A 288,358-nucleotide genomic window follows, 5' to 3' on the forward strand; every position below is an offset into this window, starting at 1 on the left:
TAATAATAAATTATTCAGATTAAGGATTGGTAAACACCCAGAACCCAATTTCAGATTTAAAAAGTATTTTTGAAGTCCTTAAAACATGTAAGGAGTTTAAAAATCCTTGAAGGTACATACACATAAAAATAATTTTATTGCTTACTTTATTCAGTAGTTATTATATTCAGTCTCAAATAAGCCAGCATTTTAGTCACTGGCCAAGAAATTTATATAAAGTTTGTGAGGTGCAGAAATCTTTCAGATGCCTTTTACTAGGAGCTTCAAATGTAATATATAAAACATTAGTGAGGAGAAATTATAAAAAATTATAACACTACGACCCTTTCCATTTTAAAATGAGTTATTTGTGTATTAAGTGCTGATGATGTAGCTTAAAAGTACATAGAGAGAGCTTAAATATATGAGGGGGGCATAAAATGAATACCCATATTTTTCATTTTCTCTGGCCAAGTTCGGGCATAATACAGATCAATTAACTTTCTAATACATTAATAAGTATAGGTTCTCACCTGAATGTGCTTAAATGAAAGTCTAAACATATCCCAATTCAAGACTGCAGTGGTTTCTTATTTTGCCTCTTTGCTTCAACTCGAAATTTATTGCTGAAATCAAACCATACTATAACTAGCAGTAACCTGCTAGTGTACTTTATCCAAGGACTATAACCTTTGTATGCCTTCTTGAAAAAAGTTGTTTTTTTGTGATTATATTCCTTGTGACATAAGTGAATTTATTGAGAAAATTTATAATAAAAAAACTGTACAAGGTATTGGACATCTAAAGGAGACATGAGGTAACATGCAGCGTGAAATGTGCTGGAATGTAGAAAAATAACTTTCTGCATGTGAGCCCTGCAACACTCACCACACGCCAGAGTTAACCTCTGGGAATAACGTATTGTATTCATTAGAAAAACAAAGTGGGTGATAATGGACTAAAATCATGGAATCTTCCAATTAGACAGTTTTACTATGAGCAAATGATGAAAGAATTTTCTAAAGTGAAACCACTTAGACATTTCTGCAGCTATTACAGAAAAGAAACTTGTAGAAATCATCCAACACTTTTTGAAAAGATAAATAAATTTTAGAGAAGAGGAAAAAAGAAGAAGAAAACTAGGAGGAAAAAAAGCTGGGGACTAGTACTTTTTAAGATTTAGGTTTAGGAGCTAAGACTTGTCACTTTTTATTGGTTAATAAGATTGAGGAAATAGATGGCAAGTATAAATGGTAAAAAGACTGGATACAGCCCAAGCACCCTTCAAAGTGTATATCTTTTTCATGGAATTCCTTTTTTCTTTCTTGACACTCTCACAGAGGATTTAGTTCACTGTTCCAACTTTAACTTGCATTTACAACCTGATGACATTTAAATAAATATCTTCAACCCCAATATCTCTCAGAAGCTCCAGATCTGAATTTTCAGGTGTTTCTTGGACATAAGTACCCAAATGTTTGAGCATCTCAAACTCAACCTGTTTGTTGCTCTCCAATTCCATTTCAAAAATTCCTGCATTTATTCTCTTAGTCAATGCACCACTATATACAAAATTACCCAAGCTAGAAATACTAGAGTCAAGTCTAACTACTTTCCCTGTGTAGCTCCCTAAATCCAGTCCAGAGCACATTTTCATCAATAGTATTTTCACAAAAATCTTACCAAGTCCACTCTTTAGACAACATTGCTCTAGAGACATGTATTGGTTATTTTCTTCTTTTGTTCCCTTTTCTTTCTTTCTTCTTCTCTTTCTTTTTTTCTTTGGTTTTGCCTTACAACCGGCGGGGATCCTAGCTCCCAGACCAGGGATGGAACTGGCCCTCAGCAACAGCAAAAGCACAGAGCCCCAAACACTGGACCATCAGGGAACTCTTGACCATTTATTTTCTGGATGATTTCATAGTTTCCACTTAACTATATGTAGTCTCTCTTCTCCTCCAGTCTGTGTTGCATATAACTCCTGGTTATATTTCTTACATGGACATATATATGTCTCCACCTATTCTTTGCAAAGACTATTCATAATCCCCAAATTCCTAACAAAGGGGACCAAATTCTTTATCTTGTACTATATATTCCAGGAACATTGGATATAATGATTATTCCATGAGAAAGCCCAGGTTTTATGCCTCATTTTCTTGCTTTAGAATCCCCTTTCCTTAGAATCAACTTCTTCCAATGTCTTCTTATGTAACTTGTAAAATTTCTGGTTATCTTTAAACTTCCAAATCAAACACCACCTCTTCTGTCAGAATTTTCCTGACTCTCCCTTGCAGGGTTATTTCATTTTGTATTAATTAAATTTATTTAATCCCTCTGTTAAAACATGAACCAAAAGTTATTAGAGGTTGTTTTTGTTTATTTGATTCTATATATTTACTTCTCTGCTCCATTATTTTTCTCTGACATTGTTTTAATGCTACAGTTTCTTTTGTAAGATACTAAGACCCTTGAAGTCAAGGACCTTTGTATATGTGCTAGGTAGAAGATTAAACAGTGTAGCAGTTTAATCTTAAGTAGAGTAGTAGCTCAGTAGCAGCTACTGAGGTGTAGCAGTACCTCAGTAAAGGTATGATGAATGAACCTGTTAAGAGAGAGACATGCAAATAAGAACTTGAGAGATTTGAGCAGTGACTGTAAGTAAAATTCAAATGATTTCTGACTGATAGTAAAGTTCAGCTAAAAGGACAACTTTCATAATGAGCCTAATTGGCAGATGAAGTGCTGGAATTAACACTGGCAGAACAACAAGCGGGAAAAGAGAACTTAAGCTAATGGAAACATTGGTACAGTTGAAGTGGTAATCCAAGGAGTCCCAGAGTAGTTAGATAAATGAAATCAAGATGGACCAATTGATCAAAGTGAGCCTAAGACCACAAGGGAAAAGGGAACCCTTGTACACTGCTGGTGGGAATGCAGGTTATAAAGCTATTAAGGACAACAGAATGGAAATTCCTCAAAAGTTTAAAAATAAAACTACTGCAAGATCCATTGATCCCTCTTCTGGGTTTATAACTAAGGGGAATGAAATCAGTATCTCAGAGATATCTGTACTCCCATGTTTATTGCAGCTGTATTCACAGTAGTCAAGATATAGAAACAACCTAAATGCCCACTGACTGATAAATGGATAAAGAAATTATGATATATCTATGTTGTTGCAAATGGTAAGATCGCTTCTATTCTATAAGTATATGTGTGTTTTCTTACTCACTCAGTAATGTCTGATTCTTTGTGAGACTATGGACTGTAGCCCACCAGTCTCCTTTGTCCATGGGATTTCCCAGGCAAGAATACTATAGTGGGTTGCTATTTCCTACTCCAGGGAATCTTCCCGATCCAGGTAGTGAACCCAAGTCTCTTGCATCTCCTGCATTGACAAGTAGAGCCTTTATCACTGTGCCACCTGGGAAGCCCATTCTATATGTATAAAGGAATATTATTTGGCTTAAAAAAAAAGAACATTTTGCCATTTGCAACAACATGGATGATCCTGGAAGGCGTCATGCTAAACGAAATGAGCCAGAGAAAGGAAAATGCTACATGATCTCACTTAGAATCTAAAAACGTTGAATTCACAGAAGCTGAGAACAAGATGGTTGTTACCAGTGGCAGGGAATTGGGGAAAATGGGAGATGCTGGTCATAGGGTACAAAATTGCAGATATGTGGGATATGTTCTAGAGATCTAATGTATAGCATGATGATAGTAGTTAATAATATTGCATTGTATACTGAAAATTTGCTAGAGAGTAGATTTCAGGTGCTTTTTGCTACAAACTAACAAAAATGGTAACTATGTAAGGACATGAATATATTAATCAGCTTGATTGTAGTAATAATTTCACTATTATATGTATATAACAGCATCATGTTGTATAATTTACATACAAACAGTTTTAAAGATAAAGTGTGTTCACAGGGGGAATATGAGAAAGGCAATGAGATAAACACAGGGCAGTGAGCCCATGTTTTGTGCTGGACACAGATGCAAATGGAAATCAGGAGACTTGATCCATGTTTTAGTACCTACCCTAACTATTTGGATAACCATTGGTACTTCATTTAATAACTTGAAAGTTTATTTTCCTCACCTATACAATGAAACTTGGATGATCTGAGGCTTATAAATCTATGATTAAGTCAATTTTAAACTTATTGGGCCAGAAGAGAATATAATAAAACCATGTCTGGATATTCTACAACATCAGTGAATAGAGAGCTTGCTCAGGGTAAGTCAGGGCTGGAGACTGAGAGTTGAGAGTCATGGTGGAAATCGCCATGTATTCATTAGAACACTTCTCCATTTGCTCCTTGGTACAGTTTAACTCCACCCTTCAGCCTTCCTTTCAGTTAAGTGTGATGATATCACTGAATTTTGACTAATGCAATATGGGCTCAAAGAGATGGCTGCAACTTCCAAGCGGAGTCCAAAACAGAACCAAGAGAAAACACAGCATTCCTGCATAATACTTTATGCTCTCTTTTTTTCCTCTCATCTATTACCCAGAACACAGAGTATCTAGTGAAGGATCCTGAGCTTTGAAGGGAGAAAAAAGCCAATTTTAGAAGAGCTGCCAAAAGAGGTACTGATCAGGAACATGTTGGTGGGATCATTGAATGAACCAAAATTTTACATGTTTGCCTTCTATGAATAATATAGAAATCATCCATATAGAAAGGATAGTTGAAGATAGTGATTTTAATCATTGAAAGACTCAGAAGAAAGACTGAAGAATAAAGAAGGAAAGACAGAGTCCTGAGAAACACAACTGAAGACTGTAAAAGAAAAACCAGCCAAAGAGTGAAGAGTAGGAAGAAAAATTTAAGATACCCCATCATCCCTGATATCAAAGTAGAAAAGAATCTTCAGGAATAAATAGGTAAAGATCAGTCAGAAAATTCCATATAGAGTTACTAGGAAGAGGTTGTTACTAAATTAATGGAACATAATCAGTAAAAGTTTATTTAAATGAGAATAATTTGAACCTTTTTTGAAGAAGTATAAGAGCCTATAATATGGAGATACTAAGGAGAAGCTCAAGGAATTCAAATTATTATAGAAAGTAGGAAGGAATTATTTTTATAGTACAAGCAAATGGGGTAAATTTAGAAAGGAGGCAAAATTTTTCTTTGAAGGGAAAATAAGAACAGAGAGCAATCCTGACACAAAACATGTTTTTTTGTTTTATTTCTGTAAAGAGGCAGTGCTCTGACCTAAACCAGAATAAAAACAACACTTACATTGGTTACTATGTATTGGAGCCATGCTGGAAAAGAATCATGAAATAATTCTAAAATCTTCTTGATGTAACCCCTGGCAGTTTCCAATTACAAATAAAAATGTAGAATCAGGGAAGAATAAAAGTTTACATGCAGCATAATGTATTTTGGGGCCATTTAAAATGCATCCATCTCTTCCAGTGCTAATTAAGCAACTAATTTGACTTGGATAGCTATACTGGTATGAAGAATTTTGAACGAATAGCACAAAAGACATTTTCTCTTTGATAAAATGAAATGTCCAACAAATGACAGTGATGAGAAAAGCAATTCTTAATCTAATGTTCTCTTATCCAAGCACAGTTAGTGAACAATAACTGATCATGTTTATTGTTCATGTTTATTGTTCTACTTTTCTTCTTAGAAGGCATATTTGCTGCTGCTGCTGCTGCTAAGTCACGTCAGTCGTGTCCGACTCTGTGTGACTCCATAAACAGCAGCCCAACAGGCTCCCCCGTCCCTGGGATTCTCCAGGCAAGAACACTGGAGTGGGTGCCATTGCCTTCTCCGAGAAGGCATATTTAATAGGCTGCTAATAAGATCAGGAAAAATAACTTAGCAGAAGAAAGGTAGAATCAGTTACATTTGGCCTCTCTGGGCCTTAATTTTATATTTATTAATCACCAAATTTCAGTCAAGTTATAAAATATTCAAATTCTAGGGGTGCAGCACTTAGCATTGATTCCAACTGTAGAAAAGGTTGCTCAATCAGATTAAAAACAGGTAAGTAAGTAACCATTTTTTTATATTAGAGAAAGGACGTATAGCATATTTTCTAGACTAAGATAAGCTTGAACATTGGTAAAGTCTCTTTCTCTGTTTCTCCAGACAAGGACTAAATGCTACTTTCTTCACATTTTAAAATGCCTAGCAACAACCCAAATGCTAATCCCAATTCTGAAAATGTTATTATTCTGTTTCTTTGGTTAATACTGAATGACATTTAAGAAAATGCTCTAAAGGAAAAAGATGCAAGCTCATTGTTGTAGACAAGGATCAATATGATAAATGCTGCCACATTTGATTTCTAAGCAACCCCTGCAGTGGCTTGAGTGACTATATAATTTGTGCAAGTTCAGTTCAGTTCAGTTGCTCAGTTGGGTCTGACTCTTTGTGACCCCATGAACCGCAGCACACCAGGCCTCCCTGTCCATCACCAATTCCTGGAGTTCAGTCAGACTCACATCCACCGAGTCAGTGGTGCCATCCAGCCGTCTCATCCTCTGTCGTCCCCTTCTCCTCCTGCCCCCAATCCCTCCCAGCATCAGGGTCTTTTCCAATGAGTCAGCTCTTCACATCAGGTGGCCAAAGTACTGGAGTTTCAGCTTCAACATCAGTCTTACCAATGAACACCCAGGACTGATCTCCTTTAGGATGGACTGGTTGGATCTCCTTGCAGTCTAAGGGACTCTCAAGAGTCTTTTCCAACACCACAGTTCAAAAGCATCAATTCTTCGGTGCTCAGCTTTCTTCACAGTCCAACTCTCACATCCATACACGACCACTGGAAAAACCATAGCCTTCACTAGACGGACCTTTGTTGGCAAAGTAATGTCTCTGCTTTTCAATATGCTGTCTAAGTTGGTCATAACTTTCCTTCCAAGGAGTAAGCATCTTTTAATTTCATGGCTGCAGTCACCATCTGCAGTGATTTTGGAGCCCAGAAAAATAAAGTCTGACACTGTTTCCATTGTTTCCCTATCTATTTCCAATGAAGTGATGGGCCCAGATGCCATGATCTTAGTTTTCTGAATGTTGAGCTTGAAGCCAACTTTCTCACTCTCCTCTTTCACTTTCATCAAGAGTCTCTTTAGTTCTTCTTCATTTTTTACCATAAGGGTGGTATCATCTGCATATCTGATGTTATTGATATTTTCCAAGCAATCTTGATTCCAGCTTGTGCTTCTTCCAGCCCAGCGTTTCTCATGATGTACTCTGCATATAATTTAAATAAGCAGGGTGACAATATACAGCCTTGACGAGGGGGGGATATGACATGTTACGTAACTACATTCCTTTTGAATGCTGTTTTACATGTTGAGATGGCTAAGGTCTCTTACTAATTGGAATACCTTTGTGTGGGACTCATGTTGGGATGACATTGTGCTGAGGGGACCATGTGGGGTGTGAAAAGGCAGTAAGATAGGTTTTATACTTTTGTAATTTGTATTTGCATTTTAAGTTTTGTATAGGTCAATTCTTCCCCCTGTTATTAAGCATTGGCTTGTCCTGCTTCTATTTGTTAATCATGTTTCATATCTGACATTATAGATCAGGTAAAAGGTGGCTATCTATCCTATTCATGGGTTTATTTTTTTGGACTGGTGCCCACAAGGGGTGGGCATGGGGATTTTTTGTTCAGCTACAAATTACTAATATTAGGTATGGAAAAGAACCACCTCTGTTTCAAAAGGTATTTAGACTTAAGTGGTTTCATCTCAATATTGTAAGGTAGAAAAACACTGGATTTGGAAGACCTAGATTCAAGTCTTGGCTCCATGATGTAACAGCTAGAGAAGTTCCTTAATCTGGCTGTATCTCAACTTTCTCACCTGTAAAATAAGGATCTGTACCATAGAATTTTTCTGAAGTTTAAAGGAAGAAATTTATAGACATTTATTTAGTACCAAGCAACAGTTAGAACTGGACATGGAAGAACAGACTGGTTCCAAATTGGAAAAGGAGTACGTCAAGGCTGTATATTGTCACCCTGCTTATTTAACTTATATGCAGAGTACATCATGAGACTGCAAGGAGATCCAACTAGTCCATTCTAAAGGAGATCAGCCCTGGGATTTCTTTGGAAGGAATGATGCTAAAGCTGAAACTCCAGTACTTTGGCCACCTCATGTGAAGAATTGACTCATTGGAAAAGACTCTGATGCTGGGAGGGATTGGGGGCAGGAGGAGAAGGGGACGACAGAGGATGAGATGGCTGGATGGCATCACAGACTCAATGGACATGAGTTTGAGTGAACTCTGGGAGTTGGTGATGGACAGGGAGGCCTGGCGTGCTGCGATTCATGGGGTCGCAAAGAGTAGGACACGACTGAGCAAATGAACTAAACTGAACTGAATTTGTATTTTGTCCTGGTTTGATAGCCTCCAGTGATTTTTTTGGCCTTTACAAATATTCTTTGAATTGCCTAAATAGTCCCACCATGTTTCTCTTTCTAAGAAGAATAGAAAACTCAATACAACATTTCCTCTCATCTTGTATTCTACCTTACCACAGTCACGCAATCCCACAGTCATGCCAAACATTGCTACCACCAAACTTCAGTTTTAGGTGTCCATTCCTTAATCACTATCTTTTTTCTCCAGACCACTCCTTCAAGTTTTCCTGCTTCAATAATTCTTTGAACATTTGCTTCTACCCTTTTCACTGTCTATTGTTATCATTCATGTCCTCACTTCCTTCCTCAGTTGGTTATTCAGAATAATTATTTCACACATGTTAATTCTGATTGGTGTCATTTTACACACAACCCTCAGAATATCAAAATGCCCCTTAGAGCTGTCCAGATAGCCTGATATGTCTCTGCTCAGTCAGTCCCCTCTTACATATCTGAGACAATTTCTTACAACATCTTTCTCTCTTATTCCCGTCTATAGGATGCCAAAGTGACTGTCCCTGTAAGTTATACCACCTAGTTTACCACGTCATTTGTGTCTGCACCCAAGTACTGTGCATCTCAGTCCATTATGGTACTGGAACTGTCTCTGGTCCACAGAGACTACCCTTTATTTTCTCATCCTGAATCGCTCCATCTTACCTACTAAGAAGTGAGAAGTGAAGTCACTGCAGTCGTGTCTGCAACCCCATGGACTGTAGTCTACAAGGCTCCTCTGTCCATGGAAATTTTCAGGCAAGAGTACTGGAGTGGGTTGCCATTTCCTTCTCCAAAAAAGGAACTGGCAATTAGCCCCTCTCAATTCATATCGTTGACATTTTCTTTTTCTTGTCTTTATTTATTTGGCTGCATTGGGCTTTAGTTTCCGTGCACAGGATCTTTGTTGCATTATATGGGCTCTTTTGTTGTGGCACAGACTCTGGTTGTGACACACAGGCTCCAGAGCTCGTGGGCTTGGTAGATGTAGCATGTGGTCTTGGTTGCTATGCAGGATGTGGAATCTTAGCTCCCTGACCAGGGATCAAACCCACATCTCCTTCATTGCAAGGCAGATTAACCACTGGACCACCTAGGAAATTCCCACATTTTCTTAACCAGATTGTTTCCATCAGTGTATCATATACTGTAAAATATTCTACAAATAATTATACATTAATCTCATTACATTCTCCAGTGAGCTAAGCATTTCTCTGCTCTCCTTTATAGCAAACTTCCTCAAAAGAGTTGTTTCTTAGTTTTCACTTTCTTGTATCTACAGTCACCTCAGGACAAGCTGCCACAACCCATTTTCAGCCTGGACCACTGCAGTAGCCTCTTCTATGTCTCCTTGCTTCCTCACTCCACCAAGTTATACTCTAGAGCCACTAGAATGAGCTTTTAGAAATAAAAATAAGGTCAGGTCACAGCTTATGAAATTTCCCAGTGCTCTCATCTTACCGAAATAAAAGTCACAAGGCCTTGCCAGAGCCTATACGAGACTGAGGTAACATCAGGGTTACTTTTCCAACCTCATCTTCCATTTCTCTAACCCTTCCCCTCCTTTGTTCCTCCTCTTTTGTTAAAACATTCTCAAAATGCTCTTATCAATGAGCTAGTGAATTTGCTGTTTCTTTTCCCTTGAATACTCTTCCTCTAAGTGGTAACTGGCTATGTGCTCGCATGCATGCTAAGTTGTTTCTGCTGCTGCTGCTAAGTCACTTCAGTCGTGTCCGACTCTGTGCGACCCCATAGACGGCAGCCCACCAGGCTCCCCTGTCCCTGGGATTCTCCAGGCAAGAACACTGGAGTGGGCTGCCATTTCCTTCTACAATGCATGAAAGTAAAAAGTGAAAGTGAAGTCGCTCAGTCATGTCTGACCCTCAGCAGCCCCATGGACTGCAGCCTACCAGGCTCCTCTGTTCACGGGACTCTCCAGGGAAGAGTACTAGAGTGGGTTGTCATACCCTCCTCCAGGGGATCTTCCTAACCCAGAGATCAAACCTGTGTCTCTTACATCTACCTGTATTGACACATGGGTTCTTTGCCACTAGTGCCACCTGGGAAACCCCAGTCACTGTCTCTCTTAGTTCAAAATTTTTTCACATATTACAGCTCAGTGGAAAATTTTTTCCCAATTTTATCTATTTTATACATACATATATATATATATATATATATATATATATATATATCCTGATTGCTCTTTGTTTATCCTGATTTCTTTTTCTTCAAGTGACTTATTACTTCTAACATATAGGGATTCCCTGGTGGCTCAGATGGTAGAGAATCTGCATGAAATGCAGGAGACCCAGGTTCAGTTCCTGGTTCAGTAAGATCCCCTGGAGAAGGGCATTACAATCCACTCCAGTATTTTTGACTGGAGAATCCCATGGACAGAGGAGCCTGGACGCTATAGGTCATGGTATTCCAAAGAGTTGGACATGACCGAGCACCTAACACTTGCAATTTTCTGACATATATTATGCAATTATTTGTTTATTATCAACTCACTCCCAGTAGAATATTATCCTCATGAGAGCAAGAATCCTGTTATGATCATTGCTACATCTCCAGTGCATAGTGGCACTGAATAAATAATGAATGAGTTTGTTGAATGAGTACCCAGGGCCCTACAAAAGCAAAGAGAAGTGAGTGACATACCCTTCTTAAGAGGTGCTTTTCAGAGGCAGTGACTTTGGAGCAGGTATTGGGTAATGAGACATATGCCAGACATATGCCAACAACTGAAAGAGGAGAGACTACTGTCATTGAAGAGTTAATGGTATAAATAGTATGTTTGGAAGCACAGAGAAATGTAAGTTTTCATTCTAGAGAGATGGATATTTCCTTTATTGATAGAATGTAGAATAAATGGAACCATTGTGGCATGGGTGAGATTGGGGGGCTGGGATGGAGTTTTCAGAGATAAACTCAGAATGGTAGACACTATGATAAGTGTGTTAGGCTTAGTCTTCCAAACTTCAGTGATATAACTTTATGAATCCTGTACCATTCCAAAGATTTTTTCTACATTGTTCATATGATTATTTTATTGAGTATTGGAAAGAAAATTGAACCACTCTGTATTTCTGAAAATGGTGCAGAACTAAAAATCCAATTGGCTAATTTATGTCTTCCTTTCTGAAAAAAATCTAATGCTTCTCATATTTTTCAGCCTCCACCAAATAGCATTATATATAAATTATGCACACGAGCTATGTTTATATAAAGTGACAAATCAGAGATTCAGTCACTATTTGAATGAACAGTGTTGTCTTGTGTTAATCTGATTCAAGAATAACAAAGGAAAAGGATTCTTTTTGTTATAGACAGTGGTTCTGAGACTGATAAAAGCTGTGGATAGTCTAACCAGAAAAATATGCTAAACACATATAAGCAGTTCTGAACAAAATTTTAGAAGATTTTAGATGCCACTTCGAGGCCATTCATACTTTCCTTATGTCCAGTGGCTAGATTAGTATTCTCCTTTCTAACAGTTGTTTATTACACATATGGTACCTCCTGCTGCTGCTGCTAAGTCGCTTTAGTCGTGTCCGACTTTGTGCGACCCCATAGATGGCAGCCCACCAGGCTCCACTGTCCCTGGGATTCTCCAAGCAAGAATACTGGAGTGGGTTGCTATTTCCTCCTCCAATGCATGAAAGTAAAAAGTGAAAGTAAAGTCGCTCAGTTGTGTCCAACTCTTACCAACCCCATGGACTGCAGCCTACCAGGCTCCTCCATGGGATTTTCCAGGCAAGAGTACTGGAGTCGGGTGCCATTGGTACCTAGTAAGCTGAAAAAGTATGGAATGAGACATTTTTAAAATTAAGGACTTGAGAGAGATTATTAACATATGAATATTTTTAATATTTTTGATCTCATTGTTCATCCAGTGTGTTCTTGAATGCTTTAAAAAAAAACTTTGGTTCTCTAAATATACATTAAGTCTTGGAAATTAGCCTTTCAATTTAAAGAAAAAATAAGAGACAAAAAATAGTATTTGATTAAAAGAATTTAAAAAAACATAGGCAAAATTAGAATATTTCTATACTATTGATGAAATGGTAAAACAAAAAGCAGTTAAGATATTTAGACTCAAAAAGTTGACCAACAGACCAAATGTAATGAGAATTTTATTGATTAGGATATTGGTTAGGTTTGACAACAAGTATCAAAAAATGTAACTCAAAATTTTTTAATTCTAGAGAAAGTTTACTGTTACACATGTCAATAGTTTTGATATATGATGACTCCAAAGTTGAATAGTCCTGCAGTTCAGCAGCATCATCAGATTAAAGTTCTTCACACTTTCCTACTGCCACAACTTCATGGAACTGTCTTGGTCCTCAGGCCAGCTGACCTATGGTTGCAGTTATAGCTATCACAGTTCAAGTAGTCATATTCAGATATGTCAGCATCCAGAGGAATAAAATTGCCATCTCTTCTTTGTGCTTCTTTCTAAAGTTTCTCCTCTTAGACTTAGGAGAACCCTTGTTAGATTGAATTGTCTAGAATGGGGCATATGTCCATTTGTAAACCAATCGTGTTAGGGAGAATGTTATATCCTTAATAGGGTTAAATTGTTCAAGATTTACTCCTGAGCTGAGAAATTATAGTATAGTATAGTATACATACATATATATATATATATATATGTACATATATTATCCTACTTTAGGGCTCTATCCACAATTGTACTACCATACAATTGCACTCTGAACAATTGCACAAACTACCGCACAATTGAACTCATCTCACACGCTAGCAAAGTAATGCTCAAAATTATCCAAGCCAGGTTGCAATATGTGAACCGTGAACTTCCAGATGTTCAAGCTGGTTTTAGAAAAGGCAGAGGAACCAGAGATCAAATTGCCAACATCCGTTGGATCATTGAAAAAGCAAGGGAGTTCCAGAAAAACATCTATTTCTACTTTATTGACTATGCCAACACCTTTGACTGTGTGGATCACAATAAACTGTGGAATATTCTGAAAGAGACAGAAATACCAGACCACCTGACCTGCCTCTTGAGAAATCTGTATGCAGGTCAGGAAGCAATGGTTAGAACTAGACATGGAACAACAGACTGGTTTCAAATAGGAAAAGAAGTACATCAACGCTGTATATTGTTACCCTGCTTATTTAACTTATATGCAGAGTATATCATGAGAAACGCTGGGCTGGAGGAAGCTCAAGCTGGAATCAAGATTGCTGGGAGAAATATCACTAACCTCAGATATGCAGATGACACCACCCTTATGGCAGGAAATGAAGAGGAACTAAAGAGACTCTTGATGAAAGTGAAAGAGGAGAGTGAAAAAGTTGGCTTAAAGCTCAACATTCAGAAAATGAAGATCATGGCATCCAGTCCCATCACTTTATGGCAAATAGATGGGGAAACAGTGGAAACAGTGGCTGACTTTATTTTTTGGGGCTCCAGAATCACTGCAGAGGTTGACTGCAGCCATGAAATAAAAAGACGCTTGCTCCTTGGAAGAAAAGTCATGACCAACCTAGATAGCATATTCAAAAGCAGAGACATTACTTTGCCAACAAAGGTCCATCTAGTCAAAGCTATGGTTTTTCCTGTGGTCATGTATGGATGTGAGAGCTGGACTTAAAGGAAGCTGAGTGCGGAAGAATCAATGCTTTTGATCTGTGGTGTTGGAGAAGACTCTTGAGAGTGCCTTGGATTGCAAGCAGATCCAATCAGCCCATCCTAAAGGAGATCAATCCTGGATGTTCATTGAAAGGACGGATGTTGAAGCTGAAACTCCAATACTTTGGCCACCTGATAAGAGCTGACTCGTTGGAAAAGACCCTGATGCTGGGAAAGATTGAGGGCAGGAGGAGAAGGGGACAACAGAGGATGAGATGGTTGGATTGCATCACTGACTCAATGGACATGCCTTTGCATAGACTCTGGAATTTGTTGATGGACAAGGAGGCCTGGTGTGCTGTGGTCCATGGGGTTGCAAAGAGTCGGACAAAACTGAGCGACTGAACTGAACTGAACTGGGGCTCTTTCCATCCAGGATAGGATATGTAGGTGCATTTTGTTAAGCCTGGTCTGTGATTTTTGGAAGGTTGGTTGATTTTTGATTGTTTGCTTACTGTATGTTAACCTAAGCCTCACCTTAGAACTACTGAATTGTAATGTCTAAGAGAGCATCTGTGATATTTGGAAAATCTTAACATTTGAGAACACAACTTTTTATATATAATAATATAATATAATATAACATTATATCCCCTGAAGTATAGAATTGTGTTTTCTGAAATATAGGTTCATGGATTAAAGTGGGGCGGTTCCTTTAGCTAGGAAGGAAGGAAAATTATTGTAGGCAATCGTTAATCTCTCTTATAAGAGTTGAACAAAAATATGACAGAAAACATTTTCTTATCAAAGTAGGGTTATTTAGAGAATATATCTACATTGACTTCATTGAGTGATGGTCAGACGCAAAATATCATGAGATAATTAGCTTCATATTAGTTAACTAATATGCTTGTTGAATATAAATGGAAGCTACCATAGTTTTATTGGCAATATGTTAATATTTGAAAAGTATTGTGATTACATTGGGTAAATTAATTTAACCTCTTTGAGATTGATTTTGTCATTTGTAAAATGTAGTTAAAGCAACTTGCCCTGCCTATTTCACAGACCTAACTTGGAAGCCAAATTACTATATAAGTGAAGGTTCATTATAAATGATAATACATAATTCAAAAGTTGTTACTTAACAGGAAGGAGGAAGCTATGCAATGAAATCCATCAGTCAAATAAGAGTTGTTCCAAATATATTTGAAATGTTTTTCTACAAGTTAAGCAAATTCATGTGATATTTTTGTTTAGAGTCTATTTCTCTCAGATTTCAAAGCACTTGACAAAAGTGGTCTTACTAAATTGCTGCCAATGAGGCAGTTTATAAGTGTTATTGTGTTACCTGTTAGGAAAAAAGGGTATTTGGAGATCTTGTACAGAAACCAACAATGTATAGTAATGAAGCCAGAAGTAGAATCAGTGTCTCCATATCTGGCTCATTTTTCTTTACAGGATTTGACCACTTTGACTTTAAAAATAAATTCTAACACTTTGTCTTAATTTCTGTTGTCATCTACAACTTTAAAATTCTTGTATGTGAAAGAAAATATTAGTTTTACATTAGAAATCAGTACATGTCTGAACATAAACATAAATACATACTACAATGCTTTCATACAAATATATATGTATTAAAATACATATTGTTCTTTGTGCAATTAACTATGATATGTTTTTTTGTGTGTGTTAAATTTCACCAAAGTATTTACTACAATTTACTGAACTGATTTAATGAGCAATGAGGACATCTTGACCCACAGTTTGAGTCTGCATAAACAGTGAAACAATGTTAATCTAGAGATTCAGGGGCTTTATGGGCTTCCCAGGTGGCACTAGTGGTAAAGAACCCACCTGTCAGTGCAGGAGACACAAAAGACACGGGTTCGATTACTGGGTTGGGAAGATCCCCTTGAGGAGCGCGTGGGAACCCACTCCAGTATTCTTGCCTGGAGAATCCCAAGGACAGAGGAGCCTAGCAGGCTACAGTCCATAGTCACAGAGACTCAGATATGACTGAAGTGACTTAGCACAGCACATTTATCCAGCAGAGGTCCTACAGGTGTGTTTTGTTAGGACTGATCCATGGATTTTTTTGTTTGTTTTTTGGTTGATTCGTTGGTTGGCTTTTATTAGACTAAGCTTCACCTTGGAATTCTGAATCATAATATCTAAGGTAGGGCCTGGGTTTACATATTTGAAAAATCTTCACAGTTGAGAATTCAACTTTTAATATTTTTTTGTGACTTAGTGTCTAATCACATGATCTTCTCACTGTTAATATTCTACAGTACTAGATGTATCCATCAAACTCAACAGGTACCAAATTAAACTTAGGATCTCCAAACAAACTCATCCAACCTGACCCTTCCTTTCACTTCAGTGTTCTCAATCCCATATACACTTATATTCTGTCATAGTTTCTGGGTTCTACATTTCTACCTTGATGAAAGATGTTACCATATACTCAGTTACCAGTGAGCTAGTCTCTCTTTTATTCGTCTCTCCTCCGTAAATAAATTAATTAGCATTACTTATTATTTCTGCTTTTATACCCCTTGCTTTAGTTCAAGATCTCCTTATTCTTTACCTAGTGTATTGCATTATCCCTCTCAGCTGATTTCACTGTCTATCCTTATTTTCTTTAAATCAGTTTTTGCTGCTATAGGTTAGAAGAATCCCCAGAATCTTTGCTTAAAGCTCTTCAATGACTCTGTTTCTCAATAGGATAAACTTGGAGCTATTTTGGGCATCAAACAAATAGTAAGGTTTTCACGACCAGACTTCTGTTTACCTCTCCCACTGTAATCACTGCAACTCCCCTTCATGCTTGTGTATCTTCGCTTTATTATGTGTCCAACATGACCATGCATTTTCATATTTCTGTAGCATTGTGCGTACCTGGACTCCCGACATAGCTTCCTCATCTGACCCCTGACTTTGGTCTTATCTTCTTTCAAACCATGTTTTGCACACCTGGTAGTTGTTGGAGAGATATCATATACTCTAATTCTTTGTTGTGTGTGTGTGTGTGTGTGTGTGTGTGTGTGTGTGTGTGTGTGATCTTAGGTAAGTTATGTCCCTGTACCTTAGTTTTCCCTTTTAACTTGAAAGGATTTTGCAAGGTTTAAACTTAAAACATGGACATTGCCCATCACAATTTCTGGACATCTACAGAGGGGTCTTCTAATCCTTGGTTTTATAAACCCCTGTTTATAAAGTTACACCTAAGTATTTTATATAATGAAGTTCACACATTTAGATTTGGCTTTGAACAAATGACCCATTATCTAAAAATACAATTTAATTCTGTGTGTAATTCTGTGTGGATTTATCAAATCTCTACTTTTTGCTAGATCTGGAGGTAAAAAGTAAATAAACTGTACTTACAGTCTTTTTTTCATCAACATCAGAAATTCTAAACATTTTTAAGGCATTTATGTACTTCTAATATTGATAATATTTCATAGCATTATATCTTTTTTCTCTTTTTTGGGGTAGCCTAAATGCCAAAAACTTGAAAACTGGCTTAACTTTGGTAAACAAAAGCTTTATAATGCTTTAAAATGGTCATGGATTGATCAATTTGGAGAGATAATATTATCTAACATTAACCACTCAAATTTTTTAAAAAAATGTAATGATCTATAAAAGAGAGTAAATAGCAGTTTAATGAAATTTAAAAATAATGCTAATATTTGCAAGAAAAGAAGAATCACAAAAAAATGGACCATACTGTCTTGGAACAAAAATAGAACTTATAGCTAAGTAAGATTTAAGTGCAAAGTGGGAGAAATTAATCAGAAATATACATGCTCAATAGGCAGAAAAGGCTGGTAGAATGAAGCAAGATAGCTGCAGGGGCTCATAGGCAAATCTCTCCGTGGTTTAGGAAGTACTTAAAAGGAGAGTGGCTGAAGAGGAGCATTTCCTTTTCCAAAGATATTCAAAACATTGTCCAAATCTCACTGTCTTTGGAAAATAGTAGACACAAAACAGTTGGCATGGTAGGTGATGTATATTTCCTAGGGTAGCCTCTCAGGAAAAAAGAGCCAGCTGCTGGCTCTATCTTACATGAGTAATAAAAACTGGGGAATAATCCAAGGAATATCAGAATAGTATAAATATCCAAGAGTAGAGAGAAATTTTACACAGGGTCAGGAAATTAAAATAAGAAAAAAGGGTCAGGAAATTAGTGAAGTAAAAATTTAGTTCTGGTTTTAAGAAAAAACAGCTAGAGTCCAACAACTCTGCTATTCAAAAATAGACTACTACAAAAAGTGTTTAAAAGCCATGACACAGAGAATGCACTAATTTCCAGATGACACAAATGAAGATAAATTGCCTCAGACTGATCTTTTTGTCAGAGCAAGATTGAATGGATAACCTATTTGGTCTTTTCCATCTCTAGCTCTTATTTTATTTCCACTTCCATTATTCTGTGAATATACAAGAAAGAGGAATATAATATTGTAAAAGCTCAGGTATGATTTATTGGCTTACTGTATCTTTAAGATAATACATGCACATTGTGTTCTGATACTTGATAGTGCATTTTTTCATGAATAGTTGTGAGTAGAGTAAACAGACTCATAAAGCCTGTTTCAAGTGTCAGTGTATAAGTTACTGCTGGGTGGTGTCTTGGGGCTGCATTAACTTATACATGCACTTTCTCTTCCTTTCATTTCTCTCTCTCCTCCCCCTTTTAATTAATAGATTTTCTCACTCGTGAGCATTTAGCATTGCCTTGTTTGCCTGACATAGTTCCCTTTGGGGTTTCCCCTGTGGATATTGTAGAAGGACATGGGGGAAACAGTTTGATGAATCACAATTTGTTGAAGGCAGTTATGGTAGCAGCGACAGAGAAATGGAATATTTGCAAAATGCCAGAGGTGAAGAAATAGGACACACATGATTAAAGTTGCCATAAAATCAAAGCTGTCAAAGCAACAAAAGCCATAAAAAAGATATATTCTGGCAACGTCAGTCTCCCCACACATCCAGGGGTGCCATGAAGCATATTACTGAAGAAAGTCCGTTAGGAGCAGAGGAAGAATTTTTTTCCCATTGACTATGAAAACATGTGCTGAGCTATAAATGTTCTCTGCCTCAGGAATTTTAGCTTGAGACACCTGGGAACTGCAACCTTAAAACAGCATTCAGAGCACAAACACTGCCAGCCCTGTTTGAAAACTTTGAAGAAAGGGTGGGGGGAAGATGCGGAGGGATGAGTGGTGAATTGAGGAAGGAGATTCAAAGGCTGGGGTCGACCTTGAGGAACCCTAATAGATGATCTGGAGTCTTCCGCTGAATAACACCTGTATTATCCTTTCATAAAGATAGTATTCAGAGAGCCAGAAGTATGGAAAATGTCCCATTTCCTTCCCAGGATCCACAACAATGGGGCAGGTGGAAACTGCTGAGTGATATCTGGCATGTGTGTTTAGAGGACAAAATGGTAAGTATTCCTTACCTGATGAGATCCACCTCTTTCGGCAGGAGTGGTTGATTAGAAAAGGACACAATCTGTAAACTTCAGAGATTAACCTAAATACCTAGGGAGGTACCAAGAAGGGGTCACATGACTGCTTTTGTTGCCCTGCCTGGAAAACTGCCTGATTGCAAGGTAGACGTCTAACATTAGAGATACATTCTGAAGTATGATCAGGTTTTGAGTGAAGAGAGTACAGAAAACTCAGGGGCTAACCAAAGAACAGATTTGGAGTACGGTTAAAAAAGAAACAAACTATGTTAGCTTCTTATGGAAAATATATCACAATTTTTTAAAAAAAATCATATATTTTTTTGGCCAGGCTACTAGTGCCGTAGTTTAAAATACTTTTGCTAACATGTAAAAGCATTTTGTGGATGTTTGGTGTGAATTTATCTGCATGTGAATGGCCTGATACTGTGAATCCAGGATCATTTTCTGATAAAGAGCTCGTTTTCCTCTCCTCCAATCTTATTTGACATCTCTAGTAGTAGTGGTGATGAAGTAATGAGAGTAAAAATGCTAAAGGGGAAGAAATTGAAAATCCTCTTATAGTACATATACTCTCCCTCAGTAGGAATATCCTAGAAGACTAAAAAGCAGAATACACTGTGGTGACAACCAGGTAGGAGGAACATCAGATAGGTCTCAGCAGACCCTCAAGGGTATCAATCTTCTGCAAATTCTTTCTGTTAATTTGTGTCTAAACGTCCCAGGAAGGCTCCTTTTACTGACACTCAGGGCTTCTTGGAGCCACTTGATTACTTTCAACTCATAAATATTGGCCAAAATTAATAAACATACTTTTCCTGAAACTGGCTTTATTCTGGTTTGGAGCTCATGCATAAGAAGAGCATGGGTCCCTACACAGTTCTGTCTACACAGCAGACTGGGGAAATGTGCACCACTTACCAAATGTTGGGTCTTCAGACCTGTCATTTTCAAAACAAAGGAACTGACATCAGATATTTCTATAATGCCTCTTCTGGATGAAAAACTTAACAATTTTAAGTAAATTAACTTCTCTTAGTCTGTTTTCATATCTTTGAAATAGAGATATTAAAATTAATCCTTCTTTTTTCCCAGGGTTGTTGTAAACCTGCCTGTTGCAAACTTTATAATATATATAAGTATGTGCTTAGTCACTTAGTCATGTCCAACTCTTTGCAACCCCATGGACTTTAGCACATCAGACTCCTCTATCCATGGGGATTCTCCAGGCAAGTTTACTGGAGTGGTTACCATGCCCTCCTCCAGGATATATAAGGAATCATTTTTATCAATATCATCATCATCACTATTATATCTTTGTTTTTAATATTTTCCTATAAACATTAAAAGTTCCATTTAGAAGCTGTTTGATTTCTTGAATGGATTAAAAGAGAAAGCAAAATGTATTTTTTAATACCTTTTGTAAGATTTTGCTCTAACTTATTATTTAAAAATATCTGAATTTAACTTGCAATAAAATAGGTACTGTGTAATTGTAATCATTTCCATAGTAGCAGACCGGTGGTGGGTGGCAGAGAGGGGGTGAGACACAAAGGTCTGAGACTTGACTACAGGTTTAAGCAGCAGGAGAAACTGGTTTGGGACCAAATAAGCTCTCATTCAAGTAAAACTGTTGAAAAACACTGCCAGGGGAATACAGAAAATAACTGGGGAAGGAAATTGCTTTTGGAATAAATGTTCTGTTCTTTCAAGTTTGCTCTGGTAGAAAAGTACCCCTTTGAAAAGACTTAATAGAACCATTAGAAAGACCAAACATGAAGTATCTCATGAAATCTTAAAAGGTTTATTTTACAGCTATTTTCCTAAAAGTGTATGTGGAAGGAAAAGAAACCAAATAGATGAAATTTACACTTTTGTACAAATGCACAAGTCTATTTGATGTAGAATAATTACTGATGTCTAAATCTATTCCTAATATTGCTATCTGATCTGTGCTTTGCCATGTTTCTTGTTTTTGTTTATGGGTCAGGTGCTTACCCTTAGTTTGCACATCAAACCAAAGTGTACGGTTTTCCCTTGACTTACTTATTTATTGAACTTTTGCTCCTAACTCTTTAATTATACCCCATTCAAGTTGTCCTTAAATTTGTTGAAAGCTTTTGATGCAACTGGCCCTTCTCTTACTTATCAGTTAGTACACAGTTACTGTGTACTATTGTTTATTCATTTGCTCAACAAATTTAACTTCAGTGCCTGTCCCAGGTCCTGGGGATAAAAGAATGTATAAAATACATCCCCTGGTTGCAACTAATTTGCAGTTAAGTGCCATTTACAATCTAGGCCACTTAAATACAATAGTAAGGGGCTGCAGTGTCTTTCACCAACGAAGGGTAACTACCCAGTGTTGCTTAAAAGAGGGGGTCAAGATTTTTAGATGTATTAATAGTTTTGCTGAGGCATAAAAGACCAGCAGGAATTAGCCTTCCCATTTTGAGGAGTTTTGAAGTGATTCAGGAAAAGGGGAAGTGAGCTATTTCTAGGCTCAGAATAGAAAGAAGTTTTATTATTATGCTACTGCTGCTGCTGCTGCTAAATCGCTTCAGTCGTGTCCAACTCTGTGCGACCCCATAGACGGCAGCCCACCAGGCTCCCCCGTCCCTGGGATTCTCCAGGCAAGAACACTGGAGTAGGTTGCCATTTCCTTCTCCAATGCATGAAAGTGAAAAGTGAAAGTGAAGTCGCTCAGTTGTATCCGACTCTTAGCGACCTCATGGACTGCAGCCTACCAGGCTCTTCCATCCATGGGATTTTCCAGGCAAGAGTACTGGAGTGGGTTGCCATTGCGTTCTCCGATTATTATGCTAGGGGGGCCATAATAGAGTATCACCAGCTGAATTACCTAAAAACGGAAATTTATTTTTCACTGTTCTATAAAACTTTCTTGGAAATCTAAGATCCAAGTGCCCTCAAGTTTGTTCCTATAAGGTCTCTCTCTTCATCTTGCAGATAGCTGCCTTCTTGATGTGTCCTCAGTATGATCTTACCTCTGAGTGAGTGTACTCTTGTTGTCTCTTCCTTATAAGGACAGTGGTCCTTTTGAATTAAGACCCCACCCTTGTGACCTCATTTTACCTTTATTATCTCCTTAAGGCACCTTAGGGGTTAGAACTTCAATGTGTTAATTTGAAGGAAACACAGTTCAGTCTGCACAGAAGGTATGGACTTAATTTTAGCAGTTCAACATCACTTAAATTTAGTCAATGAGGTAAAAGAATGGGAAAGATAATAAAATGCTTGAAAGTCAGACTGTGCATCTAAGTTAATTGTAGGGCAGCGGGGAACCACTGAAGAATTCTATCTGATGGGCTATAGTAGTCAGATCTGCCCCTTTTAAGGATCATCTGGCTTCAGGGTAAAGGATGATTAGAGTTGGAATCCATGTCAGAGGCAAGATCAGATGCAGAAAGACTGGTTAACAGAGAATGACAACTGTGGCTGCATCAGAAGTGGATAGATTAGGGAGAACTTTGGGAGATAGAATTGATAGGAATAGAGTCCCTTGGACTGCAAGGAGATCCAACCAGTCCATTCTGAAGGAGATCGGCCCTGGGATTTCTTTGGAAGGAATGATGCTAAAGCTGAAACTCCAGTACTTTGGCCACCTCATGCGAAGAGCTGACTCATTGGAAAAGACTCAGATGCTAGGAGGGATTGGGGGCAGGAGGAGAAGGGGACGACAGAGGATGAGATGGCTTGATGGCATCACTGACTCGATGGACGTGAGTCTGAGTGAACTCTGGGAGTTGGTGGTGGACAGGGAGGCCTGGTGTGCTGTAGTCCATGAGGTTGTAAAGAGTTGGACACGACTGAGCGACTGAACTGAACTGAACTGAACTGAATGATTAACTGGGTATAGAAAGTGAAGGAAGATATCTGATTGATGTTGACTTTGCACTATTTGAGGAAATTTAGTACATAATGAGTTAAGTAATGTAGGGAAAGTACTTGGATTTAGGAATCAGGCAGGAGATGATGTAACCTGCTTCAACGTGGTGAGTATAAGGTCTGTAGAACATTGAAATGAAGATGCCTAGATAGATTTGTAAGCCTGAATTCCAGGTAAGAGGTCTTGTATGAGATCAGTTGGAAATTTTTAGAAACAGGACAAGTTAAGCATTAGAACTAAGATAATAAATTAAATTACCTAGATTAATGTAAAATGAGAGAAGAGCAAAAAAAAGTGTCCTGCAAATATAAAGGTAGAAAATACTGTCATTTGAGTTATAAGTAGAATACAAGGATTCCATTCTTTTTGGTAAGCATAAGATATAAAATTTAATAATACCCTAATTGTGAATTTGATTCAGTGCTCCAAATAAACAGCAAATTGTGTTTGTTTTGTGATTTACCAAAGAAATTGCATTATAAAGACTTATTTTTGCTGTACTTAAATATTCTTATTCTCTTTGATTTAAATTTAATCTATGATTTGATTTTCAGCTTAAGTTCTTTTAAAAATCTAATCATTATTTTGGTTGCAATAAATTTCCAAGTCTTCCAATTAGTGCTAAGATTAAAACCTAAATCCCTATTAACTAATAATGGAGCTTTAAAATTTTGAATAACTCTAATAATACTCTCAAATTGGGAAAATTTAATTTTCTGAACATTGCATTGCTGTTTGCTTTTGATTTCAAATTGCATAACTTTAATAGCTGCATCTTAAAGCACTGTCTGGAGATGCTAATTCCTATTCTCGTGGGGGATATTCATCACTGCTGTGCCATATTCATACTTGTCACACAAACACACTTGTGGGTATATCTACCTGAGGGTATTTACTATGGTTGTGGAGAAGAGCAATGTGTGCCACCCCCAATATGCCACATTGGCATATTGGTTATTTTGAATTAAGATTCCTTAAGAAACAGTAGATGCAAGAAGGATACTCTGACCTTCTTTTGTTCCTCTGAAGACAGGAAATAAATCTCCCAAGGGAAATGTACCCTCCCTATACTGGGAGGTAGAGAGACAGAGATAGGGAATTCAGACTAAGAAGACTGTGTAAATAAACCTTGTTACTTCTTCACTAATTAACTACCCCAAACCCAAACACCTCTGTTTTGTCAGTTCTTCACAAATGTATTATTTCTTTGTCTAAAAGGTATAAAGCTGCCTACTTTGGTCACTTCTTTAAGTCTCATATTTTTATGAGCTTTGTACTTACAAAATTTGGGCTTCCCTGGTGGCCCAAGTGGTTAAGAATCCATCTGCCAATTCAGGAGATATAAGAGGTGTTAGTTTGATCCCTGGGTTCCGAAAATCCCCTGGAGAAGGAAATGACCACCCACTCCAGTATTCTTGCCTGGAGAATCCAATGGACAGAGGAGCCTGGCGGGCTACAGCCCATGGAGTTGCAAGGAGTCAGACATGACTGAAGTGACTTAGCAATCATAGCACACAATCTGTTTCATGTCAATTAAATCATTAGACCAAGCCAAAGATCCTAGCCAGGAAGAAAGAAAAAGTTTTTCTCCCCTAAAGTTATATGGTTGGCCTCAGGAAATTAGTGAGACTACCAGAGGAAGGAAGAGATCTGCACAGCTGGTGACAGTGATCCTGGAGCCTTGACCCATTCATTCCTTGAGCATCTTTTTACTGCTTCAGTCATTGTACTAGGTACCATGAAAAAAAAACAAAAAACAAAAAACATATCAATGAACAGAATTTTCATGGGCTCTATTCTTTGAGTTTACAGCCTATATACTATGTGAACACACCTGAAAATATTGCTGTACAAATCTTTTCCTATTAGTATAAGACTGGGATGATGTAGCCCTTTTACTTATAGCTGACTATGAAGCAGGCCTTTGTAACTTGGCTTTTTAATCCCATCATGTCCATGAAGGCTTGTTGAAGGCAGCTGTTTTGTGCTACAGATCTTCATTCACAATGGCTTGGATCAAGATCAGTAGCGATGAAATCATTTGTGACTGGACTCAACAGGGTAAGAATCAATGATAGTCCTAGGGTTTTCTTTGAATAGTTACTGCTTTCCAAATGTCTGTTTGAGGCCCTACAATTCCAATTAGACTGTATTAATTGAAGCAGGAAGCAGGTTTGAGATTGGTTTTAGTTAATAAGTGATGTGATAGCCCTTTGAACCATATTAACTATGGTAAGAATTACAAGGCATACACTACCCACTTGAATGTTAATTTCCACAAATTTTTCTTGTTTTAAAAAATCAGACTAACTTAAGGTAAGCAACACTATCGTACATGACCTATGTTACGTACTTTAAGGAAATGTAATGCCGTTACACATAAAATGGAAAAGACTTTTAAAATATGTATTTAATGCTGTGGTTGAGCTATTAAATAACATTTATTGTGTCTCCATTTAGAACATTTGGATTAAAAATCCCATAAAATTTTGATCTTAGTTTTCATTAAAAATGTGAAAAGAGAGAACTGTTAAGTAAACATGCAGTCATGTTAATGAGAAATCCTTCCAAGTATCAAATGAATGAATATTTTCATTGTTTATTATTTTTCATATTTTCCATGCAGTAGATTGAAAAAACACAATTAGAAAATGTAGAAATGCTCAAAACTGAAAATACAAATTGTTATTATGCTGGCCTATGAATGTTATAATTTTTCCTCAGAGGATCACTATCACATCTCAGTACCTTGATAGATCATAGGTTTTAGGTCATTATCAAATGTTGACAGCAAAGGCTGTGATTTGAAAGCTTTCCTAAGAATTCTATCTATAATTTCTTTTAACATTTGACAGAGTTTCATCACATTAGAACTATGAAGTTCATTGAAATTCAACATTGACTGAACTTATAACATATACTTCCCATTTAGAGATAACAGTTTTGTTTCTTGACAGAGATTCAAAATGAATATCTCAGAAAGAAAAAAAAGCCAAGTAGAAACTACAAAAACTAATTTCAAAATAAAATCAAATATACTAGAACAAGTACTATATCAGGAAATATTTTAAGAGGCAGAGGGTGGAGAGGGGAAGGGGCGGAACAGATTTAATTGATTGAAAACAGACTATCATACTCAAATTCAAATAACTCATGTTTTCTGTCCTATCAAGGCAATAACAAAATAAACATATGAAGTAAATAGTTATAACTCAGATTGCCCTAGAGCTGTTTTGTTAACCTCTGTAGTTCTAGTATTTATGATTAAAACTATAACTACCTCACAAATATTAATCTTTCAATAGCTTTTGCAACTTGTTTTAAGATATGCATGTCCAGGAATTTTCCCGGCCTATTGTTTTTTTCTATTTTCTATCCCTACATGGACAAATTTATTCTATTTATATGGGAGCCACTTTAAGATAAATTGGGAGAATTCATTCAGTTTGACCACTCTTAAGTATGATCTTATGTAAATTTGATATCAGGCTGAAAAGTAATCAAAAACCGTCCTTCTGTCCCCATGGGATTTTCAAAATATGAGAAAAAAATATTTGTAGATACTACATCTTCTAAATGGCTCACATAGAAGCCATTCAAACTCATTGGACAAGATAAGAAGTAGATACTCAATGTGCTTGCTGATTTTTAGGAATAATAGTTTGTTAAACAAAAATGGACAATATTATCAAAAGAACTAGGCAAATTTGTATTTGGTTGAGCTTATAAAGAACAAAACATTAATAATTAAATAGTTAAATCATTATGAGGTTCTGCCCATTTAAATTGCTCAAAACATATAGAACATTTTAATCAGTAACATTATTTATACTTCCTAAAATTGACAGATTTTTCTCTGTTGGAGAGACAGTAAGATTTATACATTGAATACATATTGCATGCCTATTATGTGTTAGACATTATGCTATTTTCTAAATAAAAACAAAAAAGGATACATCCTAACACTGGATCTTTGTGCACTTTCTATAATCTTACCATTTTCTGTCTATACCCTGAAATCTCCAGCCTCCACATACACCATAAATCATAAGTAATTAAATTTCAATTTACAAATGCTGTCTGATAGTCTATCAGTTCAGTTCAGTTCAGTTGCTCAGTCATGTCCGACTCTTTGCAACCCCACGGTATGCCAGGCCCAGGCCTCCCTGTCCACCACCGACTCCCAGAGTTTATTCAAACTCGTGTCCATTGAGTTGGTGATGCCATCCAACCATCTCATCCTCTGTCATCCCCTTCTCCTCCCACCTTCAATCTTTCCCAGAATCAGGGTCTTTTCTAATATGAGTCAGTTCTTCGCATCAGGTGGCCAAAGTGTTGGAGTTTCAGCTTCAGCATCAGTCCTTCCAATGAATATCCAGGACTGATATCCCTTAGGATGGACTGGTTGGATCTCCTTGCAGTTCAAGAGACTCTCAAGAGTCTTCTCCAACACCACAGTTCAAAAGCATCAATTCTTTGGCACTCAGCTTTCTTTATAGTCCAACTCTCACATCCATATATGACTACTGGAAAAACCATAGCTTTGACTAGATGGACCTTTGTTGGCAAAGTAATGTCTCTGCTTTTTAATATGCTGTCTATTACAGTCTATAAGAATGTCAAATTTGAAATTTCCAGGGTGAAATAATAGTTCATGCTATTGATACAAAGGATAAAACATTTGCAACTGTGACTGTCCTTTGGTAATTGGTGGTGATTTAGTAGCTAAGTCGTGTCTGACTCTTGTAACCCCGTGGACTGTAGCCCGCCAGGCTCCTCTGTCCATGTGATTTCCCAGCAACAGTACTGGAGTGGGTTGCCCTTTCCTTCTCCAGGGAATCTTTCCAACCAAGGGATCAAACCAATGTCTCTTGCATTACAGGTGGACTATTTATTGCTGAGCCACCAGGAAACAAATTTATAAACCTCATCTCTGTGAGCCACCAGGAAGAATGCTCTTTAAATTAGTGTGTGTGTGTGTGTGTGTGTGCACGCATGCATGACTCTGTGTGCACTCAGTGAACACACACACCCTTTCTGAGTGTTAGATTTGTAACAAAAAGGCCATTTCAACTTTAAAATGTTTCCTGAAAGAGCCCAGTTTCTGGTTTCTATTTTGCAGTTCTGAGTGTTTTCTAGATCCTTTGGAAAGTCTTGTCTACAATGGCTGTGCCATTTTTGCAGCTTAAGCTATGCCTTTCTTGCAGTATTGTTTCTAATTAGTTGTTGCCTTCTTAAAGATGAAAGCCTCTTTGCACCTTGAAGAGCAAAATGAACTTAATGAAAATATGCTGATACAAGTTAAAGATGTTTCTTTATATGAATAAGGGCATTGAATGTTAACCCTGACCTTCTCAGAGGAAAATTGCTGTACTATGTTTCAGTTAAAATCATGTATTATCATATTTCTTTCAGCTAAACTAGGCTCATAATTTCAGGGTGAAAAGAGCTGTTTTCTTTAGAGTTACCTAAACAAAAGTTGGTTTAAATGGATAGTTACAAAAATAAATCTCTGGCAGCAATAACATTAGTAGGAGCGAATGTGGTATGTTATCAAGAGTCACATCGGTGCAGAAGATCTGCCTTCCCCTTTGTTTTCCTTAAGCTGGGAAATAATGTCCTTCTAGCAGTAGCTTCTGAAGTTATTTTATGCATTTTGAAGTATCCATAGGGGACACTGTGATGTGCTGCCCAGATGCACCTGAAAGGCGTATTTGTTGGCTCTGCTGCTGGGAGCATTACAGAGAGTAAGCTTTCAGGAATCCCCTTTTGGGATTATTGTCTTTGCTGGAGAGTGGCCCTGCCCATACCACAGCTTTTCTAGGGCAGCCCCCATCAGATGATTGATAATGTGGGTGGAGAGACCTAAAGGTCTGATCACCTCAGCCAACTTGGAGCAATTTTGAGGAGCTGTTGTTCTGTTCCTAGAGTTGCCTGAGAAAGGTTGAAAGAAAATACAATGAACTGTCCTAGGACCATCACTTAAGTTCACCCATTTGCCATAGTTGCTTTATCTTGTGCAAGTTGCTAAACATTTAGAAGTACATTTCAGGGATGTAATAAAAAAAATGTTTGGATGTCACACAATCTGAGTTTGTCTATTTCCTCATGAGTAAGTTCATATTCCATTTTTTTTGGGAAGTAATACTATATGTGATACTGTGTCCTCAGTGCATTGCATCAGAAGGCACATAAGGGAATTTTACACCTTTGTAGGTATTGTCAGATCAATGACTTAAAGTTAGTATCTGTTAGACTTCTTCACTTGAAGGTATCTATAACTCTTTATAATTGATACGTAACCTCTAGGGAACTCTGTTTCACCAAGACTTTGGATTTTATTTCTCAACAACCTTCTCTAATGGTTTTAGCATCCATTGGAAAGCCTTCAAGGCTTCCCAGGTGGCTCAGTGGTAAAGAATCTGCCTGCTAATGCAAAAGACACAGGAGACAGGGGTTTGATGTCTGGGATGAGAAGACACTCTGGAGGAGGAAATGGCAACCCACTCCAGTATTCTTGTCTGAAGAATCCCAAGGACATAAGAGACTTGTGGGCTACAGTTCATGGGGTCACATAGAGTTGGAAATGATTGAGTGATAGGGCACTCACACACACATGGAAAGCCTTCAAAATAGTGATTTCCTATTTTTTCTTCTACACTTAGTAGCTGGAATTTTTTCCCTTTCTGTCCTAGTTTTTTCTTTTTTTCTTTTTCTTTTTGGTGGGAGGAAGGACTCATGACTATTAAAAATTTAATGTATTATAACTCATTAAAATTATTTTTATATGCTCAAATTCCCTGATTTAGGCAATGAAAATCCCTTAATTCCATTAATGGTTTGGGAACACTTCTTCACTTTCAGTCACAAAAGGGTATTCTATTTCTTTGCCCACATTTGTGATCAATTATTTCTCCAAATGGTATTTACAGATCATGATCTCATGCCACTCTGCTCATTGTTACTGATAGTACATTTCTAGGCCTTTGTGGGGAACAGATCCAGGACAAAAATCATATGTTCTTACAGAGATCTCAGGTTCCTTCTCTTCTGGCTTACCTACTTTCTTCTCTCAATATGAACTCTGATTCCTAAGTACAGTGTGTTTACTCATTGTCTCTATCATCCATCCATCTGTCTGTCTATCATCTCTTATCTGCCTTCTCTTCCGCCATCATCATCATTACTTTACATAGTAATTGAAAGACTTAGACAATATCCACCAAACAACACCCCTACTGAGTAAAATTTAAGTTATATTTGCTTCCTTCGTAGTTAGACTATATCCAGGGTGTACAGCTGAAATACTATAGTCCAAGATATTTATATTAATTCTGTTATCTCCATGTAATTATATTGCCCATTTGATATATACATTCATTTCTATATGTAGTTAATTGTACTGCTTTTTTGCATCCTTGATTCATTTTTGAATATATAAAATGTTTCCATTGTTCAAATTTTACTGTTTCCTCCTCCTTTCATTATTTTAAATAAGAATTGTTGGTGGTTCATTTTCAGTTTCTTTTTTCTTTTGGTTACATGATATTTGTTTGATTATGATTGCCTTTGATAAATAATTAACATTGTCCAATAATGTATATTTATACAATGAGGATTTTATGTTTACCTTTTGAGGAAGATGAGAGTATTCATATTTAAGCGAGGGATAGGTGCATATCATTTTGTACATTTTAACAAATTTATTAAAGCATATATTTTTATTCTGTTACAAAGAATCTCACATATATGTAGAAATGTGTGTATGGCTATTGGGTCACCAAAAAGAATGGGCTGTATTGGTTAATAAGCTTTTTTCTCTCAGCTCCCAAACCCCTGTTGCATATTTCTTTCTATCATTCTGACATTATGAACTGTATTTCACCCTCAACACCTATTGTCCTGTTTGATTCTACCATGGGGTGCCAAAGGAGACTAGAAAAACAGAGGATGGAGAAAGAACTTTCTTCCCATTTATTTGTTTCCCCTTTCTGAATTTCTCCTGTGACATCCCTTTATCCAGATGTGAACGATCTTTCTAGTAACACTTGTTTCCAGATTACAGCTTCTTCTAGTACAGTTAGACTAGCCATTCATGGTGTTCTTTCTCAGAGCTCCCAAAGTTCTAGCACTAACCGGGCAATCAGTCTGCTGTCTTCAGAAAAATGCGTTCCTACTCTACAGATTGCTTCCTCCAGTCTCCTTTGTATTCCTAGTCTTTGGGTTGGGAGATATTTTAGGCAATTGCTGTCTCTGTTATCTCACTGTGTCATGGTTGCCTTTTCATTTTTCCAGTATTCATGTACAAAAGTTCCTAAATTATATTGTCAATATAATTTATGTGGTTTTTGTTTTCCTGACTGGATACTAACATACAAGGTATACTAAAAGTATTTTTAGTCATCATGTAGCCTTTCTATATTCTCATACACGTGGAGGTAACCAATATTTTGATTTATTCTTCCTATATTTTATTTTGAATAAATAAAGATGTTTATAACTAAATCTAAACCTACATGTAGGAAATGACTTCTCGTCATGATGTTCTTTTTTAAAGTAAACTTCTGTAGAGTACTCTGTCTTGTGAATTATAATTGTTCAATCATTCTCTTATAATTGAATATTTGGGTTGTTTCCAATATTTTTGTTACAAATAATGCTTTATGAAAAATCTCTTATAGCTTTTTTTTTCCCTCCACATTTCTGGAGCTATATCTTCAAGGAAAATTCTAAACTTGAGATTACTAAATTAAAAGATATATGTATTTTGTTCAGTTCAGTTCAGTTCAGTCTCTCAGTCATGTCCAACTCTTTGCTACCCCATGAGTTGCAGCACGCCAGACCTCCCTGTCCATCACCAACTCCCGGAGTTCACTCATACTCATGTATATTGTTAGATATTGCTAAATTCCTTTTTATAGTGATTGTCTCATTTTGTACACTCAGGAACAGTATAAAGAACATCTGTTTCCCTAGAGTTTGTGGAAATAGTGTATTCTCAAACTTTTGAATACTGTTTTTTAAATTCAAGAAACTGTATCTTTACAGTTTAGTTTTAATTTCTTTCATTATGCTTAAATATATTTTATACATTAAGGATAACTTTTATACTATTTCCCATAAACTATTTAGGGAATTCTCAGCTGGTTCAGTGGTAAAGAATGAGTCCCCCTGCCAATGCAGGAGACTCAGGTTTGATCCCTGGGTTGGGAAGATCCTCTGAAGAAGAAAATGGCAACCCACTCCAGTATTCTTGCTTGGAAAATCCTATGAACAGAGGAGTCTATTGGGCTACATTCCATGAGTTGCAAAGAGTTGGATATGACTGAGTGACAGAACATGTATGCATGCATGAAATATTTCTTTGTTTCTTTCACCATTATTTTTGGTTTTACATTTTTTTTTTCTCTTCAGGTTTTAGGAATTCTTTGTGTGTCAGAAAGCTTATGACTTTATTTACTATATATATTGCAAATATTGATTTCTTCTTCATCATTTGCCTTTTGAATGTGCCTACAATTTTTTGCCATGAAAAATATTTTAAATAATCAAAATCATTAATAATTTACTTTATTGCATCTAGATTTTGAGTATAAAAGAATTAAATCATGTTTTATTCAAATATTTATACAGTTTCAAGTTTTTTGTACATTTATATATTGTGATGGTTGATTTATGTGTTAACTTTGCTGGCCCATGGCACCCAGATATTTGATCAAACATTATCCTGGCTATTTCTGTGAAGGTGTTTTTGGATAAGACTAATATTTCAATCAGTGGATCTTGAGTAAAACAAATTGCCCTCCAAAATGTGAATGGGCTTTATCTAAGCAGTTGAAGGTCTTAATGTCAATAGAAGAAACACTGATGTCCCCCAAACAAGAAGGAATTCTGCCAGCAGACTACTGTTAGGCTCAAACTGAAATTCTGCCCTGAGTCTCCAGTCTGCCAGCCCACAACATTAGAGTTCAGGCTTACCAAGCCACAGCTACATAAGTAAACTCCTTAACATAAATTTCTCTCTATGTGTATATATAACCTGTATTGGTTCTGTTTCTCTTGAGAACCTTGACTAATACACGTACCTTATACATTTGGAATTTATTAGGATGTTTGGTGGTATGGATCCACTTTTATCTGTTATCCAGATGTATATCCAATTGTGTCAACACCATTTATTAAAATGTCTATAATCTTTCAGTGATTTGAGAGTTCACCTTTTCATATACAAACTTTCATCTCTACTTGAGTCAATTTCTAGGTATTTATTCTGTTCCACTGGAATATGTATTCTTGCAACAATAACATATTATGTCTTAAATTAAAAAGCATCATAATATATTTTCATTTCTGGTAGATCTATTGTCATTTTACTGCTTTTTTTCCCCAACCCCAATTTTTTTCATCCTATCATGAAAAAGTTTCAAATATTCAGAAATGTTTCAAAAACTTTGGAGAAATGTTTTACAATTTAAATTTTTAATTTTACCCATATATCATTGCCTATATCCTAACATTTTGTTATAAACTTACCTTATTACATATTTATCCATCTGTCCATCTTCTCTCTATCCATCAGCCCATCTTATTTTTTGATGTATCCCAAGGTAAATTACAGACATCAGGAGGCTCCAAATTTCAGTGTTCATATATTGGTTAAATATTTGAGTTGTCTGTTTTTGAAGTAAATTTTGTACAATGAAACGGTCAAATCTTAAATATATCTAACAAGTTCTCACATGGAAAAGGAAATGGCAACCCACTCCAGTATTCTTGCCTGGAGAATCCCATGGACAGAGGAGCCTAGTGGGCTATAGTCCATGGGGTGGGGTTGTAAAGAGTCAGACACGACTAAGTGACTAAACAACAACAACAATGACAAAGTTCTCATAAATCCTTGTAATACCTTGTAATCCGATAACGTTCTCCCATTCTCTTTCTCAGTTAATCCCTACTCATAGTCTTACCCAAAAGTAATCACTATTTTGATTTTTTCCATCACAAGTTAGTTTTTCTTGTTCTAGGACTTCATAGAATAGAATCATACACTTGGCAAATTTTCGTGTAAACTTTCTTTGATTCAGCAACGTTTTGATAGCCATCCATGTTGTGCATGTGAGTAAATACTACTCTGTTAATTGTTGAATAGCATTCCACTGTATAAATATACCATACTTTGTTTATCTACCTTTTACTGATGGGCATTTAGACTATTTTCAGTTTATGACTATTTTATATTAGCTGTTATGAACACCTGAATAATTGTTAGTGGGCTTAATGTTTTCTTTTCTCTAGGATGAAATTTTTGGAGGTATGGGTAGGTACATGTTAGGTTGTATAAGGAACAGCTATTTTTTAATTTTCTGTGTGTGATTTCTAATTGCTAAACTTTTGGTGTTATCAGATTTTAAAAATATAGGTAATCTACTAGAAGTACAGTAGCAGTAGGGTTCTTCGTTAGGTTCTATTTTTACTAGTATTTTTTTTTTTTTTGCATTTCTCCCCAAATGAAAGTTAAAACAAATTTGTCTGAATCCAAGAAAGATTGTTAATGTATTTTTAAAGATCATTTAAAAGCTATGTTATTTGAGGAAAATAAATTTTGGAAAGTGATACTGTTCAGTAATCATGAATGCTTTCCTTTTTGTGTGTGTGTGAAGTCTACTTTTGTGTCACTCAGGGGTGTTTTTAAGTTTTCTTTTTTTCTCCCAAATTTCTTAATATGTTTGATCTAAAATATTTAATTTTTGTGTTGTTAAGGTAATTGTGTTTTCAAGTTTATCTTCAATTTGTTATTTTATATCTATATGTTTATATTGTTGTTTTTCAGTCACTATACTGACTCTTTGTAACCCCTAGACTGTAGTACACCAGGCTCCTCTGTCCTCTTCTGTCTCCCAGAGGTTGCTCAAATTCATGTCCATTGAGTCAGTGATGCTATCTAATCATCTCATCCCTTCTCTTCCTGCCCTCAGCATTCCAAACATTAGGGTCTTTTCCAATAAGTCAGCTCTTCACATCATGTGGCTAAAGTATTGGAGTTTCAGCTTTAGTATCAATCCTTCCAATGAATATTCAGGGTTAATTTCCTTTAGGATTGACTGGTTTGATCTCCTTGCAGTCCAAGGGACTTTCAAGGGTTTCCTTCACCACAACAGTTTGAAAGCATGAATTCTTTGGCACTCAGTCTTCTTTATGGTCCAACTCTCACACATGTACACTACTACTGGACAAGCCATAGCTTTCAGCATATAGAACTTTGTTGGCAAAGTGATGTCTTTGCCTTTTAATATGCTGTCTAGGTTTGTCATAGCTTTTCTTCCAAGAAGCAAGTGTCTAAATTTTGTGGCTGCAGTCACCATCCACAGTGATTTTCAAGCCCAAGAAAATAAAATCTATCAATGCTTTTACTTTTTCCATTTCTATTTGCCATGAAGTGATGGGACTGGATGCCATGATCTTAGTTGTTTTAATATTGAGTTTCAAACTAGCTTTTTCACTTTCCTCTTTCAACCTCATCAAGAGGCTCTTTAGTTTCTCTTTACTTTCTTCCATAAGGGTGGTATCATCTGCATATCTGAGGTTGTTCTCCCAGCAATCTTAATTCCAGCTTCTGATTCATCCAGCCTGGCATTTTGCATGATGTACTCTGCTTTTAAGTTAAAATTACAGCCATGTTATATTCCTTTCTCAATTTTGGATCAGTAAGTTGTTCCATGTTGGATTCTGTTGCTTCTTGGACCACATACAGGTTTCTCAGGAGACTATTAAGTTGGCCTGGTATTCTCATCTCTTTAAGAATTTTCCACAGTTTGTTATGATCTACTCAGTCAAAGGATTTTATATAGTCAATGAAGCAGAAGTAGGTGTTTTTTGGAACTCCCTTGCTTTCTCCATGATCCAGTGAATGTTAGCAATTTAATCTCTGATTCCTCAATGGTAAAGAATCTGTCTGCAAATTTAGAAGGTGCTGGAGATCCAGGTTTCATTCCTCTGTCGAGATGATCCCCTGGAGAAGGAAATAGCAACCCAGTGCAGTATTCTTGCCTGGGAAATCCCATGGATAGAGGACCCTGGCCGATTACACTTCATGGGGTCACAAAAGAGTTGTACATGACTTAGTAACTAAACAACAAGGTGCTGCAGATATGTTTATGTAGTTTTATATAAATAAATAATTAAATACATATTAGTATATATTTACATACTAAGTTTAATCCTCCCCCTTTAATGAAGTCTTTTCTTGTGTGAGCTGTTTTATCTTGATTCACTATCATTTACAAATAGAGATAATTTTAAGTTTTTTCCCTCGAGTCTTATGGTTCCTAATGGTGTTTGGTTTCTGATTGTACTGGCTCTTTTTTTTTGACCCTGAATGTAACCTTACTCGATATTGAGATTGCTAACCCTGCTTTCTTTTTATTTGCATTTATCTTGTGAGTTTCCCTATAATGTTTTTTCAATTTTTTGAGACACTTAGTTTTTTATAACTTTTGTTCAACCTGAAGCTCTTCAGAGAAGTGTTCAGCCTATCTACATTTATTGATGTGACAGATTTGTTTGTGCTTTTTTCTTTCATAGTCCTTTATATTATGCTTTCATTTTTATGGCTTCTTTTTCTTTATTATAATACAGTATTTCCCCCCCTTGGCTTTGTCTTGTTTGTAGATTCTTTCTTTTTTTTTTTTAATATTTTATTTTTTAATTTTATTTTATTTTGTAAACTTTACAATATTGTATTAATTTTGCCAAATATCGAAATGAATCCGCCACAGGTGTACCTGTGTTCCCCATCCTGAACCCTCCTCCCTCCTCCCTCCCCATACCCTCCCTCTGCCTCGTCCCAGTGCACCAGCCCCAAGCATCCAGTATCGTGCATCGAACCTGGACTGGCGACTCGTTTCATACATGATATTATACATGTTTCAATGCCATTCTCCCAAATCTCCCCACCCTCTCCATTCTTTCTGATAAATTGTAAATTACATATTTATTTTCAGTTCTTTTAATGATAACATTTACACCATAATTATATATAATACATTTACTACTCTGAATCATTAGGAAGTAACTAATGAATCCCCATTTTGTGCAATAACAAAATTGTTATAATTCCTCAACCTCTTTGCTTTATTTCCACTTTGAAATTAGAGATTAACATAATGTTTTTCTTATTTTGTCTACTATATACCTTTGTATATTTAAATACAATTGTGTTTCTATATTTTTTATCAGTTTTAATATATATTTGCACTTCAGTTTTGTAGCTCAGTTGTGTCCAACTCTTTGTGACCCCATGGACTGCAGCATGCCCAGCTTCCCTGTCTATCACCAACACTCACGTCCATCAAGTCGGTGATGCCATCTGGCCATCTCATCCTCTAGTGTCCCCTTCTCCTCCTGCCTCCAATCTTTCCCAGAACCAGGGTCTTTTCTAAGGAGTAAGTTCTTCACATCAGGTGGCCAAAGTATTGGAACTCCAGCTTAAGTGTCAGTCCTTCCAATGAATATTCAGGACTAATTTCCTTCAGAATTGATTGGTTGGATCTCCTTGCAGTCCAAGGGATTCTCAAGAGTTTTCTCCAGCACCACAGTTCAAAAACATCAATTCTTCGGTGCTCAGCTTTCTTTATGGTCCAACTCTCACATCCATACATAACTATTGGAAAAACTATAGCTTTGACTAGATGGCCCTTTGTCAGCAAAATAATGTCTTGGCTTTTTAATATGCTGTCTAAGTTTGTCATAGCTTTTCTTCCAAGGAGCAAGTGTGTTTAATTTTATGGCTGTAGTCACCATCTGCAGTGGTTTTAGAGCCCAAGAAAATAAAGTCTGTCATTGTTTCTATTGTTTCCCATCTATTTGCCATAATGTGATGGGGCTCGATTCCATGATCTTCGTTTTTTGAATGTTGAATTTTAAACCACCTTTTTCACTCTCCTCTTTGACTTTTGTCAAAAGCCTCTTTAGTTCCTCTTCACTTTCTGCCATAAGGATGGTGTCATTTGCATATCTGAGGTTATTGATATTGCTCCTGGCAATCTTGATTCCAGCTTGTGCTTCATCCAGCCCAGCATTTCATATGATATACTATGCATATAAGTTAAATAAGCAAGATGACAATATACAGCTTTGTCATCTTCCTTTCCCAATTTGGAACCAGTTTGCTGTTCCATGTCCGGTTCTAAGTGTTGCTTCTTGACCTGCATACAGGTTTCTCAGGAGGCAGAAAATGTGGTCTGGTATTCCCAGCTCTTGAAGAATTTTCCACAGTTTGTTGTGATCCACACAGTCAATATATATTTTATTTTATTATATTTTATTCTTTACCTATAAAATATGACAAAATAAAGTATTTATATTGCTTTCCATATTTTTTTCTGACTTTTGCCTCCAATTTTTTGTTAATGTGTTTTTCTTTGTTTTATGGTTTGGGGCATTTTCTTTTCATTTTATATCATAATTTCATCATATATTTGATATTATTCATCAGTTGAATAAATCAATGTCCTAACCAATTGTTTCTGTTTTAATCTTCTCACTGTTTCCACTATTCTCCTATAAGAAAGGTTCCTGGAAATTGGAATTCCTGCACATATGAAAATATCTATCTTCTGCCTTTGTATCCACTGTTTCCTGATGATAAAGTCTTTGTGATATACTTTCTTTCCCTGGAAACATGGTAGACATTTGCCAACCTCATTTACCATTGAAGAAGACTGAACAGAAATCTCCAAGGATAGCCTGAATCTTCATTCTGTTGGTTCATTTATCTTTTTGACTTGAGGCCCTACAGAGATATTTTTTGTTTCGTTGGGTTTTAGAAGACCAAAAATGCTACTAGCCCAAGTTCAGTCTGAATCCATTTTTTCCTAAAAAGTGTATCCCTTTTACTTTGTAAATTAGTTTTATATTTCTAGAAAATACTTGAATTGCATATTTGAATATTTTTCCATTCCAATTGTTGGTACTTCTTTAAAAGTTGTTGTTTCTATGTATGCTGCTGCTGCTGCTAAGTCACTTCAGTCGTGTCTGACTCTGTGCCACCCCATAGACGGAAGTCCACCAGGCTCCCACGTCCCTGGGATTCTCCAAGCAAGAACACTGGAGTGGGTTGCCATTTTTCTATGTATAGTGTTCATTAAAAAAAAAAAAAGTCAGGAAAACACCTTGACCTTCATTTACTTGTTTTATATTTTTTGAAGATGTGTTTTCCTTTGCATTGTGATCAGTAAAGCTTCAACAATTGCTTTGTTTATCAACTCAGCTTCTCTCCTAAGCATTCACTGCTCCTATTTCTCTGTACCAATAATATATTTTTCTTAAGTCTTATATATTTGTTTTAAACTGTTTATTAGTTAAAAAAACTGTTTGGCATTTTAATTATTTTGGTTTTATAGATGTTGTTTCTAGCCTTCATCTCTTACTTTCTAATATTTTGGAAAAGATTCTATGCTGGTTGTTTCATTGTTTGAATAAATTTGCAGCAAATTTTGTAAGACAAGCATCACAGCAGTCTTTTGGCTGTCTCTAATCATGCAAGTGTATGTATGTATTTCCTTGCAGAATCACTGGTACACCTTGGTGCCATATGGTATTTTCCCACCAGCCAGGGTGTTCCATTTCCTGTTTTAAACAAAATATTTTAAACAAAAAAATGGTTATTGGTTTTGCTCTTTGGATGCAGGCCCTACTCAAGGATAGCTATGTTCTGCTGACTTTGTTTGAGATCTGTTGTTCAATCACTAAGTCGTGTCTCACTCTTTGAGACCCCATGTATTGCAGCATGTTAGGCTTCCCTATCCTTCACTATCTCCCGGTGTTTGCTCAAACTCATATCCATTGAGTCTGTGATGCCATCCAATCATCTCATCCTCTGTCACCCCCTTCTCCTCCTGCCCTATATCTTTCACAGCATCAGTCTTTTCCAATGAGTAAATTCTTTGCATCAGGTGACCAAAGTATTGGAGCTTCAGCTTCAGCTTCAGCATCAGTCCTTCCAATGAATATTCAGGGTTGATTTCCTTTAGAATTGACCGGTTTGATCTCCTTGAATTTCAAGGGATTGCAAGTTTTCTCATTTGATATTTCCCTGCACCTCTCTGCTATTTTGCTCCATTTGACAGTTCTTTGGAAAATAATGAGGGTTAGTATTAAGAATGTCTTGTAATTTTGGAAAGATAAAGTATCTGTAATTTCATTTCTTCATTATGCTCATCATTTTTCAGCGATTTCTAAAAGAAGGTAGAATCAGGCCTATTGAGTACTCTGTTTCTTTACCTTTTAATACTGGAGGGCAATCATAAATGTAATGACTCTTAACTAATATAAATAATCAATAACAAGGATGATGATGAGACCTTGAGATATTTGCTCATGAATCTACTGTTAGATTCAGAGGTGCTTAAGCTATGTAGCATAGACTTTGAGGAATGCACTCAATCTTGGCCTTTTGTAGGTGAGGTATAACTAACATAGAAGAAAATTCATGAAGTTTTATTTGTACCTTTGCTCTTCATAATTATTCTTTATGTCTGTTTTCTCATAATCCCCACTCTGTCTGTGGGAATTCTCCAGGAAGGAATACTGGAGTGGGTTGCCATGTCCTCCTCCAGGGGATCTTCCCTACCCAGGAATCAAACCCAGATCTCCCACATTGCAGGTGGATTCTTTACTATCTGAGCCACCAGGGAAGCCCAAGAATACTGGAATGGGTAGCCTATCCCTTCTGCAGGGGATCTTCCCCATCCAGAAAGTGAACTGGGGATTCAATCCACCATTGCAGGTGGATTCTTTACCAGCTGAGCTACCTTGTAAAAGTAGGAAGTTTTGACCACAAGTAACAGAAAACCCAAATCAAAATGACTTAAACTGATGGTTCTCAAACTTTACAGGGCCATCAAGATCACTTGCCCAGCGTTTCTGATTCAGTAGGTTAGAGGTGGTGTCTAGGAATTTCTGACAAGTTTCCAGGTGATATGGATGTTGCTGATCTGGGGATCATACTTTGAAAATCACTGAGTTAAACAAATAGAAGATGCATTATCTTGTAGTAAAAAATGGTAGGACGCCTTAGTGACTGGTTAATGTCACACTTAAACAATAATATTTTTTTTTCTCAGAAATGTAGATTTTATCTCTTCATAGAGTATATTGGTCATAGTACCTCTGGGCACAACAGTGTTCAAAGTCAGGAGGAAAAATAAAGGCCCAATTTTTCCTATCTCTTTCAGAGCTACTTTTTCATGAAGTGCTCTCATTGGTTAAAAAAAAAAAAAAAAGGCAACACACACATTCTTTTTTATTCTTATTTACTAACAAGGAGGTTACAACTACTATTCATATTAGACTGAACTAATGAAGACTTACCTCCTGGAACTGGCCCCCATCTAGGTAGGTAAATGAGACCAAAGCTTTGGGCTGAAACTGGTGGAAGTTAAGTTGCCTAAGTGGGGAAAGTAGCAGCACTATAAATTGTTGTTTGCACAGATTTCCTGAGGCCTTTTTACAGTTTGGGCCCAGTCTTTCCCAGTTTATTTTCATCTGTTCAGTAGTTAAAACCTAAGTGTTAAATAGCACATTAACACTTCCTTGTTAATTAGCAAGAACAACAATGTCTCAATTGATTCTTTTAAATTCACAAGTTCTATTCTTCATGTTTGATAGGGAAATCAAACTCTACACAGGTTTTATGCTGTAGTTGTATAAAATGCCCTCTTCAAAACTTGCCATAATTTTTATTTTTCTTCTCTATTTCTGTAACAAATTATATTTCAGATTCTGAAATAAATTTAGAATAATCTTTCTCCAGCTTAAATTCTCAACTGCCCTTTTTGTTATGTTTTAGATATTTCACAGCTTCATTTGTTCTTGATTAATTCACAGTGAGCTGTTCACTTCAGGTAATTACAGTTTGTTTGTTTTATAATAAAGGGTCCAGAGAATTTTATAATGGCAATTAATGTATGTGAAATAACTATTATATCTAATATTAGTTTACAGACATTTGTTAAGGTACACAAACAAAAAATAATTAACTTGATATAAATAAGTATACTCATTATGTTCAATAAATTGAACATTACATAAGTCCTGAGTCCCTTATGTATGCCTTTCTTATCAGCATCCCCTCTTCTACACCATAGGGGCATATATTTGTATTTTTAAATGTAATATAAATGGAATCACATATAGAGTATGAACTGTTTAGTGTCATGCTTCTTTTGTTCAATCTTATGTGTGAGATGATTTCCTATTTTTTCATGTGGAAAGTGGTTGCACAAAATTGCTGCTGCTGCTGCTAACTCGCTTCAGTCGTGTCCGATTTTGTGCGACCCCAGAGACGGCAGCCCACCAGGCTTCCCCGTCCCTGGGATTCTCCAGGCAAGAACACTGGAGTGGGTTGCCATTTCCTTCTCCAATGCATGAAAGTGAAAAGTGAAAGTGAAGTCGCTCAGTCATGTCCGACTCTAGCGACCCCATGGACTGTAGCCCACCAGGCTCCTCTGTCCATGGGATTTTCCAGGCAAAAGTACTGGAGTGGGATGCCATTGCCTTCTCCGTGCACAAAATTACATCCCCAGTAATATATGGAAGTTCCAGTAGATTCATATCAGGGCAAAGCTTATAATTTTCTATCTTTTGAAACTTAGCAGTTCTAGTGAGTATATCAAGGGATAATTTGGGTTTTGTTTTGCTAATGAGGCAAAGGTTTCATTCCATGTTTAATGTCTTTAATATACATGACTATCAGATTTTTGTTTATTCTCATCAGTTTTATTAAGTTATGTTTTTAGAGATATATGTCTTTTCATCAAGATTTTCGTATATTTTGGTTCATGATTATTTATAAGAGCTTTGTTTTTTTTTAATCTGTGGAAATTCTGTATTGGTATCTATTTTTCATTTCTAATATTTATTAGTTTGCTTACTTTTTTGCTTTTGCTCCTTTATTTTGCTAAGATTTTGCTAATTTTATTTCTCCTTTCAAAGAACATAATTTAGTCTCATTGATTTTGAGATTTTTTTTTTCCATTTGGTTAATTTTCAGTTGCTTCTCCTTATTTTTTTCTTTTTACTATCTTTGAGTTTAACTGCTTTCCCCCTAATTTCTTGAGATAGATATATATATATAATTTATTGGCAATGATTTTTTTCTTCTCTTTCAATATATATTTTAAGGTTTTTATTAGTTTTCATTTTTAGTTCAAAATATTTCTAATTTTTATTGAAATTTCTTTTTTATTCATGAATTATTTAGAAGTGTAGTCCTCAAACATTTGGTGATACTCTAGTTATCCTTCTGTTATTGATTTCTAGCATAATGCCATTGTATTCTGAAACCAAACAATGTGTATTTTCAGACCTTTGAAACTGAGCTTGCTTTATGTCCCTACATAAAGTCAGTATTGGAAATGCTCTGATGTTGAGGATGCAATATTCCTCATACAACAGTTCATCATTTGTGAATCATGCTGTGCAGATTTCTATATTCTCATTGATTTTTGTCAGTTTATCTAATTAAAAATTGAGAAAGGTATACTATTTTGTGATTATATATTTTTAATGTCTTCTCACTGTAGCCTCAAATGATCTTTCTTTGGTGTGAATGTGTCCCTTAACTTTCTTTGTGTGTCCAAATTTCCACTTACAAGGAAACCAGTCATATTGAGTTAGGGCTCATCCTAATGGCTTATTTGGGGATAATTAAATCTTTAAAGGGCCCATTTCCAAATATAGTCACATTCTGAGGTACTGGGGGTTAAAGTTTTAACATAAGAAATTTTGTTGTTTTTCAGTCATGTTTGACTTCTTGCAAACCCATGGGCTGCAGAACGCCAGACTTCCCTATCCTTCATGATCTCCCAGAGCTTGCTCAAACTCATGTCCATTGAGTCCGTGATGCTATCCAACCATCTCATCCTCTGCCGTCTCCTTCTGCTCCTATCTTCAGTATTTCCCAGCATCAGGGTCTTTTCCAATCAGTTGGCTCTTCATATCAGGTAGCCGAAGTTTTGGAGCTTCAGCCTCAGCATCAGTCCCTCCAAAGAATATTCAGGTTTGATTTCATTTAGTATTGATTGGTTTGATCTCCTTACACTCCAAGGAACTCTCAAGAGTATTCTCCAACACTGCAGTTCAAAAGTATCAATTCTTCAGTGCTCAGCCTTATTTATGGTTCAATTCTCACATCCATACATGACTACCAGAAAAACCACAGCTTTGACTAGACAGACCTTTGCTGGCAAAACAATGTCTCTGATTTTTAATATGCTTTCTAGGTTTGTAATGGGTTTTTCTGGTGGCTCAGACAGTAAAGAATATGCCTGAAATGCAGGAGACCCATGTTCAATCCCTGGGTTGGGAAGATTCCCCTGGAGGAGGAAATGGCAACCCACTCCAGTATTCCTGCTGGAAAATCCCATGGACAGAGGAGTCTGGCAGGCTACAGTCTAAGGGGTTACAAAGAATCAGACACAACTGAGCAGCTAACACACAACAGGTTTGTCATAGCTTTTCTTCCAAGGAGCAAGTGTCTTTTAATTTCACGACTGAGGTCACCATCTGCAGTGATGTTGGAGCCCAAGAAAATGAAGTCTCTCACTGTTTCCATTGTTTCCTCATCTATTTGCCATCAAATGATGGGACTGGATTCCATGATCTTCATTTTTTGAATGTTGAGTTATAAGCCAGCTTTTTCACTTTCTTCTTAGACCTTCATCAAGAGGCTCTTTAGTTCCTCTTTGCTTTTTGCCATAAGGGTGGTGTCATCTGCATATCTGATGTTTGATATTTCTCCTGGCAATCTTGATTCCAGCTTGTGCTTCATCCAGCCTAGCATTTCTCATGATGTACTCTGCATGTAAGTTAAATAAGCAGGATGCCAATACATAGTCTTGATGTTCTCCTTTCCCAATTTGGAACCAGCCAGTTTTTCCATGTCTGGTTCTAACTGTTGCCTCTTGACCTTCAAATAGGTTTTTCAGGAGGCAGGTAAGGTGGTCTGGCATTCCCATTTCTTGAAGAATTTTCCACAGCTTGTTGTGCTCCACACAAAGGCTTAAGCATAGTCAATGAAGCAGAAGTAGATATTTTTCAAGAGTTCTCTTGCTTTTCCTATGATCCAACAGATGTTAACAATTTGATCTCTGGTTCCTCTGCCTTTCCTAAATCCAGCTTGAATATCTGGAAGTTCTCAGTTCATGTACTGTTGAAGCCTATCTTGGAGAATTTTGAGCATTGCTTTGCTTGTGTGTGAAATGAGGATTATTGTTTAGTAATGTGAACATTCTTTGGCATTACCCTTCTTTGGGATTAGAATGAAAACTGACATTTTCTAGTCCTGTGGCCACTGCTGAATTTTAAAATTTTCTGGCATATAGACAGCAGCAGTTTGACAGTATTATCGTTAGGATTTGAAATAACTCACCTGGAGTTCTATCACCTCCAGTAGCTTTGTTTGTAGTAATGCTTCCTGAGGCCTGCTTAACTTCGCACTCCAGGATGTCTAGTTCTAGGTAAGTTATCACACCATCATGGTTATCTATTTCATTAAGATCTTTTTTGTACAGTTCTTCTGTGTATTCTTGCAATCTCTTCTTCATATCTTCTGCTTCTGTTAGGTCCATACCGTTTCTGTCCTTTTTTTGTGCTCTTCTTTGCATGAAACATTCCCTTGGTATCTCTCATTTTCTTGAGGAGATCTCTAATCTTTCTCATTCTATTGTTTTCCTCTATTTCTTTACATTGTCCACTTAAAAAGGCTTTCTTATCTCTCCTTGCTGTTCTTTGGAACTCTGCATTCAGATGGGTTTATCTTTCCTTTTCTCCTGTAAGAACCTGGGAGAGCACCAACTCAGCCCATAGTCAGGTCTTTGGATAATACATCCACCCATTTAAATTACTAGAAATAAATTGCATTACATATTTTCTTGGTTGTTATATTTCTTATAAACTGGTTCATAAGAGATGTTCTTTCTTATATAATACTTTTGTGCAATTAAGAAATGTCCTCCTATATTTCAGGTACGTTTAAAATTTTTTTCAATATCTTACATCTGGTTACCTCATGGTACTGCTCTTTAATATTTAGCAACAAATATTCTTTCAGTAATTAACATATGAAATTCACAAAGATAATATCACTATTTGGAAAGGTTACACATAACACAATTAAATATTGAAATAGTTCCCTGTATTAAAACATTCAGACAGACAGTTAATTTCAATATTTCTTAAATTTTAGATACTTTCAATTCAGTTCAGTTCAGTCACTCAGTTGTGTCCAACTCTTTGCGACCCCATGGATTGCAGCACACCAGGCCTCCCTGTCCATCACCCACTCCCGGAGCTTACTCAAATTCATGTCCATCGAGTCGATGATGCCATCCAACCATCTCATCCTCTGTTGTCCCCTTCTCCGCTTGCCTTCAATCTTTGCCAGCGTTAGGGTCTTTTCAAATAAGTCAGTTCTTTGCATCAGGTGGCCAAAGGATTGGATACCAGATTCAGCATCAGTCCTTCCAGTGAATATTCAGGACTGATTTCCTTTAGGATGGACTGGTTGGATCTCCTTGCAGTCCAAGGGACTGTCAAGAGTCTTATCCAGCACCACAGTTCAAGCATCAATTCTTCCATGCTCAGCTTTCTTTATGGCTCAACTCTCACATCCATACATGACTACAGGAAAAGCCATAGCTTTGACTAGACGGACCTTTGTTGGCATAGATACTTTACAATCCAACTAATCACTCCTCTTGATTTAGGTCTATATGATAAAAAAAGAAAAGAAAACTTTAGTGTTTTCTCATGAAGTGGATAAGTTAATTCTAAATAGAAATGATACAATAGTTACTAATACAAATAGCAATTTTAATCTCTCTTGCTCATGTATTATGTTTATCAAAAGTTGAGTGCATAAATTCCAGCATGAGCAAACTTCTTAGATGATATGGCAGATTACTAGAAGCTTTTAAAAAATAAAATGTTTCTTTCTTTTTCACCTCTCTTGCAATTGGATAAAGCCCATGTGATTAAATTCTGGCCAATTGAGTTTAGACAAAAATGTTGACACAACTTCCAGGCCTAACCAATTAAAAACTACTGTGGTCATCGTCCTCTCTTTCTTTTTCTTTCCTTTTGCTGAGTAGAGAATGCCTTATGGATCCAAAAAAGGACAAAACTATAAGATAGAAGGAGTTTGACTCCGTGATTGACAATATGGAAGGCTGTTCACTGATCAGGAATATGTAATGTATGTGAATGAAAAACAAACATTATGGTATTAATTACTGAGATTTAAGGTCTTGTTTGTCATGGCAGCAGATATTTTCTTAATAAATGGTACAGGTAGTCAAAGCACTATTTGTTATAACTCATGTAACTTTCATTGTTGAAAAACTTAAAAAAAATATATTGTTTGACTTTCCTGGTGATACAGTGGATAAGAATCTTTTTGCCAGTCCAAGGGACATAGATTTGACCCATGGTCTGGGAAGATTCCACATGCCCTAGAGCAACTAAGCCTGTGGACCACGATTTAGCCTGTATACTGCAAGTACCGAAGTCCATGCACATAGAACCCATGCTTCGCAACAAGAGATGTCACTGCAGTGATAAGCTTGCACAATGTAATGAAGAGTAGCCCCCACTCTCCACAACTAGAGAAAGTCTGTGCATAGCAATGAAGACCCATCACAAGCAATAAATAAATAAATAAATTATTGCTGTTCTTGTTGCTTAGTCACTTGACCTCATGGACCGTTCATGGAGGCTCCTCTGTCCATGGAGTTTTCCAAGCAAGAATACCTAAGTGGGTTGCCATTTCCTACTCTAGGGGATCTTCCTGACCAATGGATCAAACCTAAGTCTCCTGCATTATAGTCAGAATCTTTACCTCTGAGCCACCTGGGAAGCCCAGTAAGAACATGTGCTATTTATTAAAGTTGCTAAATAAATATTTAGTAACTATTATCTACATTTGGGTTCATTTCAGAGCAGATCTTCATTTCAGGAAAATGTACTAGGTTTAATCCTGTGCTTAACTCATGTGTCTAAAGTCAACTAAAGTCAACTAAAGTCAACTTCAGCATTCAAATGTACAGTCACAGCATTAGCTGAAAGCCTGGGACTCCAACCAGGAATTCTCCTAGATTACAACCCAACTTCCAGGCCAGACACAGAAAAATCCAATTTCTGGGGAACTATTCCATTTTAAAGTAAATGGATCGGTAAGCACCCAAAGCAAATCTAGATCAGAACTACACTGTTAACATTTATTGAAATTTAAAGTTCCCACTTTTACCTGAAGAAAACCATCTTGGTATTTCATACTCCATAAATTTGCCTGGTTGTTCATAGCCTTATATCAAGTTCTAATCTATGTTTCTCTGTAAAAGGGAATTAGAAGATGTTTAAATGAAGATCAAAATGAGAAAAGTCTAATTAGGGCTGCATTCAATTACAATCCTACTTTACTTATTTAACATTATTTGAAAGCTCATCTCATATATTTTGGTTGCTGAAAATTACTGAATTATTTTAATTCTTAATAATATCATTATATTCAAAACCTGTTTTAAGATTTTCATGAATTTTACATATATTTATTATTTTATGACAATTTATATATTTTATGCATTCCTGTTTTCAGAAGAAAAATGGGTTGTAAATAAAGTAGGATAATTGCTAATATATATTCCATGACTTTAATGGCTTTTTCTTCCCTGTGGACCATTATTAGTTTTCTCCTAAAACCTTTTTAATTAATCAAAAGAAAATGAGGGATTTTCATTAATATCTGAGCATCTTTTTACCTTAATTTGTTCTGAAGTGCATATGTGTCATGAATTGTGAGTCCCTGGACAGATAAGGAAAAAAAAGAACCGCCACGTTTTCTTACAGAGGTAAAAGACGGCCACTTCAAGATCTGATAGATTGTAATGGTGTTGTTGGCTTTTCTTGCGGTAAAATATGTTTATCTAGGCTTCTTTACTATTTCTGCTTGACAGTCCCTGGGAACAAGGTGTTCATAAATGTGACCATATCAGATTCACTGACAGATTTTTCAAAGTTATCTAAACCAAAGTTCTGTCATTTGAGTTTCATCTGGGTGTAAAGAAGAAAGTAAACATGCATCACCAAGAGCAGTACTTTACAGTGCGTACTTAGACAATAGAATTATAAATAAAAAGAAATATAGGCCATTAATTTGTGGTTTTCAGGAAAAGAAAACTAATCAATTATCTCTGGGCATTTTGTTCACAGGAAGGCTGCTTTATTTAAAATTAAATCCTTCTCCTGATGCCAGAAATTACAAAAATGTTATAAAGATAAACACTTTGAGTTATTTGAGAATATTGAAGGCTCATATGAGAGTTCAAATGATAGATAGGTATACAAAGATGATCACACATTTTTTAAGTTCTTTCTGATTTTAATTTATATAAGTTCCAAAAACATGAGAGATTATTACTTAAAAGCATAAAAGTTCAAGTGGAACAAAATCCCAAATGAGGGGAAGTTATAGAAACATCAGAGAGCAGAGTCCATTGTCACTGGGTAGTGTGCGAACCACAAACGAAATTACCACTAACATGTCTTATATCCCAAACTGAATTCAGCAGAAGAGCAGAAGACAAGCGATAGCTTTTCTGATTTCCTGACTGGAAAGATGAGTGTAAGTCTGTACCTGGAATCTAATTACAGGCAAGCCACTAATAAAACCATGAGATACTTGACAATATGAGAGGGAAAACTGTACAAACAGAAAATTTATGACAGTGATCCACACACTGCTGCAATAAAGGAATCTAGTTTGAGTGACACCTCCTGAATAGCAATAAAAAATTAGAAGCCCATTCAACCACCCGGGATATTATCAATATTTACTTCTCCTTTGGTTGTCAGTTTTGAGTCATGCCCCAAACCTCCTTTAAAGGAAAGAAAAGAAATGTAGGTTCTCCTCCCTACATAAATGTAAAGCATAGGTCTTTAGTCTTTAGTACTTTATTTTTCTGCAGGCAAAGGCAAGGGATTCACTTCTGTCACTCTTGAGGAAAGCTTCTCTGTAGTTAAGAACACCATTTTAGAGCCAGAGAGGCAAAGAATTTGATTCCGATTTTTCCATATGGTATAGGACTGTGATCTTACCTGTTTATGTATTGATTTTCTTTTTTATATGTGGATGATAATAATTATCTGAGGAGGTACTGTAAGAATTACACTAGATAGTATGTTACCTGTGAAATGCAATATTTGCCAACAGTAAACAGTGCCAGTACATGGTAGCTAAAAGAGAGAAACAGAGACAGAGAGAGAGAGAGAGAGAGAAAATAGTTTAATTCTGGTTTGAAAGCAATTTTTTGAATATGCATTATTCCAAAGATATGGTCTATTTTAAACAGAAGTAGTGGATTGCTTTTCTGAAAAGTTACATGTAAAATTGTTTTCACAATAAAATTCTAGTTTAACACTGGTTTAATGTAATAGTTTTAATTTAACAACTCTGTAATTGAAGACTGATCATTATCTATTGCTTATCTGTTTTTTATTAAAGTATAATTGACTTATACTACATTAGTTTTAGATACATAACATAGTGATTTTATTTTATTTTTTACATTATAATATGGTCACCATGATAAGTCTAGTGATCATCTGTCAACTACCATCTGTGACCATACAAAGTTATTACAATGTTATTGACTATATTCTCTATGTTGTACATACTCTCCTGTAACATTTATTTTCTAACTAGAAGTTTGTACCTCTTAATCTCCTTTATCTATTTCGCCAGTTCTCCTAACTTCCACTGCCACCCTGTGACCACTGGTTTGTTCACTGTATCTATGGCTGTATTTCTTGTTTGGTTGTGTTTGCTTTGTTTTTTAGATTCCATATATAAGTAAAATCATATGATATTTGCGTTTTTTGGTCTGACTTATTTTACCTAGCATAATACCTTCTAGGTCCAAACATGGCAAATGGCAAAATTTCATTCCTTTTTGTTTTGTCTGAGTAATATACCATTACAAAGTAATATTCTGATATTCTTTATCCAATCATTTATCCATGCACACTTAGGTTACTTCCGTGTCTTGGTTATTGTAAATAATGCTACAGTGAACGGGAGGTGCATATATCTTGTTGCGTTAGTATCTTCATTTCCTTCTGGTAAATAACCAGAAGTGAGATTATTGTATTATATGTTAATTCTACTTTTAATTTTCTGAGAATATCTATACTATTTTACATGGAGACTATACCAACTTACATTTCTTACATGTCTTCTCCCAATCAGTAGTTTGCCTTTTCATTTTGTTAGTGATTCCCTTTGCTATGGTTTCCCTGGTGGCTCAGATGGTAAAGCGTCTGCCTGCAATGCACGCGACCCAGGTTCAATCCCTGGGTTGGGAAGATCCCCCTGTAGAAGGAAATGACAATCCACTCCAGTACCCTTGCCTGGAAAATCCCATGGACATAGGAGCCTGGTAGGCTGCAGTCCATGGGGTCACAAAGAGTTGGATATGACCAAACTACTTCATTCACTTCCTTTGCTATGTAAAATCTTTTGCTTTTCTTAGTTTGAAGCAGTCCCATTTTTAAAATTTGCATTTGCCTAAAAGGGACAAATCCAAAAAAAAATTACTAAGCCCTATCTCCAAAAGTATACTGCCTATGTTTTCTTCTATGACTTTTATGGTTTCAGGTCTTGCATTTGTCTTTAATCCACTTGAGTTAATGTTTGTATATGATGTGAGAAAGCAATCCAGTTTGATTCTTTTACATGTAGCTGTCCAGCTGTCTCAACACCATTTATTTAAGAACCTATCATTCCCCCCATTGTATATTCTTGCCATGTTTGCTATAGATTAATTGACCGTATAAGTATAGGTTTATTTCTGGCCTCTCTATTCTGTTCCATTGCTTTGTGTGGTTGTTTTTGTGCCAATAAAATAGAACTTTAAATTACTGTAGCTTTGTAGTATAGTTTGAAATCTGGGAACATAATATCTTGAGGTTTGTTCTTCTTTCTCAAGATTGTTGTGGCTATTCTGAGTCTTTTGTGGTTCCATCTAAATATATGTCATTGATTCTTAAATGGTAAGATTCTGAAGAACATTTCCTAACTCTCTTGGTAAGTGATAAAAACAAAAAGATAAGTATATTGGATGAAATACCATGTGAAGTAGCTATTTAATGCAATTAATAGTAATTTCTATAAGAGTGGTTAATCACTGATAAACACTTTTGTTTAATACCTAGGAATTATTTTTCCCCAAGCAGATTTGTAAGTCTGTGTGCTTCTCCATTTTGCACCAAGAATTTAGACCACAGTTAAACTACTTAAAAAAAAAAAAATACTGTTCTGAAACATTCCAATTATTTTAGGTTTGATAGTCAGAAGCCTATACTCTCTCTGTCTTAAGTTTTTGGAATAATATTTTTTTTTTGATAATTGATCAAATTTCAGGAAGCTTTATTGAAGACTAATATCATAAGATGTTTAAGCTGCAAATTTTATCTCTGATTAGAAGTAAAATATCTAGAAAATGCAAAAGCAGTGCAATTCTGCACTATGAGACAAAGACACTTCCTGACATACATGCTATTCAGGATATAAAAGTAAAACAAAACAAAAGCAAACAAAGTCATACAAATTAGATACTGGACTCCATGTAAAGATAAAAGTCATTCCTAAGTAAAGATAAAAGCCATTCATATGATATGATAGGTAGATATACACAGATAATCAATTAAGAAGCAATCACAACTTTTCTTTTCCTTGTATATTCACTATTTTGGGTAAGGGGAAGGAAGAAATCTGATGAAGAAGGAGAGATTTTAAAAGAGACACAGCCAAAATTTATAAATATACTTTCTTGCCTTTCCAATTTTCTTATCCATAGATAGTGTTGGGTTTACCTTGTGAATCAGCTGATTAAGAATCCACCTGCAATGCAGGAGACCTGGGTTTGGTCCCTGGGTTGGGAAGATCCCATGGATAAGGGAAAGGCTACCCCTTCCAGTATTCTGGCCTGGAGAATTCCATGGACTGTAGAGTCCATGGGGGTGCAAAGAATCAGACAGGACTGAGTGACTCACTTTCACTTTCATAGGTAGTGTGGTCTCACAGAGTCTATCACCCAAGCAATCTAGCCAAGACTTGACTCAGTTCTTAACTGTCAGAAATGAAATTAATTATAGAACTACATATTAGGAGCAGTGTTTTCCTACATACCATCTTTAATGTCCTGGTATTCCATGATCATTTTCCCAACTTCATGAAAAAATAAAATAGAAACAGTAAGTATTGTATTTAGTTTTTTTTTTTTTTTTTTTTTACCAAATGACTTGCAATTCTATATACTTTAATTACAATGGAAATTGAGCTATATTTTAATAAAGCATTGAGTTTTTAAGGATTACCAAATTTTGATATCTTTAAGCAAAAGCCCCACATTACTAGTATATGGAAGACCCCAGTCCAGTGTTTCTGTAAGAAGTGTGGCTGCTACACAATCCTGATTGGTAGCTATATATAGGTTGAATTACTATTAAGTGTCTTTTAACACTTTGATTTATTTTGTTGTTTTGCTGTTGATTTGAATTTTATTTTACTCCTGTGTAATTCTTTATTAAAGAACCCTCTGCATTTCCCAAATTTCTGAATACTAGAATGTCAGAATGCAAGAAAGATTTTGAAAACCACTGCTCTAAACTTGCTTCCTTTTTCTTTTTACTATTATAGGAAAGAAAGGTTTTGCAGTATTGACTGAAACAAATCATTGCTAAATTACCAGGCACTCTAGAGAGCTAATCACTAACCGAATCTCCTTAGACTAGATCACCTTTCTCTGAAGAAGGAGGGATTCTGGCCTTGCCTTACTGGCCTTACCTTAGTGAACTGGTTAGAAATCTGCCCAGAAATGACCAATTAAATTGGATTGAGAAGACATTTAGAGCTGATATTCAGTGACATTAGTTAGGCTCTGGTAGTACTTGCTTGAAAACATGGTCTTTATAATTCCAGAATGCTGAAAAAAGCTGAAGACTGCTATTCATTATCTTAGGTAGTTAGGATAGGAAAAAGGAGTCCAGAATGATGGTGGCTAAAAGATAAAGAAGGGAAAAGCCCATGAAAATAAAACAAAGGAAGGTCTGAGGACCGGAGTGAGAACCCCAGGTGGAACAAACAGCTCTCCTGGCTAGCCCTATTTACACAGGGCAGGCTCAGGGGGAGGAGAAATAAAATATAAAAAGAGGAGCTGTGGGCCTCTCTTCTCTTCCTGTCTTTTGGGTCTCCCCTCCCTCACTCCTTGAGGATGTATTTTTCCTTTGCTTGCCAAATAAAACTGAGCTGTAACACTGGTCCATCTGTCGCTTCAAATTTTTTCTGTGGCGAGACAGAACTGAGGAGATTACAAAGTCCCCCGACATATATGGTGCCATTTCTCAGATTGAACCTGGCTGATACAACCTTGGTTCGGCCCCCACAAGGCGAAGGCCAAGCACAGCAGAACCCTAACTCAAGAAAGCTCATGCGATGGAAACAGAAATGAAGAAAATGCTGCACAGGGAAAGTGATAAGAAGTCCAGTGTGCTGGAAACTGGGACAGCAAAAACAAACTTGGCAGAAAGCTCATGCGGCTCAGTCTCAGATTCAAGAAGACCTCCAGTTAAGGTAGGAGGTCCTTGCTCCTATGGCTGGAAGGACATATGGCTAACAAAATTTTAATTCCTTTGTGATCTCTCGTTTCTTGTTTCCTTGAACTCCACCCCTGTGAACAGGTGAGCAGCAGTGGGTGCAACTGAGGGACTCTGGCAGGTGCTGCTTAGTAGCTGTTGTCCAAGCGGGTGGGAGTCCTTCTGTCTTTAATCTTGTTTGTGCCAAGGATCAGGCCAATGAAAACTGAGCACAGGTTAGGTATTTAGCCGATTTTCTGGCAGGTTATGAAGGGGATTCCTTGGCACGTTTTTCACACTGCTTTTTTCTTCTGTCCTTCAGCTCCTCTCTCCATCTATGCCACTGCTGAAAAAGTATTGGGCAGGTCATCATCTTTCCATTTCTAAAAGTTGTGTTTAAAACTGCTCAAACCCACATGGCAGGGACTCTGTGCTATGCTTAGTCACCCAGTTGCATCCGACTGGGACTTGAGCTTGGCCAAAACACGTGGTGCTGGCTTCTGGTCTTAATGAAGCTCAGGCTCTTGATGTCTCATTGCAAAAAAATTCAGTGAGAGACACAGTGATAGGTAAGAGGTGGATTTGCTCAGATTTAGAGAGAAGCACACTTTACAGGGTGTGGGCCATCTTAGAGGGCATGTAAGTGTGTGTGGCAGCCTTGGAATATGGTTAGTTTTTGCAAGTTGGGTGATTTCATAGGCTAATGAGTAGGAGGATCATTTCAACAATTGGGGAAGCACCCACTCCTTGGTTTTTGACAGTGACTTGGAACTGTCTTGGCACCTCTGGGTGTGTCATTTAGCTTTCCGATTGAGGACCAAGGTTTAGTTGAATTTGACTTGCCATCTTGGACCCATTTGATTTTAATCAGTTCATGTTATGTGCTTGGGCTATGTCATTCTTTCAAAAGTTGTGCCCTGCCTCCTTCCTTCCTGTTTCATGCTCTTTTCCTGAGCCCCTTCCGGGCCCACAATGTTGCCTCTACAATCTTCTGGAGGGACAACCAGACAATAGCTGGCCCTTGGAGAGAAATACTGTGTAATATGCAATCTCTCTAGATATTCAGGCCTTCATCTTCCATGTTTCCTACAACATGTGCAAGAGCAGCATTTCTCAGTGAACTCGTTAGGGCAGGTGACAGGCATCCATCTGTTGGTGGCATTCCTTCAAGGGAAACTGGGCTTCCAGGGGCAGTGTTTGCCACCTTGGGAGTTAGCCCTGTAGGCTCTTTGGGCTCAAACCCTTACCACCCTTCTCCTAAAGTTACAAACATACCCCTGGATCAAACTTCCACTCCACTTTATGGAACATCTGGTTTGTTGTCTTATCAATTTTCTTAAGCCACTTACTAACTCCTGCAACCAGGACCCTGCCCCCTTGTAGGCAACATTGCTCTACCCAGCTTATTATTAAAATACTCTTAATGCCCCTAACAGGACCAGATAACCCACTCCTGTGTCATTACTTCTGTTATTACCTAAAGTGGGTTTATGACAATGAAATGTTTATCACTGGAAGCACCTAAACTGCTCTTATGGAGGACTAGGGGAAGAAATCTGTGACTTACATTCCCTCAGATCAATAAGAGGATAAGTCTTATGACTGTTTCACCAGGTTCTCAGTCTCAGGACACAGGATTGGATTGCTTTACTTCATGATATCTATTCCCATCTATGGTGGACAAACCAGCAATAAGTTAAAATTAAAACCCCTGAATCCTACCCAGCACTGGCCATGCTAGAGATCTTGGGGATGCCCAACTCCAGTTGGGAATCACAGGAGGTTGACCTGTCTCAACCTGCCTTGGGATCTGGTCCTCAAAAAGTTGTCATGCCTTGACCTGCTTGGGGATCCTCCAGTCCAGGGGTCCCAGGAGACTGACATGCCTCGACCTGCCTAGGGACCCAATTCTCAGAAAGCCAAGATGCCTCAACCTGCCCAGGGATTTGATCTCCATGCAGTTGTCATGCATCAACCTGCCTGGGGATCTGCACCCTGACCCAGGGATGCCTGCCTCTCAGGTTGCAACAGTACTGGGTAGGATAAGCTTCAAAAAGACTCAGTGCTAAGGAAGTCCACCCATGGAAATAGAAGGAAGCCTGTTACTTGAGGGACTGTGCCTGGTCTCAGTAATAACTCAGGAGTTCATCGAGAACACCATTGCCTTTCTGGAAAAGCTAAAAGAGGCCCTCCACAAGTTTACCAATCTGGAGTTAGACTCTTATGAGGGACAGGTTATTTTAAAGGACAAAGTCCTGTCCCAATGTGCATCAGACATCAGGATGAAGTTACAACAGCTACAGCAGCAGGACCCTGCTGTATCTATATCCTTTATAACAGAGAACAGGAGAAGGAAGCCAAAGCCCAGGAAAGGGAGAAAATAAGAGAGACAAGGCATGCCCAAATGCTGGCCTCCCTCCAGGGAAGCCCTATTTCAAACCCTGAGTCCTTGAAGGACAAGGAATAAGGCAAATGCCTAAAATGTAGACAAGTGGGACATTAGGCCAAAGAGTGTCCAAACTATGGCAAGTCTCCTAAAAAGACTTGTTTCAAAAGCCATCAATTGGGCAGCACTCTGCCCTTGAAACCCAAGAGCCCTCAAGGTTAAGCACCAAGCCTTCCCTCACGATGGTTCCAGAGCACTAAAGTGGCCCACTCCAGCCAACTCACCTGTCATAGATAACCATCATGGGACTGGAGCCAAGGGTGCAACTGGGTATTGCAGGTAGGTCCGAGAATTTCTTGGTTGATACAGGGGCTAACTACTCTGTCCTGACCCCTACTCTGGAGCCTTCTCTTCCCAAACCTGTACCATTTTGGTTGCTACAGGAAAAACAATTACAAAAAGATTCACCTGAACACTTCTTTGTTGGTGAGATGGACAAATATTTTCCCACAAGTTTCTGGTGGCCCCTGAGTGTCCTATTCCCATATTGGTAAGAGATATTTCCCTGCCTTCAAAATGTCACAGCTATTGCAGTCCTGATAGACAATTCTTTAAAACTCTCTCTTGGGGGCAAACTCTTTTGACTGGCCACCAAGTGAAGCAATTCCTGAATGGGAGAGGCTATTTATGGATGTCTGATTAGAGGATCCTCAGATATCAAGTAGTGCTGATGCAAAATCTAGGCCTGACTATATCCCCTTGTGATTTTCTTACCCCAGCTACCCTCCCGCCTACCCCTGAGGGCTCTCTCCCCTTTCAGTCTTACCTAGAAACTTTGGACCACTGGACTAAACCCTGAGAGGGATTGTCAGAAGATCCTCTGACCATCCTGAGGAAATCTGGTACACTGATGGAAGCAGCTTTATCTTGGATGGAAAAAGAAGAGAAGAGACCTTTTGTTTATGTCAATGACCTCTTCCTAGATCCAGAGGCTCAGCCCCTCCAGTCTTATACCATGGCCATTGGGCAATTCCAACAGGATATACACTTGTGGGATGTCAACCAGGACCTAAAAGATTCTAAAGAGGCACCACTATATGGTCCAGAGACTTAAGTCCTAATTAAAGTCTGGAAAGATGGGTCCCCAAAGTCTCAGCTCCAGCTCACATGGAAGGGCTCCTACCCTGTAATACTTTCTACCCCCACAGTGGTCAAGACACCAGGACATGACTCCTGGATTCACTACTCACAAGTCAAGCCATGGAAGAAAACAGATGAGCACACTCAATACACCTGAGAGCCCCTGGGAAATCTCAGATACCTATTCAGGACTACAAATGAGTGCCATTCTAATCAACACCCTCAAAATCAAGTTTCTGGGGATAGGATTTTTCAGGATAGCTCTAAAGAGTCAACACAGCTTGGGAGGTATTGTACTCCAAAATAGATAGGAGATAGATCTCCTGGTGCCTGAACAAGGAGGGATTTAAGCCATCTTGAATGAGACGTGTTGTTTCTGGGTAAATATTTCCAGCTAAGAAAGTTTCAGTCCTCGAGAAGTGTTCAGATCCTAGAAGATCTCAAAGAATGAACTGAAGTATTCTTAGGGTGACTACAATCTCTCTTTGGGGGATCCTTCTCCTAGAGATGAAGAATTTGGAGTTGGCTTCTTGCTTGGAGAATCCCAGGGACGGGGGAGCCTGGTGGGCTGCCATCTATGGGGTTGCACAGAGTCAGACACGACTGAAGCGACTTAGCAGCAGCAATGCCCCTACTAATCCTTGTTATCATATTGATGCTGCTTATGATTGCCCCATGTATTATCAATTGTCTAACCTGTTTTGTCTCTGCCCAGGTCAACAAGCCACAACATGCAGCGCCAGTTCAACAAGGATATATAAAACTACAGCCGACCATAGAAAATATCATTCACCCTTAGATGGACACCACTATAAGGACTCTGAGTCTTGAGCCTAGCAAGAGGGGTAGGTCCAATGCCTCTCAGTTCAGCAGAAAGTAGCCAGAGAGAACGTGACGTCCCTATTCCTAAAGAATTGGGTCTCCCATCTCTTGAGGGGGGAATTTTAAGTAGTTAGCATAGGAAAAAAAGAGTCCAGAATGACCGTGGCTAAAAGACAAAGAAGGTAAAAACCCGTGAAAATAGAGCAAAGGAAGGTCTGAGGAGCAGAGTGAGAACCTCAGGTGAAACAAACAGCTCTCCTGGCTAGCCCAATTTACATAGGTCAGGCTCAGGCGGAGGAGAAATAAAATATAAAAAGAGGCACCAAAATTAAGCTGTGGGCCTCTCTTTTTGATCCATCCTCATGCCTTGAGGATGTATTTTCCTTTGCTTGCCAAATAAAACTCAGCTGTAACACTGGTCCATGCGTCGCTTCAAATTTTTGCTGTGGTGAGACAGAACCAGGGAAATTACACACTCCCCATACATAAAGAGTTCTAACACTGGTCCATCCATCGCTTCAAATTTTTGCTGTGGTGAGACAGAACCAAACATATTACAGAGTCCCCTGACAATTTGAACATGGGTTCCTGGCCCTGCTTAACTAATGTTTAAGAAACTGATCCTAAGAGTTTTAGAAAAATCCACATTTTGGTAAGCATTTCCAAGTTATTTCACTGATAAAATGTGCTAATTAACAAGTGGGTTCATTTATACATAAGAGCCCTGACATGTGAAGAGTAAAAATGGTTAATGTCTATCATGGGAAGGAGATACTATCACTAAAGTGACAAACCAGAGTTATACTTTTACTTGCATTTCTAAAGGTAATGTATTTAAGAAGGATCTTCACTTTTTTCAAAAGTGCCTTTCACAAGTGAAAGTACCCATGTACAAAGAAAACAATGTTTACTTATTGACTGCTTAATAACGATATGCAAAAAACCATATAAAAAAGGCAGACAAAGCCTTTATAAGTTAAGAAGCCCTCAGAAGTGTACGTGACTGACTTTGCCTTGAATATGCTTAGTATATACATGGATATGAAAGTTAAATTAGTTATTGTCCATGAATTTAATAATTATTCAAATCGTTTGACTTCATCTTTGATATAACATAAATTTATATTATGTCTGATATACCACAGATATAGTAGTACACAGCATATATTATATTTGATATTTAGGGAACAGAATTTGCCATGCTAAAATATATCTCTTTGGTATGTTAATTATTCTTAACTTTTTAAAGAAAATTTCCCTGAGAAACAGAGGGAGGAGCTCCAGAAACCAAGTAGGAGTTGCACTTTTTTAAGAGACATTTACATTTGTGAGAGGAATCTCCCTTTGTAAGAATGTCTGTAGCTGAAAAGGAATGACCAAATCTCTAGAAACTCTTCACAATGGAGAAGGCTTTGACTTAGATTTGTAGTCACTCTTCTTTACTGTGCTTTTCCTGATAAAATCGTATAAGGGACTCTCCCCACTCTCATCATTCTCTTTTGTCTTTAGCTAAAGAAGGTATTTAAGGTAAGGGCTTCTTCCCTTTTGGAAAGTTAATCAGTTTTTCTGGGTCTCTTCCCTGTGTACATGCTATTCAACTTTTATTTGATTTTCTACCATTAATCTGTCTCATATCAATTTAGTACTTGGACCAGCCAAGAGAGTCTATAGAAGGGTAACGGAAATTTCTTCCTCTCTAACAGATATATTTGCATATGAATATAGATAATACTGAAGATGTGTTTCTAAATCTTTCCCAATTGAAGATAGAATTCAAGACTTTGTGTTCTCTTTATTTATACAATAATATTTGAGAAGTCTCTAGGGTAAAGCAACAGAATGGAAACATGATATCCTCCTATTTTAAGGAATATCAAATTAAATTGTCCTAGGAAAAGCTCTCTGGCACAGCCTGATTCAAACTGATTTAGGCAGATTGACTCAGACAATTCAAGATGTGTAATGATTAAAAAAAGGTGCCCTGACATTTTGTTTTCTTAAGAAGTAATAACGACTGGTACCATTTTCCCCATCTCAATAACTTTTGAAAAATGATATTTGAAGACTCATAGCCTGGTGGCAGATATATAAAACTCACCAGTGACATTCAAGGAGGTGAATAAAAAAAAAAATTAAAGAGGAAATAGGGGCAGCAAAAGGAATTATACTGGGAAAACTGCCTTGTTGAGAATCCTGACAGAGAATCTGAAGGTTCTCCTCCAAGTGTGGGGCAGATGATTACCAATCCATTCAATCACACCTTAATCCATCACTGCTGGGTTGGACCTATAGCAGGATAGATTTTTCTGTATCCCCTGCCAGGAGTCTAATAATCCACATCCTTTCTTTTGAAGGGTAGAAATCTCAATAGGTTTGGAAACAAGTCACGGAAAAGGTGCCAGCGGGGGGCTTGTTTCATTATAATAACAAACCAGCTCTTGTTCAAAGAGAAACCACACTGAATTCCTTGTTGTCTTGTCCTAGTTGATTCTTTTTTTATCCTAAATATTTACCTTAATCCCTTTAAACCAAGGTCCTCTCAAAGGAATAGCTGTGCTTCTTTCTGTATCTGGAGATTACTTTCTTAAGTGGGATTCCTTTAATTGTTGCTATGGGTTTACTCTACTCTCTAGAGATGGTTTGGTTGCTTACTTACTTCCTGGCTCTATCTTTTATTTTCATTCTAAACTGTTGGCTTGAATTTGATTTTCTTTTTTATGTGGGCTTTTTTAAGACCCAAATATGGACTCTTTCAGATGTGGACAACATGAGAGAGCTAAGTAGGATAAATATCTATATTATCTATGTACATTGTGGTCAGACCCAGAGAGATTAATAACACCTACTGGTGTTATTTGTTTTATCTATAGAATTGTTGTCATCTAAGTGTCTATAAAGTAGCAAATGATTCAAGGAGCTCTGAATATTCCTTTGAAAATAGCATTCCTTTGGAAACTCTGCCTAGACCAAATGGCCCCACTCTGAAATGAGGTGGATTCTGGCCTTGCCATCCTGGCCTCCACTTATTGAGCTTGTTATTCATCTGACCCAGGCTGACCAATCGCATTTGATTGCAAAGACACTTGGAATTGGGACTGAGGGGTACTAGTCAGGCTCTAGTATTAATTGAACTGAGTGTGAAGGCCGCTCTGGACAGCATGTTCTGAGTGTAGCACAACAGAAAATTGATCTGAAGTGAAAGAAAAATAAGGCTAATATTCAGAGACTAGTAGGCATAAAAGTCTAGTGGCTCCTGAGATACACAGAAGAAATCAATTATAACTTTGTTATAGTTCCAGTTTATCATCTTAGTTCCTGGTGAAGCCCCTTTGCTTCTTTATCTTGGGATATGTGTGAAAGCCCTGTGTCCCTACAATAAATCTACATTTTTGATTATACTTGCTTGATTGGGTTTCTGTTTTGTGAAATGGAAGACCTATGAATGAGACAGCTGGTTTCATGCTGGCCATGGAATCAGGCTATCTCTTAGCTAGACTGAACTACAGATATCTAATTCAACTAATTCATTTTACACATGAAAGAACTGGGGCCAATGAGTAGAATAATGTACTTATGGTTGAAAAAAATAATTAATGGCAAAACTAAGACTAAAAGTACAGATGAGTGGTAAGAAATACTGGCAATCTCCAGCATACACTGAAAAGCATGGTTGGGCAGAGGCCTGCAACTGGTTGGAAGAGGGAAACACTAGCCCTTTCTTAGAGCCTTACTAGGTGTGCAACCTGGAGTATGCTTCTGTAGACTTTTATTTGTTAATGAGGAGTTGTCAGGAGAATGTGTAATTTCCTCAGTTCAGTCTTGCTGCAACAAAGATTTGAAACAGAGTATCAGGGCTACAGCTCAGAGTTTTATTTGGTACACAAAGAATAGTAAGGTGTGAGGACGGAACAACCCCAAAGGAGAAGACTCAATCCATGTTGTCTGCCTCTTCTTATACTTTTTGTCCCCCCTGATCTCCAGGCTGCACTATGCAAATTAGGGCTAACATCAGGAGTGGGAGTATTTTTTTCACCTGAGGTTCCTACTCCAGTCTACAGATTTTTCATTTGTTCCCTTTTTGAGGGCTTTTTTCCCTTTGTCTATCTTTTAGCTGGTACCATTTTGGACTCTCTGATGCTGGGAATGATTGAAGGCAGGAGGAGAAGGGGATGACAGAGGATGAGATGGTTTGATGGCATCACCGACTCAATGGACATAAGTTTGAGTAAGCTCCAGGAATTGGTGATGGACAGGGAAGGCTGGCATGCTCCAGTCCATGGAGTCACAAAGAGTCAGACATGACTGAGTGACTGAACTGAATTGAACTGATTTTGGACTCCATTTTCGATTCTATCTAACAGAGGGATATATGTTCTATCTGGTTTGTTCTAACTCTAAAAATATTATGATTCTAAGCTATGTCTCCAAACACAAAGTAAATTGAGTATAAGAAATAATATTCTAGAAAATGTAAATATGAATATGATTGCTTGAGGAGAGAATAAACCAGTTCACACAGGGTGAATGTCCAAGTCTTAAAGTGGAAGCACTGTTTTACAGTCCAAAACTACCTATTGAAGTCAATCAGTAGGTCCCCAAAGTGCTAGTTTTACTTTGTGGGTTTCTCATTATCAAATCAAGTAGTAAACTGATTATGTGAGCAGACAATGGGTTTGTATTGAGAATCTGCCTGGAGAGCTTCCAGAATCAGAATTGTGCCAAAACAACATTTCTTCTTCCAGATAGCAGGAAAATTGAAAGGTTAACTGTAAATTGATTTGGGCTTTTTGCTCCTTGAAGAAATAAAATGAACTGAAATAAACCAGTCTCTCTGGCTCCATCTCTCCTTGCTTTCTTTTCTTCTTTAATTCTTTTTCCACCCCGGTTCATGATATGCTTGTAGAATGAAGGAATGTGAATATGGGAGCTTTTCTCATTTTTACTTATAAAAGGTAGAGAACAAAGAGATTGTCAATGGAGTGAAAAGTTCCCATATCCAAAACTAGGCTCCTGAGAACACATAAGATACACGCTCATCATCATATACATGGGAACTGTAACAGCATAAAATTCCTTACATAATACATACCACATACCATAAAATTCCCTCTGCTTGCATACAGAGATAATTTCCCAGTGGGGTACATCTCTGTCTTGTTTCCTTTCCCTTCCTCTGCCCCAGGCCCTTCCTATCTGACTTTTGCTTTGACTATTCTACTAAATTATCTTGTTTTTTCAATCAGTGATAAATATGTGAATTACCATATTTAGTAACATTTCTGAAGATCACATTCTACCCGCCACTTTTGCTGTTTGGGTAGATTTGCAACTTTTCCTTGTTAGAACTCTTTTATCCCAGTTTATACCTCGTTGCAGTTTCATAATCCAATTAATCCTGACTACTCATCTTTTCTGTTTTTATTGATTCTTCTTCTTATCTCCTCTTAAATATGTCTATTCTTAAAAGTTTTCCCTTGTTCTTTCCCCCTCTCTATTAAAGTCTTTCATTGTTTCATCAACTTCTGTGATTTATCTTAAATTATAATTCAGTGAGATGTGGAGGAGACTGGGGATGCGAGGGAAAAGTGAAAGAGATTTTAGAGGCAGAATGTTTAACCTGTTTGTTAGTTGTTTGATATGGGATCAGTTCAGTTCAGTTCAGTTGCTCAGTCATGTCCGACTCTTTGCAGATAACTGAGGTAAATTAATAAAGCCAAATATTGTTCAATAGTCCATATTACATGAATCTTTTTTGTGTGTAAGTTGGTTTAATTTATTTTGTTTTTTTTTTTAATAAAATTGAACAAAATTTACCTTTCAACATCTAGATAAATACTGTATAGTTCTAATAGTAAATATGGAAGCCAACGACCACAGAAAGAGTGCCTATTAATATATTAAGTCTCCAGAGAATTTTCACACATCTTTTTAGAGGCTTTTGACTTCCCCAGGAAGTACAAAGATAATTAGTTGCTTGAGTAAAACCTATCCAGGTATAAATGGCCAAAGAGGCTTAACTGACATCTAAGTTACATGTATAAATCTAAAGTTATTATGTTCTGCTCACCTCTCAAATGTTTCTCCTCTAGGATTATAAATTTCTCTCAGTAGTTTCTTTCATATCTTAGTCCTCTAATTGTGATTCACAGACTGAGTAAAGTTTGTAGGCCTGAGGAAGTTCAAAATCAATAGCAAGTGAAGGTTGGAGCTCATCAAATTTGTGTTATATAGTTTCTTTAAAGAAGTAAAACTAGAAGTAGACATAAGAAAGTCAGAGACGAATAACCAAGGAATGGAATACAAAATAAGTAAATAAAGCAGAATAAAACTAGGAGAGTCAGAAAGTCAAGAAGTGTAGATAAAGCCTAGAATAAAACAAACAAACAAACAAAAAAGCTGTACCCACAAATCCAAAGTTCTGCCAACTTATGTTCTGTTCCAGCTGGCTTTAATTTCTGTTTATTCTATGTGTTTTCTCTCAGTGGAGTTCCCTATAAATATTGATAGTGGAATTGATCACTGTAAAACTTATATTTCATTTTTCCTTCTCTTTTACTCTTTATGTTTATATCCAGTTGAGTCTTCACCAGTTCTCTCAATTCATTTTTTTTCTGCCATGTTCCTTGTTTAGGTACTGACCACCTTATTTTTAAAATCTTGAATACCTTTTCAGTGGATAAATCATCTAAATCATCTGTGTTCTGTATATTGGCTCCCCCACTCCAGCTAGTCCATCAAGCATACCTCACAACTCACATTGCTATTTTATAACAGCTTAGTCATGGTGCTCATCCCCTCAGAAATATTTGGAAGTCTCTCATTGACTATGGCCAAAAATATCCAGTATCTCACTTTTGAATTTAAAGTCTTTCAATATCTTCCTTTACCTACCTTTAAATTTTGTCTCCTATTGTCTTTCACTATCTCCTGTTTTATAAATGTTATCTCCTTTATTCATTCCTCTAATATGTCTTATATTTTAATACACATTCTCTTTCCTTGGAGTCCTCTGTCTATCATCTCTGGTTGTAGAAGTCCTACTCTTTCTGAAGATCCAGTTAAAACAGATTTCACATTCATTCCACAAACTTTTTATGTGAAACATGTTTCCAACTTTGAGCAACAATCTCAGAAAACAAAAAATGTCATCTCTCTTACTAAAATAGAAGTATACTGTATAATGTGTAGTATATATAATTATACACTATAATATGTTTTATATTTTGATTAGGAGCTCTAGTAACACACATCTTAATCCAGCCTGGGGCAGGCACTCTGCAAGGGTTAATCGTAAATTGTGTACTAAAGGAGAAGGAAAAGTCTACCAGATTAAAAAAGAAAAATACTAACTGGAGGTTGGAGACTTTTCCAATCAAAGACAGAGCAAGTCTATCAGAACACATGAGTTGTGTAAAGAAGACCAGAATTCTGAGAGTATATTAAGAAGTTTGCTCTAGGTAGAAATAATCTTTTCTCTCTCCAAAGTATTATTCATACTACAAATAAAACAGTTTTAATGTGCTCCTTGCATGTTGGTTTTGTCTGTTTCTAACTCTCATAAAATCTAGCGATTACGTCATTATATATGTTTTTCTTCCTAGCACAGTAGAGTACACTTAGTAGATGTTCTGTATGTGATAAAGATTAATTGAATGAATAAAAGGACCCTAGACTGAGTGTGTTAGTTCTTATTCACAGGTTTGGTTTTTCCCACTTGTCTCCTAAACTGAGGAAACCTTGAAAAAACTGACCTTTCCAGAGACACTCTGTCACTCAAACAAAATTGTGAAATTATAAACAAACTTCATACAAAGAAAGGTAGAAGTTTTTGATGGAATTTTTTTTTTTCCTTAAAAGGGCAGATCAGAATCCTGTTCTGGGCATTTTTACATAGAGCTTTTGATTTTTCAGTACAGGAAATTTAAAAGTTATGCAGAAATTTAAAAGTTACTGGGACTGGCGTATTGAAAGAGCATGACACATTCAGGATTTTCTTAAATGTGGGAATGTTATATTAATATTTCTATTACTGGAATCCTGTAATTTTAAACATCTGAAATTCTAAAGGTTAGGAAACTCATAGAGAAGGCTAGCCAAGTACCTTAATGCTGCCCACGTGGTAAATAGACTTGTGGATTACCTATAAACCACAAATGCCTATAGAGCTTGTTTTTGTGTTTTACAAATGTAAACTGAGGTCCATCTGATATATTGTTTGGTTAGGTGTCTGACATGTTCTTTTCAGACCAGACGAATACAATATGGTAAAGGCAGAACAAAACATGGACATTTTATTGTGTTTATGTTTTCCTCAATTCTGCCACCAACCATCCTATTGAAGCTGTGAAACTGTGATTAACCCAGGCCAGCTACATGAGGTCACAGCCTCTTGGAAGCAGGACAATGTCACGTCACCACCATCATTCCTACTTACTCCTGTATTGCTACATTCTGACCCCTCAGTTCCTTCCATCATCTTTGCTAATATGTTTCACTCAACTAACTCCCAAGTTCTTACTAAAGCTGCCTCAACACCTTCTTCTCCAATCTTATTTCTCTTTAAAATATCTTTATATCTGTTAACAATACTGCTGTTTTCCCACTACCTAGGCTAGAAAACATGGACTATGATTTAGACTACTACTATGATTTAGATGAATATGCTACATCTTCAATGCCTGGGAAGTTTAACTCCTTGTTTTCATCTCTATGTTTTTTATTTTGGTTGAATTACAGTTTTTACTCATCTGGGTCCTAACTGTTTTTTCTGCCCTTGGTTTTCTACATTTTTCCATTTGGCATATTCTTTGCAGACTGTTCCCTGAGATGCATATTGGATAAAAACATATTCTGCTATTTAACATCTTTCAATAGCTTCTTATTTCTTCACAAGTTCATGTAAGTTCTTTTCTCTGGCATTCAACGGCATCTATTCTGTGACTTCTGTCCTGCTCCTTGGGTGGTGTAATTATATTTAGAAATGGCCTTTGTAGAGAGAGATGTAGATTCAAATTCTAACTGTATGTCTTATTAGTTGAGTGACTCGAACAGATTACTGAACCTACAAGTGCTTCAATTTCCATACCAATAAAACAGAGCTAATGGTACATAGCACAGAGACTTGTGAAGAGTAAATGACTTAGTAAGGTGAAGTGAATTGAACAAGGCTTTGAATGTGATAAACAATGATTGTATGTGAGACATCATTATTAATACCTTTTGTTATTACCTCTCATAATACTTGTTATTAAATAAAAATTTTTGAACTGTATGAAAAGTCTTAACATTTTCATTTCACTAATGATAAAAGTGAAGTCCAAAGAGGGTATGTTGAGGCAGGATGAGGATCATACCTTGTCTTCTGACCCATGTGTTTAACTTTGGGGGGCACAAAGAACCTCAGTTATTGGTAACTGGTGACAACTAAACTTGAAATCAGTAATTAATTTCACAGAGGAAATATGAATTGAACATTGATGAAGCCATGAATTGATAGATTGAAAACCAAAGAGAGAAGAATGATACAAATGGAAATCATATTCTGTGGATGATAATTTTAGGCTATTTTTCTCATATGTACATACAATCTGAACAACTAGTAACATGATTGCCTCAGGTTTCAAATCCAAGAGCTGTGTGTTTAAGAATTTAAGGATGTAAAATGCTTATTTAACTTATATGCAGAGTACATCATGAGAAACTCTGCGCTGGAAGAAGCGCAAGCTAGAATCAAGATTGCCGGGAGGAATATCAATAACCTCAGATATGCAGATGACACCACCCTTATGGCAGAAAGTGAAGACCTAAAAAGCTTAAAGCCTAAAAAGCCTCTTGATGAAAGTGAAAGAGGAGAGTGAAAAAGTTGGCTTAAAGCTCAACATTCAGAAAAGATCATGGCATCTGGTCCCATCACTTCATGGGAAATAGATGGCGAAACAGTGGAAACAGTGTCAGACTTTATTTTGGGGGGCTCCAAAATCACTGCAGATGGTGATTGCAGCCATGAAATTAAAAGATGCTTACTCCTTGGAAGGAGAGTTATGACCAACCTAGATGGCATATTGAAAAGCAGAGACATTACTTTGCCAACAAAGGTCCGTCTAGTCACGGCTATGGTTTTTCCTGTGGTCATGTATGGATGTGAGAGTTGGACTGTGAAGAAGGCTGAGCGCCAAAGAATTGATGCTTTTGAACTGTGGTGCTGGAGAAGACTCTTGAGAGTCCCTTGGACTGCAAGGAGATCCAACCAGTCCATTCTAAAGGAGATCAGCCCTGGATGTTCTTTGGAAGGAATTGATGCTAAAGCTGAAACTCCAGTACTTTGGCCACCTGATGAGAAGAACTGACTCATTGGAAAAGACTCTGATGCTGGGAGGGATTGGGGGCAGGAGGAGAAGGGGATGACAGAGGATGAGATGGCTGGATGTCATCACCGACTCGATGAATGTGAGTTTGAGTGAGCTCTGGGAGTTTATGATGGACAGGGAGGCCTGGTGTGCTGCAATTCATGGGGTCCCAGAGAGTCGGACACGACTGAGCGACTGAACTGAACTGAACGCTATTACAGAGGTCTGGTTTTCAAAGCCATATGGTACATTTTAATGTTGTTTATTTTTTTAAAATATCCACATATTTCTTGCTCTGCATTTGCAGTTAATCAAGAATTCACTCTATTGGATTTTTGATTGTTCATTAAAAATCTCTCTACTGTGACAGAAGTTAAGAACAGTGTGTACAAGTATGTCAGTTCTATTGTGTCTTATTTGTATGCCAAGTCTCAGTATTCACTGATCAACTGCCATCACTGTTACCTTCTCTGCTGGCTAAATTGTCAGGTTACTACCATGTGTTATTCCATGATTCATATTCTCCAAAATGCTCTGATTATCTGAGACTTATGTTTAAGGTACAATGTATAGCAGGAGGGCCCTATCCTTTCCATTCCATGTTTCTAGATCATACAAGCACTCTAACTGTTCAACTTATGTTCCCTAAATATTTGGCATACTGTATTTCCCTTTATTTGTTATTTAAAATTTAATCCTCAATATTCCCATTGGAATTATTTTTATAGTAATATTATCCATAAATATGGCTGGTTGCAAAATAATATAATTATAACTTCTCTTCTTTCAGTTTACAAAGAAATAATAATCCATGAAAGAAAAATAGGAGAAAATGCCCAAGTAGAAAATAAGAATATGGGGAGAATAATTTCTTTGTTTCTCAAAAAACAGTAAAAAAATAATAATACCTGGCAGTGTCTACCATTTGTCACCTAATCCTTGCAACAAGGAGACAAGGAACTCAGACTGAGAGGTTAGTGGTTTGCAAGGGGTTAAGGAATAGAGCTGTCATCTGCCAGAATCTCAATTTATTCTCAGGTATGCCTAACTCCAAATTTTGTTCTCTCTTCATTATGGCATACAGCCTCCACATATCTCATGTTGTAGAAAAGACTTTAGAAGTAAAGACTGACCCCAATAATTTGGGCTCTGGGTTAGGGACATGTTGACTATGCATGATTCTTCCTACTATTTGTACCATTACCATTAACAAACACAAAAAGTGAAAACTTCTTTCTCATTTATTTGAACTTTCCTTTCTTTCTTTTAAAGTATTTAACAGTTCCAAATTAACAAATTTTGTAGACAGGGAACTTGGAATTTGAATTGATTTGGTGAGCATACGGCAAGGGAAACCTTCCCCAGGCTATGAGAAATTATTAAAAAAAATAAATTTTTTATAAAATTATGAATAAAAAGGCACAGCCCTGAATGTAGCATAAAATCATGTGGCAAAAACTTTTAAATTTCCTATATGAAGAAAGTGAAAAAATAATAGGTATTGGAGTAATCCACAGGATATTAAAATACTCATATATTAAGTAAGGATACTAGACTTAAAATTCTATGATCTTGATTTCAGGTATTCAAAACCTAAATCTGTATGATCATTATGCATAGGATTTTGCAACTTATACCTTTAAATTTATTACCTTAATTTTTTAATAATAGTGATGGGGAGAAAGAATTGAAACTGTCCTGTGGCTTACACTGGATTTAGTAAGACAAATTATGAAAGTCTGTATAATGGATTAAGCTAGCTTTGATGTATTTGGAGATCAAGGTCAGGATTTTGACTGCATAAAATTATGAAGCAACAGTCCATATGCCTAAATCAGATTTCTTTCTCATAGTCAGACATTTTCATCTATGCCTTTGGGGGATCAGAAGAATTTCATGGCACACTCAGGAAATGGCATCAACTATGATCAGTATCCACGGGTCTTGAGCTAAGGAAATAAAAAGCTGTTCAAATTATTTTCTCTTGTCTGAGTCTGACACTCTGATAGAGTAAGTACTCCATAAATATGGACTAATTTAATTCATGAATAATGAACAGTAATCACAGGTCTGTCACTATTGTAAGAACTGAAACAAATGAGAAAGTCATTGACTTCAAAGAGCTAATAGTCCATTCTAGTGAACAAACATAAACAATAAAACATAATGCAATAAGCAATTTGATGAAGTTATTCGCAAGATACTACAGAAGAAGAAATTCAAGTAACCCAACTTAAAGGGAGCGTTTGAAAGAATTTCTGTGTGTTTGAGTTGAATCTTAAAAAAAAGTATAAGAATTAATGAAAGGAAAGAAATTGGGGAAAAGTCTTCCTAATGGAAGCATGAATGACCACAGTATTTTTGTGTAACTGGAACCTAGGTATATGTTGATGATGGCCAAAGATGAACTAGAAAGGTAGTCAGTGGTTGTATCATGAAAGAATTTATGTATGTTAAAAACAAGGATTTTTATTCTCAGTATTCTTAGGAAGGGTTGAGAAATGTAAATTCAAGAATTGTAATCAGATTTGCATCACATGGAGGTGATTCTCATGGCAGTTTGTGGTATATGAATTCAAGACTAGAGAAGGTGAGACTTTGGAAACAATCTAAGGGAAACATGTGAGTCTTCTTCACTAAGGCAGTGGCAAATATAAAGAGGAAGGAAATATAAAACACAAAAAGGAAATCTAGCACCACCCCCTAGATTTCCACCCCACCCCCACCCCTCCCATAAAGAACATAAAGATCTCTATGTTCTCAGTTATTGAGATCTTGGTGGTAACTTGTTACTCAGTTTAAACTAGCACAACTTGAAGTCTTCAGAAATTGATAAGAGATGTACGAGGCTACAGAAACAATTTGAAAAGTTAAAATATGTGGGATTAGCTTGATGGGGGAGACAATTTTCAGGTTTCAAGGAAACATATTGTTTCTAGAATTGGGTCTAGAAGAAAAGCAATCCACTTGGGTGATGATAGAACTTTGCTAAGACTTGTTTGGGATAGCAAGGAAGGAGGAAAACATACCTAATGAGTTTGTAGCATAAAGAGGAAAAAATGGTTATTAGAATGTTAGTAGAATATACTGATTGCTTACGGTGGCATGTGACAAGGCAATATATGAAAGAGACAAGCTTAGAAAATAATTGATCATTTTGCAAGTAGTAATGAAAGAGTACATGTGGAGTGCAGACTTTAAAAGGCAACTCGTTCTAAACCCCAAACAGTAAAAGCTGAAATTGAGATATGTTTTAAGTCTTTGTAGACATATTAAAATTCAGCCTACAAACAAAGATAAAATCAAGAGCATTGTTGTCATACCTATTGATAAAACTTCTAACTGGATTAAGATATGCCCAATACATTTTTTTTTTTTGTTTGAAGAAAAATGGCTGCATGAAAGGAGAATAAGAATATGATTCTGTCACTGAAACCATATAGACTCCAGATGTGTTCCACTGAGTTAAGAGAGAATGAGAGAAATGTCTTGAATAGATTTTTTTTTCTTTAGTGTAATTGTTGGCACATTGAGCTATTGAACAGAAACGAAAAGATCGATTAAGAAGAAACCAGAACCTGGGTTTACACATCAGGAAGTGGACTGAAGAAGTTGCTCAGCCTGCAAAGGTGTCCTGTTTATCAATGTTCACTTTAAAGCAGCCAGAGAGTAAAATGAACAAAGATCAGATCTAAGGGCCACAGAGAACACTGCACTAGAGAACCTTCCCCTGAAATAAAATTGAAGCCTAACCAAGAAACATGCTCCTAATCCAGGGTAGGGGACTATGGATCACTGTCAACTGTGTGTCTTTCTTACTCTCCTTTTCTGAATGAGCATTTATTGAAGTTATCTTGTTCCTATTTCACCATTTCATATTTGTTCTGTAAGAAGCAGATAACTTGTGTTCTTTTGACTTTATAATTCTCAGGATAAAGAAAAAAACCCACCAGGATACGTACAAACTATTGCACGAAACAAAGTAGAAACTGCCATGTAGAGTCCAAAGCTTGATGTTAGGACTGTATGGACTTTTGAAATTTTCTCCTTTAGGATAAACATGAGCGTATTTTTCATGAGGAAAGGAGGATAAAGCAGGCATTTGGTGATACAAAAAGGCAGACTTGTAGAAGACATTGGTAATATTTGTTAAACATTTTAGATTCTCTTTCCTTCTGAATCCATCCTGGCTCCCTTGTGGTTGCATTGGGCCATGTGACTAATCCTGGCCAATCAGTTGTGAATGACAGAGACATATATCATATATCACTCCAGTAGAGTGGAGATGCTTCTGAAGATATTTTTGCCCTCTGACTCAATGAAGAGGAATATTAAAGATGGTCTCTATTTTGTGAGTTTGGATTCCAGGGTAAAGAAATATAGAGCAGTGTTCTCAGTCATGGTGGAATTATAGTATAAATGCAAAATAAATCTTTTTCTAATGAACTGACTCAGAGATTGTTTGATACTGTAGCATAACATCCTATAATCCCTGGTAGATATTGGGTCACTGATATGTATACAGTTGATTACACCTCTTTCACTGAATATACAGAAGGGAACAAATACCTATTTTAAAGAATAGAAGAATGATGATACACAGCTGCTCTAACATTTACTTTAACTAAAGCATTTGATATTTTTATGTGGAACTACACAGGAGACCCCGGTTTCATTCCTGGGTCAGGAAGATCCGCTGGAGAAGGGATAGGCTACCCATTCCAGTATTCTTGGGCTTCCCTTGTGGCTCAGTTGGTAAAGAATCCGCCTGCAATGTGGGAGACCTGGGTTCTATCCCTGGGTTGGGAAGATCCCCTGAAGAAGGGAACGGCTACCCACTCCAGTATTCTGGCCTGGAGAATTCCATGGACTGTATAGTCCATGGGGTCGCAAAGAGTTGGACACGACTGAGCTACTTTCACTTTCACTTGATACTACGTTATCCATTTGAATAAGTTATATCCTCTATGTTTCTTCTCTTCATTTACTAGTGCATTGGATGGATAGAACCCATGACACATCTAGAATACTGGTTGAAACATGATTTTAGTTGGCTCAGTAAGGAAGACATATCCAAATGAGGATGCAACAGAGCTGAACAGGCCACGCAGCTACACCTGTGACAATGTGAAAAGGCAAAATGTAAAGGAGCATGGTGTGACTGAGAGCTGGCTAACCCCAGATAAGAGAGGAGACAATGAAATGGTGTGGGATGAGATGGAGAAATAACAGGGATCACACTGAGGGTTAAGGAGCTTCATATGTATCTAAGGGGTAGCAGGAGTCTCTAAAGGGCTTTAAGTGAAGGATAGGTGTGGCGTGTTTCAGATTTGCAATTTAGAAAGATCATGCTTGCAATATTTTGCATCTTCTGCACCTCCTCTGCCTTCCAAGTCCCATCTCCCCAGTTCTATTTAATACTATTAACTAGATGCCAGCCTCCTGGAAAAGATGTAAAAAAGATTTGCCCTGAATCTGCTTCTTTAGTTGTATTATCCATTAAAAGTGCTACTGAAAGTCTCAACCTGGATTTTAATGGTAGCTCTACCGTGATTCAAAGTCACAGTTCAACAACTTGAGATTTTATTATTTCCTCTGATTTGTTAGAAAGTGAGGCATCTGAGCTATCTGCAGTTAGCCCTTGCAAGCAACATTGCTCCTTTATTTTGTATAGTCATGACACTGATTCTGACACTGTAAGGACTAATATGAATAAGAAAATTGCATCTCTTGGGACAAGGTCAGGGGTGTCCCAATCGTATGCTGCTTCTTCACCTTGTTACAAGTGTGGAGACCAAATACTATAAATGCTTTGCAAATCTTACATTTTGAATTGACTTGTTATGAGTCATCCAGAGATTTAAAATTTAAGGTTTTGGTTTGCTTTCTATAAAATGTAAAACTTGTCAGAAACCTCTGCTACATGCCAAGTTAATCTGATAATGCATTCAAAAAACAGCTAGAAGAATCTAGACTAATCCATCTGAAATTTGTCCATAGAAACAAAATTTATATAGAATGCTATCAAATGGACTAGACTGAATGTTTGTGTCCCACCAACTTCATGTCCTGAAGTCTAATCCCTGATGTGGTGGAACCTTTGGAAGGCAGTTAGGTTATGAGTCCTCAAGAATGTATTTAATGCCCTTACTGCAATGTGAGAACCTAGTAAGAATACAGCTACACAGCCCTCTAGGGGTCAGGAAGTAGGTTCTTACCAGAAATCACATCTATTGGCCCCTTGATCTTGCATTTTCCAGCCTCTAGAACTGGAAATAAATAAACTAGAAATAAATGTCTGTTGTTTATAAGCTATCCAGTCTGGGATAATTTGTTATAGCAGTCTGAACAGACTAAGAAAGTGTTTTATATAGTTCCTTGTAAACAACAGTAGAAAGAAAGAAAGAGAGAGAGAAGGAAAGATGTATTCATGTTGCTTGACACTGAATAATGTAAAGATATGTTACTGTTAAAATGAATGTGATGGACAGTGAGTTTTGAGCAGGTTTCAAGAACTGAGAATATCTGGGGAGCTAAACTATTTCAGATGAAGAAAGCTGTGCACATGCTGTTGATAAGCCTGTTCACCCAGTTTCTACAAACTATTGTTTGGAGATTTCTTAACTGTGAGTTTAACCTAATACGGATTTTCTGGATGAGTTCAAGAAAGACGCACATGGACATGTAAGAATTAAGCTTACATGTCCAATGCAAAGATTAGAGCTTCTGCCATAATCAGAAGGGCCCCCGATGAAGACACAGGACCCATGCTCTGTTATTGGCTCTTCCTGTATCACCAGCTCATACATTTGAGCAAAGCTTACACTATCCAGGACACTAAGCTGTCAACCTAGACTCTTTATTTCCTCTTCTAGCCTTTCCCTCAGTTCTTTTTAGTTCATATTTTGAGTAAGAGCTGGGAAAAAAGGGCTCTTGGCAAGGGTTGGCACAGTGAGTATGAGCAAATCATCTTTTCTTCTCACGATTAAAGCCCTGACCTTCGACAAGCCTTCTCGTATTGACTTTACTCTTAGGCTGACATAACCCTTACCTGGCACCAGAGTAGCTTCAGATATAGAATACATCTCTTTCTACTCCACTTAGTGCTGTCAGCACAGATATTCGGGTCTTGCTATCCCTTGCACAGTTGCTGACTTGATTAGGGCAGCGCACTGTAAAGATTACAAGTCCCTATTCTGCTCCAAGTGTCAGTGATTTAATCAGCCACTTCAGGTGAAATGCAAAACCACAAATTCAGTGGCAGGCGGTATTGGTGGGGGGAATGCACCCATTGATTTCTACTTATAAAAATAGTTTTCTTTGGAGAGTGACTCCTTAAATACCTTTTGCCAGTGTCTAGTAGGCCTGCTTCCTTATGACGGATGAAATTTACCACATTCTGTTTCGATACCAAGTGAAAATTTCTGAGTCATTCTGATTATCTTTCTCCTTCTTTCTACTGTGACACTTCATCACCCGCTGTGGCCTTTCCTTCTGCTATGCTCACAGGTACTTCAGCTTTCTCTTCCCACAATTTTCAATTACACTCCCACTTTTTTGTTGTTGCTGTTCCTGATGGAAAGAGACAGATGTTGCCCACTAATTTCTTTGAAAGTTTGAAAGGGCAAAAACAGACAAACTCATTGAAATAATTTCTTCAAAAATATATAAAGTTCATAAGTCCAAATTATTCTATCCTAGTACAACTTTTAAAATAATGAAGAAATAGAAGTTAGTACAGAGTCTTTAGGTAGCTGAAGACTAAGTTAATACCTACTTAACTAGAGAGAAGAGAACTTTAGATAACCCAGCTCTTCTCTACTTACTCTCTCCACCTGTTTTCCATCTCTCTTTCCCATTTGGGGCTTCCCTGGTGGCTCAGACAGTAAAGAATCTGCCTGCAATGCAGGAGACTAGGTTCGATTCGTGGGTCAGGAAGATCCCCTAGAGAAAGGAATGGCTACCCACTCCGATATTCTTGCCTGGAGAATACCATGAACTGAGGAGCCAGGCGGGCTGTAGTCCATAGGGTCACAAAGAATTGGACGTGACTAAGTGACTGACACACACAGTTTTCCCATGTGGACCAGACAGAACATAAAGCAACTTCTGGCTCTGACCCAAGTGGAAGTTGGAGAGGTTGTTGGATTTTTCAGGGCCTCATTTTCCTGGTTTACAAACTGAGAAGGTTGGCACAAACTATTTTTGGCATGTCTCACAGAAGAAGTATTCTGTGATGCTGTGAAGTTGAAAGATTGTCCAGATCACAGATATGGTTTGCTCCAAGAAGCTCCCAGCAAGCCATGGCATGGAAGATTACCCATCTTGATGTAAAAGTAATTCTTTCTTTAACAACAGAGAAATAAGAGTAAAGGTATGTTAGGTTTTAAGAATATGTTTTCCTTCTTGAATTCAGTGAACTATATGCTAAATAACTCTTCAATTGTTTCTTGTTTCATTTCACTTTCATGCAAGAGCAGGCTGATAGTAAATTTCACATTATTTGACTTGCTCTCACAGTAATTTATCACATTGGGAAAAACTGAATCTAGCCACAACAAATTAAAGCCAAATTTGATTTAATCATTTTCATTTTAACAGACGCCATTAGCATGGCAGGATTAAGGATAAATTCTTTGTTTTGATTATTTGTGTTGAATAAATTTATTCAATTCCTTACCAAATTACTCTTTACAGTCTCTTGCTGCTCTGGCTCTGATTTGTTTATTAATGATTGAGGTCACTACCTGATTTATGAACAAAGGCATCTGTCCTATTCATGATACCTCTCATGAAAATTCCTGGTGTGTATTGCCTTGCAATGAAAGCATTGATGGTGATTAGTGCCAGGGAAGCCTCTAAATATTTATAGATTTGATTCATAAAAGTATCCGAAGTGTGGGTTTTGTGAAATTTGAGCTCTTGTATGTGTGTTAGTTATGTTTTTCATAATAGCTATTGTTTGATGCCCAGAGTGCAACTGGGGTACACTGGATGTTGGAATGGATCTGAAGTGGATATCCATACTCAACATTCATTGGGAACTTAATATATGCCATGCATTATTCTAAATGCTATAGGTCTATTAGTATATCTGGGCCATCACAGTAATCCTATAAGGTATATAATTTTCTTATTCCCAATATATAAATCAGGAAACTGAGACCCAGGTAGATTATCTTGCACAGGACCATAGTCAATAAATCAAGAGCCTGGATGCACTGCCAGGAAATCTGGTAGTAGAGCTCTCTCTTTTTTTTAATTAGTTACCTATTTATTTTTATTTTTGTCTATGCTGGGTCTTCGTTGCTGTGAGAGGGCTTTCTCTGGTTGTGGTGAGAGGAGGCTACTCTCTAGTTATGATGTACAACCTTCTCATTGTGGTGGTTTTTCTTGTTGCAAAGCACAGACTTTAGGGTGTGTGGGCTTCAGTAGCTGCAGGCAGCAGGCTCAGCTGCTCTGCAGCATGTAGAATCTTCCCTAACCAGGCATCGAACCCATGTCTCCTGCATTGGCAGGGGATTCCTAACCACTGAACGACCAGGGAAGTCTGAGCCCCACTCTTAACCATTCTACTCTGCTGCCTCTTACCTAGATGATAACCCTTTAATAGCTGCACCATTATAACTCTTGCTATGTGTCAGGTAGTCTTCAAAATGTTTTACAAATATTACTATACTTGATTATGGCAACAAACCTACAAGGAGGGACTATTTTTTTCTCTCTGTTTGGCAGATAAAGAAACCGAGGCACGGAGAGTTTTACTAACTTGCCCAAGGTCGAATAGAAAGGACTGGGCCAGAATTGGATCCTTCTAGTTTATAGCCTGTGTTCTTAAATATTAATTGCTTCAACTCTTCACATGGTACGAAAGTTATAAATTTACTAGTTATATGTAATTTTGAAGTGTTTTATCACATATACACAGTTATACAATATGTGTTTTCCAAGGGCTCTATGAAGATTATTAAATCACTGATATATTAAACGATTTTGAAAAGTACAGAGTAAGAATGTGGACTTGGATGTAACTTGGTTGCAATCTCGGCACCCCTTCTTTCTAATTAGGTGACCTTGGATAGTGAAGTATCTAGTCAAACCTTTGAGGTCTCAATTTTTCTAGTGATAGTGCTTACTTTACTTTTTATATATTTCTCTCTATTTTGTTTTTCTGGTTCCATAACTTCAAATACCATGTGTATATTCCTGAATCTTAGTGTATAATTTTTGTCTGGACCTTCCTTCTGAACTTCAAAACATATCTAAAGTAGCAACTCAACATCTCTGTTTGGGTGTCTACTGGTCACCTCAAACTGAACACTTCTAATACTGAGCTTTTGATCAAATCCATCTTATTCATCACTTATTGCTCCTCCCTTTCACCATCTAATACCTGTTTCTTTCCCAGTCTTCACCATTTAATAAATGGTACTTCCACCTATTCAGTTGTTTAGGCCAAAATATCTAGAAATTCATTTTTGACTCCTCGTTTCCCTTATCCCTGGGTACTTTAACTTACATTGAACGTACACAATTGTGTTCAGAAACCACCATCTCCAGTATTTCCATTCTTGTCCAAGTCACCATCCTCTTGCACCTAGGCTACTCATTTCTTTAGCCTTTCTATCATGACTACTGATCCTTTGAAAATGACAACTGAGGGTCAGGTTTTCCACTCACACTTGGACTAGACTCCTTACCTACATAGCCTTACGTGATCTGAACCCTCTCTCTTTGACCTCACCTATGACTCCCTGCCTTGCTCACTCTGCTCTGGCCACACTGATCTCTTTGTTTTTGCTCAGACATCAAGTTTGTTTAGTTTTTATGGATTTTCACCTTTCGTTTTCTTTCACTCAAGATTCCCAGGGCTAGTTTCTTAATTTCATTTCTGTGTATGCTCAAATGTCACTACCTCAGATAAATTCACCCTGAAATTCTCACTTTCTCAGAGGCCCTAAGCTTCCCATCCATTATCTTCAAGTTTTGTTCTTAGTACTAACAACCACTGAACATTATTATACATGTTTATTTTTCTATTATCTGTCTCCTGCATCAGAAAACAAGCCTTCCGAGGGTGGAAACTTTGTCTTATTCATTGTTGTATACCAGCTAGAACATAGTCAGGATATATTTGTTAATTTATTAATATATCACTTTCTTGTAAGACTTAGTATGATAGTTTAATGTATTTTGCCGCTGGTGATTGAATAGCTTATAGGTTGTCTAGGAAAAATGCTATTTCATACATCCAAAAGCATTATTTTGCTTACTTTTATATATTCTGTACTAATTTCTGGTCAGTGATTCTGTGTTCTACTTATGGATTGACTATCGTTCTAGTCTCTAGCTCTGTTTTCTAGTTTCCATTGCTATCTGTTCATTTGTATGTGGCATCAATATGGCTGATAAAAACCTCCTTACCGGATGTAGCCCAGACCTCCTACCTGGAGTATTGATTGCTCTCACAGGCAGCAACTGCTAGAATTTCCTGGCCTTCTGCATACTGTGAATTGCTAATTGTTTGACTTCTTGTATAGAGATGGTCCAATAAATCTTAGTCTTATTCTTTTTCTTGATTAGGAAAGTTTTTTAAACGTCTTTCTAAGAGGTGGATAAAACTAGCAGTCTTTAATTGCTTCCTACCTGAAGTCTCTTTTTGCCTGAATTCTCTCTTTTAACCAATCCTTGCATTGCTGAGAATAAACTATGGTATTTTATCAGGTTCTTTAATCCAACAGCATGTGTGTTCTGGAATTAGTCTGCTACCTTTCCCTGGTATCAGGATGACTGTGTTTATTGCTGTTTCGAAGTATATGTGACTTTGAGCAGATGACTTAATTTCAGTTTTCTTATCTGCAAAATGAAAGATATTTGTAAAGGTCATGGGCTGTGAAGTTAAAAAGACTCAGGTTTTGATGCAGTTTCTGCCTCTTTCTAGCTGTATGGCTACTAATACTTAGTTTTATAAGTATGCTAATGGCCAATTCAATTTGAGAGTTGAATAAGAAAATTTATATATAGTACCAACATGATCATCAAAATTTAGCTTTCACCCCATATGTCCATGCTCTGTCCTTTTTTTCATTTTCATTTTGGTGCCCTGAGAAACCTCCCCAGACAACTTACTAGACCCTTACTGTTCTTCTTCCCAGAAAGTTAGACTTTGCTCATGTATCTCCAGCCAACTCTTTGGATCTTTTTAAAATTCAATTATCCTGGGCTGCCTCGTTTCTTAGTAAGAGTTTTCTCTGTCCTTAAACCCCTACTTTTGACTCCTTTCACTGTGCTGAACTCATATGTCATTGTTCACTCAGTTCATTCTGAAGTTAGCTATATCACTTGAACTTTGTGTTTTTAAATATCCCCCACCTTTCTCCCAGACACAGGGAAAAGGTCATATATCAAGTTCTTTCATGACAGCCAGTGAAGGCCAGCATGCCACACAGATGTAACCTAAAGGAGGCATAAGAATAGCCAGATATTCAGAAGATATTCAGGAGAGGGATAAAAGGAAGTATTTCACTTTTAAGTTTGCTTAATTTATTGTCCCTGTTTGCATTAATCCATAAAATTTTAAAATTATGCCCGCATATTAATACATTTGAGAATGGAGGTATTCTCTGACAGTGTAAAGAGAACCTATTGGTAAGTTTACCCCTTTGGGTAAAAGACTTAAGACATCTAGCTAGTCACTTTGTTTTAAAAATCTAAGATTTCATTAATCATACACTTCCATTTACTCCAGCAAGAAACCAAAGAGCTGCCCCAGAAAACCACTCCTCAGATGCTTCCTTTTTATACCTGGTTTTCCCAGATTATTACCTCTTCCTGGTTTTAAGGTTGTAACTGTTTAAAAATTATGTCATTATTAATTACATGCAAAACTTATTGTGATTAATCTGTAAAAAAGGAATTGATGACTATATAGATGTAGTATTTATACATAAACATTTCAGTTAAAAATTAGAACTCCTGCAAGATGCTTCAGTGTTTGGAGACAAGACAATTGAATCAGCTGCATTGGAGGTTTAGAAGCAGGGTAAAACTTAAGCTTTCCCTGAAGACAACGTCTTCTTCCCTTTTCCCATTCCTTCTCTCTCTCTCTCTCATATTTTTTTTTTTTTGTAAAGGTGCACATTATTGACCAATACACAGAATTTAAAAATATCTTAAATATATTTCTCAGAAAAAAAGATAGTGGAAAGAAATTTAATGATTTTTTTGTATTTATGTATCTAAAATACCACTTTCATAATTTATTCTAGTCAATCCTAAAATCAGTGCCCAATTTCAGGGAACAGCTTGAAAAAAGAAAACCTTTGGAACTTACTTTCAAAGAATGTCTTAAAATAATATCAAAATTGGGTGTACTTTGCTTTTTTTGAAATTATAACTTCACTGGTACTATTTACCAAAAGGAAGACAAGAGTCTAAATCTTGTATAGAGTATCTACTATTCTTTGACTTGATAAGTTCAGAAACTAAATTGTATTATAACCTAAAAGAACTAGATATGCATTTTTATCTACAGTTAATCTCAAGGCAACATAATAATATTCATTTTGTCGAGAGCATTTTAAGCATTTATAAAAAATATTGAGCAGTGCTTTTAAAATTCTCATGGGAACAATAAATCATAGTGAATTCATTTGTGGGGACATTAGTATCATTAAAGAACTGCAAAGATAGAATCTTCTATCTTGCAGAAGAGATGATGTGTGGAATAAAATAGATACCTGTCTTAATGAATGTTAGTCAAATTAGCTTTGTGTAATTATAAAAATCTTCTTATGTGTCTTTTTCCTTTGACCCTAGTTTTCTAGTACTACACACTTTCCTAAGTAGATAATCTTGCCTTCCTAATGATGAGAAGATTATTATGCACTTACATCATTCCTTTCATCTGAACATCTTAAAGTCAATCTAATTATCCCATTTTACAGATGGAGAATCAAACTTTTAAAGTTTAAATGACTTGCCCAAGATCAGAGAGTCAGTGACAGTCAGCTGAAGAATCAAGAATGTCTGGAAATTTGTTGCAGTCAGGTCCAAACACAAGACATTGCTATCATTCTGATAAGCTTGAATTTCATGTACTATACTTAATAGGGCAAAATGGCCCATTGTGCTAGATAAACTGCTGTGCATATATAATCAGTATTCATTCACAAGAATTGTTTGGTTGTCAGTGCAAAGCTATTCTGTTTACATCTGCTGGAACCACAGCTGTAACATATGTGTGAAACAGTTAAAGCTTGAATCAAGCTATATCTCAGAGGACTACAGACCTAGTATTATTTAGGTGGACAGAAAAGTAGAGACAGGAACATAGTTTTTCAGGGCTGAAATGCACCCACTCTACCTCCTAGAAATTCTTTGTAATTTCAGGTTAAAGTGGGTTGCAATCTAATTGGCAACTGTGTTTTCCTTTCTTCTGCTAGGAGAATTCTCTACATGTTTATATCACTTCAGATCTATGGCCCTTTGGTGGCAGTTTATCCTATTCTTCATTAAATTTATTGTGAAATATTTGAATATTAATTTTAAATAACTAAAAATACACAATAGGTTGGGTAAAAATATTGATTATGCCAATAAAGACCACATATAGGTAGCTGGAACTCCGGGAGCTGGTGATGGACAGGGAGGCCTGGAGTGCTGCGATTCATGAGGACGCAAAGAGTTGGACACGACTGAGCAACTGAACTGAACTGAACTGAATTTTCAGTAATGTTATTATTAAATCCTAAAAGACTGCCAATTGTTCTTGATTCATAAGCCATATTTCAGTTTATTTGTATTTCTGCTTTATTGTTGAAGGTTTCACAATAGGGTGTAATGGGGTTAATGTGCCAATTATTTTTCTACTATCTTTCCACCCCTTACCTATCCTTCAATACTGCTATGTGATGCTGGGGCCAAGAGTTTGCAAATTGCATTTCTTCGATTTTATTATTAAGAGACAGAAAAGTGGAGGATCAAAAGGCAGAAAGAAAGAGAAACCATTGTTCTTCCTCTGTTTTCCTACTTTCCTCCCTCCTCTCTCTCTCTCTTTATCCTTGGTTGAATTTCATAATCTTAATTTTTGAGGCAGTGTCTCCTCTTCCCTGACCTCATCTGCAAGATGCTCTTGTACAAAGTGGCCATGATGGCAGGAATTCAGGATGTACATAGCAATGCTAACATAGACTTTCTACTACTGATTTGGTTATGGTCCCTGTTCAAAGACTGACTAGCCCAACACCAAAAGTCAACATAGAGCCCTCTGTGTAGCCTCAATCCCAGAGGGATAAGTTTGCCTGATAGAAGTTGTTTCATTAGTTCTCTTTACATCCTGGAAATGGCCACACTTTGAATGTAACTTGAATAAAAACTTGTTCTGGGTGAGGATTTGCTTTTCTTGCCCACAATTTTGCTGATAGTCCATAATCTATTGAGTGTTGAAATGTCTTATTTACTATCATAATATCTCACCCTAAATTACTTCAGACTGAGGAATTTCTTTTATATTAAACTATAGCAGCAAGCTATAGAGAAAAAAAGAATGGAAAGAGGAGAGACAAAAGAATGCAAAGGAAGAATTTACCATAAAAAAATTCTATCAAAGTAAGGAGGAAATACTCATTACCATTACCGTTCTCATTTATAGTATTTGTAAACTTCTTTTTTCCACTCCCCATATTTCTTTCGACCTTAGCAAGCAACTCAGCTGGTCATGGTCCCTTTACTGTTTGTTGACTCAAAACTTCATCTTTGAAAAATCTGTGCTATAAGTATTCCTACCTGTATTTCTACCTGTTATTGATGTTTTACATTAACTTTTATCATGGGACATTGGAGTGCTTACAGGTGCCCACAATGATTTGTATTCAGATATAGTCCTCCCTGTCTTCATTATGTAGAAGCAACACAATTTACTGTTAATAGTCAGAACCAATAATCAAATTCAGTACACTAATAACCTTTTTGCCCTTGGTTCACTAATACCAAGAGCCTAAAGTTTCCTGTTTAATGGAACTGCAATTGTATTTCCTGGTGGAAATACATACTCTTAGGAACTAAGACTTATAAACCAAATAGAGCTGTAAATTGCAAGAATGAAAAGAACAGAATTCATTAGTAGATAATTAAGATTAATAGTGGAAAGAGTTACTCCCAATATTTATTCTTTGATTCCAGACATGTGAATCTTAGGTATGAGGGAAATTCATTCTTTGGCTACCGACACAGAGTGTAGACCACATCCTGGAGAACATTATCCTAGCTCTGCAAGGTGTTGTCATCTGTTTGGTGCTGTAACTAATTATTCATGTGGCCATTTTATCATTCTGTCAGGTTAGCTGCTTCAGGGCAATGGGAAATGTGGCAAGACCAGTATATTCCTTGAACACAAGCCCATTGCCACACTTCATTTGCTATAAAATGAGTTCCCTGTGGAGAATCAGTGCTGAGTGGAATACCCAGATGGTGAATAAAGCATTCTGTAAGTCCACAGTGGTGATCTTGGCAAAAGCATTGTAGGCAGAGAAGGCAAATCTGTATCCACAGAAAGTATCTATTCCAGTGAGAACAAAGTTCTATCCCTTCTAGGAGGGAAGTGTTCAAATGTAATCAGCCAACAGTAGTAAGCAGCTTGAGGATCTCTAGCATGTGGAGACTGCTGCCATATGGGGTCTTAGGGTTGGTCTCTGCTGTTGGCCAGGTAGACACCTGGCAGTGGTTATAGCCTTGGTAATTGAAAGGTCATGTATCTGAGCTTATGTGTGGTGTCTCATCCACCCTTGTCACCGTGGGTTCTTTGTTCATAATCCTTTTGGGCAAAAACAAGGTCAGATGGGAAAGAAGGATGACTGATGGTCAAATAGCCTTTCCTCTGCTAAGGTTGCTTTTTGATGAGCCTTCAGGTGGAACATAAATATCTTTCCTCACTGTGACCAATCAGAGAAATCTATGATCATATCTCTCCCTCAGAATTCTTGTCACGTAATTTTCCAGTTGTGTTTCCTCTCAGTTTCTGAACACTCAGCCATTGCTCAAGAATCAATGTAGAGCCATACTTCTTGCCATCTCTCCTTTCAAACAAACAACCAGGCATACTATTTGAAGTTCTGCTGATTGGTGAATTTTCTTTCACCATTCTCCTACAAAGTATAGTGCTGTGATCATCCACTTTGAGGCAGTACCAGCGTATCATGCAGAGCCATCTGTAAACTAGGCCTGATATTTCTGTCTTTTTTCACTTGGTTATATATACTTGTCCATAAAGTCAGAGTTAAGGTTGAAATAGAAGAAGGCATGTAGTAGGTAGGGACTGTGAAAATCCGAGCCACTTGCTCATGTAGTTTTTTGTACTTTGGGGCTTTTTCTCAAAGCTCAGTCTTCTGTAGAACACTTCTATTTGGTGATAGGGTGCTTGCTCAGATAGCTGAGTTTGTAAGGCGAAACTCACAATGCTGAGTTTGTAACACAACAAACTAGAGACAATGTTGAATCTGAAGGGAAACTCAGATTGCACTGTTCCTTGGTAGCCCACAGCCAAGTGTTGTTTTTACTAAATCTTAGTAGAAATCAGAAGCTGTTTCTCAAAGGAAAATAAGTGTGTGCATAGCATAACTTTGCTCTAAAATCCTAAATTTGGAACTGTGATCACCTGTAGGGGCATGCTGATGGCTGAATACCTTATCACTATCTGCCCCAGATATACTGTCAGATCTACTAGATTATAATGGGATTTAGGCTGTATATTGTCACCCTGCTTATTTAACTTATATGCAGAGTACATCATGAGAAACGCTGGGCTGGAAGAAACACAAGCTGGAATCAAGATTGCCGGGAGAAATATCAATAACCTCAGATATGCAGATGACACTACCCTTATGGCAGAAAGTGAAGAAGAACTAAAAAGCCTCTTGATGAAAGTGAAAGTGGACAGTAAAAAAGTTGGCTTAAAGCTCAACATTCAGAAAACAAAGATCATGGCATCCGGTCCCACCACTTCATGGGAAATAGATGGGGAAACAGTGGAAACAGTGTCAGACTTTATTTTTCTGGGCTCCAAAATCACTGCAGATGGTGACTGCAGCCATGAAATTAAAAGACGCTTACTCCTTGGGAGGAAAGTTATGACCAACCTAGATAGCATATTCAAAAGCAGAGACATTACTTTGCCAACAAAGTTTCCTCTAGTCAAGACTATGGTTTTTCCTGTGGTCATGTATGGATGTGAGAGTTGGACTGTAAGAAAGCTGAAGAATTGATGCTTTTGAACTGCGGTGTTGGAGAAGACTCTTGAGAGTCCCTTGGACTGCAAGGAGATCCAACTAGTCCATTCTGAAGGAGATCAGTCCTGGAATTTCTTTGGAAGGAATGATGCTAAATCTGAAACTCCAAACTACTTGGGCCACCACATGCGAAGAGTTGACTCATTGGAAAAGACTCTGATGCTGGGAGGGATTGGGGGCAGGAGGAGAAGGGGATGACAGAGGATGAGATGGCTGGATGGCATCACTGACTCGATGGACATGAGTCTGAGTGAACTCTGGGAGTTGGTGATGGACAGAGAGGCCTGGTGTGCTGTGATTCAAGGGGTCACAAAGAGTTGGACACGACTGAGAGACTGAAATGAACCGAAAAAGATCTAAACTAGCCTTACAGAAAGTCACATGGAAAAAGACAAAGAGAAAGAGAGAAAAAGGGTGAGAGATGTTAGTTTTCCATATATTTCAGAGTTCCAGACATGAAATGAATCCATCTTGGGAGGTCTTATCCCCAGCTATCAACTGACTGTAACCTCATAAGTGGCCTCAGCTAATACTATGTGGAACAGAAGAACTCCCCAGAGGAACCTTACCTAAATTCCTGATTTACAGAATTATGAGAAAATAAATGTCATTGTTTCAAGCTACTAAGTGATATTAGAAAACTAAAGGCCTTTAGTTAAGCTGTTTTTGGCAGGTTGATGGATCTCATAGCCATATAACAAATCCTTCATAAAAAATGTTACTCATATGGTGTCCACCAAACCCTGGCTTCTCTTAATTAGTCTACTTATAAATAATCTCACCCGTTGTGCATTATGGGCTTCCCAGATTGTGCCAGTGGACAAGAACCCACCTGCTAATGCAGGAGGCGTAAGAGACACAGGTTCAATCCCTGGGTCAGGAAGATTCCCTGGAAAAGGAAATGGCAACCCACCCAGTATTCTTGCCTGGAAAATCCCATGGACAGAGGACCCTGGCACGCTACAGTCCAAAGGGTCACCAAGAGTCAGACATAACTAAATGTCTAAGCATGCGTGTATGCACACGTTCTGATTATATGTATCTTTTACTTTATTCCTTACAAGTGATGTTTAGGATATTTTCTATTATGAAATCTATTTCAGTGAATATTGAAACATGCACACATACATGTGTAAATATATAGATATGTGTCTGCATTTTCCATATCATCTCAGGACATATTTCAACACAGGACATTAGTGGATACATACATTTAAATGTTAACATCTGTTACCAAATTCCTTGTGCCAATATGCATCCCATGGAAATTTCTTGAAAATGGTGTTGCCTTAGAGTAGGACATGTATTTAAAAGGCTGCTAAAATGGAAGACTTTTTAAATCTTTTAAGAACTGAATTTTTTGCTCAGCTTCTTATTTTCTTTTAAATTAAGAATTTCTTTTAAATTTGGAAGACAGTAAGTACTTTTATTCTCTGGTCTTGATATGTAGCTCTAACTAGAATAATCAGCATGTTTCAGACATTTGATTTTTTATATTTTTCTTTTTTGGCACTCTACAGGGATTAACAAAACTTTTAAAAAAAATATAATTGCTAAGTTTCTTTTCTGGGAGAAGGAATTATACTCCGATTTTCTGGTAAATACCTGAAGCTTATCCATCTATTCCACATCATTTAATAATACTCGGAGGCACTCTTATCCATAGATATGATGGAATTGGATTTCTAAGTCAGCAATAGGCGACTTTTGAGATAAACTTCTTTCCCTAGAGATGAAACCTGAAAAAATGCTTACAATTGTGAAGGTATATGCTTTTTATGAAAGAAAATAAGTGTATCCAGAAAATAAAACCAAAAGGAAGAAGTATCCTAAAACTGTCAAAAATGGGTAAGAAGATTAAGAAAAAAGTCACCTTTCAAACTAATTCACAGTGTTTGCATAATAGAAACAGTGAATTTACCTGAACTTGTACAGATGGAAGTGAGCATATTTTCTTGGACAAAGGTAAAGAAAAGTTTTTCAAATTCATGATTATTTGTATTTTTGACCAGTTCCTCTTGTTAAAATCTTTACTTTTTTCCTCCTCTTATGATTTCACAGAACTGAAATAATATTCTACAACCACTGGTCACTTATATAAGAGAGTTTTCGTTACTTTTAGCTTAAAAGAATCTTGTTTTAACAGCAATACTTTATATTGGCAAAAATGGATCCATCTTCCAGTGGTCTTGGCAAACTCTTAAAGTCTTAATTTCCTCAGCTTCTTCTTGCTGAGGCTCCATCTTCTGAGAATCCAAACATCTCTCTGTACACCAAGAAGAGATAACCAAGACTGGTACTCGAGTGGTGAGATCACATGGGGCCTCTATAATTGCCATTTCAGACAATGCTAATTATTTATTTAGATCAGTTTTCAGCTGTCCCTCAAAGTGGCACATGTTTTGAGGTACTTAAACCCAAGCACAGATGACTGCAAAATGCTTGGATGAGTACGTAGAGAGAAAGAGGCAGAAAGCAAGACAACTGTGGCAAGGAGTATGTGGCTTCCTGTTTCTTTCCCCCTCTGTCATTATCCTTTTTGATTACTTGGCTTCCTGTCCTTCACATTGTCTCACTTCTCTTTTTGCCAATTTTATTTGAATCTCTAGATTTCACTCTGTTTAAACTTTCAACTCCAGAGCTTATAAGAAATCAGTATTTACAACTCTACATTAATTTTTCTCAAGAGAGGAATCTGATTGGGCTGATTTCCAAAGTAGAAACTTCCCTGTTGCTGAAAGAATTCAATCAGAGACAGATTGGTCATCAGTCAATGTAGTAGAAAGAGTTCTAGCTTGGGCATAGAAGATGAACCAGATGACCCCTAATTCCTTTCAGCGCTAGGATTCAAGTAATATATCTTTGCTTAAAACCCTCTCCCTAGAAAATATCTTCCAAAGTAAACATCTATATTATTATTTTTTCTTCAATCTCTGTCAAAAAATTTGCTATTGTCATCATTGAAAAATGGGTGTATAGCATTCCAGTAAATTCAGTTCCTCAAAATGCCAGATGTTATAGTATTAATCATGTATAAATACACATATATACATAAATATATATGTATTTATGTATGTGTAGTCTGAGACATGCATGCTCAATGGTACTAGAAAAACTCTTTCAAAGAAAGAACTTTTCCGTGTGAAACATTTCATTATACATTAGTAAAATTCTACACGTAGTCCACATGTAATAATCTAAGCAATTTAGCACTCTCTCTTTGTGTGGCTGCTCTCATAAATTTGAGCTGGGTGCTTAGTCCATGTGGGTATCATCGCTAAGGAAACCATTCTCTTGGTATCCATGTGTGTTTAACAAGCTTTGTCTTGCTTTCATATCTGACTTACAGATACTATATATTTCAGATAGGACTGACACAATATATTAAAAAAAAGAACTCAAACCCCCAATATTTTCACTTTCAATTAACTCCCCTTTGAAATATAGACCAGTATAATAGTTTAAGCAAAAATTTAATGAGACTGCTTCTGTGTATCAAGCTTCTATCTCTTCACATACAATGAACACAAATTGATTAGACTTGATCTGTTTTATTTCAGAAAAAAGCAATTCTACTATTTTTATTCCATTTTCTGTCTCTAGAGGTAAATGAATGATATCAAGCAGCAGGTCATTTTCTCTGGGGAAAAAAAGAGCACCCTCTTTAGAGTATCACTTTCTTTCTTTCTAATCCAAGATTTTGGAAACTGCCTCTATAAAGCAGTAGCAGTAAAATATCTCTTCAAGAAGCTATTGTACCTCATGTTTTATTCTTATTTTTCACTGGGGGTTAATTCTTAAACAATAAATTACAGAGACCCTAAAAACTTCAAGTTGCTGCATTTTGACAATCGTATATTTGATCATTGTAACTGGTACCCAAATAAGATACAGTAAATTTCCTTCATTCTAACATATTCCTTCATGACTGTCCTAAAGAGTTCATTCCTGTTATTCCTTTGGATTATATCACTGAAAATTAATTTTGCTTATTCTTAGACATCATATAAATTTAATCATTCAGTATGTATTATTCTACATCTGGTTTCTTTCACTCATATTTTTTAAAAACTTCTTATTTTATATTGTAGTATAGCTGATTCCAATATAAAATAAAAATTTGTTTTTTTAAAAAAAACCCATCTATTGGAGTATAGCTGATTATCACAGAAAAAGCAAAAAAGCATACAAATTCCCCCCCCCCCCAAAAAAAAAATCTACTTCTGCTTCATTGCCCACAACAAAGCCTTTGACTGTGTGGATCACAACAAGCTGTGGAATATTCTTAATAAGATGGGAATACCAGACCACATTACCTGCCTCCTGAGAAAGCTGTATGCATGTCAAGAAGCAACAGTTAGAAACAGACATGGAAGAACAAACTGTTTCACAATTGGGAAAGGAGGATTATCATCCTGCTTATTTAATTTATAGGCAGAGTACATCATGCAAATTACCAGGCTGGATGAATCACAAGCTGGAATTAAGATTGTCAGGAGAAATGTCAACAACCTTAGATATGCAGATGATACCACTTAAATGGCAGAAAGTGAAGAGGAGCTAAAGACCCTCTTGATGAAGGTGAAAGAGGAGAGTGAAAAGGCTGATTTAAAACTCAACATTCAAAAAACGAAGATCATGGGATCTGGTCCTATAACTTCATGGTAAGTAGATGGGAAAATGTGGAAACAGTGTCATATTTCATTTTCTTTGGCTCCAAAGTCAATGCAGATGGTGACTGCAGCCACAAAATTAAAAGCCACTTGCTCCTTGGAAGAATATCTATGGCAAACCTAGACAGTGTATTAAAAAGCAGAGACATCACTTTGCCAACAATGGTCTGTCTAGTCAAAGATAGGACTTTTCCAGTAGTCATGTATGGATGTGAGAGTTGGACTATAAAGAAAACTGAGTGCTGAAAAATTGATGCTTCTGAACTGTGGGGCTGGACAAGACACTCGAGAGTCCCTTGGACAGCAAGGAAATCAGCCCTGAATATTTATTGGAAGGACTGGTGGTGAATCTGGAGCTCCAATCCTTTGGCCACCTGATGTTAAGAGTCAACTCATTGGAAAAGGCTCCGATGCTAGAAAAGATTAAAGGCAAGAGGAGTAGGGGGCAACAGAGGATGAGACGTTTGGATGGCATCACTGACTTAATGGACCTGAGTTTGAGCAAACTCTGGGAGATAGTGAAGGGCAGAGAAGCCTGGCACGCTGCAGTTCACGAAGCTGTAAATGGTTGGATACGACCTGGTGACTGAACAACAATAGCTGATTGGCAATGTTGTGATAGTTTCAGGTCAACAGCAAAGGGACTCAACTGTACTTTTGCATGTGTCCATTCTCCCCCAGACTCTCCTTCTGTCCATGATGGGAGAGTCATCTATGTTGTTGTATATATCAATACTATATTGTTTTATATTGCTTAGTAATCTTCCACATGACAGAGTATTATCCACTTTTCCTGTAGATGGACATTTGGGTCTTTCTAGCTACTGATTATTCTGAATGAGGCTGCCACGGACATTCTTGCACAAATTTTTGGACTTATTATTTCATTTTTGGGGGGCATTAACATAGATGGCTTCACTGACTCGATGGATGTGAGTCTGGGTGAACTCCGGGAGTTGGTGATGGACAGGGAGGCCTGGCGTGCTGCGATTCATGGGGTTGCAAAGAGTCGGACACGACTGAGCAACTGAACTGAACTGAATTGAACATAGAAGTTATTTTGTAGTTTATATATGAGTGTATACTTAATTTTATAAGGAACTGCCTAACAGCTCTCCAAGTGATTTTACCAAGCTTGACTTCCATGAGCAGTGTAGGGGAGTTTTAGTTGTTTCACATTCTCACCAGCCTTTGGTATTGCCAGCTTTTTTGACCTTTGCTTTTCTAATGAGTAAGCAATGGTTTCTCACTGTAATTTCAGTATATATTTTCCTTATAACAAATAATGTTGAGTAGCATTTTATTTGTTTTTTAATTATACATAAATCTATTGTAAAATATCTGATTTTTTGCCTGTCTTTATTGCATTGTTTCTCTTTTGTTTTTGATTTAAAGTAATTGTTTTTATAGTTTTAAAATGAGTTAGTTTTTAGAAAAAAGTTCTATGTCATTTTCCTCCAAGCTAGGGCTTGATTATTAATTTTCATTATGGTGTCTCTACTAGTTAATTTTGTATGTCAACTTGAATAGATGATAGTCAATCACTAATCTAAGTGTTTATGTTTTGAATAAAAATATGTTCCTGTGTATCAGTTCAGTTCAGTTCAGTTGCTCAGTCATGTCCGACTCTGCGACCCCATACATTGCAGCACACCAGGCCTCCCAGTCCATCACCAACTCCCGGAGTTCACTCAAACTCATGTCCATCGAGTCCGTGATGCCATCCAGCCATCTCGTCCTCTGTTGTCCCCTTTTCCTCCTGCCCCCAATCCCTTCTAGCGTCAGTCTTTTCCAATGAGTCAACTCTTCTCATGAGGTGGCCAAAGTACTGGAGTTTCAGCTTTAGCATATACCTGTGTGGTGATAAAAATATATGGTAAACATCTACAATTAGTTGACTTTAAGTAAAGAAGACTATCCTGGATAATGTGGGTAGATCTCATCCAATCAGTTGAAGACTTTAAAAGAGAAAACTGAGATTTCCTGGAGAAGAAATTCTGCCTCAAGATTGCAACATAGAAACCTCACTTGAGTTTCCAGTTTGCCCTACAATTTTTTAAGGTTTTCTAAATTAAAAAATTTTTACAGTCAGTGCTTTTGTGACTTCTTTAACATATCTTTGCCTAACTCAGGTTTGTAAAAATATTCTTCTATATTTCTTCTAAATGATTATCATTCAAGCCCAGCAATGCTATTTAGGTTTTAGTCATGTATATATTCTATTAGATTTGTTTTTAAGTATTTGAATTTTTTATATTCCTGTTTTAATAGTCTTTGAAAAAAAGTTATTCCCTAATTTTCCATTACTAATATATGTAAATATAGTTCACTTATTATATATTAATCTTGTATTATAAGACCTTGCCAAATTTTGTATTAATTTTCTCTTATTGCTGAAACAAAATACACTTAGTGTCTGAAAACAATATAAATTTATTTTTTTAGCTTTGGGATTAGAGGTCTTAATATGGGCTGTCTGAGTTGCTTCTAGAAGCTCTAGGGGATGATCTTTTACTTTCCTTTTCTAGTTTGTAAAGGCCATCATTCTTTGATTTGTATTCCTTGGAAGCCCTATCTCCATCTTAACACATTATTGACTGGGAGTCATATTGATACATCTTTTGTTACCTGAACATTATTGACCAGAGATATATCAATATGTTTTTAGAAAGTGATACAATTAACATCACTGTGAGAGGTTGTGAGAGCTTAAAATTGATCAAGGGTTCATTATACCATTATGACTGTTGTTAACATCCACATTTTGTTCCGTTCGTTTTTTGTTCCAATCTTGTGTATATGTTAAAACTGTAAAATTTTTAAAATTGATGCATCACAAACTTTGAGTGAACAATTTTTTGGTGAATTTTATGCAGATACTTTTCCTGATTGTCTGTGTGACATATATACTAGTGTCTCAGAAGATGATAGTTCTTCAGAATATAGCTCTGATTCAGACTCTGTGCGACCCCATAGACAGCAGCCCACCAGGCTCCTCTGTCCCTGGGATTCTCCAGGCAATAATACTGGAGTGGGTTGCCATCTCCTTATCCAATGCATGAAAGTGAAAAGTGAAAGTGAAGTCATTCAGTCGTGTCCGACTCTTAGCGACCCCATGGACTGCAGCCTACCAGGCTCCTCCATCCATCGGATTTTCCAAGCAAGAGTACTGGAGTGGAGTGCCATTGCCTTCTCCGGATTTTAGACCAACAAAGACAAAAGACTTTAGTGATTGATTCTAATAAGAAAAATGAAAAAAAAAATGCTAGAGAATGATTTTTTTTTGTCTACAAAAGAGTAGATTGAAGACAACACTTTGTAAAAGTTTAGAGACTTTATAGGTGTATCAAGTGTAACTATTGAATGTAACAACTGACAAAGTATTAGTGAAATAACAGAGTTAAATTGTGATGAGACAAAATAAAAATCAGAGATCACAGGCATTAGTTTCTGCAAAAATTCCCACGGAAATAATGAGTTAAAATCCAGAAACATAGCATCTTTCAATCTCTTTTTTCCCTCTGCTTTCTTCGAGTAATTTTGTATGACTTTGACCCTCTTCCTTTACTTATAGTCCCTTGTGATTATATTGCGGCCATAAAATAATCCAGGAAAATTTCCCCATCTCAAGATTTTTACTTAATCACACATGTAAATTTTTTTTTTTTCCCCCACAAGGCAACATTCATGGGTTTTGTGTTTGTTGAGAATCGTTAGTCTCTACCATATTAGCTTTCTTCTTGTTTCTTGGTATGAAATGTATTTAGTTTCCTCCTTTGGTTGACCTATTTATTTTTTCTTTTTCTTTCAGAATTTTGATGGAGTCCATAAGTGTGATTTTCTTTAAATTTATCTGGCTTAGTGTTTACTTTGCTTTTTTGGACCCTAGAGTTGATGTCCTTAATTACTAAAAATTCTCAGTAATTTCTTTCTCAATCTAATATTCTTCTACTCCATTTTCTCTTTTCTTTTTAGCTAGGATTTCAATCATTCATATGTTAAATCATTTAATATTTTAATATTGTTCCATAGATCTTTTACACTTAGTTCTGCTTTTACATTTATAGTTTCCTTTTGCATTGCAGTTTGAATAATTTCTCCTGATGTTCAAGTTCAGTGATTATTTTCACTGTTGTTTCTAGTCTTGTGTTCAGCCCACGAATGTTTCATTTATTCCTGATATGTGGCTGAGTCACTAAGTCGCGTCCAACTCTTGCAACCCATGGGCTGTAGCCTGCCTGGCTCCTCTCTCCATGGGATTTTCTAGGCAAGAATACAGAAGTGGTGTGGCATTTCCTTCTCCAAGGGATCTTCCTAACCCAGGGTTGGACCCATGTCTCTGGCACTGCAGGCAGATTCTTTACTGACTGAGTGACCAGAGAAGCCTTATTTCTGATAATGTCCTTTATGTTTCTATTTTATTCTTCTGTGTTGTTTTTTTTTTTTCTCTCTACTCAAAGCCCCAAATGTTTATGTTTATTGTCCACCTTTCCCCCGTTGTTCTTTAACATACTGAAATATAGAAACATAAGATTTAAAATCACCATTTCATAATTCCAACATCTGTTCTATTTCTAAATTTGCTTCTACTGTGTCCTCTGTTAATTGTAGGTGATGTTTTCTTGATTCGTGTCTCATGACTTTTAATTATGTGCTTCACGTTGCGTATAAAGGAATATTAGAGGCTGAAGTAAATAATGTCTATTTCCCAGAAAAAGACATGTTCCCTTCTGTCAGGCTGCTGTGTGTCCAGTATTTTCAATCTTAATCAAGTAACTGAGTTGGATTTAGGCTTTGCTACAACTTTAGTTAATAGCAAATCACCACTAGCTTCAACTGAGAAACTCCAGAGATTTCTTTATGCTTTAGAGGCCTCCTGCTAGCTTTTCAAATTGTGGGTGATCTCTGTCTCCTTTATATCCAGCTGCTTGCTTTGTTGGTCACTGGTGAGTTCTTTCTTCCCTCCAGTTTTGCTCTTGGCTTTCTGTACCTTGGGAGTACTCTCTCTGCTCAGCTTTCCTGTACTAACCTCTGGACAACCTCTTCATTGCACTGGGTCAAAGTTCAAAGTGTCTTGGAGGAATTTTTTTTTTTTTTTGGTTCTTTGACCTTTTCATGTATCTTTTGCAGTCAGTGACTTCTCTTGATAAAGCTTCTGAGTGTGTCCCAGAGGGATTTCCCTCTGCTCTCCTCGGCAACCTTCACTGACTTACACTAGGGGAAGGCCCTACAAATTCCAAAGGGAAGTCTCTTTCAGAATTCTTGCCCTGCCCTAGCTTTTGGCATATTAGATCTTTGCGTTTGGAGAAATGTCTTGGGAAAGAGTTGGCAAGTAGATGCAGACTCACTCCTTGACTTTTAACAATTCTAATCCATTGCACCAGTCCACATGTGGTCACTGCAAGTTTGTAAAAAGTTTGGCTGAAAGCAGCTGTGCTTTTCTTCCAGAAAATTCTCCACTCAGTAGACTTTTTATTTTTCTTTCTTCAGCTTTCATATTGGTTTAAAATCTATGATTTTGTCATTTAACTGGCCTTTTGTTAGGTTGGAAAGATTGCACTCTATAACTTTCTATATCCTAACCTAAGTTGAAAGTTCTCTCTTGGTCCCTTTCTAATGTCATTTTAAAAGCAGAGTGGTTATTTGAGACTGTAAGTGACCATGACACTTACAGTATAATTTCATTCCTTCTTTCCATTTTTTAGCTGTAGATATGAAGAGTTTTCAAGTTCAAATAACAGATAACTAGGTGATTAGATGCTATCTGTAATTCATGTACATTTATTCATGAATGTTCAGTACGTAAAAGTATGTTTCTGTATGGTACTACAAATAAAAAAATGTTCAAGATATAGTAAATGCACCTAATGAGCATGGAATAATTCCTAAGAAAACAAAATAAGCTGTCATGATGTGTTTGTCCCCAGTGATTCTTATACATTATCAGATGTTGTCACCTCTGCTATAGTGCACAGCATATGAATAAGTTATTCTTGCTTGAGTAACTGCAACTACTTTTCTATAAACAGTCTCACTAGTGAAATAAGATGTCATAACAACTCCAGAATTTTCCTCTCTGAGGAACATCTTCTCAGATTAAGGAATTAAGGAAAACAGAGAACATAGGTTGAAGGTATATGAGTAATAAGAGCACTTAAAATCTGTGAATTTTTAGTGTAAACAAAAAAGGCAACCAAGCAATAGTGTTACAGATTGAAAAGTTAGGGAAACAGAAAGAAAGTTTGGGTCACAAACAGGCACTGTGCTAGCACATGGGAATCGAAAAAAGTGATATATATCAGGCTAAGTAAAAAGCTGCAGAGCTTTGCATATGTAGAACATGGGTCATTTGTCATGGGCAGAGTTTCTGGAAGATTGGATATGATCTAGTTCTAAGGAAAAGGGCTAAAATTTCCAACAGCAAATGGCATAAACCAGAGAGTAAAAACTATGTGTTTTCAATCAGAGAATATGTTTGAATCGAAAAATATGCTGAAGACCTTTAACTATAGCAGTGTTAGCAAGGCCTCTACACTACTTAACACATAAAACAAATTATAATGATATCAATAAGATTACCACAAATAATGGTACTATATAAAAACACACAAAAACAAAATAGGCATATAACCCAGACTTGGAGGATATACTGTTTGGTGACTAAGCTCAAGATACACGTCTTCTAGCCATTTGAGACTGAAGAAGAAAACAATAGACAAACTTCTTCCTTTACCCTGGGTACAGGGTTATAATGACCTCAACTAAGGAGTGGAAGGAGTCAAGGAGAGCAGGGTTATGATGGAACAACAAACCTCTTTTTGATAGCTTTTTTTTTTTTCCTAAAAATAAGAAGGAATGATTCTTTTATTGAAAACTGTAAACACACATACCCAGAAACCAATAGAACTATTTAAATGTGTGAACAGGAAGACTTTTATTTTCAAGGAATTATACAGTAAAAGACTGCATAATTACAAAGCACTACAAATCTATATAATTTACTGAGTATTTAATCTAATTTATTTCCTTCTCTGCCCTTTTCTGATTTGCTATTGGTGTAGAAAATTTAATGGTTTAAGATAAAGATATTTCAGGGCTTGTAGCAGAGAAAGCAAGCAAAAATAAATACACATGATAGTCACTTGCAAACACAGCTCAAAGATATTGCATAATAATTGTATTAATTTACATTTGTAGAGGATGTTAGAGTTTTGAGGAAAGCCATTCATAATGTAGCTCTTCCCTACCCCAGTTTGCAACAATATGAAAATAAATACAGAAATCAGTGAGGTGGAAGGAAAATTAAGTTTTGTTATTGATGAAGGCTAAATTGAGGACAAAGGATATATGTGTGGTCACAGTAGATTTGCTAATACTTTACCTTCTAATTAGAAAAACTTATTTCCCAGTCATGGAATGGGTGGATGGTTGCAGGCCTCTACTCACTGGGGCTTGCTCCTTAAGCTTACAACATAGAGTAGCAGAAAATAAACAAACAAACAAACTATATACATATATATGTGTGTGTGTGTGTGTGTGTGTGTGTGTGTATCCCTTAAATGGCCACATTCAAAAACAAACAAACACACAAACAAAAGTATTGAGCAGAACATGGTCACTTCTTTCACTCAAAACCCAACTAGGTAAGTAGATGAGGGAGTGGAAGAGAAACTAGCAGTGTTATTATAGCCGAAATTCCTTCTCATGGAAATATGGAGGTTCACATGAACACAGGTCATTTAGCATTGAGTACATGAACAAAAATTTATCCTAAGTTAAACATGAAGAAATTGAGGTCAAAAGACACAAAATAATTGGTCAGATTAAAAGAGCTAGTAAGATATAAAACTTAGATTTAGGCAAAGGTACTCTCCTTCTATCTTTTGAAAAATAGTAGCTTTGACTTATCTACAAGAAGACTAATGTGTCCTGATGGCTCTAAGTACTGTTTACAAAATATTCTTAATTCTCAATTTTAAAAGTGATGCTTTGCTTCTATCTTCCAAACACTTTTTTTTTTTTTTTGTCTTTTTGGGTGCCTTTTCAATTTATACTCTGCATCAAATGAGATGTAATATGAAAATCACAAATTGGAGAAAATTTGCCTTGAGTTATCTGATGCCAGTGAACAAAGAATCTTTGCCTATTTTGGTAACTCTGTCTAGTGAGGTCATGGGGTAATGGAGTAGAAAACAAATTCTTTGCAGGTTCCTTAGCTATTCCTATGTCAGTTAGATTAGCTATACTTTCATAAGCTTTTCCAGGCAGGGACCTGGGCCTCTTAAGAATTAATGGTGTTGGAGAGCAGATCACATGCATCCTGTGAGTAGTCTCTCAAAAGAGGAATGCATATTCTGAACTACTCTAGTTTATCCCTTTATCAATTTCACCATGAACTAAGTTCCACCTTTTCCTTGATGGAAATGAGTGAAAGATCCATGAAGGCCAGAAATTTTATAAGATGACTTTCTCAGCTAGGAAGGAATCATCAATTATGCCTGAGGAAGCATAGCTCTGATCACACAATGTACCTACACAAAATAAATTTCTGTAGGTTTTTATGTTTCAATGTATTGTCTTTTTTAATCTAGATTTCTCCCGGTCTGATTTCCCGGGTCTATATCACAAGGATCCATTGGTAAACTCAAGACTGTGTATCTCATTGTTCCTTAAACATTTTCTGTGTTTTCTCATTTATTGACTGTGCTTTATGCTTTCTTTCTTTCTTAATTTTTGGCTGTGCTGGGTCTTCATTGCTGCGCAGGCTTTTCTCCAGTTGCAGCACACGGGCGAGCAGGGTCCATTCTCTAGTTGCCTTGCACAGGCTTCTCATTGTGGTGGCTTCTCTTGCTGTGGAGCATGGGCTCTAGGATGCACAGGCTTCAGTAATTGTAGCAGATGGTCTCGGTACTTGTGGCTCCCAGGCTCTAGAGCACAGGGTCAATAGTTGCGGTGCATGGGTTTAGTTGCTCTGGGGCATGCGGGATCTGCACTGGCAGGTAGATTCTTTACTGCTGAGCCACCACGGAAGCCTCATGACTGCACTTTCATCAGCAAATATCTATAAGTATCCAACATGTGCCAGATACTGTTTTAGGCAATTGGGATATATCAGTGAACAAAACATACAAAAATATTTGCCATTGTGGGTTGTATTTCTTAGTAAGATATAGATAATAAGCAATACATATTTGAAAAAGTAAACTTACAGGATTTTGGAAGGTGATATGTGCCTTAAAAATAGAGCAGGGGAAGCAAACCTGGAGATATCAGGGGCAAGGCAGACAGGGGAAGACATTTTTTAAAGGGTGGTCAAGGTAAGATTCATTGAACACTTGGTATCTATTATTAGATTTCTAGGGCTTCTGCAATAAGTTACTACAAACAGGGTGGCTTGCAGCAACATACATTTGTTTTTCTCAGTTATGGAGGCCAGAAGCCCCGTTCAAGGTGTTGTTGGGACTGCATTGCACTCCCTTTGAAGTGCCTAGTAGAAAATCCTGCCTTGCCTTTTTCAGCTTCTGGTGGCTCCTGATATTCATTGGCTTGGGAGTACATAACTTCAGTCTCTGTCACAGTCTCATATCATCGTATGACATGCTCCTCTGTGTGTTCTCCTTGCTTCTCTGTGTTTCTCCTCTGCGTATCTCTTACAAGGACACATCACTGGATTTAAGGAATAACCAAATAATCCAGGATTTTCTCATCTCAAGGACTTTAACATAATTATGTCTACAAAGATTCTTTTTTTCCCCAGTAAGTGTATATTAATACTTCGGCCACCTGATGTGAAGAGCCAACTCACTGGAAATGACTCTGATGCTGGGAAAGACTGAAGGCAAAAGGAGAAGGGATGGCACAGGATAAGATGACTAGATAGCATCACCGACTCAATGGACATGAATTTGAGCAAACTCTGGGAGATAGTGGAGGACAGAGGAGCCTGGCATGCTGCAGTCCTTGGGGCTGCAAAGAGTTGGACAAGATTTAGCAACTGAGCAACAACAGCAATGCATTCATAGGTCCTAGGGGTTAGGATGTGGACATGTATTTTGAGGGGTCACTATTCAGCCCACTAGAATATCTGAGGTAAGATTTGGAGCAAGTGAGAGAGTTAGCTATATGGTTATCTGGAAAAAGAATGGTCCAGATAGAAGAACACTCAGAGTAAAGGCTTTATGGTATGAGTGTACCTGGAATGCCTGAAGAATAGCAAGGGGGCCAGTGTAAGTGGAGTATAGTAAGAATAAGCCAATGTGACTAAGATGAGGCAATCAGGGAGATAGGAGAAAAGGCTTCAATATCTTGAAAGTCAAGTGAAGAAAAAGTCTGAAGGAATAGCCAACTCTGTCTACTAACACTGACATGTGAATGAAGATAAAGTCTGATCAACTTGAAGGTCATGGGTGACCTTGATAAAAGCAGTTTAATGTAGGAACTAGAAACCCAATTGGAGAGAATTCAAGTTATACTCGTTCGACAAAGCAAAACACAATGACCAGCTTCCCTGGTTTCACTACTCACACAGTAGTGATTCTAAATATTTTATCACTTATATTTCACACTGCATTGGAGTTATTTATGAGCTTATTTTATTTTCCTAAGCAGATTGTAAATTTATTATGAATATAGCTTACTTTAGATTCATTTCTGTATCCCTCATAGGACTAGGACTTAATATAATGACATGTACATATTAAATGCTTCTTCATTACTATTCACAGAGTAAATGAATGAACCCTAACTATAGTCATATTATCTGAATTTCTACCTTAAAAAAGAGTTATGTCTTCTTTATGTACAAACCATAGGAAATTTTTTAAAAAGAAAACTTTTGGACATATAAGCAAAAAAAAAAATACGGAGATCATTTTTGTTTCTCTTGGATTTTGTCTTAACTGAAGTCATGACACCAAGTCCATTCTTACTATTTTTAGTTCAGAGAGAAATAATGGCACATTCCCTGCATAGAATTATAATAATTAACTGATATTGTGCCTAACTGTAGCAGTCAAGAACCATTAGTTTATAGTACTATTACTTGCGGTTTGTTGTTGTGTGAAGGTAGAGTGAGATATGAAGGAAGTGATTGGAAGGGTGTTCACACAGGATAGTTCTAAACCCACAACAATCCAATCACTCTCTTCCAAGCTAGGACAGGCAAGACTATTTCTGGCAGATTCAATGAGCCATGTCTATGATGCCCCAAAGACAGAGAACTGGCAATATTCTCTGGGGATACTTAGCTGTTAAATCATAAAATATAAATTATTCTTGACCCTGAATCCTCAATCATCCTCAGTAAAATAACTAACTCCTGTTTACTGTGTTAATTTTCCTAGTCTATCAGAACAAAAACATTTATTGACAAAGACAGTGCTTTTTATTTCTTTGCCCATGTTTGTTTTATTATCTCACAGGCTAATCTTAAAGAGGGCTTCCCTGGTGGCTCAGACGGTGAAGAATCTGCCTGCAATGCAGGAGACCTGGGTTCAATCCTTGGATTGGGAAGATCCCCTGGAGAAGGGAATGGTAACCCACTCCAGTATTCCTGCCTGGAGAGTTCAAGGACAGATCATGGGGTCGCAAAGTGTCGGACATGATTCAGCGACTAACATGAACACGAACCTTAAAGATGATACAGAGAAGATGGCAGGTATTTTCTTCTGTTGGTTTAATTTATATCTAAATAATGTCCTAAAACAAAGTCTTCCTCTACCTAGGGCAATAGTTGTGAACAAGTGTTCCTTGTGTTAGGATGTTTGCACTTTATTTGCATACCTGTTAACTTTGCATCACTCCTCCCTGTGTGCCTAAAATCTACTCTTCCTTGTTCAGGAAAAGCCCAGACTACACTTCCATAATCCCTTTCCTTGCAGGATCCCAAGTTGAAGTTTGACAATGAGAGCCCAAGAAAAGGAGGGGCCATTACTTTTGGAAGATTGTGTTCATCAGATATGGTGGCTTCTCAGTATATTCCAGGGGCTCACTCCTTATGGTCAGGATGACCAGACCTACAGCCACAACAGCAAACTTCTCAAACTCCTTTACAAGCTCCTGTTTGTCTCATGGTAGTAGCAGCTTCTCAAATATCTCTGTGAGCTCCAGAGTCTCCACCCACAACAGTGCTTCAGATAAAAGTCCTGATGGACTGTTTCTTTACTCCTCCAGGCACTGGCTTCTAGAATTTTATGTCCCACATTTGGAAACAAAGGAAAAAAAAAAAAAGGAAACTCCACAGAACTGCAAAAGGCCAACATAGAGGCAGAGGTTTATAACAACAATAAAAAATATGATTAAAGAGTAATATGGAAACTTACATTACCATATGTGAAATAGAGAGCCAACAGAAATTTGCAGTATGTCTCAGGAGACTCAAACAGGAGCTCTGCATCATTCTAGAAGGGTGGGATAGGGAGGGAGATGGGAGGGAGTTTCAAAAGGGAGGGGTTATATGTATACTTATGGCTGACTCATGTTGAGGTTTTACAGAAAACAACAAAATGCTGTAAACCAATTATCCTTCAATAAAAAATAAATTAATAAAAAAATTTATATTATTTGCATCTTTTACATTAAGATTTTTTCTGTTCATATACCTGTAGTCTCTCTAATTTTCTCCCTCTTGTTGTTCTCGCTCTCTTTTCCTGACCAAAACACAGTCTGATATACTCATTCCATAAACATTTTCTTAGCATCTAAGATGTAACCTGTGGTGGCCTGGACTATGAGACTCAGAGCTAAAGACATGGTCCTGCCCTCAAAAAGTTGAAAATCTAGTGGGAAGATTGAAAAGTAAACACAAGGAAACGAAAATATGTAGGAAGTTTCGTGCAGACTGAGAAGGTTAGACAGTACACTTAGGAGGAGGGAATATCTATGCTAAAACCAGCTAGTTTTCTTATTACCCATTATTCCATTAGCAGAAATTTGCCTAAATTTTCCTCTACATTTTCAGAGTAAGCATTTTGAGATATCTTTCTAAATACAATTTACTTGATATGACTTAAATGTAAGCATAATAGTCCATAATAGCCCAAAATAGTACTTTTTCTTAAATCATTCCGACCACATTAGTACCTGAGCATTTAACTTACCTTTGAACAGAGATTTAAAGAATTCCTGCACAAAATGCCTAAGTGTTTCTTTGCTTTGTTGAATTTCCATCTAAAGAACCCCTGAACCAGGGCTGCTATAGAGTTCACTCAACGACTGAGCTCTCCCACCCAGGATTGTATCATCAGCATAAGGATGCACACAACACTCAGAACACTGCCTTGTCAGCTTATTTATAAAGATCATAAATAACAATGGTCCAAGAATTGATCCCTGAGGAACCCTCGTAATGACATCCATTAAATCTGACATGACACTGTTTAATAACACAAGTGGTGTGTACCCTTTTAAGTAGCTAGCACACCAATTAATTAAGGATCATGCCATACCTAGTCCATTCCACTTATCCAGCAAAGAAGTATGCACTACCAATTAGGAAATAAAATGATGTTTGAAGCAACACTAAGCTATTTGTCTGAAAGAAGATCTCTCGACTTGCACTGTAACCCTGCGATGGACACATCCTCTCCTTCAGTGAGCTGTGACTGTATTTTATTTTGCTATGGAAAGTGAGGCATGATTGTAACTTGGAAATGACCCTTGGACATCACATCTAGGATCTTCCCAGTGAAGGCATACTTAGACGTAATTGCAGTAGATGAAGCTTTGAAGTAATAATCTTGCATGCTTGCTTAAATAGTTAATAGAAAAATGCAGTTCATTGGTACTTCACAGGAACTCATTTCCACATCTTTACACCATTGAGTGAAATCTAAAATGCGGTCCAATGCCAAATTTTCTTGCCAATTTCTCCTCAGTTAAAGAGCTCTAAATAATTACTGGTAAAACAAATAAAGGGAAGAAACTATAGAAATTACATTGGCAGTATATAGTATTGGGGAAAGGGAGAAGGAAAGAGAAAATAATCTTTTTGCTTGTGTTCAGAAATAGGGAGTTTGATGGTGAGAATAAAGATCCTCTTATCTTGGAAGCTGTGGGAAAGAAAGAGAGGAGGGGAGGAACATGCTTTGGCATCTCCAGCCGCCCGAGATAATGATGATGATAATGCCACATGATTGTACTTAATGATGTTGAATCAATTTATGATGATGATGATGAGTTTTAACTTGAATCATGTAATGTTCCTTTATTAGGAGGAAGATAGACAGAAGGGCAGAGGAAAGAGAAGAGAAAGGAAAATGAAAAAGGAAGGCAAAGAAAGGAGAAACAAGGCAAGTAAAGAGGGGAGGAGAGGTGAATTCACTTAGTGTTTGCATTGTCAATACTGGTTAATTTAGTATTATGATCATCAGATTAGCATGATATTTTTTTCAAACCTCTGTGATGCCTTTAGTGTAGAAGATATTTTTCTAGAGAATGATTTTCATTACACTTATGAGTCAAAAAAATAGGAAAAATACAATTAATGTCTTTATCAACTTGCTTTTCTTTAGCTGAGTGTCCAGAAACAGGGTCAGACTAGAGAATAAAAAAGTTTGGCAGAAATATGGTCAAAATGTTCTCTTTCTTTCAGAGAAGGACACTGAACAAATGACTCTTTGCCCCCTAAGTCAATTCAAGCTTGGACAGAGTAAATCTCTTTTCTAATATCAGAAACTTTCCCATCCTTAGACACAGCTGCAGCTGCCTCTTTAGTGGAGGAGAAGGCTCTGTTGAGTGCTTGACATTTGGAATCTACTTATTTCCTCAAAAGCTTCAGCCTTTACAAATGGAAAAGTCATAAGTTTTCTATAATTACTATCCAGGGCAAGTGTGAATTGGCTATAGATTGCAAAATTTCTTCTTCTGGATTTGGTTGATATTACAGGGATTTTTAAAAATAATAGCAAGGCCATTTGTGTGGAAGTATTCTCCACGTTAGGATTTCAAGAGGTTTTCGAACCTTAATTGTATAATTAGGGGCCTCACCCACCATTAAGAATACACCTAATTATCAAACTGCACTAGAGAATTAAGGATCGCTATCTTATAATTTCACATAAAGGAAAGCTGAGGTGCATAGAGGTTGAAAGATTGATATCAGATGTCTCAGCAAACTGCTCTGAAATTAAGGCCCCTGTTGGCCACTTGTGATAAATCTGAATTTACAGGAGACCTAAATGACTATGATATAGTTGCATATTTTAGATCAGTGCTACTCAAAGTATGGTCCATAGACCAGCAGCAACTATACCACCTGGAAGGCCCTACCCAGACCTGCTGAAATTATAACTTTGGGGAATGGAGCATAGTAATCTGTGTTAATGAAGCATCTCTGCAGGTGCTTCTGATGCTTACTAAATATTGAAAGGCTCCAGATCTATTTTAACACACTCACTCACACACACGCACACACATATGTCTCCCTTTCTTACTATGTTTTTCTTTGTGTGAATTGCAAATTTAACACTGTTCTTTACTTACTTATACTTAGGATTCAACTAGAGTCTGAATTATGTTAGTCTTTGGGAATTTCATGAAAACAACTTCAATAGAGCCCATTTTTAAGGAAATTATATCTGTTTCTGATGTTTTACAGCTGTGTGTGTGTGTGTGTGTGTGTGTGTGTGTATTTGCCCATTTCTACCCACAATCTTTCCTTTTATTCATTCGAGACAGGTACTCACTCTCAAAGGTGAGTTCAGTCTTGGTTTTTTCCCCTCATTGGAAATTTCTGATGATAAGCCTCCACATATTTAGCAAACTTCAGTCTGCCAATATCTTCATTGTCAACTGCCAGGCCACTTTTTTCTCTTTGATTTAGAAGAATAGGATGAGACCTTCCCAGTGACAGTTTACTTTCTTTCCAACACACTGAAGTGCAGTGCTCACATATAACTGTCTTGCTTCCCTGTCCTCACCAGGAGAAGAAGACAGTAATGTGCCATCTTGCTGGTGCTAATCTTTGGATTAGCTAAAATTGGGATCATGCTTTATTAATGGTCACCAAACTCAATTGGTCTTGCTAGTGCTCCATAGCATTAGATACACCTCTTGCAAAGCCTCAGGAATATTTCCTTCTTTTTTCTTTGTCGCACTGATTTTCTAGTGTCTTTCTATTTTTTTAAACCATTCTTTCCACTAGTATTACTGAATGGATCTGATGCCCTCAGTGGCCAGCAAAAGAAATGAAAAAAAAAAAAAAAAAAATCACACCAAGGCTTTTGTGGTGGGTTACCATCCTGTGAGGCCTGTGACCTTTCTTTGCCATTGTCAGGGTTGCTGTGGCATAGTAAGTCCCTCTTTAGAGATTTTCTTTAGTAGGTTTTCAAAGATTCACTCAGTAGACTGAAATTGTCCCTGCTCAATAGAAATTGATTGTGAACACTGATTCTGCGAGGCTAATACAGGAGAGGGACCCCCTGGTGGGAAAGTGATGTCCAACTGGGGGAGGCGTGTTTTCTGCTATGATATCTGATCGTTTTCCTTTCCCTTTTTGATTTCACAGAGGCAAATCTCTAGACTTGTAAGACTGCTTTTAAATTTCTCTGGGCATGGGACCTTTATCAGTTGTTTCACCTTTGCCAGTTTTACATGTATTAGAGTTAACAGTTCTCTCTCCTGTTTTCAATTAGCTTTTCAAATGTCCTCTATTCTTTATTTGTTCCTTTGATTTGTGACAGGGAAACTATCAAGTAGTAAATATTTACATTCTCTTTCTCTTAAAAGACATAGGATCTAGAGAAAGATCCAATGTTTTGCTGAGTAGAGTATGAATTTGCTGAGCATGGATAAGAATTCATGTGAGAAAAGTCAAGAAAGTTTGAAGTATGAGGTAGAAATAAAAAGGTGTGAGGAGTAGATAGATAAACCTGGCGGTAGTCCAGGGGTCCAAGGAGAAGAGCGGGAGTGAAGTGGCTCTGGAAGGTGAAATGGGGGCAGGGAGGAGAAGCGTTGCTAAAAAAGTTTTGGTGGGAGAGTAGGAAGAGATATTTGCAAACAAGGAGAGATAAACATCAAAGAAAATGAGAAATGGTTCAAGGAGATGCTTAGGAAATCTTGCAACTGAACTTAACTATTCCCTACTCTGTTCTATGAAAATGTTCCTAAAATTTTAATTTGTACTTAAACGCTTTGGACTTAGGTAAGCCTATTTCTTAAAAAGAATAGTGAGACTTTTCTTATTTATATTTGATTTTAAAATTTCCCCTTTAATGGAAACATGTAATTTAAAATAAAAAAATAAGCTATACAAATTGAATGAAGTATATAGAAGAATGAAATATATATGAAATAGGTTTTAGTTGCTCGACTTACAAATGTGCGGTGAATTCCTTCTTATTTTACCTTCCTGATGTTTTTCCCAGGAGAATGTTTGTTTCTAGGACATACATACATTAGATTGAGAAACATATTCTTAACAAAAAACATTTAATATCCAAGTCCTACCTACACTAGCCAAATAATTGCAGGCTCCATGACTCAAAGGCAAGTATAACATCCTTTCTGTCTACATGAATATGCAGACATAGGCGCTGTGTAACATTTCCCCATGAAACCAATATGCAAGTGGACAGCCTATGAATATCTTCTAATGTTGATGCGAGCTCAGTTGCTTCAGTCATGTCTGACTCTTTGTGACCCTGTGGATTGTAGTCTTCCAGACTCCTCTGACCATCAAACTGCCCAGGCAAGAATACTGGAATGGGTTGCCATGCCCTTCTCCAGGGGATCTCCCAACCCGAAGACTGAACCCATGTCCCTTATGTCTCCTGCATGGGCAAGCAGGTTCTTTACCACTAGTGACACCTGGGAAGTCCCTATTAATGTTGATAAGAAATTATAATTTTACAGTGCATATGAAAGTTGCCAGAAGTAAAAATATGCTGCTGAAATAATTCCAATAGTGTAGTGAACACATTAAAATTTGGAAAGAGCAGGATGGATGAGAAGAACACTTGATTTCAAAATGACTTTTTATAGATTCACTCTTTTGTGTATAGGTAGTTGATGTGAAAAAAACACAATTTTGGTAAAATTGTTTATGTGAAATATCTAAACTATAGATGTTAAATTAATATCTAGCCTTGAACTTAGTTCCTAACCTATCATGTTGAAATATAGGGAATCCAGCAATTTTTTGGTCATTTTTGGCAAATATTGATGTAAATATTTTGAGATTATATTGATTAAGTTCTTTTCATTACAGACTATCCATACTGTTAAAATCAAATGGTTTGAAATAAATACTGATTTGCTCCTAATATTTTGATATGTTTTACTTGAACTAATTCTTGAGAGTTATATATCTTTATATAGGGCTATTAAAATTAATAATTTTCTTTTACTTGAACTCAGTGTCAAAGCGACTCTATGATACTTCTTTTTCAATCCTCTTACATTATCTTCCAGTACTTGCCTCCAATCTAGCACTGGTGGCAGCCAAAAGCAACATATATTGCTCTATTAGTCACTGCCCATCACTAACTGGAGATTCAGTGGACTAGGTTTAAGGCCCCAGGTCATCTAGAATCAAAAGGAAAACAATGATATCATACGGATTGCTTCAAAATGCTAGAATTACTTTTGCTACATGCTGATGAAAAGAGCATTTTATTTCTTCAGGTCTGAAAGTTGTTTGCATTTTAGCTCTGCCCCTCCAGCTTCCTAAATAACCTTGTCAAAGTCATTTAACCTCTTAGTGTTTGTTTTCTCATCTGTAAAATGAGGATAATTATCCTTACCTATCTCATAGGGATGGTGTTCAGATTAACTAATTAATGATTAGAAACTGCTACAAAAGTGCTCAGTATTATCAAGGAAAACCTAAGTATTTTCTGTGCCTTTGGGTAAGAGTGCTACTTAGCAGAAATGACTCCCAAAAAGTGATCAGCTGATGAGCTGCCAGCTCCTTCCCTGAGGAAAGATGACTGGCCCTGGGACCTTGCCCTTCATTGCTATTTTGCTAGCTGAAGAGCACAGAGGCTGCCTACATAACAAAGAACACAGGGATCAATGATACATTCCCTGACGCTGACACATTTGAAGAGCTGCCAAGTGGTAGCAAGATGTGCCACTTAAATCTGAAGAAGCCATCTTTACCTACCTATTCAGAGTGCAAAAATCCCTGTGGGATGTAGTTATAATTGTGGTTTGTAATATACCCTTATGCAAAATGAATCCAGCTGCACATTTTCTTTACAGGTTAAGGAATATTTGTTCTCATCTTCACATTTTACCTTTTGCCTGACAGACTCATGGTGTCCGGCAGACTCATCAAGCAATGGACATTGGGCTGCTGTCATTAAACTTTCTGTATAGGCATTGCAGGACAATGGACCTTGTTGTCTCTTTCACATCTTTCTGAATCTCTTGGCAGTTGAAAATAAGAAACACTCCTCAGGGCTTTACCTGGTACTCCTCTTGATCCATGGGTGTTTCTGGACTCCATGTATACCTTTTCTCCCCATTTTGATTGCCCTATTTGGAATTTCCCCTCTCTCCTGTTGGTTCACCACCATGCTGTTGTGAATGTTCTCTTTGTCCACAGTCTACTCTCTATATCACAACCAAATTGTCTTCTTAAAACACAAAACCTACTGTTTTTCTCTTTTACTTAAAGAGTAAAGTGCCTCTGAAGGGGCTCCTTTTACCTCTTGGGACACAGGCCAACTTACTCAGGATGACAACTGAAGTCTTTCACAAGTAGGTTACAATCTACCTTCCAGCTTCTTTTTTTACAACTCTAAAATTATCGGTCCTAGAACATTCCATTTGTGGGTGCAGCTCCACACAGCTAGTGGCATTTACTTAGTGCAAAATGTCCTTTTCTTCTGAGTTATACGCTCTTTGTCCATGAAGAATTTGTTCTAATGTCAGCTTTTCTATGACAGCCTATTATCACTGTCACTTAAAAATTCATTTTTTCTTGCAAGATCCATTATACTTTTTAAGAGAAATTTCACTGGGCTTCAACCTTTCCCTATGTCTCAACTTCCGTTTTTTTTTTTAATTTAATTTAATTTTTTTTAAATTTTATTTTATTTTTAAACTTTACAATATTGTATTAATTTTGCCAAATATCGAAATGAATCCACCACAGGTATACATGTGTTCCCCATCCTGAACCCTCCTCCCTCCTCCCTCCCCATACCTTCCCTCTGGGTCATCCCAGTGCACCAGCCCCAAGCATCCAGTATCGTGCATCGAACCTGGACTGGCGACTCGTTTCATACATGATATTATACATGTTTCAATGCTATTCTGCCAAATCTCCCCACCCTCTCCCTCTCCCACAGAGTCCATAAGACTGATCTATACATCAGTGTCTCTTTTGCTGTCTCGTACACAGGGTTATTGTTACCATCTTTCTAAATTCCATATATATGCGTTAGTATACTGTATTGGTGTTTTATTAACTTATGGGTCACGGATAATAAATCACCTGCTAAATGGGCTTAAGAGCAAACAAAATAAAACATGAAAATTATATGCAATATACTAAATGCAATACAGATGTAAGTTATTGCAATACTTATCACATTGTATTGGAGTTAGTTGTATAAATGTTTGCTTCCCTTGATGGATTATCTAATCACATGGAGAGAGGAAATTGTATTATAATTAAGCTTTGTATTCTCCAGTATCTATAAGCATGCCTGGGATAAAGTAGTTGCTTAATAAATATTGGTTGAATGTATGAGAGTAAGCAAGCAAGAAAGATTGCAAGACACTCTATGTTAAAAAAGGAATATTGCCACATTTCTTTAAATGATGTTCATTTTACCTTGCTGCATATCCAGAATAAAGAATGGATTTAAATTTTTTCTACACTGAGTCACTCTTGCGATTGTAATGTCAACCATTTTTGTGATTTCCTAATTTTCAGGATATAATTAACCTATAAAATTACTTGATTAACAAAACTATTCACATTGATAGAAAAATAAATATTCACTCATCATCAAATACAATCAACTGAGCGTCTTAACAATGCAGTGAATAAGATGTTTAGGTCTTGTGAGAATTGTTGATCATGTTCCAATTTCTAGTGGGTATATATACAAAAATCTTTTTGGCAACTATACTTTTCCAATTACCAGAAAGGATAAGGGAGAAAGTGACATCAAAATAGAAGCTTCCTTTTTTTCCTAGGTTCTGTTTACAAGCTTGGCCTTAATCATAGCATATAATGCATCAAATTTTAGGTGGTAGCAAATGGAAAAATAATTAGAGAATTCCATGTGTGACACAGGTTGCTTCCCCATCTCCCCTGATTATCTTTTGTTTCCTTACTTGCAGTGTTAAACATTTGCTTATTGTTGATAAATATGATTAATATTTTTAACATCACTTTATATGAAAACTTGTTGCCTGTTAGACAATGGTGATTTATTTAATATAGCATGGAATTGATACAATTCCAGAAAACAGGTTTGGCACAAGAGAAAAAAGTTACTTGAAAATATGTTTCTTAAAACTTAAAGAATTATATTTTACATAATCCAAAATGCTACTGAGTTCATCATTTGTAGGGCTACTGACAAAGCATTTTTTAAAAGATGGAAGAGTAATTTAAACTTTTCATTAAAAGCCTTTTCAATCTCAACTGAATAAAGCCAGCTGTTCTTTTCACTTCCTCTTCTATAGCAGCACATCATAAACATTTAGACCAAAGCTCTGGACGACACCAAAACTGCTTATCCACAACTGCCTCCTTCCCAGAAGCTTGATAGAGGATGGGAGCTGGCAAAAGATAAAGACAAAATATCTTAATCAGAGCTCTGTCAGTTGCTTGATCTGAAGTTTACCACCTGTGAATAGCAAAGCAGTACTGTTTTAAAAGCAATGTTTACTGGGTGGAGAAAAAAAAATCAACTTATGTAGCCATTGCTCTAGGATGCGTCCCTGTTCTTCTAGAACCTTCAGGAGTATCAAAAATTAAATCTAGAATTCACAATGACAACCCCAAAGAGGACAGCAAAAGTCCACTTGATATCATCTCTTATTACTACGCCTACTTTTGGCGGTTGCTTCCTTCTCTTTTCTCTGGCTTCTCTTTACCCATTAATTTTTCTAAATGAAAATTTTCTTTGAGGATCTACCACTGTTCCTTTTAGTGGACTCATCCTTTGCAAGCCTTCGACTGTAATCCCTAAGGATGTGACTCAAAAGTGTTTTATTCTCTCATCCTGATTTTTCTTCTGCGTTGATGCCTTGTGTGATTCACTGTCTTTTGGATCTCTCTTCAGTGTCTCCTCTGGTCTAATCCATCTAGCACCCTGCTGTTCGATGTAATCATCCTGAAACATATCTCAGATAATGTCACTTCCCTGCTCAAAACCTCAAGGTCTCTTTATTGCTTAGAGAAGATCTAAACACTTAAAAGGGGATTCAGGATGCCAGCATGATTTGTCTTCTGGTTTTTCGTCAAATCTTATTTTTCTCTCTTTTATATATCCTCCAGGACAGAGTTGTACAGAAGCAATATAATATGAGTCAGAAATACAACTTTGAATTATTCAGTAGCTACATTAAAAATAAAAATAAACAGATTAAAATATGTCATGAGCAATTAGATGTCTATAATTTACATTTATTTATATGCTTTAACTTACATTCATATATGTTTATGTTTGTTTATATTTAAAGGAAATTTATATTAAAAGTTATATTAAATACATAAATGATACAAGTACTACAAATTATGCAGTCAATCTAAAAAATAATTTAAATAATGTGGTAGCTAGCTTTCAGATGGCCCCCACTGATCTCTGCCAAGATCAATGACTTTTGATTATGCTTGTATAAGCCTCCCCACAGGGTATCAGTGTTGGTCGGTGCCAATAAAATATGGCACATGGTATGTCACTTTCCATGCTAGGTTATATAAGGCCTGTGGCTTCTGCTTTGTTCTTTCTTACTATCATTCATTCTGGGAAAAGCCAGGTGCCTTGTGATGAGGACACTCAGGCAGGCTTGTGAAGTACATAGAAAGAGGCTGAGCTTTTTACCAACGGCATGAGAGAAACTAAGGCCTGCCAACAACCACAGAAGTGATTGCTCATGGGGCAGATTATCCAGTCATAATCAAACCTCAGATGACAGCAACCTCAGCTGAGGCCTTTACTCCAAATTCAAGAGAGACCTCAAGTTAGAACAGCCTAGCTAAACCACATCCATATTCTTGGCCCTCAGAGGCTATGTGAGATAATAAATGTTTGTTGTTTTAGGATCTAAAAGTTTGAAGTAATTTGTTATGTAGCAGTTTAAAGTTAATGCAGATTTACATACTTGCCAATTGGGTGCTGCTGTAACAAATCTCCACACATAGTAGGGGCTTTGGAACAAGGCAGTAGGTAGAAACTGGAAGATCTTTACGGAGACTGTTGGTAAATGCTTTTGCTGTTGTTCAGTTACAAAGTCCTGTCTGACTCTTTGTGACCCCAGGGACTGCAGCACTCCAGGCTCCTCTGTCCTCCACTATCTCCTGGAGTTTGCTTACTTTCTTGCCCGTTAAATTGGTGATACTATCTAACCATCTCATCTTCTGCTGCCCCTGTCTCCTTTTGCCTTCAGTCTTTTCTAGCAAAAGTTTTTCCCAATGAGCTAGCTCTTCTCATCAGCTTGCCAAAGTATTGGAGCTTCAGCCTTAGCATCAGTTCTTCCAATGAATGTTCAGGGTTGATTTCCTTTAGGATTGACTGGTTTGATCTCCTTGAAGTCCAAGGGACTCTCAAGAGTCTTCTTCAGCACCACAATTTGAAAGTATAAATTCTTTGATGCTCAGCCTCTTTATGGTACAGCTCTTAAATCCATACATAACTGCTGGAAAAATAGCCCCATAAAACTGGAGCCTATTATACAGAGTGAAGTAAGCCAGAAGGAAAAACACCAATACAGTATACTAACGCATATATATGGAATTTAGAAAGATGGTAACGATAACCCTGTATACGAGACAGCAAAAGAGACACTGACGTATAGAACAGTCTTATGGACTTTGTGGGAGAGGGAGAGGGTGGGAAGATTTGGGAGAATGGCATTGAAACATGTAAAATATCATGTATGAAACGAGATGCCAGTCCAGGTTCAATGCACGATACTGGATGCTTGGGGCTAGTGCACTGGGACGACCCAGAGGGATGGTATGGGGAGGGAGGAGGGAGGAGGGTTCAGGATGGGGAACACATGTATACCTGTGGTGGATTCATTTTGATATTTGGCAAAACTAATACAATTATGTAAAGTTTAAAAATAAAATACAATTAATTAAAAAAAATAAATAAAATAAAATCTGTTGTTAGAGACATGATATCTTTTGAGAAGCTGTGAATGAGGGCTTAAAAGAAATGGAGCAGAGTCTTTATTCAGTAAGGTCAGAAAGTTTAGTGATGTTGTTGCCCACAAGAACTTGAAAATTTAAAAAATCCACTCAGTGAACTCGGTGATCTAGCTAAGGAGATTTTCATGCAAAGTGGTAAAGATGCCAACTGAACTCTTCTTAATGCTTATGTTGAAGTGAAAAAGGAGAGAAATAAACTAAAAACAAACAAACAAACAAACAAAAAACAAATAGAAAGCTAAGCAGGAAGGAAGAACTTGATGCTTTTAAAAATTCCTAGCCTTTTCAAATGGTGAATGATGCTAAAATTAAGAAATGCCTTGTGAGCAAAGATTGTATCTACGATACTATCAAGAAAACCTGGTTCAAGAATGAAGTTGTGGGTGGAACCGTAAAATCTTTAAGACTTCAGAAAAATCATAGGTATTATCTCACAGTTCAAAATAGCTCAGTCATATAAAAATCCTTCTAAAAGGGTACAGTTCACAAAATCCCTTAAATAATAGGGCTTCTAGACATTTGAGGATCTTGTCCCTCAACCATCTCTTGGAGAAACTCAGGACTGAAAAGAACTTATTTTGAAGAGGATTATGGTTGTGACTTTTGAATCATCAAAAACCCACATAGTTTTAATGACAATTATATTCACAGAAACGGCTAGCTTGCCCCAAAAGGTAAAGAGAGAACATAAAATAAAAAGTGACCTTTAACCCCTAAAATTCTATAAGTAGGAATGAGGCTGAAAAAACTATACAGTTGCAAACACAGACTACTTTCTGGGAAAAAAGAAGGATGAGTCAGAAGGAAGAATCAAGAATCCAGGAAGTAGCACTAAAAGCCGTGGCGGATTATTCCTGGGAGGAAATGAGACCGATGCAAGTGACAACCATTTGCCCGGTTCAATATCAGAAATGTAATGACCTTGTGCTTTTATCTTCTCCCATTTTAAACAGGAATGTCTGTGGTGGTTGCATTATGCTTGTCCCACATTTATGTTCTGTGATTTGCATCAGTAGAAATGTATTTCAAATTTTGAATTTTGATCCTTTTCCCACCTGGTACAATAGTCTCATGATGCTGTGCATGACAGCAAGCCATAGTTTCCAGTCAGCCACTCCATCACAAGAGTAAACATCTGATAAACTTACAACCACCTGTACCCAGGCAACCGTTTCCTTTTTCATATTCAGTATGCTTTTCAATAAATTAACTGTGATATTCAATATTTATTATAAAACAGGCTTTGGGTTAGATTTTGCTCAGCTGTAGGCTAATGTAAGTGTTCTGAGCACATTTAAGGTATACAAGGCTAAGCTGTGATATTCAGTAGGTTATTAGTGTTAATGCATTTTTGACTAATGTTATTTTCAATTTAAAATTGGTTTATTGGGATGTAATCCTGTCAGAAGTCAAAGAATATCTGTACTGGCTACCATATTAGACAGTGAAGCCCTAAAAGAAATATATGTCTCCACATGAATTTAATACTCCCAGGATTTCACATTTCCAGATGTATTTTTTGTTTGTTTCCTCAAAATATGCTTTTATCCTTTCTCCATCTGGTGAATGTCTCCTCATTTTTGAGATGTCATCTTATTAACATTTCTATGATTTCTTTTATTATCCAACCATTAATAATTAATTATTACCTTTCACCCATTTCTTGGCATGGTTCTTATAGTTGGTCACATGTGTCTATTTCTTAGACTGTAAGAATCTTGAAAGCAAGGACAATATATATTTAAAAACTCTTTGCATGTGTGCTTAGCTTACTGCTTAAAGCTTAGCATTCCATAAATATGTGGTATTACAGAATATTAATCAGAGTTTCCTGTGCTATACCATAGGTCCTTGTTGATTATCCATTTTAAATATAGCAGTGTGTACATGTGAGTCCCAAACCTCCAATCTATCCCTTCTCTCCCATCCCAATATTCTATAATAACCTAAATGGGGAAAGAATTTGAAAAATAATAGATGCATGTATATGTTTAATCACATTACTGTATGCCTGAAACTAACACACTATTCTAAATCAACTATACTCCAATATAAAATGAGAATAATAAATAGTAGCATTAATACATAACAGTAGATGCTATATACTTACTTGGCAAAGATATTGTGGAAGGGGATTTTGCATTGCATGAAAAATTGACCTGCAATATCCCTAAAAATCGTCAGTATCCTATAAAATGCATCATAGAGAGATGTAGTTCCTACACGAGGGCATCTAATAACATGACATATTTCTCCCCCCAAATAACCATGTGCAGATTTGTTATGCAGAGCATAAATAATTGAGTAAAGAGGTTTTCCCATTACTCACAGCATATAGCCTCAGCAAAGAAAGTCCTGTTTCCTTCTGTCCCTAGGAAATGGCCTTTGTACCAGAATGAAAATTGTGCTTCAGGTCTTCTTGAGCTGAAAACTCTACTAAGTATTTTTAATATTTTATTGTATTGTAGATGCTTGAGGCAGAAATCAAAGAGCCCAAATCCTAGGTCCACAGAGAGTTACTTCTTTTCTTTGGCTTATGAGAAAAAGATCTAATTTTTATTTTCTGTGTGTGAATATTCTTCAATAAAGGGATGACTTATAAAAACAAGTTAAAGAGTTAAAAAAGTTAAACACAATGTCAGATATTGCATGATTAAGCAGGATGTAGAACTTATAAGAATGTTACCAGGGAACCATCTATCAGTAAATAGATATCCTTTCCTATTTTACTTTTGCAGAGACAGGAAAGCAGATGGAGGCAGAGATATGAGTCTCATCCTGGTGAGTTATTGTTCCAAATAGTGGCATGAGAACGTTATCTGACCAATTTGAGTCATGAGCTTCCTCTCGACATAAAGTGATGACCCACATACTGAACTTTCGTCTCTCACCCCTCTTCTGAAACACACAGTTCACTTTCAACTCCAAGATGATAGTGCTCCCTCAGGAGTAGGGGGAGGAGGACATCATCAAATGGACTGAGTTTCTTAGCAATTTTTACTAATAAATTACAGCTTTTAGATTTTCTTTCGTTTCTTTTTCCCTCCCTCCAAAGGAAGGATGCCAGAAGCACCATATCTTGCTCTTGTCTTGTTAGAGAATCACAGAAATATTAGCATCCTGAATGAGAAAGTCATGGAAGCCAGGGGCTGAAAACTCAGTGATCCATATGGTTTACAACATATACCCTTAGGCAGGGCTCCTGGGTTGTGGTTGTTTAAAAGAGAAAAGGAAACAAAGCCAAACCTGAAAATAACAAAGAGAGAGACTTTTCTTATGTGGGAAATCATTCTTTAGAACTGATATCCTTAGTCTGCTGTTCCTTTAAGCTTGTCACCCAATTACTTATGGAGAGAGTTTGCACAGACTCACATGAGTACCTCACAGGAAGGCAAACCGAGTTATTTCCATGTCCACCTCATATTAATTTGTACAAGGGAAATTACAGTGGACTAATGGAGTACCTTCTTTCCATTTGTGGCTTCTCTGTCAGTTTTCAGCAGGGAAAGTGTACGACAGGAAATTTGCTTTGTGAAAACCACCTAAAACTCTTCAAAGTGCTCTTAACTCCTAGTGCTTAGAAAACTAAGGTTTCTTTCCCTTATAAATTCATGTTAACTTGTTTTTTTAATTTTATTTTATTTTTAAACTTTACAAATTATATTAGTTTTGCCAAATATCAAAATGAATCCGCCACAGGTATACATGTGTTCCCCATGCTGAACCCTCCTCCCTCCCCATACCATCCCTCTGGGTCATCCCAGTGCACTAGCCCCAAGCATCCAGTATCGTGCATCAAACCTGGACTGGCAACTCGTTTCATACATGATATTATACATGTTTCAATGCCATTCTCCCAAATCTTCCCACCATCTCCCTCTGCAACAGAGTCCATAAGACTGTTCTATACATCAGTGTCTTTTGCTGTCTCATACACAGGGTTATTGTTAGCATCTTTCTAAATTCCATATATATGCATTAGTATACTGTATTGGTGTTTTTCTTTCTGGCTTACTTCACTCTGTATAATAGGCTCCAGTTTCATCCACCTCATTAGAACTGATTCAAATGTATTCTTTTTAATGGCTGAGTAATACTCCATTGTGTATATGTACCACAGCTTTCTTATCCATTCATCTGCTGATGGGCATCTAGGTTGCTTCCATGTCCTGGCTATTATAAACAGTGCTGCCATGAACATTGGGGTACATGTGTCTCTTTCCCTTCTGGTTTCCTCAGTGTGTATGCCCAGCAGTGGGATTGCTGGATCATAAGGCAGTTCTATTTCCAGTTTTTTAAGGAATCTCCACACTGTTCTCCATAGTGGCTGTACTAGTTTGCATTCCCACGAACAGTGTAAGAGGGTTCCCTCTTCTCCACACCCTCTCCAGCATTTATTGCTTGTAGACTTTTGGATCGCAGCCATTCTGACTGGCGTGAAATGGTACTTCATAGTGATTTTGATTTGCATTTCTCTGATAATGAGTGATGTTGAGCATCTTTTCATGTGTTTGTTAGCCATCTGTATGTCTTCTTTGGAGAAATGTCTATTTAGTTCTTTGGCCCATTTTTTGATTGGGTCATTTATTTTTCTGGAGTTGAGCTGTAGGAGTTGCTTGTATATTTTTGAGATTAGTTGTTTGTCAGTTGCTTCATTTGCTATTATTTTCTCCCATTCTGAAGGCTGCCTTTTCACCTTGCTAATAGTTTCCTTTGATGTGCAGAAGCTTTTAAGTTTAATTAGGTCCCATTTGTTCATTTTTGCTTTTATTTCCAATATTCTGGAAGGTGGGTCATAGAGGATCCTGCTGTGATGTATGTCAGAGAGTGTTTTGCCTATATTCTCCTCTAGGACTTTTATAGTTTCTGGTCTTACGTTTAGATCTTTAATCCATTTTGAGTTTATTTTTGTGTATGGTGTTAGAAAGTGTTCTAGTTTCATTCTTTTACAAGTGGTTGACCAGATTTCCCAGCACCACTTGTTAAAGAGATTGTCTTTAATCCATTGTATATTCTTGCCTCCTTTGTCAAAGATAAGGTGTCCATGTGTGCATGGATTTATCTCTGGGCTTTCTATTTTGTTCCATTGATCTATATTTCTGTCTTTGTGCCAGTTCCATACTGTCTTGATAACTGTGGCTTTGTAGTAGAGCCTGAAGTCAGGTAGGTTGATTCTTCCAGTTCCATTCTTCTTTCTCAAGATTGCTTTGGCTATTCGAGGTTTTTTGTATTTCCATACAAATTGTTAAATTATTTGTTCTAGCTCTGTGAAGAATACTGTTGGTAGCTTGATAGGGGATTGCATTGAATCTATAGATTGCTTTGGGTAGTATACTCATTTTCACTATATTGATTCTTCCAATCCATGAACATGGTGTATTTCTCCATCTATTAGTGTCCTCTTTGATTTCTTTCACCAGAGTTTTATAGTTTTCTGTGTATAGGTCTTTAGTTTCTCTAGTTAGGTATATTCCTAAGTATTTTATTCTTTCCGTTGCAATGGTGAATGGAATTGTTTCCTTAATTTCTCTTTCTGTTTTCTCATTATTAGGGTATAGGAATGCAAGGGATTTCTGTGTGTTGATTTTATGTCCTGCAACTTTACTATATTCATTGATTAGTTCTAGTAATTTTCTGGTGGAGTCTTTAGGGTTTTCTATGTAGAGGATCATGTCATCTGCAAATAGTGAGAGTTTTACTTCTTCTTTTCCAATTTGGATTCCTTTTATTTCTTTTTCTGCTCTGATTGCTGTGGCCAAAACTTGCAAAACTATGTTGAATAGTAATGGTGAAAGTGGGCACCCTTGTCTTGTTCCTGACTTTAGAGGAAATGTATTCAATTTTTCACCATTGAGGATAATGTTTGCTGTGGGTTTGTCATATATAGCTTTTATTATGTTGAGGTATGTTCCTTCTATTCCTGCTTTCTGGAGAGTTCTTATCATAAATGGATGTTGAGATTTGTCAAAGGCTTTCTCTGCATCTATTGAGATAATCATATGGTTTTTATTTTTTAATTTGTTAATGTGGTGTATTACATTGATTGATTTGCGGATATTGAAGAATCCTTGCACCCCTGGGATAAAGCCCACTTGGTCATGGTGTGTGATCTTTTTAATGTGTTGTTGGATTCTGATTGCTAGAATTTTGTTAAGGATTTTTGCATCTATGTTCATCAGTGATATTGGCCTGTAGTTTTCTTTTTTTGTGGGATCTTTGTCAGGTTTTGGTATTAGGGTGATGGTGGCCTCATAGAATGAGTTTGGAAGTTTACCTTCCTCTGCAATTTTCTGGAAGAGTTTGAGCAGGATAGGTGTTAGCTCTTCTCTAAATTTTTGGTAGAATTCAGCTGTGAAGCCGTCTGGACCTGGGCTTTTGTTTGCTGGAAGATTTTTGATTACAGTTTCAATTTCCGTGCTTGTGATGGGTCTGTTAAGATTTTCTATTTCTTCCTGGTCCAGTTTTGGAAAGTTGTACTTTTCTAAGAATTTGTACATTTCTTCCACGTTGTCCATTTTCTTGGCATGTAATTTTTGATAGTAGTCTCTTATGATCCTTTGTATTTCTGTGTTGTCTTTTGTGATCTCTCCATTTTCAATTCTAATTTTATTGATTTGATTTTTCTCCCTTTGTTTCTTGATGAGTCTGGCTAATGGTTTGTCAATTTTATTTATCCTTTCAAAGAACCAGCTTTTGGCTTTGTTGATTTTTGCTATGGTCTCTTTTGTTTCTTTTGCATTTATTTCTGCCCTAATTTTTAAGATTTCTTTCCTTCTACTAATCCTGAGGTTCTTCATTTCTTCCTTTTCTAGTTGCTTTAGGTGTAGAGTTAGGTTATTTATTTGACTTTTTTCTTGTTTCTTGAGGTATGCCTGTATTGCTATGAACTTTCCCCTTAGGACTGCTTTTACAGTGTCCCATAGGTTTTGGGTTGTTGTGTTTTCATTTTCATTCATTTCTATGCAAATTTTGATTTCTTCTGTGATTTGTTGGTTATTCAGCAGTGTGTTGTTCAGCCTCCATATGTTGGAATTTTTAATAGTTTTTCTCCTGTAATTGAGATCTAATCTTACTGCATTGTGGTCAGAAAATATGCTTGGAATGATCTATTTTTTTGAACTTACCAAGGCTAGCTTTATGGCCCAAGATGTGATCTATCCTGGAGAAGGTTCCATGTGCGCCTGAGAAAAAGGTGAAATTCATTGTTTTGTGATGAAATGTCCTATAGATATCAATTAGGTCTAACTGGTCTATTGTATCGTTTAAAGTTTGTGTTTCCTTGTTAATTTTCTGTTTAGTTGATCTATCCATAGGTGTGAGTGGGGTATTAAAGTCTCCTACTATTATTGTGTTATTGTTAATTTCTCCTTTCATACTTGTTAGCGTTTGTCTTACGTACTGTGGTGCTCCCGTGTTGGGTGCATATATATTTATAATTGTTATATCTTCTTCTTGGATTGATCCTTGGATCATTATGTAGTGACCATCTTTGTCTCTTTTCACAGCCTTTGTTTTAAAGTCTATTTTATCTGATATGAGTATTGTTACTCCTGCTTTCTTTTGGTCCCTATTTGCATGAAAAATCTTTTTCCAGCCCTTCACTTTCAGTCTGTATGTGTCCCTTGTTTTGAGGTGGGTCTCTTGTAGACAACATATGTAGGGGTCTTGTTTTTGTATCCATTCAGCCAGTCTTTGTCTTTTGGTTGGGGCATTCAACCCATTTACGTTTAAGGTAATTACTGATATGTATGATCCTATTGCCATTTACTTTATTGTTTTGGGTTCGAATTTATACATGGTTTTTGTGTTTCCTGTCTACAGAATATCTTTTAGTATTTGTTGGAGAGCTTGTTTGGTGGTGCAGAATTCTCTCAGCTTTTGCTTGTCTGAAAAGTTTTTGATTTCTCCATACTTGAATGAGATCCTTGCTGGGTACAATAATCTGGGCTGTAGGTTATTTTCTTTCATCATTTTAAGTATGTCTTGCCATTCCCTCCTTGCTTGAAGAGTTTCTATTGAAAGATCGGCTGTTATCCTTATGGGAATTCCCTTGTGTGTTATTTGTTGTTTTTCCCTTGCTGCTTTTAATATTTGTTCTTTGTTAATTTGATTAATATGTGTCTTGGGGTGTTTGCCTTAGGTTTATCCTATTTGGGACTCTCTGGGTTTCTTGGACTTGGGTGATTATTTCCTTCCCCATTTTAGGGAAGTTTTCAACTATATCTCCTCAAGTATTTTTTCATGGTCTTTCTTTTTGTCTTCTTCTTCTGGGACCCCTATGATTCGAATGTTGTAGCCTTTAATATTGTCCTGGAGGTCTCTGAGATTGTCCTCATTTCTTTTAATTCATTTTTCTTTTATCCTCTCTGATTCATTTATTTCTGCCATTCTATCTTCTAATTCACTAATCCTATCTTCTGCCTCTGTTATTCTACTATTTGTTGCCTCCAGAGTGTTTTTAATTTCATTTATTGCATTATTCATTATATATTGACTCTTTTTTATTTCTTCTAGGTCCTTGTTAAACCTTTCTTGCATCTTCTCAATCCTTGTCTCCAGGCTATTTATCTGTGATTCCATTTTAATTTCGAGATTTTGGATCAATTTCACTATCATTATTTGGAATTCTTTATCAGGTAGATTCCCTATCTCTTCCTCTTTTGTTTGGTTTGGTGGGCATTTATCCTGTTCCTTTATCTGCTGGGTATTCCTCTGTCTCTTCATCTTGTTTAAATTGCTGAGTTTGGGGTGTCCTTTCTGTATTCTGGCAGTTTGTGGTGTTCTATTTATTGTGGCATTTCCTCACTGTGTGTGGGTTTGTACAGGTGGCTTGTCAAGGTTTCCTGGTTAGGGAAGCTTGTGTTGGTGTTCTGGTGGGTGGAGCTGTATTTCTTCTCTCTGGAGTGCAATGAAATGTCCAGTAATGAGTTATGAGATGTCTATGGTTTTGTGGTGACTTTGGGCAGCCTGTATCTTGAAGCTCAGGGCTGTGTTCCTTTGTTGCTGGAGAATTTGCTTGGTATGTCTTGCCCTGGAATTTGTTGGCCCTTGTGTGGTGCTTGGTTTCAGTGTCGGTATGGAGGCGTTTGATGAGCTCCTGTCAATTAATGTTCCTTGGAGTCAGGTGTTCCCTGGAGTCAGGGTTTGGATTTAAGCCTCCTGCTTCCAGTTATTGGTCTTATTTTTGCAGTAGTTTCAAAGCTTCTCCTTCTATACAGCACCATTGATAAAACATCTATGTTAAAGATGAAAAGTTTCTCTACCATGAGGGTCACCCAGAGAGGTTCACAGCGTTACATGGAGAAGAGAAGAGGGAGGAGGGAGTTAGAGGCGACCTAAATGAGATGAGGTGGAATCAATAGTGGAGAGAGTGGGCTAGCTAATAATCACTTCCTTATGTGCACTCCACAAATGGACCGCTCAGAGATGTTCACGGAGTTATACAGAGAAGAGAAGAAGGAGGAAGGTGACAGAGGTGGCCAGAAGGATAAAAGGGGGCAATGAAAAGGAGGGAGACAGATCCAGCCAGTAATCAGTTCCCTAAGTGTTCTCCACAGTCTGGAACACACAGAAATTCACAGAGTTGGGTAGAGTAGAGAGGAGTTAGGGAGGAGACAAAGGCGACCTGGTGGAGAAAACCGAGAGTCCAAAGGGAGAGAGAGCAGTCAAGCCAGTAATCTCGCTCCCTAGTGAAAAATGGGTACTGCAGATTGGGTTCTTAAAGGTACAAAATTGGTAACAAATACATAAAAACAAAAATTAAAAATCTAGAGTAGAGTTTGGAATTTTAAAAATACAATGTTAAAGAAAAGAAGAAGGAAAAGAAAGAGAGAAAAAACGAACAAACAAAAACAAACAAGGTCGCGAAAATTATAAAGAAAATATAGGTACAAAATTGATAACTAATATCAAAAAGCAAAAGTTAAAAATCTAGAGTAGAGTTTGGAATTTCAAAAATACAATGTTAAAAAAAAGAAGAAGAAAAAGAGAGAAACAAACAAACAAACGAACAAAAACAATGTCGCAAAAATTATAAAGAAAATACAGGTACAAAATTGATATCAAATACCAAAAAGCATAAATTAAAAATCTAGAGTAGAGTTTGGAATTTCAGATATACAATGTTATATAAAAGAAGAAGAGAAAGAAACAGAGTAAAAAAAAAAGTCACAGAAATTATAAAAAAACTATAGGTACAAAATTGATAACAAATACCAAAAAGCTATAATTAAAAATCTAGAGTAGAGTTTGGAATTTCAAAAATACAATGTTAAAGAAAAAAAAAAAAAAAACAAGGTCAAAAAATTATTAAAAAAATATATATGAAGTTTGCTGAAGAAAAAAAAAATAGGGTCTTTTTTTTGGTTTTTGCAAAGTAATAGGTTATAAAAGTGAAAATTAAAGGAATAATAGAGGACTTAAAATTATTTTAAAAAAATTAAAAAAGAAAGAAAGAAAGAATCATCGTAAAAATAGTAAAAATATATCGAGGACTTTCTCTGGTTTTGTTGTGAGTATTGTGGGTTCAGCTCATTTTTGGCTAGTTCCTTGGTCCGACTTCTATTTCTCATATATGTGAGATATTTCTCATATCTATAGGCCCCTTCCTATGTAGTCGGTAGTAACCACAGGGTTTTAATCTATTGCCTGTAGCTTCCAAGGCGGTTCCCTCTGTTATAGCTTCTTCTGTTTGCTGGAGTCTTCAGTGTCTGGTTTCCACCCTGACACAAAGGGGACGGTGGAGGACACTTTTTAAAATTTTTTTAGGCTCACTTGTTCAGTTGCGCTGTGGGGAGGGAGGGAGGGATGCTGCAAACAAGTAACACTGGCGTGTGCTTGCAGTGCCTCAGCCACACTGGGTCTGCCCCCGCTCACGGCGCGTGTAGCCTTCCTGCCCACACTGCTCAGGCTCTAGGTTGTTCTGCCGGGAACCATCTGCAGCCGGCCCTGGGCTGCCTGCACCTCCCAGGTCCAAGCCGCTCAGGTTCAGGCACTCGGGTAGTCTTCAGAGGCGCAGAGTCAGTTGGGCCTGCGTTTTGTGCCCTTCCCAGGTCCGAGCAGCTCAGGTGACGAGGTGTTTAGCAAGCGCGATTGCTGCGACTTATCGCCTCCCCGCCGCTCGGTTATCTAGGTGTACAACTGGCGCACCTTCTCAGGGAGATGTTGACCGTTCAGACCCCCAAGAAGTTTTAGTTAGCAAAGAAGCCTGCTTACAGTTTTATAGATAATGTCTCTCTGGGGCTGCGATTGCCCCCTTCCGGATCTGGCTGCATGTCACCAGAGGGGGAAGGTCTGCCGCCGACTATCTCTGTTCAGTCCTTTGTTCCGTGCGCGGGCCTGGTGGTGTCTTAGGTTAGGGCTGGCTTTTCACGTGATAGATATCCCACAGTCTGGTTTGCTAGCCCAGATTATTTCGCTCAGATAGCGCTCAGGGTATTCAGGCCAGGTCCTTACTCTAAGCAACGCAGCCCGCGCAGCGCCTCCCTGCCCAGCCCCTGCTTGGTAATGGCGTGTGCAGGCGTCTGCGCTGCTTCTCCGCTTGGAGAGTTACCGTAGGGCTCGCAATCTGCAAGTTTTAATTGTTTATTTATTTTTTCTCCCTGTTATGTTGCCCTCTGTGCTTCCAAAGTTCAGCACAGATTCGGCAGTGAGAAGGTTTCCTGATGTTTGGAAACTTCTCTCTTTTAAAGACTCCCTTCCCAGGACGGAACTCCATCCCTCCCTCTTTTGTCTCTTTTTTTGTCTTTTATATTTTTTACTACCTCCTTTCGAAGACTTGGGTTGCTTTTCTGGGTGCCTGATGTCCTCTGCCGGTATTCAGAAGTTGTTTTGTGGAATTTACTCGGCTTTTAAATGCTCTTTTGATGAATTTGTCGGGGAGAAAGTGTTCTCCCCATCCTACTCCTCTGCCATCTTGGCTCCTCCCCCCCTGTTAACTTGTTTTTGAAGAAACTCAGGGTTTTATTCTTCTCTCACCCAAAGCTTACCATCAAGATAATATTGAATATAGTGGCCCACTTAAAGGCTAACTGAGATATAGATGATGACAGTATTAAATATTTGATAATTCCCTAAATGAAAACAATGAAGTTTTATGTCATTAGGATATGAATTTATATTTGAATACTGTTTAAATTTATGTGAGATGGAAAAATAATATTCTCAGATGTTGTATAAGGTAACAGACCTAGAACACCTAGATTCAATTGTTTAGTCTCATGAATGTGATCAATTTATCTAAATCTATTTATAAAACTCATTGATGTATTTAGAGATACTCATATTTACTCTACTTATTTCTAAGACTCGACTTTATGTGATAACTTTGCTAAAACTATAAAGCTTGATAAGAAAGAAGATTAATTACACTATTGTTTTTACCCAGATCTCTGAAATTACATAAAATAAATTTGTCCTTCAGTTTCATAAGTATCTTAAAAATGCCCTTTCATTTTTCTTTTCAAAGTAGATTTTTCTTCCATATATGATATTTCTTTAATCTAATGGAGAGTTAGTTTGAAAGACAAATTAAACCTTTGGAAGACAATCAATTAACATGTTAAGGAATAATCATGTATTTTCCAGTTAGTTATCTCCTGAGATTGAGGTGGCTTTTGTTAATCTTGAACCTAAAATAGATTAAATCAGGCTGACAGTTTATCAGGATCCTTCATATTCTCTATTAGATTTGTTTTAACATAATTTTAATCTACCAGATTGTTTGACCTTACACATCTTTTGGAATCAAATAGGTACTTTTCATCAAATATGATATTGGTAAACATTGGATTATTGAGAATGATAAAGAAACTCAACATGCCAAAGGGGAGTCCAAGTCTGACACACAGCATATCTGATCTTAAAGTTCTTAAAGTGGTTGCTGTAAGGATCTGAAGAAGCTTGTGATATCACATTGAGTCCCAGAAAGAATGGCAAAAAAATCCTGGCTAGTTCCTTTATATTCAGAAAGAATGATTGAATGTATTATTATGGTTTTTAAAAATGCAAGAAATTGTGCTTAGAGAACCATAAATATGGTCTTCCCTGGTGGCTCAGTGGTAGAGAATCCACCAGCCAAGGCAGGAGATGTGGGTTTGACCCCTAGTTGGGAAGATACCCTGGAGAAGGAAATGGCAATCTACTCCAGTATTCTTGCCTGGAAAATCCCATGGGCAGAGGAGGCTAGCGGGCTACAGTCCATGGGGTCGCAAAAGAGGCAGACATCACTGAGTGACTAAAACAACAAACAAACAGGCATAAATATAAGCTAGATATGTGTCAATTCTCACATATGAGAACCAGAGGGAAAATCCACTGTCATGTAACTATAAAACTAAATCTGAGTCCTGGAAGTTATTTTTCAATATGTGTTTAAACTTATTAAGATGAAAGAAAACAGTTTTTTATCTCTGTGTTTTGATTTTCTAGCCTAAAGTGGGAAGTCTGATTTTTTTTTTTTTAGGAGCAAATTAATTTCTTAAACATTTTTCAAATGTCCTTTGTCATTAATATCTTGATTATTGTTAGTATCTATTGTTAATACTTGTGTTAATAAGTGTTAATACTTGTTAATACTTGATTCCTCAATATGGCACAAATCTCAGTTCTTCCCATTTCTCTTTCAATAAAACAATAGGATGGTCACCATTCTCTCTCTACAATGTTCCCACCTGAAAAATTGAGAAAAGTCACATTGAACCATTTAGCTAGGGGCTGATTCCAGGCTCTGTAGTAAGCTTTGCCTCATAATGTGTGAGTAGAAAGATCCTAGAAACACTACAGATGGATTAAAAATATAAGTGGGCAGCTGGATTGCTTGACCCTGGTGGTTTCAGCATCTGGTACACATCCAGGCACTGAAAACTGAGAATGGATACCCTCAATCTTATTCCCTATTTCAACACAAAGCAGGAAACACTGCTTACCACATTATATTATAAGGATTTTAGGATTTTGGTATATAATACACAAAAGAATCATTCTAAAGCACAGGAGAGAGCTAAGAGTTTGCCACAAAGTCTGCAAATCATTACAAATATAATATATATATGTATATTTTAAATTAATTAATTTGACATTGTATGTTTCTAAGGGATGGTGAAAATGCCCTTCCCCTCCATGCGGGTTTCTTCTTTATGAATATTCTATTTTTCAAATTCTTTCCTGTAGTATTTACTGCATATATCTGAACTATGATTTGAGCTCTTACAGTAAGATTGGCTTCCAGGTTTTATAAAAGTTTCTCACTCATTTTTTCCTCCTATCTATACAACCATTTTAAAGTTCTTGTTGGTGGGTAAGCAGTAATGAAAGAGAGCAAGCAAGTGACCTCTTGTATATTTCTGGAGAAGTAATTAGTGAGTTAGATCCCCCAGAGACACAGGTGATATATTACAGCTTATAGGTAGTTTGGCACTGTAGATATTACTCCACCCACACAACTCTAATCAACTTATATATTTTAAAGCAGAGGTAATGCAACAACAGCAGATGGAAGAAAATGTGTTTATAAACAATTTATGTGTACTTTCAGGTTTGACACAGAGAATCTATAGGAATTCATTACACAGTTAATATCACACTGACAACTGATGGTGGAAGTAGATAGATTTCAGTAAACCCTTTAATGTATATTTCAACAAACACTAATAAGGAACTCTAAGTTGGAGTTCACAATAAGAAAATAAATAAATAATGCAAACTAGGCATACTCACCCTTTACCTCTCACTCAGGGTAGTCAGGCTTGACATTCTCTCCAGAGACATTAACTGTGGCATAAATGTGACTGGAAAACTAAACTGCAGAGCAGTGTTTTACTTAGAATAGTAAAGGTAGCAATGTTGAGTTCCATGCAAATGTTCCATTTCCTGTTGACAGTGTCCAGCTAAATATTTAATTGATCTATAAGTATATTCAGGTATTTTTGCACCACAGATTGAGAATTTAAAATGAGACTATATTGATTAAGGTAAAGCACTGAAATAAAAATTCTTATATCCCTGTCATTACACTAAAGGGTTTGACTGTGTGGATCTAAACAAACTGTGCAAAACTCTTACCTGCCTTCTGAGAAACCCTTGAACAGGTCAAGAAGCAACAGTTAGAACTGGACATGGAACAATGAACTGGTCTCAAATTGGGAAAGGAGTACATCAAGGCTATATATTGTCACTCTGCTTATTTAATTTATATGCAGAGGACATTATGTGAAAGGCAGGGCTGGATGAATCACAAGCTGGAATCAAGATTACTGGGAGAAATATCAACAACCTCAGATATGCAGAAGATACCACTCTTATGGCAGAAAGTGAAGAGGACGTAAAGAGCCTCTTGAGGAAGGTGAAAGAGGAGAATGAAAAACCTGACTTAAAACTCAACATTCAAAAAATGAAGATAATGGCATCTAGTCCCATCATTTCATGGCAGCAAGTAGATGGGGAAACAATGGAAACAGTGACAGACTTTATTTTCTTGGCTCCAAAATCACTGTAGATGGTGAGTACAGCCATGAAATTAAAAAATGTTTGCTTCTTGGAAGAAAAGCTCTGACAGACGGTGCATTAAAAAAGAAGAGACATCACTTTGCCAATAAAGGCCCATGTAGTCAAAACTATGGTTTTTCCAGTAGTCATGTACAGACCTGAACGCTGAAGAATTTATGCTTTCAAACTACATTGGTGGAGGAGACTGTCGAGAGTCCCTTGGACAACAAGGAGATCAAACCAGTCAGTTCTGAAGAAAAGCAGCCCTGAATATTCATTGGAAGGACTGATGCTGAAATTGAAACTCCAGTACTTTGGCCACCTGATGCAAAGAGCCAACACATTGGAAAAGGCACCAATACCGGGAAAGATTCAGGGCAGGAGAAAAAGGGGACAACAGAGGATAAGATGGTTGGATGGCACCATTGACTCAATGGACATGAGTCTGAGCAAACTCATGGTGAAGATGGTGAAGGACAGGGAAGCCTGGCGTCCATGAACTAGCAAAGTCCATGAACTAGCAAAGTCCATGCTAGTCCATGAACTAGCACATGTGACTTAGTGATTGAACAGAAAGCCCTGTATGAGCTCTCATAAATATCTTGGTTGAAATCACTTAACGTTTCTGTATCTATAGTTCCAGAACAATCTCCAAACTGTTAATTGGAAATGATGGACAGCATGTCTGACCTGGGTAGGGAACAGATATTGAGGTCCTATTCCAAAGAAATGTATTTTTTAACCTATAATGGGAATGGGTGGAGTGCTAATCCACTCCCTCACACCGTCTTATCAACTTTCTGGTCTCTAAAGAGTAAATGCAAATACCTAGTTTGAACCAATACCCATCCAAAGCCTGACTGATATCACTAGTAATAGCACTCTTGACTTTTTAGCTGAGATTTGGTGTCAGAATCCTTGTCAACATATTTCTTTAAGAAATCAGGTTTTCTAACTTTTAATTTTCTATTGGGGTACAGCTGACTAACTGTGGTGGTAGTTCTAGGTGAACAGTGAAGGGACTCAGCCATACGTATACTTCTATCCATTAAGGAGTCAGTCTTAATAGTTCAGAATCACCTCCTGAGATGAAATGCATTTCATCATTGCCATTTCATCTCTAAAAAGACAAGTTAGAAAGCCATTCCTAACTCCTTTTAGATTGGTCTTAGATTCCTCCAATACATAAGAAAAGCTCATGTAGACTCTACCTTGATCTCTTGATAATAATAAACATATTCCTGTCTTTTTCTCTAGCAGAGGATAGAGTCTAGGCTATCTGTGCTTTGAATAGCCTCTTATTTCTCATTCAAAATTATTAGTACCAAAGAAGTAAGAAAAGCTAATGTTAAAGACCAAAACAGATCCCTTGCTTTAATTTCTGCTTGCCCTGATGTGTGTGTGAAAGTGTATGTTAGTCCCTCAGTAGTATTCAAGTCTTTGTGACCCTATGGACTACAGTCCACCAGGCACCTGTGTCCATGGGATTCTCCAGACAAGAATACTGGAGGGGGTAGCCATTCCCTTCTCCAAGGAATCTCACTTTAGCAAAATATTTCCATTATTTACCATATACTCAGTTCTCCAAAGTTCTACTCTTATTTCTTTTCTCTGGGAAAAAAATTAGCAAACAAAAGTTACCCATGTTTTGTGGGGGTGCAAAGGAGGGATTGAGGAATGGATGTATGAGGAGGATTGCTGTCCTCAGCTTAAATTCTATTCCCTCACCCATTAATTTATTCAGTAGCTATTTAGCAACTGTGATCTGCTAGCAATAGTGAGCCTAACAAGAACATGGAGTGAGCTGAATAAACTTGAAGAGTTTATGGTATAAAATGGAATGGAGATATTAATTAAATAATGGACAAATATGTACATGTAAACTGTGTTAAGCCTAAGAAAGAAAAGTAGAGTGACTTGGGAAAAGAGAGCAGAAAACTGTTGTAGTTGGTAAGAAGGAAAAGGCTTTTTTGGGGATGTAAGGTTTATGCTAAAATCGAAAGACTAAGTAGGATTTAATCAGATGGAGGGTAGATGCCTGAGAAGCACGAAGAGCCTTCCAGGGAGAGGGAGTAATGTGTACTAAGTCCATGGGGCAAGAAACTATATGCCAACTTTGAAGAACTCAGTGCAAATGGGGAGAAGAGGGAGTTAATCCCAGTAAGTTGTGGAAGAGCAGAGCCTTGGTAGAGAGTATGGGGACTTGTGAACCCTGCTGATGGATGCAGTTCAAGTGTTTTAAGCAAAGATATCACACCATGGTTTTTGTTTGTTTTTATTTGAGATCACTCCAGTTTGGAGAATGCAATGGGAAAGAACCAGAGTGGTTATTAACAGAAAATTTAAGAGGCTATTTAGCACTTGTATAAGTGTGACATCATGACAGCTTGGACAGAGGTGATGGCAATAGAGATGAAAATAAGTGGAGAGATTAAAGAGGTATTTAGAAAGAAAAATAAGCAATGCTATAAGGCAGTGGAGTTGAGGGAATAATTGGAGAAATAGGAGTTAATAATGATTTAAAAATACTAGTTTGCACCAGTGGATTGAGTATTTTGCTGTTTACTAAAACAGGACACTGAAGAATTGATGCTTTTGAACTGTGGTGTTGGAGAAGACTCTTGAGAGTCCCTTGGCCTGCAAGGAGATCCAATCAGTCCATTCTAAAGGAGATCAGCCCTGGGATATCTTTGGAAGGAATGATGCTAAAGCTGAAACTCTAGTACTTTGGCTACCTCATTCGAAGAGTTGACTCATTGGAAAAGACTCTGATGCTGGGAGAGATTGGGGGCAGGAGGAAAAGGGGACGACAGAGGATGAGATGGCTGGATAGCATCACTGACTCGATGGACGTGAGCCTGAGTGAACTCCGGGAGTTGGTGATGGACTGGGAGGCCTGGCGTGCTGGGATTCATGGGGTTGCAAAGACTTGGACACGACTGAGTGACTGAACTGAAGTGAACAGAACTGGAAACAGGACACACTGAGGAATGACCAGATTTTGAGGATTTAGGGTTTGAGTTTTGTATAATTGATTTACCAGTGCATTTTTCAAATAGAGTTGGCATATAGGCAGTTGAATATACTGATCTGAGTCACTGCAGGGTGAAAATGCAAATATGAGACCATCCACATCGATTCATTTCCCGATTACTTTCATAAAGTCATTCAATACAATTAAGACTTTCTGTTTAACTTATCACACATAGGCCCAGTGTCTGTACTACAAACAAAGTTTATATTTTGTAGAGATGGGTTGTTTTCTAAATTACAAGGTATGTATGGTGGTGGTGGGGATTTCCTGACACCCGTTGAGCAAATACCATATGCCAAGTACTGGACTAGGTTCTTACATACATGATTTCACTTAATTAATCTCATTCCCTAGGAAATATGGGAGAAGGCAATGGCACCCCACTCTAGTACTGTTGCCTGGAAAATCCCATGGATGGAGGAGCCTGGTGGGCTGCAGTCCATGGGGTCACTAAGAGTCAGACACGACTGAGGGACTTCATTTTCACTTTCCACTTTCATGCATTGGAGAAGGAAATGGCAACCCACTCCAGTGTTCTTGCCTGGAGAATCCCATGGACAGAGAAGCCTGGTAGGCTGCAGTCCATGGGGTCACACAGAGTCGAACACAACTGAAGCGACTTAGCAGCAGGAAATATGCACAATTACAAAGGGGAGAAAATTGAGGTTTGGAAAAACTGAAAGAACTAAATCAAGATCCTTCAACAATTAGAGTATGAGTCTGAGGACCCTTGTTCTTTCCACTGTGACATGTTCTTTCTCACAAGTTTCAAAATAAAGTATATGATTGTATGACACCATATGTAATATCCAAGGGCTTTCCAGGTGACTTAGTGAGTAAAAAAATCCATCTAAAATTTAGGAGACACAGGAGATGCAGTTCCAATCCCTGTGTCAGGAAGATCCCCTGGAGGAGGGCATGGCAACGCACTACAGTATTCTTACCTGGAGAATCCCATGGACAGAGAAGCCTAAATGCAATGTATCTGATATTATCTTTTTTCTTCCACTTAGAATATGATTTAACATTGAATCATATTTTAAAGAAACTTTATACTAGGTAATATTTATCAATTTAAAAATATTTAACAGTTGTTCAAGAAGCTTTCATTGAACATTCAATATAGGCTAAGAAACTGTATTACTAGTGTTGTAAGAATACAAATATGAAAAAGTGAAACCCCATACTTTTAGTTCAATCCTAATTTAGTAGGAAGGGTAGGGAAATACAATCATGATATTTATTAATGGCTGGCTCTGTGGCAACCATTGTGCTAATTATTTTACATGGTTTCTCTCAATCCATATTATATGATTATGAGCTAAGTAGATATTATGTTTCTGTGTTACAGATGAGGAAAATTAGGTTCAATCCCATCCAGTAATTAGCAGAGATAAATTTTGAATTGATTTCTCTTAAGTTTATATCCCAAATTTGTGATTAGATTATTCTCTCTCTCTCTCTCTCTCAGACTAACAGTTGTACAGATCATGTAATGCATTATTCTGGTTTCCTATATCATGTACAAAGGGAAAAAGGAGTATTCATGCTAATGATAATTTCAGAAAGACAGAAATACTGACTTTTGTTTTTATAAATGCTTTAAATTTTACTTTTATTAAGAGAAGAAAATGCATATGTTTACTAAATGTTAACAATAAAATCTTATAGACTTTCCATGAGACTGAGAATTGAAAACCATTTGTAGGGAAATGGTGCATTTTAAATGTCCTTATTAGTTTAGAACCTAAGGCAGTGTCATATATTGCATTCCATATGAGGACCACAATTTATTTTATAGGCCTTGTGCCATGTTCAATTTTAACTTAGTATTACAGACTTTAGAAGTATTTTATTTTTATTTTTCCTTGGAACTGGATGTTGTCAAAGCACATATCAAATTAAAAAAATTTTTTTTCTGTTTATTTGAGGGGTGGTTAATTTGAAACAAAAGATATTTCAATTTAAATAGCATACTCTGAAGTAACTATTGTTTCATTTGGACTGTCAGTTAAAAGGAAAATAAAAAGCTCTCTTAATATATAGGTGTATCACCTGGTTACATTGAATTTCTATTTTAAAATAGAAAGGAAAATGTGAGTAAAGGAGGCCAAGGTTCCTAAATAGCTTACAAATGTGGCTTTCATATTTATAAAGTTTAATATTAAGGCTTCATGAAATCTAGCATGTTTATACTGTCTACTCACTTATGGTGAGTTTCTAGTTGGCCATAACTATCTTTAGAGCCAAAAGAACATATATTTGAAAAAGAAAGTAAAAAAGAATAAACAAAAATGTAGCTTTCTACTATTCTCTAATATTATGAATCCTATGGATTAACCTGTAGATGTGTCACATTATTTAAAACAATTTCATGTTACAAAAAAACTGCATTTATATATTGTATGCTTGTGCTTTGATACCCTTTGTTGTTTTTCAGTCACTCAATTGTGTCCAACTCTTTGTGAACCCATGGACTGCAGCATGCCAGGCATCCCTGTCCTTCACCATATCCCAGAGGTTGCTCAAACTCATGTCCATTGAGTTGGTGATGCCATCCAGACATCTTGGCCTGTCATCTCCTTCCTCTCCTGCCTTCAACCTTTCCCAACATCAGAGTCTTTTCCAATCAGTTGGCTATTTGCATCAGGTGGCCAAAGTTTTGGAGCTTCAGCTTCAGTATCAGTCCTTCCAATGAATATTCAGGATTGATTTCCTTTAGGATTCACTGGTTTGATCTCCTTGCAGTCAAAGGCTCTCAAGAATCTTCTCCAACACCACAGTTCAAAAGCATCAATTCTTCAGCTCTCAGCATTATTTATGATCCAACTCTCACATCCATACATGACTACTAGAAAAGCCATAGCTTTGACTATATGGACATTTGTCAGCAAACTAATGCCTTTGTGTTTTAATATGCTGTCTTGATTTGTCATAACTTTTCTTCCAAGGAGCAAGTGTCTTTTAATTCCATGGCTGCAGTGATTTTGGAGCCCAAGAAAATAAAATCTGTCACGGTTTCTATTGTTTCTCCCATCTCTTTACCATGAAGTGATGAGACCAGATGTCATGATCTTTGTTTTTTTAGAATGTTGAGTTTTTAGCCAACCTTTTCAGCTCTCCTCTTTCACCTTCATCAAGGGGCTCTTTAGTTCTTCACTTTCTACCATAAGGGTGATGTCATCTGCATGTCTGAGGTTATTGATATTTCTCCCAGCAATCCTAATTCCACCTTCTGCTTCATCCAGCCTGGCATTTCTCATGATGTACTCTGCATATAAGTTAAATAAGCAAGGTGACAATATACAGCCTTGATGTACTCCTTTCCCAATTTTGAACCAGTCTGTTGTTCCATGTCCAGTTCTAACTGTTGCTTCTTGACTTGCATACAGGTTTTGCAGGAGGCAAGTAAGGTGGTCTGGTATTCCCATCTCTTGAAGAATTTTCCACAATTTGCTGTGATCCACACAGTCAAAAGCTTTGGTGTAGTCAATGAAGCAGAAGTAGATATTCTTCTGGAATTTCTTGCCTTTTCTGTGATCCCATAGATGTTGGCAATTTGATCTCTGGTTCCTCTGCCTTTTCTAAATCCACCTTGAACATCTGGAAATTCTTTGTTCATGTACTGTGGAAGCCTAGCTTGGAGAATTTTGAGGATTACTTTGCTAGCATGTGAAATGAGTGCAACCCTATCAGGTACCAGAAAACATGCATGCTTACAAATATGATGTCATACAGTCTGTCTTCAAGAAGATCACAATCTCTTGATGGAGACAAATAAACAAACAAAAGAACAAAAAACACACTCTAGTTCTGAAAATTAAACAACTATTGAAATGGAATTATTTAGTTTTGTATTATATAAGAAAAGTGACATACTTAAAAGTAAAGGGAATAGAAGTGAAGAAAGGGAGCAAGTAAGGAAGTGAGATAAGTACAGTGGAGACTGGAGGGAAGGAAGGAAGGAAGGAAGAAAGGAAGGCAGTAAGGAAGATAATAAGGAAAGAAAGAGACATCTATAGAAGCTTAAAGTGTTAATCCTATCCCTCACTTCTCAAAATAGTTGTCTACATTCACTCATGTTCATGTCTGTTTGTATATCTATCTATGAGTTTATTTGGGGTGCATACACAAAAAATTAATTAACATGATTTTAATATATATGCAGGCTAGATTTAACTACCACTGGGTTATTTCCCAAAATGACTGCATGAGTTTACAATCTCAACAGCAGCAGAAAAGTTCATATTTCCCCATTCTCACTAGCATTTGCTATCTTAATTATTATTTAATTTTATTGTGGTTATTTATTGTGCAGTTGCACTCATCTCACACGCTAGTAAAGTAATGCTCAAAATTTTCAAAGCCAGACTTCAACAGTATGTGAACTGTGAACTTCCAGATGCTCAAGTTGGATTTAGAAAAGGAAGAGGACTCAGAGATCAAATCACCAACATCACTTGGATCATCAAAAAAGCAAGAGAGTTCCAGAAAAACATCTACTTCTGCTTTATAGATTATGCCAAAGCCTTTGACTGTGTGGATCACAATAAACTGTGGAAAATTCTTGAAGAGATGGGAATACCAGACGACCTGACCTACCTCTTGAGAAATCTGTATGCAGGTCAGGAAGCAAAAGTTAGAACTGGACATGCAACAATAGGCTGGTTTCAAACAGAAAAGGAGTACATCAAGGTTGTATATTGTCACCCTGCTTATTTAACTTATATGCAGAGTACATCATGAGAAATGCTGGGCTGGATGAACCACAAGCTGGAATTAGGATGGCTGGGAGAAATATCAATAACCTCAGATATGAGGATGACACCACCCTTATAGCAGAAAACTAAAGAGCCTCTTGATGAAAGTGAAAGAGGAGAGTGAAAAGTTGGCTTAAAGCTCAACATTCAGAAAACTAAGATCATGACATCTGGTCTCATCACTTCATGGCAAATAGATGGGGAAACAGTGGAAACAGTGACAGACTTTATTTTTGGGCTCCAAAATCACTGCAGATGGTGACTGCAGCCATGTAATTAAAAGACACTTCTTCCTTAACAGGAAAGTTATGACCAACCTAGATAGCATATTAAAAAGCAGAGACATTACTTTGCCAACAAACGTCCATCTAGTCAAACTATGGTTTTTCCTGTAGTCATGTGTGGATGTGACAGTTGGACTATAAAGAAAGCTGAGTGAGGAAGAATTGATACTTTTGAACTATAGTGTTGGAGAAGACTCTTGAGAGTCACTTGGACTGCAAGGAGATCCAACCAGTCCATCATAAAGGAAATCAATACTGAATATTCATTGAAAGAACTGATGCTGAAGCTAAAACTCCAATACTTTTGCCATCTGATGCTGAGTCATTGCAACAGACCCTGATGCTGGGAAAGACTGAAGGCGGGAAGAGAAGGGGATGACAGAGGATGAGGTGTTGGATGGTATCACCGACTCAATGGACAACAGTTTGAGTAAACTCTGGGAATTGGTGATGGAACAGGGAGACCTGGAGTGCTGCAGTCCATGGGGTCACAAAAAGTTGGACATTACTGAGAGACTGAACTGAACTGAACTGATTGTGGAGTTGAATAGCTTTTCAAATACATATTAATCCCTTTTATTTTCCTTTAGTCAATTTCTTACTCATATCTTTTGCTAATTTTTCTTTCTTATATATGAATTTTTGTTCTTCTTGCTTGTGAAATCCCATGGAGAAAGGACCCTGGTAGGCTATAATCTACAGGGTTGTGAGGAGTTGGACACGACTGAGCAATTCAACAGCAACATATTTCACCATTTTTTCTGTTTCTTAGAGTATACTCACTCAGTCTTTTAAAGCTCTATCTACAGTAGATTTTACTTTATAATTTTAGTTGCCATATATTTCATTTTCAACATTTTAGTTACTGTTATAGTTTCGTTTTCCATGGTCTTTAAAATCAAATTCTATATTTCTTTATATATGTTTAACAGTTCTGATATCTGATGTCCTGAGTGGACTCTAAACCTATTGTTTTGTATTCAAGGTGACTTGTTGCTTCATGTCCTTGGTAGCTGGGGTGCTGAATTCATTGTGACATCTTCATCTGTAGGAATACCATAGATCTAATGAAGACACTTTGCTCCAGAGAGGATTTGTTATCTAATTCTTTTCCGTGATGATCATACAATCACCACAAAATGCAAAAACATGGTAGTGTATATGTTAATTCATTTACATTTTGGATATTTTTCACAAACTTGAATTCACTCTGATCATTTAAATTGAAAATAAAATTTCTGGGGGCCATCCAAAAATTTCTGGGAAGTACTTGAAAACGTTTTGAGAGTTTTCTGAAAGACATAAACATAGAACATAAACTAAAATGTGCTCTAATCCAAGTATTTTAATGTCTTCTAAGAATTAGTTCTTGTGGATGCCAGGCAGTATCGTGGGGAAAAAAACGCTACCTATCAGAATTGTTTGCTTGATCCTCGGGGGAATGTTTTCTAAATTCTATGTTTTTCTTGATCCTAATTTGGTGATATTTTCTGTCATTTAGACTTTTTTTTTTTTTTAAGTGAGATTGAGGGTCAACACAAAGATATTAAATTCTTACATTTATTTTGAAGTCTTTCAGAAACTGGAATTTAGAATTAAAATAAAAATGCATATAATAAGAGACTGATAATCATACAAGGGCCCATGGAAATCAAAGCCAAAGGAGAATTGTAAGCATGTGTTTTTCTTTTTATTATCATTTGTGATCCTTGTGACTTTGTCTGGTGTAAAATTTTGGAGGTTTGCTTGGATTCATGGTAGAGTATCTTTTCTTTTTCAGAGTGCTTATGTCCATATAACACTGAAAGTGAAATCATGAAAAAGTTAGCAGTCAGTTCCTAACACTTGAGCATAAAGTTAAAAAATAAAAAAAGCAACTATAATGTGGTAACATTGTTATGTGTAACAGCATAGACATATTACTTGATGATTGGTAGAAAAAAGGGAAAAGTGAATTTAAAACTTCCCATTTTAGAGCAATGTAGAAAAAAAATATTGAACTGAAGTAGCCTGAAGTCATGATCACCAGGGAGAAAGTTAATTTTTTGCTTAGTCACTGCAGCAATTTAAATATCCTTTTCTTGTGTCTATTTATTTCCTGTAACATGTTACATGATATATTGTGTATCCTAGCCTCGAGATTGGGTTCCCTAACGCTCTCTTTCACTGAAAGAACCAGGAGTCCAAGATCATTCCATGAGTTGGGCAAGAGTTTTCAAAATGAATACTTAAGTGTCATAGATAAAAATCATGCCTATTTATTGTTAAAAAACAAAATTTAACCAATTAAAATTTAAAGATCTAACTGCTTTCTTGAATGATTCATGAATCAGGCAACATCTCATCTAATAAGTCGAGGGGAGTTCCAAAGGACTACAGAAAGGGAAAGGTTTTAATAGCCAGGACAAGGAAGTCATAAACAAAGATTATTTCAGGCTTAAGTAGCATCCATCATCTTCCTTTGCAGAATGGAAAGGATTAACTCATTGGTACTACTGACCAGAAAAGTTCACACTGACCAGTTAAGATTATGTTCATGGAGAAGATTATAACTGCAATTAGCTTAGGTATTAAGTATTGGTTTTATCACAAGTGACTCCATTTTCAGCCTGTCTTTTTTTTTTTTTCCTTAACACTATCAATATGATCAATGGTTTGGTACCCAGTAAGACATGCACACATTTATACACACACCCATGGTGAGGGTGGAGCAAGTCATCAAATCTTTCAGTAAGTAAAGGAAAATGAAGAATTTTATTTTTTAAATGATAAAATATCTTCTCAACTGAGTGATTTAAGTTGATGTTGACATCTGCTTGAGATGTGAAAGATATTTTACTTGCTGTATTAATACTCTAAAAATATAAAATTGAGGCTACAGCTTAAAATATGTCTAAAGTTTGAGCCTAAATATGATTCTCCCAACTACTGGCCTTTATTTCACCCAACTGAGAAGTGAGCATTCAGGAGTGTTTTGGGCCTCTTTTTCACTAGTGACTTGGGCTTGATGATGAAACAGGCCTGTTGTTAGAGCTTCTGTACTTCCCTCTGGAAAATGTTGTAATACCTACGAAGTTCTATCACTATCTGGGCACACCCATTGTGGTTTCTAACTTCATAGATTTGTCTCTTTAATTTTCTGCATTCTTTATAAAAGAGACTCTGTACCCTTTGTGCAGGCCAGCATCTGTGTCTGTCAATCAGATCTCTGTCTCATTGTGTCATTTTTTAAGGTCACGGGTGAAAAATAATGTCACAATAATTTGTTTGGCACACTACAATTAGGCACTGAGTTCATTGAGCTGAATTTGTATAAAAACAAAAACAAGCAAATAAAAATGAACTCGCATAAAAATTGATTCATCTTAGTGCAAGTGTCACCTGGTCGTGAATGCTAATTAACTGTATTGTGTGAAGTGATATAAATCCTTAGAAGTTGAATAAGGAGAGTGTTAATTAGTATGAAAATGAAAGACATTTTCTGAACATGTAATATTAAAGAAGGTAAAGATGAAAAGGGCTTGTTGAAATGGAATACCATAAAATTCATTGACAAAGTCAAAGAACAAGACAGTATTTTATAGTTGTGACTGTTAATCCATTAAAAACATTTTGTAAACCTGTGCTAACTAAAAAAAAAAAAAAAAAAAAACAACACAAGAGGTGAGTTAAGTTTTACTTGGAGCAAAATGAGGACAGTAGGCTGGGAGACAGCTTCTCAGACAGTTTTGAGGAACTACCCCAAAGAGGTAGTGAGGAAGGTCAGCATATATGTGATTTTGCTGAAGGGGGATACGTGAAAACAAGCACACATTTTGGCAGAAGTTTGTTGCTAATCACAGGTAGAAGATGTCTCTGTTAATGACATTAGTGCTTTTTTCGTATGAGAAGACAGAAGAATTTGGACTCATATCTAACTATCTGAAGAGCTTTTCTGCCAGTTTTTTCCAGACTGAGTGAAGTCGCTCAGTCTTGTCCAACTCTTTGTGATCCCACGGACTGTAGCCTACCAGGCTCCTCTGTCCATGGGATTTTCCAGGCAATAGTGCTGGAGTGGCTTGCCATTTCCTTCTCCAGGGGATCTTCCTGACCCAGGGATCGAACCCAGGTCTCCCACATTGTAGACAGATGCTTTATCATCTGAGCCACCAGGGAAGTCCAGAGCACTAACAACTTTTTGATCTCCTTCCTGAACTCCTTCAGGGTGTGTTGGAGGTTAGAGACTAAAGTGGATAGTGACTTAATTTTTGAAGAGGCAGATGGCAAGTGAAAAATTTTAGTGGGCACTTAAGATCTAAGAAGAGAGGCAAAGACAGTTAAGAGAAGCAAAAACAAAATTAGCTGTTGAGGAAGGGGATGAGGTTTATTTAGGTGAGAGCAAGATGAATTATTTGCTTGAGTATTCCCTGAAGAAGGGAAAGATAGTATTCTAGAAACAATAGTGAATTCTCCTTAGGGGGAAGTGAGATGTTAAAAGGCTTTACCGTCATGCCAGAGAAGATAATTAAGAAATTACAGCTATTAAATTTGACAGAGCATTAGTTTAAATGTGTTACTCACTAGAATTCAGCAAGAGGTAACAAATGGTACAATTTTTAGTGAATACTTTTTATAAATCTTTGAGGACAACATCTCACCAGATGGCTGAAGGGTGAGAATGTATTTGTATATTTGAGAAAAGAACACACACACACACACAGGAACCTGGGGGGGGAGGTGGGAAACAACTCCCCAGGAAAGCCTGAAGCTTTATAAGTCCTTTTCCTCTTTTATATGCAATTACTGCAGTGTGCTTATAGATATTAACCCACCAATCATCAAAAGACATTGCAAAAGTAGGCAGCAAGCATTATTTCAGAATCTCCTACCTTGATTTAAGGTATTAAAAAAGAAACAAAAAGAAGTCACCTTGAAAACTGGTAGAAAGATCCAGCCTAGTATCTACATAACTGACAATTACCAAACAGTTGGTAATGCATAATTTAGTAATACCAGAGTCAACTTCGAACACTGTCCTTATCACCTTGCTATAAAATCTTTAAATGGAGCAGTGCTGCATTTTTAAAAAGCATGAAATATCACTACACTGAATAATAATTTAACATAATAATCACATAATGCTTATCACCTACTTTCCAAATTCTACATGTTTTACAGTTCTCTCTAAATCCTGCTTGTATCCATATGAGTTATTGCTGTTTGGAATGAAGAACTTTTAATGTAATAGCTCTATTCATTGCACCAGAAATCTCAAACACTTTGTTTCTAAAGATTAGCAGTTACTTGGTGGCATCCTTGACACTCGTTTTCATCAAATATTCTCATTTCATGGTCTTGGAGATGGATAACTTAGAGTAGTAATAGCAAATGATGGTCACAGTAAATCTTAGCATAAGGATTAAACTCCTTAAGAATCTTCCTCTTATTGACACTGGCTGTGTCCTCTGTACAGGTTCTTAGGCTGGATTAAAGATTTCCTGGGATAGGACCCTGGTTTGATCATCTCTGTGTTCTATCACAATAATAATGCACTCAGTCTGTGTTAACTCCCTGTTGGGTGAAGGAATATGTAAATATAGTGTCCCTCCAATAAAGCTTTTTCTGACACTGTCCACGGAGAAGTTTGGCATTCCTTTCAAGTATTTCCAGATTGGTCTCTATTGCAGAATTTACAAACTTCTTTGTAATCTGCTACTTTTAAATCTGGTGTTTTCACACCAGATATAGTAACTGGTACTTTGCAGTATTTAATAGCAATATTTCTACTCATTCTGGCCTAGCTACTTTGCTAATAAATATATATTCAATGCCAAACACACAGGAGATGCTCAGCAAATGTCTGCTGAATGAACAAATGTCTGCTGAATGAACAAATCCATGTGATCCCCTCCTTCACCTCTATCTGCTTATATACACCAGTAAACAAAACAGTAATGGACATGTTCAAATACTTTAAAATTCTAATATTGCTTTAGATATACAGCCATTATATATTTAGTGATATTTGTGATTTTATTTTAACTCTACTTCTCAAATATACTGCCACACTTTTTCTTGTGAGTATCCCTGTGATTTTTTATATAAACATGAGGTTCATATAATTCACGAGTTCATAAAGAATTCAGAGTGAATTAGAAGAAAGAACACTGTGGATTTGTATTTAGGAGGCCAATGTTCTTAGCTAAGGTTTACTTTGAAGAAATAAGTTAAACTCTCTGAGCTGAATAGTGTCATCTATAAAGTGGTAGGATTAGACAGGGTGATATCTAAAATAATCCAACCCTGCTAACTCTAAATGTCATTTTTTTCTAAAACAAATAAACAGGATAAACATTTATTGATTAATGTGCAGTAGCAGTGTACTGAGAGACAGAGAACATTCAGAGAGTCATAGTCATTGGTGGGGTCTATATATTTAGGGCAGTATTGTCTAATATAGTTTTCTGTGATGATAGAAATGGCCTATAATCTGTGCTGTCCAATACAACAAACAGTAAGCACATATGACGATGGAGTACTTGAAAAGGGAACAGTGTAACTGAAGAATTATATTTATTTTAATAAATTTATTTATTTATTTTTTTGTGCTGTTTTTTTTTTTAATTTATAAGTTTTTAAAAAGTAAAACAACACATAAGCCCAATTCCACTTATGTTAAAATTTTCAATGACTATTTTTCTATCCATAGATCTATAAATATATATGTATATATTTATATAAATGGATATAACATTTTCTGGAAGGGTATACATCAAACTGCTAGCTGTGACTGTCTTCTTCTTCTTCTTTTTTTTTTTTATAAGTTTAATTTTTTTTATTCAATTTTAATTAAAAAAAATTATACATGTGTTCCCATCCTGAACCCTCCTCCCTCCTCCCTCCCCATACCATCCCTCTGGGTCATCCCAGTGCACCAGCCCCAAGCATCCAGCATCGTGCATCGAACCTGGACTGGCATCTCGTTTCATACATGACATTTCACATGTTTCAATGCCATTCTCCCAAATCTTCCCACCCTCTCCCTCTCCCACAGAGTCCATAAGCCTGTTCTATACATCAGTGTCTCTTTTGCTGTCTCGTATACAGGGTTATCATTACCATCTTTCTAAATTCCATATATATGCATTAGTATACTGTATTGGTGTTTTTCCTTCTGGCTTACTTCACTCTGTATAATAGGCTCCAGATTCATCCACCTCATTAGAGCTGATTCAAATGTATTCTTTTTAATGGCTGAGTAATACTCCATTGTGTATATGTACCACAGCTTTCTTATCCATTCATCTGCTGATGGACATCTAGGTTGTTTCCATGTCCTGGCTATTATAAACAGTGCTGCGATGAACATTGGGGTACACGTGTCTCTTTCCCTTCTGGTTTCCTCAGTGTGTAAATAGCTACATGTGGCTATATAGGACAGTGTCAATTTAGAGAGACAAGATCCATGAATGAAAAATGGACATTGTAGTAAAGTTGAAAACAGAAGTATAATACAAGACAAAAGATTAAATTTGAAGAAACTTCTCCATGTTTTAAAGACGTATATCCAGCTTATAAATAAATAAAATAGATCAAAATGCATATAATACACACTAAAATTAGTTGAGTACTCAAGAGTTTATGCAAGAATCTTTTTAGTAATGTAGAAATGATCTTAGGTAAGGAATTCTTCTAGAACATCTAAATATGTTTATAATAAAGATTTTTAGCTAAAATTTAGGAAATGCTGAGGAACAGAGCAAACATAATAATGTTATGTATAATCAGTTTATGGTATTTCAATGACTGTTACCATCCCATATAACAGTAATTAGTATAGGGATAGAAAACAATAAACTTGAGAATCAAAACCAGAGTACAATATTGATTCTGGCTTTAGAAATGACAGGGGAAATGATTTTTCAAGTGTATTAATTCTTTAAAATACTCACTATTCAATACCTTGGCAAAGTAGAGTGAGAAGTCCTTGTTTAGAATCTTAAAGGAAAAAAGAGGAGATGAATCATCAGAACATGGATTCTAAATCAATCCAGGTTATTTTGGCAGATCATAATGAAAGTGAAGGCATGTTTGGAGTAGTATACTATGTACACTTCAGATCACTATATTACTCTGTTGAAAGAATATCATTAAAATTAAAGAGGTAGAATGGAGGGCAACCAGACAAACTTAAGATTGAAGAGGCTAGAGCATTACTGATGAAGAATGATTATCCATCTTAGCAAATGTGGCCTTAAGAGAGATGACTAATAAGAGAACTGCAAGCAGTTTAATAGGGATTGTAAGGAAAGGCTGGATTGCAGATGACCTGAAATAGAAAAAGAGGAAATGCAAAGTAGGAAACACTTTCTCATAGTGAGAGTCAATTAGACAAATGGAAAAGCTAGCTAAAGAACGTGGCTAAATTATTATACTATTAATAAAGATATTAAATGGAATCAATTATAAAATTAACTCTTCCATTGGTAAAACTTTACCAAAAAACCTAACACCATAATATTGCTAACAATAAATTGAATAACTAAGATATAGGCTATATCATTAAAAGAACTAAAGTTGTGATGTAATTATGCCTTATACATTTGAAGGGTAAATACTGAGAAATGTAATATAGTATGGTGGGCACTGACATTGGAGTAGGAAAGACTTATATGTGAATGCCATTACTAATGCTCAAAGTAGAGTCAGATTGCTTTACCTTCCTGAATCTGAATCACCAAAATTGAAGTGAATTCAATGAGACCTACTTAAGGAAGTTGTTTTGATGTTTAATAAAATGATATGTAGAAAATTCCTAGCACTGTGTCTGGGCATTTTTTGTTCCTTATAAACACATCCTTAATTTAGTCAACTGTAATATACATATACTTACCTGTCATAATAATTCCTTCTAATATTTATCAAGCATTAGCCTGTGAGAGGCATTCTCCTATGTACCATTACCAGCTGTATAAATAGAGGAAAGAGGCTACATTCTTTGCCCTCAAGGAATCATAATCTAATCAGTAAAAAAGAACTCATAAACAATAGTTACATAAGTTAAACCATGAGAAGTGTTCTAAACAGCTACAAACAAGTGATTTAGGAAAAGAAAAAGGCAGGATTGGAAGGGGATGAGCAGGATAGCAATCTGTGTAGAGTAGGATGAACTATTTTATCTTGGTGTTCAGGTGTCCTTGTCAAATCATTAATTTTATTTTATTTAAAAAATTTAATTGAAAGAAAATTACAAGGTTGTGTTGATTCCTGCCATACAACAGTGCAGATCAACCATAATTGTATATATATCAATTCCCTCTTGAGCCTCATACCATTCAACTAGGACATCACAGAGTGCCAAGCTGGGCTCCCTGTGTTATATAGCAACTTCTCAGCTATCTATTTTACACATGGTATTGTATATCTGTCCATTGCTACTTTCTCTGTTCATCCCACTCTTTCCTTTCTTCACTGTGTCTATAAGTCCTTTCTCTGTATCTGTGTCTCCATTCCTTTCCTGCAAATAGGTTCATCAATACCATTTTCTAGATTCCATATATATTAAAATATGTGGAATATTTTAATATAATATTTTTGTTTTTCTCTTTCTGATTTACTTTACTCTGTATAACAGGCATTAGGTCCATCCACCTCACTAGAACTGTCTCAAATTCATTTTTTTTAAGCTGAGTAATATACCATTGCATATATGTATCAAATCTTCTTTATCCATTCATCTGTTGATGGACATCAAGGTTACTTCCATATCCTGACTACTGTAAACAGAGCTGTGATGAACATTGGGTACGTGTGTCTTTTTCAGTTATGGTTTCCTCAATTCATTAACTCAGATAGTCACAATGATGTGATCACTCACCTAGAGCCAAACATCCTGGAATGTGAAATCAAGTGGGCTTTAGGAAGCATCACTATGAACAAAGCTAGTGGAGGTGATGAAATTCCAGTTGAGCTATTTCAAATCCTAAAACATGATGCTGTTACAGTGCTGCACTCAATATGCCAGAAAATGTGGAAAATTCAGCAGTGGCCACAGGACTGTAAAAGGTCAGTTTTCATTCCAAACCCAAAGAAAGGCAATGCTCAAACTACTGCACAATTGCACTCATTTCATACACTGGTAAAGTAATGATCATAATTCTCCAAGGCAGACTTCAATAGTATGTGAATCATGAAATTCCAGATGTTCAAGCTGGATTTAGAAAAGGAAGAGGAACCAGAGATCAAATTGCCAACATCCACTGTATCATCAAAGAAGCAAGAAAGTTCCAGAAAAAACATCTACTTCTGCTTTACTGACTATGCCAAAGCCTTTGACTGTGTGGATCACAACAAACTGTGGAAAATTCTTGAAGAGAAGGGAATACCAGACCACCTGATCTGCCATTTGAGAAATCCACATGCAAGTCAGAAAGCAACAGTTAGAACTGGACATGGAACAACAGACTGGTTCCAAATCAGGAAAGGAGTACGTCAAGGCTATATATATTCACCCTGCTTATTTAACTTATATGCAGAGTATATCATGACAAATGCTGGTCTGGATGAAGCACAAGCTGGAATCAAGATTGCCGGAAGAAATATCAATAACCTCAGATATGCAGATGACACCACCCTTATGGCAGAGTGAAGAAGATCTAAAGATCTAAAATGAAAGTGAAAGAGGAGAGTGAAAAAGTTGGCTTAAAGCTCAACATTCAGAACATGTAAAATATCATGTAAGAAACGAGTCACCAGTCCAGGTTCGATGCATGATACTGGATGCTTGGGGCTAGTGCACTGGGATGACCCAGAGGGATGGTATGGGGAGGGAGGAGGGAGGAGGGTTCAGGATGGGGAACACAGGTATACCTGTGGCGGATTCATTTTGATATTTGGCAAAACTAATACAATTATGTAAAGTTTAAAAATAAAATAAAAAAAAAAAGAAAACTAAGATCATGGCATCTGGTCCCATAACTTCATGGCAAATAGATGGGGAAACAATGGAAACAGTGACAGACTTTATTTTGGGGGGCTCCAAAATCACTGCAGATGGTGACTGAAGCCATGAAATTAAAAGACACTTCTTCCTTGGGAGAAAAGTTATGACCAACCTAGACAGCATATTCAAAAGCAGAGACATTACTTTGCCAGCAAAGGTCTGTCTATTCAAGGCTATGGTTTTTCCAGTAGTTGTGTGTGGATGTGAGAGTTGGAGTATAAAGAAAGCTTAGTGCCAAAGAATTGATGCTTTTGAACTGTGGTGTTGAAGAAGACTCTTGAGAGTCCCTTGGACTGCAAGGAGATCCAACCAGTCCATCCTAAAGGAGATCAGTCCTGAATATTCATTGGAAGGACTGATGCTGAGGCTGACACTCCAATACTTTTGCCACCCGATGTGAAGAACTGACTCCTTGGCAAAGACCCTGATACTGGGAAATATTGAAGGTGGGAGGAGAAGGGGACGACAGAGGATGAGATGGCTGGATGTCATCACCAACTCAATGGACATGAGTTTGAGTAAACTCTGGGAGTTGGTGATGGACAGGGAAGGCTGGGGTGCTGCAGTCCATGAGGTTGCAAAGAGTCAGACACAACTGAGCGACTGAACTGAAGAGTTTATTCATTTATTTCTTTAACAAATATTTATTTAGCACCTAAATATTCTAGGCTCTGAAATACAGTGATGAAAGAGGCACAGTGTTGCTTGCTTTCACTGAGTCTACAATTTAGTCTATAGTGAATTGAGAGCTGTGCCATTCTTCATTGCAAGTTTGTTCCTATGGGGTGAATGGGATCAGGGTAAATCTCATGGCATGGGACCCAAGTCATACAATGTTTAGATTAAAAGAACTTTCAAAAGTAAGTCAGAAGGGTAAAAACTTCTGTAAAAAGCAATATACATATTAAAGGGTGTATTTGTAGAAACAGGAAAGATCAGTCCTTTCTTTTTGGACTACTATAGTAACAGTAGAAAAAATGCTGGGCATAAGAGAGGATCTTTGGCTTTATATGAAGATAAATCTAGGTTTCTTTTTAAATATCAACAGATAGAGTCAGCCTTTTCTCTCATCTGTTGCCCTCCTGGCTCAAGACTAATCTTTTACACTTCAATACCAAATGAATGTTTATTTAATGAATTAAATAAATAAATGAATATTCTTTAAGTTAAAACATTTATATTTTATTATGAAATATAATTCTGGTAATTTATACTTCTATAATTTTTCTTTTTGTTGAGGCTAAGATTTTAGTTGCCCTCCACACAAATCTGATATTCATGTGGAAATTCAGTTACATTACTGCAAAACATAATGAAACACCGAGCTTACATTATATTTCTCTTTTCTCCAGACACCCTCTTAACCTCTAACATCGCCTAACTGAATCATTTATGTCAAAAGATGTTATTTCATGAACATGAGAAAATGCTTTCTCTCTTTTTTTGAAAATGCTTTGCCAGTTGCAATTTCAATGTCCTTCTTTGTCTTTTTGCCCAGGAAGCCATAAAAAGCAGGTACTGCTAACAGCCATTAGAATTACCTAGTTCAGTTAAGGCTATATAAGCACTTAGCCAGATTTATCTGAAGATGGCTGCATTTAGCAAACCTCTCAAATATAAGTTAAATGATCTATCTACCCAAACTGTAAAATAGTCTAATAAATTGCTGGTGTGTAAAACTATTCAAAACTTAAAAGCTTTTGCACAGCAAAGGAACAAAACAAAAATGCAACTTGCTGAATGGGAGAAGATATTCAGAAATGAAATGTCTGATAAGGCATTAATATCCAAAATATACAAAGAGTGCCTATAACTCAACATCAAAAACAAAACAAAACAAAACAATAACCCTCAAACACCCTGATTAAAAAGGGGACAGTGGACTTAGATAGGCATTTTTCCAAAGAAGACATATAGTGCCCAACAGGCACATGAAAAGATCTTTTACATCACTAATCATCAGGAAAATGGCAAATCACAACACTGAGATATCCCCTCATACCTGTCTGAATGGCTATCATCAAAAAGATAAGAAATAACAAGTGTCATTGGGACTATGGAGAAAAGGGAACCATAGTACATTATTTCCAGGAATGCAATGGGAAACAGTACAGAGTTTCCTCAAAAATTAAAAAGATTAGGTCCCATTTGTTTATTTTTGCCTTTATTTCCAATATTCTGGGAGATGGGTTATAGAGGATCCTGCTGTGATGTATGTCAGAGAGTGTTTTGCCTATGTTCTCCTCTAGGACTTTTATAGTTTCTGGTCTTACATTTAGATCTTTAATCCATTTTGAGTTTATTTTTATGTATGGTGTTAGAAAATGTTCTAGTTTCATTCTTTTACAAGTGGTTGACCAGATTTCCCAGCACCACTTGTTAAAGAGATTGTCTTTAATCCATTGTATATTCTTGCCTCCTTTGTCAAAGATAAGGTGTCCATAGGTGTGTGGATTTATCTCTGGGCTTTCTATTTTGTTCCATTGATCTACATTTCTGTCTTTGTGCCAGTACCATACTGTCTGGATAACTGTGGCTTTGTAGTAGAGCCTGAAGTCAGGTAGGTTGATTCCTCCAGTTCCATTCTTCTTTCTCAAGATCGCTTTGGCTATTCGAGGTTTTTTGTATTTCCATACAAATTGTGAAATCATTTGTTCTAGCTCTGTGAAGAATACCATTGGTAGCTTGATAGGGATTGCATTGAATCTATAGATTGCTTTGGGTAGTATACTCATTTTCACTATATTGATTCTTCCAATCCATGAACATGGTATATTTCTCCATCTATTAGTGTCCTCTTTGATTTCTTTCACCAGAGTTTTATAGTTTTCTATATATAGGTCTTTAGTTTCTTTAGGTAGATATATTCCTAAGTATTTTATTCTTTCCATTGCAATGGTGAATGGAATTGTTTCCTTAATTTCTCTTTCTGTTTTCTCATTATTAGTGTATAGGAATGCAAGGGATTTCTGTGTGTTGATTTTATATTCTGCAACTTTGCTATAATCATTGATTAGTTCTAGTAATTTTCTGGTGGAGTCTTTAGGGTTTTCTATGTAGAGGATCATGTCATCTGCAAATAGAGTTTTACTTCTCCTTTTCCAATTTGGATTCCTTTTATTTCTTTTTCTGCTTTTATTGATATGGCCTAATTAAACTTAAAAGCTTCTGCACAACAAAGGAAACTATTAGCAAGGTGAAAAGGCAGCCTTCAGAATGGGAGAAAATAATAGCAAATGAAGCAACTGACAAACAACTAATCTCAAAAATATACAAGCAACTCCTGCACCTCAACTCCAGAAAAATAAATGACCCAATCAAAAAATGGGCCAAAGAACTAAATAGACATTTCTCCAAAGAAGACATACAGATGGCTAACAAACACATGAAAAGATGCTCAACATCACTCATTATCAGAGAAATGCAAATCAAAACCACTATGAGGTGCCGTTTCACGCCAGTCAGAATGGCTGTGATCCAAAAGTCTACAAGCAATAAATGCTGGAGAGGGTGTGGAGAAAAGGGAACCCTCTTACACTGTTGCTGGGAGTGCAAACTAGTACAGCCACTATGGAGAACAGTGTGGAGATTCCTTAAAAAACTGGAAATAGAATTGCCTTATGATCCAGCAATCCCACTGCTGGGCATACACACTGAGGAAACCAGAAGGGAAAGAGACACATGTACCCCAATGTTCATGGCAGCACTGTTTATAATAGCCAGGACATGGAAGCAACCTAGATGCCCATCAGCAGATGAATGGATAAGAAAGCTGTGGTACATATACACAATGGAGTATTACTCAGCCATTAAAAAGAATTCATTTGAATCAGTTCTAATGAGGTGGATGAAACTGGAGCCTATTATACAGAGTGAAGTAAGCCAGAAAGAAAAACACCAATATAGTATACTAACGCATATATATGGAATTTAGAAAGACGGTAACAATAACCCTGTGTACGAGATAGCAAAAGAGACACTGATGTATAGATCAGTCTTATAGACTCTGTGGGAGAGGGAGAGGGTGGGAAGATTTGGTAGAATGGCATTGAAACATGTATAATATCATGTATGAAAAGAGTCGCCAGTCCAGGTTCAGTGCATGATACTGGATGCTTGGGGCTGGTGTACTGGGACGACCCAGAGGGGTGGTATGGGGAGGGAGGAGGGAGGAGGGTTCCAGATGGGGAACACATGTATACCTGTGGCAGATTCATTTTGATATTTGGCAAAACTAATACAATATTGTAAAGTTTAAAAATAAAATAAAATATAAAAAAATAATAAAAAAAAGAAAAAAATTAAAAAGAGAACTGTGTTATATGACACAGCAATTCCACTCTAGGCGTACATACAAGGAAAATAAAAATACTCGTTCAAATATATATATATAGCCTATTGTTCACAGACATATTCTTGACTTGTTTATAATAGTCAACATATGGAAGTAACCAAGTATCTTTCGATAGATTAAAGAAGATGTGATATATTATTTAGCCTTAAACGGTTGACTTTTATGGATGGACCTGGAGGATATTATGTGTACTTAAATCAGTCACTTCAGTCGCTCAGTTGTATCCGACTCTTTGTGACCCCATGAATCACAGCATGCCAGACCTCCCTGTCCATCACCAACTCCCAGAATTTACCCAAACTCATGTCCATTGAGTCGGTGATGTCATCCAGTCATCTCATCCTCTGTTGTCCCCTTCTCCTCCTGCCCCCAATCCCTCCCAGCATCAGGGTCTTTTCCAATGAGTCAACTCTTCGCATGAGGTGGCCGAAGTATTGGAGTTTCAGCTTCAGCATCAATCCTTCCAATGAGCACTCAGAACTGATCTCATTTAGGATGGACTGGTTGGATCTCCTTGCAGTCCAAGGGACTCTCGTCTTCTCCAATACCACCATTCAAAAGCATCAATTCTTCAGCACTCAGCCTTCTTCACAGTCCAACTCTCACATCCATACACGACCACTGGAAAAACAGCCTTGACTAGATGAACCTTTGTTGGCAAAGTAATGTCTCTGTACTGAAATAAGTCATACCAAAAAGGAGAAATACTGTATGTTTTTGCTTATATGTTATATCTAAAGAGTAAAAAGAATAAATATAACAAAAGAGAAACAGGCTAAACAGATATAGAGAACAAACTCATGGTTACCAGTAAGGACAAGGGTAGGGAGAAGGGCAAGATATGAGAAGGGCATTAAGTACAAACTACTAGGTATAAAATAAATAAATGCAAGATGTAATGTACACGATGAAGAGTATAAACAATATTTCATAATAACTTTATATGGAGTTAATCTATAAAAATAGCCACTCACTCTGTTGTATACTTGAAACTAAGTAATATAATGTTGTTAGGCAACTATATGTCAATTTATATATGTGTGTGTGTGTGTGTGTGTGTGTATGTATTTGTAACAGATTTGGAGAATCCTATCACATTCAACAAATGATCAAGAGGTTTGATTATATTTAAAAAGAGCCAGAAGTCATATACAGAAATACTAATATTCAGGTCTACTGATCCAGAGTGTGTTAATTTAAATAGCATATTTTTAAGATTGCTAATTGATTTACTGGGTACCTCCCATAATTTAGATCAGTTTTTTTTACTTTTTTTTAGGAAAGTCAGCACACATTCTTAGAATTTTCCTTAACACAGGACTATAGCACGTATACCTTGCTTGATTCCTCTTTCTTTCTCTCTCTCAAAGAAGAGAAGTGAAAAGCAAAGGAGAAAAGGAAAGATATAAATATCTGAATGCAGAGTTCCAAAGAATAGCAAGAAGAGATAAGAAAGCCTTCTTCAGCAATCAATGCAAAGAAATAGAGGAAAACAACAGAATGAGAAAGACTAGGGATCTCTTCAAGAAAATCAGAGATACCAAAGGAACATTTCATGCAAAGATGAGCTCGATAAAGGACAGAAATGGTATGGACCAAACAGAAGCAGAAGATATTAAGAAGAGATGGCAAGAATACACAGAAGAACTGTACAAAAAAGATCTCCACGACCCAGATAATCACAATGGTGTGATCACTGACCTAGAGCCAGACATCCTGGAATATGAAGTCAAGTGGGCCTTAGAAAGCATCACTACGAACAAAGCTAGTGGAGGTGATGGAATTCCAGTGGAGCTATTTCAAATCCTGAAAGATGATGCTGTGAGAGTGCTGCACTCAATATGCCAGCAAATTGGGAAAACTCAGTAGTGGCCACAGGACTGGAAAAGGTCAGTTTTCATCCCAGTCCCAAAGAAAGACAATGCCAAAGAATGCTCAAACTACCACACAATTGCACTCATCTCACACGCTAGTAAAGTAATGCTCAAAATTCTCCAAGCCAGGCTTCAGCAATATGTGAACTGTGAACTTCCAGATGTTCAAGCTGGTTTTAGAAAAGGCAGAAGAATCAGAGATCAAATTGCCAACATCCGCTGGATCATAGAAAAAGCAAGAGAGTTCCCCCAAAACATCTATTTCTGCTTTATTGACTATGCCAAAGCCTTTGATTGTGTGGATCATGATAAACTGTGGAAAATTCTTCAAGAGATGGGAATACCAGACCACCTGATCTGCCTCTTGTGAAATTTGTATGCAGGTCAGGAAGCAACAGTTAGAACTGGACATGGAACAACAGACTGGTTCCAAATAGGAAAAGGAGTACGTCAAGGCTGTATATTGTCACCCTGCTTATTTAACTTCTATGCAGAGTACATCATGAGAAACGCTGGGCTGGAAGAAGCACAAGCTGGAATCAAGATTGCCGGGAGAAATATCAATCACCTCAGATATGCAGATGACACCACCCTTATGGCAGAAAATGAAGAGGAACTCAAAAGCCTCTTGATGAAAGTGAAAGTGGAGAGTGAAAAAGTTGGCTTAAAGCTTAGCATTCAGAAAACGAAGATCGTGGCATCTGGTCCTATCACTTCATGGGAAATAGATGGGGAAACAGTGTCAGACTTTATTTTTCTGGGCTCCAAAATCACTACAGATGGTGACTGCAGCCATGAAATTAAAAGACACTTATTCCTTGGAAGGAAAGTTATGACCAACCTAGATAGCATATTCAAAAGCAGAGACATTACTTTGCCAACAAAGGTTCGTCTAGTCAAGCCTGTGGTTTTTCCTGCAGTCATGTATGGATGTGAGAGTTGGACTGTGAAGAAGGCTGAGCGCTGAAGAATTGATGCTTTTGAACTGTGGTGTTGGAGAAGACTCTTGAGAGTCCCTTGGACTGCAAGGAGATCCAACCAGTCCATCCTAAATGAGATCAGTCCTGAGTGCTCATTGGAAGGACTGATGCTGAAGCTGAAACTCCAGTACTTTGTCCACCTCATGTGAAGAGTTGACTCATTGGAAAAGACCCTGATGCTGGGAGGGATTGGGGGCAGGAGGAGAAGGGGACAACAGAGGATGAGATGGCTGGATGGCATCTCTGACTCGATGGACGTGAGTCTCAGTGAACTCCGGGAGTTGGTGATGGACAGGGAGGCCTGGCGTACTGCGATTCATGGGGTCTCAAAGAGTCAGACACGACTGATCTGATCTGATCTGAATTCGCTTTAGAATAAAATTAAGAGTTTTGCCTGTCTTTTTGTCACTTTAGAAAAAGAAAATGAGATTCAAACTCAACTTTGGTTTAGTTAGGTTCGCATTTCCTGGTAAGAAAGCAAAGCAAAATTTTAAGCACAAAACAAAAATGATTTGTTTGGTATCATTTGTTCAATATTTTTGAAAAGACAGTCAGATAATGCTATGGAAGACAATGATGGACTAAGCATATTGGAAATAATTCTAGATTTCAAATAATGTCTTTCTCTTCTACCTATAATTAGTTGTCTGGTCTTCAGAAACTCTCTTAAACAATGAAACCAGGGATAATTTAATATCCCAACTTCAAAATGTGCTTGAATAATAAATGGTTTAGAATGAATTTGAAATGCAAGAAAAATTTTGTATTTTAGAGACTCAGGTTCTAGCTTCAGTTTTGCTGATAGACTGTCTTTCTGGGTGAGTCACTTTTGTTGATTCTTTTGTTGTCCATCTGTCACAGGGTGATGACCTGCCTTATTCTTTGGCAAAAGGGATAAATAAACATTTCCTAGGTTTTTCAAATGCCAATTTGATCCAATGTTGAATGCATATGAAAACAAACACAGTAAGACAAAAGAGAACGGCTTTGTCATCCCGACAGCTGGGAAACACAAAGCATTGAAATACTGTTTGTTCCACACATAGTGTTAAATGCTGTAGCTGATTTTTATTCATTGCATAGTTGCTTTTGTTGGCATTGTGTAAACAAAACCAATTTTATTATTTTTTTAAATAAGTGGTTTTGTGTGTATTAAAATTGTTAAGAGAGCATCAGTGGAGTGTTCACTTTTGATTCTTTTACCTGTAGTGGTGATATGTTTGCACTGGACTAGTGAACTATCCACTGATCCCTACTGGGATTGAAATCTTTCTGAGACAGCTGGCCAGGATTACTGGAAGCACAATATGTGAGTGAAGAACAGATGTCTTCTTCATTTGAAGTTAACCAGTCTGTTAGGATTCAACCTTTGACCTTATCTTTATGAGTATTTAGAACTAGTCAAATTAACTGGTCCCATTTTCCGCCTCTCATAGCCTCTAGGGAATTGTCTCAGAGAAAGGATAGTATGTAACAGCTATTATGACCTCTACTTAGGAGCCATTAATTGTCTCAATCTCATTTTTCCTAAATTTTGAGAACATATAATCTAGAGAAAAATTTTAATATTGGGACATTATCACTTATCTTGTACTATGGTTTGCCTGGTTAAAATTATTTTCATTTAAACTTTCTATCAGTTCAGTTCAGTCTCTCAGTCGTGTCTGACTCTGCGATCCCATTAAGTTCAGCACGCCATGCCTCCCTGTCCATCACCAACTCCTGGAGTTCACCCAAACCCATGTCCATTGAGTCAGTGATGCCATCCAACCATCTCATCCTCTGTAGTCCCCTTCTCCTCCTGCCCTCAATCTTTCTCAGCATCAGGGTCTTTTCAAATGAGTCAGCTCTTTGCATCAGGTGGCCAAAGTACTGGAGTTTCAGCTTCAGCATCAGTCCTTCCATGAATATTCAGGACTGATTTCCTTTAGGATGGACTGGTTGGATCTCCTTGCAGTCCAAGGGACTCTCAAGAGTCTTCTCCAATAACCACAGTTCAAAAGCATCAATTCTTCAGTGCTCAGCTTTCTTTATAGTCCAACTCTCACATCCATAGATGACTACTGGAAAAACCATAGGCTTGACTAGACAGATCTTTGTCGGCAAAGTAACATCCCTGCTTTTGAATATGCTGTGTAGGTTGGTCATAACCTTCCTTCCAAGGAGTGAAAATGAAAGGGAAGTAGCTCAGTCATGTCCAACTCTTTGTGACCCCGTCGATTGTAGCCTACCAGACTCCTCCCTCCATGGGATTCTCCAGGCAAGATACTAGAGTGGGTTGCCATTTCCTGTCTTTTAATTTCATGCTGCAATCACCATCTGCAGTGATTTTGGAGGCCAGAAAAATGAAGCCAGCCACTGTTTTCACTGTTTTCCCATCTATTTGCCATGAAGTGATGGAACTGGATGCCATAATCCTAGTTTTCCGAATGTTGAGCTTTAAGCCAACTTTTTCACTCTCTTTCATCTTCATCAAGAGGCTTTTTAGTTCTTCACCTTCTGCCATAAGAGTGGTATCATCTGCATATCTGAGGTTACTGCTATTTCTCCCGGCCCAGAGTTTCTCATGATGTACTCTGCATATAAGTTAAATAAGCAGGGTGACGATGTACAACCTTGACGTACTCCTTTTCCTATTTGGAACTAGTCTGTTGTTCCATGTCCAGTTCTAACTATTGCTTCCTGACCTGCATACAAGTTTCTCGAGAGGCAGGTCGGTGGTCTGGTATTCCCATCTCTTGAAGAATTTTCCACAGTTTATCGTGATCCACACAATCAAAGGCTTTGGCATAGTCAATAAAGCAGAAATAGATGTTTTTTCTGGAACTCTCTTGCTTTTTCAATGATCCAGCAGATGTTGGCAATTTGATCTCTGGTTCCTCTGCCTTTTCTAAAACCAGCTTGAACATCTGGAAGTTCACGGTTCACATATTGCTGAAGCCTGGCTTGGAGAATTTTGAGCATTACTTTACTAGCGTGTGAGATGAGTGTAATTGTGTGGTAGTTTGAGCATTTTTTGGCATTGCCTTTCTTTGGGATTGGAATGAAAACTGACCTTTTCCAGTCCTGTGGCCACTGCTGAGTTTTCCCAATTTGCTGGCATATTGAGTGCAGCACTTTCACAGCATCATCTTGTGGGATTTGAAATAACTCAGCTGGAATTCCATCACTTCCACTAGCTTTGTTCATAGTGATGCTTCCTCAGGCCCACTTGACTTCACATTCCAGGATGTCTGGCTCTAGGTCAATGATCACACCATCATGATTATCCGGGTCATGAAGATCTTTTTTGTACAATTCTTCTGTGTTTTTTTTTTGCCACCTCTTCTTAATATCTTCTGCTTCTGTTAGGTCCATACCATTTCTGTTCTTTATTGAGCCCATCTTTGCATGAAATGTTCTCTTGCAATAATTTGATTTGTCTCTTGTAATAATAGACATAATTGTATTAGCTAAAATTAAAATGCAAATGCCTTTAACATAATATTAACATGCCTCATCTATGGGAAAATCAAGTCTTCCCTTCAACCCAAGACAGCATAGACTCTTTGCCCTTTCCACCATATGAAGACACAGCAAAAATATAGCTGTCTATGAAGTAGAAACAGATTTTCACCATACACTGAAACTGCCTGCTCCTTGATCTTAGAGTTCCCAGCCTGTGCCACTATGAGGAATAAATTTTTGTTGTTTAAGCCACCTAGTCAATTGTATTTTGTTATGGACTAAGACGCTATATACCTCTGGCAGCTAACATGTTTTAGATGTATCCATACCTCTGTCACTATTGTCCAGGTACCGTAGTAATCCTGCCTTAGATAGTATTTGGTTTACAAAAATAAGGCTGACAAAGAGATTATGACAGACAGTGCTTTGAAAAAAATGTCTTCACCATGATGGTTTTTCTCAAGTATAATCAGTTACAGTCAGATGAAGATGAAAGACTAATAATTTTGACAATGCTGATGTCTTCCACACAAGAGTATCCTGCTTTGTACAAGAAGAAGACAAGGCAATTCATGTATTGTATGATGCTCTTAGTAGATAAATGCTCCTAAAATGTATTCAGGATGGATTCACTTATCTGCTCTATTTATTCTCTGATAATGTATGCAACTTTATTAATTAGAGTATCTGCTGCTGCTGCTGCTAAGTCACTTCAGTTGTGTCCAACTCTGTGTGACCCCATAGACAGCAGCCCACCAAGCTCCCCCATCCCTGGGATTCTCCAGGCAAGAACACTGGAGTGGGTTGCCATTTCCTTCTCCAATGCATGAAAGTGAAAAGTGAAAGTGAAGTCTCTCAGTTGTGTCTGACACTCAGCGACCCCATAGACTGCATCCTTCCAGCCTCCTCCATCCATGGGATTTTCCAGGCAAGAGTACTGGAGTGGGGTGCCATTGCCTTCTCCGAGTTATAGTATCTAGTCACCTTTAATTGGAATTAATCATAATCAATTGTGGATATCACTTCTAGTTGACATTTATCCAAACTATATACTTCATTTTGCTTAAAAGATAGCAGTTTAATACAAACATCAGTGTGTTTTTCTATTTACATGTGAGCACAAGTAACTATTTACTTTTTTTTTTATTCTATTTCGTTTTCATATTTTTTAAATTTAAATTTATTTATTTTAATTGGAGGCTAATTACTTTACAATATTGTATTGGTTTTGCCATACATCAACATGAATCTGTCACAGGTGTACACATGTTCCCCATCCTGAACCCGCCTCCCACCTCCCTCCCCGTACCATCCCTCTGGGTCATCCCAGTGCACCAGTCCCAAGCTTCCTGCATCCTGCATCGAACCTGGACTGGTGATTCGTTTCTTATATGATATTATACATGTTGTAAATAAGTTTTATCTAAGCTTTCAGTAACTTTCAGTTTCTTAGGATCTTATGGTCTCCTTCAAAGTAATATTAATCCCAGTCATTTTCATTCTTGTTAAATAACTGTGGAGGTTTATATTTCTTCATGCCTTAGTATCACTTCTTAGTAAACCTACTTAAATTCAGTGAATTGTTCTAGTCATTGCAGATTTCAGGATTGAAGGAATACTCTTTCAAACTCATGATTGGTTAGTGTGAAAAACTAAAATTTTCTTTATCGTGTATATCTTCATAAAGACTAATAACAATAATAAATATTATTTAGTAAAAAGATAAAATAATTTTAAAATTCTGCTTAAGCATTTATCTTTGTGTTAATTGAATCTCTTTAAATTTGAACATTTATATTTTCTATTCTTTTTAATAAAAGCACTGCAGAACTTTATTGAAAATAAGAAAAATAGGTAATAATGATTTAATTTACCATTTCTATGATAGGCATTGAATAGTATCAGTGACCAAAAGTCAAGCAAAAAAGAATTCAAGTTTTACCTCTGCAGATTCCTATATATGTAATCTTCAAAAGTTACTTAACTTCTATAAATTTGAGAAAATAGTATCTCCTCAAATGCATTGTTGTAAGGATTAATAAAATCATATACATAAGGTGCTTAATAGAATCTATCACTATCATCACTCCTGCCAATTTTCATGTAGGTGATCCTTCTGTTTAAATGTGCTCTTAATATAAATTACCCTTTATATGTGGTTGATTTTGATAACTGTTTTCAGATTACTGAAAAATATGCGATTAGAAATATAGACACATAGAATGCATGTGGAAAAATATCACAGGGATATAAAATGCTGATAAACATGGAAACTCTTTCTGAAAACAGAGTGCTTATTCAAAGATTTTCAGTGATACTCTGCTAAATCCTTGTAACTCATGTAAAGCTACAAGTCTGTGTGTGTGTGTGTGTGTGTGTGTGTGTGTGCGTGCATGCACACAAGTAGGATGGAGAAGGGAAAGAGATAGGGGAATAGGAAATGATCTTCCTAACCCTGTCTACTTCAGCTTTTTTCTCTACTAGGGAAATTAGGTCAAATAGAGGAAAAACAAGCTTCTATAAAAGCCAAAAGGCCAGTGTATTACTAATTAGGTAAATAAACAGTGTGCTGTAAAACCTTTTAAATTTGTTATCTGGATCATTCAGAATAGCATGAAATTTGAAATAACTGCTATTCCCCAGCCTGTTAGATAAGATTTCCCTATTAAAATCAGTCATTTAAACCAAAGTACAAAAATATATATAATTTGAAGTGGAAATTGGGTCCCATGGGTACCTCAGGTTGCTAAATTGGTTAGATAACTTGAAGTGAATGTCACTAAATAGCCATGAGTTAATCATAAGTGGAAGAATGATCTGTGAACCACTCTGATTCCTTGTCAACAGCAAAAAAGGGAGCTACATAGCCTATAAAGGAAGTAACCTTTGCAGATGACTTCCTTGTATTGACATGTGATCTGGACAATTTACTGTTTTCCTTTGAAGGTTCATACATGGTTAACTCTCATTCAGAATTAATGAGATACAGATACCTGATACTCAAGTGCTGCAGAATTGCCCTTCTATTCTAATTAACTAGGTATTATGATATTTTTATTTGTTTTCTAGTCTCCTTTTTGGCCTTAATTAGAAGAGACAGTATGAAAAAACGGCTATTTCCTTTGTGCACATACATTCACTGATGTTTGCAAGTTTAACTCAAGCTTTTGGATAAGAGCAAGGCACATTGGATTGGAACATGCATTAGGTTCCAGATATCAAAGTTAGCTTTAGTTTGACTTTGTGAGATTCTAAAAGCAGCTGTGCTTTGTTGCACTTGCTTAGATCCCAACAGTGATTTAGTTCTGAGGATTATATATTTGTCTCTTATGTGTCAAAAGTCCTATCCCTTGTGACTTTACAACTCTGTTTTTGTATTTAATGTAAAAGCATGATAGCTTCGCATTGATGATTGTCAGCAGTTGCTATTTATCATCTGTCAAAAGCTTTTCTCATGGGAAGGCAGAAAATCAAATGGATTATGGCTGTTTTTTTAGTTGCTTCCAGGAATCTTACATGACACAAGGAAAAAAAAAAAAAAACCGGTAAAATGACTCCTTGACAAGTAACTTAGCATTCAGATAAATCTGTGATTTTATGCACATAACAGAGCTGTCATTCACGCTGACAAAATAGCATATTTTAAAGTGTTATGTCAATTTGCTTGTTTGACCTCTATGTTGCTTCAACACCTGGCCTGATAGTTACATATCTTTGTAGTTACCTGTTTCTGGTGAAACAATAAACTGAGTTGATTTGATGGCACCTCTGAAGAGTGTGAAAAGGATACAGTTATTGGATTCTTTTCTTTTCAGGTTTTCCACATTTTTGGTTGAGATTATCATCACATTCTGATGACCTATCAAAACTGGGGAAACCAATCTCATTGAAGAGACATCAGTGGGGTTTTAGTAGTTAATTTTTATTAATCTAAAATATAGGTACATTTGGAGATATAAATGATGATGTTGGAAGTAAGTGAAATCAACCATATAGAAAATTTGAAATTAGAAACATGTTGGCCTTATAGCACCATAAAAAAATGTGAACTGTGTTTTAGGAACCATCTTTACCAATAGACATGAAATTTATGACTACTAGGTTACTATAATCTATCTGTTATTAACTTTAGATTTAGCTTTAGAGATGAACACAGAGATGTGTTCCAGCCCTGAGTTTCCCAACCCCAACAATGATAACATTTAGCTGAATAACTTTTGGGGGGCTGTCTTGTGTTTTACAGGATGATTGGCAATAGCCCTGGCCTCTCCCCACTAGATGCCGTTAGTACCCCTGGAGTTGTGGCAATGAAAGACATTCCAAGTGATTACCAACTGTCCACTGAGGGCAAAAATTACTCTAGGATGAGAAACATCATTCTGTAGAAGTTCTTTCCTTTTATACAGAATTTTGAATGGAATTCTTCTTATCCAATTGTATCTAGAACTCTAAATATTACTAGAACAAATGACTCCAACCACTCTGAATTCTGAGTTCAAGGAGTTACCATGAGTTAAGGCAAACTACTATTCTGAAGGCTTCCCAGGTGGTGCTAATGGTAAAGAACCCACTTACCAATTCAGGAGATATAAGAGACATGGGTTTGATAGCTGGGTCAGGAAGATCACCTGGGGATGGGCACAGCAACCCACCCTAGTAATCTTGTCTGGAGAATCCCATGGAGAGAGGAGCCTGGCAGGCTCCAGTCCATAGGGTAAAAAAAGAGTCAAACCTGACTGTAGAGAATTAGCACACACTGCCCTGAAGGGTTTACTGAAGGTCAGTCTAAAACTGATCTTACCAAAACATCCATCTGCACACTGCATCCTTACCCACAACAGCCATTTCTCAGTAAGCCAATATAAATAGAGATCTGAGATATAAAGTTTTTTTTTTTTTTTCCCCATTTCTTAGGAGTTTGATGCTGTTAATAGAACCTCTCATTTTCTGGGAGAAGCAAAGATTGCTTTATCCTCTCTCAGGTTAAAGGGAAATTTTCCAAGAGAATAATTCTTAAATATTGGGGGTGTCTGCAAATAGTGGAGATTAATATTTTCTATTCTTCAACTCTGTGTTGACCTGCAAAACCCTTAATCTCATTCTAGAGGAGTGGAATATGTTGCAGTATTCTGATAGAGCATTATGGAGACCTAGATTTTTGGCACGCTGTCTTTTTCATTTTCCTACTTTATCATGGAGCAAAAGAAAATAAAAACAGCCATATCTCATCTATTCTCTGAAATTTGGGGGTACTTTTGAATATGAAAACTGTGCACAACTCTGGTCTAAGGCTGTGTACAGAAAATCAACAGTACTTAGAAACAGCATAATAGTGTGTGTCTTGAAAAGACAGAGGTAATCTCCACCTTATCCTATTGCTCCATATTGTTCTATGGCTCCACAAGAAGGAGTGTAGAGGTTAATGGCGGAGCAAGCAATATGGGGCAGCATTAATAGCTGCTTGCTGTGGCTCAGAGGTTAAACTGTCTGCCTGGAATGCGGGAGACCTGGGTTCGATCCCTGGGTCGGGAAGATCCCCTGGAGAAGGAAAATGGCAACCCACTCCAGTACTCTTGCCTGGAGAATCCCACGGAGGGAGGAGCCTGGTAGGCTACTGTCCATGGGGTCGCAAAGAGTCAGACACGACTGAGTGACTTCACTTTCACTTTCTTTCAAGTGATGGAACACAAAGTCCGCAACTTAATAATAAAGGGAATCAGGGTAAAACCACTACACTAACAGTCTTATATGGATCCAGAATAAGCCAGAGATAATTTAGTACACCTATCTGTGTACTAGATAGTCTAGTACACCACCTGTGGCAAGGCAGGCAAAGGGATCTCCTCTTCTCCTATCTCTCTTTCCTTTTTAAAATATAGGGGAAAAGGTCCAATAAAATTTTATTTGTCCAACAACCCATTAATCATCCTTTAGCCCCAAGATAAAATTATTTTTCCAACTGATGGGAATCTTATCAGAGATGCTGCTTTTGCAACTGTCTACAATTTGGGTCTCTATTAGAAAAAATATATTAATTAATTAGAGGTCTATAGTACCATCTCTATTTAAAGGTTACTGTTTGATTGTGTCTGCTACTTTTGTGACCATATGACACTTCTTCAGCACTTGATGTCTTACATAACTGAATTCTTCTGAACTCAGACATCACTGGATATTTAACTTTGGACTCAGAGAATTTATATTGAACCAGGCATCAAACTAATTTTTTTCCCCAGCACAATCTTTCTCTCATTTTTTCTCTTTGTTTCTTTTTTAGTGATAATTTTTCTAAGAAGAAAAATCATTCTTTCCAAGCTGTAGCTCTTTATTACAGAGTACACATCTGCCACGGCTATTCTATTCTATTCTATTTCTCCCCCTCCTTAATCTGCCATTCCGTGAATTCTGTTGCCTTATCCTTATATTGATTTTGCATTACAAAACTCAGAGAACCATCTGGCAAGAGCAGAATCCTCTCTGGAAGGAGGGCAACAAACTAAGAGTGCAAAGGCCAGAAACCTCTTTAGCATAAAGAAAAAAGGATAAAAACTTGCAGCTGTAATACATTAATACTTTCTGTTCAATCTCTCTTTCTTTTTAGTAAGGATTTGTGGTTCCTGAAAACAGACGAACAAATATTTAAATGTGCTGCCTAGATACACTCACTATTTCTAGTCCATTATTCATTTCCCATCGTTTTCTGTGGAGCATGTGCTTATTTCCTCCCATATCTTTCTTCAGTCATCTCTGGCTCAGGTTCTTACTGTTGATTTTCACAAGTTTGAGAGGAGGGGATTTGTGTTTTATATGTTCATCTTGAGTAGTAATTCCTAACAATACTGCAGTACTTGCTATGTGTAGACTGTTAAAAATTTATGTATGTGAACTTCTACGTATAACGTGTAGATCGCTGAGTTTTCAAAAATGGACATACCCGTGTTACCCACCACTCTCATTATACATCTTCCCTACAACAAATACATGGTTATTAATATTATTCTCATCCCCAAATATAACCATTATTTGGACTTCAAATACCAATTATTAATGCTGTTTCTTTAGAATTTTATATAAATGGAATATATATATTCTTTTATCTTTGACTTATTTAATTCTATGATTGTGAGAAACATCCAAGTTGTTGCTTAATTGTACATTCTTATAACTACACCACTTATTTATTCTTCTTACTTTTGAAATTATGATTACAATATAACATTATATGTGATTATGTGATATAGTAATCATAATATATAATGGTTAATTATATAATTCATTTGTATAATTATATATACATAGTTAAATATATACATATGTGTATACAAATTATATATACTTAATATATAATATATCATTTGTGAACATTCTTGTACATGCTTTTTGATGAAATCTTTTTGTGACATCTATACTCAGGAGACAAATTTTGAATCATAGGAAACACTACCAAACAGTTTTCCAAAGTGGTTGTACTGATTTATATTCCTAGTTACAATAGATGGGAGTTCAGTTGCTCCATATTCATTCAAGACTTGGTTAAGTCTGTCTTTTTTACTTTAGCCATCTGCTGAGTGTTTATATATCTCATTGCTATGATAATTTACTTATCTTTTATGATTACTGTTGTTGAAACTGTTCAAAATTTGTGTGAATGTGTGAGAACTTTTAAGGATGGTGTTGAATATCCTTTCACATTTTTCTTGGCTATATAAATATCTTCTTTTGTGAAGTTCAAGACTTTTGCCCGCAGTCTGTGGGATGTCTGCATTTTTCATATGATTTAAAGGAGTGGGAGTGGGGAGCAGGATGGATATCTATGAGTACTTTGTTGAACACATATTGTAAATATCTTCTTATACTTTGTGAATTTTTAAACTACCTTTTGAAAAAAGAAGAATTTCTTAATTTAAATGTAGTTAAATTTAACACTATTTTCTTGTTCAGTGTGTTTGGTGCTTTTATGTGCTTGCCTACCTCAAGGTCAAGAAGAAATTGTCACATTTCTTCTAAAATTTTTTCTTGTTTTCTCTTTAACTTTTAGCTTCACAGTCCATATGGGATTGAGTTTTTATACAGTAGGGAGTATGGGTTGACTCATTTGATTTTATGTGCAGAAATCACATGAACTGTGATTTAGTTTTGTGAATAGTACTGATTGATGCAGTACTATTTACTGAAATATATTCTTCTATCTTAACTATTATTCTATCTAAACATTACACTATGACATTTAAAAAAAAAATCACACACACACACACACACACACACCAAAAACAAACAAACAAAAAAAACAAATAGCTTTATGTATCAGGTCTCTATTTTTGGATTCTCTTTTGTGCCATCAGGCCATTTGTCTGTTTTTACCCAAAAAAGATGTCCTTTTCATTATAGGGGACTGGAATGCAAAAGTAGGAAGTTAAGAAACACCTGGAGTAACAGGCAAATTTGGCCTTAGAATATGAAATGAAGCAGGACAAAGGCTAATAGAGTTTTGCCAAGAGAACGCATTGGTCATAGCAAATATCCTCTTCCAACAACACAAGAGCAGACTCTACACATGGACATCACCAGATGGTCAACACCGAAATCAGACTGATTACATTCTTTGCAGCCAAAGATGGAGAAGCAAAAACAAGACCGAGAGCTGACTGTGGCTAGATCATGAACTCCTTATTGCCAAATTCAGACTTAAATTGAAGAAAGTAGGGAAAACCACTAGACCATTCAGGTATGACCTAAATCAAATCCCTTATGATTATACAGTAGAAGTGAGAAATAGATTTAAGGGAATAGATCTGATAGATAGAGCGCCTGATGAACTATGGACTGAGGTTCATGACATTATACAGGAGACAGGGATCAAGACCATCCCCATGGAAAGGAAATGCAAAAAAGCAAAATGGATGTATGGGGAGGCCTTACAAATAGCTGTGAAAAGAAGAGAAGTGAAAAGCAAAGGAGAAAAGGAAAGATATAAGCATCTGAATGCAGAGTTCCAAAAAATAGCAAGAAGAGATAAGAAAGCCTTCTTCAGCAATCAATGCAAAGAAATAGAGGAAAGCAACAGAATGGGAAAGACTAGAGATCTCTTCAAGAAAATTAGAGATACCAAGGGAACATTTCATGCAAAGATGGGCTCAATAATGAACAGAAATGGTATGGACCTAACAGAAGTAGAAGATATTAAGAAGAGGTGGCAAGAATACACAGAAGAACTGTACAAAAAAGATCTTCACCACCAAGATAATCATGATGGTGTGATCACTGACCTAGAGCCAGACATCCTGGAATGTGAAGTCAAGTGGGCCTTAGAAAGCATAATTACGAACAAAGCTAGTGGAGGTGATGGAATTCCAGTTGAGCTCTTTCAAATCCTGAAAGATGATGCTGTTCACAGTGATGCACTCAATATGCCAGCAAATTGGGAAAACTCAGTAGTGGCCACAGGACTGGAAAAGGTCAGTTTTCATTCCAATCCCAAAGAAAGGCAATGCCAAAGAATGCTCAAACTACCGCACAATTGCACTCATCTCACATGCTAGTAAAGCAATGCTCAAAATTCTCCAAGCCAGGCTTCAGCAATATGTGAACCGTGAACTTCCAGATGTTCAAGCTGGTTTTAGAAAAGGCAGAGGAACCAGAGACCAAATTGTCAACATCCACTGAATCATTGAAAAAGTAAGAGAGTTCCAGAAAGACATCTATTTCTGCTTTATCGACTATGCCAAAGTCTTTGACTGTGTGGATCACAATAAACTGTGGAAAATTCTGAAAGAGATGGGAATACCAGACCACCTGAACTGCCTCTTGAGAAATTTGTATGCAGGTCAGGAAGCAGCAGTTGGAACTGGACATGGAACAACAGACTGGTTCCAAAAAAGGAAAGGAATACATCAAGGCTGTATACTGTCCCCTGTTTATTTAACTTATATGCAGAGTATATCATGAGAAGTGCTGGGCTGGAAGAAGCACAAGCTGGAATCAAGATTGCCGGGAGAAATATTAATAACCTCAGATATGCAGACAACACCACCCTTATGGCAGAAAGTGAAGAGGAACTAAAAAGCCTCTTGATGAAAGTGAAAGTGGAGAGTGAAAAAGTTGGCTTAAAACTCAACATTCAGAAAACTAAGATCATGGCATGTGGTCTCATCACTTCACGGCAAATGGATGGGGAAACAGTGGAAACAGTGTCAGAGTTTATTTTTTGGGGGCTCCAAAATCACTGCAGATGGTGACTGCAGCCATGAAATTAAAAGACGCTTACTCCTTGGAAGGAAAGTTATGACCAACCTAGATAGCATATTAAAAAGCAGAAACAGTACTTTGCCTACAAATGTCCATCTAGTCAAGGCTATGGTTTTTCCAATAGTCATGTATGGGTGTGAGAGTTGAACTGTGAAGAAAGCTGAGTGCCAAAGATTTGATGCTTTTGAACTGTGGTGTTGGAGAAGACTCTTGAGAGTCCCTTGGACTTCAAGGAGATCCAACCAGTCCATTCTAAAGGAGATCAGTCGTGGGTGTTCCATGGAATGATGGAAGGTATAATGCTAAAGCTGATACTCCAGTACTTTGGCCAGCTCATGCAAAGAGTTGACTCATTGGAACAGTCTCTGATGCTGGGAGGGATTGGGGGCAGGAGGAGAAGGGTACAACAGAGGATGAGATGGCTGGATGGCATCACTGACTCGATGGAGGTGAGTTTGATTGAACTCCGGGAGTTGGTGATGGACGGGGAAGCCTGGCGTTTTGCGATTCACGGGACTGCAAAGAGTCGGACACGACTGAGCAACTGAACTGAACTGAACTGAGCCATATTTTCTTATTTACCATCCTTTTAGAACACATATTTGTACCTGATAGGCATGTTTGTTCTTAAGATTCATCTCCAGTTTTGTTCTTCTTTAAGCTCATCTTTGCTCTCTTTGGCCCATTGAATTTCTAAGTAACTTTTAAATCAGTGTATTTATAAGCCCCCTCCTCCACTACTAACATACAGATATATATTAAAAAGAAACAAAACAAACCAGTATTTTAATTAGAATTTCAATGAATCCACTGATTAATTTGAGTAAATTGACCTTTTATTGTAAATATTTCCTGTTCCAATCCATGACTATGATAGATCTTACTGTTTAGTTTTCTTTAATTTCTTTCTTTAATATTATAAGTGCCAAGGGAGCATGCTAAAATTTCTCACTATTTGGATTTTTTAAATTTCTAATTATATATTAGAAAATTACTTAGAAATAATGTATCTATGTTATTAGATACAAATGTTCCAGATATTCAGACTGGATTTAGAAAAGGTAGAGTAACCAGAGATCAAATTGCCAACATCTGCTGGATCATCGAAAAAGCAAGAGAGTTCCAGAAAAATATTTATTTCTGCTTTATGGACTATACCAAAGCCTTAGACTGTGTCAATCACTACAAACTGTGGGAAATTCTTCAAGAGATGGGAATACCAGACCACCTGACCTGCCTCCTGAGATATCTGTATGCAGCTCAGGAAACAACAGTTAGAACTGGACATGGACAACAGACTGGTTTCAAATAGGAAAAGGCTGTATACTGTCACCCTGCTTATTTAACTTATATGCAGAGTACATCATGAGAAACGCTGGGCTGCAAGAAGCACAAGCTGGAATCACGATTGCTGGGAGAAATATCAATAATCTCAGATATGCAAATGATACCACCTTTATGACAGAAAGTGAAGAAGAACTAAAGAGCTTCTTGATGAATGTGAAAGAGGAGACTGAAAAAGTTGGCTTAAAGCTCAACATTCAGAAAACGAAGATCATGGCATCTGGTCCCATCACTTCATGGGAAATAGATGGGGAAACGTGGACACAGTGAGAGACTTTATTTTTGGGGGCTCCAAAATCACTGCAAATTGTGACTGCAGCCATGAAATTAAAACATGCTTGTTCTTTGGAAGAAAAACAATGACCAACTTAGCATTTAGAGACATTACTTTGCCAGCAAATATCTGTGTAGTCAGAGCTATGGTTTTTCCAGTGGTCATGTATGGGTGTGACAGTTGGACTATAAAGAAAGCTGAGCACTGAAGAATTGATGCTTTTGGACTGTGGGGTTGGAGAAGGCTCTTGAGAGTCCCTTGGACTGCAAGGAAATCCAACCAGTCCATCCTAAAGGAAATCAGTCCTGAATATTCATTGGAAGGACTGATGCTGAAGCTGAAATTCCAATACTTTTGCCACCTGATGTGAAGAACTGACTCCTTGGCAAAGACCCTGATGCTGGGAAAGACTGAATATGGGAGGAGAAGAGGACGACAGAGGATGAGATGGTTGGATGGCATCCCCAGCTCAATGGACATGAGTTTGGGTAACTCCTGGAGTTGGTGTTGGACAGGGAGGCCTGGTGTGCTGTAGTCCATGGGGTCACAGAGTTGGACAGTACTGAGCTACAGAACTGATGTTATTAGATGTGTGGAAACATTTCTTGTTTAGTGTTTCTTTAGATTGTTATGAAGTATCCCTTCTGACTTCTAAAAATATTTTTGCTTTAGAATCTAAATTTGAGAAATACTAACTTTGTGGCACCAGATTACATTTAGTGATTTTTTGATGAATTAATTTCTATTCTATTTGTAAACTTTCTGAGTTACTTGTTTGTAAGGAGGATATAATTTTGCTTTTTTTCTTTGTTTTTAATCCTGCTTGACTGTCTAAATCTTTTCCTTGCAATTTAAGATCTTTTATAAGTAAAATAGTTTTTGATATAGTTGAGCTTATATGTACCTATTGCCTGTTTGGGATTTATCTTTTTTCATATGTTCTATGTTCTATGTAGAACATATGTTTGTATGTTCTATGTTCCTTTTTATTTCTTTTCTTATCTTTTAAAAATTACCCAGGTGTTTTAATCTTCAAGATTTTTAGTCTCTGTGTGGTTACCCTAGAGATAATAACATTTACTTAAATTTGTTAGAATCTAATATCAATATACTTATATTTCTTCCCAGACAATGCTAAAACCTTCATATAACTTAACTCCATTTATCTATTCCATCTTCTTGTTTATTATTGTCATGTGTTTTAATTCTAAATACAATTAAGCTCAACAGAACATTATTATTGTTTAGTAAAGTCTAAGTTCATTTATATATTAATATAATATATATTTACCATTCTCATTGTTCTTTATTACTCTCATCATTTCTGTTTTTCTATCCATGGTCATTTCCTTCTGCTTGAAGAGTTACTGAGGGTCCGCCAAGGAAAATTGTCTTAGTGTTTTCCTTTTTCTATCTGAAGATTTTTATTGTCTCTTAACTCTTGGGGGATATTTAAATTAAGTATAGAATTGTACACTGCCAGTTATTGTCTTTCAACATTTTAAATATATTTTTCAATTGTTTTCTTAATTCCATCACTTCTATCAGGAAGTTTACTATGACTTTTATCATTATTCTTTTGAAGGAAACATGTCTTTTCTTGTTATTTTAAATATCTTATTCATGTCATTAGTTTTTAATAGTTTTACTATAGTATCACTAAATGTGGCTTTATGTATATTTATTCTTTTAGAATTCATAGGCGTTCTATGGCTTAATACTTTTATTTAATTTGGGGTAAAACTCAGTCATTATCTTTTCAATATTGCTTCTCCTCTATTTGTCCTTACTAGTATCCTAATTATACAATAGACATTTTCACTAGCCCTCATATATGTCAAAAACTGTTTTCAACATTTTTTCTCTCTGTGCATTAGTCTTAATATTTCCCTCTGATAAACCTTCAAGTTTGATAGTCATTTCCTCCACATTCAATATGTTGTTAAACCCATCTATTAAGTTTTTATTTTAAGGTCGTTTATCTCTCAGTTCTAGAATTTCTATGCTGTGTTGTTCATCTTGTTATCTATCTTTTTGATCATGTTCATTGTAGTTTTTCTGAATTCTATGTCTTATCTTCATTCCATGTTTTCTGTGCATATCTGTCTATTTTTTCTTTTGTTTCTGATTATGGAAGCTTGATTAATTTTTAACTGAATGACAGGAATTTTGCATAAAACTGAAATATATCTATATTTCTCTCTACCTACCTAAATCAGACTTTTCACATTGTTCTTAGTGAACAGCTAGAGTAAGAATAGATCATCATAATCCAATCAAAATCTCAACTGGCAGGGAATTGGGTTAATCTTAGTAAGATTTAGTCCAACTTTACTATTTCCTTTTTCCTAAGGCAACTCTCTAGTGTGTTTGAGAAATTTCAGGTCTTATCAGTGCCTTTTCTATTCTCTGTGAATAATAATTTTTATTTGTTAATACCATGAGACAGTCAAAAGCCCTATTCAGCATTCAGTTGGTCTCTTGTAATTTTTCCTATGCAGTTTGAGTTCAGTCACTCAGTCAGGTTCAACCCTTTGTGAACTCATGGACTGCAGCACGCCAGGCCTCACTGTTGATAAACAACTCCCGTTTATTCAACTCATGTTCATTGACTTGGTGATGCCATCCAACCATCTCATCTTCTGTTGACCCCTTTTCCTCCTGTCTTCAATCCTTCCCAGCATCAGGTCAGTTCAGTTCAGTCACTCAGTTGTGCCCCACTCTTTGCGACTCCATGGACTGCAGCACACCAGGCCTCCCTGTCCATCACCAACTCCAGGAGTTACTCAACCTCATGTGCCCTGACTCAATGATGCCATCCAACCATCTCATCCTCTGTCATCCCCTTCTGCTCCCATCTTCAATCTTTCCCAGCATCAGGATCTTTCCCAAGGAGTCAGTTCTTTGCATCAGATGGCAAAAGTATTGGAGTTTCAGCTTCAGAATCAGTCCTTCCAATGAATATTCAGAACTGATTTCCTCAAGGATGGACTGGTTGGATCTTCTTGCATTCCAAGGGACTTTCAAGAATCTTCTCCAACACCACAGTTCAAAAGCATCAATTCTTTGGTGCTCAGCTTTCTTTATCATCCTACTGTCACAACCCATGCATGACTACTGGAAAAACCACAGCCTTGACTAGCAGAACCTTTGTTTGTAATGTAATGTCTCTTTTTGTAATATGCTGTCTAAGTTGGTCATTGTTTTACTTCCAAGGAATAAACATGTTTTAATTTCATGGCTGCAGTCACCATCTGTAGTGATTTTGGAGCCCAAAAAAATAAAGTCAGCCACTGTTTCCACTGTGTCCCCATCTATTTCCCATGAAGTGATGGGCTGAAATGCCATGACCTTAGTTTTCTGAGTGTTGAGTTTTAAGCCAACTTTTTCAGTCTCCTCTTTCACTTTCATCAAGAGGCTCTTAAGTTCTTCTTCACTTTCTGCCATAAAGGTGGTATCATCTGCATATCTGAGGTTATTGATATTTCTCCAGGCAATCTTGGTTTCAGTTTGTGCTTCACCCAGTCCAGCATTTCTCATGGTGTAATCTGAAAATAAGTTAAATAAGCAGGGTGACAATGTACAGCCTTGATGTACTCCTTTTCCTATTTGGAAACAGTCTGTTGTTCCATGTCCAGTTCTAACTTTTGCTTCCTGAGCTGCATACAGATATCTCAGGAGGCAGGTCAGGTGGTCTGGTATTCCCATCTCTTGAAGAATTTTCCACAGTTTGTAGTGATCCACACAGTCAAAGGCTTTGGCGTAGTCAATAAGGCATAAGTAGATGTTTTCCTGGAACTCTCTTTCTTCTTCGATGATCCAGTGGATGTTGGCAGTTTGATCTCTGGTTCCTCTTCCTTTTCTAAAACCAGTTTGAACATCTGGAAGTTCCTGGTTCACATATTGCTAAAGCCTGGCTTGGAGAATTTTGAGCATTATTTTGATAGCATGTGAGATGAGTGCAAATATGCGGCAGTTTGAGCATTCTTTGGCACTGTCTTTCTTTGGGGTTGGAATGAAAACTGACCTTTTCCAGTCCTGTGGCCACTGCTGAGTTTTCCAAATTTGCTGGCATATTGAGTGCAGCACTTTAACAGCATTATCTTTTAGGATTTGAAGGAGCTCAACTGAAATTCCATCACCTCCACTAGCTTTGTTCATAGTGATGCTTCCTAAGGCCCACTTGACTTCACATTCCACGAAGTCTGGCTCTAGGTGAGTGATCACACCATCATGATTATCTGGGTCATGAAGATCTTTTTTGTACAGTTCTTCATGTATTCTTGCCACCTCTTCTTAATATCTTCTACTTCTGTTAGGTCCATACCATTTCTGTCCCTTTTGTATGAAAAGTTCCCTTGGCATCTCTAATTTCTTGAAGAAATCTCTAGTCTTTCCCATTCTATTGTTTTCCTCTATTTCTTTGCATTGATCACTGAGGAAGGCTTTCTTATATCTCACTGCTATTCTTTGGAAATTTGCACTCAAACGGGTATATCTTTCCTTTCTCCGTTGCCATTCACTTTTCTTCTTTTCATAGCTGTTTGTAAGGCCTCAGACAACCATTTTACCTTTTTGCATTTCTTTTTCTTGGGGATTGTCTTGATCACTGCCTCCTGTACAATACCATGAACCTCCGTCCATAGTTCTTCAGGCCGTCTGTCTATCAGAACTACCCCTCTGAATCTATTTGTCACATCCACTGTATAATTGTAAAGGATTTGATTTAGTTCATGCTGAAACATTTAGTAGTTTTCCATACTTTTTTCACTTTAAGTCTGAATTTGGCAATAAGGACTTCATGATCTGAGCCACAGTCAGCTCCCGGTCTTGTTTTTGCTGACTGTATAGAACTTCTCCATTTTTGGCTTCAAAGAATATTATCAATATGATTTCAGTATTGACCATCTGGTGATGTCTATGTGTAGAGTTTTCTCTTGTGTTGTTGGACGAGAGTGTTTGCTATGACCAGTGTGTTCTCTTGGCAAAACTCTATTAGTTTTTGCCCTGCTTCATTCTGTATTCCAAGACCAAATTTGCCTGTTACTCCAGGTGTTTTTTGACTTCCTACTTTTGCATTCCAGTCCCCTATAATGAAAAGGACATCTTTTTGGGGTGTTAGTTCTAAAAGGTCTTGTAGGTCTTCATAGAACCGTTCAACTTCAGCTTCTTCAGCATTACTGGTTGGGGCATAGACTTGGATTACTGTGATATTGAATGGTTTGCCTTGGAAATGAACAGAGATCATTCTGTCGTTTTTGAGATTGCATCCAAGTACTGCATTTCAGACTCTTTTGTTGACCGTGATGGCTACTCCATTTCTTCTAAGGGATTCCTGCCCGCAGTAGGAGATATAATGATCATCTGAGTTAAATTCACCCATTCCAGTCCATTTTAGTTCGCTGATTCCTAAAATGTCAATGTTCACTCTTGCCATCTCCTCTTTGACCACTTCCAATTTGCCTTGATTCATGGACTTAACATTCCAGGTTCCTATGCAGTATTGTGCTTTACAACCTCCGTCTTTACTTCCATCACCAATCACATCCATAACTGGGTGTCATTTTTGCTCTGGCTCTGTCTCTTCATTCTTTCCAGAGTTAGTTCTCCACTGATCTCTAGTGACATATTAACCTTAGTACATAGCAATCCTTCTGGTTTTCCCTTATCTTATACTTTCTAGTTTCTCCAGAAGATATCATCTCAATATACTCCTTTCCTTACGAATGCTTTCCCTACATTTTTAAAAAATTTGTATGAGGGTAGAATAAATGAAATTAAACTGAACACGCAAAATTAGCTTCCTATTTATGATCAGGAGCTATAGAAACACTGAAAAATTTTATATCCTAATTTCTTTTAATTCAGTTACTTTTATTATTTTTTAATGTATAATAAACTGTAGAAGTTATGATGAAGCTCCTATAAAATAATAGTCTTCTTTGTAAGGAATGTTAGCAGAAAGACTTTCTCTAAAATTTCAATTATATATATCCTTTAATTAAAAATTTTATTTCTAGAAAAGTTTTTTATAGAAACCTACCCAGATGAAAAATAATTTATGCAAATGTTTATTCATTGTTTTATGTGAGGTACCAAATTATTGGAAACAAATCAATGACCAGCAATAAGTGAATGGTTAAGTAAATAATGGAATACACAATCAATGGAGATGAATTATAAGTTTTTTAAATATGTAATTTGGCTGATCTCTCAAATATGTTAAAAAAGAATCAAAATAATTATAAATGAAAGATACTACCATTTGTGTAAAAAATTGAGGAAATATTTATTTGTATGTGTGTATATGTATTTTTTTTTTTACTTTGCATGGAGAATACTTGGTACTATGCAAGAAACTGGTGATTCCAATTGCTTTAGAGGAGTGAGTGTCTATAGGACAGAGTGGAAGAACTTTTCATGGAATATCTTCCACTTTTTATGTTTAGATTTGACTTATTGGAAAAGACTGACTCTGATGCTTGGAGGGATTGGGGGCAGGAGGAGAAGGGGAAGACGGAGGATGAGATGGCTGAATGGCATCACTGACTCCATGGACGTGAGTCTGAGTGAACTCTGGGGGTTGGTGATGGACAGGGAGGCTTGGCGTGCTGCGATTCATGGGGTCCCAGAGAGTCGGACACGACTGAGTGACTGAACTGAACTGAAAACATACAAATGTGTTATCTACCAAAAATTAAAGTTATTTAAAAGTCTGGCTAGATTTACAGTCTTTATTTAGTCTTAATTGTCTTCTGGAGGCTTGAACGCATACACTTTCACTGTGACTTGGACTGAGAGGTCCATTTATCTCTTCATCCTCTTTATTAACTAAGTAGAGGACTAAACTAATTATTGGAAAATTGATATGCTATCAGATATCCTAGCCTGTGCCTCCAAAACAAATCAATCTGCTGTTAACAAACTATGATCTGGGGACTTCCTTGTACAAATTGGAGAAGTCTATTATTCCACCAATCCCCTCTTGGGTCTCTTAGACATGCTTACATATTCTGTGAGTCTGTCTTGGGGTCATTTGTCAGCTCCATCAGTCATTTTTTGTCCTGAAATTTACATATTTCAACACATTTTAGATTATCATTTTGTTATTGTCTTTTCCCAGTTTTTCTTCAGTCTCTATAAAAATTTATTCCAAGTGTCATTTGAGGTCCTACCTTTATATTTTTTAAAATCTGAAACATAGTTCAAGCCAGTATGTTGTGTTTAACAAAAAAGGTCTGAATGCTCAGAGTCAACAAAAGTTGACTTCTAAAATGCAAAAAGGAATTAAGCTACTGTTGGAAGCCACTGTTCTTAGGACTCAGAGGCCTCAAAGTAACCTTTGAATTTGAGCCAACTCTTGGCAGGTTTTCACAAGTTTCAGCCCAACATAACTCATTCGAGAACATCCAGAGTTCTCAATGTTTCTGAGTCTGGATTCCCAGCTATCCTAGCCCCAAAGGAAGACAGTCTTCTTTTTCTGACTCTAATACTACCTATCTCAGAGCCAACACAGTGTTTTTGCTAAATTGATGCATTCAGACTAGATTGAGATACGTGTCTTTCTTCCAAGTATTTCTTCACATAAAATTACAGAAAAGGAATAGTGCTAAGTGGTACTGTAAGACAAAATTTCCTGAAGAAGAGAACCTGAAAACATCTTTGTGTGCCAAATCCCTGAACTTGACTAGATGGCTGATTGTATCTTCTGAACAAAATGTATATTATTCATATTAATAACACTTAATATGTGTACAAAAATTTTTACTAAATAGAAAACTTAACACTTGAATTCATAGTGTCTGTGTTCAAATTTTAATGCCAGCAGTTTTTTCCGAACACTGTGGTTGGATATTTGTCTTACATTTGTGATAATTAAAAGGCCAACTTACCGATGTCTCTAAAACAAACACATAAAATTGCCCTAAAAGCAAAGTAATGTTTTCACCCAGAAACCAAATACTGTTAACAAATTTTAAATGACCAGTTTTTCACAAAGACAAAAATCTAACCAAACAAATACAGGCCCCCCAGTCAGTCAGTCAATCAATATAACTCTTCTGTTTTCTACACTGTACCTGTTAGCTTTAGGTAAATAAGGTTTTCTTCTCTGGTATGAAACTCAGTGGCTGCCTTTGTTCTACAGCAGTCTTCTCTCAATAGCTCACTTTCTTTCCTTCCTCCAAGATCAAGATTAATCAAAGCTTAATCCTGAGTGCTTTACTTAGAGGTAAAGCACTAAGGAAGGGAGATATTTAAAAATTATTTCACAAGAGAAGTCTTTCTTAGATGGGCTTCCTTTTTTTTTTTTTTTTTAATGTAGAAACATGGACTACATGATATTTCCTGTGCAATCCCATTACATGGTCTCCTCTCATGTGATCAGGAGGCACAGTCTGATGTGTGATTCATCATAATAGCATTAATCTTCTGACTTGAGTATGTTCATTATTTGTCCCACTATTGAACTATTCTTGGACTTCCCTGGTGGCTTAGATGGTAAAGCATCTGTCTACAATGTGGAAGACCCGGGTTCAATCCCTGGGTTGGGAAGATCCCCTGGAGAAGGAAATGGCAATCCACTCCAGGACTATTGCCTTGAAAATCCCATGGACAGCGGAGCCTGGTAGGCTATAGTCCATGGGGTCGCAAAGAGTTGGACACGATTGAGTGACTTCACTATCACTATATTGAACTATTCTTAGTCCATAGCAGATCCTAGCACATAGTTCAGTTCAGTTCAGTTCAGTTCAGTCACTCACTCCTGTCTGAATCCTTGCAACTCCATGAACCACAGCATTCCAGGCCTTCCTCTCCATCACCAACTTCCAGAGTCCACCCAAACCCAAGTCCATTGAGTTGGTGATGCCACCCAACCATCTCATCCTCTGTCGTCCCTTTCTTTTCCTGCCCTCAATCTTTCCCAGCATCAGGGTCTTTTTCAATGAATCAGCTCTTCGCATCAGGTGGCCAAAATATTGGAGTTTCAGCTTCAACATCAGTCCTTCCAATGAACGCCCAGGATTGATCTCCTTTAGGATGGACTGGTTGGATCTCCTTGCAGTCGAAGGGACTCTCAAGAGTCTTTTCCAATACCACAGTTCAAAAGCATCAATTCTTCAGTGCTTAGCTTTCTTCACAGTCCAACTCTCACATCCATACATGACCACTGGAAAAACCATATCCTTGACTAGACGGACCTCTGTTAGTAAAGTAATGTTTCTGCTTTTTAATATGTTATCTAGCTTGGTCATAACTTTTCCTTCAAGGAATAAGCATCTTTTAATTTCATGGCTGCAATCACCATTGGCAGTGCTTTTGGAGCCCAGAAAAATAAAGTCTGACACTGTTTCCACTGTTTCCCCATCTATTTCCCGTGAAGTGATGGGACGAGATGCCATGATCTTTGTTTTCTGGATGTTGAATTTTAAGCCAACTTTTTGACTCTCCTCTTTCACTTTCATTAAGAGACTCTAGTTCTTCTTCACTTTCTGCCATAAGGGTGGTGTCATCTGCATATTTGAGATTATTGATATTTCTCCTGGCAATCTTGATTCCAGCTTGTGCTTCTTCCAGTCCAGCGTTTCTCATGATGTACTCTGCATATAAGTTAAATAAGCAGGGTGACGATATACAGCCTTGATGTACTCTTTTTCCTATTTGGAACCAGTCTGTTGTTCCGTGTCCAGTTCTAACTGTTGCTTCCTGAACTGCATATAGGTTTCTCAAGAGGGAGGTCAGGAGGTCTGGTGTTCCCATCTCTTTCAGAACTTTCCACATTTTATTGTAATCCCCACAGTCAAAGGCTTCGGCATTGTCAATAAAGCAGAAATAGATGTTTTTCAGGAACTCTTTTGCTTTTTGATGATCCATCGGATGTTGGCAATTTGATCTCTGGTTCCTCTGCCTTTTCTAAAACCAGCTTGAACATCTGGAAGTTCACGGTTCATGTATTGCTGAAGCCTGGCTTGGAGAATTTTAAACATTACTTTACTAGCGTGTGAGATGAGTGTAATAGTTACTCACATAGTTACTCTATACTAAATATTTTGTGAGTAAATGAGTGTTCATGGCATACCAAATACTATGTGCATTATTAAGCACTAAATTTGGAAATTCTTATCCCACTACCTGGAATAAAATAAAATATCTAGATATTTTGTTTATAGAACAAAAAAAGCAATATAAAACAAAATGATAATAAGCAAAAACTCTCAGTTGGAGAGCTGTGTACGTACATATGTATGTACATGTACTCTCCACATTCCAAACGTATTTGAGATAGCTTATAGGACACATATAAAACAAGATGATAATACATTGTTCCAAAAGATGATAAAAAAAAGACATATAAAAGAATAAGGGTGTATAATAGTTCCAGAAGGTCCTAGTAGCTGTGAGATTGGAGGAAACAGGAGTTGACTTGAGCCATTAAGAAGAGATTTCAATGTTTAGAGTGAAAAGCAGATGGAAAAGGGGGTCAGAAAAACTAGGACACTATTTTATTTTATTTTTTTATTTTTTAAATTTAAATTTATTTATTTTAAACAGAGGCTAGTTACTTCACAATGTTGTGTTGGTTTTGCCATACATCAACATGAATCCGCCACGGGTGTACACGTGTTCCCAATCCTGAAAACCCCTCCCACATCCCTCCCCATACCATCCCTCTGGGTCATCCCAGTGCACCAGCCCCAAACATCCTGTATTCTGCATTGACCCTGGACTGCGGATTCCTTTCTTATATGATATTATACATGTTTCAATGCCATTCTCCCAAATCATCCCTCCCTCTCCCTCACCCACAGAGTCCAAAAGACTGTTCTATACATCTGTGTCTGCTATTTTAAAATAACAGATTATAATTAATGCATTTGACATATATGCAGGGAAGTTCAAAGTCTTCTGGAGGTCTTTTTAGGGAAATAAAATAAAATAAAATTATGATAGCAAAGTTAAGACAGGCTCCATAAGGGACAAGTGCAAGTGAGAAGCCTTAATTTCTAATGGGTACATATAGCTGTTCATGTGGTAAAGTGGCCCATCCAAATGGGAATGAGGACATTTTGATGGGAATTAGAAAAAGTGAGACTGTAGAGAAGAGGTGAAATGCAAAAGACTGATATCAGAGAATGTTAAAATTAAGCTTGATTCTATAAGCAACTTTATAGCCATGTCATGAGATGTAAAAACTGGTATCTTTTAAAAGACTCATTTAGGAAGGGAGAACAAGATGGCAGAGGAGTAGGTGAACGTGGAGTACATCTCTCTCCACAGATATATCAAGAATACACCCTCAGACACAGAAGTGCATGCAGAGCCCCTGATTAGAGCAGACAGGAATACCTGACCAGTAGAAAAGAATATATAGACCCACAGAAAACTCAACATCAAGCCCTGAGCCTTAGGAGTGGGAGAACTGAATGAAGACCCTAGAATACCAGAGAGCTAACCCTACGGGGTTAGTTATGTGGATCACAATAAACTGTGGGAAATTCTGAAAGAGATGGGAATACCAGATCACCTGACCTGCCTCTTGAGAAATCTGTATGCAGGTCAGGAAGCAACAGTTAGAACTGGACATGGAACAACAGACTGTTTCCAAATAGGAAAAGGAGTACATCAAGGCTGTATATTGTCACCCTGCTTATTTAACTTATATGCAGAGTACATCATGAGAAACGCTGGACTGGAAGAACCACAAGCTGGAATCAAGATTGCCGGGAGAAATATCAATAACCTCAAATATGCAGATGACACCACACTTATGGCAGAAAGTGAAGAGGAACTCAAAAGCCTCTTGATGAAAGTGAAAGAAGAGAGTGAAAAAGTTGGCTTAAAGCTCAACATTCAAAAAACGAAGATCATGGCACCTGGTCCCATCATTTCATGGGAAATAGATGGGGAAACAGTGGAAACAGTGTCAGACTTTATTTTTCTGGGCTCCAAAAGCACTGCCAATGGTGATTGCAGCCATGAAATAAAAAGACGCTTACTCCTTGGAAGGAAGGTTATGTCCAACCTAGATGGCATATTCAAAAGCAGAGACATTACTTTGCCAACAAAGGTTTGTCTAGTCAAGGATATGGTTTTTCCAGTGGTCATGTATGGATGTGAGAGTTGGACTGTGAAAAAGCTGAGCACTGAAGAATTGATGCTTTTGAACTGTGGTGTTGGAGAAGACTCTTGTGAGTCCCTTGGACTGCAAGGAGATCCAACCAGTCCATCCTAAAGAAGATCAGTCCTGGGTGTTCATTGGAAGGACTGATGCTGAAGCTGAAACTCCAATACTTTGGCCACCCCTGTGACGTGTAGACTCATCTGAAAAGATGCTGATGCTAGGAGGGATTAAGGGCAGGAGGGGAAGGGGATGCCAGAGGATAAGATGGCTGGATGGCATCACCGACTCGATAGACATGAGTTTGGGTGGACTATGGGAGTTGGTGATGGACAGGGAGGCCTGGCGTGCTGCGAATCATGGGGTCACAAGGAGTCGGATAGGACTGAGCGACTTAACTGAACTGAACTGAAAGAAATAAATCAAAGATGACATAAACAGATGGAGAGATATTCCATATTCCTGGGTAGGAAGAATCTATATTGTGACAATGACTATACTACCAAATGCAATCTACAGATTCAATGTGATCCCTATCAAATTACCAATAGCAATTTTCAAGGGACTAAAACAAAAAAATTCACAATTCATGTGGAAACATAAAAGACCCTGAATAGCCAAAGTGGTCTTGAGAAAGAAGAATGGAGCTGAAGGAATCAACCTTCCTGACTTTAGATTGCACTACAAAGCTACAGTCATCAAGGCAGTATGGTATTGACACAAAAACAGAAATATAGACCAATGGAATAAGACAGAAAGCCCAGAAATAAACCCATGCACCTATGGGTACCTTAATTTTGATAAAGGAGGCTATAATATACAATGGGGCAAAGACAGCCTCTTCATTAAATGGTGCTAGAAAAACTGGACAGCTACGCATAAAATAATGAAATTAGAACACTTCCTAACACCATACACAAAGATAAACTGAAAATGGATTAAAGACCTAAATGTGAGACCAGAAAATATAAAACTCATAGTGGAAAACATAGGTAGAACACTGGATGACATAAATCAAAGGAAGTTCCTCTATGACCCACCTCCTAGAGTAATAGCAATAAAAAGAAAAGTAAACAAGTGGGACCTGATTAAACTTAAAAGCTTTTGCACAGCAAATGAAACTGTAAGCAAGGTAAAAAGACAACCCTCAGAATGAGAGAAAGTAATAGCAAATGAAACAACTGACAAAGGATTAATTTCCAAAATATACAAGCAGCTCATACAACTCAATACCAGGAAAACAAGCAACCCAATCAAAAAACGGGAGAAAGACCTAAACTGACATTTCTCCAAAGAAGACATACATATGGCTAACAAACACATGAAAAGATGCTCAACATTGCTCATTGTTACAGAAATGCTAATCAAACCAAAATGAGATATCACCTCACGATGGTCATAATGGCCATCATGAAAAAGTCGACAAACAATAAATGGTGGAGAGGGTATGGAGAAAAGGGGACCCTCTTGCACTGTTAGTGGGAATGTAAATTAATACAGCCACTATGGAAGACAGTATGGAGATTCCTTAAAAAACTAGGAATAAAACCACCATATGACCCAGGAATCCCACTCCTAGGCATATACCCTGAGGAAACCAGGGTTGAAAAAGACACATGTATCTCGTTGTTTATTGCAGCACTATTTATAATAGCTAGAACATAGAAGCAACCAGATGAATGGATAATGAAGTTGTGGTACATATTCACAATGGACTATTACTCAGCCATAAAAAGGAATACATTTGAGTGAGTTCTGATGAGATGGATGAATCTAGAGCCTATTATACACAGTGAAGTGAGCCAAAAAGCGAAAGATAAATATATTCCAGCACAGGTATATGGAATCCAGAAAAATGGCACTGTAGAATTTATTTACAGGGCAGCAATGGAGAAACAGACACAGAATAGACTGTGAACATGGGGAGAGGGGAGGACAGGATGAGATATATGGAAAGAGTAACATGGAAACTTACATTACCAACTGTAAAATAAATAGCCAATGGGAATTTGCTGTAAGGCTCAGGAAACTCAAACAGGGGCTCTGTATCAATCTAGGGGGGTGGGATGAGGAGGGTGATGGGAGGGGGGTTCAAAAGGGAGGGGATATATGTATACCTATGGGTGATTCATGTTGAGGTTTGACAGAAAACAATGAAGTTCTGTAAAGCAATTATCATTCAATAAAAAATTTTTTAAAGATTCATTTAGGAAGATAATGAACTTGGGAATGAAGGCAAGAAGACGCATTGCAAGGATATATGTGTGATTCCTGAAATGATAAACATCTTAACAGACTTCATACATTATGCCATATTTAGAATTATGTTCATTGTGAAAATTGCAGTTTTTAACTGGTGCTAAAAATGGTAGAGTACTGTATCTAAAGAAAGAGGTTACATGCAGGGAGGAGTATTATATCTATTAAAATAATTTTATTTCATGAGCCTTTGAGAACAATAATGAATGAATTGAAGTCTAACAGTTCATAGTCTAATTATTATTGAAGAGGTTAGCATTCTTCATCTGAGATTTCTTACACAAACTGTTAAAATTATTGGGAATTTTATTTTGTTTTGATTTTGATTGGCATGAATGTGCTGGAAGATATGGGACCCACATCGTTCATCATATTTCCCTCTGTGCTCAGAACTATTGTAGATTTCACTGAGAGCTTCATGGAGAGATAGAGTCCTTGAGTCTTAAAAATCTTTAAAGGGAAATTTAGACATGCTATCCTGGTTCGTCTAGCAAAGTTCATTACTCGTTCATTACTTGTAGCAAAGTAATGCTCAAAATCCTCCAAGCCAGGCTTAAACAGTATATGAACCGTGAACTTCCAGATGTTCAAGCTGGATTTAGAAAAGACAGAGGAACTGGACATCAAAGTATCAACATCCACTGGGTCATAGAAAAAGCAAGAGAGTTACAGAGAAATATCTACTTCTGCTTTATTGATTGTGCCAAAGACTTTGACTGCATGGATCACAACAAACTGGAAAATTCTTAAAGAGATGGGAATACCAGACCACCTGACCTGCCTCCTGAGAAATCTGTATGCAGGTCAAGAAGTAACAGAACTGAACATGGAACAACAGACTGGTTCCAAATAGGAAAAGGAGTACATCAAGGCTGTATGTTGTCACCCTGCTTATTTAACTTATATGTAGAGTACATCATGCAAAATGCCAGGCTGGATGAAGCACAAGCTGGAATCACGATTGCCTGGAGAAATATCAATAATCTCAGATGTGCAGATGATACCACCCTTATGGCAGAAATTGAAGAAGAACTAAAGGGCATCTTGATGAAAGTTAAAGAGAGAATGAAAAAGTTGACTTAAAACTCAACATTCATAAAAGTAAGATCATGACATCTGGTCCCATCACTTCATGGCAAATAGATGGGGGAACAATGGAAATGGTGAGAGACTTTTTTTTTTTTTTGTGGGGGGGACTCCAAGATCACTGCAGATGGTGCATGCAGCCATGAAATGAAAAGATGCTTGCTCCTTGGAAGAAAAGTTATGACCAACCTAGACAGCATATTAAAAAGCAGAGACATTACTTTGCCAACAAAGGTCCATTTAGTCAAAGCTATGGTTTTTCCAGTAGTCATGTACGGATGAGAGTTGGACTATAAAGAAAGCTGAGCACCAAAGAATTGATGCTTTTGAACTATGATGTTGGAGAAGACTCTTAAGAGTCCCTTGGACTGCAAGGAGATCAAACCAGTCAATCCTACAGAAAACCAATCCTGAATATTCATTGGAAGTACTGATGCTGAAGCTGAAGCTCCAATATTTTGGCCACCTGATATGAAGAACTGACTCATTGGAAAAGATCCTGATTCTGGGAAAGATTGAAAGTAGGAGGAGAAGGGGACAAAGAGGATGAGATGATGGGATGGCATCACTGACTCAATGGCCATGAATTTGAGTAAGCTCCGGGAGTTGGTGATAGACAGGGAAGGTAGCCTTTCTGCAGTCCATGGGGTCACAAAGAGTTGGATATGACTAGTGACTGAACTGAACTCATTCTGGTTCTTCACCTGGCAAATAAAGTTGAAATTCAGTTTTTTGTTATCCCAGGAAAGGAGTATGTTTTCTAACAGAACATCAAGATATTTTCTTGAATTAGATAAGATCAAAATTTTTAAAAAGTGACCTGATAAAATAAACTTTATGATAACACTTTAAAAATCTTGTAGAGCTGTTTTTCTAAGGAAAAATCAGCCTACTCTTTTAGACATACTCTATCTGTCTAGACTTTTGGGCAGAACTTTGCAGAAGATAAATGTTAAAATAAAAACAAAATTAAAGAGACTTTTATTTTTAAATCCACTTACCAATGGCCATCAATGGATGCTATAGGAGAGAAATATAGAGGGAACAGAATATTTCTTGATGAAAAGACATCACCCTTTGTATTGCTTACAAGCTGCTGTGGGACAATAAGGCATCATGTGAAACCTAGATTTTAGTCTTGTTTAAAGAAATTGAAAATTGAAGGGTAGTGGCAGACAATAAGAGGAGTTTGAATATGAATTAATTTATAGGAGTTAAGTGTAATGATATCTAAATATCAAATTACAGTTTGAACCAGTTGCTTGTAACTATGGTTTGTGTTAACCTGTAGTGTGCTCTGTGTGTGTGGATGTCAGCAGAAGTAGTAGTAGCAGCAGGTAAGGTTAGAGAATCTTTCTGAAGGACTGCATTAGAATCATGTATCCTGTAGGAGAGTTTAACAGGCAAAGAAGAGATGTAAAACATGCAAAACAAATATTTACTACACCATTTCTATTTTATAGCCTCTGTTTTCTGGAGCTTATTCTTACCCCTTTTCAGAGACCATTTTTCCTAGACCCTGTTTCTCTAGGGATCCTCAACTTTTCTTGGGAGTGGCCAGATGAAAATTCAAAGACTTCTATTTGTCTTTTATGTAGAAGAGTAATAAGCTTTCAGACCATCTTTCACAACCAAAAAGGATCGTTAAGGTATTTCCTAAGAAAATAATTACAAAAAATAAAAGTAAAAAGAAAGCCTCTGTCTTGTGTTTTCACCTTTAGTATTAATAGCATAAAAAGCAAGAAGAAGCTTTGAAATTTGAACTTTTCTTAAAAGTAACACCCTCTGCCCCATGATGTCTTAGGGTAGAGGATAGAGGGCATAAAATCCTTCCTTTCTTTGTCTAATAAAAATCCTACGTTTTGAGACTTCTCTTTCCTCCTCCCACATCCTTAGAAATTGTATATTGCTTATTACTTGTGATTCATAAATACTGATTCCCTGGTGGCTCAGATGGTAAAGAATCTGCCTGCAGTGTGGGAGACCTGGGTTCTATCTCTGGGTGGGGAAGATCCCACCCAGAGAAGGGAAAGGCTACCCATTCCAGTATTCTTGCCTGGAGAATTCCATGGACAGAGGAGCCTGGTGAACTATTGTCCATGGGGTCGCAAAGAGTTGGACATGACTGAATGACTAAGTGCAGAATAAATACTGCATGAATTTCCAGTTTCTGGGCTCTTCTTGCACACTACTGTATTTGGTGAATGGACTGGTTTTTCATCTCTCTTAGCTTAACCCTTCTCTTCTTCTGTTTATTGGTATTTCACTTGTCAGGCACTACAAGTTCTTTTTCAATAAATACTAAGATCATAGAAGCCTGAAACAAGGCATAGTCATGGGTGTTGTTGCTAGGTGTCAAAAATAAAGGCAATGAAGATCTAGGCTGGTTCTGGGACACCAGGACAAAGAGTTGATATTGTAACTCTACAAGTCTCCAATGAACTGAAAGTTCTGGATTTTTAGAATCATGTGGCTACATAGTCATAACATACATTGAAACATTCTCCTTTCCACATTTTTGGAAATACAATTTCTTAAATTGTTCTACTGTATGCTATTTTGTCATATATGAGAAAATAATTGGTTCTTTATTAATCTGTTACTAAAAAGCTTATTATATACCATTAAAATCTGTCTTCCATTCTACCTTACAATATCCCTGACAGGTAAATGTCATTAGCATTATCCTTTGCATGGGTGAGGAAGCTAAGAATCAGAGAGGCATGGGCTTACAGATCACACTGGTGAGAGAGCTAGGCGCAAGCTCTGGGTTTCCTGACTCTGGTTTTTTGTTATTGCATAATGTTATAGCATGATGTTAAATTTTATTTGGAATGTTATCTTTATGCTTGCACATTTCTCGTTCTATTACATTCTTCCGCCTCAATCTCAAGTGGGGTCGCTTGACCCCATTTACTGCAGTGCGAGGAAGATAGAAGCAAGACTCTCTCTGTTTTCTGACCATCCTGACTTACTGCTCCTGAGAGCTCCTGAGAGTTCATGAGAATCTGCTCTCTGACCCTGTAGGGAAAAGAATCAAAATCACGACTGTCACTAAAATTCTTGCCATTCGTCTTTCTTTTACATGAAAGATCTTTACTAATGAAATAAATTTTCAAGGTGGCAAAAGAATCTTGAGTTTTAACAAAAAATATAACATGATTCAGTTCAGTTTTTGATCAGTCGTGCCTGACGCTTTGTGACCCCATGGACTGCAGCATGCCCTGTCCGTGACCAACTCCTGGAGCTTGCTCAAACTCATGTCCATCTAGTCAGTGATGCCAGCCAAACATCTTTTCCTCTATCACATCCTTCTCCTCCTGCCTTCAGTTTTTCCCAGCCTCAGGGTTTTTTTCCAGTGAGTCAGTTCTTTGCATCAGGTGGCCAAAGTATTGGAGCTTCAGCTTCAGCATCAGTCCTTCCAATGAACATTTAGGACTGATTTCCTTTAGGATTGACCGGTTTGCAGTCAATGGATTGCAGTCCATGGACTCTCAAGAGTCTTTTCCAACACCACATTTCAAAAGCATGAATTCTTTGGCACTCAGCTTTCTTTATGGTCCAAATCTCACATCCATACATGACTACTGGAAAAACCATAGCTTTGACTAGACAGATCTTTGTCAGCAAAGTAATGTCTCTGAGTTTTAATATCTTGTCTGGGTTTTCTTCCAAGGAGCAAGCATCTTTTAATTTCATGGTTACAGTCACCATCTGCAGTGATTTTGGAGCCCAAAAAGTGAAGTTTGTTACTTTAATATAATAACTGTAAATCATTTACTCTTCTACTACCTTAATCTACTTTAACCCATCAAAGGGTCCTAATATTCATGCCATGGCAGCATTTTTGTCCATCTCATTCTAGGATCAGCACTACTGAACTCATCTCAGAAGGTAAAAGATAGGATTTCTATAATTGGTTTCAAAGAGTTGAGGATACCTTCTCTTAGTGTTTCTTTTGAACTTGCCACTGTCTCTGGCCTTTAATGAGTCAAAATCAGCAAAGAGTTTTGAGTTCCAGTGAAGTTGTTAATGTCTATACAAAAGAAGCGTGAAACTGTGACTGTCTTTAAGAAATTTTCAGCCTCTGTTGGAAAACAAAATTAACTGAAAAAAGAAAAAATCAGATAGGAAAATATGAAACAGCTCACTTGTAAGATGGTAAACTGTGCAAATGCCTAGAAAATGAAAGAAATATGGTAGTGACCAGAGTTTTGAGACTGATAATTATGAGCAAAAAGGAAAAATAACTTATGTGTAAAGCTTCTTACTATGTAAATTAGAAATTTAGTGGTGAAAGTGAAAGCGAAGTCGCTCAATCGTGTCTGACTCTTTGCGATCCCATGGACTGTAGCCCACCAGGCTCCTCCTTCCATGGGATTCTCCAGGGAAGAATACTGGAGTGGGTTGCCATTTCCTTCTCCAGGGGATCTTCCTGACCTAGGGATCGAACCCAGGTCTCCCTCATTGCAGGCAGACGTTTTAACCTCTGAGCCAACAGGGAATGATACTGGGGAGTTAAATGTGAATACAAAGAGATGGAGTTAACTTCTATGTTTGAGAGCTTGTAGGGTGAGAAAACTATTACTATTTGTTTCTGCATGCACTATTACTGTATGATCACAATGTCTGGATTTTCTTTGTGGCCTCCATAGACACTCTGTATATAGTTTTCATCAGTTCAGAAGTGCTAACCAGTCTAGTAGTAACAATATTTATTCTTTTAAGAAAGAGCAAAGTAAGCAAAAACTTACAGATCTTTCTCTCCAACTTTTTCTCAATGACCTTCTTATAATTTGATATCAGTGCCAGCTGAAATTGTCAGTGTCTTTGAAACAAGCAACTTTAACTATTTGTCTGACTACTGTTAGAGAGAAGCCTGATAGACATAATTAAACCTATCCATCTCAGGAGATAAGGGGGAAAGCTATATTCAAAATATCTTTAGAGAAACTAAACATATAATCCTAGAAACTGACATTTGAGCATTCAAAAGACAGAATACACTTCTCTATATGTCCTTCAAAATTTTTATAAGTCCTCAGATATATGTTGGTAGCATACTTCAAAAAATTTAGACCATTTTGGTCAATGGATCAAACTTCCACTGATGAACTGAAGAGATTTTATGCTTGTAATAATAATACAACACTTTGGACTTCTGATAATCCTTTTATCTGTGTAGTTTAAGGCACATTAAATGAAAAATAGAAATAGAGGAAATGGAAGTAATGGTAGCACAGTTAAAGCAAGTGTAGGCATATTCTATATAGACCAAGGTCAAAAATTTCCAAAGTAGTAACAATAATGTAACTGCTTAGTTCCTGATCTCATACACAAATGTAACAGCTCCTGCAGACTGCAACAGAAAATCAAGTGTAGAAATTGAAACTACAAAAATATTCCCCCAAGAACCTCTGACTTACTAAAGCCCTTTAGGGCAGAGTGTTACATCTTTGAACTCTAGTACAATATCTTGTCTATTCACTAGTGAAGTTTTGGATATTACTGTCCAAACAGTAACAGGAAAAAACCTACACCAAGTTAGCATGATTTAACACCAAAGCCTCCACGGGGACAATTACACAGAAATGCTGGCAGAATTCAGCCACAAAGAATAAAGATGATTTCCCAAAGTGTTTTATGAATTTCTGTAAAATTTTAATACTCATTATGACTAGAATTGTATGTAGTTAAACACTTAAGAAAGACTGTCCACTGTTACCTTTTATGGAAATTCAAAACAAATTTACTCACATTTTTATACCTTCCCCATTCCCAAATACTTAGTGACATATTTTGAGACACCCGTGTTTTTTAAGAACATAGTTTAGGAAAAGTGAAGTGGTAGAAATAAAATTCCTCCAGGCAATAAATGATCTGCTTTCAATGTCAACAACTAGAGTTATGACTATGAATAAAATAGGTTGTTTAAACCTCTGTTTATTTGCCAATAAAGTAAAGATTTTTGTAGATAACATAATCTTCTCTTCTTTCTGATAATAAAATTCAGTGATACTCTTTGAAGAATTCATTTAGAACATAACATCTAGAAATACACCTTGTGCTAAATTCATGAGAATTTATAAGAAAATTGAGTTTATAGGGAAAAAAATACCTTTAGTATAATGATCCAGACTTACCTTGATTCTTGTTCAGGTGGAATTCCTTACTTTTGCAAAGAAAAAGTTCATTAATTTTTCTGTTTCCTCATAAGTGGAAGTGTTAGTCAGTCAGTCATGTTTGACTCTTTGCAACCCCATGGACTATAGCCTGCTAGGTTCTTCTGTCCATGGAATTCTCCAGGCAGGAATGCTGGAGTGGATTGCCATTTCCTTCTCCAGGGTATCTTCCTGACCTAGGGATTGAACCTGGGTCTCCCGCATTGCAAACAGATTCTCTACCATCTGAGCCACCAGGGAAGCACCATAAATAAATACCTGATTAAGTATTTTTTTCCACAACAATAAATTTGCACAATAATTTAGGAAATACAAGCTTTAGATGATGGCATTTTCCATGGAAGACCAACGTGTTCCATCCAAAAAGTGTCCCCAGAACTTAGAACTCTTCATTTAATTTCTAGGCATCAGCAGCAAAGCCATGAACTAATTCATCAGTGTATCAACAGCACATGTTATCTTTCCTGAGAAAGCTGTTATAGAATATGGTAATTCTACAAAGTCCCAAGTGCCTTTTTTTTTTGCCGCTTCAGCTTCCTCTTCTGCTCACTCATCCAAGGTTAAAAAATGTATTCAGAGTTGCAAAATTAAGAAGAAAATATACTCAAATGATATTTTGGAGTCACTCAAAGAGCAATCTGTAATAGAAATTTCAAAATGTGTTATTGGACATTTTACTGATACATTAAGAAAATATGTGTGTATTTATGCTCAATCTAGATAAAGTATACACTATTATAATAGTAGTTCTAAGTGTTAGTATACCTCAAATCACCAGAGAACATTTAAAATGAAAATACAGTGTCCAAGAGGATCTATAGAATCAGATTCTCTGAAGATGAGATCTGGGGATCTACTTTGTAAAATTCCTAAGATAGATTACTCTAGGTTTACTAGCACTAGTGTTCAGACTAGTGATATGGTAGAAAGAATGGTACTCCCTGCAAGAATACAGTGATAATTTTAGAAATAGTTATAGTTCTATTTTGTTTATGGATCAGTGTGAAAATTCTAAGAATTATTTAGAGCAACTATTGCCAATCTATAGCCAGATAGCTATGCTATAGACTAGTTGTTGATATTAGTTATAATTCCTTCAGAATTAAACACTTTAGCTTTTTGTATAAGCATCTTTTGTGGCTATAGTATATGTAACTGTTAGTAAAAAATGCCAGCCCAATTTTGCAAGAGTAATACTAACATCTTTAAATATAAGAATTCAGACTGAAGAGAATAATATATACATCAAAAATATATAAGGGAATACATTTAAGTTTCTCTGACATTGGTGATTCATTTGTTGTTGTTCAGTTGCTAAGTTGTGTCTGATTTTTGTGATTCTATGGACTGCAGCACACCAGGCTCCCTTATCCTTTACTATCTCTCAGGGTTTACTTAAACTTATGTCCATTGAGCAGGTGATGCCATCCAACCATCTCATCATCTGTCACCCTCTTCTCCACCTGCACTCAATATTTCCCAGAATCAGGGTCTTTTCCAATGAATCGACTCTGCATCTGATGGCCAAAGTATTAGAGCCTGAGTATCAGTTCTTCCAATAAATATGCAGGGTTGATTTCTTTGGGATTGACTGGTTTGATCTCTTTGCAGTTCAAGGGACTCTCAAGAGCCTTCTCCAACACCACAGTTCAAAAGCTTCAATTCTTCAGTGCTCAGCCTTCTTTTATGGTCCAACTCTCACATCCGTATGTGACTACTGGAAAAATCATAGCTTTGACTATATGGATCTTTGTTGGCAAAGTGATATCTCTGCTGTTTAATACGCTAAGTTTGTCATAACTTTTCTTCCAATGAGCCAGAGTCTAATTTCATGGGTGTAGCCACTGTCCACAGTGATTTTGGAGCCCAAGAAAATAAAATCTACCACTGTTTCCAATTTTTCCCCATCTATTTGCAATAAAGAGATGGATTCTATGATCTTCATTTTTTGAATGTTGAGTTTTAAGCAGTTTTTTCATTCTCCTCTATCACCTTCATCAAGAGGGTCTTTTGTTCCTCTTTCCTTTCTGCCATTAGGGTATTTTCATCTGCATATCTGAGGTTACTGATATTTCTCCCAGCAATCTTGATTCCAGCTTGTGCTTCATCCAGCCTGGCATTTTGCCTGATGTTCTCTGCATAGCAGTTAAATAAGCAGGGTGACAATATACTCCCGTGATGTACTCCTTTCTCAATTTTGAATCAGTCCATTTTTTCATGTCTGGTTCTAACTGTTGCTTCTTAACTTGCATCCAACTTTTTCAGAAGGCAGGTAAAGTGGTCCGGGATTCCCATCTCTTGAAGAATTTTCCACAATGTGTTGTGATCCACACAGTCAAAGGCTTTAGAGTAGTCAATGAGGCAGAAGTGGTTGTTTATTCTGGAATTCTCTTGCTTTTTCTATGGTCCAGTGGATGTTGGCAATTTGATCTCTGATTCCTCTGCCTTTTCTAAATCCACCTTGTATATCTTGAAGTTCTCAGTTCTCGCATTGCTGAAGACTAGCTTGAACGATTTTGAACATTACCTTACTAGCATGTGAAATAAGCATAATTTTGTAGTGTTTGAACATTTTTTGGCACTGTGGTTCTTTGGGATTGAAATAAGAACAGAATCTTTCCAGTCATGTGACCACTGATGAGTTTTCCAAATTTGCTGGCATATTGAGTGCTGCACTTTCACTACTTCATCTTTTAGGATTCGAAATAGCTCATCACTCCAACACCTCCATTAGCTTTGTTCATAGTAATGCTTCCTAAAGCCCACTTGCCTTCACATTCCAGGATATCTGGCTCTAGATGAGTGATCACACTGTCATTGGTAACTCGGTCATTAAAAACTTTTTTGTACAGTTCTTCTGTTTATTCTTGCTACCTCTTCTTAATCTCTGCTTCTGTTAAGTCCTTGCTGTTTCTGTCTTTTATTGTGCCCATCTTTTCATGAAATGTTCCCTTGGTATCTCTAATTATCTTGGAGAGATCTCTAGTCTTTCCCATTCTATTGTTTTCCTCTATTTCTTTGTATCATTCTCTTAAGATGTTCTTATCTCTCTTGGCTATTCTTTTGAACTCTGTATTCAGTTGGGTTTATCTTTCCTTTTCTCCTTTCCCTTTTAATTTTCTTATTTTCTCAGCTATTTGTAAGGCCTTCTCAGGTGACTATTTTGCCTTCTTACATTCCTTTTCCTTTTGGATGGCTTTAGCTGTCACCTCCTGTACCATGTGACAAACCTCCATCCACAGTTCTTCATACACTCTTTCTCCCAGATATAATCCCTGGAATTTATTTGTTGTGTCCACTGTGTAAAAATAAGGGATTTGTTTTAGGTCATGTCTGAATGGTCTAGTGGATTTCCCTATTTTCTTCAATTTAAGCCTGAATTTTGTAATAAAGAGCTCATGATCTGAGCCACAGTCAGCTCCAGGTCTTGTTTTTGCTGACTATATAGAGCTTCTCCATCTTCAGCTGCAAAGAATATAATCAATCTGATTTCAGTATTGACCATCTGGTGATGTCCATGTGTGGAGTCATCTTCTTGTGTGATGATTCATATGCCTTTGTGTAACTCATGTGAATCCTTCTGATGATCAGTGTGTTTATCAGTTGAGTGCGAAATGTATGGAACAGCCAGGAGGAGAGAGTAAGAAGAAGGAGGTGACTGAAGTTGCTTCTTCAAAAGAAAGGGCAGTAAATATTTATTGAATGCTTATTATAAAATACCAAACTCATTTCTTGGTACTTCTACACGTAGCATTGTATCAGCCTCATAAGAACACTGATAAATATTTATCAATATTGATGAGTAGTGAGCTAATCAAGAGATCCAGAGATGGAAGATTGAATATATATATTTGAAGTGATTTCCCTGAAACCCTACTAATATGGTAGTAAAAGATGTTTCAAAAAATATGAGAAGCAAAATAGACAACCTTGAAGTTTAGAAACTAGAAAGCAAATGAATGAGTGGTAACTGACTTGGCAGATCCCAGAAAATTATACCACAAATTAGGAGTGACAAATTTTAATAAATAGGGCTTTCCTCATAGTTTGATTGGTAAAGAATCTACCTACAGTGCAGGAGAGCTTGGTTCAATTCCTGGGTAAGGAAGATCCCCTGAAGGAGGAAATGGCAACCCACTCCAGTATTCTTGCTTAGAGAATCCTGTGGACAGAGGAGGCTGGCACAATCTATTTATGTTACAGAACCTATAAAAGCCACACAAATTGGCTATTACACTTACCTTTGGAAGAGTATAGTAGACTGGTGTTAAAAATGGATAGTTGGTTGAAAACTCATTATGAACTGTTTCAGTTCAGTTCAGTCGCTCAGTCGTGTCTGACTCTTTGTGACCACATGAAGCACAGCACTCCAGGCCTCCCTGTCCATCACCAACACCCTGAGTTCACTCAAACTCATGTCCATTGAGTCGGTGATGCCATCCAGCCATCTCATCCTCTGTTTGTCCCCTTCTCCTCCTGCCCCTAGTCCCTCCCAGCATCAGGGATTTTCCAATGAGTCAACTCTTTGCATGATGTGGCCAAAGTATTGGAGTTTCAGCTTCAGCATCAGTCCTTCCAATGAACACCCAGGACTGATCTCCTTTAGGATGGACTGGTTGGATCTCCTTGCAGTCCAAGGGACTCGCAAGAGTCTTCTCCAACACCACAGTTCAAAAGCATCAATTCTTCAGCACTCAGCTTTCTTCACAGTCCGACTCTCACATCCATACATGACCACTGGAAAAACCATAGCCTTGACTAGACAGACTTTGTTGGCAAAGTAATATCTCTGCTTTTCAATATGCTATCTAGGTTGGTCATAACTTTCCTTCCAAGGAGTAAGCATCTTTTAATTTCATGGCTGCAATCAACATCTGCAGTGATTTTAGAGCCCAAAAAAATAAAGTCTGACACTGTTTCTATTGTTTCCCCATCTATTTCCCATGAAGTGATGGGACCAGATGTCATGATCTTAGTTTTCTGAATGTTGAGCTTTAAGCCAACTTTTTCACTCTCCACTTTCACTTTCATCAAGAGGCTTTTGAGTTCCTCTTCACTTTTTGCCATAAGGGTGGTGTCGTCTGCATATCTAAGGTGATTGATATTTCTCCTGGCAAGCTTGATTCCAGCTTGTGCTTCTTCCAGCCCAGCGTTTTTCTCATGATGTACTCTGCATAGAAGTTAAATAAGCAGGGTGACAATATACAGCCTTGACGTACTCCTTTTCCTATTTGGAACCAGTCTGTTGTTCCATGTCCAGTTCTAACTGTTGCTTCCTGACCTGCATACAAATTTCTCAAGAGGCAGGTCAGGTGGTCTGGTATTCCCATTTCTTTCAGGATTTTCCACAGTTTATTGTGATCCACACAGTCAAAGGCTTTGGCATAGTCAATAAAGCAGAAATAGATATTTATCTGGAACTCTCTTGCTTTTTCGTTGATCCAGCGGATGTTTGCAATTTGATCTCTGGTTCCTCTGCCTTTTCTAAAACCAGTTTGAACATCAGGAAGTTCACGGTTCACATATTGCTGAAGCCTGGCTTGGAGAATTTTGAGCATTACTTTACTAGCGTGTGAGATGAGTGTAATTGTGTGGTAGTTTGAGCATTCTTTGGCATTGCCTTTCTTAGGGATTTGAATGAAAACTGACCTTTTCCAGTCCTGTGGCCACTGCTGAGTTTTCCAAATTTGCAGGCATATTGAGTGCAGCACTTTCACAGCATTATCTTTCAGGATTTGAAAGAGCTCAACTGGAATTCCATCACCTCCACTAGCTTTGTTCATAGTGATGCTTTCTAAGACCCACTTGACTTCACATTCCAGGATGTCTGGCTCTAAGTCAGTGATCACACCATCGTGATTATCTGGGTCATGAAGCTCTTTTTTGTACAGTTCTTCTGTGTATTCTTGCCACCTCTTCTTAATATCTTCTGCTTCTCTTAGATCCATACCATTTCTGTCCTTTATCAAGCCCATCTTTGCATGAAATGTTCCCTTGGTATGTCTAATTTTCTTGAAGAGATCTAGTCTTTCCCATTCTGTTGTTTTCCTCTATTTCTTTGCATTGATCGCTGAGGAAGGCTTTCTTATCTCTTCTTGCTATTCTTTGGAACTCTGCATTCAGATGCTTATATCTTTCCTTTTCTCCTTTCCTTTTTGCTTCTCTTCTTTTCACAGCTACCTGTAAGGCCTCCTCAGACAGCCATTTTCCTTTTTTGCATTTCTTTTCCATGGGGATGGTCTTGATCCCTGTCTCCTGTAAAATGTCAGGAACCTCCATCCATAGTTCATCGGGCATGTGTCTATCAGATCTAGTCCCTTAAATCTATTTTTCACTTCCACTGTATAATCATAAAGGATTCAATTTAGGTCATACCTGAATGGCCTAGTGGTTTTCCCACTTTCTTCAATTTAAGTCTGAATTTGTCAATAAGGAAGTGTTTAGTCACCTTTATCCATTCTACCATTGTGTGTATGTAAACAATTGTCCCTCTCCACCCTGACAGAAGGCAGAAAATGTCTTTTCTAGAAGAGGCATAATGGAAATATTGTGGCAAAGAAGTGTTTTTGAGGGTGAGATTATTACATGAAAATACAGATATTAAGATTACACAAGGAGAGTGGAGGTCCTTTTAGATGTTTGTACCACTTGTCTCTCAGGATACTAGCAGCTAGACTCATACACTCTAAATACAGAATTGAAAGAAACTTCTCCAAAGAATTTAACCCAAGAAAAGAAAGATCTCAAGATGATGACAGTTGGGTTCTGTACATTAACTGCCCAGCCAGAGCACTCCACAATGAACCCAGCGGTAAAGAATTCCTACCATGAAGAGATAGCTTCCAATCAGCTGGTAAGTGCCCACTTTTCATTATCATTAGGCAGCCAGGAATCATCAGGCGATGAAGGAAATCCACTTCTATTAGTGTTAATTTCTTAGTTGTATCCAACTTTTTGCAAGCCAGAGGACAGTAGCCCACTAGGCTCCTCTGTTGATGAAATTCTCCAGGCCAAAATTGGAGTGGGTTGCCATTCCCTTCTCCAGGGGATTTTTCTGAACCAGGGGTCAAATCACAGTTTGCTGCATTGTAGGTGGGTTCTTTACTGTTTGAGCTACCAGGAAGCCCAGCTTCCATTAGAGTCTAAGACAAATTCTTTCACAGAGAATAAAAAGCCTTTGGAGGAATCTGGGACTCTGCAAGATAAAAAATACTAAAAACACATAAATAAAGAGAGATGAGAAGATGTTGCTTTTATGAAAAAAGGACATGGGTTGTTAAAACTTTCAGTTCAATTCAGTTGTTCAGTCATGTCCAACTCTTCGCAACCCCATAGACTGCAGCACACCAGGCTTTCCTGTCCGTCACCAACACCTGGAGCTTGCTCAAACTCATGTACATTGAGCCGGTGATGCCCTCCAATCATCTTATCCTCTGTTGTTCCTTTTACTTCTTACCTTCAGTTTTTCCCAGCATCATGGTCTTTTCCAATGGTCAGTTCATCAAGAGGCTCTTTAGTTCCTCTTAACTTTCTGCCATAAGGGTGGTGTCATCTGCATATCTGAGATTATTGATATTTCTCCCAGCAATCTTGATTTCAGTTTGTGCTTCATCCAGCCTGGCATTTCACATGATGTATTCTGCATGTGTTAAATAAGCAGAGTGACAATATACAGCCTTGATGTACACCATTCCCAATTTGGAACAAGTCCTTTTTCCTTGTCTGGTTCTAACTGTTGCTTCCTGACCTGCATACAGGTTTCTTAGGAGGCAGGTAAGGTGGTAGGGTATTCCCATCTCTTATTCAGTTTGTTGTGACACACACAGTCAAAGCCTTTAGCGTAGTCAATAAAGCAGAAGTAGATGTTTTTCTGGAACTTTCTTGCTTTTTTGATGATCCAGTTGATGTTGGCAATTTGATCTCTGGTTCCTCTGCCTTTTCTAAATCCAGCTTGAACATCTGGAAGTTCTTGGTTCATGTACTGTTGAAGCTTCATTTGGAGAATTTTGAGCATTACTTTGCTAGAGTGTGAAATGAGTGCAATTTTGTGGTAGTTTAAACATTCTTTTGCATTGCATTTTTTGGGGATTGGAATGAAAACTGACCTTTTCCAGTCTGGTGGCCACTGTGCTGAGTTTTCCAAATTTGCTGCCATATTGATTGCAGCACTTTCACTGCATCATCTTTTAGGATTTGAAATAGCTCAGCTGGAATGCCATCACCTCCACTAGCTTTGCTAGTAATGATGCTTCCTAAGGCCCACTTGACTTCTCACTCCAGGATGTTTGGATCTAGGTGAGTGATGACACCATCGTGGTCTTTTGTGTATTCTTACCACCTCTTAATATTTTCTGCTTCTGTTTTGTCCATACAATTTCTGTCTTTTATTGTACCCATCTTTGCATGAAATGTTCCCTTGGTATCTCTAATTTTCTTGAAGAGATATCTAGTCATTCCCATTCTATCATTTTCCTCTATTTCTTTGCATTGATCACTGAGAAAGGCTTTCTTATCTCTCTTTGTTATTCTTTGGAACTCTGCATTCAGATGGTATATCTTTATATTCAGATAGTATGTTCAGATGGGTATATCTTTCCTTTAAAAGTTTAATAATTATAAAATTAAAATACTCCTGAAATTTGAAAATACGATAGTGGGAACTTAAAAAAATGGTTTGGAAGAGAAAGTTAAGAAAATCTGTCCAAAAAAAAAAAAAAAAGGAAAATGAGATGGATTAAGAAAGGAAAGATAAAAAAAAAAAAAAAAAGACTAGTTATAAAGAGAAAATATAGAAAATAGGGATGATAATGATCAAAGAAGGAATTTAAAAATATTTACCAGAACTGAAGATATGTGTCAGGTTAAAGCATTCTACTGAATACCAAGCACAGCGAGTAAAATGAGATACGTGCTGTGTGTGCTCAGTTGTTCAGTCATGTCTGATTTCTTGTGACTCCAAGGACTGTAGCCTGCCAGTCTCCTCTGTTCTTGGGATTTTCCCAGCAAGAATACTGAAGTGGGTTGCCATTTCCTCCCCCAGGGGATCTTTCTGACTTAGAGATTGAACCCATGTCTCCTGCATTGTCAAGTGGATTCTTTACCACTGAGTCACCTGGAAAGCCCAAGAAAATGATATATGCAATATGACAATTGCCATGAAACTTCAGACACTCGGGAACTATAGAGTATTCAACGGTTTTCAAAAAACAAGATTTCATAATAATGATCAAAAAATAAGAATGGAATTGGAAATATCAGCAACATCAATGGAATCTCAAAGAAAAGAGATGTGTTTTCAAAAATTTAAGGGAAATAAGTTTAAAATAAGAGTTTAGGTGGTGCTAGATGGCATCACTGGCACGATGGACATGGGTTTTAGTAGGCTCCGGGAGTTGGTGATGGACAGGGAAGCCTAGGGTGCTGCAGTCCAGGGGCTTGCAAAGAGTCAGACATGACTGAGTGACTGAACTGACTGACTGATAGTGATAAAGAACCTGCCTGCCAGTGCAGGAGACATAAGTACTGCAGGTTCAATCCCTGGGTCGTGAAGATCCCCTGGAGGAGGCCATAGCAACCCACTTCAGTATTCTTACCTGGAAAATCCTTGTGGACAGAGGAGTCTGGTGGGCTACAGTCCATAGGGTAACAAAGAGTCAGACATGACTGAAGCGACTTAGCACAGCACAAGCACAACAGCATATATCAAATATATATGACAACAATAAATTTGTTAATATGTGAAATGAGAAAATATATTTCTTTTTTTTAAATTTTTTTAAATTTTATTTTATTTTTTAAACTTCACAATATTGTATTAGTTATGCCAAATATCGAAATGAATCCACCACAGCTATACCTGTGTTCCCCATCCTGAGCCCTCCTCCCTCCTCCCTCCCCATACCCTCCCTCTGGGTCGTCCCAGTGCACCAGCCCCAAGCATCCAGTATTGTGCATCGAACCTGGACTGGCGACTCGTTTCATACATGATATTATACACGTTTCAATGCCATTCTCCCAAATCTCCCCACCCTCTCCCTCTCCCACAGAGTCCATAAGACTGACCTATACATCAGTATCTCTTTTGCTGTCTCGTACACAGGGTTATTGTTGCCATCTTTCTAAATTCCATATATATGTGTTAGTATACTGTATTGGTGTTTTTCTTTCTGGCTTACTTCACTCTGTATAATAGGTTCCAGTTTCATCCATCTCATTAGAACTGATTCAAATGTATTCTTTTTAATGGCTGAGTAATACTCCATTGTGTATATGTACCACAGCTTTCTTATCCATTCATCTGCTGATGGACATCTAGGTTGCTTCCATGTCCTGGCTATTATAAACAGCGACTGAACTGAACTGAACTTTCTAAGGAAATATACTTAAGAAATAAATATATTTTCTCATTTCTTATATTTATTTCTTAAGTATATTTCCTTAGAAAGTTCAGTTCAGTTGAGTTCAGTTCAGTCACTCAGTCGTGTCCGAGTCTTTGCGACCCCATGAATCGCAGCACGCCAGCTTCCTGTCCATCACCAACCCCCAGAGTTATTGAGACTCATATCTATCAAATCAGTGATGCCATCCAGCCATCTCATCCTCTGTTGTCCCCTTCTCCTCCTGCCCCCAATCCCTCCCAGCATCAGAGTCTTTTCCAATGAGTCAACTCTTCACATGAGGTGGCCAAAGTACTGGAATTTCAGCTTTAGCATCATTCCTTCCAAAGAAATCCCAGGGCTGATCTCCTTAGAAAGTTACTGAAGTATAAATTTCAGGAGGAAAATGGGTGGATAAAGAAGAAAGAGGAAGACAAAGTTCCAGTGAACTTTGTATTCAAGTGATAAGTAAAGATAATTCCCTAATAAGAAGGATCCTACACTTACAGCCATTCTGTACATTAGATTAGAGTAAGTGAGAAGGCTCCATGAGTGGTTACTGCAAAAAGATGTAGTAGATAGAATACCAAATACATTTCATTCATAGAAAGAGATTAAAATGATTGGCAAAGCATCTGGATTTAGACTAGTGATAATTACAAAAAAGTTAAGCAGAATATAAACAAGATAATTATTAACTCCAGTAAAAACAGTAGGCTGTGCAGGAAACAAGATGATATCATAATATAATTCAGGGGTAATTTGCTTTGCATAGTTAAAATAATCATTGAATGTGAAGCTATACAAATTATGTCCACATAAAGAAGTTGGTGGATGGAAACCAAATACGGTGGGACCCAAGGTGAGGGAGGAGACTGATAATGAAATTGTCAGCTTCCATAGCTGGAGGTCAATAACTAATGACTGAGTCTGAAGTTAAGCAATAAAGTGACTATCTCTGGGAAGAAAAAGCGAGGATTGTGGTGAGGGAGGACAGGAAATTGATCTTTTTCAAAACAAGCCTTGTGGAAATATCTGACTCTTAAACCTATGTGATGTGTTAGTTTGATAGACTCATATTAAATAGGAATCTGTTTTTGAATACTGAATCATTTCCAGCCTGATACCATTGTGATTTTGAGATTAGATGCTCCATTTGTTATTATTTTTCAGTCGCTAAGTGGTATTCAACTCTTTTCCAATCACATGGACTGTAACCCAGCAGGCTCGTCTGTCCATGTGAATTCTGAGGCAAGAATATTGGGTGGGTTGCCATTTCCTCCTCCAGGGGATCTTCCCCAGCCAGGGATCAAACCCAGGTCTCCTGCATTACAGACAGATTCTTTACCCCTAAGCGACCAGGAAAACCCATCCTGTTAAATATGTCTGTTTTTTAATATTAAATAGTTTCCTGCCTGATACCATTGTAATTTGGAGATTAGTTGCACACTTTGATATTTCTTATTGACACACATTCAGCAAATGCTGTAAATCAGCATATCATTAGTATTTATATTAGCATTTCTGTGTAGGAAATTCCATGAAGAGGCTGTAAATTTCTTAATTAGTCTATTGCAAAATGAAGATTTCACTGATAAAGTAGTATATTTGTGTTTGGAGTTGCCAAATATGCAACTCTCTTAGAGGTAACATTTCAAGAAAAACACAGCTTTCAACGTGAGAGATCAGTTTTCAAGAATAGTTGGCAAATGATCTGTAGGTCAGTTTTCTTTAAAAGAAGATTTTATGGATGCATCTAAGCATGACAGGTAAAATGATGAAGGTGTGAAATAGCTCCTATTAGTAATGGGAAAAACACATACCCTGTTTTATGTGCTAACAGTTCTAATGATCTCATTGAGATTCAGGAAACTGTCCAATAAGACTATACCTTTGCAAGCTATTTAATTTTTTTTTTGCAAGCTCATTGGTTTTCCATAACTTTTCTTCCCACATTCCAGTTATGCAGCAATGGTGCTTCTAGTACCTTGTAGGAATACCATACTGAAGCTTTATTTTAGGGTTCCCTGCTATTGAAATACCACATTCTGGTTCTTATCACATTGTAGTACTACAGTCTCTCTACTTCCACAGAACATTGGAGGCCTGTAAGGGCTACAAGGTGGGCATTACCATTAATCTTGATATCCAAGGCTAACCTGTCTCTGGAGTGTTGTTCATTCCATTCTTTTCCCCTAAAACTTCTACTGTTTTCCATTTTGACTCTTCAACTTTTTCCTGTCCTTAAAGATCAAGTTCAATACTCTTTTCACCCATAAATAATAATTCACTATTCCAGTTATAAATATCTTACTATTACTTTGTAAATTATTTAAAAATTATTTTGAGACTTCTCATGTCATAGTGTTGAATGTTAATTCATGTAATATTTCATTTTCATTTCTGTTTGTATTTATCTACTAAACCAAAAGGTAAGCTCTTTGAGGGTAAGGTGTATTCCCAACATATTTTTATATGACCCTGTGGTTCCTGCATACTGTCAACACTGGATAATTTTAAAAATTTATTTAGCTTCATTATTTATTAATATATGTGCCAGACACAATCTAGGGACATAGTGTGAATAAAAGAGACAAAACTAATGCTGATGGGCATTGCAATCTACAAAGGAAAATAAACACATAAAATAATAAAATAAGTACAATAACATGTAATTCAAATGAGAGGTACATGATACTTTAAGACAATTTAGTGTTAAGACGGTCAGAAAAAGCTTTCCTGAAGCTTATGCCAATCTGTTAATTGGGATAAACTATGTCTGGGTGTACTGGGGTGGGGATTTTTCAAAGGTCATGTCTTGAGAAAAAATATAAAGTATATTCAAGCAAATGAGTCAAGGCCAGTGTTCATAGGGTACAACTGGGCAGAAAGTGAGAGAAAAAGGTAGAGGGAAATAAATTAAAGATGAATATGGAAAGATAAGGGGAGATATGACTAAATATAAAAGAAACCTAATGAAATGTTTTAAAAGTAAGTAGTATATGATTAGTATTCCCTTTTGAAAAGGTCTCTTTAGTTGTAGCATGGACTGGAGTGTCTAGAAATAAACTCAGGGGAAAAATTTTTTAGCAGATTATTGCAGTCAAGCAGGACAGAGGTGACGTTATCATAGATTTGGGACACCAGAGTGGGGAGTGAAAGAGAAAGAAGTGGCAGAAATTAAGAGAACTAGGGAGAGAATCAACAGGCTGATTCTAGTTATATGGATAAGTGTCAATGGAGATTCTTAGAAATTTCATTCACACAACTTACAATGCACTCAACATTCATTGATATTGGGAACGCTGGAAAAGGATCAGAATTTAGAAGAGGCAGAGAAGGAGATGAGCTTTGCAACATACAAATTAAATGTCATAGTTGGGTAGATGGTGTGGAACACAGAGGAAAGACCCTGTGGAAACAAAAATCCGCATGTTGTCTCCAGATTGAAGGTAGTCAAACCTAACTGGGGAAATGCAGTTTAGAAGAGGACCTAACATGAAATGGGAACCTGTAACAGCTGAGAGTCAGAAGGTTTGCCAGCTGTAGGGCTTGGATTTCACAGCCTTCATCACTGTGTGAACATAATGTGTCTCTTTTTTCTTAATATATACATTCTATTAATTTTGTTTCTCTAGAGAACCCAGGCTAATACAGTGTGTTTGAAATTACTACAAAAGAGAAGTGAAGAATTTCTAAGAAACATATAACATGTAATTGGAAACCATACCCAGTATGAAGGTTAAGAAAAGTTTCCTAATGAAACAGCATCTAAGTTGAGAATATAATGATGGCTTAGAGAAGTAAAGAGGAAATGCAGGAAAAACACATGTCAAGGCCCTGGGAGATGGGATAGAGAAAGTTTCAAACATTTTAAATATATGATCCACTGATTTATCTGTGTATCTTGTCGTGGTTCTCAACGTAAATATACATAATTAGTTATTAGAAGAAATTAGGATGGTGATAATTATATGTGTATGCATTAAACTTGTTTGCACTCAGAAGATACCTATTGTTAATGAGATTTACTGTTTTCTTAGATTTTTCTTTTTGAAATATAGATGAAACTTAAATGTGGAGTTCAGTTCAGTTCAGTTGCTCAGTCATGTCCAACTCTTTGCAACCCCATGAATCGCAGCACGCCAGGCCTCCCTGTCCATCACCAACTCCCGGAGTTCACTCAGACTCACGTCCATTGAGTCAGTGATGCCATATTGCCATCTCATCCTCTGTCGTCCCCTTCTCCTCCTGCCCCCAACCCCTCCCAGCATCAGAGTCTTTTCCAATGAGTCAACTCTTGAAAGAAGGCTTTAAATCCTTGTAAAAATGTGAGGTAAATAGTGTATTAGCCTCGTCAGACAGATGCAACAAAGTATCATAGACATTATGGCTTGTTGTTGTGTCATAACTCAGTTGTGTCTCACTTGGCAACACCATGGACTGCAGCATGTCAGGTTTCCCTGTCTTTCACCATCCCAGCATTTGCTCAAACACGTCCATTGAGTTGGTGATGCCATCCAGCCATCTTGTCCTCTGTTGTCCCCTTCTTCTCCTGCCTTCAATCTTTCCCAGCATCAGGGTCTTTTCTAATGAGTCAGCTCTTTGCATCAGGTGGCCAAAGGATTGGAGCTTCACCTTCAGCATCAGTCCTTTCAATGAATATTCAGGGTTAATTTCCTTTAGGACTGATTGGTTTGATCTCCTTGCTGTCCAAGAGACTCTAAAGAGTCTTCTCCAGCATCACAGTTCAAAAGCATCAATTATTTGATGCTCAGCCTTCTTTAAGGTCCAACTCTAACACCCATACTTAACTACTGAAAAAAGTGTATCTTTGACTAAACATACCTTTGTCAACAAAGTGATGTATCTGCTTTTTAATACACTGTCTAGGTTTGTCACAACTTTTCTTCCAAAGAGCAAGCATCTTTTAGTTTCATGGCTGCAGTCAATGTCTGCAATGATTTTGAAGCCCAAGACAATAAAAACTGTTACTGTTTCCATTTATCCCCCAACTATTTGCCATGAAGTGATGGGATTGGATGCATTGATCTTTGTTTTTTGAATACCGAGTTTTAAGCCAACCTTTTCACGCTCCTCTTTCACTTTCATCAAGAGGCTCTTTAGTTCCTCTTCACGTTCTGCCATTAGGGTGTTATCATCTACATATCTAAAATCATTGATATTTCTCCTGGCAATCTTGTTTTCAGTTTGTCCTTCACCCAGCCCGAAATTTCACATGATGTACTCTGCATATAAATTAAATAAGCAGGGTGACAATGTACAGCCTTGTTGTACTCCTTTCCTAATATGGAACCAGTCTGTTCAGTTCTAACTGTTGTTTCCTGACCTGCATACAGATTTTTCAGGAGGCAGGTAAAGTGTTCTGTTAGTCCATCTCTTAAAGAATTTTCCACAGTTTGTGTGATCCACAGAGTCAAAGACTTTGGTATAGTCAACAAAGCAGAAGTAGATGTCTTTTCTAGAATTCTCTTGCTTTTTCTATGATCCAGCAGATGTTGGCAATTTTATCTTTGGTTCCTCTGCCTTTTCTAAATCCAGCTTGAACTTCTGGAATTTCTCAGTTCATGTACTGTTAGAACCTAAATTGAAGGATTTTGAACATTACCTTGCTAGCATGAGAAATGAGTGCAATTGTACGGTAGTTTGAACATTCTTTGTCATTTGCCTTTCTTTGGGATTGGGATGAAAACTAACCTTTTCCAGTCCTGTGGCCACTGCTGAGTTTTCCAAATTTGCTGGCATATTGAGTGTAGCACGTTAACAGCATCATTTTTAGATTTGAAATAGTTCAGCTGGAATTCCATCACATCCACTAGCTTTGTTCATAGTGACACTTCCTAAGGCCCACCTGACTTCACACTCCAGCATGTCTGGCTCTAGATGAATTATCACAACAGCCTGGTTATCCAGGATATTAAATTTTTTTTACATAGTTCTTCTGTGTATTTTTGCCACCTCTTAATATCTTCTGCTTCTGTTAGGTCCATACCATTTCTGTCCTTTATTGAGCCCATCTTTGCATGAAATTTCCCTTGGAATCTCTAATTTTTTGAAGAGATCTCCAGTCTCCTCCATTCTATTGTTTTCCTCTATTTCTTTGCACTGATCACTGAGGAAGGCTTTCTTATATCTCATTGCTATTCTTTGGAACTCTGCATTCAAATGGGTATACCTTTTCTTTTCTCTTTTGCCTTTTACTTATCTTCTTTTCTCAGCTATTTATGAGGCATCCTCAGACAGCCATTTTGCTTTTTGCATACGTTTTTCTTGGGGGTGGTCTTGAATACTGCCTGCTGTACAATGTCACGAACTTTTGTCCATAGTTCTTCAGGCACTCTGTCTATCAGATCTAACCCCTTGAATCTATTTGTCACGTCCACTGTATAATGTAAAGGATTCAATTTAGGTCATTCTGAATGGTCTAGTAGTTTTCCCTACTTTCTTCAATTTAAGTCTGTATTTGGCAATAAGGACTTCATGATCTGAGCCACAGTCAGCTCCCAGTCTTGTTTTTGCTGACTGTATAGAGCTTCTCCATCTTTGGCTTCAAATAATATAACCAATCTGATTTTGGTATTGACCATCTGGTGACATCCACGTGTATTCTCTTGTGTTGTTGGAAGAGACTGTTTGCTATGACCAGTGCTTTCTCTTGGCAAAACTGTGTTAGCCTTTGCCCTACTTCATTTTGTACTCCAAGGCCAAACTTGCCTGTTACTCCAGGTATCTCTTGACTTCCTACTTTTGCATTCCTGTCCCCTGTGATGAAAAGGTCATCTTTTTTTGGTGTTAGTTCTAGAAGGTCTTGTAGGCCATCATAAAATCATTCAACTTCAGGTTCTTCAGCGTTACTGGTTGGGGCATAGGCTTGGATCACCGTGATATTGAATGGTTTGCCTTAGAAATGAACAGACATCATTCTATTATTTTTGAGACTGCATCCAAGTACTGCATTTCAGACTCTTTTGTTGACTATGATGGCTACTCCATTTCTTCTAAGGGATTCTTGCCCACAGAAGCAGATATAATGGTCATCTGAGCTAAATTCACCCATTCCAGTCCATTTTAGTTTGCTGATTCCTAAAATGCCGATGTTCACTCTTGCCATCTCCTGTTTGACCACTGCCAATTTACCTTGATTCATGGACCCAACATTCCAGGTTCCTATGCAGTATTGTTCTTTACAACATCAGACTTTACTTCCATCACCAGTCACATCCACAACTGGATGTTGTTTTTGCTTTGGTTCCGTCTCTTCATTCTTTCTGGAGCCATTTCTCCAATCTTCTCCAGTAGCATATTGGGCACCTACCGACCTGGGGAGTTCATCTTTCAGTGTCATATCTTTTTGCCTTTTCATACTGTTCATAGGGTTCTCAAGGCAAGCCTACTGAAGTGGTTTGCCATTCCCTTCTCCAGTGGACCACATTTTGTCAGAACTGTCCACCATGATCTGTCTATCTTGGGTGGCTCTATGCTGCATGGCTCACAGTTTCATTGAGCTAGACAAGGCTATGGTCCATGAGATCAGTTTGGTTAGCTCAAGACAAGACTGCAGAGTAGAAGGATGTGTGCTCATCTTCTTCTACTATAACTCCAAAATTTCAACTCACTGCTGAACAACCATTGACAGGAGAATGTTGGATACCACCAGAAAAAGAGACCCCACATCCAAGGGCAAAACTGCTGAACAACCATTGACAGGAGAATGTTGGATACCACCAGAAAAAGAGACCCCACATCCAAGGGCAAAGGAAAAGCCCCAGCAAGATGGTAGGAGGGGTGAAATCACATTTAGAATCAAACCACATACACACCAGAGACTCTTGGAGGGCCCAAACAAAACACTGTATGCACCAGGACCCAGAGGCCCCATAGAGACTGAGCCAGACCTGCCTTTGACTGTTTGAGTGTCTTCTGTGGAGGCATGGGTCAGTAGTGGCCTGCTGCAGGAACAGGGGCTCTGGCTGCAGCAGACCTGGCTCACGTAGCATGTGGCATAAGCCCTCTTGGAGGAGGTCACCATTAGCCCCATCATAGAGCCATCGAGCAGACAACCCACAGACTGCAGAACAATTATACCGAAGAAATTCTCACACTGTTAAGAAAGTTTTAGGACCCACAACAGATTTCCCAACCGGGGATCTGGCAAAGAGATTGAGAACCCTCAGTTAATTTGACTTTGAAGGCCAGTGGGATTTAATTACAGAACTTCCACAGGACTGGGGAAACAGACTCTTGGAGGGCACAAGCGAAAACTTTTGTGCACCAAGAGCCAAGAGAAAGGAGCAGTGTCCCAAAAAAAGACTGACTCAGACTTTCCTGTGAGTGTCCAGGAGTCTCTGGTGGAGGTGTGGGTTGACAGAATGGAATCATTACCTCAATCTCGAAGTCTGCCAGGCAGAATGGCATGTAGAAGAGCAAGCAGAAGTGTGCGATGGCCGGCATTTCCCACCAAGAACAATGAAGCTCCAACCAACCCCAAACAAATTCAACTTTAAAAAGCTACCCCAAAGATGCATTATAATAAAACTGTCAACAAGAGAGAAACTTTAAAACAGCAAGAGGAAAAAACGTGTATTGCCGCTCATCAGATCAGATCAGATCAGATCAGTCGCTCAGTCGTGTCCGACTCTTTGCGACCCCATGAATCGCAGCACGCCAGGCCTCCATGTCCATCACCAACTCCTGGAGTTCACTCAGACTCACATCCATCGAGTCAGTGATGCCATCCAGCCATCTCATCCTCTGTTGTCCCCTTCTCCTCCTGCCCCCAATCCCTCCCAGCATTAGAGTTTTTTCCAATGAGTCAACTCTTCGCATGAGGTGGCCAAAGTACGGGAGTTTCAGCTTTAGCATCATTCCTTCCAAAGAAATCCCAGGGCTGATCTCCTTTAGAATGGATTGGTTCGATCTCCTTGCCGCTCATAGGAACCCCCATAAGGTTATCAGTTGGTTTTTGAGCAGAAGTTGACTGGCTAGGGGAGACTGAGATGATATATTAAAATACTTAAAACAAACAAAACTACCAGAGGATGTTCCCAACTCAGGGATTGAACCCTGGTCTCCTGCATTGCAAACATATTCTTTACCAACTGAGCTATCAGGGAAGTCATATATATATATATATATATATATATATATATATATAAATATATATAACAATAAAAGGATCAGTTCATCAAGGGGACATAACAACTATAAATATACATGCACCCAAATTGGAACACCTAAATATATTAAGCAAATACTAACATATATGAAGAAAGAAATAGACAACATATAATGATAGTTAGGGACTTCGTTACCACATTTTCACTAATGGATAGATTATCCAGACCAAAAGGGAAAAAAAAAATGCACCTGAGCTATACTTTAGGCTAAATGAACACACATATATATATATATATATATATATATATATAAAACATTCCATCAAACAGCAGCAGAATATATATTCTTCTCAAGCATACATGGACCATTTTTCAGACTATACCATTTGTTAGGTCACAAAGCTATTCTTGTCAATTTTAGAAGATTAAAATCATACCAAGACTCAGTTGTGTGAAATTAGAAATCAATACAGGACTGCCCTGGAGGTACAGTAGTTGGGAGTTCACCTGATAATGCAGGGGACACAGGTTTGATCCCTGGTTCAGAATGATTCTACATGCCTCAGAGCAACTAAAACCTGTGTACCACAACTGCTGAGCCCATGATCTAGATCCCATGAGCCACAACCACTGAGCCCACTATGGGCCCCAGTAGTTAAAACTATTGGACCCCATGAGCTCTAGGGCCCTCAAGCCATACATACTGAGCCCACATGCTGAAACTTTTGAAGCCCAAGCTCCTAGAGCCTGTGCTCTGCAACAAGAGAAGTCACCACAGTGAAAAGCCTATGTATTGCATCAAAGAGTAGCCCCCTCTTACTGCAACTAGAGAAAGCCCACATGTAGTAGTAAAGACCCAGAACAAACAAAATAAATAAATGATTAAAAAAATTAATACAGCAGTAAAACTGGAAAATTCACAAATATGTGGAAATTAAGCAAACAATGAGTAAAAAAGAAGTCAAATGTAAAATATCTTGAAGCAAAAAAAGAAGAAACACAATAAACCAAAATTATGGGATGTAAAGAAAGCAATTCTAACAAGGAAGTTTATTGTGAAAAAAACTTACATTAATGAACATGAAAAATTTCAAATCACCAATTTTACTCCTCAAGGAACTAGCAAAAGAAGAACAAACTAAGCATAAAGTTAACAAAAGGAAAGAAATAACAAGATCAAAGCAGAAAAAAAATCAGAAGCAAAAATGATCATTGAAATTAAGGGTCTTTTCTTAAAAAAAGATGAAATTGATAAACATTTATCTATAGTAAGAAAAAAGATGGATTCAATAAATAAAATTCAAATAATTTTATTTGAGGATTCAAATAAATAAAATTGGAAACAAAAGAGGGCACATTACAGTGGCTACATCCAGGAGTTGGTGATGGATAGGGAGGCCTGGCGCGCTGCGGTCCACTGGGACGCAACAAGTCAGACATCACTAAGCAACTAAACTGACTGACTGACCACAGAAATGCAAAGGATTATAAGAGAACCCTATGAACAGTTAGATGACAACTAGCTGGATAACCTAGAAAAATGGATAATTTCTAGAAACCTGCACTCTGGAATCATGAAGAAGTAGGATATCTGAACAGACCAATATTAAGCAAGAAGATTGAATCAATAATTTAAAACTTTCTAACACAGAAAAGCCCAGAAACAGATGACTTCATTGGTGGATTTTACCAAATATTTATAGACTAATTATTACCAACCCATCTCAAACTCCTTCATATCTGAAGAGGAAGGAACACTCCCAAACTCATTTTACATGGCCAGTATTTACCCTGACATCAAAGCCAAATAAGGATACTACAAGAAAAAACTGTAGGCCGATATCCCTGATGAACAGAGATGCAAAAATCCTGAATGAAATATTAGTAAAATAAATTCAATAGCACTTTAAAAGGTCGTACACTATGACCAAAAAAGTGGGATTTATTCTTGGTATACAAGAATGGTTCAACATACACGAATGAATAAATACAACACCTTCCGTTATTAAATTAAAGATAAAATCATATAATTAATTCAGTAGTTGTAGAAAGAGCATTTGATGAAATACAACATCATTTTATGCCACTTTGGGACTCCTCATGATTCTGAATGGATAGCCAAAAAGAAGAGAATTACTGTGATGGCTGGGTGATTCACTCAGACTACCAAGGGGAAATTGGGCTACTGCTACACAGTATAGGTAAGGAAGCATATATCTGGAATACAAAATATCCCTTAGTGTGTCTTAGAATATTACCTTGCGCTCTGATTAAGGTCAATAGAAAACTATAACAATCCAATACAGGGAGGACCGCTAATGGCCTAGATCCTTCAGAAATAAAGTTTGGGTCACCATGTCTGGTAAAGGAACATAACTAGCTGATGTGTTCGCTGAAAGCAAAGGGAATGTACAATGGGTAGTAGAAGAAGTTACTGGTAAAAACCAATTATAATCATGCGACTGTGATACAGAATGACAGCTGTAATTGTCATGGGTATTTTCTGCTTATTTTGTTATAAGTATGTTCGTGCATGTGATTAGCAAATAACTTTGTTTTCTTTCCTGTCTTATTCCTTTATTATGTATCATAAGATGCAGAAAGTTTATATTATGGCATTAACTATTATTAACTTAAAACATAATAATATTTAAGTTATTAGATATCAAAGAGAAGAGTAAGCATCACTCAAGGACTTTACCTCCTGGTGATGTTGTTAGTGCATTTTTTGGTTCTACACATAGTAGGTTTATCAAATTAGGTGGGATTCTATCTTTGTCACTGGCTTTATTTGAAGATTGAGTGTGGTTTAAGGAGATATGTATGGATGCCAAGTTGACAAAAGAGGTGGACTTTTGAAGGTTAGTTTTAGAATGAGATTCATGTAAATCATAGACTGAATAAAGCAGTTTGCTCTTCCTTCTGTAGGTGGTCCTGATATAATCAGTTAAAGGTCTGAAGAGAGCCTAAGTCTCATCCTCTCATGTGTAAGAGGCAATTAATTCCTCTCGCCCAACTGCCTTGCTCTGGGACATTGGTCTTTTCCTTCTTTTGGACTCAAACTGAAACATGGCCCACTTTGGGTCCCCAGTATGCTGACACTCAGACTGCAACTTACTCCATGGGCTCTCATTCTTAGCTTCTGAGTTTCATTTTCAAACTAGAAGTTCATCATACATACAGCCCTTTGGTTTCATTTGCTAGAGAATCTTGACTAATATACACAGTTAAGTTACATATCATTTCTTGATAAGTCTGAAAGGCCTTGAGTGTTAATTAAAACTGTGGTCATCTATCATACTATTTAAGAAAAATAAAATAGATTTATACAAGATTATTTTTCCAAGTTGGTTCTATAAAAATCATCACATAGTCATCATCTTGCCTTTACCAAGAACTGAAATTCTCTGAGAGCAGGAATCATGAGGTATAGATTTTAGCAGGTGGTAAATAGCTACTTTTTGGCTAATTAATTAATTGTGCCATTCGACGAGAGTTGGTATATAGAGAAAATCTGACTCAGGAAACATTTATGAAAGATATTTCTAGAACTGAATTTAAGATGTATTGACTTAAGTAAGTATACTTGGTGGCATAAAAAACATCTGTTTGACATTGTAAAGCTTAGTTTTCAATGCACCAAGATTGAAATATCCCCCAAAGATTTTGTCTGACCAGAAAAATAAATTTTCTTCAGATTCATCCAAGTAGTAAAAGTCCAATTTTAAAATACCAAATAGAAATGGTTCAGTAGTTGTTTTGGTGTTTCCGTGGATGGCATGACCTGGTTCCTTCAGAGAAGTGGTCAGTCTGTGAAACCTGATTTCCCTCCACTTGCTAGCCTTATCTGCGCTGCTTAAACCTCAGCACTAACACCTGCAGAGACAGACTGGAAAATCTAAATAATGCACCGAAATGTCCATGGGGAGCTACACACTCTATGAAGGACGAGAGCTCTCATTTCTCAGAACCTAGTTTCCCCTAACCACCCACACATCAACTTCTGTAATCAAAGATGAATGCTTGAAGATTTGCACAACAGTACAATGAAATGTACCTCTTACTTTTTGATGCTTTCAGTATACAAAAGGAAATGTTTTAAAAGCAGGAATCTAAGAGGTCTGTATCTACAGCATTCAGACCATGTTAGGCTATGTCATTAAGCATTTCTCAATTTCTGATTGTATTATATCTCTCTAGGGAAGTATGTACAACAGTTTTCTGTTTTTAAGGGGTGAATTCAACAAATGATGATTGTAGAAAGTAGTGACTATATGTCTTTTGTCTTTATGATAATGATGTCCAGGGAAAAGAAAGTAAATTTAATGTGCATGGCTGGCTGCATGTCCAGTGAGTAGGTATGCAAATCCTCACAGAGGTCCCTGATTTCTTTTCACATAATTAAGAGGTTGTATCCCTCAGAAAACAGATGTGAAGAAGGTTGAACACTGTGTTTTTCCTGTGGGGAAATTGCAAAATTCTTCTTTACTGTGGCTTGGCCACTGTTTTATATTTGTTGAGAGCTTTTTAAAAAGAATCTACATCAGTAAGCATATACTTTTAAGAATTGACAGTAGAGAATTTAAATATTTTAATCACTGTAGTATACTTTTAGTAAGAAAACCATGCCATTGCAATGCTAACAGTTATAAAGCCATACACTCACTTGCTAGTTTTTTTTTTTATCTAGCTTTCAAAGAGTTTTCTAATTGATATGAATAAATCTTTATCACTGCAGAATGCTTGTAGACTTTACCTATGAAAATTCAAGGTAGTCTTAGAAGTGGTTTAGTAATAGAGATGATTAAAAAAAGTGATAAGTAATTTATAGGTAATTGAAGCAACTATCAAGTAAAATCTGCAAGTAAGCTAATTTTCTTAGGGAGCATTTGTTTTCAACCTTATGATTATTTAGCTCATCTGCCTTAATTTGTCTCTATTACTATGTCCTAAATGCAAACCAGCAGGGCCTTTACTCACAGCCAACTTCACATGCACACGGTGGCCTCTCATACTCTCGGGGCCTTTCAGGATACCCCCAAACTAAACAGTTTCAGAAAAGATCAATCCTTAGTAGTTGGCAGGAATTTCAAAACCCTGGAAACAACTGTCACTGATATGTGCTGCAAGTGTTGGAAACTAAGAGTGATCCGTAGACCATCATATGTTAGTGTACTGGATTTTTAGCTTTCATTTGGATCTAGCACTCTATGCTTTGTATAAAGCAAATGCTTAATAAATGTTTTCATAGGCTGTATTAAATCCATGTTAAAGGTTTTAGAAAATAGTTGTACACAAAGTTGGCACAAAGATTGGAAGTTATACATCAAAGGATAGGAAATTCATTTGTAAAATTTTAGACTGTATTCAGAACCTAGTGAGGTAAGTCTCACCAGGAAAATTTCTCAGTCCAAGGAATAACTAAAACAAATGTGGAATCCTTAAATAAATAAGCAATTAAAGGGATATTTATAATTTTTAACACGTTTTTACAACCAATTTTATTTACACTTAACTCTTAGTACAATGTTACTTTTACCTTTGGTTTTAGCATACATTATATTACACTAAGGTTAATTATGGTATCTGTGATGTAGTCATTTTTTCAAGTATAGGAAATAAGAAGCCAGTCACAAGCAACCTTGAAGAAGTGGCACATACAACACCACTTGCTCTCTCTCTCTCTCTGGTTTTTTGGATGATGAAGGAGACTGAATTAATAATGATCTTATAATAAGATAATTTCATGTTGATTAGTTTATGGTATTAATACTAAATTTAAGATTTGACCCATTTACTCTTGTTCTGGCAGTTTGTAGTAAAAAAAAAAATAGGAAAGTTAAACATTTACAAATAAGAATAAGCTTGTTTCAAGCATTAGAATCAAATGCCTTCTTAAAATAAATAAAAAGATTTGACTTTTATATACCTGAATCAGAAAAGTCTGAGTACTACCATAATTTCTTTAAAGTTCAGGAAACTATAATATAAAGATTAAGGATGAATTTTGTAGCTGTTTCAGAATAAAAGCAAAGTGGTTCAAATAAATAGCAAAATAGAATTTTGTGTTAAGTAGAAAAAGCAGTCCTGAGTGTTCATTGGAAGGACTGATGTTGAAGCTGAAACTCCAATATTTTGGCCACCTGATGCGAAGAGCTGACTCGTTTGAAAAGACCCTGATGTTGGGAAAGATTGAAGGCAGGAGTAAAAGGGGACGACAGAGGATGAGATGGTTAGATGGCATCACCGACTCAGTGGACATGAGTTTGGGTAGACTCCAGGAGTTGGTGATGGACAGGGAGGCCTGGTGTGCTGCGGTTCATGGGGTCACAAAGAGTGGGACATGACTGAGCAACTGAACTGAACTGAGAAAAAGCAAATCTCTCTCCAAACCCAGCAAACTTAGCCAATGAATTAATTACATATATCTTTAAAATCAAACATCAAATACTATTTTGGACTAAATTTAAAGATTTATTTATTTATTTTTTTAATTTTACCTTGACTTGATTGTTTGGCTAGATTAACCAAATAATACTTTTATTCTTTGAATATTTGAATCAATCCAGGCTTAAATTATCAATTAAATTTCCTGAGTAACCATTAATTATAATTATTGATATGATGTTTGAGAAAAAGAATTAAGGAACTCAATGGGAAGTTCTTTCTTTTAAAAAGATGAGTTGATAGCCACATATAAAATGATTTAAAACTCATTCCAGTAAGCAGAGAAAAAATAGTTTTCTACCAAGCATATCATTTCTCCTGTCTAAATGTTCTTAATCTTTTCCTCCATGTCAGGATCTCAGAATATACATTTAACCTTGAAATATCTGCTACATGCCACTGGCAATTACCTTATGAGGTAAGCCAGTTAAATTTTCTATGAGCCTTTATAATTCAAATATAAAATTTCGTATCGTTAATGGTTTTAGCAATGGAATATAGTTATTAAGGATGCATCTAGAGTGAAAGCTAAAACCCAGGCACTAGTGTGATTCAATATATAGGACTTCCCATTTGATTGGGCCATTTACTGGCTATAATTGCTGATGAAAATAACTTGTCTTGGTTAAAATTGGGCAATGAAGACCATTTTATTTTAATAAATATTTGTAAATATTTAAGTCTTCCAATGGGTGTCAAAGACAATGTGTCAAGGAATGTCAAATACTGAATGCTTACTATGTGATATTTGGCATTTTATGTATGTGTGTGTGATTCTTTTTCTTCTCCCAAACACTGCTTTTCCCACTACTCCTTCCCTATTCACCTCTTTCTATCCCCATCATGGACCCAAACAATGTGATACTAAATTCATGGAGAAGAGATTTCTAAGCTAAGCTAGAGAAAAAGACAAGCTTTCTTTTGCTTTGTTAAGGAATGTTTTTTTGCATCTGTCAAGTATTTATTACTTATAAAACTGTTTATTCATTATGAAATTGATAATAATTACCATTTAACCATAAATATTACCATTTATTACTATTTAATCATAAATTATTACCATTTAACAGATAGAGAAATTGAGACTGTAAAAGAAAAAAACTCAGACTTTTCCTTCTCTTGTAAGGGAAAACTCATTTCTTCTCAACTGTGCTTCTTCCCTATGAGTCTCCTTTACTTCTCCCATAGAACACTTTACTCCTGATATCTGTCATTAAATATGTGGAGATTTCCCCCCTATAACAGGTAATTCTCTGTGATACCAGCTGAGTGTCCTATAATTTAACTCAATTTTATTACTATCTAACTAGAGATAGTTTCGGATCTATAGGTTAAAGGATCAGTTCCACAAGACTGTACCATTCTATGTCTTAGCTACTTTAGATCTCAGTTGAAAATCCAGGTTACCCACAACTTCCATCCAACTTGGTACAAATTGGAGCTTCCCACCACTGGCTCTTCAGGTTTAATTTATTTGCTAGGGTGGCTCATGGAAAACTTCCATTTAGCAGTTTATTAAACAATATAATAAAGAATACAGATGAACATCAGGTAGAAGAGATGCAGAGGCTGAGGTAGGTGGAGACAGGGCTTCCATGCTCTCTCTGGGCATGCCACTCTGCCTGTTCCTCTATAAGCCCATCAACCCAGAAGCTCTCCAAATCCCCTACTATTGGGATTACATGTAGGGATTATAAATTACTGACTCCATTTCAATTCCTCTCCCGTCTCTGGAGAAGTGAGAGGGAGAACAGGGCTGAAAATTTCAAGTTTCTAATTATACCCGGGTCTTTCTGGTGATCAGTCTCTGTCCAGGAGTCGTCCAGTAGCTCACTCACTCAGAGTCACCTCATTAGAATACAAGGTGCTCTTGTGACTCAGAAATCTGCAAATGTTTAGGATCCTTGTGTCGATGACCGGGTCAAATACAAATATCACAACAGGAGTTACTCCTAGTGTTCCTATCACTTAGGAAATCACAAGAGTTTTAGGAGCTCTGTGTTGGGAACTAGTGGCAAAGCTGTTTTTCATAAGCAGTTTTTCACCTCACAGAGACACACAGAGATGAATAACTAGACTAAATTTATAAAAGATAAAGTTTATATACCTTCTCTTATATAATGAGAGAAATAATGATCGAGGATGCTTAAAAGATTCCAGCTTTGGATTATAATACAAAAACTCTCTATTGTTGGCTTTGAGATGTTCAGCCTTCAGGAAAGAAATATAAAGATGGTGGCAGGGAGAAAGAAGACAAAACATTTATTTTATATAGAGGGTAAAAGATTATTTTATATATTGCCTCACTTAACATTAAAACTACCAACAGAATGTCAGTAACATTATACAGTTAGATAAATATACCAGGATTCAGAGAGAAAGTAAATTGCTTCTATAGAATCAAATACCATAGAAAAAGAATTTCAGAGATTTGAACCCAGGTTTATGTAAGCTCTTACACTTAGCTATGATCTAATGGCCGTGATTTAGAAAAATACAATCAAAAGCTTTGAAATGGGCAGAAGATATTCCAGGACATCCTTTCAGTGGCATGCTTGGTATTGTCTGCTGACCCCTTGGGGTTTTTCTGGTTCTATAGAGGTGTGTACCTATGGTATTTCTCTTGACTAGTTAGACTACCTAATACTCTGTAGGGGTAGATGTTAAATTATAGAAAAGACCTAATAGAGCAAATTATTTTTGTCCATAGAAATACAAATAAATAATATGTGACATAGAGACAAATGATTTCTGCTTTATAAGAAGGAACCATTCAAATATTACATTTCATTGCTTTATATTAGTGCTCATCTACTATTGCCATGGCCTGCTAGCCAACTCCAGGTTATGGCATGCTTTTAAAATGTCCTGTGAGATAAGAATTTTTTTCATTTAAAATTTTAATGAGTTGTTAAAACACACACACACACACACATACACATAGAGAGAAATGAATAAGAATGTGTGATCAAAACTAAATGTACCTACAAAGCATAATATATTTGTTATTTAGGACTTTATTGAAAAGTTTATTGAACTCTATATTTCATAAAAAATTAATCATTTCTGATATATAATATAATGTAATGTAATATAATAAATGTGTGTGCTTAGTGACTCAGTCATGTCTGACTCTTTCCAACTCTTTGGACTGTAGCCTGTCAGGCTCCTCTGTCCATGCGGATTCTCCAGGCAAGAGTACTGGAGTGGGTTGACATGCCTTTCTCCAGGGGATCTTCCTAACCCAAGGATTGAACCTACATCTCCTGCACTGCAGGCTGATTCTTCATTGTCTGAGCCCTGTCTGAGCCACCAGGGAAGCCCAATACAATGTATAATGCATACATATAAGATGTATATACTTATAAAAAGTGTGTAGGTCTTCTACAAATTCCCTTTTGAACCAATTATAATACCTAATTGATTTCCTCATTAACTAGTTTAATAAAATCTTTGACATACATTCATTTTATATTTTTATGAGTTACAATTTTTTCTTTTGAAAATTAAAATTTAGCTCTATGTACTAGTTCTAATTTTTGCAATTGATTCCAATCAGTAAATATTATATAGAAATTCTTACTCAAAATACAAGAACTGCTTAATTTAATTAAAATATAACCAAAAAATCTAAGAAAGATTTTATTTACTTTTCAGCATTTTCATGAGATTATTTCTTTCAATGAAAAATAAATATATCAAGCAACTCTCCTGTTAATATATTTCAATTGATGAATAAGAAAATGTAATTTTAGAGGGTGGTCCTAAGATGGCAGAGGAATAGGATGGGGAGACCACTTTTTCTCCCACAAATTCATCAAAAGAACATTTAAACGCTGAGTAAATTCCACAAAACAACTTCTGAATGCTGGCAGAGGACATCAGGCACCCAGAAAAAGCAGCCCGTTGTCTTCGAAAGGAGGTAGGAAAAAATATAAAAGGCAAAAAAAGAGACAAAAGAGCTAGGGACAGAGCTCTGTCCTGGGAAGGGAGTCTTAAAAAGAGAGAAGTTTCCAAACACCAGGAAACACTCTCACTGCTGAGTCTGTGGCAAGCCTTGGAATCACAGAGGGCAACATAACTGGGAGGAAAAATAAATAAATAATTAAAACCCACAGATTACATGCCCAACGGTAACTCCCCCAGCAGAGAAGCAGGGCAGACGCCTGCACCCGCCACTAGCAAGCAGGGGCTGAGCAGGGAGGCGCAGGCTGCATTGCTTAGAGTAAGGACCAGGCCTGAATGCCCCAAGGGCAATCTGAGGGAACTAACTTGGGCTAGCAAACCAGACCGTGGGATAGCTACACGCGAAAATCCCTAAACCTAAGACATCACCAGGCCCGCTCACAGAACAAAGGACTGAACAGACTAGCTGACTGCAGACTATCCCCCTCCGGTGATAGGCAGCCAGAGCTGAAAGGGGGCAATTGCAGCCCCAGAGAGGCATTATCTACTAAACTGGAAACAGGCTTCTTTGCTAACTAAGACTTCTTGGGTTTCTGGACGGTCAACATCTGCCTGAGAAGGTGTGCTGGTTGTACACCCAGAAAATCGAGCGGCAGGGATGGGGAAGGTGATAAGTCACAGCGACTGTGCTCATCAAACACCTCATCACCTGAGCTGCTTGGACCTGGGAAGGGCACAAAACACAGGCCCAACCTAGTCTGCGCCTCTGAGGACTATCTGAGTGCCTGAACCTGAGCAGCTTAGACCTGGGAGGTGCATGCACCCCAGGGCCGGCCTCAGACAGTTCCCAGCGGTGCAACCTAGTGCCTGAGCAGTGTGGGCAGGGAGGGCACACGTGCTGTAAGCGGGGGGAGGCCCTGTGTGGCTTAGACACTGCAAGCACGTGCCAGTGTTATTTGTTTGCAGTGTCCCTCCCTCCCCACAGCGTGACTGAACAAATGAGACTAAAAAAGTGTCCACCACCACCCCCTTGTGTCAGGGTGGAAATCAGACACTGAAAAGACCAGCAAACAGAAGAAGCTAAAAGAGAGGGAACAACCTTGGAAGCGACAGGGGCAATACATTAAAACCCTGTAGTTAGTACCGACTACATAGGAAGGGGCCTATAGATCTTGAGAAATATAAGCTGGACCAAGGAACTATCCGAAAATGAACTGACCCCACATTACTCACAACAACACCAGAAAAGTCCTAGATATATTTTTACTATTTTTACTATCATTCTTTTTTTTAAAAAATTTTAGGTCCTCTATTACTCCTTTAATTTTCATTTTTATAACCTACTGTTACTTTGCAAAAAAAAAAAAAAAAAAAGAGAGAGAGAGGGAGAGAGAGAGACCCTATTTTTTAAAGCAAACTTCATATATATATATATATATTTTTTTTAAATAATTTTTGTGGCTTTTTTTTCCCCTTTTCTTTAATATTGTATTTTTGAAAATTCAACCTCTACTCTAGATTTTTAATCTTTGCTTTTTGGTATTTGTTATCAATTTTGTACCTTTAAGAACCCAATCTTCAGTACCCATTTTTACTTGGGAGCGAGATTACTGGCTTGACTGCTCTCTCCCCCTTTGGATTCTCCTTTTTCTCCACCAGGTCACCTCTATCTCCTCCCTCCCCCTTCTCTTCTCTACCCAATTCTGTGAATCTTTGTGTGTTCCAAACAGTGGAGAACACTTAAGGAACTGATAACTGGCTGGATCTGTCTCTCTCCTTTTGATTCCCCTCTTTATCCTCCTGGCCACCTCTGTCTCCTTCCTCCCTCTTCTCTTCTCTGTATAACTCCATGAACATCTCTGAGCGGTGCAGACTGGAGTGCACATAAGGAAGTGATTACTGGCTAGCTTGCTCTCTCCTCTTTTGATTCCACCTCATCTCATTCGGGTCACCTCTAACTCCCTCCTCCCTCTTCTCTTCTCCATGTAACTCTGTGAAACTCTCTGGGTATCCCTCACTGTGGAGAAACTTTTCATCTTTAACCCAGATGTTTTATCAACGGTGCTGTATAGATGGAGAAGTCTTGAGACTACTGTAAAAATAAGACAGAAAACCAGAAGGAGGAGGCTTAAGTCCAAATCCTGAGAACATCAGAGAAATCCCGACTCCAGGGAACATTAATTGACAGGAGCTCATCAAATGCCTCCATGCCTACACTGAAACCAAGCACCACCTAAGGGCCAACAAGTTCCAGAGCAAGACATACCACACAAATTCTCCAGCAACACAGGAACACAGCCCTGAACTTCAATATACAGGCTACCCAAAGTTACTCCAAACCCATTGACATCTCATAACTCATTACTGAACACTTCATTGCACTCCAAAGAGAAGAAATCCAGCTTTACCCACCAGAGCACTGACACAAGCTTCCCTAACCAGGAAACCTTAACAAGCCACCCATAGAACCCCACCCACAGTGAGGAAACACCCCAATAAAGAGAACTCCACAAACTGCCAGAATACAGAAAGGCCACCCCAAACACAGCAATATAAACAAGATGAAGAGACAGAGAAATACCCAGCAGGTAAAGAAACAGGATAAATGTCCACCAAACCAAACAAAGGAGGAATAGATAGGGAATCTACCTGATAAAGAATTCCGAATAATGATAGTGAAAATGATCCAAAATCTTGAAATTAAAATGGAATCACAGATAAATAGCCTGGAGACAAAAATTGAGAAGATGCAAGAAAGGATTAACAAGGACCTAGAAGAAATAAAAAACAGTAAATATATAATGAATAATGCAATAAATGAGATCAAAAACACTCTGGAGGCAACAAATAGTAGAATAACAGAGGCAGAAGATAGGATTAGTGAAGTCAAAGATAGAATGGTAGAAATAAATGAATCAGAGAGGATAAAAGAAAAACGAATTAAAAGAAATGAGGACAATCTCAGAGACATCCAGGACAATGTTAAATGCCCCAACTTTCGAATCATAGGAGTCCCAGAAGAAAAAGACAAAAATAAAGATCACAAGAAAATACTTGAGGCGATAATAGTTGAAAACTTTCCTAAAATGGGAAAGGAAATAACCACCCAAGTCCAAGCAACCCAGAGAGTCCCAAACAGGATAAACCCAAGGTGAAACACCTCAAGACACATATTAATCCAATTAACAAAGATCAAACACAAATAACAAATATTAAAAGCAGCAAGGGGAAAACAACAAATAACACACAAGGGGATTCCCATAAGGATAACAGCTGATCTTTCAATAGAAACTCTTCAGGCCAGGAGGGAATGGCAGGACATACTTAAAGTGATGAAAGGAAATTACCTACAGCCCAGATTACTGTACCCAGCAAGGATCTCACTCAAAGATGAAGGAGAAATCAAAAGCTTTACAGACAAGCAAAAGCTGAGAGAATTCAGCACCACCAAACCACCACTCCAACAAATGCTAGAGGATTTTCTCTAGACAGGAAACACAAAAAGGGTGTATAAACTCGAACCCAAAACAATAAAGTAAATGGCAACAGGATCATACTTATCAATAATTACCTTAAACGTAAATGGGTTGAATGCCCCAACCAAAAGACAAAGACTGACTGAATGGATACAAAAACAAGACCCCATATATGTTGTCTACAAGACACTCACCTAAAAACAAAGGACACATACAGACTGAAATTGAAGGGCTGGAAAAAGTTATTCCATGCAAATAGAGACCAAAAGAAAGCAGGAGTAGCAATACTCATATCAGATAAAATAGACTTTAAAACAAAGGCTGTGAAAAAAGACAAAGAAGGACACGACATAATGATCAAAGGATCAATCCAAGAAGAAGATATAACAATTATATATGCACCCAACATAGGAGCACCACAATATGTAAGACAAATGCTAACTAATATGAAAGGGGAAATTAACAGTAACACAATAATAGTGGGAGACTTTAATACCCCACTCACACCTATGGATAGATCAACTAAACAGAAAATTAACAAGGAAACACAAACTGTAAATGATACAATAGACCAGTTAGACCTAATTGATATCTATAGGACATATCACTCCCAAACAAAGAATTTCACCTTTTTCTCAAGCGCACATGGAACCTTCTCCAGGATAGACCACATCCTGAGCCATCAATCTAGCCTTGGTAAATTCAAAAAAATAAAAATCATTCCAAGCATCTTTTCTGACCACAATGCAGTAAGATTAGATCTCAATTACAGGAGAAAAACTATTAAAAATTCCAACATATGGAGGCTGAACAACACGCTGCTGAATAACCAACAAATCACAGAAGAAATCAAAAAATAAATCAAAATATGCATAGAAATGAATGAAAATAAAAACACAACAACCAGAAACCTGTGGGACATTGTAAAAGCAGTGCTAAGGGGAAGATTCATAGCAATACAGGCATGCCTCAAGAAACAAGAAAGAAGTCAAATAAACAACCTAACTCTACACCTAAAGCAACTAGAAAATGAAGAAATGAAGAACCTGAGGGTTAGTAGAAGGAAAGAAATCTTAAAAATTAGGGCAGAAATAAATGCAAAAGAAACAAAAGAGACCATAGTAAAAATCAACAAAGCCAAAAGCTGGTTCTTTGAAAGGACAAATAAAATTGACAAACCATTAGCCAGACTCATCAAGAAACAAAGGGAGAAAAATCAAACAATAAAATTAGAAACAAAAATGGAGAGATCACAACAGACAACACAGAAATACAAAGGATCATAAGAGATTACTATAACAACTATATGCCAATAAAATGGACAACTTGGAAGAAATGGACAAACTCTTAGAAAATTATGTCTTTCCAAAACTGAACCAGGAAGAAATAGAGAATCTTAACAGACCCATCACAAGCACGGAAATTGAAACTGTAATCAGAAATCTTCCAGGAAACAAAAGCCCAGGTCCAGATGGCTTCACAGTTGAATTCTACCAAAAATTTAGAGAAGAGCTAACACCTATCCTACTCAAACTCTTCCAGAAAATTGCAGAAGAAGGTAAACTTCCAAACTCATTCTATGAGGCCACCATCACCCTAATACCAAAACCTGACAAAGATGCTCCCCCCCCAAAAAAAGAAAACCACAGGCCAATATCACTGATGAACATAGATGCAGAAATCCTTAACAAAATTCTAGCAATCACAATCCAACAACACATTAAAAAGGTCATACACCATGACCAAGTGGGCTTTATCCCAGGGATGCAAGGATTCTTCAATATCCACAAATCCATAAATGTAATACATCACATCAACACATTGAAAAATAAAAGCCATATGATTATCTCAATAGATGCAGAGAAAGCCTTTGACAAATCTCAACATACATTTATGGTAAAAACTCTCCAGAAAGCAGGAATTGAAGGAACATACCTCAACATAATAAAAGCTATATATCACAAACCCACAGCAAATATTATCCTCAATGGTGAAAAATTGAAAGCATTTCCCCTAAAGTCAGGAACAAGACAAGGGTGCCCACTTTCACCACTACTATTCAACATAGTTTTGGAAGTTTTGGCCACAGCAATCAGAGCAGAAAAAGAAATAAAAGGAATCCAAATTGGAAAAGAAGAAGTAAAACTCTCACTTATTGCAGATGACATGATCCTCTACATATAAAACCCTAAAGACTCCACCAGAAAATTACTAGAACTAATCAATGAATATAGTAAAGTTGCAGGATATAAAATCAACACACAGAAATCCCTTGCATTCCTATACACTAATAATGAGAAAATAAAAAGAGAAATTAAGGAAACAATTCCATTCACCATTGCAACAAAAAGAATAAAATAGTTAGGAATATATCTACCTAAAGAAACTAAAGACCTATATATAGAAAACTATAAAACACTGGTGAAAGAAATCAAAGAGGATACTAATAGATGGAGAAATATACCATGTTCATGGATTGGAAGAATCAATATAGTGAAAATGAGTATACTACCCAAAGCAATCTATAGATTCATTGCAATCCCTATCCAGCTCCCAATGGTATTTTTCACAGAGCTAGAACAAATAATTTAACAATTTGTATGGATATACAAAAAACCTTGAATAGCCAAAGCAATCTTGAGAAAGAAGAATGGAACTGGAGGAATCAACATGCCTGACTTCAGGCTCTACTACAAAGCCACAGTCATCAAGACAGTATGGTACTGGCACAAAGACAGAAATATAGATCAGTGGAACAAAATAGAAAGCCCAGAGATAAATCCACGCACCTATGGACACCTTATCTTTGACAAAGGAGGCAAGAATATACAATGGATTAAAGACAATCTCTTTAACAAGTGGTGCTGGGAAAACTGGTCAACCACTTGTAAAAGAAGGAAACCAGAACACTTTCTAACACCATACACAAAAATAAACTCAAAATGGATTAAAGATCTAAATGTAAGACCAGAAACTATAAAACTCTTAGAGGAGAACATAGGCAAAACACTCTCCGACATAAATCACAGCAGGATCCTCTATGACCCACCTCCCAGGATATTGGAAATAAAAACAAAAATAAACAAATGGGACCTAAATAAAATTAAAAGCTTCTGCACAACAAAGGAAACTCTAAGCAAGGTGAAAAGACAGCCTTCAGAATGGGACAAAATAATAACAAATGAAGCAACTGACAAACAACTAATCTCAAAAATATACAAGCAACCCCTGCAGCTCAATTCCAGAAAAGTAAAAGACCCAATCCAAAAATGGGCCAAAGAACTAAACAGACATTTCTCCTAAGAAGACATACAAATGGCTAACAAACACATGAAAAGATGCTCAACATCACTCATTATCAGAGAAATGCAAATCAACCAGTCAGAATGGCTGTGATCCAAAAGTCTACAAGCAATAAATGCTGGAGAGGGTGTGGAGAAAAGGGAACCCTCTTACACTGTTGGACAACAGTGTGGAGATTCCTTAAAAAACTGGAAATAGAACTGTCTTATGACCCAGCAATCCCACTGCTGGGCATACACACCAAGGAAACCAGAATTGAAGGAGACACGTGTACCCCAATGTTCATCACAGCACTATTTATAATAACCAGGACATGGAAGCAACCTAGATGTCCATCAGCAGATGGGCATATATGCAATGGAGTATTACTCAGCCATTAAAAAGAATACATTTGAATCAGTTCTAATGAGGTAGATGAAACTGGAGCCTATTATACAGAGTGAAGTAAGCCAGAAGGAAAAACACCAATACAGTATACTAATGCATATACATGGAATTTTGAAAGATGGTAATGATAACCCTGTATGCGAGACAGCAAAAGAGACACAGATGTATAGAACAGTCTTTTGGACTTTGTGGGAGAGGGAGAGGGTGGGATGATTTGGGAGAATGGCATTGAAACATGTATAATATCATATAAGAACTAATTGTCAGTCCAGGTTCGATGCAGGATACAGGATGCTTGGGGCTGGTGCACTGGGATGACCCAGAGGGATAGTATGGGGAGGGAGGTGGGAGGGGGGTTCAGGATGGGGAACACGTGTACACCCTTGGCGGAGTCCTGTTGATGTATGGCAAAACCAATACAATATTGTAAAGTAATTAGCCTCCAATTAAAATAAATAAATTTAAATTAAAAAAATAAAATATACAAAAACTAGACATTATAAATATGAATATGCAAGATTGTTCACTACAGCACTACAGCATACCTAAAATTTAAAATAATTTAAATATGTATCTATGGATATAAGTGTAATTAACTATGGTATATCCATACTGCATATACCAATGTTAAAAAAGAATTAGATAAAGTTTATCTATATAAATGTAACATATATGTGGAAAATGTACACAGTGTATTATGAAATTTTTTAAAAACAAATTATAGAACATAAAATGATTCCAACTAAAGAATAATGTGCACATTAAAGCTACACATATTCTCATAAATATTTCTGGAGGAGATCATATTTTAGGACCACCGTGGGAGATGGTATTAACTGGAGAAAAGATAAAATAAATGAGAATTTTACACTCTTTTGCAATTTCAAGAAAAAAAAATTTTGGAAGTATATCTTTCTTATAATTTTTAAAAATTCAAATGTTAAGATAATAAAATCATCTACAATACAGTCTACAGAGAGTCAGAAACAACTTAGCAACTAAACAACAAAAGAACAACTCCAATCTCTATAACAGAATATCAAATAGCTGTTAAAAATGAAGCTGTGGTTCTATACATTTGAACCTCAAAATATGGTCAAAACAAATATTTCATTTGTATAAAATTTCGTGTCTTTTAAGAAAAGAAACTCAGCTGCCTGGGATGATGTTTATTAAATGCTAGCAGAAATCATATTTGGGTAGTGGGACTTTTAGTGATTTTTTCCCTTTATTTTTTATGTTGTATAATTTTTTTTCACAGTGAGTATGTACTCTTTTGTTAACCAGAAAAAAAAAAACAAAAACAAAAAAAACAACGAAAAGCTCTTTCCATTTTGATTTCTCCCAGTATGAGCCAGGAAAAAGAGAAGAGTAAGAAAATTTCAAAAAAGAAATAAAAAGGAATTTCTGCTTCATTCCAATGAATATCCCCAGAATGAGCAAGAATAAAGACTAGAACCTAAATATTTTCTTAGCTGATGTATTATGGCCCAATTTTGCCAACTTTGCTGAGAACAATAGGTCAAAGCTCCCCAAGTACAAGTTCATGACTAACATCTATTCAACAATACATTTTCAAATGTAGCCATGCACTAAGATGGTTTTATTTCTAAACTAGCTGCTTCTTTAACTTTTTCATTAATCTCTTAAGCATTTTGTTTAATCTTAACTTAACAAAAAAGCAGACAAAAAAGCAAATGTAATTTTAAAATCAATAATATTTATTTTTCTCTTAATTTAATGTTTACTAACTCAAAACAAACGATATAATTAATTTACAAATTAGGAATAAAAATAACATAAGAAATTGTTAGCCTTAATTTTTTAAAGTGTTTTTAAATGTGTATATCAAAAATATTTTATATGTATAGATATAAGATGCATACTTTAAAGTCAGTCTATTTATTAATCTGTTATGAAGAGAGTAAATGCTGGATTTGTGTTTAATATTATTCTTCCCTGGCTCCCGGCGGCTCAGTGATAAAGTATCTGCCTGCAATGCAGGAGACGTAGAAGACATGGGTTCGATCCCTGGGTTGGAAAGATCTCCTGGAGGAGGGCATAACAACCCACACTAGTAATCTTGCCTGGAAAATCCGAGGACAGAGGATCCCGGCAGACTATAGTCTATAGGGTTGCAAAGAACTGGACATGACTGAAGCAACTGAGTGCACACGTATGAGAGAAGGAAAAGTAGCCACACACGTTCCATTACTATACATAATATTATGATTTACTTCACATTCAAGTAAAACCTGTATCATCTGTTGCCTAAATAAAGGCTGGCCATTTATATAGTAATAAAACCTTCAGTGGTCATTTTGACAGGAACCCATGACTTATATTAACCTTATGGCTTTTGAAAAAAAAAAAAAAAAAAGACGTGAGGTAGAATGGTAGATTTTCAACTGTCCTCTATAATGCTTATTCACAAAATCTTGATTAATCACTACCAAAATGACTTAAGTTATAAAGACATAGTCTGAATTTTCAATTGTTCTTTTAATTCAACTGATGAAATTGTTATAGTATAAAAGTATAAAACGTACAATGGGGCTTCCCAGGTGACTCTAGTGGTCAAGAACATGCCTGCTAATGCAAGATACTTAGACTCTGGCTCAAAGCCTGGGTCAGGAAGATTCCCTGGAGGAGGGCACAGCAACTCACGCCAGTATCTTGCCTGGAGAATTGCTATGGACTGAGGACCCTGGTGGGCTACAGTCAATAGGGTCGCAAAGAATTAGACATGACTGAACTGACTTAGCACTCAGGCACAAAATATACAACATATCGTTACCAAAGCCCAAAATTATATTCTAGTACTATTCTCTGCCCTTATAAATTGTCATCTTTAATATGACACATTTATTTTACAACTTAATTGTTTAACATAAACAAAATTTAATTTTATTTCAAATTATATTTTGGCATATATTTTTAATATTATTTGCATTATATTGAAGTCAAAAGTGAAATGAAATAGCTTTCCTGTAGAATCATAGAGGACACAAAGAAATCAGACAGGTTGTAAAGATTTGTTCAAGTTCTCCTTAATGTATCCATAAAGGGACTGAATAAATTAATACTGATCTAGGAAAAAAAGTAAACCCAAACCTAATATGAAAACACTACTTGCGTAAGAAGCTAGCAAAATATCAAATGCTATTTTTGCCCATGTTGGAGCACATATTCTTGAAAAAACACAAAATCCCACTATAAGGCACATATTCATTTATAATTTGGAACACAAGTGATGATGTACACTACTGAGAGGTTTTCTAATTTATGTATAGAAAAATATTTCTTTTTCAAGGGACAAAATTAAGAGAATTCTACATGAGAGATGATGAAGGAGATGAATAGTGAGGGAGACTGAGTGGTTGAGAAAGACATGAACTTCTAAGTAAATTGAGGATCTCAACACACCTGAACATTTCCTTCTTTTAGAATGTCCTTTAACTTATACGATGAGACCAAATATAATGACCAAAAAATAAAAGTCAAAGAAAGAAGCCTCAAAGTCTCAATGATAGAGTTGCTTTCCACTGAATATAAAGTAAGGTAAGTGAAAATAATTTCCTAAAACTTTTTGAAATGTAGCATATATGAGATGTCTTGTTCCAGCTGAGTGGCTAAAATGAAAACCATACAGAGCAGAATAACAAAACAATCAAGGAAAAAAAGGATCGATATGCTATCCCAAATTAAAAATATATGACACATTAATTGCAATTACACTAGTCATAGTCCCTTCTTTATAAGATTTCATTGCCTTACTAAATTCCCCTAGTATATTGTGTAATGAGGGAAAATACAAAACACTTTTAAATTATAAAGAAGAGGTTAATTTTTGTTTCTAGAACTGTGGACAGCATACATTTGAAATATTTAGAATGATTTACAACTGCTTAATTATTCTCCTAATATCCCATGGAGTACTGGGATTGTAGGTTGAAACTGAGAAAGGGAAATTTAAGGCACTTCCTGACATAGGAACATTTCAGGTTACAAGAATAGTCTTGCAGAAAAAGTGAGTGATAGAAGCTTAGTCACCAGGGACATACAAAAGCCAACAGTACTAAAATATTAGAAGGTTTATTTTGGGAAGCAGTTTTCCCCTGTTGGGGTGGATATGTGGACTGGATTGCTTACTTGATCTTTCCTCATCTCTATTGTCTATTTTCATGCCTACATTTGAGTACATAAGGCAACATCCTTAACATTTGAGATTGCATCTGATGCTGCCCAACTGTAGCAATTACATTTTTCCACTCCTCCAAAATGAAAAAAAAAAAAATTAATGCTGCACTCTTCTGTCTTGATAGCTGTCCAGTTACCATCATTTACCTGATGCTCAAAGCCCTTAAAATTACAAAATAATTTATAATTCTCTGATCAAACACAAGAAAATCTGTATATGAAACACAATTTGGTTTAGTGAATGACTGTACATTGGGAAATTTTCAGGTACTGTGTGAATTCATCAAGGCATTTATGCCTTAAATTCTGGAAAGACACAACTGGCTTGGTCATGGCTAGTGTTAGTGATTTCCTGTGGTGTGGTGTTTATGATAGTAGCATAAACCCAGCATGAAGTTACATTTGCCTGGGGGCTGTTGTAACTTAAGGGCTTGCTTTTTTGGTATTTGTTCATATTCTTCAGGAAGAAAATGCATTTTTGTTGGCTTGTTTGACCAATCTTTACTTAAAAAAAAGACACACTAGAACCTATATGGATTAGAAATATGTGTTTACAAATGTGCTGGCAGGGAAGGTAGACTCCTGCTGTCTTTAGACAAAGCACTCTAATATTTTGTACAACATGCTCCAAAAGCTGAGATGATTTAGATTCTCTTTTTCCTTAAGGAGTTCATTTCAGTTCAGTCTATCAGTCATGTCCAACTCTTTGCTACCCCATGGGCTACAGCACGCCAGGCTTCCCTGTCCATTACCAACTCCCAGAGCCTGCTCAAACTCATGACCATCGAGTCAGTGATGCCATCCAACCATCTCATCCTCTGTCGTCCCCTTCTCCCCCTGCCTTCAACCTTTCCCAGCATCAGGGTCTTTTCAAATGAGTCAGTTCTTCACATCAGGTGGCCAAAGTATTGGAGTTTCAGCTTCAGCATCAGTACTTCCAATGAATATTCAGGACTGATTTCCTTTAGGATGAATTGGTTGGATCTCCTTGCAGTCTAAGGGACTCTGAAGAGTCTTCTCCAACACCACAGTTCAAAAGTATCAATTCTTTGGTATTTAACTTTCTTTATAGTCCAACTGTCACATTCATACATGGCTACTGGAAAAACTATGGCTTTGACTAGGAGGACCTTTGTTGGCAAAGTAATATCTCTGTTTTTTAATATGCTGTCTAGGTTGGTGATAACTTTTCTTCCAAGGAGCAAGCATCTTTTAATTTCATGGATGAGGTCACCACCTGCAGTGATTTTGGAGCACCCCCAAAATAAAATCTGTCACTGTTTCCATTGTTTCCCTATCTATTTGCCACGAAGTGATGGGACCGGATGCCATGATCTTCGTTTTCTGAATGTTGAGCTTTAAGCCAACTTTTTCACTCTCCTTTTTCACTTTCATCAAGAGGCTCTTTAGTTCTTCTTCACTTTCTGCCATAAGGGTGGTGTCATCTGCATATCTGAAATTATTGATATTTCTCCCAGCAATCTTGATTCCAGCTTGTGCTTCATCCAGTCCAGCATTTCTCATGATGTATTCTGCATATAAGTTAAATAAGCAGGGTGACAATATACAGGCTTTGCCATACTCCTTTCCCAATTTGGAACCAGTCTGTTGTCCTATGTCCAGTTCTAACTGTTGCTTCTTGACCTGCATACAGGTTTCTCAAGAGGCAAGTATGGTGGTCTGGTATTCCCATCTCTCTCTTTCTTAAGTCAAGAAGTCACGACAAAAATCTTGCTTTAAGATTTAAGAAAAATTGATAATGGTCTGCTTATTGCTACAGGATAAGAACTTTTCAATATTCATTTCATTGAGCACCATATTTTCTCATTAAGCAGAGAAAATACTTCTCAATTTTAGTTTTATCTGAATTATATATATATATATATGCATTTTATTCAACAGGAAGAAGTCATAGCTCTTGCTCTTTTTTCTTCATATAAAAATTTTGAATTTTAGAGAGAAAACTTTACCATTTATACTGCCATCTCTGTCAAAGATATCACTTGTCTACTAAAAGAACACATACAAGATGGAGGAATCTCCTCTGTAAGACCAAATGATAACTTAAGTACTATTGTCTCTGCCTTTGACAATCTGTGTGTGTGGAACAGATGAGGGCTTTAGGAACTGCTCACTCTACTTTTGTTCAGTTACAGCTGATTTTAGGGTTGTCTAAATCCTGAGAGATTTGCTTTTCTCATATATCACAAAGTACTGTCAATTCATATAAATATACATCTTTGTTGGGTTACCTGGTGGCTCAGATGGTAAGAGCATCTGCCTACAATGCAGGAGACCTGGGTTCAATCCCTGGGTGGAAATATCCCTGGAGAAGGAAATGGCAACCCACTCCACTACTCTTGCCTGGAATATCCCATGGATGGAGGAGCCTGATAGGCTACAGTCCATGGGGTTGCAAAGAGCGGACATGACTGAGCAACTTCACTTCACTTTGTAGGACAATAATATTGCTACATTGATGTCTAGAATAAACATTCCACTAGCTCAAGGTTTAGTATTCAGGAGTCTAAAGTAGAAAAGCAAAGCTTTCTTTCTTCCCCCCTCTGAAACTGATTTCATAAAATTTGTTTAGACATTTCTGGCTTCCAAATACCAAGCATAGTAAGCAAGACATTTGGTGATATATCACATGTCATTCTTTATTTACATGTATTATCTAATCTCAAGTTGGATAAGAATACATCAATTTTTGTGGATCTTTTCATTGGCAAAGTTAAATGAACTAAACAGAACTGTGAAGCTTTAAATAAGACATGTGACATTCTTACAATCTCTGTATTTAAAAGATTATGCATTGTAAATCTTTTGATAGGGGCCAAAATTAAATAACCATGAATTATTCAGTGACAAGCTGAAGGATTCAAGTGTAGATTGGTTCAGGATACTATTTGTTAAAGCTAAACAAATAAGAAGGTTTTGGCACTGTGCCTCCTCTCTGTTTAGTGGTTGTGACTTTTCAAGCACTCTGAACCAGGTCCTTCCCCTTTGTGGACATCAGACATGAGTTGTGAAGTAGCTCAGTGAGAAAAGTGACACACTTTTGCAAACTTTGGGCCTTTGGACCTGACCCAGGGAAATCCCTGGGAAATAACAAAGCAGTATTGTTTATATCTGGGAAAGAGACTTATTCAGATTCAAAGCATTTAATCCACTTTGCAAAGCATAATTAAATAAAATAAACAAAAAATTGTTGAACAGAATAATAAATAAACAAAAAACAGATTCACTACTAACAGATTAGTGTGCTTATAACCTACCTTAGGGTAAACTTGCTATTACCAGTTATTTATGAAATAAGACACAGACATGGAGTTAGATGGACTTGGGTTGAACCTATTTGGCAGCTTTCTTGTTGTGTGGGCCTGGGCAATTTTTTAACTTCTCTAAATCTGAAAGCATTCAATGCTATTCTTATTAATGGGAGAAAAAAAGAAAAGGATGCTGTTAATAATTATACAAATTGATGTTTCCATGTTACTCATAGACACCATATCAGAGAAGTCCCCTATACTTTCCCTTTTTGTGACTCTGAATGTCCTTGTCCCCCTTCCAAGAACTATAATACTTAAAGCAGTGTGCCTGCTCCTTTTCCTTCTTTCCCATACTCTCTATTTGAGTTTCTCCTTTCTTTTCTGACTTTCACTAATAAAGTCCCTTCAATAGTACTTCCTACAGCAGATTTCTGAAATAAATATCTATATTTAAGTTTTTTCCTATAATACCCCTGAAACTGTGGTATTTCTATCTTATTCATACATTTACTGATAAATTCAGTTAATACTTTGTTGAAGGCTTACTTGATAAGCCTTGTGTAAAATTGTGTACAAAATACTATAAAAGCTATAAATGGGCATAAGCCATGATTTCTACTTTGAAGAATGTATAATAAACTAAGAGTAAAAAATATATTTTTTAAACTATATAAATTATAGTTATAGAAATATAACTGGAAAATAAAATTCAATAAAATTTATTTAAGTATTTGATATAACAGTAAAAACAATAACAGCTAGCTAATATATAGTGCTTGTTAACTACCTGCCTATCCTTTTCTACATGCTTAGCATGTATTAACTCATTTAATTCTACCTATAGATTGATGAAATTTATACCATTATAATTTTTATTTTGCCTGAGATAAAGAAACAGGCATAGAGAGGTTAAACAATTTTCTCAAATTTAGAACAACTATTAAGTGTCAGAGCAATCCCTTAGGAAGAAGTCCTGGGTGTCTTGGTTTGAGCCAGGGTCTTGGATCTCCCATTATCCATACACTGGATCCCTGTGCAGTGCGGCCACCCAAAGAAAACCACTCCAGTGTGGAATTGACTTGATATCTATATCCTGAGGCTCTTTATTTAGCTTCAATAAGAGAAAAGAACTTTAATTTCAACTGAATTTTTCAGTTAACATCTCCTGGAGAGAGCAACTTCTGAAAAATTACTGAAAGACCAGACGGAATTTTTTTAGTTAGTATTCAATTTTCCTGATAATAACAGTAACATAAGCCACTGCAGAAATTTTAAAATATATTTAAAAGCACATGGAATAAAATATAAATCACTCATAATATCTACACTCAAAGTTAATAACCATTAATATTTTGGTATATATTTTCTGGTTGGGAGTGTGGATAATTTCTCTTCTTCTTCATGCTATGTTGTATTTTTCAAACATTTACCATTCAGTGAATTGTGTTTATTATAAGAAAAAGACAATGTAGTACAATATGACAAAAATATATTTTTACCTTTTAATTCCATTTTTAAAAAGATTTCCAAAAGGAGAAATCAGGAATGAATACCATGTGTGTGTGTGTGTGTGTGTGTATAAAATCTGTCTCTTTGCAAGTATGGATTCATTTTTTTTTAACTAAAATGGGATTATAGTATCATGTTATAAATTTAATGGAATAATAAATATCTTCTCATGTGACTACACATTTTCTATGACCCAACATTAATATATTTATTATAAATATTTTTAGCCAAGAGCATGCTTTAGGCATCTAAACAGACTGGCAGAGAAGCTGTCTACAAAGGCTGCACTCCCCTCCTCTGATGTTGAGTAGTTGCCAGGAAGTGGTTGCATTTCCCAGCATTCCTCTGCATCTTGGTGAGGGCATGTGATTCTTTTGTGTTAAAGCAGAATTGGACAGAAATGACATAAAAATTTACAGAGCTACTCTTTAATGAACTCCTTCCCTTTCCCTTCTTTCTACTCTGTCTTTCTTCATTTTCTGCCTATGGAGAACAAAGGATTCCAAGACATAAAGTATGACAGTGACACATGATGGAAAGAGCAGGGTCTGTTTCACCACATGGAAGCATGCCCAGCAAACATCCTCAGTGAACCTGGATAAGAAATAACTTGTTATAATTCACTACAATTTGGGAGTTCATATGTTAGGCAGCTACTTGCACATTAACTACTACAGATAGTTTCCAAATTTTTGTTCTCTTAAATAAAATTTTTGAAAATACTTCATTGATTTTTTTTCTCCTTTCAAGCTACAAAAGCAATACATCATTTTTGAAAAATGTCTGGCAACAGATACGTGCTAAGAAACATGCAGACAATTCCCCTGTTCCTCCCTTTTCTCCTACCAAATTATCCTCCTTATAGTTTCCAAGGGTTCTATGATCAGTATTTGATGTATACCATTCTACACGTTGTTTAATGCTCATTTAGAATGCATATAAGCATAGTTACGTGCTTCACTGGTGGGTAAGTGGTAAAGAATCCACTTGGCAAGCTGAAGACATGGGTTCAATCCCTGGGTCAGGAATATCCCCTGGAAAAGTAAAAGGCAACCCAGTCCAGTATTCTTGCTAGGAAGTCCTAAGGATAGAAAAGCCTGGTGGGCTACAGCCCATGGGGTCTCAAAGGAGTCAGACATAACTTAGTGACTAAACAAAAACAACAAAGCACAGTTACATTTATTCATATTTTCTGCAGCAAAAACAAAATAGGCTGCAGAGTATTAGGTATGGATTCATTTTTTGCAAAAAGAAAAAAAAATTCTAGCATTTTAAATGAACATGTTAATAAATTTTTTTACATATCTCTAAATAGTATCATATTCTGATAAAAGATCAGAAGTTGAATCAATGTGTTAACAGATAGTCACAATTTCAATCTGTGTGGCAATATTGCCAAGCAGAAAGACCAGACTAATTTTGCATTTCTTCAGGAATGTTAGAATTGCATTTGTTTTTTGTAGTGTACTATATGGTCAGGGGCAGAAGCCGGGAGGAGCCCATGCCCGAAGGGCGGTGGCCAAGAGAAGTTACCCCACGTCCGAGGTCAGGGGCAGCAGCCGAAAGTACCAGACTGCAATGGTGCAGGAACGGCTGAGAGGAGCTACCCAGTGTCCAAGGTCAGGGGGGGCGGCTGAGAGGAGATACCCAGCATCCGAGGTCAGGGGCGGTGGCCGGGAGGAGCTACACCACTCCCCTAAGCCAGAGGCCAGGGGCGGCGGCTGGGAGGACCAACCCCACGTTCAAGGAGCCATGGCTGTGCGGGCACAGGAGGGCCTACAGGAGCTATCCCACGTTGAAGATCAGGAAGGGTGGCGGTGAGGAGATACCCCTCGTCCAAGGCAAGGAGCAATGGCTGCGCTTTGCTGGAGCAGCTGTGAAGAGATATGCCACACCCAAGGTAAGAGAAACCCAAGTAAGATGGTAGGTGTTGCAAGAGGGCATCAGAGGGCAAACACACTGAAACCATACTCACAGAAAACTAGTCAATCTAATCACACTAGGACAACAGCCTTGTCTAACTCAATGAAACTAAGCCATGCCCGTGGAGCAACCCAAGATGGGCTGGTCATGGTGGAGAAATCTGACAGAATGTGGTCCACTGGAGAAGGGAATGGCAAACCACTTCAGTATCCTTGCCTTGAGAACCCCATGAACAGTATGAAAAGGCAAAATGATAGGATACTGAAAGAGAAACTCCCCAGGTCAGTAGGTGCCCAATATGCTACTGGAGATAGGTGGAATAATAACTCCAGAAAGAATGAAGGGATGGAGCCAAAGCAAAAAAAAAAAAAAACCCAATTGTGGATGCGACTGGTGATAGAAACAAGGTCTGATGCTGTAAAGAGCAATATTGCATAGGAACCTGGAATGTCAGGCCCATGAATAAAGGCAAGTTGGAAGTGGTCAAACAAGAAAGGACAAGAGTGAGTGTTGACATTCTAGGAATCAGCAAACTGAAATGGACTGGAATGGGTGAATTTAACTACTACTGTGGGCAGGAATCCCTCAGAAGAAATGGAGTAGCCATCATGGTCAACAAAAGAGTCCAAAATGCAGTACTTGGATGTAGTCTCAAAAATGACAGAATGATCTCTGTTCGTTTCCAAGGCAAATCATTCAATATCACAGTAATCCAAGTCTATGCCCCAACCAGTAACGCTGAAGAAGCTGATGTTGAACGGTTCTATGCAGACCTACAAGACCTTTTAGAACTAATACCCAAAAAAGATGTCCTTTTCATTATAGGGGACTGGAATGCAAAAGTAGGAAGTCAAGAAACACCTGGAATAACAGGCAAATTTGGCCTTGGAATACGGAATGAAGCAGGGCAAAGACTAATGGAGTTTTGCCAAGAAAATGCACTGGTCATAACAAACACCCTCTTCCAACAACACGAGAGAAGACTACATACATGGACATCACCAGATGGTCAACACCAAAATCAGATTGATTATATTCTTTGCAGCCAAAGATGGAGAAGCTCTACACAGTCAGCAAAAACAAGACCAGGAGCTGACTGTGGCTCAGATCATGAACTCCTTATTGCCAAATTCAGACTTAAATTGAAGAAAGTAGGGAAAACCACTAGACCATGCAGGTATGACCTAAATCAAATCCCTTATGATTATACATTGGAAGCGAGAAATAGATTTAAGGGCCTAGATCTGATAGATAGAGTGCCTGATGAACTATGGAATGAGGTTCATGACATTGTACAGGAGACAGGAATCAAGACCATCCCCATGGAAAAGAAATGCAAAAAAGCAAAATGGCTGTCTGGGGAGGCCTTACAAATAGCTGTGAAAAGAAGAGAAGCAAAACACAAAGGAGAAAAGGAAAGATATAAACATCTGAATGCAGAGTTCCAAAGAATAGCAAGAAGAGATAAGAAAGCCTTCTTCAGTGATCAATGCAAAGAAATAAGGAAAACAACAGAATGGGAAAGACTAGAGATCTCCTCAAGAAAATCAGAGATATCAAAGGAACATTTCATGCAAAGATGGGCCCGATAAAGGACAGAAATGGTATGGACCTAACAGAAGCAGAAGACATTAAGAAGAGATGGCAAGAATACACAGAACTGTACAAAAAAGATCTTCACGACCCAGATCATCACGATGGTGTGATCACTGACCTAGAGCCAGACATCCTGGAATGTGAAGTCAAGTGGGCCTTAGAAAGCATCACTACGAACAAAGCTAGTGGAGATGATAGAATTCCAGTTGAGCTATTCCAAATCCTGAAAGATGATGCTGTGAAAGTGCTGCACTCAATATGCCTGCAAATTCGGAAAATCCAGCAGCGGCCACAGGACTGGAAAAGGTCAGTTTTCATTCCAATCCCAAAGAAAGGCAATGCCAAAGAATGCTCAAACTACCACACAATTGTGCTCACCTCACATGCTAGTAAAGTAATGCTCAAAATTCTCCAAGCCAGGCTTCAGCAATATGTGAACCGTGAACTTCCTGATGTTCAAACTAGTTTTAGAAAAGGCAGAGGAACCAGAGATAAAAAAAAAGCAAGAGAGTTCCAGAAAAACATCTATTTCTGCTTTATTGACTATGCCAAAGCCTTTGACTGTGTGGATCACAATAAACTGTGGAAAATTCTGAAAGAGATGGGAATACCAGACCACCTGATCTCCCTCTTGAGAAATTTGTATGTAGGTCAGGAAGCAACAGTTAGAACTGGACATGGAACAACAGACTGGTTCCAAATAGGAAAAGGAGTATGTCAAGGCTGTATATTGTCACCCTGTTTATTTAACTTATATGCAGAGTACATCATGAGAAACGCCGGACTGGAAGAAACACAAGCTGGAATCAAGATTGCCGGGAGAAATATCAATAACCTCAGATATGCAGATGACACCACCCTTATGGCAGACAGTGAAGAGGAACTCAAAAGCCTCTTGCTGAAAGTGAAAGTGGAGAGTGAAAAAGTTGGCTTACAGCTCAACATTCAGAAAACAAAGATCATGGCATCCGGTCCCATCACTTCATGGGAAATAGATGCGGAAACAGTGGAAACAGTGTCAGACTTTATTTTTCTGAGCTCCAAAATCACTGCAGATGGTGACTGCAGCCATGAAATTAAAAGACGCTTACTCCTTGGAAGGAAAGTTATGACCAACCTAGATAGCATGTTAAAACGCAGAGACATTACTTTGCCAACAAAGGTTCGTCTAGTCAAGGCTATGGTTTTTCCTGTGGTCATGTATGAATGTGAGAGTTGGACTGTGAAGAAGGCTGAGCGCCAAAGAATTGATGCTTTTGAACTGGTGTTGGAGAAGACTCTTGGGAGTCCCTTGGACTGCAAGGAGATCCAACCAGTCCATTCTGAAGGAGATCAGCCCTGGGATTTCTTTGGAAGGAATGATGCTAAAGCTGGAACTCCAGTACTTTGGCCACCTCATGCGAAGAGTTGACTCATTGGAAAAGACTCTGATGCTGGGAGGGATTGGGGGCAAGAGGAGAAGGGGACGACAGAGGATGAGATGGCTGGATGGCATCACTGACTCGATGGACGTGAGTCTCAGTGAACTCAGGGTGTTGGTGATAGACAGGGAGGCCTGGCGTGCTACAATTCATGGGGTCGCAAAGAGTCGGACACGACTGAGTGACTGATCTGGTCTTATCTGATATGTAATATCACCATGGAATGGTTACTTTCCTTGTATCAGTTCTTTCATTCAGCTAATTTCCTTCTCATTTATCCTTTCATTGTGTTATCTTATAATTATCTTTCTTTCCTTCTTTTTTTTTGCAGAGAGGTTTTGTTTTTGCTATTTTATTGAGAACATAGTCTCAGTTTCTGTTATAAAACAACAATTTTCAATTATACTAGCCATAAATATTTTTGGTTTTATTTACTTCTTGGTTAGCCAATTGATTTACTTTGTTTCTCTCATTATTTATTCTCAATTCTTGCCTGCTATTTTCATACAAATAGTAAAAGTTGGTTGTGTTTGAGACTCCTGTGAACTCCCTGGATGATATGTAAGGCTCTTTCAGAATACAACTCTGTGAAACTGTTAGTTGCTCAGTCATGTCCAACTCTTTGCAACCCCATGGATTGTAGTCTACCAGGCTCCTCTTTCCATGGAGTTATTCAGGCAAGAATACTGGAGTGGGTTGCCATTCCCTTCTGCAGGGGATCTTCCTGAGCCAGGGATAGAACCCCAGTCTCTTGCATTGCAGACAGATTCTTTACTGTCTGAGCCACCAGGGAAGCCCCTCAAACTCTGTAGTGTGGATAAATTCACATGATCAGATTATGTTGCCTGAGAAGTGTGAGAAGTGGATGTGGACATGTGCAGAGTGGGTCCCTAGTGTCAGAGCTTCTCTATTTTTGAAGAAATCAAGACCATAAACAAAATCTTCCATGAAGTGTAAAACTATGCATGTATGGCTGCAAGTCTAGGTTATCAAGGGGAATACTAAGATACATGCTGAATTTGAAGCCAAAGGTAGAGAGCCCTGAAGATGATGAAAATTATAACATTTGTATTCTGCTTTTCAGTTTTCAATGTTCTATGATGTACACTATTTATTTAAGGTTATAAAAATTCTGATAAATAGATAGTATATTTGTTTTTCAAATGAGCCTTAGAAAGTTTATGTTCTGTATACAGGTAATTCAGCTAGTGGGTAGAAAAGCCAGGATTTAATCCTGATCTTTTTGAGTCCAAAGCCCAAGTTCATTTCCCTGTGCTATGCCATGTCAAAGAAGATGAAAATCAAGGTTCACTTTGAACAATGCATAATCCACTGGTAATGTGCACTATGGACACCAGAAAGAATATCAAAGAAGGTTCTTCCTTCCTTTATCTAATCGAACTATTGCAAATACACTGAAAGATGAACTCCCCAGGTCGGTAGGTGCCCAATATGCTACTGGAGATCAGTGGAGAAATAACTCCAGAAAGACAGAAGAGATGGAACCAAAGCAAAAGCAACACCCACTTGTGGATGTGGCTGGTAATGGAAGCAAGTTCCAATGCTGTAAAGAGCAATATTGTATAGGAACCTGGTATGTTAGGTTCATGAATCAAGGCAAATTGAAAGTGATCAAACAGGAGATGGCAAGGGTGAACATTGACATTTTAGGAAGCAGCAAAAAAAAATGGACTGGAATGGGTGAATATAGGTCAGATGACCATTATATGTACTACTGTGGGCAAGAACCCCTTAGAAGAAATGGAGTAGCCATAATAGTCAACAAAAGAGTCTGAAATGAGGTACTTGGATGATGCAGTCTCAGAAACGACAGAATGATCTCTGTTCATTTCCAAGGCAAACCATCCAATATCACAGTATCCAAGTCTATGACCCAACCAGTAATGCTGAAGAAGCTGAATTTGAATGGTTCTGTGAAAACCTACAAGAAATTCTAGAATTAACACCCCAAAAGGATGTGCTTTTCATTATAGGGGACCGGAATGCAAAAGTAGGAAGTTAAGAAACACCTGGAGTAACAAGCACATTTGGCCCTGGAGTACAGACTGAAGCAGGGCAAGGCTAATAGAGTTCTCCCAGGGGAATGCACTGGTCATAGCAAACACCCTCATCCAACAACACAAGAGAAAACTCTATACATGGACATCACCAGATGGTCAACACCAAAATCAGATTGATTATATTCTTTGCAGCCAAAGATGGAGAAACTCTACACAGTCAGCAAAAACAAGACCAGGAGTTAACTGTGACTCAGATCCTGAACTCCTTATTGCCAATTTCAGACTTAAATTGAAGAAAGTAGGGAAAACCACCAGACCATTCAGGTATGACTTAAATCAAATCCCTAACGATTATACAGTAAAGTGAGAAATAGATTTAAGGGACTAGATCTGAAAGACAGAGTGCCTGATGAACTATGGATGGAAGTTCATGACATTGTACATGAGACAGGGAACAAGACCATCCCCAAGAAAAAGAAATTCAGAAAAGCAAAATGGTTGTCTGAGGAGGCCTTACAAATAGCTGAGAAAAGAAGAGAAGCAAAAAGCAAAGGAGAAAAGGAAAGCTATACCCATTTGAATGCAGAGGTCCAAGAATAGCAAGGAGAGATAAGAAAGTCTTCCTCAGTGATCAGTGCAAAGAAATAGAAGAAAACAATAGAAAGGGAAAGACTAGAGATCGCTTCAAGAAATGTAGAGATACCAAGGAAACATTCATGCAAAGATGGGCTCAATAAAGGACAGATATGTTATGGACTTAACAGAAGGATAAAATATTAAGAAGAGGTGGCAAGAACACACAGAAGAACTATGCAAAAAAGATCTTCACCACCCAGATAATCACGATGGTGTGATCACTCACCTAGAGCCAGACATCCTGGAATGCAAAGTCAAATGGGCCTTAGGAAGCATCACTACGAACAAAGCTAGTGGAGGTGATGGAATTTCTGTTGAGCTATTTCAAGTCCTAAAAGATGATGCTATGAAAGTGCTGCACTCAATATGCCAGCAAATTTGGAAAACTCAGCAGTGGCCACAGGACTGGAAAAGGTCAGTTTTCATTCCAATCCCAAAGAAAGGCAGTGCCAAAGAATGCTCAAACTACCACACAATTGTACTCACCTCACATGCTAGTAAAGTAATGCTCAAAATTCTCCAAGCCAGACTTCAATAATACATGAACCATGAACTTCCAGATGTTCAAGCTGGTTTTAGAAAAGGCAGAGGAACCAGATATCAAATTGCCAACATCTGCTGGGTCGTCATAAAAGCAAAAGAGTTCCAGAAAACATCTATTTCTGCTTTATTGACAATACCAAAGCCTTTGACTTTGTATATCACAGTAAACTGTGGAAAATTTTGAATGAGATGGGAATGCCAGACCAGCTGACCTGCCTCATGAGAGACCTATATGCAGGTCAGGAAGCAACAGTTCCAACTGGACATGGAACAGCAACCGACTGGTTCCAAATAGGAAAAGGAGTACATCAAGGCTGCATATTATCACCCTGCTTATTTAACTTATATGCAGAATACATCATGCAAAACCGGGCTGGATTAAGCATGAGCTGGAATCAAGATTGCTGGGAGAAATATTAATAACCTCAGATATGCAGATGACACCATTCTTATTGCAGAAAGTGAAGAACTAAAAAGCCTCTTGATGAAAGTAAAAGAAGAAAGTGAAAAAGTTGGCTTAAAGCTCAACATTCAGAAAACTAAGATCATGGCATCCAGTCCCATCACTTCATGGCAAATAGATGTAGAAGCAGTGGAAACAGTGGCAGACTATTTTGGGGGGGCTCCAAAATTACTGCAGATGGTGAGTGAAGCCATGAAATTAAAAGACACTCCTTTGAAGGAAAGTTATGACCAACCTAGACAGCATATTAAAAAGCAGAGACATTACTTTTCCATCAAAGGTCTGTCTATTCAAGGCTATGGTTTTTCCAGTAGTCATGTGTGGGTGTGACAGTTGGGACTATAAAGAAAGCTTAGCAGTGAAGAATTTATGCTTTTAAACTCTGGTATTGGAGAAGACTCTTGGGAGTCACTTGGACTGCAAGGAGATCCAACCAGTCCATCCCAAAGGAAATCAGTCCTGAATATTCATTGGAAAGACTGATGTTGAAGCTGAAACTCTAATACTTTGGCCACCTGATGCTAAGAGAAGACTCATTTGAAAAGACCGTGATGCTGGGAAAGATTAAATGTGAGAGGAGAAGGGGACGACAGAGGATGAGATGCTTGGATGGCAACACTGACTCAATGGACATGAGTTTGAGTAACTCCAGGAGTTGGTGCTGGACAGGGAGGCCTGGCGTGCTGCAGTCCATGGGGTCGCAAAGAGTTGGACATGACTGAGCGACTGAACTGAACTGAACTGAACCATAATATACCAAATGTTTAAGAGTATGGGCTCTGCAACCGAAATGTTTAGGTTCATGTGCTCACCCATCGCCTCCAAGCTAATTCAGGAAAGTAACTTAATATTTTTGTGCTTCAGTTTCCTCATATTCAGATTGTTTACACTTGCAAGGATTTTTAAATTTTATAGTACATGTATGTAAAGTGCTTAGGATGATACCTAACACACTGAAAATTGTCAGTAAGCTATAGTTATCATTGGATTACAGTCAGCTATAAGGAAGCCTTTTGTGGGACAATTTGTACACATCAGTTCTAACTTCATAAGGAGTTATTTTCTCTACTTAAAGAGAATGAAAATATCTGAGTGGAAAATTCTAACATCCTCCCATTGAATGCAACATTTTTAAACATTATCTTAATTTTAAAAATTATATATGTTATAGTATCAATTATGAAAAGACACCAAAGGGATAGAGAGGTGTTTTTTTTTGCTCCTGCTACCTACCTACCCATTATGTCTAGTTCTGCTGTTCTGTGTGTAGAATATAAAATGTGGTCAGTCACTATTATTGATGACAGTGATTATGACAACAATCTTGGCAACATAGTATATTAAGCAGAGGAACAAAAATTTTTGTTTTCTTCAAAAGAAAATACCCTACAGGCTTCTAGTTGGGAAATTTTGCGTGACCTTAATCTTCCAGAGGTTGCAAAAAGTTGATCATGATTAAAGCAAGTTAGCACTCACACACGCTACCGTGAAATTGTCTACATAAAATCATTCTTTATGACTTTCTTTATTGCCATTCTATGCTCTTCAGAACATACATTTTTTTTTGGACTAGAGGAGTAACTCTGATAAGCTGAATCAGAATTTTGACCATGCCATGAAAATACATTGGGACATTGTATCTCATTTATCTAATTTCATTGTTTATGTTGAAAGTAAGAGTGAGTCTGAAACAAATGGTTAAGGAAGACATCACTTATTGCCCAAGGTGACTAAACCTCCAAGCAGAGTAAAACTTTCGATATATACCTCATGACTTTCTAGACCTTCTAAAGCCTTATGTGTCAAGGCAGGCTTACAAAAAGTGTTTTAGATTTTTCTAGAGCAGCAAGCTTCTTTTGTTTCAATTTGTATTGGAGTGTAGTATCAAACTTCTTAATGATGCCTGTGTCTAGTGTGCCTCAGCATTTAGCATGAGGGCTTGATCACAAGGAGTGCTCAATAAATATATATATATAGACTAATGACAGCAATACAGTCATTGATCAACATGAGTCAGTGAGGTTGACCCATTTTCTAGTTTTAAGAACGTGTGTGTCACCAAAATAATTAAAATTTTTAGACTTATGTCTATCTTTCTTTGTCTATTGAAATCTGTATCTTTCTGTGTTTGTACTATGACAGTTTTCACATACCTTAGTTGGTGTCAAAACCACTGAAATCAGATTTCTTACTCACAATATGAGAGAACAGGAAGAATGAATGAAATTTTAGGTTATGAAACAATGAGAATGTCTTCAGCAACGTTTTATCTTGTGCTTACATTATCTCACTTATTTTTGAATAAAATTTTAATTTTAAAATAGCTTTAGATCTACACAAATACTGTGACTACAGAGAAAGTGCACACATCTCACATCTGGTTTTATCTACTGTCAAAATCTTACATTTTGTTACAACTAATGAATTAGTATTGATTCATAATTATCAAACAAAGTCTGTATTTTATTTATTTTTTCAGGCTTTTCCTAATGTATTTTTCCTCTTCTAAGATTCTATCTAGAGTATCATGTTATATTTAACATTATTTTCTTATAGGTAAAGGATGACATTAATAAAAAATCTTTTTCTTTTTTATTTCTGCATTGAAAGACTTATAACAGGTATTCTGAAATCACATAATAGTAAAGCTGTATAACAAAACCAAAATATAAGTTTTTTTTTTAATTTTCTTCTCGTGCTCTCTTACTCTTTAGTTCCAAAGGAGGTACTAATAATGCCAAACTAAGTCCCACCAACAAGAAAATGATACAAAATGATCTCCTGAGGTTTCCTTCACCTCTAAGCTGATTTTTCCTCAGTTTAATTAATAAATAATTGACATTCATCACTGTGTACAATTTAGGTGTACATCCTGATGGTTTGATTTACAGATATGTAAAATGATTACCACAGTATGTTCAAATAACAACCATCTAATCATATGGATAAAACTAAAAAAAGAAAGAAAGAAAGAAAGAAAAACGACAAAAAAATCTGCTTCGGATGAGAACTCTTATGACTTATTTTCTTAACAGCTTTCCTGTATATTGTACTACAGGATTAGCTATAGTATCATGTATAATATATCCCTAATACTTATCTTATAACTGGAACTTTGTACCTCTTGTGTATCTTCTTCCAAGCAATATACCACTGTGTGTGTGTGTGTGCCACAAGTTCTTTGTTCATTTATACATCGGTGACACTTAGGTTGTCTTCCTCCTTGACTCTTGTAAATAACGTGGCTATGAACAGGGAAGTATGGCTATCTTTTTGAGTTAGTGTTTTTGTTTCCTTTGCATATATTCCCAAAAATATAATTGCTGGATCATATGCTAGTTCTATTTTTAATTTGTTAAGGATTCTCCATGCAGTTTTCCACAGTGTCTGTACCAATCTACAATGCTACCAACAGTGTACAAGTGTTCCTTTTCTTCCATATTCATGTTGGCATTTGCTATCTTTTGTCTTTTTCTTTAAATGTATTCATTTTAATTGGAGGCTAATTACTTTACAATATTGTATTGGTTTTGCCGTACATCAACAGGAATTCGCCACGGGTGTACACGTGTTCCCCATCCTGAACCCCCCTCCCACCTCCCTCCCCGTACCATCCCTCTGGATCATCCCAGTGCACCAGCCCCAAGCATCCTGTATCCTACATTGAACCTGGACTGGCGATTCGTTCTTATATGATATTATACACCTTCAAATGCCATTCTCCCAAATCATCCCACCCTCTCCCTCTCTCACAGAGTCCAAAATACTGTTCTATATATCTGTGTCTCTTTTGCTGTTTCGTATACAGGGTTATCGTTACCATCTTTCTAAATTCCATGTATATGCGTTAGTATACTGTATTGGTGTTTTTCTTTCTGGCTTACTTCACTCTGTATAATAGGCTCCAGTTTCATCCACCTCATTAGAACTGATTCAAATGTATTCTTTTTAATGGCTGAGTAATACTCCATTGCGTATATGTCCATCTGCTGATGGACATCTAAGTTGCTTCCATGTCCTGGCTATTATAAACAGTGCTGCAATGAACATTGGGGTACACGTGTCTCCTTCAATTCTGGTTTCCTCGGTGTGTATGCCCAGCAGTGGGATTGCTGTGTCATAAGACAGTTCTATTTCCAGGTTTTTAAGGAATCTCCACACTGTTCTCCATAGTGGCCAAACTAGTTTGCATTCCCACCAACAGTGTAAGAGGGTTCCCTTTTCTCCACACCCTCTCCAGCATTTATTGCTTTTAGACTTTTGGATGGCAGCCATTCTGACTGGCTGATTTGCATTTCTCTGATAATGAGTGATGTTGAGCATCTTTTCACGTGTTTGTCAGCCATCTGTATGTCTTCTTTGGAGAAATGTCTGTTTAGTTCTTTGGCCCATTTTTGGATTGGGTTGTTTACTTTTCTGGAATTGAGCTGCAGGGGTTGCTTGTATATTTTTGAGATTAGTTGTTTGTCAGTTGCTTCATTTGCTATTATTTTGTCCCATTCTGAAGGCTGTCTTTTCACCTTGCTTATAGTTTCCTTTGTTGTGCAGAAGCTTTTAATTTTAATTAGGTCCCATTTGTTTATTTTTGCTTTTATTTCCAATATCCTGGGATGTAGGTCATAGAGGGTCCTGCTGTGATTTATGTTGGAGAGTGTTTTGCCTATGTTCTCCTCTAAGAGTTTTATAGTTTCTGGTCTTACATTTAGATCTTTAATCCATTTTGAGTTTATTTTTGTGTATGGTGTTAGAAAGTGTTCTAGTTCCTTCTTTTACAAGTGGTTGACCAGTTTCCCCAGCACCACTTGTTAAAGAGATTGTCTTTTCTCCATTGTATATTCTTGCCTCCTTTGTCAAAGATAAGGTGTCCATAGGTGTGTGGATTTATCTCTGGGCTTTCTATTTTGCTCCATTTATCTATATTTCTGTCTTTGTGCCAGTACCATACTGTCTTGATGACTGTGGCTTTGTAGTAGAGTCTGAAGTCAGGCAGGTTGATTCCTCCAGTTCCATTCTTGTTTCTCAAGATTGCTTTGGCTATTCAAGGTTTTTTGTATTTCCATACAAATTGTGAAATTATTTGTTCTAGCTCTGTGAAAAGCTACCATTGGTAGCTTGATAGGGATTACAATGAATTTATAGATTGCTTTGGGTAGTATACTCATTTTCACTATATTAATTCTTCCGATCCATGAACATGGTATATTTCTCCATCTATTAGTGTCCTCTTTGATTTCTTTCACCAGTGTTTTATAGTTTTCTATATATAGGTCTTTGTTTCTTTAGGTAGATATATTCCTAAGTATTTTATTCTTTTCGTTGCAATGGTGAATGTATTTGTTTCCTTAATTTCTCTATTTTCTCATTATTAGTGTATAGGAATGCAAGGGATTTCTTTGTGTTGATTTTACATGCTGCAACTTTACTATAGTCATTGATTCAGTTCAGTTCAGTCGCTCAGTCGTGTCTGACTTTTTGCAACCCCATGAATTGCAGCACGCCAGGCCTCTCTGTCCATCACCAACTCCCGGAGTTCACTCAGACTCACGTCCATCCAGTCAGTGATGCCATCCAGCCATCTCATCCTCTGTCGTCCCCTTTTCCTCCTGCCCCCAATCCCTCCCAGCATCAGAGTCTTTTCCAATGAGTCAACTCTTTGCATGAGGTGGCCAAAGTACTGGACTTTCAGCTTTAGTATCATTCCTTCCAAAGAAATACTAGGGCTGATCTTCAGAATGGACTGGTTGGATCTCCTTGCAGTCCAAGGGACTCTCAAGAGTCTTCTCCAGCACCACAGTTCAAAAGCATCAATTCTTCGGTGCTCAGCTTTCTTCACAGTCCAACTCTCACATCCATACATGACCACTGGAATAACCATTGATTAGCTCTAGTACTTTTCTGGTGGAGTCTTTAGGGTTTTCTATGTAGAGGATCATGTCATCTGCAAATAGTGAGAGTTTTACTTCTTCTTTTCCAATTTGGATTCCTTTTATTTCTTTTTCTGCTCTGATTGCTGTGGCCAAAACTTCCAAAACTATGTTGAATAGTAGTTGTGAAAGTGGGCACCCTTGTCTTGTTCCTGACTTTAGGGGAAACGCTTTCAATTTTTCACCATTGAGCATAATGTTTGCTGTGGGTTTGTCATATATAGCTTTTATTATGTTGAGGTATGTTCCTTCAATTCCTGCTTTCTGGAGAGTTTTTATCATAAATGGATGATGAGTTTTGTGAAAGGCTTTCTCTGCATCAATTGAGATAATCACATGGCTTTAATTTTTCAATTTGTTAATGTGGTGTATTACATTGATTGATTTGTAGATATTGATTTGTGGATATTGGTGTATTACATTGATTGATTTGTGGATATTTGTGGATATTGAAGAATCCTTGCATCCCTGGGATAAAGCCCACTTGGTCATGGTGTATGACCTTTTTAATGTGTTGTTGGATTCTGATTGCTAGAATTTTGTTAAGGATTTTTGCATCTATGTTCATCAGTGATATTGGCCTGTAGTTTTCTTTTTTGTGGCATCTTTGTCAGGTTTTGGTATTAGGGTGATGGTGGCCTCACAGAATGAGTTTGGAAGTTTACCTTCCTCTGCAATTTTCTGGAAAAGTTTGAATAGGATAGGTGTTAGCTCTTCTCTAAATTTTTGGTAGAATTCAGCTGTGAAGCCATCTGGACCTGGGGTTTTGTTTGCTGGAAGATTTCTGATTACAGTTCCAATTTCTGTGCTTGCAACGGGTCTGTTAAGATTTTCCATTTAAAGCTAATACAATTATGTAAAGTTTAAAAATAAAATAAAATTAAAAAAAATAAAAATAAAACAGGTTCAACACTTACCAAGGCACAAATATTTTGCTATTAATTCTATATGATCATAAACAAGGAAAGGGTTCAGAGACTATTTCTCTTCTCTGAATTCCCATAGTGCAGATGATCTTGACAACTCTATTGTTTTGAACTATTTGCTAGATGTTACATCAAGAATATTTTACCTTTATGATTGTAGAGACAATATTTTATATTTTGATGTAACCAGACTAGCACTGTTCTGGGCACATTATATGCATATGCTTTTGACTTGACAACTCTGGTCCTTTCCCTTTCTCTATTGCCTCTTTTAACAATAATAAAATAGAAATTCTCTCATTGCAACAACAACAACAACAACAAAAAAGATTTTCCATTTCTTCCTGGTTCAGTTTTGGAAACTCGTACTTTTCTAAGAATTTGTCCATTTCTTCCAAGTTGTACATTTTATTGGCATATAGTTGCTGATAGTAGTCTCTCATGATCCTTTGTATTTCTGTGTTGTCTGTTGTGATCTCTCCATTTTCATTTCTAATTTTATTGATTTGATTTTTCTCCCTTTGTTTCTTGATGAGTCTGGCTAATTGTTTGTCTATTTTATTTATCCTTTCAAAGAACCAGCTTTTGGTTTTGTTGATTTTTGCTATTGTCTCTTTTGTTTCTTTTGCATTTATTCCTGCCCTAATTTTTAAGATTTCTTTCCTTCTACTACCCCTGGGGTTCTTCATTTCTTCCTTTTCTAGTTGCTTTAGGTGTCGAGTTAGGTTATTTATTTGACTCTTTTCTTGTTTCTTGAGGTATGTCTGTACTGCTATGACCTTTCCCCTTCGCACTACTTTTACAGTGTCCCACAGGTTTTGGGTTGTTGTGTTTTCATTTTCATTTGTTTCTATGCATATTTTGATTTCTTCTGTGATTTGTTGGTTATTCAGCAGTGTGTTGTTCAGCCTCCATATGTTGGATTTTTAAAATAGTTTTTCTCCTGTAATTGAGATCTAATCTTGCTGCATTGTGGTCAGAAAAGATGCTTGGAATGGTTTCAATTTTTTTGAATTTACCAAGGCTAGATTTATGGCCCAAGATGTGATCTATCCTGGAGAAGGTTCCATGTGCACTTGAGAAAAAGGTGAAATTCTTTGTTTTGGATTGACAAGTCCTATAGATATCAATTAGGTCTAACTGGTCTATTGTATCGTTTAAAGTTTGTAGTTTCTTGTTAATTTTCTGTTTAGTTGATCTATCCATAGGTGTGAGTGGGGTATTAAAGTCTCCCACTATTATTGTGTTACTGTTAATTTCCCCTTTCATATTAGTTAGCATTTGTCTTACATATTGTGGTGCTCCCATGTTGGGTGCATACATAATTGTTATATCTTCTTCTTGGATTGATCCTTTGATCATTATGTCGTGTCCTTCTTTGTCTTTTTTCACAGCCTTTGTTTTAAAGTCTATTTTATCTGATATGAGTATTGCTACCCCTGCTTTCTTTTGGTCTCTGTTTGTGTGGAATATCTTTTTCCAGCCCTTCACTTTCAGTCTGTATGTGTCCCTTGTTTTTAGGTGGGTTTCTTGTAGACAACATGTATAGGGGTCTTGTTTTTGTATCCATTCAGTCAGTCTTTGTCTTTTGGTTGGGGCATTCAACCCATTTACGTTTAAGGTAATTATTGATAAGTATGATCCGTTGCCATTCACTTTATTGTTTTGGGTTCGAGTTTATACACCCTTTTTGTGTTTCCTGTCTAGAGAAAATCCTCTAGCATTTGTTGGAGAGCTGGTTTGGTGATGCTGAATTCTCTTAGCTTTTGCTTGTATGTAAAGCTTTTGATTTCTCCTTCATCTTTGAGTGAGATCCTTGCTGGGTACAGTAATCTGGGCTGTAGATTATTTCCTTTCATCACTTAAGTATGTCCTGCCATTCCCTCCTGGCCTGAAGAGTTTCTATTGAAAGATCAGCTGTTATCCTTATGGGAATCCCCTTGTGCGTTATTTGTTGTTTTTCCCTTGCTGTTTTTAATATTTGTGTTTTTTGCTTGATCTTTGTTAATTTGATTAATATGTGTCTTGAGGTGTTTCACCTTGGGTTTATCCTGTTTGGGACTCTCTGGGTTGCTTAGACTTGGTGATTATTTCCTTCCCCATTTTAGGAAAATTTTCAACTATTATCTCCTCAAGTATTTTCTTGTGGTCTTTCTTTTTGTCTTCTTCTTCTGGGACTCCTATGATTCGAAAGTTGGGGCATTTAACATTGTCCTGGATGTCTCTGAGATTGTCCTCATTTCTTTTAATTCGTTTTTCTTTTTTCCTCTCTGATTCATTTATTTCCATCATTCTATCTTTGACTTCACTAATCCTATCTTCTGCCTCTGTTATTCTACTATTTGTTGCCTCCAGAGTGTTTTTTTTATCTCATTTATTGCATTATTCATTATATATTGACTCTTCTTTATTTCTCCTAGGTCCTTGTTAAACCTTTCTTGCATCTTCTCAGTTGTCTTTTTGATGCAACACACTTAACCATTACATTTGCTGTGGCCATCTAGACTGGGAATGCTTCTTAGACTTTCCTTTTTTTTTTTTTTGATAACTCTGTTTGGGGGTGTAATGATCAGTTATCATACAGATTGTCTTTCCATTTGGATTTGTGTTGTGTTAATCCCATTGTTAGGCAGAGCTTGTAAGATTTTTGATGAAAGGCCACAGAAGTAAGTACAATTTTCATCATATATCATATTGTATTATATAATATCAGAGATACATACTGTCAACCTTATTTATCACCCAATGATGTTGATTTGATCATCTGACTAAAGATGCATTTGTCAGGTTTCATCACCATTAAGTTATTCTTTCATTTTTATCCCTCTTTTCTTGAAAGGAAGACGCTATCTGCAGGTGAAACTTAAACGTTAGAGTGCTGTGCTCCTTGAGGGGAGATTAACTATATAACTCATTTGGAAATATCATGCACAAGATATTAGTTATTTCTTTCTTTCTATTCTTTGGGTTATAATCCAATACTACATTGTTTCTTTTGTTGTTCAAATTATTCCAGCTTTGACATTAAGAACTCTGAGTTGATTCCTGTGTCCTGCTGACATAACCCCATCATTTTGTAAATGTGCATGTGTATGAATACTTTCTTATAATATAGTACTTCAAGATGCTCTAAGCTCATCTTGCATGTTCCTTGTTCTAACTTTAGAGTCAGCTACTTCTAAAGAACACTAGTTCTTTTATTGGAGAAACCAAGATCTGATCTTTGGGTGTGGTCATGGAGATTTCATTGTACTGAGTCCTTTCAGCTAACAGAGCAAGCAAATACATATGTATATCACTCATGTTTTAACAAGGTCACCCTTGATTATGGGTTGCCAGTTGACCTTAGACGCAGGAAAACCAGTGAGGGGTTGTTTTGTTTTGCTTCATTTTTAAAATCATAATCCAGGAGAGAGATAATAATGATTCAAAACATAGTCAATTACTAAATACAATTATTGATCCCATTCATTACTGATAATTCAAGTGTCTGTTTAAATAGACTCTATTATACTTTTGCAAGCTATATGGTGACCAAACAGTTGAATACTTAAAGCAAAGTTAGTGCTGGGAACTGATGATGTAACAATGTGTAAGACTTGATACTTTTACATTTATACTCATGTAATGCCTGCTATTGGCATTACTGATATTGTTGATATGCCAGCAAATCTGGAAAACTCAGCAGTGGCCACAGGATTGGAAAAGGTCAGTTTTCATTCCAATCCCAAAGAAGGGCAATGACAAAGAATGTTCAAACTGTCATACAATTGCACTCATCTCACATTCTAGAAAAGTAATGCTCAAAATTTTCCAAGTCAGGCTTCAACAGTACATAAACTGAAAGTCCCGATATTCAAGCTGGATTTAGAAAAGACAGAGGAACCAGAGATCAAATTGCCAACATCCATTGGATCATAGAAAAAGAAAGAGAATTCCATAAAAACATCTACTTCTGCTTTATTGATTATGCCAAAGCCTTTGACGATGTAGATCACAAAAAACTATGAAATATTCCTCAAGAGATGGGAATACTAGACCACCTTTCTTGCCTCCTGAGAAATCTGTATGCAGGTCAAAAAACGACAGTTAGAAAAGAACGTGGAACAAAAGATTGGTTTCAAATTGGAAAAGGAGTATGTCAAGGCTCTATATTGTCACTGCTTCTTTAACTAATATGCAGAATACATCATGAGAAATGCTGGACTGGATGAAGCACAAACTGGAATCAAGATTGCCAGGAGAAATATCAATAACCTTTGATACGCAGATGACACCAGCCTTATGGTAGAAAACAAAGAGAACTAAAAAGCCTCTTGATGAAAGTAAAGAGGAGAGTGAAAAAGTTGGCTTAAAACTCAACATTCAGAAAACGAAGATCATGGCATCCAGTCCCATCACTTCATGGCAAATAGATGGGGAAATAACGGAAACAGTGACAGACTTTATTTTTTGGGACTCTAAAATCACTGCAGATGGTGATTGCAGCCATGAAATAAAAAGACACTTGCCCCTTGGAAGAAAAGCTATGACCAACCTAGACAGCATATTAAAAAGAGGAGCCATTACTTTGCCAACAAAGGTTTGTCTAGTCAAGCCTATGGTTTTTCCAGTAGTCATGCATGGATGTGCCAGTTGGACTATAAAGAAAACTGAGTACCAAAGAATTGATGCTTTTGAACTGTGGTGTTGGAGAAGACTCTTGAGAGTCCCTTGGACAGCAAGGAGATCCAACCAGTTCATCCTAATAGAGTTCAATAATGAATATTCATTGGAAGGACTGATGTTGAAGCTGAAGCTCCAATACTTTGGCCAGCTGATGTGAATAACTGACTCATTGGAAAAGACCCTGATATTGTGAAAGATTGAAGGCAGGAGGAGAAGGAGACGACAGAGGATGATATGGTTGGATGGCATCACTGACTCGATGGACATGAGTTTGAGCAGGCTCTGGGAGTTGGTAATGGACAGGAAGCCTGGCATGCTGCAGTCCATGGGGCTGCAAAGAGTCAGACATGAGTGAACAACTGAACTGAACTGATATTGTTGAAAACAAGTCAAATTAGCAATGTAGGTAGGATTGTGGAAAGTTAGTCATGGGGTGGTAACAGTAGTCACAGAAAGACAGATGATACATATGAGAAGCAGACTGATTAGGAATTTAAAAAATTGGCATTAACTAGGTGTTGCAAAATACAGTCGTTGATCATAGATGAGTTTAGACTTTGTAGACCATTCTCAACATAGTGACATTCACAAAAACATTGCATTTCAGAGCTGTAATTTATCTGAGGGGAGATTACTGAGTGTTGTTTTAAATAAGTGGAGTCTGTGACAACATGAAGGTTTTCTCTCTTTAATTATTTATTTATTTATGAAAGTGGGGTTACTCTCTAGTTGTGGAGCATGGACTCCAGGGCTTGCAGGCTTCAGTTGTTGTGGCAGGTGGGCTCACTAGGTGCAGCTCCAGGGCTCTCGAGCACAGGCTCAATAGCTGTGGCATACAGGCTTAGTTGCTCTCCAGCATGTGGAATCTTCTTGGATCAGAGATCAAATCTATATCTTCTGCATTGGCAGGTGGATTCTTTACTACTGAGCCTCCATGGAAGCACCACATGAATGTTGTTTAGTGTGTCTAAGTGGAAATACTCAATTATTGTTTTTTTTTTAAAAAGAATGAAACCTCTTTTGGAAACTAATCTTGCATTCAGTATTTTAAAATATATGGTTTAAGATAGCTGAACCATAAATATTTTAAAATCTGATACCACTTTTCAGTAAACTTTTTTCATCCATTTTATATGCACAGGTATGTTTAGAGAATAAAGACTTTATATTTTCAAAGCTCACTTTGACAAGTAATAATCATTGCTGAATATTACTGAAAGTAGCACTTATTGAGAGTGACCAAGCATTTAATAGTTTTGCTCTTTATCTCCCTAGAACTGAAAGAAAACAGAGAGATTATAAATGCCTGGCCTGTTCCAATCAAATTTTATATATAACTTATTATGAAAAATAAATTGAGACAATGAAGTTGTCATAGGATACCATGTTAACCTCAAAGACCAGTTAATGTTTAATAATGTTTACATACCTGATGGAAAAGGCCATGGATTAACCTGATATTGTCTAACAGCTGCTAAGATCTGGTACTTTTGTAATAGCTTCAAAGGAATTGGATCAAAGAGAAATTCTTTTATAGAGTAGTACTTCACACATTAATATCCTTTAGAGGAATTAATTCAATTGACTACATTTTGTAGAAAAATCCTTGAATTCAAGAAACTGATATAACCCCTACTGCTGTTCAAATGTAGTTAGGATCTAAATGAGATCAAGAATGTGTGTATTTTGCCAACTGTACATGTGAGCATATTAATATTCTTTATTCTTGAGGGTGCTAAGATTTGTTTATGAGAAATAATTTTAGATAAAAAGTTTTAAATATTACACTTATGAAGACATTCCCAACTAAAAAGTGTTTTTTGTTTTTGTTTTTTTTTGGAATACATTATCTCATTTAATCCATAAAATAGCCTTATAGTATTAGAAATGTAAATAATATTATTTCTGATAATAAAGATCATTTGTAACTTAGGAAAACAAAAAATTTATCTCCAACCCAAAAGCTAATAAATGAAGAGTAAGGACTAGAACCCAACCAAGTTTTCTGATGTTGACACCAATATATTTACCACTGAAGTATTTTATTAGATTTCAAAATAAATGAGAGCATGTCATAATTAAAGACCTTGAACTTCATTTTTTATTTGTATAATGAAGATAATATTAACTCTCCTATTCACTTTACAAATGATAATTAAACGAGAGATAAATCCCAAACTATTTGAATTCAGTTCAGTTCAGTCGCTCAGTCGTGTCCGACTCTTTGCGACCCCATGAATCTCAGCACGCCAGTCCTCCCTGTCCATCACCAACTCCCGGAATTCACTCAGGCTCACGTCCATCGAGAATTACTATTTTACAAAGAATTTTATGGATTATTTAATTTTTGGAGACTACTTTTCCTCAGTGAAGGTCAATTTTCATCCAAATGAATCATACACAGTTTTGAAATTTGACCAAAGAGTAATATTTCCCATGCTCATGTTCTATAAACTATAAACCCCCTTTCATTTATTACTGAAGCATACTCAGACCTGGAGAAGAAAATGGCAAACTACTTCAGCATTCTTGCCTTGAGAACCACATGAACAGTATAAGAAGGCAAAAAGATATGACACTGAAAGATGAACTCCCCAGGTCAGTAGTTGCCCAATATACTGCTGGAAAAAAAAAAAAAAAAAAACAGAGAAATACCTCAAGAAGGAATGACAAGGATAAGCCAAAAAGGAAACAACACAGAGTTGTGGATGTGTCTGGTGGTGAAAGTAAAGTCTGATGTTGTAAAGAACAATATTGCATAGGAAGCTGGAATATTAGGTACATAAATCAAGGTAAATTGGACTTGGCCAGAAAGGAGATGACAAGAGTGAACATCGACATTTTAGGAATCAGTGGATGGGAATGGGCAAATTTAATTCAGATGACCATTATATCTACTACTGTGGGCAAGAATCCCTGAGAAGAAATGGAGTAGCTCTCATAGTAAAAAAAAAAAAAAAAAAAGTCCAAAATGCAGTACTTCAGTGCAATCTCAAAAATGAAGGAATCACCTTGATTTATTACCAAGGCAAACCATTCAAAATCACAGTAATCCAAGTCTATGCCCCAACTATAATGCTGAATAAGATGAAGTTGAACAATTCTATAAAGACCTACAAGATCTTCTAGAACTAACACCCAAAAAAGATGTCCCTTCATCATCATAATGTACTTGAATGCAAAAGTAGGAGGTCAAGAGATATCTGGAGTAAACGGCAAGTTTGGCCTTGGAGTACGAAATGAAGCAGGGCAAAAGCTAACAGATTTTGCCAAGAGAACACTCTTGTCATAGTAAACACCCTCTTCTAACAAGAGAAGAGACGACTCTACACATGGACATCACCAGATGGTCAACAGCAAAATCAGATTGGTTATATTCTTTGCAGCTGAACATGGAGAAGCTCTATACAGTTAGCAAAAACAAGACCGAGAGCTGACTGCGGCTCAGATCATGAACTCCTTACTGTAAAATTTAGACTTAAATTGAAGAACATAAGGAAAACCACTAGATAATTCAGGTATGACCTAAATCAAATCCCTTATGATTATACAGTGGGAGTGACAAATAGAATCAAGGAATTAGATCTGACAGAGTGCTCGAAGAACTACAGATGGAAGTTTGTAACATTGTACAGGAAGCAGTGATCAAAACCATCCCAAATAAAAAGAAATGCAAAAAGGCAAAACGTTTGTCTGAGGAGGCCTTAGAAATAGCTGAGAAAAGATGAGAAGTGAAAGCCAATGGAGAATAGGAATGATATACTCATCTGAATACAGAGTTCCAAAAAATAGCAAGGAGAGATAAGAAAGCATTCTAAGTGAATAATGCAAAGAAACGGAGGGAAAAAATAGAATAAGAAAGACTAGAGATTTCTTCAAGAAAATGAGAGATACCAAGGGAACATTTCATGCAAAGATGGGCTCAATAAAGGATAGAAGTGGTATGGACCTAACAAATGCAGAAGATATTAAGAACAGGTGGCAAGAATACACAGAAGAACTATGCAAACAAAGATCTTAATGACCCAGATAACCATGATGGTGTGATCATTCACCTAGAGCCAGACATCCAGGACTGTGAATTCAAATGGGCCTTAGGAAGCATCACTATGAAAAAAAAGCTAATGGAGGTGATGGAATTCCAGCTGAGCTATTTCAAATCCTAAATGATGATGCTGTTAAAGTGCTACACTCAATATGACAGCAAATTTTGAAAACTCAGCAGTGGCCACGGGACTGGAAAAGATCAGTCTTCATCTCAATCCCAAAGAAAGACAATGCCAAAGAATGTTCAAACTGCCATATAATTGCACTCATTTCACATGCTAGCAAGGTCATTCTCAAAGTCCTCCAAGCTAGGCTTCAACATAATGTGAACTGAGAACTTCCAGGTGTCCAAGGTGGATTTGGAAAAGGCAGAGGAACCAGAGGAAAAAATTGTCAACATCCACTGAATCATAGAAAAAGCAAGGGAATTCCAGGAAAACATCTACTTCTGCTTCATTGACCATGCTAAAGCCTTTGACTGTGTGGATCACAAGCTGTGGAAAATTCTTCAAGTGATGGGAAAACCAGACCACCTTACCTACCTCCTGAAAAACCTGTATGCAGGTCAAGAGCAACAGTTAGAACTAAACATGGATCAGCAGACTTGTTCAAAATTGGGAAAGGAGTATGTCAAGGCTATATATTGTCACCCAGTTTATTAATTCATCTGAGAGTACGTCATGCAAAACGCCAAGCTGTATGTATCACAAGCTGGAATCAAGATTTCCAGGAGCAATATCAATAACCTCAGATACAGAGATGACACCACCCTTACGGCAGAAAGTGAAGAACAACTAAAGCGGTTCTTGATGAAGGTGAAAGAGTAGAGTGAAAAAGCTGGCTTAAAAATCAAGATTCAAAAAATGAAGATCATGGCATCTGGTCCCTTCTCTTCATGGAATATAGAGGGGGAAAGAATGGAAACAGTGAAAGACTTTATTTTCTTGGGCTCCAAAATTTCTGTGGACAATGGCTGCACCCATGAAATTCATGAAATCAAAAGATGCTTGGCCCTTGAAAGAAAAACTGACACATCTAGACAGCATATTAAAAAGCAGAGACATTACTTTCTGACAAATCTGTATAGCCAAAGCTATTAATTTTCCAGTAGTCATGTATGGATGTGAGAGTTGGACCATAAAGAAGGCTGAGCACCAAAGAATTGATGCTTTTTAGCTGTGATGTTTGAGAAGACTCTTGAGAGTCCCTTAAACTGCAAGGAGATCCAACCAGTCAATCCTAAAGGAAATAAATCCGAAATATTTACTGGAAGGACTGACGTTGAAAAATGAAACTTCAATACTTTGGCCACCTGATGTGAAGAGCTCATTCATTGGAGAAGACTCTGATGCTGGAAAAGATAGAAGGCAGGGGGAGAAGAAGACGACAGAGGACGAGTTGGTTGGAAGGCATCACTGACTCGATGGACATGAGTTTGACCAAACTCCGGGAGATGGTAAATGACAGGGAATCCTGGCATGCTGCAGTCCATGGAGTCACAAAGAGTCTGACATGACTGAGATACCGAACAATAACAACTCATGCCTGACTGCCTGATTCACTGCAAAGCCAATCCACTGACACCAGGTTTTGATGAAGGAAAGTATAACATTTATTTCAGGTCTCCAATCAAAGAGAATGGATAGATAATGCCTGAAGACCTAAAGTCACCAATGGCTTTCAGGCAAAGGTTTTTAAAGGCAGTATTAGGAATGAGGGTTGCAGGGTACTTGACCAGCTTGTTGTCATTCTTCTGATTGGTTGATTGTGAGGTAATATATCGATGTTTCTGGACTCTTAATCATCAACCTCCTGGTTCTAACCAGTCTGGGGTCTATTTTCTTGTGTTCAGCATGTATTCACCATTATCTACCTGGTGGGGATCTTAGTTTCTGCAGAACAACTCAAAAATATGATTCAGGTTGTTATCTATATTCCTTCAGGAGAAAGTAGGAATCTTATGCATTTGTTTCTGCATTTTCCACTTCTCTAATAATTAATTAATTGAATCTGCTCGTTGGAACTGTCAGAAAGCCTAGAAGATGGAAACTTTCTAGAAACAAAAATGGGAGACATTGAGGGGCTTTTACCCAGGAGGGCCCTGCAGAATCTTACTTGGTTTCAGTCCCCCTTTTCTTTGATAGTCCTCAATCCTGAGGGGAATGCAGGCAGGAAAAATGAAATAAACAGAGAGAACACCAGCAGGACAACCTGATTTCACATTTAGAGTTTACTTGTCATGGTAAGGACTCAGCATAAAGGAGGAAAAAGTCAGAAAGCATTAGTTTGCCTCAAGGATAATCGTTGGTAAGTTAAGGAGAGGGATTTCCTTTGTTGTGAAGTGTGTTCTTTGGATAAAACCTTATCTAGCCCCTATTCCAGGCTACCTTACTAATCTTGGCAAGAAGAGGTAACAATAATATCTTTTAATTCTTATTATCTGTGACAATTCCTTTTCCCTGGAGATCTAGATAGTTTTACTTTAAAAATTCAAACTCATCAGAGAGTAGACACACTGAAACCATAATCATAGAAAACTAGTCAATCTAATCACATGGACCACAGACTGGTCTAACTAAATGAAACTAAGCCATGCCCTGTGGGGCCACCCAAAACAGGTGGGTCATGGTGGAGAGGTCTGTTAGAATGTGGTCCACTGGAGAAGGGAATGGCAAACCACTTCAGTATTCTTGCCTTGAGAACCCCATGAGCAGTATGAAAGGGCAAAATGATAGGATCCTGAAAGAGGAACTCCCCAGGTCAGTAGGTGCCCAATATGCTACTGGAGATCAGTGGAGAAATAACTCCAGAAAGAATGAAGGGATGGAGCCAAAGCAAAAACAATACCCAGTTGTGGATATGACTGGTGATAGAAGCAAGGTCCAATGCTGTAAAGAGCAATATTGCATAGGAACCTGGAATGTTAGGTCCATGAATCAAGGCAAATTGGAAGTGGTCAAACAGGAGATGGCAAGAGTGAACGTCAACATTCTAGGAATCAGCAAACTAAAATGTACTGGAATGGGGGAATTTAACTCAGATGACCATTATATCTACTACTGTGGGCAGGAATCCCTTAGAAGAAATGGAGTTGCCATCATGGTCAACAAAAGAGTCCGAAATGCAGTACTTGGGTGCAATCTCAAAAACCACAGAATGATGTCTGTTCGTTTCCAAGGCAAACCATTCAATATCACTGTAATCCAAGTCTATGCCCCAACCAGTAACACTGAAGAAGCTGAATTTGAACGGTTCTATGAAGACCTACAAGACCCTTTAGAACTAACACCCAAAAAAGATGTCCTTTTCATTATAGGGGACTGGAATGCAGAAGTAGGAAGTCAAAAAACACCTAGAATAACAGGCAAATTTGGCCTTGGAATACAGAATGAAGCAGGGCAATGGCTAATAGAGTTTTTCCAAGAGAATGCACTGGTCATAGCAAACACCCTCTTCCAACAACACAAGAGAAGACTCTACACATGGACATCACCAGATGCTCAACACCGAAATCAAATTGATTATATTCTTTGCAGCCAAACTGGAGAAGCTCTATACAGTCAGCAAAAACAGACTGGGAACTGACTGTGGCTCAGATCATGAATGCTTTATTGCCAAATTCAGACTTATATTGAAGAAAGTAAGGAAAACCACTAGACCATTCAGTGAAAACTTATCAACATATTTCTTTTAAACAATCACAGGGTTCTGCTGGGATTTTTAATTTTTTGTTCAGTTTATTACTTAGTCATATCCCTAAAATCTCATTAGTGTATTGAGAAAATAAAGAAGCACAAATAAATGCCTTGCATGCTATGGAAAAGAGGAAAATTTAACACAAATTTGGGTGCAGGACATTTCCCTTTGTTCAAGGAGGTGACATTAGCATCCTAGAACTGAATTATTTGCAACAGCAGCAAGCAATTGGACACAGCCACAGTGGTCTAATCCAAACCATTTTATCCTGGTGTGACAACCAAGAAATCAGAACTTATAAGTCCAGCCAAAGGAGGAGGACAATAGCTTCCCTTCTTAGTCCCAATATCGATATCAACAGCTCCAATATCATATCAACACTGTATATGCATAGCACAGAGCCAGAACTTTTAGGTGATCTGATAGTTCAGTTATAGTGCCAGGAGTGGGAAGTAGAAGTCTGCTATGTATTAAATAAGAACACTGTATCCAGCAGTAAACATGACATAGTCTCAGGGGAATTCGTAAATTAGTTAGATGGAATTTAAGGCTGAGCTGGAATTTGAGGTCTGCACAACGCTGTTGACAAGAGCTAAGCCTAAAAATGCTTTTGTGCCACTGCTTTTGTGAATTTACTCCACTTCTCAGTTTGATACAATGTGAGCAGACATGGGTTACTCTTGTATTGCACCCCGGTAACAATTAGCCAAAGACCTCTGCTACTTTCAATAAAACATGTGGTTTCTTTCAGGGATCACAAGTGATTTTGAATGCCAGTACCACCTTTTCCCTAGAAGAGTTCAAATTCTGTACTGTACTTGGCAGTATTTTTTTGAAAGTCTCAGTATCCTGGTACCTTCATTTAATGATCACAACAGGAAGGGCTATTTAAGATAATGGAGAAGGCCAAAGGAGTGTGAAACATTTGGGAAAGTTTAGTTGCATTTCCATTTCCACTATCTCCTCTGTTACTACCTAGGTATTTCTTGAGGATTAGTCTTTTAAAATTGGCACCAGGAAATTTGTAAATATAGTGAAACTAGTGGCTGGGGACTAATTATTCAGTTTATTCACTGCTTGCCAACCCTCCCCTGTCCCCCTGCAATAATTCTCTCTGTAATTTTTTGGTATTTATTTTCGCTTTCATTTTAAAAGATAAGACATTCACTAACTATAATAGGAATTTTCATAGCCAATACTTTCAGATAGTTATCAGGTTCTTGGCAATTTACATAGTTTATGCTTTTTAACCATAGAGCAGCTCTTGAGGTAGCTATGTTACTACCCTACTTTGTAGTTCAGACCTAAGAAAGGTTAAATAAGTTTTCTAATCTCCTGTAGGCACAGTAAATGCCAGTGTAAGATTTCAAACACAGGTTTGTCTAGTACTGAAGACTTCACTGTTAGTTATTATGGTATATAATTTCTTCAATTTCAGTAATAGGAAATAGGAATTCAACTGTGGAGAAATTGTTAAAGAAATTATTTTTCATAGTAACATATGTGCTAGTTTTAGTCATGTTATATCATATATTTAGATCCTCAGAGTTTGGCACACAAAAAAAGGGTGACTAGATAAATATAGGTGAGTGAAAGTTTTAATGGAAAAAACATTTTCTATGCAATTAATATATTCCAGATGTCTAATAAGAGGTTTATATTTTCACACCAAGTTGTTCTATATGATTAGACTTATTCATCTAATCAGTTAATTTAGCCCACATTTTACAAATTAGGACAATGTTGGTACTGTTGTTCAGTTGCACAGTTGTAGCCAACTCTTTGCAACCCCATGGACTATAGCACACCAGGCTTCCCTGTCCTTCACTATTTCCTGGAGTTTATCAAACTCATGCTCATTGAGTCGATGTCATCCATCCGTCTCATCATCTGTAAAGTGTTAACCTCCTACTCCTCAAAATTCTAACCTTCATTATTATTTATGCTAAATACTTTACAATGGACATTTCAAAAAAGTAAAAGAAATGTGAAATGTCCATTGTAAAGTATTCAGCATAAATAATAATGAACGTTAGGATAACTTATACAGAAATAACTCAGTTTTGGGCTTCCCTGATAGCTCAATTGGTAAAGAATCCACTTGCAATGCAGGAGACACTAGTTCAATTCCTGGGTCAGGAAGATCCACTGGAGAAGGTATAGGTTACCAACTCCAGCATTCTAAGGCTTCCCTTGTGGCTCAGTTGGTAAAGAATCTGCCTGGAGAGGCCATATCAGGGGCCTCATGGCCACCTCAATACCCTGCTTCAGGACAGGGTTTGCAGCCTAGAGGACCTCAGGCCTGAGCTGACACTTCCTGCTGCTGCTACTGCTGCTGCTGAACTCAGGTTTCAAGGAGAGAGCACCAAACCAGAGATCAAGCCCTGAGCCTTTGGAGTAGGAACACTGGCACCAAGATCTTAGATTACCAGAAAACTAACCCTAAGGAGTATCAAAGAGTGAGAATTCACACAAAGGAAACCACTTGAATACACGACCTGGCCTCACCAAACCAGCAGTAGCATCCTGTGCAAGATACCTCATCTAAACAACAAACAAAGCAAAAATACAAACCTAATCATCAGCGGACCAGATTGCCACCTCACTCAGCCTTTCTCATCAGAGGAGAACCAAACAAACAAAAACCCAGAACAAACCTCCCCCTATAAGAAGCTTATACAAACCACTGGACCAAACTTAGAGGGCAGAAACCAAAAGGAAGAAAGAATTCAACCTTGAAGCCTGGGAAAAGGAAACTTCAAACAAGATAAGTTAAAAAAATAAAAATGAAAAGGCAGAGAAATATGACACAAATGAAGGAACAAACTACAAACACAGAAGTCCAAATAAATGAGGAGGAAATAGGCAAACTACCTGAAAAAGAATTCAGAATAATGATAGTAAAGATGATTTAAAGCCTTGAAAAAAATGGAGAAAATGTAAGAATCATTTATCAAAGACCTAGAAGAATTAAAGAATAAACATACAGAGACAAACGCAATTACTGAAATTAAAAATACTGTAGAAGGAATCAATAGCAGAATATCTTAAGCAGAAGAACAAATCAGTGAGCTGGAAGATAAAATGGTGGAAATAACGTCTGAAGAGCAGAATAAAGTAAAAAGAAGGAAAAGAACTGAGGATACTCTCAGAGACTTCTGGGACAACATCAAATGCACCAACATTGAATTATAGGGGTCCCAGATGAAGAAGAGAAAAAGAAAGGGTTTGAGAAAACTTTTGAAGATATTATAGTTGAAAATGTCCCCAACATGGAAAAGGAAATAGTCAATCAAGTCCAAGAGGCACAAAAAGTCCCATACAGGATAAACCCAAGGAGAAAAACACCAAGACATGTACTAATCAAACCAACAAAGACTAAACACAAAGAGAGAATATTAAAAGAGCAATGGAGAAGCAACAAGTAACATAGAAGGGAAACCCCATATGTTTAACAGCTGATCTTTCAGCAGAAACTCTACAGGCCAGAAGGGAATGGCAGGATATATTTAAAGTAATGAAAGAGGAAAATCTGTAAACAAGATTACTGTACCAGCAAGGATATCATTCAAAATTGATGGAGAAATAAAAAGTTTTTCAACAATCAAAAGTTAAGAGAATTCAGTAGCACCAAATCAGCTTTACAACAAATGTTAAAGGGACTTATATAATCAAGAAATACAAGAGAAAAAAGATTTATAAAATCAACCCCAAACAAGAAAATGTCAATAAGAACATATATATCAATAATTACTTTAAATGTAAATGGATTAAATGCTCAAACCAAAAGACACACACTGGCTGAATGTATACAAAAACAAGACCCACATATACGCTGTCTACAAGAAACCCACTTCATACCTCAAGACACATATAAACTGAAGAGAGGATGGAAAAATATATTCCATGGAAATGGGAAGCAAAAGAAAGCTGGGGTATCAATCCTCATATCAGACCAAATAGACCTTAAATAAAGAAGATTACAAGAGACAAGGAAGGACACTACATAATGATCAAGGGATCAGTTCAAGAGGAAGACATAACAATTGTAAATATCTATGCACCCAACATAAGAACAATGTTGGGTTCAGTCGTCTTTTGTCTCAATACATAAGACAAACACTAACAGACATAAAAGGAGAAACTGACAGTAACACAATAGTAGGAGACTTTAACACCCCACTCACACCAATGGACAGATCATCAAAGCAGATAATTAATAAGGAAATACAAGTCTTAAATGATACATGAGTTGAAATGGATCTCATGATATCTTCAGGACATTCCACCCAAATGCAGAAGAATACACCTTCTTTTCAAGTGCACATGGGACATTCTCCAGGATATACCACATCCTGGGTCACAAATCAAACTTCAGTAAATTTAAGAAAGTTGAAATTGTATCACACATCTCTGACCACAAGGTTATGCGATAGATATCAAGTACAAGAAAACAAAAACAAAAACCTGTAAGAAACACAAACACGTGGAGATTAAACAACATGTTTCTAAATAACAAACAGGATACTGAAGAAATAAAAAGGGAAATCAAAACATTTCTAGAAACAAATGACAATGAAAACACAACAACTCAGAACCTATGGGATGCAGCAAAAGCAGTTCTAAGAAGCAAGTTTATAGCAATACAATCCTACCTCTAGAAACAAGAAAAACATTGAATAGACAACCTAACTTTATACCTAAAGCTACTGGAAAAAGAAGAAGAAGAACAACAACAAAAACAACAACAACAACAACAAAAAAACAAAATTAGTAGAAGGAAAGATAGCATAAAGATCCAAGCAGAAATAAATAAATAAATGAAAGAAACAATAGTAAAGATTAATAAAAACTAAAAGCTGGTTCTTTGAGAAGATAAACAAAATTGACAAACCTTTAGCCAGACTCATCAAGAAAAAAAGAGAGAAGAATCAAATCAACAAAATTAGAAATGAAAAAGGAGAGGTTACAACAGACAATGCACAAATACAAAGGATTATGAGACTATTATAAACAACTATATGGCAATAAAATGGATAACCTGAAAGAAATGGACAGAGTCTTAGAAAAGTTCAATCTCCCAAGACTGAACTAGGAAGAAATAGAAATTATGAACAACCCAGTTACAATCACTGAAATTGAGCTGTGATCAAAAATCTCCCCAAAAACAAAAGCCCAGGACCAGACTGCTTCACAGGAGAATTCTATCAAACGTTTAGAGAAGAGCTAATGTCTATCCTTCTAAAACTCTTTCAAAAAATTGCAGAGGAAGTAACAGTTTGAAACTCATTCTATGAGGCCACCATCACCCTGATACCAAAAGCCAGACACAGACAATGTAAAAAAAAAAGAAAGAAAGAAAGAAAGAAAACTGAAGGCCAATATCACTGATGAACATAGATGCAAAAATCCTCAACAAAATTTTAGCAAACAGAATTCAGCAACACATAAAAAAGCTCATACAGCATGATCAAGTTGGGTTTATTTCAGGAATGCAGATTCTTCAATATACTCAAATCAATCAATGTGACACACCACATTAACAAACTAAAAGAGAAAAACCATATGATAATCTCAATAGATGCAGAAAAAAACCTTTGAGAAAAATCAAAACCCATTTATGATTAAAATTTTTCAAAAAATGAGCATAGAAATACCTACCTCAACATTGTAAAGGCCATGTATGATAAGCCTAAAGCAAACATTATTATCAATGGTGAAAAACTGAAAGCATTTCCTCTACAATCAGGAGCAAGACAAGGGTATTTTCTTTCACCACTATTATTTAACATAGTTCTGGAAGTCCTAGATATAGCAATCAGAGAAGAAAAATAAATAAAAGTAATCGAGATCAGAAAAGAAGAAGTAAAGTTCTCATTGTTTCCAGATGACATGATACTGTATAATGAAAATCCTGAGACAGTATCAGAAAATTCCTAGAGCTAATCAGTGAATTTAGCAAAGTTGCAGGATACAAAATCAATACACAGAAATCACTTACATTTCTCTATACTAACAGTGAAATATCAGAAAGAGAAATTAAGGAATCAATCCCACTCACCATTGCAACAAAAAGAATCAAATATCTAGAAATCAACTTACCTAAGAGACAAAAGAACTGTACACAGAAAATTATAAGACACTAGTGAAAGAAATCAAAGATGACGTAAACAGATGGAGAGATGTTCCATGTTTCTGGGTAGGAAGAATCTATACTGTGAAAATGAATATACTACCAAATGCAATCTACAGATTCAATGTGATCCATATCAAATTACCAAAGGCGTTTTTCACAGAACCAGAACAAAAAATTTCACAAATCATATGGAAACACCAAAGACCCCAAATAACAAAAGCAGTCTTAAGAAAGAACAATGGAGCTGGAGGAATCAACCTTCCTGACTTCAGATTATACTACAAAGCTAGAGTCATCAAGACAGTATGGTACTGGCACAAAAACAGAAATATAGACCAATGGAACAAGATAGAAAGTCCAGAAATAAACCCATGCGTGTATGGGTAGCTTATTTTTGACAAAGGAGGGAAGAATATACAATGGCGCAAAGACAGCCTCTTCAATGAATGGTGCTGGGAAAACTGGACAGCTATGTGTAAAAGAATGAAATTATAAACAGTGCTGTGATGAACATTGGGGTACATGTGTCTCTTTCCCTTCTGGTTTCCTCAGTGTGTATGCCCAGCAGTGGGATTGCTGGATCATAAGGCAGTTCTATTTCCAGTTTTTTAAGGAATCTCCACACTGTTCTCCATAGTGGCTGTACTAGTTTGCATTCCCACCAACAGTGTAAGAGAGTTCCCTTTTCTCCACACCCTCTCCAGCATTTATTGCTTGTAGACTTTTGGATCGCAGCCATTCTGACTGGCGTGAAATGGTACCTCATAGTGGTTTTGATTTGCATTTCTCTGATAATGAGTGATGTTGAGCATCTTTTTATGTGTTTGTTAGCCATCTGTATGTCTTCTTTGGAGAAATGTCTTTTAGTTCTTTGGCCCACTTTTTGATTGGGTCATTTATTTTTCTGGAGTTGAGCTGTAGGAGTTGCTTGTATATTTTTGAGATTAGTTGTTTGTCAGTTGCTTCACTTGCTATTATTTTCTCCCATTCTGAAGGCTGCCTTTTCACCTTGCTAATAGTTTCCTTTGTTGTGCAGAAGCTTTTAAGTTTAATTAGGTCCCATTTGTTTATTTTTGCTTTTATTTCCAATATTCTGGGAGGTGGGTCATAGAGGATCCTGCTGTGATTTATGTCGGAGAGTGTTTTGCCTATGTTCTCCTCTAGGAGTTATATAGTTTCTGGTCTTATGTTGAGATCTTTAATCCATTTTGAGTTTATTTTTGTGTATGGTGTTAGAAAGTGTTCTAGTTTCCTTCTTTCACAAGTGGTTGACCAGTTTTCCCAGAACCACTTGTTAAAGAGATTGTCTTTAATCCATTGTATATTCTTGCCTTCTTTGTCAAAGATAAGGTGTCCATATGTGCGTGGATTTATCTCTGGGCTTTCTATTAATAGCTAGGATATGGAAGCAACCTAGATGCCCATCAGCAGATGAATGGATAAGAAAGCTTTGGTACATATACACAATGGAGTATTACTCAGCCATTAAAAAGAATTCATTTGAATCAGTTCTAATGAGATGGATGAAACTGGAACCTATTATACAGAGTGAAGTAAGCCAGAAGGAAAAACACCAATACAGTATACTAACGCATATATATGGAATTTAGAAAGATGGTAACAATAACCCTGTGTACAAGACAGCAAAAGAGACACTGATGTATAGATCAGTCTTATGGACTCTGTGGGAGAGGGAGAGGGTGGGGAGATTTGGGAGAATGGTATTGAAACATGTATAATATCATGTATGAAACAAGTCGCCAGTCCAGGTTTGATGCACGATACTGGATGCTTGGGGCTGGTGCACTGGGACGACCCAGAGGGAGGGTATGGGGAGGGAGGAGGGAGGAGGGTTCAGGATGGGGAACACAGGTATACCTGTGGCAGATTCATTTCGATATTTGGCAAAACTAATACAATATTGTAAAGTTTAAAAATAAAATAAAATAAAAAAAAAAGAATGAAATTAGAATATTTCCTAACACCGTACACAAAGATAAACTCAAAATGGATTAAAGACATAAATGTAAGACTAGAAACTTTAAAATTCTTAGAGGAAAACATAGGTAGAACACTCGATGACATAAATCAAAGCAAGATCCTCTATGACCCACCTCCTAGAGTAATGGAAATAAAAACTAAACAAGTAGGACCTGATTAAACTTAAAACTTTTGCACAGCAAACAAAACTATAAGCAAGCTGAAAAGACGACCCTTAGAATGGAAGAAAATAATAGCAAATGAAAGGATTAATTTCCAAAACATATAAGTAGCTCATACAACTCAATGCCAGAAAAACAAACAACCCAATCAAAAAGTAGAAGAAAGACCTAAACAAACATTTCTCCAAAGAAGACATACAGTTGGCTAACAAAGACATAAAAAGACGCTCAACATCACTCATTATTCAGTTCAGTTCAGTTCACTCACTCAGTCGTGTCTGACTCTTTGTGACCCCATGGACTGCAGTATGCCAGGCCTTCTTGTCCATCACCAACTCCTGGAGTTCACTCAAACTCATGTTCATTGAGTCGGTGATGCCATCCAACTGTCTCATCCTCTGTCATCACCTTCTCTTCCCACCTTCAATCTTTCCCAGCATCAGGGTCTTTTCACATGAGTCAGTTCTTCACATCACATGGCCCAAGTATTGGTGATTCAGCCTTAGCATCGGTCCTTCCAGTGAATATTCAGGACTGATTTCTTTTAGTCCTAGTTGAATCTCCTTGCAGTTCAAGGGACTCTTAAGAGTCTTCTCCAACACCAGAGATCAAAAGCATAAATTCTCATTATTAGAGATATGCCAATCAAAACCACAACGAGATATCATCTCATACTGGTCAGAATGTCCATCATCAAAAAGTCTACAAACAATAAATGCTGGAGAGGGTGTGGAGAAAAGAGAACACTCTTGCACTGTTTGTGGGAATGTAAATTGATACAGCCACTATGGAAGATGGTATGGAGATTACTTAAAAAGCTAGGACCACCATATGATGCAGCATATGGTGCAGCAATTCCGCTCCTATGCATATACCCTGAGCAAACCAAAATTGAAAGAGACATCTGTATCCCATTGTTTACTGAAGCACTATTTACAATAGCTAAAACATAGAAGCAACCTAGATGTCCATCAACAGATGAATGGATAGAGAAGTTGTGGTACATATACACAATGGAATATTACTCAACCATAAAAAGGAACACATTTGAGTCAGTTCTTATGAGATGGATGAACCTAGAACTTATTATACAGAGTGAAGTGGGTCAGAAAGAGAAAGATAAATATTGTGCATTGTGTCTAATGCACATAGATAGAATCTAGAAAAATGGTACTGAAGAATTAATTTATAGGGCAGCAATGGACAAACAGACTTGGCGAATAGACTTATGGACATGAGGACAGAGTTGGAGAGAGTGAGATGTATGGAAAGAGTAACATGGAAACTTACATTACCATATGTAAAATAGATAGCCAACAGAATTTGCTATATGGCTCAGAAACTCAAAAAGGGGCTCTGTATCAAACCAAAGGGGTGAGATGTGGAGGGAGATGGGAGGGAGGTTCAAAAGGGAGGGGATATATGTATACCTACTGCTGATTCATGTTGAGGTTTGACAGAAAACAAAATTCTGTAGAGCAATTATCCTTCAATAAAAATATAACTTAAAAAAAAAAAAAAAGAATCCACCCTGCAATGTGGGAGACCTGGGTTGATCCCTGGGTTGGGAAGTTCCCCTGGAGAAGGGAAAGTTTACCCACACCAGTATTCTGGCCTGGAGAATTCCATGGACTGTATAGTCCATGTGGTCGCAAAGAGTTGGACACAACTGAGTGACTTTCACTTCACCTTCACTTCACTTCAACCCAGTTTTCTTATATTTTCACTTCCTTTCCTCTTGGATGCTGTGATGAGTCACATAGTTCCCTCTCAGGAATAAAGACTTATTCCCTCAGCTACTGAGAGGGCTGCCAATGAAAGCCCTCAGATGACAATCTGTTACAGGGACTGTTTAGGCTGCAGGGATCTGCATTGACCAAGGTTACAACCCCCTCCCTGAGTTTCTTGTATCCAGTGATTGATTGACTGATTTGTCTATGAAAAGACCCCACCCTCTTGCATGAACCTCAGACAGCACTGAATGACCATCACATCTTTGGAACTTCCAGAAGGATAGAGACAAGTGTTGAGACTGCATTGTAGTTTACTTTCTCCTTCTTTTCAGTCTTGCTCTCCTTCCTTTCCTTCTGCAAGGCAGTCCCTAATAGGCCTTCTGCTTGTTAATCTCCATCTTGAACAATGACTTCCAGGGAACTCAACCTGCAACATCCTGTGAGTTTTAATGGTTTTACAACATTATAGGGTCTTCAGTCTCAGACAATTTTGGTGAGATACTGAAATCAGAGTACATGAGCTGACTAGCTGTGAGACACTGAGTGGGTCACTTAGCATCTCTAAACCTCATCTTGACACAGAGAATGGCATTAGTAATCATGAATTTAATAAGAAAATGAAGGTAAAACACTTAGCATGGTTACTGGCACATAAGGAGCTCTCAATGTACAAAAAATACATGAATTATTATTAAGGGGAGCATCACACAACCTCTGAAATATTGAACAAGAGATTCACTGGAGATCGTCTAATCTGATTTAATTTCACAAGTGAAGACAGAGTAAATAATTTGCTCAGGATGCATAGTTGGGGCAGAGTTGAAACTAAAATGGAGGTCTTGCTGTACTGTGTTGACTTTAACTTTTAACCAAACACTTGAGAGTATAAAAACGGTACTATATAGCAATAGTAGTATTTCACACATTTGTGCTTAAAAACTGTCAAGTTTCATAAGAGGTGACTATAATTATCCTTAAGTTTTAAAAGAGACTAGAATTCAAGCAATATTTTTAATTCAAAAGAACTTTTGGAAATATTTCTTTTTTTGTCTCTGCTTCTGATTCCAATCACAGAAATGAAAGCCCTGGAGACTGGCTGAACTGCCTTCTGTATTTCTGAAGTGCCTTCAGAGTAGGATTTATGCACTAAGAACTTACAGTACTATTGACCGTCTTGTTGTCATGAGATAATGGAAGTCTCTCTGCTCCCTAGAGGTAAATTATACTTTATTTTTTTCCCTAAAAAATTAAAGCTAAGGAAAATCAGTTTCAAGGAGAAACTTACCAAAGACAGGTAAAAATTGCCTTATATTATCTGGACTTTAAACCGTGCAATAGGTGACTATAGTACTCAATCCAAGGATTATTATTCAAGTCACAGTTACGACATAACAAAGTTTAAATTATTTCCTTGCTTTCTTCTGTCAATACTTAACCAATCAACAGATATTTATTAAACACCTACTATGAACTCAGCAATATCTATCCTTCCTTATTTCCCAGAGGATGAAAACAAACCTATTCTATTAAGATTTGAACTCCAATTTTTGTGTATTTATACAAGACATTTAATGTATATGCTCAAGAAGCAATCATCACAGTGTTAGCATTGTATAAACTTGAAGAATCTACTTTTCATTAAAACACTCACCCCTCCATTAACACTCACTTAAATAGCATATTTTGATATATAACAATAATTAAAGGTATAATTGATAAGGCATTTATTGAAAGTGACCAAGGCTTTAATCTTCTCCTTAATACTTAAGACTCATATTATGTATTGTAGAGCATGTGTTTTTCCAAAAATGTTCAAGTTTCATAATTCAATTAGCAGTAAACATAAACTGTGTCAAAATAGTGTCACAGGTGAGTGGCATTTTGATGCTCTTATTTCTGAACACAGAACAAGAAATATTGACCCTATTACAAAGAATAAACATCAATAAAACAGCAGGTCTCTGATAAACAGTATAATTACCAGAAGGATCTGCCTATTTACACATCAGGACCTCTGTCTTCATATATCTTATCCTGTTATATAATTATCAAATAAAACAGTAATTCCAGAATAAGTAATAGCAATCACACAGAGTACTGCATAGTTAAATATTTTCATCTTAGTTGGAAGACATTAGTATATAATATCTAGCAAAGAATTACTCTGAATTTCTAAACACTGAACCAAACTGAAAAACCAATCAGCAGCTGGTGAGAGGGCATTTCTTTCATTCTTCTCACATGTGTTTCACTTTAGTTTAAAAAAAAAACAAAACTGTTCCTTTTAAGACATGGTGCTTTTTCATCTAGGCTTTTAGTTTGGGGAGGTTTCCTTTTGTAAATCAGTTCTTAAAAGAATGAATTCCTCATTCCAATGGGAGGTTCTTTTGCTTCACAGGCAAGTATCTCAGTATTCTTTTTCTTCCAGTGCTGTGATGGGTACACTAAGAACGGTCTCTTGCTGAGCTGTGTAGCTCCTACAGATGAGGACAGCAGGAGACCAGGCAGATAGCCAAGATGGAGAGTGAGAGGAGCTGAGATCACAGCCAAGGCTGCAGAAGGCAATCTGCTACATAAAAGCAGGAAAAGGAAAGCTCTTTCGCTGAGCCTTAAGGTTCTCCTTAAAGCCTGCCGGTTTGTGCACTTGCTTGCCCTCAATTGACCTGGGCTTCTGAGGAGCAGAAAAGCTTTATGGACACATGATTCTGAGTCACAACTTTGCATCATAATAGGTTTGTAGAGTCTCATTGGTAGGAATAGTATGCAGGTGTGTGGAGACCGCCAGATTGATTGATAGGCCCCTTCCTAGCTGCCATTCAGAAAGAAGATGCTCTTCATTCCTTCTTTGGAGGAGGCTTTGGCCAGTTTCTCTCCAAGCCATTTACTTTAAAAAAAAAAAAAAAACACTTTGTTTTGTTTGTCCTTTAGGATTAGTGCCACTGTGTTTCAGGCTGAGCAGGATGGAGCATTTCAGTGTCACTCACACCAGTCAGTCAAACTGTGACAAAAGGCAGCCTCTTCCTGTCAGGATCTTGAGAAGGAGAGGAGGGGGCGCTCCACAGGGGCTCTCTTTGCAGCACTTAATGCTTTTGGTCCTGAAAGGAAAGAATGGGAAGGAGCAGGAAATTAGACTTAAGTCACCTCCAAATCAGTACAGAGTTCAATCCTAGTTGGTGTTTGTTTATAAAATAGCTCTCTAAGTAATTCACACTCTGTTTCCCATTTAACCTCTTGGCCACATGGCATTCAGCCTACTGAGGAGATTTTCTGGAGTTGTTCATAAAAGTGCTGAGTTTGACACCGACAGAAAGGAATTTGGGGTCAGAATTACTATTTTAAACTTAGGCCTTTGGGATTTATAAAAGATGTTTCCGATATGCTAGAACAGCTGGAAGAGTCTTTGAGATCTGTAGTGTAAGCGAGGGCTTCCTTAATTTGTATTACAGGTGAGGAAAACCAGGCCCCAGGAGGTTGGCTGACTTTCTCCTGTACCTTCAGAACTTGTGATAACATCTTGCAGTCCTACGGCACAGGACTACTGAAGGGGAGAGCAAACCCCTCCATGCTTCCAGACCACTCCCAAGTTGAAGCTGCACTGGCAGAGCGGGGTGGTGGGTATCCCCTTGTCTCTCCCAGTCCCAGCTGAGGGTATTTCAGTCTCCACCAGATAAAAAGACACATACAAAACCATTAGCCCTTTTTTTTTTTTTTCTCCTCTCTGAGGGTGGAGTTGGGACTGGTCACTGAGCAATTGTGATGACCCAGAAATTACATGAATTCATTTCTTTCTTTTTAGATAAAAGTACTTCTATTCCCATTTTTCTATGGCTCATTTTCAAGAGAAGAGTGGGGAAAAAAAAGTCCAGCATCTTTGCTAGCAGGCTCTCCTTTTCTATGCACAGTCTTTTATATTCTATCTTGATTCTCAGCCAATATCTTACTTTTTTGTACTTTGTGTCATTTAATCACCTAAAGAATCTGACTCAGTGTCCATCCCACTGGATCATAGACTACTCCTCCTTTATCTGCGTCTCCCAGGAGCAGAGGGAGGGCCTAGAAACCTTTTTCCCTCTGTTTGCTCCTGTCCTGACCATATAACTTCCTTTTCTGCCAGATCTCTTTTGAGGTGTTATTCATTTCTGAATTTGGTTCTTTAAAAATTAATTTTATGTAACAACAGAAAAATCTCTGGGAAAGTTATCTCATAATTAAAACAAACAAAGACTTGCTTCATATATGTGTAAAGAAATGCACAAAATAAATATATAAGTGTACATACCTATATAAATATATATCCTATAAGATTTATCAAAAATCTGTTTTTAGGTTTATTTAAATTTTTTTTTTTTTAGTTCAACAAATACAGGCCAAAAAAGGAAAACCAAAGGTAATTGAATTCAATACATCCTCTTTAATTGTTTTTCTTTGTGGAGGGGCAGGCAATTGTATGATGAAATGTTTCCACTTGGGCCATATCATATTGAAAGCCCTCTTTCTAACTACTCTTTGTGGGTCTTGGTACAGTTGAGGTAAAATAACAATAGTAACAAAGAAAAAGGAAATAACAATTTGCTAATGCATGGTGAAAGTACTTCAAAATAAAAAATGTTGGTGGAAGACTAGGATCAAACCTGCTCCCATTTCAGTCCTTGATTATGGTTTTGACTACAAGCCACACACATATGCAAGAACATGTACACACAGGCATACACACACTCACTCACATTGTTTACTTTATAAAGTCTTTACAAACCAGTGTTATTGTTCTGTGGGATTATGAGACTCTCCTGACAATTTTGTATTGGGATAATCAAAATAGTACAAGTTTATTTTATCAGCTGACATCCAATCAGGAAAACAGAAGCCACCTGGAATATTTCAAACAGAAATTGAAACAGGAAATTGGATACACGGATGCTGCTATAGGTGAGAGGCTAATAAAGAAATGGTGATGCAATTTAGAATTTAGACTTAGGAGGCAGCCACAACTACTGTTATTCTTGAGAGAATAAAAGGACCAAGTGGCTTTGCTGGAGCTTAGGGTCAGGGATAACTTAGTAAAAGGTGAAACCAAGGAGGACTCTGAGAGAGAGGCTGTCTCATGAAACTGTAATAGCACCAGAGGCTCAGACACAGAGAAGCCAAGAAAAGGAAACCAGGCTTTTAGTGATGACTCCTACTGACCAAGTGGAAGTGAAAGTGTTACTTACTCAGTCATGTCCAACTCTTTGTAACCCCATGGACTGTAGCCCACCAGGCTCCTCAGTCCATGGAATTCTCCTGGCAAGAATACTGGAGTGGGTTGCCATGCCCTCCTCCAGGGGATCTTCCCAACCCAGGTATGGAACCCAGGTTTCCTGCATCACAGACAGAATTTTTTACCATCTGAGCTACCAGGGAAGCCCCATTGACCAAACCTACATGGAAACCAGGGGAAAAGAAAGCCTTGTAAATGTCATTCCATGTGAAACAGAACACAGCAGCAGAAAGGCAGAGAAAGGATCTGAGAGCAAATAGACAAATGGAAAATCACAGGCTTGCTAATTATCTAACATATCTGGCACAGAGTAAATACTTAATAAATGTGAGGTTCCTTTGTTATAGCGATCTGTTTTAACAAATAGACATGGCAGCAATTAGTTGAAAGTTCAAGTAAAATGAAAAGCCAGAGTTATTTTACAGTAACTGTTCATAACAGTTGAGTTGACTGTAACTCCTGCTTATACAACATAGCTGAGATAGCTTTTGGTTATTGAAATATTTGCAAGAGTCATCCCATCACAAAGTGGCAAATATATTTGAGAGTAAACTTTCCGAGGACTTGAGGAAATTTTAATCATCTCTTCAATTTCACAAAAAACCACTGGCACTGCCTAACTACTCATGCTTTATGGCTAGGAAGTAGATGCCTAATATTCCACTCTTCAGCTTTGGTACCTCATAGCTATTAATATAATATCATCATTACCAGTGCAACAGGATATACTGCTCAGAGGATCTTGTCTTTGAAGTGAAATGAAACCCTAAAGCTTTCATTTGCCTAATGAAAACTTCAGCCAGAAAGTTTCTCCATTTCTGATCACATATGGAGTCTTCTAAGGTCACTTTGGCTTGGGACACCAGATGCTGGTCCTGCACGTGGCATTCTCATCCAAATTTGGAGCAGGTGCCAATTATCAGAACAGGAAACAGATATTCAATCCTAAGAAAATTTCCCCCTTGGTTATATAAGGAGGGCTCTTCAGTGCTAAATTATAAAAGGATCCATATTAGCTTACTGCCTTAAGTACCAATCTGTGTAGGTTTTTGTCTTCTCCTTGGCCTATGACTTCTTGGAAAGCTGGGCATAAACATTAAGATCTCACATAAGAAGGCTTTATATAAATATGAATGTGATTTTCCCTAAATCTAAAGGTGGCTTTCATTAAAAAGCAACATTAGACCCCCTCTAATAGCCAGCATAGTATGAAGAAAAATAGCCCGAGATCTGAGAAAATGGGTCCTGACACAGATGTTTCTGTGTGGGGGCCTCTGCCCTTCCTTCTTTTCCAAATATACAACACTGAGTGGTGGCTGTCAGGGTCAGGAGAGGAGGAAGTTCTCAGATGCCCGTGCAAAGCAATAATCTTCAAGTGAATGCCAGGCCGACAGGGATGTGGTGTTAGTTACAAGGAAGTCAGGAGGCCAGGACTGAGAGTCAAGGAAAGTTAAAAACAAAATCAGTATGAGGGGAAGGGTCACAGAAGGAAGCAAAGATGAGAGTCAGAAGAAAAACATCTGTGGGGATTCTAAGAGCTAACAGGGAGGGGAAGAGGACAAGCACATATTTTCTTTGCTTTATGTTGCATGTGGCATGGTTTTGATATCCTCCCATTTTCCTTATAATATTCTCAACTCAAGACTGCTAATGTGTGGATATGAGTTACTCTGTCTAAATTGAGGGTCACTAACCAAATGTTACCACTCACCTACTCACTCCTTCAGCACTATTTCCTTGCTGCTTTTACCAAATATCCAGCCCCCGCCAAGTTCATGACTGTTTTGGTCTCATGTGGTTGGAATATTAGGGAGGGAACACACTCTGGTCTATATCTTGCTGCATTATCCGAAGATGAATAAGAGATTATTTCCCATCATTTTGCTCAATAGGATTTGGGTTTGCTTGCTTTTGAGAGAAATTTGGATAAGTGGGTAAAAGGAGTATTTCATTGTTTTTACAATTTTTTTTTTGTCCTCAGTAGTAGAGGCATGAGTTACACTCTGCTTCATGTTATCAACATAAGCCATTTTTTAAAATTCAATTTTACTTTTTCTGTTTTTCTCCCTTATCGCCTTTTCCTACATTCATCTTGCTCCTTTCCTATAGGCACCTGCACTGAGGTACTGGATTCAACCTTTTGATATGATTATATCCTTATAAAACTTGTAGTGGTATTAGGGTATGTTTAAATACAAATGTGCTATGAATTTCATTATATTTCTTCTTTTTTTTTACTTCATACTATATTTGTAAGTTCTGTGTACTCTGCTATATGAACATTTATGTACATATTGTCAACTGTGACATCATACAGTATGTATCTATCATAGTTTGGTTATCCATCCCTATATCCAGTCTCATTTTCTTGGCTGCCTCAAAGTCTTCTCTTCTGTAAAAACTGCCATGATGAACAATCTCACACATGGTCCCTTAGGGATCAGCATAAGAAATCCTCTGGGATATATACCCTAGATGAAGATGGCTGAGATGTTGGTTATACACACACACTATTTCCCTCACTGCTGCCAAACTGTAAAGCAAATGTTTTACAATTCTTTTGGCCATCTGGTTTCCATTTGACCTCTAAATGATACAGAAATTCCAAATCAATACTCCTTAGCCTCATGTCTCATCACTCCAAAATTTCCTGCATAAATTTGTGTTCTTTCATAGAACCACATTATGGCCTGCAGACATTCTGCTGCATCAAAAATAAATCTGAGCTTGCTTTTGAAATGTCCATTACATTTATTAGAAGTGGTATAGATTGAGATACCACAATATGATGTTTAAAGCCATTATTAACCTGATCATTAAACACTTCAATTCGCAGCATTTTAAGCCATACTGATAGTCCCAGGTGAGATGCACTTCCTGTTGGGGAATGTGAGTAAAGAATTCAAGTTCAAAATCCTCCAATTCTGCATGAAATTTTGCATTGATTCTTATAACATGAACAGTCACAACTTCTCAAGATTATATGTTACTTTACTAGCATAACAAAGACACAAAAGCTATGAAATAAGATTCTTTCACAAATAGTTTTGGCATGACATAAAACTTCTGAAACTCTTTCTCTTAATACTAATCAACTGCTGACATTGTTTAATGACAAGAATAAATCTTCATTTACCTAAGTAGAAGGGCTCTGAAGCACAGGGGTGCCATCTTTGTGGTTTTTCTCCACCTCACCAACTGATCCTTCTTAGCCATCTTTACTGGCTCCACTGACTGGCCTCCTGGGCCTTCTCTTATTTATTTATTTATTTATTTTGCCTTCTCTTTTTCTATATCCCTTCCTTGACCTTTATGTCACTTCCTTAGAAAGAGTTAGAAATGGCAACCCACTCCAGTATTCTTGCCTGGAGAATCCCATGGACAGAGGAGCCTGACAGACTACAGTCCATGGGATCACA

General features: G+C 37.1%; 1 long non-coding RNA gene across 1 annotated transcript; it reads right to left on the reverse strand.

Annotated features, from left to right (window-relative positions):
* Positions 1 to 281,389: 281,389 nt before the first annotated feature.
* Positions 281,390 to 283,321, reverse strand: LOC147375675 (uncharacterized). Its single transcript, XR_015161413.1, has 2 exons — positions 283,175 to 283,321; positions 281,390 to 282,777 (listed from the first exon to the last, which is right to left on the reverse strand). It is a non-coding gene; the product is annotated as an uncharacterized LOC147375675 (long non-coding RNA).
* Between the last annotated feature and the right edge of the window lie 5,037 nt (positions 283,322 to 288,358).

Source organism: Bos grunniens, chromosome 3 (genome assembly GCF_055505025.1).
Source record: "Bos grunniens cultivar Pamir isolate PY7600 chromosome 3, Bosgru_T2T1.0, whole genome shotgun sequence".
Classification (NCBI taxonomy): domain Eukaryota; kingdom Metazoa; phylum Chordata; class Mammalia; order Artiodactyla; family Bovidae; genus Bos; species Bos grunniens.